At 39.2% G+C, this 234,297-nt stretch overlaps 9 protein-coding genes across 15 annotated transcripts; 8 read left to right on the top strand and 1 right to left on the bottom strand.

The window, feature by feature from the left end:
- The first annotated feature begins 17,808 nt into the window (after positions 1-17,808).
- On the top strand, positions 17,809-23,230 carry LOC136674695 (uncharacterized). The gene is made up of 5 exons (XM_066650840.1): positions 17,809-17,877; positions 18,453-18,815; positions 19,028-19,141; positions 22,744-22,869; positions 22,953-23,230. Exons 1-5 carry the CDS (start codon positions 17,832-17,834, stop codon positions 22,958-22,960), a joined length of 657 nt encoding a protein of 218 aa, XP_066506937.1. The 5' UTR covers positions 17,809-17,831; the 3' UTR covers positions 22,961-23,230.
- A 1,970-nt stretch (positions 23,231-25,200) lies between these two features.
- On the top strand, positions 25,201-29,495 carry LOC136676180 (sodium channel subunit beta-2-like). Its single transcript, XM_066653022.1, has 7 exons — positions 25,201-25,234; positions 25,361-25,498; positions 25,811-26,173; positions 26,379-26,492; positions 27,600-27,671; positions 28,963-29,037; positions 29,388-29,495. Exons 1-7 carry the CDS (start codon positions 25,201-25,203, stop codon positions 29,465-29,467), a joined length of 876 nt encoding a protein of 291 aa, XP_066509119.1. The 3' UTR covers positions 29,468-29,495.
- A 34,969-nt stretch (positions 29,496-64,464) lies between these two features.
- Positions 64,465-70,337, top strand: LOC136673874 (uncharacterized). The gene is made up of 6 exons (XM_066649632.1): positions 64,465-64,603; positions 66,001-66,369; positions 66,907-67,026; positions 67,121-67,165; positions 67,546-67,587; positions 69,646-70,337. Exons 1-6 carry the CDS (start codon positions 64,519-64,521, stop codon positions 69,753-69,755), a joined length of 771 nt encoding a protein of 256 aa, XP_066505729.1. The 5' UTR covers positions 64,465-64,518; the 3' UTR covers positions 69,756-70,337.
- A 20,650-nt stretch (positions 70,338-90,987) lies between these two features.
- On the top strand, positions 90,988-93,627 carry sebox (SEBOX homeobox). Its single transcript, XM_066651154.1, has 3 exons — positions 90,988-91,084; positions 91,478-91,677; positions 92,959-93,627. Exons 1-3 carry the CDS (start codon positions 90,988-90,990, stop codon positions 93,625-93,627), a joined length of 966 nt encoding a protein of 321 aa, XP_066507251.1.
- Positions 93,628-96,702: 3,075 nt separating this feature from the next.
- On the top strand, positions 96,703-111,490 carry LOC136686470 (polymerase delta-interacting protein 2-like). Of its 4 annotated transcripts, none has more exons than XM_066660278.1 (11): positions 96,703-96,907; positions 99,127-99,208; positions 99,907-100,004; positions 100,839-100,938; positions 101,035-101,110; positions 101,510-101,617; positions 101,715-101,851; positions 102,177-102,203; positions 102,559-102,684; positions 103,590-103,669; positions 109,849-111,490. In XM_066660278.1, exons 1-11 carry the CDS (start codon positions 96,708-96,710, stop codon positions 109,961-109,963), a joined length of 1,149 nt encoding a protein of 382 aa, XP_066516375.1. In that variant the 5' UTR covers positions 96,703-96,707; the 3' UTR covers positions 109,964-111,490. The 4 variants fall into 4 exon arrangements, with proteins under 4 accessions (XP_066516375.1, XP_066516376.1, XP_066516373.1 ...); XM_066660279.1 differs by lacking the exon at positions 109,849-111,490 and adding an exon at positions 108,197-109,529; XM_066660276.1 differs by lacking the exon at positions 109,849-111,490 and adding an exon at positions 105,554-107,891.
- A 2,620-nt stretch (positions 111,491-114,110) lies between these two features.
- On the top strand, positions 114,111-134,343 carry LOC136686328 (leucine-rich repeat-containing protein 75A-like). Of its 4 annotated transcripts, XM_066660030.1 has the most exons (7): positions 114,111-115,114; positions 115,727-115,758; positions 115,851-115,974; positions 116,156-116,517; positions 120,780-120,908; positions 124,592-124,704; positions 131,440-134,343. In XM_066660030.1, exons 4-7 carry the CDS (start codon positions 116,287-116,289, stop codon positions 131,987-131,989), a joined length of 1,023 nt encoding a protein of 340 aa, XP_066516127.1. In that variant the 5' UTR covers positions 114,111-115,114; positions 115,727-115,758; positions 115,851-115,974; positions 116,156-116,286; the 3' UTR covers positions 131,990-134,343. The 4 variants fall into 4 exon arrangements, with proteins under 4 accessions (XP_066516127.1, XP_066516126.1, XP_066516129.1 ...); XM_066660029.1 differs by having other exon boundaries at positions 115,851-116,517; XM_066660032.1 differs by lacking the exons at positions 114,111-115,114; positions 115,727-115,758 and having other exon boundaries at positions 115,806-115,860; positions 115,892-116,517.
- A 7,727-nt stretch (positions 134,344-142,070) lies between these two features.
- On the top strand, positions 142,071-154,852 carry LOC136686205 (adapter molecule crk-like). Its single transcript, XM_066659830.1, has 3 exons — positions 142,071-142,594; positions 147,514-148,094; positions 150,236-154,852. Exons 1-3 carry the CDS (start codon positions 142,375-142,377, stop codon positions 150,368-150,370), a joined length of 936 nt encoding a protein of 311 aa, XP_066515927.1. The 5' UTR covers positions 142,071-142,374; the 3' UTR covers positions 150,371-154,852.
- A 618-nt stretch (positions 154,853-155,470) lies between these two features.
- Positions 155,471-178,588, top strand: LOC136675579 (14-3-3 protein epsilon-like). Its single transcript, XM_066652206.1, has 6 exons — positions 155,471-155,755; positions 170,177-170,376; positions 170,767-170,873; positions 171,261-171,467; positions 174,258-174,394; positions 177,264-178,588. The coding sequence occupies exons 1-6, from the start codon at positions 155,692-155,694 to the stop codon at positions 177,314-177,316; spliced, it is 768 nt and encodes a 255-aa protein (XP_066508303.1). The 5' UTR covers positions 155,471-155,691; the 3' UTR covers positions 177,317-178,588.
- A 1,716-nt stretch (positions 178,589-180,304) lies between these two features.
- LOC136686757 (sodium/potassium/calcium exchanger 3) lies at positions 180,305-234,089 on the bottom strand. The gene is made up of 17 exons (XM_066660713.1): positions 233,670-234,089; positions 222,526-222,636; positions 202,213-202,289; positions 201,830-201,904; positions 199,223-199,307; positions 197,704-197,807; positions 196,724-196,798; positions 195,996-196,021; positions 195,232-195,285; positions 193,734-193,876; positions 189,978-190,147; positions 188,722-188,929; positions 188,415-188,581; positions 187,455-187,569; positions 186,652-186,764; positions 186,331-186,396; positions 180,305-184,357 (listed from the first exon to the last, which is right to left on the bottom strand). The coding sequence occupies exons 1-17, from the start codon at positions 233,779-233,781 to the stop codon at positions 184,247-184,249; spliced, it is 1,812 nt and encodes a 603-aa protein (XP_066516810.1). The 5' UTR covers positions 233,782-234,089; the 3' UTR covers positions 180,305-184,246.
- Positions 234,090-234,297: the final 208 nt, after the last annotated feature.

Here is a 234,297-nt window from a genome sequence, read left to right as displayed (position 1 = left end):
GGCCACATGCAACCTCAGAATGACCTTCTGAGAAAAGGCCCAGGAGAGATCTGCATGGACGTGTCTCTCACTAGGATGATGGAGAATTCCCACAGAGAGCTTCAGAACTCTGACAGAGAGGTCGCCGTGTCTCTGGCCCAGAGGGAGAAGAGAAACGCCAACGGCTGCAGTGCTCCGGGAAGCCGTGCCGGAAAGCACCACATGTCAGCGACATGCTCCCAGCTATCTCCAGTTCATCCCCAGGGATACGTGGATTCATTTCTTCATAGCTCAGAAGTGGTGCTGAACGCTTTGCTGAGATAAACAATAGCCGTTCTAGAATTTAGGGTAATTATCATAGAGAAATTCCCTCATGTTTCGCAGTAATCCATTTAATTATATGAATGTATAATCAATATTCATTATTTGATATTACAATTAATAAAAGAGTGGTGTGATAAAAACCAATCCTTTGTTTGTGTGTGCACTTTTCTTGTACAGAATTATTACTTCTAGTTCAGATTCAATTTCAGAGCCAAGAACCTAGAGCGGGTCAATGAGCATAATTCATTAATAATAAATAATTCTAGCTAATTCTGCTGTATAATATGTAAAGATGATGATCTACTTGTCCAAGCTAAAATTGGACAGGTAAAGACCCTACATATTAATTAATGGCTCCCAAACATGGAGCTCAACAAAATGAATTAAATAATTAATCAAATAATAATTAATTACCATTGACTCCGCTATGTAGTATTTATGCCACCGCATAATTATAATTATGATTATATTATATTATATTATTATAATTATAATAATGTGGGGCATAATTTTTTCCACTACAGTTCTATAATGACAGGTCATTTTCCATTGCATAATAAAAGACGTGTACATATGATTTGAATACATACATAAATTATAATTATTAATTAATAATAATAATTATTATTATTATTATTTATTATAAATATAAATAGAGCACAGCACCCTTTCAAATTTGTTACATTTGTAAAGAAGCATTAATATATTTAAATAAACCAGAGGTCATTCTTCTTAATAAAAGGGCATTTGTACATTGAGCATTTTAAACGTTCAATGTTGTTACATTTGTAAAGACACATTAATCTGTTTTAAATAAGTTAATTTAAAATTAAATACTTTTTGCTGTATGTGCATTTTTTGTTAGTCAGTCAGTTCCTCTGCGACAGAGGTGTGGTGTGGTGTTTTTGACAAAGATAGGACAGTGCCTTGCTAACAACAGCAACAAGCAAGTTTATTCATATAAAGGAATATAGAGGAATTCATTTACTGATGAATTGTATATTATTTATTTATATAGGCAGATTGAAGCATACAGTAAAATACTCTTGGTAAATAAAATAAACTTGGTTTGATTAGGCAGTGGTATTTTTAGAGACTATTTACTATCACATTGTTATCACATGCATAGCCTGTTTGAGTCACATTTTACCCCCTGGTTTTCTGTGTTTTGGTGCAGTCTGTGTATAGTGTTTAAGATATAAGTTGTATGATCTTATTTTTCTTTGGACTGGAGAGCATGATGATTATTTTTTTTAAATAACCTGAAGATTGACTCTGGAATTGAGATTTGTGGAGAAAGGAGTAAATATACATAAACCCAAACAACAAAACAAAGCAACATACAAACAAAACACATATTACTGTGGAGTTTGCTGGGATCTTTGATACAGATCAGTCTTGACCTTATTGCTGGGAGGGTGAAAGTGAAAGATGTTTGCCTAACAAAAAAATAATAATAATAAATAAATATATATATATATATATATATATATATATATATGTGTGTGTGTGGGTGGTGGGTTTTCAATCATTGAATCAGGCGCAACCACAGGCTACAAAGTTAAAGGTTATGGGCTTCATTTGAGAGAATAACACTGCAACATTACTCAGTTGTGTAACACAGGGCTCATATTCTTTGATTTACATCTCATTGTTTACTCTGTGGCTGTATGAAACACATCTACAAACCCAATTTCTGGAAAGCATGGACATTTTTTTTCAATGTAGTAAAAAAAGAATCCATGTTCTGAACTTCTGAACACATGCACAAAGACCAGATTTCTCTTGCAAACTTTGACACAAAATGGTGAGCCATGAGCACAGTGCACATGCAAAGACTAAGCCTCTTGTGGATGCTCTTTATACGCAGTCATATTTCAGAACAGAGTAACAATAATTTTTCACTTTTATTTATCCTCTGTCCAAACATTTTGCAATGTGCTGTAGGCTTCAAATTACATACCTATTTAGATTTACAAATTACAATGTAGCTGGTCATCCAAATTTAAAATAGTTGTCTCTTTAAGAATCAGGAGGATTTTTCATTTTTCAATTTTATTTTATTTTTGTATATTCACAACACATCCAACTTTTCTGGAAATAGGACTTTTATTTTAAAGAGTGCTTAAGGAGGAAGTTAAAATCTTTTCACATTTAGGCATGTCTAAACACAGTTTTTAAACATAAAACCCCCAGATGTAACATATTTTTCTTTTCTTTTCTACAGAAATATTTGTTTGCTAAACATATTATAATCAGACGAATTTACTGCTCTAATAACATCAACAGAATAGCTGCCATTCTTTTTCTAAAAATTTGGTGTGTTCACTGTAGAAAATCTGAAGAACTGTAGAGAACATCCATCCATCCATTATCCAGTTCAGGGTCGCAGTGGGTCCAGAGCCTACCTGGAATCATTGGGCACAAGGCGGGAATACACCCTGGAGGGGGCACCAGTCCTTCACAGGGCAAAGCACACATTCACACGTATGGTCACACGCCAATCCACCTACCAACGTGTGTTTTTGGACCGTGGGAGGAAACCAGAGCACCCAGAGGAAATCCACGCAGACACAGGGAGAATACACCACACTTCTCACAGACAGTCATCCAGAGGAAACCAACGCAGACACAGGGAGAACATACCACACTCCTTACAGACAGTCACCTGGAGGAAACCCACGCAGACACAGGGAGAACACACCAACTCCTCACAGACACAGTCACCCAGAGCAGGAATCGAACCCACAACCTCGAGGTCCCTGGAGCTGTGTGACTGCGACACTAGCCTGCTGCACCACCGTGCCGCCCTGTAGAGAACATATTGTCTTTAAAAATCAACAAGTACAGAACACCAAAGTTTATCTTACTTTTCATAGTCATAGTACAGTATCCAGACTGTAATGAGTGTTAGGAGGGAGGAAGTGATAGAGACCTGAAAACAGGATCTGACAATTCTTTTTCTTTAATGAAACATTTACAACATGTACTCTATGACAGAGCAGAACATTTTGTTCAGATTTTAGTTCTTGAAAAACTTCCATAAACCGTCCATATTTTTCATAATTCAGTTTTCAGCTTGATCTTGTTTCATGATCATTTCTTTAATTTTCACTTTATGCGACTATGTAAATAGGTCTGCTTACTGTATAAAATGTTATCAACTTTAATTATTGTGGTCTGACAATGCTACAGCGTTTCCTTTATCGACCCCCATTGCACTTACAGGAAATCAGTAGATAACATCTTCACACCACACAGGTTCATTTTCAGAAAATAAAGCCCTGTCCCACTTGTTATTATCTTATAACTGTGTCCTGAAAATGCTGAGTAAAGTTACTCTACTGGGGCTACTCCTGTCCACTCTTTTTAAAGGTGAGCAAAATCTCTTTTGAAGCATTTTTATTGCTTTCAGCAACCTCCATTATCTTCTGTCCTTTTTTGACTTTTTTGAACATTGCCATCTTGTTCTCATATCTAACACCTGTCATTATTTAGTCCACCGGACTTTTAGCATTTGATCACTGGCTTTTCTCAGACTTCTTCTGTATCTTCAAACTATTTCACTGTTGTGCAAATTTTGTGTATCCTTGTATTTCTGAGTAGGGTAAACTAAAATAATAAGTACAGTTTCACTTAAGCTCGGATGGGCTGAACAGGACCTTTAATATGGTGTTGAACACTGGAGAGGTAAAAATGGTTTAAGGGTTCAATTTGGTTTCACCTTTTGAGTCATTTACCTTGAGATGGGAACACTGAATGTGTTGAATTTGTGGAGCTGAAATAGTGAAGGTTTTAAATTGGACAGGTTTAACTTAAGAGTGTTGAAGCCTGAAATTACTGAATTTAGAGGGGTGGAAGTTGGTGAGGTTGAACACTGAAAGTTGAACATTCGAGGGTGTAATCTGTCATTTTGCTGGTGGGACAAGGCTTTGCATACAACTGTACATTTCAATATACTGTTTTTTTATTTGCTCCAGTTTCTGCAGGTCAAAATGGATGTGGAAAGGAGCATATTTTCAGCACAGCTATAACCACCGAGCTGCAGTCTGATGTGATGTTGCCTTGTTATATCAATCTATCCATCCTCGGATCAGACCAGGCCGAAGATGTAGCAGTGGTGTGGAGTCAGACGGATTCGGCTGTGCACAACTTGGCTGAGATAACTATCGGTGGAGTTGTTAGACACTGGGACTCGAAAAACAAGCAAATCAAGACATTCCCAGAACTCTCAGCTTCTGGAAACTTCTCTATTGTCCTTCAAAAAGCTCAGTTTTCCGACAAGGGCTTGTACCGCTGTTAGCTCTTTAAGGGAATCAACTGCATCGTTGCTTATCAGGAGCACAATCTCAGTAAGTTACTTTCTGTCTAGCAATAGAGAAATGAGCAGTAAGGGTCCCCCTCGAGGCATGCTGAGCTGTCCAATGTTGGTCTAATGGAGGCAGTCATAAAGGATCAGCCTTGGAGGAAAGATGAGCTAGATTAGTGCTCCCAACTTAGTAGCTTTATGTGACCAGAGGACACACAGGTAGTGTCTCTAACTGGATATGTCTAAAACTCTGGAGAAAAGTGAGCAAAAAGCTATATAAGTGTACATCATGTATTATTATACAGAGGTTACATTTGCCTCCAATAAAGATGCCACAGTAATTGTATCATTTGAACATTAGGGTGCTCTGAAAACTACTAAAGTTGAGAAGCAAGTCAATAATCACACGATTTGAGTCTGAAACTCTGACTTGTTACCACTTTTATTTGTCAAAATCATTGTGAAGTGACTTTGTTGCATAGTATTCATAATGACAACTGACATTTTATTTAAAAGAAAAAAAACAACAACAACTAAATATTAGATCATTTCAAAATGGCAGATGAGAAGAATTTTTTGTCACTGCTTTCATTCCATAAAAGAAAAAGTCGATTTGTTTTGTTCCACATGTACACATGAGTTTTGGTGTAGACCAGGGGTCACCAATCTGTTTCACAAAGGGCCAGTGTGGCTGCAGGTTTTCATTCCAATTAAGCAGAAGCTCACCTGATTCTTCTTATTTAATCAACTGGTCTCAGTCTTGGTGGGTACATGTTGTGCTCCTGCTTGTAAGGAAAACCTGCAGCCACATCGGCCCTTTATGGATTATGTAAGATTAGTGACACAGGTAAAGACAATTTAAAAATGCTGGTTTTGATGTGGTGGTAGTGAATGTAGCTGATTGCTACAAACAAAATTTGCTGTGACTGGACCAAGAAAAACATTGAAAAGGGCATTTTATTGGCAAAGGATAGTGTCTCATGAACTTACCTCCCATTTCTATGTTAGTCTAAGGAAATGTCATTGACACTTGGTCGAGAAGTTCTGGAGCACCCATTGTATAGTCCAGACATACTTTTATTTGTCCGAAACAATACAAACTGCTTTGTCTGATGTACACATCAAAACATTTGTTGAAAACAAGCATGAAAATGTGCTGATGATTTATTGCATCAAAAGTCTCCATTTTCTTCACTGCTGAACATCCTAAGCTGCCCGAAAATAGCTTAAGGTCATCGATAACAACAGCGATGATTTTGATGATTAATGCAATTTTGTTTTCTCACAAATTAATGATTAATTCTCAAAAAATGTTTTTTGAAACTTCACACCTGATATTTAAAAACTTTGTTGTTGGATTGACAGATGTCACTCAGTGTAGGAGGGAGATGCTCACCATGATTACCATCACCACTGAAATGAAGTCTGATGTCCTATTGCCATGTTACTTCAACCCATACATCCTTGGATCAGAGCCTGATGTAGCAGTGGTGTGGAGTCAGACTGAAACAACTGTGCGCAACCTAAATGAGATAAATATAAACGGAGACGTCAGGCACTGGGACTCAAAAGGCAGATGAATCAAAATGTTTCCTGAATTCTCTGCTTCTGGAAATTTCTCCTTAGTTCTTCAAAAAGCTCAGTTTTCAGACCAGGGCCTATACCGTTGTGAGCTATTTAACGGAATCAACTGCCTCGTTGCTTATCAGGAGCTCAATCTCAGTAAGTTTCATGTTATTTTTTAACAGCTATGAACTACTAATGTGGTTCATCTGTCTAACCTCCCCACGGTGACAAGTGACTAGTTATTTCCTGAGAGTGGGTGATATGTAGCCATAATTTGGTGACAGATAACAAATGGAGCTGATGTGAAGATGCGACTAGACACAATGACTAATTAATTCCTCTATTGCCTCAAATATCAGTACCATAAGAAAATTTGTCATTTGACTGTTTTTTTACCATTTCTATTATTTATAAAGGCATTTATGTGTGGTTTCGTACTACATTAATTGTTATAATATATTCTATGTGAATATAGCATGCATTATCTAGTGAACTGAAGACATTTGAGATCATTGTTGGACTTACAGGTGTCACTTGGTGTAAGCAAGAAAAGCTCACCAGGATTAACATAACCTCTGAGCTGCAGTCTGATGTCCTACTGCCATGTTACTTCAAACCATCCATCCTCGGATCAGACACCAGAGCAGATGTAGCAGCAGTGTGGAGCCAGAGGAATTTAACAGCTGACAACCTGCTTGAGATCAGTCTGCAAGGTAGTGTAAGGTCATGGAAGAACCAAGGTGGACGTATTCACACATTCCCCAGCCTCTCAGTATCTGGAAACTTTTCTATCCTCCTCCGTAATGTGCAGCAGTCTGATCTGGGTCTGTACCATTGTGAGCTTTTCAAGGGGATCAGTTGTGCACTTGCTCATCAGGAAATTTATATAGGCACAGGTAAGGAGTATGTTTTTTTATTGTTATAGTTTTAATTTAATGTTATTTGCTGACATTGGTGATAACTGCAGATCAGGACACAGTATTTTCAGCATGACTTGAGTTGTGTTGGGCTTAAGATCAGAACAGCAGTAAAAGGGCAGTGTGCCTAGTATTTGTTTTGTCTCATAGGTGTGAAAAAAGATTATGCATTCGAATTTTGGTAGTTAGGTGCCTTGTTCAAAAGCAGTTCAGCCGTGGATGCTACTGTCAGTTGTTGTGATTGAGCCAGTTGCCATCAAGTACCAAGCCCAATCCTCTAACCATTAGGCCACGGCTGCCCAATTGTTTTAACTGAGTGGATGTTTATATTTAAGCTCAAAAGAAAATGTGTGTGATTTAGTGATAATGACAGAATGATCATTACATCCTACTTGTGAATCTAAAGCACTTTTTTTTCTGTATTTTCAGTCTCTGAAGCCTCTATGAAAATTTGGCTTTACTTTCTTGGTGCAGCCATTACACTCTGCCTCCTGGTCATGTGTCTGTTCTTTACCCAGTGGAAGAAGAAGTATGTAAAATGTATTGGTTCATACTGGAAATTTTTGGAAGAATTGTTTTGGTTCCAATAACCAGTTGATAATTCAGTGTTTTAGGTGATTCAGTAGATCCTTTGTTTATGAACACATACATCAATCAGCCATGACATTCAATTTACCATGCCATCACTATTTACTCTTTGTCATGATTCTCAAGCTTAACCATGTTTACAGTGTACATGCTAGCATTTATCCTACCCTAAGTACCTTTGGAATGAATTGGGATTTATAATAATAATAATAATAATAATAATAATAATTTTTGCAATTGTTTGTCATTTTACAACATACAACGAAATGTTTTTTTCCGCATTTAACTACTCTGTGGCAGTGAACACACACACTAGTGCACTAGGGGCTGTAAACACACATCCAAAACCCCGGTCCCCGGGGAGCAGTTGGGGGTTCAGTGCCTTGCTCAAGGGCACTTCAGCCTTGGATGTACCCGCTGGTCTTGGGGACTAAACCGGGAATGTTCCGGTACCAAGCCCAGTCTGCTAACCATCTACAGTTGTAATCAGAAAACATACATTCCTCTAATGCAGAGCTGATATAATTAAGAGCACCAGCAGGGAGCGCTTTAAAGTGGAATCTAATGAAGGTTGTTCTATAATAGTTTCTCATAGACCTATATCCTACGAAATAGCTAAAAAAAAAAATTAGAAATTATCTGCTGTATTCAGAGTTTTGATCTGGGCTTCTGAATGGTCCTGAGGTCTTTGTGTTGGCTCTGTGACCGAGGATGATTGGTCTCAGCGTCACATAAAATGACCCTTCTTTTCCACTCATCACAATCCCCCCCTCACTTTTTGAACTATTGAAACTGATTCCATGGATCATATTTCTAATGGTCTCTCTCTCTCTCTCTCTCTCTCTCTCTCAAGGTCAAGATCACAGGAAAACTCAGTATATGTCAACTGGGTACGGAATAAAATGTAGATGAGAGAAAATATATAGCTGTCACCTGCATCTATTGAGGCTTTAGAGCAGTGCTTTACAGATTATTATTTTGCTGTGATATTAATTGTTATGGTATTAAAATAACTTTCTATGAACCAGTGACTTATATAATACAGCCTTGCTAGACCACTGTGAGAGGACCATGGCTCTGAGGATCACCAGCTAACTTCATCATTATTAAGAGTTATTAAATCATAATTATACAATTGTTTTTCAACAACATTACAGTGGCCTTTAGGCTAATAAAATGTGAAATTGATTGTGGCTTGTTGACCCCACAATTCATTTTCTTAAGAATTTAAATTCAGAATGATGTAACTGTTTTGTTTTAAAAATAAAATGAATGATTGAATGGGGGTGGCACAGTGGTGTTGCAGTCACACAGCTCCAGGGACCTGGAGGTTGTGGGTTCGAGTCCCGCTCCGGGTGACTGTGAGGAGGTGGTGTGTTCTCTCCGTGTCCATGTGAGTTTCTTCCAGGTTTCCTCCCATGGTCCAAAAACACACGTTGGTAGGTGGATTGGCGACTCAAGTGTCCATAGGTGTGAGTGAATGTGTGTCACCCTGTGAAGGACTGGCTCACCCTCCAGGGTGTGTTCTCACCTTGCGCCCAGTGATTCCGGGTAGGCTCCGGCCCCACCGCGACCCTGAACTGGATACGTGGTTTCAGACAATGAATGAATGACTTATAACTTTATTTATAGAGCACTCTGCAAAACAGACTGGAAAAATACACTATAAGATTTATTTAGAAGAGTGTATTTAGTTTATTAGTATATTAAGATGTGTCAGGCATTTAGTTGTGCATACACACCTTGTATAACCTCCGTAGCATACAGTTAAATATACTGGAACACTCTGGGGCAGCTGCACAGGAGTGTAGGGTCACCACCCTCAGTGCCTAGTTTTAGAAAAACAGTGATTTCCTATCCCTGTCCTAAAGCAGTTGAACTATACATATTACAGTAAACTAAAGACTGAGCTGTGCATGGCAGGGGGACCAGGATTAAGAACATCTTGTGTCCTGTCACAGGATAGACCCTGTTAGTAGGAATGTAGCCGATGCTTCTTAATCATTTGCACACCCATAAAAATAAAGGTGCTACACAGGGCTCTATTTTTTAAAATGTGTGAAAGTGAAGAACATTTTAAAGGTTTAAAAATCCATCACATGATCTTAAGGTTCTTTACCCATTTAAATGTATTAGCAAAAATGGTTCTTTATGGAACCTAAAGTGGCTCATCAATGGCAATGCCCAAAGAACTTTAGCACATTTGTTTTTGAGAATGCAGGTGTGATCACAAACCCTGTTTACTAATAATTACATAGAGGAATCTACTGCAGTTATGTCTGACATTAATAACAAATCAATACTACACTGGCCACAAGATGGCAACATCTGCCAAACCCAGAGAGCCCTTTCAGGACTATGTTTTCACATGTCACACTTTATCTACCAGTTCAAATGTTCTGAAAACCGGGCCCTAATCTATCAGAGAGGATCAGAACATCACAGAGCAAGAGGATTGTCTCCACCTTGAAATTAACTCGGATTATGTTGTCAAATAATTTTTATCACATAAAAAATCTGCTTGGTCATCAAGAACATATTTCACCACTAGTTGAAATATGTCACTCATAATGCCTGTCTTCTTGGCGAACATCACATTACTCCCTCCTGCTTCTGACCTTGTCATCAAGGTACAGGTTCTATGAAAATGTCCAGCATCATCTTGCTATGGTTTTACTACTGGAGTTCCCCAGGGGTCAGTCATTGGTTCATTTATGTTCTATATGTACATATACACTAGGCTCAGTGATTATCCCTACACACTTTTATTTTTCACCCTATCCAACAAGATATCTAACTTTCCGATATTAGAATGTTTTCTCCTGGCTCAAGACCATTAGAAATTATAGCAACAACAATGCATTTCTCAATAGTGATCTGTCATCACTGGCTCTTTAGCCTACCACTTAACTCTCAACATCAAATACTTCAGATTTATACTTCCCAGCAAAACAATGAAGGCCAGAGGTGCCTTATGAATAGAGGTGGTTGTTCTTATAATGTTAATAAACTTCAGCTATGGTCTGAAGGCCAGAGAAGTGGGTTGAGGCAGAAATATGGATTAAACATGTAATCCCAATTTTGTAATGGAATGCCAATTATGGCATGTTTCACCTTCATACTTTACTTTCCATTTTGTGCAACCATTTCTGAAACAGCTTCTTAGGCTGCCACCAGTGCATTCAACTGTGCATTGGGCTATGAACTCAGTCCAATAACATTTAAGTGTAAGTTTAGTGTCGTCTTGTGCACTGTAATTTTGGACTTGTGGAAGATCTTTATAAGCATGTACTATATATAAAAACATATAGTTTTTATAGTTAACATACTATTTTTATGCATGGATTGGCAGGGCAGGATAACCACACATTGTCGTAACTAAAAGTGGCCTAAAGACAGCATATACTGAATCCCTTGTGGATAAGCAACGCGTGTGGTATGCACCAGCACATTGTAAACAGGATAAGGTGTAAGAGTTTTATAAAAGGCCCATCCACTCTGGATGTCATTGTCATTTTGTTGAACATTTAATTCTACATCTAACCACTAGGGGTATGGTCTGATCAGCAGCCATCTAGACATAACACCTAGGGTTACTCAATGGGCCCAGCCCATGAGTAAACAACACACCTAATGAATCGCTAGCTCTTCATAGGAGTCGTCAGGTAGGTGTTTCACTTAATTAGACAAACTTTCATACATTAAGGTAATTGAAAGTTCAAGGACATGTGAAAACATATGACGCATGTACTCCTGCACATTTGGATATGTACATTTAAGCAGGCCTTAGCTTTCAGTCCCTGGTTGATCTCAGGAAAACTCACGCTTGTATAAACCTCGATCTTGAAATAATGAACTTGTGTTTTTCTGCTAATTCTTGAATTAAAGATTGATTATTTGTGTCATTACATATTGTAATATACTGAGAAATTAGGATTTGGCCACAAATGACTTTTTGGGGAATATGCTTGGACACTTATATGAAAGCAATAACATAAGTGTTGAGTTTGGGACAGGATGCAGGTGTCAGTGGCAGGAGAGTGCAGACTCTTGATGGACTGTTCAACATTGTGGTGGCGTATGTGGTGCTAGAGTCATGTTTGTGCACTCCCACTGACAATGGAAACAAACTCTATCTCTTGGTAACCACAGAGAGGGTAGAGTTTATTTTGGAGGACAGCAAACCCTTCCTCTCAAAACCTGCTGAAAAGATTGCTTGATATTTTTTTTACCTGATTTCAAAAGCTGTGGTGTGTAGCACATACAGGAGGTGGTAAGAAATGGTGAAACATTTTTTTTCCATCTGTACTTAACAGGTAAAACTCTGAACCATCCAAAAATTACTGCCATTTGGCAAACAAATACATAGGGTTACAACTGCAATATCTCAGGCACTCAAAGAAGCACGTCAGTATTTAACCCTGCATTCTCTGCAGTAATTGAAATCCATACACCATAAATGGGTATGATCTTCTATGACCTTTTTGATCCAAAGTAATATTTCAAAATCAGCACCTGATTTCATTCTTGAATCTGATCTCATGAATGAATGCCATCAAATCTTCAAAGAAATTTTATAACATCTAATATAAAGATTTCTAGAAAATTAAAAGCTATTACTGCAGTAAAGAGGGTCAAAGCAGAAGATATATTGTAAAGACAACAAGAATTCCTATTAAATATATTATTAAAAAGCCAGAAATAATTATTGATTTTATATGTCATGCTTGGATATAATTTGTAGTTATGTTGAGCTCCATGTACACTGAGCTCCCATCCACTGGTGACACTGTTTCTCTGTTTCATGCAAACTCTATGCCAAAGTTTGAAAAAGCATTAAACAAGCTAAATTTTCAGTGTGCCAAATATATTTATTACAAACTGTAAAAATCGTTTATAGTCTTTGTTGTCTTTTAATCTATTGCAAAAGTCTTTCAGTAAATTATGTACAAATTCACCTTATGACCACCCTGAGATTAGCAAAAGGCTACAGATGAAGGGCTTTAAAGTGTCTCTGCAACACAAGTACCTATGGGGTGACTCATTAAAACTTCTGCAACCCAGTGTATTTTGCTGGTCTAAGAGAGTATAAATCTTCACAGATGCACTTCTGTGGGTTTCGCTTCACTTGCGGTCAGCCAGCTACTGTCACTGACACAGGTTTTCACACCCATTTCTTTAACACAAACACTAATAAGACAAGCTGTCTGAATTCTTTTGAAAGGCAGTGGCTGTCAAAACTTATACAGCTACTTCGCAGTATGTAACGGTTGCAGCTATGTTTTGCCTTTTAGAGAGGGGATCTATATATATGGGTTTCTTCCATGAGAGAGTTAGTAGTAGAGTGACCTCAGGGAGAGGAGGGTGAGCTCGTACAGTAGCTCGTACGTGTAGACTCTCTATTTATCCTGTAACACCATTAAGAAGCTCCCCATTGTACTTTTCCTTTATGTTTGAATGGAATGAGTAGCAGCAATGTGACCATGGGACCATGTTCCAAAGAAGTCATTACCCTCCTGTTTCAACGACTTCTGTCGTTCTGTCTGAAGTGCTTCGAGCGGCTAGTCATGCAACACATCAGGTCTCTCCACCCCCCAACCCCCTCCTTGGACCCCTACCAGTTTGCATATCGATTAAATCGTTCAGCTGATGATGCTGTCTCCACTGCTCTCCATTCAGCCCTTACTCATCTGGACAAGAAAGACACCTATGTCAGAATGCTTTTTATTGATTTCAGTTCTGCATTCAACACAATCATCCCCCAACAGCTCATTCAGAAACTGGACAGACTGGGACTGAACACATCACTGTGCAACTAGCTGCTTGACTTCCTGACTGGAAGACCACAGGTAGTACAGGTTGGCAGTAACTTGTCTAGCACCATCACTCTGAACACGGGGGCTCCCCAAGGATGTGTGTTCACTCTGCTAACCCACGACTGCTCTCCATCACACACCTCCAACCTCTTCATCAAGATTGCGGATGACACGACTGTGGTAGGCCTCATCAGCAACAACAATGAGTCACACTACAGGAGCGAGGTGACCCGGCTGGCTTCTTGGTGCAAACACAACAATCTCTCTCTGAACACTGAGAAGACCAAGGAGATTGTTGTGGACTTCAGGAGAACTCACACACAACATGCCCCTCTATCCATCAACGGGGCTGCTCTGGAGAGGGTGAGCAGCACCAAGTTCCTGGGTGTGCACGTCTCAGAGGACCTCTCCTGGACCATCAACACAGCATCACTGGCCAAGAAGGCTCACCAACGACTCTACTTTCTCCGCAAAATAAGAAGAGCAAGAGCTCCCACCCCCATCATGATCACCTTCTACAAGAAGGCCGTCGAGAGTATCCTGACTAGCTGTTTCACTGCGTGGTACGGGGCCTGCACAGCATCCTGTCGCAGAACCCTCCAGCGTATTGTGAGAACTGCTGAGAAGATCATTTGTACCTCTCTCCCCTCCCTTCGGGACTTATACAGCTCCCACCTCCTACGAAAAGCCCTCTGCTTGGCAGGTGATCCCACCCACCTGCTACACAGGTTCTTCAGCCTGCTGCCATCAGGGCGGAGACTGCGTAGTCTCAGGGCTAGAACCAGCAGACTGAGGGATAGCTCCATCCATCAGGCTGTGAGAATGCTGAACTCTCTCCCTGCTCTGCCCCACCTCCCACTTCTGCCCCCCCCACACACTACTCAGCAACCTCATAAATTACCACCAATACCCAACTGTGACTTTGAAAATCAGGCAGGCACTCAACCACATTAACCAGCCTCCAGGCTTCATGTCCCTGTATTTGCACTACTGTTGACACCGGTTCTGTTTATATTGGTACTGTCACTTAAGCTCCACATCAGACCTAACTGTGACTTTTTCAATAGAACCGGTATGCACTTGTTCACTTTATTTAGTTGTTTTGCGATTATCTTGCACTATTGTCTACACTGCCTTGTACATCCAGTATCCTACCTCCTCCTATTACGATTATTTTGCACTACTGTTTACTCTGCCCTGTACATCCAGTATCCTACCTCTTTCTATTACGATTATCATGCACTATTGTTTACACTGCCTTTTACATCCATTATCGTACCTCCAAATTAGGTTATTGTCTTCAGTCAGTGTCCCATTGTCTCATGTATGTCTATCAGTGAGCTGCTGGTATCATATGTCCTGCACTTGTCTTCTGTTGTCCTTCACTTGTCTTCTGTTTGTTCACTTTCATATATTTATATACTTAGCTTAGTTGAATTTAGTCTATTTTTTGCTAAATGTTACTGCATCTTGGAGAGGAGAGTAACATAATTTCAATCTTTTGTATGTCCTGTACATATGCAGAATTGACAATAAAACTCTTGACTTGACTTGACTTGGTTTTGTATGGTCTGTGTAGTAAATAAACTAGCCCTCATGTAGCCCACTCCTGAGTATGGGTCCTGAGTGCTAAATGCTAACAGCTTACTAGACACAACACAACCTCTAGGCCTGGAGCTTCCTAATTCCCCGCACTAAAAGTGAAGTTAGTACAATCCAATGTTACAAGTAGTGGATTAGTAGGTATGTGCAATAATATTTTATAGGTAAAAACAGCCCATCCACTCCAGATGTTTTCAGGAAGTGATTCTGTATCGTTGTCATTGTGTTCAAAGCTGCATTAGTGTGGAACCAAATTTTTCAAGATGATCATGAGCTGGTTTTTGTTTTTAAACATGTGGATGCTCCTGCTTTTCCCCTGTGTCAGTAGTAAATGATATTTCAATGGGATTTGTCTATTTTTATGTATAGTTTACAACACCAACAAAGAATTACATTAAGTTACACATTCCTGCTGTGCAAAAATGAACTTAGCAGCAGCATCAACATAACCACCAAGCTTCATTCTGATGTTCTACCGCTGTGTAATCTTAGTGGATCAGACACAACTGCAGATATAGCAGCAGTGTGGAGTCACTGGAGTTTAAGAGTTGATAATGTAATGGAGATCCTCTTCAGGGTAAAACAATGTACTGGAAAAATTACAACAGACGTTTTAAAACATTCTCCATCTTCCTCCGTAATGTAAATCGGTCTAATGATTATGTGTGTTTAAAGTGACCAACTGCAGGATTGTGTATCAGGAGGTGTATCTGAGTAAGTCCAAATTCCAGCTGGAGCCTTTAGAAATGAATTGAAGTAAATTAGTCATTAATATAAAGCGTGTAGTCACTCTCAAGACATGACCTTGTATCTCTATTGTTATTTCTATTATTTACCTTCTTCTGAACACAAAGTTTGTTTTGCTTCAGTCTTTTCTGAAGAGTGAACCAATATAATGAAAAATCAGACAAAATAAAACCCTGTTACATTACATTAGGGACATTGTTTTTACTTTAAACTTTACCCTCCAGTAGATAGAAGGTTTTCTTCTGATTGTCACATTTCTTTTGAAATGAAGATTATTCAAAGAGGGTTTGTGACCCCTTTTTGCAGCAACCGAAGCCTCGTGTCTTCTTTACACAATATTTAAATGAATTTTGTGGTGATTTGAAGACATTCAGCCAAGAAAATTGACAATTATAAAAAGCCTCTGATACATCAGGAGCAAAGTCATCAATAATTAATTTTAGTACGATAAAAACATTTGGAAAAGCTCACTATATAAATCATTATAAATATATAACACAACATAAATAAACTGTGGAAGACTAAGTTTGGGGAGTGCAGACGTTTTCTTGATCACAAATACAACACCAGCTCGTCCAGTAGATACTGAAGGAGCTCCAAAGAACAATTGGATTTATTTATGTGATTGATGAAAGGGAACGTGAAACACACGTTTGACTGTAAAAGAGGGAAAGTCTTCAGTACTACTTCATGATCATGATGGGCTGATTTGACTACTAAAAGATGTTTTGAGATGCTGCACTTTTTATACGCCATGAATTGTGCCCAAAAATACTTGTCATTCAAATATTAAAATGTGGGTTTTATTTCCTTTTAAAGAAGCAGAATTCATGAAATGTAAGAAATGTAAATTCTATCCATATTAAAAATTCAACTAATTCTAATGTCTTTTTATATAGCCTAATATTAAAATTAGTATTTATTATATCTAATACATTACATTAATTAATTAAAGTCTGTTAATTATATTCTGTTCAGGGTCGTTGTGGGTCCTGAGCCTATCCAGAAACACTGGGCCAACAAAGTTAACCTGTGGCATCCAGTTCTGTAGAGTTATTAACAAATGGACACAGACATTCACACCTTTGAATGTTAGCAAGTTAACTGTTCATATGTAAGGGACCACAAAATATTATAATATTTTATAAAACATTTAACATTTTCTGCAGGAGTGTTTTTTCTGTTGCTGAGGATTCCCCTGCTGTTGATCTGCTCTTGACCTGGCTTCATCACAGCAGGAGCAGCAGTGGGAGGAATTCTGACACTTTCTTTAATTATAATATGTTAGTTTTGTTCAAAATGTGACTCTGTCTTTCCTTTACAAGCAGGTTCAAGCTCTGTCTTAATTAAGCTTTATATTTTCAGCTAAAATTATCCAAACACATATTCAGAACATTCATTACTTTTCTGTAACCCTTATCCAGTTCAGGGTCACAGTGAGTCCAGATCCTACTTGGAATCATTGGGCGCAGGGCAGGAATACACCCTGGAGGGGGCGTCAGTCCTTCTCAGAGCAACACACAAACTCACACATTCACTCACGCTTTTGAGTCACCAATCCACCTACCAACATGTGTTTTTGGACTGTGGGAGGAAACCAGAGCACCTGGAGGAAACCCACGCAGACACGGGGAGAACAAACCAACTCCTCACAGACAGTCACCCAGAGCTGGAATCGAACCCACAACCTCCAGGCCCCTGGAGCTGTGTGACTGCGACACTAACCTGCTGCACCACCCTACTTTTTTTCACTCTTTTCCTATTTTGTCCTCTGTATTTTCTTCTTGAATTTCACTCTGGGATCAATCAAGAATTTAGAATTATATAAGCACTGTTGTATAATAGTGTCATATTTGCCTATTATATTTCCATATTTGTCATATAAGGAAGTGACTGAGATCAAAAGAACTGCATCACGTGGTTGTCATTTTCTTTTCAAGGCAGCTGCTTTAATGTTGAAGTAACAGATGCAAGAAAGGTGACATGTTCTTAACCATGTGGCTGCTCCTACTTTTACCCTGTGTCAGAGGTAAGTGACTCTTCAATGGGATTAGAGCTGCCTTCATGTACAGTCTGTTGAGTCTCAGGTAGTGAAAAGTTAAGCTTTGCATTGTACAATCTTCTCAATCACAATTTGTAACTCTTCATTTGCAGCTGACAGTCGATGCAAGAGTGATCTTATCAGCAGCATCAATATAACTGCCAAGCTCCAGTCTGACATTCTTCTGCCTTGTAACTTTGAACTAACCCTCTTTAAATCAGACATGACTGCAGATATAGCATCAATGTGGAGTGAGGAAATGTAATGATTGATAATCTAGTGGATTAATTTTCAGGGTGTAGGCAAGTTCTGGGGACTTACATGTGATACATCATTAATCAGCCCTTTGACACAGTCTTGGATTTCGGAGTTAAGGAAGCATAACTGCATATCACAGACATAGCCATGAAAAAATTATCTTGTGTTTCTTAATCACATTTTTCAAAAGTAGCATTGGCCTTAATATTGAACCATGTAAAACAACAAATACAAAAAACAAAGTTGTATTGTTTCAGTTAAGAAACAAACTTAAAACATGATTTACTCTTACTCTTCCACCACAGGAGAAAGTCCGTGCAAAAGTGAACTTGTTCTCAGCCTCAATGTAACAACGGTACTTCAGTCTGATGTTCTACTGCCGTGTAACTTCAGTCCAGGTCTCATCGGATTGAACACGACTGCAGATATAGCAGCAGTGTGGAGTCACAGGACTGTAACAGTTGATAATCTAGTGGAGATCACGCTGCAGGGTCAAACAATGTACTGGAAAAAGTACAACAGACAGATTAAGACATTCTCCAGTGTCTCAGCATCAGGAAACTTCTCCATACTCCTCCGTAATGTAACTCAGTCTGATGAGGGTCTGTACCAGTGTGATCTGTTTAATGGGACCGGCTGCAGGATTGCGTATCAGGAGATGCATCTGAGTAAGTCCTGATTTCCTGTATACTGTAATCTTGTGTTATGTCACAGAATACAGCTTATCTAATTTTGCATGCATTTGCATGAGGTGTAAACATAATCTTTGTCAGTTTCATGATACCCAGACCTGTGGAAATGCTCCAGGGTGACGTGGAGTAAAATAAATTCATATGTGGAATATGTGAAAATGTAAAATAGCATTATTTTCTTAATCCAGGATTTGATGATTCTCCTGCTGATGGTTTTTTGACTTGGCTCATCACAGCGGGAGCGTTAGGAGGAGGAGTTGTGCTGCTTGTTTTTCTCATAACCATTTTTATCTGTGCAAAACGTGAGTCTGTTTTCTGCCCTCTTTTCTTTACAGTTTTTTTATTTTTTTTCTCAGTGTGTCACTGGTGTTCTCTTTTGGCTTGTGCTTAACATTGATCACCAGAATTAAACTGACTACTGATTGATATCTCAACTATTCCCATGCACTGAGTAATACATTGTTGCATTTTACTACATTATTAAGCAACAGTTAATGGGAAATATATATTTTTGATGTAAATCCCATACTAAGCCTTAAAAATCTGTTACTACATATTACTGAACAGTAATTAGAGTAAAAACCTTAAATCTTAGCAAATAATAACAAATACATCACATATAAATATGCTCGTTAATTGAAGCATACATTTGTACAATATTCAGTTTGGTGGAACATGTTTACACCCTGTCCTTCCTTATTTAACCTCAACAAGGCAGTAGTTGATCTTAAACTGATCATTACACTTTAACTGAATAATAAAACATTATTCTGTGCAAATATTTAAAACATTATTCTACTTATATACAATAAGGATGCATAATTATTATATATACATATATATTAGTAGACCATTATTGATTTTGATTATGTTTTGGTTCAATAAACTTCAGTTATGTTTCAGGATGTTCAGACCGAGAATGTATACCAAATTAGTCACGTGTGACCTTGCATGTGATGTCACCGAAGCTATATTTACCTGCAGCCCCAATGGATGAGTTCTCAGTCCCTGCTGGTAGGGTAGATTTTGGAGCTGAATTTACAACGGGCCTTCATTCTAGTAGCCAGAGAAATCAAGCAAGAGCAGCGGAATTAGCGCTGGCATTCATGACAAATGCGGCTGTTGGTCTTTACCCAAATCCATGCTGCCCCAGTTCATAGTGTAGATGTTTGGATGAGCTTCGCTCCAAGGCAAACGATACTGAGACCAGAATGGCAAAAATGGTGAATTCTCATTCTCTTCTGTTGACAGCTGTGCACACTTCAATTCAAGGCCTTGAGAATAACGGATCAATGCACTTCAGTCAGTTGGCTACCTGGCTCGTGGGCATGGGAGACTGGTGGGGACCCTATTTCATGGACGACAGCAAGTGTGTTTGGCGCGGTCTTCACTCTCTGACACTTGCAGGGCAACAATTAGGTCATTGCCTCTAGTCCCTGGCTATGCGTTTTGTCCAGCAATAAAATAAGTCCTGGACCGCCCTCTGCCCTCTCAGAAGCCTACAAGTTGCATTCTGTGGTTCTCGGAACACGCCTGGACCGACCGCTGGGTCAAGATGCCCTGGCTCACAACTGGCCAAGGGTATATCTATACGCGTTCCCTCCTCTTCCACTCCTTCATTCACTCCTGGTCAGAATACAAGAAGAAAGTCAAATAGTCCCTTTGGTGGCAATGCACTGGCCCAGACAACCATGGTTTCCACTAATGCTGTCATTATTCAGGCGTGTCCCTTGGGAGCTTCCAGTGTGGAAAGATCTCCTCTCCCAGTCAGGAGGACAGGTGTGGCATCCACAGCCAGAGATTCTTCAGCTATGCCTATGGCCTTTGGGTCTGACAAGGACCTTGCTTCATGCTCTTCAGGAGTAAAGCATACTATTCTTAATGCCAGAGCAACCTTTACCCAAATTGTGTATAATGGACAGTGGTAATCCTTTGTGTGCTGGTGCACAGGAGAGCGGGAAGATTCACTCTCATGCTTAGCGGGTGTTGTGCTTTCCTTCGTACAAATGCTATTGAACACAGGAAGATCTCCTTCGACGCTGAATGTCTATGTGGCCTCTCTCTAGCCATCAGCCCTTGAGTGGGGGCGTGTCCCTAGGCTCACACAGGTTAATTGCGGCCTTCATAAAGGCTGCAAGGAGACTCAGACCTTGTAGGATTCGTCCTCCCCCTTGGGATTTGCCTTTAGTACTCAAGTACCTATGGGGTGACTCATTCGAACCTCTGTATGGGGTGGGTCTCATCCTGAATATGTCAATCAGTCCATCCGTGTGGCAGCTTATGCTGATCAGTCTGATCCTAAGTGTGTTCTCATGTGCCCTGTCCGGGGACTGAAGCATTATGTGCTGGCTACGGCATCCATACATAAGTCAGGCCAGTTGCCATCTGCTTCTCTGGTTATGTGAGTAGTGGATGACTGCCAGGGTTCTTGGTCACTTGGTGTGAGCGAGGCGATCCGGGTTCCGGAGGCAGTTTGCCGTGAGGCACAGGTAAATATAGCTTCGGTGACATCATGTGCAAAGTCATATGCGACTAATTTGGTATACATTCTCGGTCTAGAGCGCGCATGCGCGAGGAACCTCCACTCAGTAAGTACCGCCCTGGAGGTCATCCACTACTCACACAACGACAGTTACATTCGTAACTAGTGTAAAAGCATATGTTACTGCTTAATGCTTAATAAGGTCATTACAAAAGCACCACACTAAAGGTTACTAAAAGGTATACTTTATAGATAAACACACACACACACACACACACTTATTGTCAACATCCATGAAAATTCTCCAAATATATTTATTACAAACTGTAAAAATCGTTTATAGTCTTTGTTGTCTTTTAATGTATGGCAAAAATCTTTTAGTAAATTATGTACAAATTCACCTTATGACCACCCTGAGATTAGCAAAAGGCTACAGATGAAGGGCTTTAAAGTTTTAAAGTCTAGGAGTGTTAAAATCTTCACTGATGCACTTTTGTGGTTTTCGCTTCACTTGCGGTCAGCTAGCTACTGTCACTGACACAGGTTTTCACACCCATTTCTTTAACACAAACACTAATAAGAAGAGGTGTCTGAATTCTTTTGAAAGGCAGTGACTGTCAAATCTTTTACAGCTATTTTGCAGTATGTAACGGTTGCAGCTATGCTGTGCCTTTAAGAGAGGGGAGCTCTTTTTTTATATATGTAAATGTATATAGGGGTCTCTTCCATGAGAGTGTTAGTAGTAGAGTGACCCCAGGGAGAAGAGGGTGAGCTCGTACAGCAGGTTTAGGCTGCCCCCCTCCATCTTAGTGTAGACTCTGTATTTTTCTTGTAACACTATTAAGAAGCTCCCCGTTGTACTTTTCCTTCATGTTTGAATGGAATGAGTAGCAGCCATGCGACCTGGGTCTCAGGGCCAGTCCTTCTCAGGGCAACGCACACATTCACACACACACACCTATGGACACTTTTTTTTGAGTCACCAATCCACCTACCAAAGTGTGGTTTAGGACTGTGGGAGGAAACCGGAGCACCCTGAGGAAACCCACGCAGACACAGGGAGAACACACCAATTCCTCACAGACAGTCACCCGGAGCGGGACTCGAACCCACAACCTCCAGGTCCCTGGAGCTGTGTGACTGCGACACTACCTGCTGCGCCAGAACAACGCAACGCAAAATTTGATTCATGTTATTAATTTTTCATGTACTTCACTACTATTTTTGCAACAAGAAAATATCCACTTCTCTCATTTTATTCTTAATCTGATGTGAACAGTATAACTTTAAGATTTACACAGTTACACAGTGCCTTGGTGAAAATAACTGGATCTGTACCGTACCTTCCTTTATTCACTGTTTTAGTTCTAGGATTTGATTCATTTATTCATTTGTTTTCTTTTACCTCTTCATCCTGATTAGAGTTGCAGCAGCTCTGGACTCTCCCAGGAATCACTGAACTGAGCCCTAGACTAGGACTTGATCCACCTGTTTCTTCTATATATTCCTGTGTTAGCTACACAGTGCTAGTTGACAACAGCAAAGAGGGTAAATTATATAAATGTAAATATATAGATACTCATCTTTCTATAGTTGTATGATTTATTGTAAATATTTCCCTCTCTCCTCAGGTGTGTGATAACCTTAATCCCTGCTGGAGACTTGGGGAATTTTTACAAACTCATTTACTGCCTGTGTATGTGATGAAGTTTAAATGACTTCCCACCAGCTCTTCCAACACCAATTCACAAGATCAGAGTTATTTAAAAAAAATTAGAGTATCTTTTTTTGTTCTTATATTTTTCTTTAATGATGTTGTAAGATTCTACAGTTTTCCTGTCGCTTCTGAAAAATGCAGTTTTCTTCAAAGTCCATCTATCCATCCTCTATTTTTGTTGAATCGTTTATATTCACCTGCTGTCAATGTTGCACTCTTCTTCTGCCTGTCTCAACTCTTATTGGTGTGTTGTAGCCATCAAATTCTAAATTTGTTTATATATTTACAAAATACAGTGAAGTGGTTCAGTGAAACACAGGAAATGTTCCATTTTAATACAATGAAATGTGTAACAAGGCATTATTTCAATACAAATTCTAGCTTGAAATTGAGTTGGCATTTCTTTCTTTGTTAGTATGTTACATTTTAGGCTTCATGAGCTGGTTCATTCAGAGATGGAAATTAAATTGGAGGGGGAAGCAGTGCAACAATCCAAGAATAGAAAAGCATTGAGACTCACCTCCTAATCATTGTATACGTCCCAAACCCCTACAGGGTTTTTACAAAAAAAAAAAAAAAAACCTACGTGGTGGGTGTAGGGGTGGTCACGGAGCAAGGAACAGGAAGGAGGTAATTGCAGGAGACTTCATTAACAACCACAAGGAAAATAGACAGAGATGCTAGGGAACTAGACAAAGGGGCTAAACACAAGGACTAGGACACTAAACAGAACAAAGGGGCTAACACTAAACATGAAGGTTAAACACTAAACAAGAAACTTTAAACAAAGCACAAGACTAAAACAGAGCCATGGTGCTCTGGATCAGCCTGGGGCTCTGGATCCACAGGAGCAGCCAGAGGTTCTGGATATTCTGGAGTGGCCAGGGGCTCTGGACATTCGGGCTCAGTAACTGGGAGCTCCTCATCAAACAAGTTCACTAAAATATTTAACATAAAAATAAAGTCTGTGAGGTCTCCATTGCTGCTGGCTATAAACTCAGGCAATGTCTGCTTTATGGACCCAACCAGTTCTGTTAATTTGCCCTTAGGAGATCGGGAATATGTCTGCAAGGTTATAAACAAATTATCTCTTCATAAAATGCTGTAGGTCACATGGGCCTCTCTTAACGAGAGCGCTGAGATGGTTCTGAACATTTTGATATACAACATGTGGGCAATATATTATAATACATATACTTTAAAGATGAATTTCAGAAAATTGAGAAAATGTCTCCAAACGACTCCAAAGTACCCGAACTCACAGCTGGCTTTGAAGGAGCATTACTGGGGACAGGAGTGGACTGGAAACTGGAGTGGGACTCTTGGACTTTTTCTTTTACAGTCTACTAGAGAGAGTCCCTGCACTGATCCCCAGCAGTAGTCAGTTCCATCAGTCCCACAGATAATCCGAGATCTCCTGCTACCTCCTTGATTAGGTGGGTCATTCTGTCACATGGTGGGTGTAGGGGTGGTCAAGGAGCAGAAACAGGAAGGAGGTAATTGCAGGAGACTTTATTAACAACCACAAGGAAAATGAAGCACAGACCACAAACATACATCTACAATGACCCACACCCACTGACAAGGACTGTATCAAGACAACACAAACAAGAAACACCTGGGAACTGATTAAAGCATGTGACACTAGAAACACAAGGGAAGGGTATCACATGACCTGGGAAGCAGACACAAGACAGAGGGAACAGTAACATGACATGGGGAGCACAAACAAGAAACAGTACAAATCAGAATACAAAACTGTGTACGTTACAGCAAGCATATAGTCAAACATTTCTGAGAGAATGTGTTGTTCTTAACAGCTTTTGAGAGTGGTGCTGTATTTTGTTTTCATTTAATTCAATATTACTGTATCAAAAATTGAGGTTACATGAATTGTGTTGCATCATAGGCAGAATATTTGATTTTTACATTTTTATATATTGTTCCTATTTTCCCCTCATCTTCTTGAATTTCCCTCTGGGATCAATCAGGAATTTGGAATTATATAAGCACTGTAGTATAATAGTGTCATATTTGCTTCACACAATATAAGGAAGTGACTGAGATCAAAAGAACTGCATCACGTGGTTGTCATTTTCTTTTCAAGGCAGCTGCTATAATGTCAAAGTAACAGATGCAAGAAAGGTGACATGTTCTTAACCATGTGGCTGCTTCTACTCTTACCCTGTGTCAGAGGTAAGTGACTCTTCAATGGGAGCTGCCTTCATGTACAGTCTGTTGAGTCTCAGGTAGTGAAAAGTTAAAGCTGGGCTTTGCATTGTACAATCTTCTCAATCACAATTTGTAACTCTTCATTTGCAGCTGACAGTCGATGCAAGAGTGATCTTATCAGCAGCATCAATATAACTGCCAAGCTCCAGTCTGACATTCTTCTGCCTTGTAACTTTGAACTAACCCTCTTTAAATCAGACATGACTGCAGATATAGCATCAGTGTGGAGTGAGGAAATGTAATGATTGATAATCTAGCGGATTAATTTTCAGGGTGTAGCAAAGTTCTGGGGACTTACATGTGATACATCATTAATCAGCCCTTTGACACAGTCTTGGATTTCGGAGTTAAGGAAGCATAACTGCATATCACAGACATAGCCATGAAAAAATTATCTTGTGTTTCTTAATCACATTTTTCAAAAGTAGCATTGGCCTTAATATTGAACCATGTAAAACAACAAATACAAAAAACAAAGTTTTATTGTTTCAGTTAAGAAACAAACTTAAAACATGATTTACTCTTACTCTTCCACCACAGGAGAAAGTCCGTGCAAAAGTGAACTTGTTCTCAGCCTCAATGTAACAACTGCACTTCAGTCTGATGTTCTACTGCCGTGTAACTTCAGTCCAGGTCTCATCGGATTGAACACGACTGCAGATATAGCAGCAGTGTGGAGTCACAGGAATATGACTGTTAATAATCTAGTGGAGATCACGCTGCAGGGTCAAACAATGTACTGGAAAAATTACAACAGACAGATTAAGACATTCTCCAGTGTCTCAGCATCAGGAAACTTCTCCATACTCCTCCGTAATGTAACTCAGTCTGATGAGGGTCTGTACCAGTGTGATCTGTTTAATGGGACCGGCTGCAGGATTGCGTATCAGGAGATGCATCTGAGTAAGTCCTGAGTTCCTGTATACTGTAATCTTGTGTTATGTCACAGAATACAGCTTATCTAATTTTGCATGCATTTGCATGAGGTGTAAACATAATCTTTGTCAGTTTCATGATACCCAGACCTGTGGAAATGCTCCAGGGTGATGTGGAGTAAAATAAATTCATATGTGGAATATGTGAAAATAGCATTGTTTTCTTAATCCAGGATTTGATGATTCTCCTGCTGATGGTTTTTTGACTTGGCTCGTCACAGCGGGAGCGTTAGGAGGAGGAGTTGTGCTGCTTGTTTTTCTCATAACCATTTACATTTGTGCAAAACGTGAGTCTGTTTTCTGCCCTCTTTTCTTTACAGTTTTTTTTTTTTTTCTCAGTGTGTCACTGGTGTTCTCTTTTGGCTTGTGATTAACACTGATCACCAGAATTAAACTGACTACTGATTGATATCTCAATTATTCCCATGCACTGAGTAATACATTGCTGCATTTTACTACATTATTAAGCAACGGTTAATGGGAAATATATATTTTTGATGTAAACAGTAATTAGAGTGAAAAGAAAACCTTAAATCTTAGCAAATAACAACAAATACATCACATATAAATATGCTCGTTAATTGAAGCATACATTAGTACAATATTCAGTTTGGTGGAACATGTTTACACCCTGTCCTTCCTTATTTAACCTCAACAAGGCAGTAGTTGATCTTAAACTGATCATTACACTTTAACTGAATAATAAAACATTATTCTGTGCAAATATTTAAAACATTATTCTACTTATATACAATAAGGATGCATAATTATTATATATACATATATATTAGTAGACCATTATTGATTTTGGTTATGTTTTGGTTCAATAAACTTCAGTTTATAGACACTTGCTCATTCAGTGTTTTTTGATGGAGTATCAAAGTCATAAAACATTTAAAATATTTAATAGTGCTTTATATACTACTATAGTACATTGTTTGTTAAATGATTTTAAACTGGCTTTCATTTTCTGAAACATTAGTAAAAATGAAACACTAACCAGAGGCTAAACTGGAGAAAAGGTTACACCTGCTTCTCACGCAATGGCTGAGGCAAAGCCTAGAACATTATTGTTCCTGTTGAAACGCTGTCTCTGTCGCACTCTCTCTCTCTCTCTCCAAAATACTCATTAAATAGAGTAAATCTTCTGTAAACTTCAAAAGGGCTTAATAAACCCCAGTTACAGCATAATAGTGCAGTAATAGCATGTTACTGCTTAATGCTTAATAAGGTCATTACAAAAGCACCACACTAAAGGTTTTTTTTTCACAGCATATAGAAACATATTGAATTCATACTGCAGCTGTTTGTATCTTTTATACATAAACACACACACACACACACACACACACACACCTGTATATAATTGATTGTAATTTATATCATTTTTGCAGGCAGCACTAACTCCAGCAATGAGAGCGTGAGCAGAGAGTTGTATCCCCCTGAAGTGCCACACGATGCAGTCGGTTAGCAACGTTTCTTTGTTGCTCACCGTTAGAAATGAAAAAAGTAACTCTGATATAAAGTCTTCATGAATCTGGACTAACAATGTTGTAGTGTAAGAAAAAAGAAAGAACAATTCCCACCCATTAATAAGAGACTGATTTGATTAATACCCGTGTTTAATAGTGCAGTATTTACCACTAACACATTTTAAACTGCCATTACATCCATAGGTATGTGATCATTTTCTGATTATGTTTATTACCTTACACATTTTCTTTATAAATCACTTTGTCTGAATGTGCACAGACTTAATTTCTAAACTCTTTTTAAATATGCTTTTAAAAAACCCTGAAATCTTTAATGATTGAGATTTAAAATGGTCTGCATTCTATTCTGACAAAAAAATATTTACATTTAAAAATTATAAACATTTTAAAGCACATTGTTTTTCTGTTAAAATTTAAAGAAGCATAAATAAAATATAATGGATATTTTATATAATTTAATTTTGGCATGTTTCCTGCATATCAACCTTTAATACAATCTCTTGTGCACTGCATTTCAGTGAGGTGTTAATGTTTGAAGTAAATCACAGAGAATGTAACACAGTGTGTTTGTTTACATTCTGAGGAGTGACATTAATGCGGCATTTTGTTCTGAAAATGCAAATCCTAGTGCATTGTATTTTTTTTTAGTGAAATATTAATTAGTATATGACCACACTGATGTTTTTGTGGCTGAATGCCATCAAATTCTCACAATATTCCAACAGTTTTTACTCTTGATGGTGCATTAAATACCAGGTTGACCGGTCAGAGATGCTTTGATAATGTATTTTACTCAATCACTGTTCTGATTGGATGGCATGAATTGTAGCTCATTATAAACACAGGCTGCATCACTCCTCATGAGCTCAGTGTCAATGAGTAGACCCAGATAAGCTGAATAAGCAAATGTTACGATTTTTGTGACATCACAAAATTTGAAATTTAAAACAGGATTTGTGGCCTTGTTTCGTAAATTAATCACATGGTGTTGGGTGTGAAGGGTATATTTTTGAAACTTGCAGTGTTTTTAAATGAAACACTAAGGTAATTAATCATTTAAATTGTAAAATATTTAAAGAATAATTAAAAATACAGAGTTATCAGTGCTTTAATGTGTCGCATTACTTTTTCATGTGTATCATTCTCTATACTTTGTGTAAAGCTGATATTCACCAGAGTGGGCTCTGTTGTGACTCTTGAAGTATTTATTAAAAATTATTTCATATGTAATACATTTTCCTTGATGTTTTTCTTCTCCATTCAGAATATACACTGGAAAACCCAATTTATGATGCAGCTGTTCAGTCAGAAACACACAGCAGTTTCAGAGCAGAGAAAGGTAAGTAAAGCCTGAACTCATCTGTGAGAGTGAGGTAAATGTCAGTGTCCGGTGGTAAACATGTCTCGCACATATCTCACACTTCTTTGAGCGATGCCATAGAAGAAACACTTTTGTTTAAGAAATGTGTGTGTGAAGAACCTTTTAAAGGTTTAAAAATGCATCACTCTGCCTAAAGGTTCTTTACCCATTTAAACACATTAACAACAATGATTCCTTATCGAACCAAAAGTGGTTCTTCTATAGAATCGCTCAAAGAAACTTTTGTAGCACCTTTATTTTTAAGAGTGCAGGAGCTTAAGACTTTTCTCAGATGACTCTCTCTCTCTCTGTGTTTTTATCTCTCTGAGGAAATTCAGCTGAAACTGCAGTGTATACAGCGGTCAAGAAAGTAAAGAGGAAAGAAAGAAAACCGGAGGAGGTTCAATAATGAGAGGTCAATCTACTTAATAAAATGCATTGTACATTGAGTATTTTAAACATTCAACACTGTTGCATTTTTAAAGGTGTATCAATGTGTTTTATATTACAACTTCAAATTAAATAGACTTTTTTGTGTGTGGGAAATGTATTTTTGTTCAGTCAGTTTCTATCGACAGTGCGTTTGGCCAAAGAGAGGCAGGTGTTTTGCTAACAGCCACAACACCAAGTTCATTTATTTATAGACATCACATTCAGATTGTTTGCACTTGAAATAACAGACAAAACAGTGGAGAGAACTGAGAATAGCCCTAAGAACTTTTGGTAAATAAATAATAATTACATTTAAACATCTTGTAAGTTAATTAAACAACAACGAGGTCTGAGGAATGACGCATGAGGAAGCTGAATGTACCTCAGGAACACAGAGGGAAATTGGGACTAGAACCAATAACGAGATAACCAGATAATGAGAAGTAAAACATTCACAAAAAGAAGAGACACAGGAGTAAAATATAAAATAAAACAGAAACTGAACCCATTGCCAGTAAAAAATAAACACAAACAAGGGACAACTAAGGCAGCAAGAAACAGAGAACTGTAAAAATGAGAATAACAACACATATGAGACTAATACAGAAACAAAGGTGTCATGAGGTCAATGACACAGAACAAAAGCCCAAGAGTGAGAAAACCAGGAACATGTAGACTGTCGGAACAAAGGGTCCTAGAAACACCAGAAAAACCCAGTTCCTCCAATGGTGGACAAATACCGAGATACGAAACCAGGAATGTAAACATTAAGGGGAGTGATTAAGACACATGACGGGGCTGTGGCTAAAAACAGGAGGACAAGTGGAGCACATGGGGAATGTAAACTAAGAAGCACAAAAAAAATAAAAATAAAACAAGACAAATAGAGAATTGGGCAAAGAAACAAAACCCAAACAAGAAGGGTTTTACAGACACCTGACGAACAGATCAGTGAAACACACATCAAACCTGGACACACCAGAGGAATCAGAAGGAATGGGAAAGTTGCTGCTTGAAATCTACATTAAACTAAGATTTACGTGAGTTGTGCAATGTGAAGTACCCTGTAACTCCACTGAAACACAGCCCAAACAGCCAATCAAAAGGGCAGTAAAATATGACTGTATCATACGACTGACATCAACTGAAACAACAACTTAAAAACAACAACAACAACAACAACAACAATAATAATAATAATTATTATTATTATTGTTATTATTATTATTATTATTATTATTATTAATCTGAAGTATTTACTGGATTTAGTTAATGAGGTGTAGCTCTTAAAAACGCTCATGCAACTGATTCCATAAAAGTTTCCCAGTGTAAAGGTCATTTCTGCAAATGATTCATTTTCACAATTCATAAAATCTCTGACTGTGAGACTGTGGTGCTGCCCCCTTCTGCTCAGCACCTGCTGGTTTTGTTTGGTCTGTTGTTTTTTCTTTGCCCACAAGGGGGCAGTAACAGTTTTCTGTTCACTCTCTTTAGATCAGTGGTTTAATAGTGTTGATTTTCTTAGTGCAATACACAGCCTCTACAGACCTCACACTTCATCACTTTGTAACACACAGAAGAAATAAAACAAGTTCAAATGTGTCCTGTGCAAAGGTTAGAGCACACTTTTTATATTTGATTTTTTTTATTTTGTTAAACAGAAATAATTTTATATTTCATATATTTAATTGGTGGCTGCACGGTGGTGCAGCAGGTTAGTGTCACAGTCACACAGCTCCAGGGACCTGGAGGTTGTGGGTTTGAGTTGTGCTCCAGGTGACTGTCTGGAGGACTGTGGTGTGTTCTCCCCGCGTCTGCATGGGTTTCCTCCGGGTGCTCCGGTTTCCTTCCACAGTCCAAAAACACATGCTGGTTGGTGAATTGATGACTCAAAAGTGTCCATATGTGTAAGTGTGTGTCACCCTGTGAAGGACTGGCACTCCTTCCGGGGTGTGCTCCCCAGTGATTCTGGATAGGCTCCGGCCCCACCATGACCCTGAAGTGGATAAGCGGGTTCAGATATTGATTTTCAGTTCAGAATGAATGATTTTCTCATGAATGATGGTGCAATACACATCTTCTACAGGAAGGTAGGAGTCAGTGAGATTTGTGGGTAATGCTCTTCATGGTAAAACACTGCAGGTGTGGAATAGGGAAATGAGGTTTGGCTTCTTGAAGAACGTTTCAGTGGATATTTCTCTACAGGATCAGTTTTGTGAGACCCCTGTAAAGGCTCTAGAGGAGTGTGGAAGCCAACTGGAGCTGGTTTTATACCTGCTCTTCATTTCACAACCCACACAACAATGATGAAGGGGATAAATGAGATTTTATTGTCACTGTACAAGATACAACTAAATTTGTTCTCTGGATTTATCACACACACACACACACACACACACACACACACACAAACACACACACACACACACAGACACCTTTAGACCAACATTATTTATATTCCACAGAGAAACTGGTCTTATTTCCCTTAAGAACAACTCAGTTGATCATTACTTGAAGAAAGAAGTTTGCAAATTTGAAGTTTAAAGAAACAACACATGAACAGTAGGTTTTGGGGAAACTGTTTAATCTGGATTTTAAGGTCCTTTAAACAGGTTTTTCTCAGGTTTAAAAAACAAGGTTCTCTCAGCAGTGCTTCCTCTGTGGCCAGATCAAGCACACGTTGTGTTATTTCTATTTTTAAGAGTGTGAAGGAAGTAACTGTGTGTAAAAATAGTTAATTGCATTTGGGCATCTGCACATATGCCACAGTAAAAAAATGGCTTTGAACGGCTTTGTGCTCTTAACTGTGTGGATGCTTCAACTTTTACCTTGTTTAAGAGGTAAGTGATGGATTTTTAATAATTCTTTATTGTATTTATACTTTAATCAAAATAAACAGATTTATTTGAAACTTATTCACATCTGAGAGTGTAAGAGCCTCAACATCTGTAAATACTTCAGAGACTTACTCTCATTACCACATTTAAATATATGTTTTCTATAACATTTTGAAATATATCAATTATTAAATGATACGTTTATTAAATGTGACTTCAATAAAAATGTATCTATCATTTCTGCCACTTTAAATGATGGGCTTATTATTTCTTCAACATTCAACCTCTTCTTCATCTGCAGCTGAAAGTCAGTGCAAAGGTGAATTTATCAGCAGCACCAACATAACCACCAAGCTTCAGTCTGACGTTCTACTGCCTTGTAGCATGGACCCGTCCCTCCTCGGATCAGACAGGACTGCAGATATATCAGCAGGGTGGAGAAGGTTTAATAATAATTCTAGAGTTAATGTAGTTGATATCAAGCTGCAGGGTGTAGCACATTTGTGGGACAATTACAATAAACCTATAAGAACATTCCCCAAACTCTCAGCATCTGGAAACTTCTCCATCCTCCTCCTTAATGTACAGCAGTCTGATCAGGGTCAGTACCAGTGTGAACTGTTTAATGGGACCAACTGCAGGATTTCTTATCTGAACATTACCTTATCCACAGGTGAGTAAAGTATCCAGTCATTTTTTAATTCAACAACATCATAATCTGAACGTATTGACTGTACAATCCTTCATTTCTGACCCTAGATATGTTAAATAACACAGAATGAAATGTCATACATTTCTTTCAAAGCCCACTGCGGATGGTTCTCCATCCTGGCCCAGCATCACTGGAGCATTAGTAGCAGTTACAATTCTGTCTCTCCTCATCTTTTGTTTTGTGAAGTGTAAGTCTGTTTCTATAGCACTTTTATCTACAGGCTCGTCTGTGCAGTCTTTTGTTTGATCCATTGGGGTTTTTTACTCACAATGTATTCATTGCCAGTTCCACTCATACACACTGCTAAAGGTGTTTAAGATTACATTTTCATTGTAATGTTTCTGCTGTACCTTTGCAGGTAGAGGGAAGTTCAGCCACCAGACGCAATGCAGTAAGTTTGCTGAACGTCCTTCTTTGATATATGATAGGTAGACTTCCATTACATTTTTGGAGACCATTGCCATTAACTTAGGCACTATTAGCTTCACCCTAACTCTAACCCTAACCCTAAACATACCACATGGCTTTGTAATTAAAATGAATGAATGAATGAATAATTTACATTGTACTGGTGGTCCCTACATTGTGAGATTGTAAACAGGTTTTGGTTTGTTGTTAACTCTTGCTGTGTTGTGAAGATAGGTGATGGAAAAGAATCTCCGCAGACACGGTTAAAAGTGTAAATACATCTTTATTTACCAAAACAGTGTCTTACGGGTTCTTAAGGATCCCGTGAGAGGGTGTTCAATTTGAGCGCTCCGATCATCTCTGTCCCGTGTCTATTTGTCTCTCCCCCACATCTCGCTAGGACCCAATCTATATAGTTCTTCTCCTTTCCAAATAAGGCAAACATAGAGAATAGTTTACATTTGCATGCACTTAAGGGAGGGTGTAAAATTAATAGTGTCCTGCCTCACTGACAGCTTATCCTAAACATCCCTCTCTGTAGCGCACATACATATGTTCAGCCATATGCTCTAAAAAACACACTGAACATTTCTTAATACTGTCTTATGAGGCCGTCTGATAAATATACCTCATAATTTCCTCCCTTCGAGACTGTTAAAGTCTCGTAAAAATTTAAGCAACCCATACATTTAAATGTCATAACAAATAAGTGATACCTTCCTACACACAATTTTAACATCACTTGCATTATGATGTAACAAAATTTCATGGAGTGTGAGGGCGAAAAAACCTGCCCGGCAGCCATCTTTCTTGAAAATCCTTCAAACATTTTAGACAGGAAAAATTCCCTCAACTATCCCCTTCTTAGGTGATCATAAAATTGTACTTCAATTCAATTAAATTTATTCTATATGTGTAGGGAGTTGACTTAAGTAAATGTATATAAAAATCTCAGAAAATAAAATCAAACCAATGTCCAAATTCAGGCTGGTCGACCCATCGGACCTTCCAGTGGACCTGTCCCTACCTGACACACCCCTTGGCCCTAACATCGATAAAACAAACAAAAACTCTGAGATTTCAATACACTTACAAAGATTACATTTCATCAGTCTATAAGTCTTCATAATAAACAGTTGTTACAATTTTTAATATCACTCATATAATGGTTTATCACTATCAAAGATTACTAATAATAAACAATTCAATAGCATTTTTGTCTTCTGATGTGATGTTGATGACATATTGAGCTTCAGCAAGTCTTCACCATTCTGTTTCAAAGTTCTTCTGTTTTATTGTCCTCTTTTGAGTTTTTGGATCCCTGTAGCATTTCAGGAATCTCGAACAACCATCCTCCCTTACAGTGATCTTCCCCCCTTTTTCTTTCTGGAAGAAAGAAACAACAGCCAGTATCTTTTGCAAAAATGACAGATGCAAATAAACATCAAATAAAACTTTAATAATAGTAACATTAATGGATTAATACGTTTTATAAGCTACATTGTATACTTCATCCTACAATCATTATACTTGATTACTAAATAATAAACCTAACAAAATAAAAGATAATATCATAAGTGAATGGAAAAATATATAATAGTGGATATTCAAAATGGATATCTTTCTACCAGGTTGTTTTCCAACATTTCCTCCTCATGTTTGTCTGAGTCGGTTCTACTTAATAATGGCATCTGTACTTGATTTCCAGGCATTACAACTCCAACCCATCTCAAAATCATAGCTTTTGCACAAGTTAACAACAGTGTACAAAAACAAAACATTATACACACTGCTAAAAGAGCTGCTCCTAAAACTTGAGCCAACATTGCTCCTAGTGGTCCTAATTTCTCCAATAACCAAGCATTCACAGACCATCCAGCTCCTTTTGATGGACCAAACGCCTCCCTTATATGCTTCAATGCTTCTATAACACTAGTCATATTATCAGAATTATCCGGAATCAAAGTATAACAGGCATCCCCTGTCAGATTCAAAGCTACACATAAACCCCCTTGCTTAGCTAAAATGTAATCCAGAGCCATGCCATGTTTCAACAAAGTTAATCTGTGACTTTTTTGAGTATTTGACAAAAACTGAAACCCTCTTATTGTTTCATTAGCAAACCCTTGTAAAGTGTACGTAATATTATCTATATGATCTGCTAAAAATGTCACACCATACCATGGGAATAATCCTATACCCCATTTTTCTCCTATACTGATTCTCCAATGATATGCTTCCAAGTTATGAAACTGAGCCATTTCCCTTTTCTTTCTTCTCACAGAATTCCCTTCATCAGTTGCTTCAACTTTTTGGAGAGTATAAACCTCATAAGGAAGCTTTAATGTTGCCATATAACAACAGCCTGTCCACCCATATGGTAGAAATATGTATGCTTTATCTCCACAAACCCACCAAATATCCTTAAAATTTCCTATAGTCACATTTACAGGCAAAATGTCATACTGCACCATTAATGTTCTACTCTGTTTGCTATCTGGTGTATGAAAATTCACTTTAAACAAAACGTCCTTAGGTTTAGGCTCTTTAAAATTCATCTTATAACGAGCACAATCAGATATTCCCATAAACATCCCCTGTCCATTGTGAGTATCATTGGAACAAAAACAGTCTTTAGTCTTCACAGATTTTACTTCCATCGCATCAGGCCGTGCTGTCAGTATATTTTCATGCTGATTAAGGAAATTCACATATGGTAACTTCATCAACCAAGTACAATTTAATCTAGGTCTAAACAAATGCACTGATAAAGCCATTATTATATCTTCTTCAGAGTTTTGCTGATATATTAACCACGATAAAGCATAAGATTGACACATAGCATGCAATGGTTCTGGTACTGTCTCTAAAATTGATGGCCATGTGCTTGGTGATGGAACTTTCACCACACATGGACCAGTCAACCTCGTACTCATTCTTACGGAATGGGTTATTTGCTGAAAACTTTTCTGTAATGCATGATAATGGTCAGTCATTTCTTCAGATGTCCAGTCAGAATCAAAAAACTCACTCTGCCCTTCTAAAGTGATTTTCTCAGTGGTTACCAAACCCTTTGAATCCATTGGGTTTCTAGCTTCAAAAGTCACTTGACTGATATTCACTTCATGCTCCATATTTAACTCTGGACCCTGTGTTATGTTTATTTCCTTCTGCAATGGAAAGGACATTAGTTCTGGAGTCTGGGTTACTTTTACAACATTATGTGATCTTGTTATTTTTCCATTTTCAACAGTTGTGCTAGATTCAGATGTACCCGAAGCAGAAGTCATCATTGACAGTGTAGTGCTATTCATCTCCTTTAATGGCATATCTAAAGTAGTAATCCGATTAGTTACATTATTTCCTTTACTTATTTCTGGAGCTAAAGTAATTGGCTTAATTTGTTCTTTAGTAACCTTTAAAGTCATTGCCATAGTGGTTTTGTCCTGAACTCTTTTAATAGATGTAAAAACTTCAATAGGACTCTGGTCCTTTATCATCACTATCACTGTACGAGTTATGTACCCTTCTCTCCACACATTTTGAAATGGCACAAACTTAAGCTCTGGTTCCAAATAAGTACAAGTGTATTCCCCTTGATCTTCCCATGTAACATTACGTAAAAGAATTGAACAATCATCTCTAACTCTGAACCACCTAAAGGCATTAAACAAAAGATACTTTCTCTGGTCATGAGGCAAATGATCAACTTCAGGTCCTGTTAACACCACTTTTTCACCACGACTATTTTTCCACTCAGGAGGACTATTACCCCCTGTATTAAATCTTCCACATTTACAGGGAAGATGAACTGCTTTACCTAATTTAGCTTTAACCACTGTCTTGAAAGGTGATGACGTTGTTGAAATTATCAAAGGCATTAGTGTAGTTAGATGTGATCCATTTACCCCCTCACTAACTTTCGACACTGAAAAAGTAAAATTCTTTAAAGTTTCATTCTTTTTAGTTCTCATACCGTTTGGGTCTAACCTTTTTCCGAACTGGTCTTGGACTCTTTTCTTGATCCAAGTCTCTGAACTGTTTTGATTACTGCTTTCTGGAATGGGACCTGCTGTTGCTGGGACATATTGAAATTCAATTTCTCCAAACTTTTTGTCTCGTTTACAATCTGCTGTGTCATGTCTGGCATCATCAGAAATATACACAGAGTCATCAGCATCATCCAAACCAGGGACAATCTCCTCTTCAGGAGATCTACTCTGATTTGTTTCTTGCATGTTATTTTCAACCTCTTCTCCCTCATGTTCTTTTGGTTCTCCTGAACCTGCAACCTCTCCTCCCTTTGAGAAAGGCTCCTCTTCACTTGGTGTTTTAACACAGTGAGATAAATGATACCACGTTGGAGACCCCTTGACTTGAACTGCCGTTCCAGTACTGCGAACAACTTCAATAGGTCCTTCTCTGCGTTCGTTATACCATTTTCTTCTAAATACCTTTACAAACACCTTGTCTCCAGGCTGCACTGTATTCTTCCTTTGCTCATCCAGCCTTTCCTGCTCCTCCTCTTTTCTTTGCTTTTCTGAAACGTATGTGGATATTCTTTTATGTAAATTAGCTAAGTATGAAACATATGCTCTCATATGCACATTTTTTCACAAATCCCTTGACTTTGCGGATGGTACACAGCTCCCAGACGCTGTTTAATTCCCAATTTTTGCAAAATTAATTTCACCGTTTTATCCACAAACTCTTTCCCATTATCTGAGGATATTCGATCTGGAAGTCCCCACCTGCTTATGACTTCTCTACACAAAAACTTGGCAACCGACTGAGCATCCTTACGCTTGGTTGGACATGCCTCAGGCCATCGTGAAAACCTGTCCACAACAACCAGCATATACCTCTTACCTTCAACTGGTTTTATCATGTCTACAAAGTCCACAACTAATTCACGCATAGGACCCCTTGGTGTTGGAATGTAACCAGGCGGAACCATCAACCCTCTGCGAACATTATTTTTCAAACAAATTATACATCTGCCAATTACGTAATCAATCTGTTCAAGCAAATATGGTGCCCAAAAACCATACTCCTTTGTAATCTTCCTCCTTACTTCTCCCCTAGCCACATGAGCTAACCCATGTGCCTCTTGAATCATCAGACCTAACAAGTCCGGGGGTGCTACTTTTAGCCCCTCATGGTTTCTCCAGAGACCAGTAGAATCCCTGCTGGCACCTCGATCCAACCACAATTGTTTATCTATTTCAGGAACAGCTTCCTGCATTAAAAGTACATCATTAAGTGTCACCTTCTCTTCGAAATCCACTTCATGAGTTATCAAAAACACTTCCCCGAGTTTGTCCGCTCCTGTAATGGCTTTGGCAGCTCCATCAGCTGCTCTATTCCCTTGTGAAACCCTTGATGCATCCATTTTATGAGCTGCACATTTAGCTATTGCTATTTCTTTAGGTTTCATCATAGCATGCAACAGTTTCATTATTTGAGCATGATGCTGTATTGGTGACCCATCAGTTTTCTTAAACCCCCTGTTTTTCCACACTGATCCAAACAAATGACACACATTATGGGCATACGCCGAATCTATGTATATGTTCACTCGCTTACCTTCAGCCAACAAACATGCTTCTGTTAACCCCACAAGTTCAGCAAGTTGTGCAGATGCAGGCTGTGGAATTACTTCAGCCTTTTCAACAACAAATTCTGTCCCCTGTGCTCTTACTATTGCATAGCCAGCCCTCAATTTATCTCCTACACGATAACAGGACCCATCAGTCCAATACTCCACTTCAGCCTCACGCAATGGAATAGCTTGCAAATCAGATCTAAGTCTCGAATACCTCTCTACGTCTCGTACACAGTCATGTGGTTCACCATCCTCTGGAGTTGGCAAGTTCTCAGCTGGATTTACTGTTACACACCTTGCTAGGGTGACATCTTCTTGTTCTAAGAGCCTATGATAATCTCTAATTCTAGGCATAGTTAGAGTATATTTACCAAAATTTAAAAGATTTCTAAGACTATGATGTGTAAGAATTGTCACTGGATAACCCATCGTGACAGATGATGCTTTCTCATACATTAAATACACTCCCACCATTGCTCTGTAGCAACTTGGTAACCCCAATTCCACTTCTGAAAAAGCAGTTGAATAATAAGCAATTGGTTGGGGATTGGTTCCCGTACCTGTTGGCTGACAAAGAACTGCACATGCATATTTTCCTCCAGTAGAAGTGGACACGTATAACAAAAAATTCTTAGAATAATCTGGCAGAGCTAATGCTGGAGCCTCTTGTAACCTCTGTTTTATTGTCTCAAACGCTAAAAGGCCATCCTGTGTCCAGGAAAGATTACAATAAAGTTGAGCATTCACTGTATCTTTAATCATAGCTCTCAAAGGTCTTGTTAAACTAGCATAGTCCTCTACCCATGCTGAGGAATACCCTGCAATACCCAAAAATGTCATCAATGTCATTTTTAACTTCTGATCTACCCCAACTAAATCATCTTTCAATATTTTATTGAAAATGTGAGGACTATGTTTATATCCCTGTGGTAATCTCTTATACTCATAGAATTGTCCCTTGTAAGTAAACCCAAATAAACCCTGACTTTCTACACTTAGTGGAACACTAAAAAATGCACCACATAAATCTAATACTGTGAAATACTTTGCATCCGGAGGAATTTGGGCTAACAAAACATGTGGATCTGGCACTTCTGCTGGAAAGTCTGCTACTACTTCATTTACTGCTCTCAAATCATGTACTAAATGATAAGAGTTATCTGGCTTCTTCACAGGCAACAAAGGTGTATTACTCTGCGGATTCTGTGTTATCTTCAGAACATCTGCCTTCACAAGACCTTCAATTTGTGGTTTGATCCCTTTGATTGCTTCTTCATTCAAAGGATACTGAGGCTTCCACAGAGGTTTTGTTCCTGGTCGGAGTTCAACTTTCACTGGTTGAGCTGACTTCACAAATCCAATGTCAGTGCTATGTTATGACCATAAACATTTTGGAACATATCGCAGCATTTCCTCTTTCAAAGAGTTTGAATCCATCTTCTCATTGTAAAGTGATTCATGTGTCATCCTGACGACTTGTGGCTGTCCTTGTCCTTGAGCAGTAATCATAATCTTAATAAATCGCTGATCTTCACGCCTCCAGATGGAAAGATTCTCTTTAAGCGGTTTAAAGACAACTTCTTCTGCTTCTGCCATCATTTCACCTATTTGTTTCTGCTCACAATCTTCAGACACCAGCAAAGTCACATGTGGTACACTTTTTCCCATCTCAAACTCTTTATGCAAGTAATCATTTTTGTCTATCTTCATAGCAGCTCCTTGTGGTCCCAAAATTATGCAACATGAACGTAATTCAACTTGCTTTGGTTGATGACTCAGCTATTGTTCTCCATCTGATTGTTCAGCATCCTTAAAGTATTTCAGTGTACAATGAAATGGATACTCTGGAGTCTTTGCATCAGGCATGTTTGCTACAATAAACTTCTCCCACATCTTGGCTGGTTCCAAGAATTCTTCGCTAAGATTTCCAATCCAAAATACTGAAGAAGCTTCAGTCTCTGTTTTCATTATCAGTTGATCAATCATTTCACTCGGCACTTCCACCAGGCAGCCGTCTGGTGTGCATTTTATTGTACAGTTCAGTCTGCACAAAGCATCTCTTCCCAAAAGTGCAATAGGTGTATGTTCTGATACCAGTATGGGTATTGTAGTCTTCAGATGTTTATAGCAGAGCTCAATTGGTTCTGTGAGAGGAATCAGCTGTTTTACTCCCTCAAACCCGATTGTCCGAATCATCTGACCAGACCTGGGGAGGTGCATAGCATCTTCAGGCCGAATACAGGTGAAAGCAGCTCCACTATCTGCCATCATTGTCAATGGTCGATTATTTATTTTCACCTCTATTGTTGGATCTCTCTCCGGCCCTATTGCTACCAGCTGACACCTCCCACACGAGTTCTCCGGGCATCCCTAGAATCCTGGTTCCGGGCCCCTATAAGGGTTCACAGGTCCCTTGATTGACCTTGGTTGTCCTCTGAATCCTCCTCTGAATCCTCCTCTAAAGTATCCCCTGAAGTTTCCTCCTGGCCGGTTGCATTCACGAGCAAAATGACCAAACTGTCCACAATTATAGCACACTTCAGGAGGCTGCTGGAAGTTCAGACTGAATCTTCCTGGTCTTCCTCTTCCTAGATTTCCTTGACTTCTTCCTCTCCATGTCTGCACCTGACCAAACACTGGCTGTGGCCAGGGAGTCACTGGAGCAACTGATGCTGACTGGCTCACTTGAGGTTGAGTCTGATCCAGATACGGTCCTGGCTGATTAGGAGGCTGACTTTGTATGACTACAGCTTGTTTCTTTTCTTTTTTCTTGTTGTCCACCAGTTGTATTTGGTTCAGCTTTCTGAGGGTCTCTTCATCCTGTATTTTCTGATCATGTTCCTTCTTTCTATATAGCTCCACTTGATGGGCTATATGATCTGTATAGACACTCTTTGCCATGCTTCCGAGACCCACTACTTCTGCCAGTTTACTTCTTACTGGTAAGGGTAGTCCCTTCTGTAATTTGGCTCGCAAAATTGACTGTTCCATCTGATTTAAATCTGGATCATTTCCTGTGACATTTCTCCATACCTGATGGACTCTTGACACATAGGCTCTTGGGTTCTCATCTTCTCCCAAAGGCTCAATCAGGATATTGTCAGGATGCACATTGGTTGGAAATGAATCTTTCAATGCTCTCCACATTCGACCTCTGATTGCAGCAAACAGCTCTGGATCATTAACAGCAGTTCTTACATATCGTTCTAGGCCCGCTTTCTGTAGAATTTCTTCCATGGCTGGAACTCCCAGGAGATTTGCTAAAAGTCTCTTTATGTCACCTATTGCTGGCTGCGTTCCCACCAGAAGCTCTTCCAATTTTGAAATCCAAGGATGTGCTCCTTCTTGCAAAGTAGGCAACTTTTCCATGATATCTGACATATCTGTATTTTGCCAAGGCTTGTATTCCAAATTCCGTCCTCGGACTATCACTGGACACATCTTTTCAAGTGATTTCCCTTTCCTTGGACGCAAAGTGTATTGTCTTTCAGATTTTTTAGTGTCTTCATTTTTCAGATCCTCCTCATATGTCTGCAACTCTTTCAGTTATGTCTCCAGTGAGCTAGAAGCATTATCTAAGTTCAATAAACATTGGTCTATACTTTTTTCTACTTCTCTCAAAGCTCTTCGTCTGTCTTCTCCTCTTGTGCTGGATGTTGCAGGAAAGAATCCTCTTTCAGAGAAAGATCCCTTACTCTTCCATCCATCATCACTGTCTTCATTCTCTGTTTCATCAGAACTTCCATCTCTTGAGTCCTCTTTCCTTCTACTCACATCTCCTCTTTTTTCTGCTTTAGCTAGCATTCGTCTGATGGCTGGGTCATATCCACCCATGGCCTCCTCCTGGTCACTCAGATCCTCATCTTCAATGATCCTCCTTCTCATTCTCAGTTCACCTCTAGTCTGCAGACGTCGAGTTTTCTTCTTGCTTTTGGAACTAGGATACAGTTTTATCGTTGTCTCTGCTTGTCCTGTTTCAATGATGCATTCATCTTCGTCTTCAATGTGATAATTTCCTCCTTGACTAATCACTGGAAGCTGAGGATAGGCTTTTTCACTTTTCACTTCCTTCTCATAAGGTGGTGGTGTCTTAACTGAGTCCACATGTGAAAAAGACACATTAACTTCGGCCATCTGTCTTTCAGTTTTTTTCGTAAGTTGGTTAATCGTGTCTACACTTTTCTCCCTCTTGTCCTTCGTTGCCTTCATCAGTTTCTGACTCTCTTGTTCAAATAACTGGAGAATGCCAAGCTCTATTTCTCTTTTTTCCTTTCGCTTTTCTCCTTGACGCCCTTTTTTCTGTCCTGCTTTATATGTTGATACAAGTACCTCTATTGTTTTAATTACATCTGGGTTAAGTGTCCCCTCTACCGGCCATGGTTGGTCTATGTCAGGCCATCGCTTATAAAATTTTTCTGATATTCTTGCAATGCCTTTTATTAAAGGATTATTTTTCTTAACTATATCAACAGGAGTAACCCCTTTTGAAACATTAGTGCCCATTTTTAGCATAATAATGACTAAATATGTTCCCAACTTACACTTATTAATTATTTCTCTCCCTTTTTTTCCCTCTGTTTTTTAGGCCACTATATTACCACAATCAATAAAAATCAATCCCCAATTGAATTTGCCAACTTCAGAGAAATCAAACCTTAATATGCAATATAATTCACACCACTAAATCCCCTTTACTAAGTGATATAACTACTAAGTGCACCATAAACCTAGATTTATTAAACATTCAATAACTACCTTGTAATTAAAGAATATACAAACTTATATAAGACTCAACAAGCACTTCTAAATATGATTATCACTAAATATTTGCAACCCCATACACTTATAGCAAAGCTTAGATCAGAAATCCCTTTTCAAATAATAATTTTTCTTCATAAACCACGTTGTTAATTCTTTATAATCAAATTATTACCTTAAAAATGAACAACCTGTTGCCAAGCTTTCTTTGAAGAAGTCTATGTCATGTACTATAGCACCAATAATGAACTAAATGCAAATAGATAAACAAATCAATGAATTTCCAATTATTACCTTTTAATAATGAGACCTATTAATGATTTAATCTAAATGTATCAATGCAGGTGTTTGTGAAAGAAGTTTGTGGATAAAATGACTGGCCTTTGTGCAGTCTGCTCTGCTATGGGCAAATTTGACCCCCCTTTTCTTCTCCTGGTCTTCTCACCGTCTCCTTTAAGATTAGAGAGAACTCACAAACACACACACCCCTCAGGATAAAAAGACAAATAGAAATTTAATACATTCAGCTTACTTCTTAGTAATTAAACATTCAATATGCTTATTTGTATTTTATTTACCAACATTTAGTTCATTCATAACATTTTTACCCTTCATTCAATATTGTAAACACCTCCAACAAATCTCTTCATTGGCTTGAAGCCCAAACGACCTTAATCTCAACCCCCCTAAAAAGGTCTAAAGTGATTGATGGCAATAAGTTCATCCTTAATTCAGCTCCCTTTAACATCTGGTTCGGCCTAACCAGCTTAGCATAAACATTTCACATACTATTCTATGACCACATGATAGTATGTTTCCAACCCTGCATCTTGGTTCCTAAGATTAATGTACTATGTTGTACTCTTCACATATAAACATCGCAGTGGTATGTTTAAACCCCAGAAAGCACCAATGACAAACACTCAGAGTTATCCAATATTCACACATTTGCAGTATTTTTCATTTATCAGTTGGCAGCTAAAAATTATTATTTTTCTCATATAAAGTAACAGTGCTTCACAGAGATCTCAACACCATAGACTATAAAATTCAACCCCTTTTTCTGAGCAACTGAAATAACACCATTCCAACACACTTTATTAATTCAATTCTAATTTTCATCCTGTAGCAGCTCTCTCCATATAAGGCCATTCCTCAGTTCCACTGGCCTAAAACAATTACCCCATTCAATGTATCTCAATTTCATCAAACTATTGCATTCAAAGAGAACACAACCAAATTACTGCTCCACCAATTCACTCTCACACACTATGTTAAATTAATCCTCTATTCCCTTTTATTTTAGATCATAAGCACAACACAAGCACCACACCCATAAAAAAAAATTCAGTTCAAACGCACCCATTCTCAGGAGCTCCAAACCCCTGCACAGCACTATACATCAATATTTTCAGATATGCCCAATAACTATTAGCTTCTATTTAAATCAAATCAACGTGGCTTTTATCAGTACATCACAAATCAAAGTCCTACCATTTCTCTCTTTTTCAAAAGTGAATTCTAGGCCTTACACACTTGCAGAAAGAGACCCCCCTTGCAAAGCATAAGATTTCAAAAATTCAATAAAATGAGAGGAGCTAGACCCATGATTTTTTTTTTTTTTTTTTTTTCAATAAAAGCCAACATATGGAGACTTCAAAATTTTTCTCCTTTCCCCAATAACAATTTTCCCTTTAATTCCCATGATTAAACCTTAGAGTTTCCCCAATGTACCCTATTAATTACTCAGCTTTACACCTTGCTCACCTTTCTCCTATTCTCAGCATCTAAAAACGTCTTTCTGGAGCTCATTGTCTATATTTTCTTAATGTATAGTCTCCAAGAAAGCTCATAAAATCGTCTCTCTGGAGCTCATTTTCTACTGTTTTCGTTAATTTACTGTCTCCCAGAAAGCTCATTTATTTTTACTTTATATATTTTTACTTTAAAAACGTCTTCCGTTCAGGCTCATTGTCATAAATAAACAAACCCCTCATTTTATTGAGGTTCATATTCATTTAAATAACTGTCCTTGAACGAAGCTCATAATTTTTACCATTACAAATTTTCTTCCCTATTAATTTCTAAATCTCTCGTTCTTTATCACATTCCCCCTTTTTCTAAAAACACTTCCACAGAAAATTCATAGCTTTTTTACAGCGCAAGGGAGAAACCAGTTCTTCCCCTCACACACTCAATATGCAACCACAGAAGGGAGGGAGTTGATCACTCCCCCTTTTTCTCCCAAAAAATTCTTTCAGCTGACACACACACACATAGTTACAGACTAAGGGACAACGTTGAAAAGGGAAAAGGGAGGGGGTGAGGCACACACACTCAGCTGACACACACACATGCACAGCAAGACACTCCTTTTTTCTTAACTTACTAGGCACACACACATACTCCAACATCCTCCAAACAGTGCTTACACACACTCATCATTTTCAACACAATTTCTCATAGTCGACCCATTCACACATTAACAGCATGCTTTTTATTGCCGCCCTTACCTTATTTCCTTATTTCTTATTCCTTATTTTTAATTTATGCTACCTTATGAGGTGTAATAATTCAAAAAGAGGCAGCATCAATACAGTGTTCGTCAACAGTGTTTCGAGTGGGCACCCCTAATTAAATCTCTGCATCACACCTCCAGTTTCTCATCAAACTGACCCAAAAAATCACCTAGTGAATTTTTCAGGATTTGCGGCCGGGCTAATCCCGCCTCCACGAAGGCTTTTTCCAAATCAGCGGCATCCTCTCTTTATTTAAGTCTCTTTTCCTCTATTTTCCATATATTTCTCTTTTATTCCTTCTCGTTATCCTTAAAACCTTAAAACCTTAAATAAATTTTAACCAAATGCCACTGGGCCCAGGGCTTCTAACTATTTCAATACAATCCAATTCCAAAAAACTCAAAGCTTACTTTCACGCAATGACTGTGATTCATGTCTTACAGTTTCAAGCAAAAATAGGGCCCTGTTTACCCAAACGTGCATGTCATCATCAGTTCACCTTATCGTTACTAATTAAGCTATTCTACTTATACTTCAACATTTCCTTTTCTTTTTCCTCTTTACTCTTTTCTTCATTATTCCCTTTTATTTCTTCATTTCTCTATTACAATGACTATAGTTAAAAATTTAGAACGGAGAATCTTTATCCAACACCATTTCCAACACAACACTGCATACACTAATGAGTCTATCTCGGTGCAACCCTTCTGCATCAGACAGCCCAAACACCCAACCAGCGCTCAAGTTTGTGAAAATCTCACCTTCTATTTGCCGGCTTTTAAGCGGTAGTTCGAATGCAGGGGTCATCTGAAGCAAACAGGTCACAGCTCAAATCCCATCCTCGTCGCCAACTTTGTTGTTAACTCTTGCTGTGTTGTGAAGATAGGTGATGGAAAAGAATCTCCGCAGACACGGTTAAAAGTGTAAATACATCTTTATTTACCAAAACAGTGTCTTACGGGTTCTTAAGGATCCCGTGAGAGGGTGTTCAATTTGAGCGCTCCGATCATCTCTGTCCCGTGTCTATTTGTCTCTCCCCCACATCTCGCTAGGACCCAATCTATATAGTTCTTCTCCTTTCCAAATAAGGCAAACATAGAGAATAGTTAACATTTGCATGCACTTAAGGGAGGGTGTAAAATTAATAGTGTCCTGCCTCACTGACAGCTTATCCTAAACATCCCTCTCTGTAGCGCACATACATATGTTCAGCCATATGCTCTAAAAAACACACTGAACATTTCTTAATACTGTCTTATGAGGCCGTCTGATAAATATACCTCAGGTTCTCATAGTGTGATATATAGTTTTTAAACACACACACACATACGCACACACTAGGGATTAAAAGCAATGAACATACACAAACCTGGGGGCAGTAGGTAAACACCTCTGTGCCCATGGAACAGCTGTGTGTGTGTGTGTGTGCATGTTCACTGTCACAAATGGGTAAAATGATTGTGCCTATAAAATTTTTTTAACTGTACAGTACCAGTCAAATGTTTGGACATGCCCATCAGGGAGGGTTTCCTTTGTTTTGGGCCATTTTCCACTTTGCGAATGTACAGTGCCAGTCAAAAGTTTGGACACAAAATCTCATTCAATGTTTTTTCTTTGTTTTTGATTATTTCCTACATTGTAAATAAAAATTAACGACATTAAAACTATGAAGTAACACATATGGAATTGTGTAGTAAAGAAAATAGCGTTAAACAAACCAGAATATGTTTTATACTTTAGATTCTTCAAAGTAGTCCCCTATTGATTTGAAGACAGCTTTGCACTCTCTGCGTTCTCTCAGTCAGCTTCATGAGGTTGTCACCTGGAACGGTTTTCATTGAACAGCTGTGGCCTTGTCAAGAGTTAATTTGTAGAACTGCTCGCCTTTTTAATGTGTGTGAGACCATAACTTGTTGGTACACAGCTCTATACAGTGAACAGCCCTAATCCACCAATGACTAAGGAGAAGATGTTTCCAAACTTTTGACTGGTACTGTATCTCCTGAGGGATTGTAAATGTATATACTGTTTGCAGGCAGCACTAACTTCAGAAATAAGAGAGTGAGCAGAGTGTTGAATATCCCTGAAGCTACATACACTGAAGTCCGTAAGTAACTGCTCAGAGCATGGAAGCAAATCTGTCTCATCAGACATTGAAATACAAACCGGATTCCAAAAATGTTGGGACACTAAACAAATTGTGAATAAAAACTGAATGCAATGATGTGGAGATGGCAAATGTCGATATTTTATTCGTAATAGAACATAGGTGACAGATCAAAAGTTTAATCTGAGTAAATGTAACATCCATCCATCCATTATCTGTAACCGCTTATCCAATTTAGGGTCGCGGGGTGTCCAGAGCCTACCTGGAATCATCGGGTGCAAGGCAGGAATACACCCTGGAGGGGACGCCAGTCCTTCACAGGGCAACACAGACACACACACATTCACACCTACGGACACTTTCGAGTCGCCAATCCACCTGCAACGTGTGTTTTTGGACTGTGGGAGGAAACTGGAGCACCCGGAGGAAACCCACGCGGACACAGGGAGAACACACCAACTCCTCACAGACAGTCACCTGGAGCGGGAATCAAACCCACAACCTCCAGGCCCCTGGAGCTGTGTGACTGCGACACTACCTGCTGCGCCACCGTGCCGCCCTAAATGTAACATTTTAAAGGAAAAATATGTTGATTCAAAATTTCACAGTGTCAACAAATCCCAAAAAAGTTGGGACATGTAGCAATAAGTGGCTAGAAAAAGGAAATTGAGCATATAACGAACAGCTGGAAGACCAATTAACACTAATTAGGTCAATTGACGACATGATTGGGTATATAAAGAGCTTCTCAGAGTGTCAGTGTCTCTCTGAAGCCAAGATGGTAAGAGGATTACCAATTCCACCATTGTTGCGCAGAAAGATAGTGCAGCAATATCAGAATGGTGTTACCCAGCGTAAAATAGCAAAGACTTTTAAGTTATCATCATCAACCGTGCATATCATCATCAAAAGATTCAGAGAATCTGGAACAATTGCTGTGCGTAAGGGTCAAGGCCGTAAAACTCTCCTGGATGCTCGTGATCTCCGGGACCTTAAACGTCACTGCACCTCAAACAGGAATGCCACTGTCAAGGAAATAACAGAATGGGCTCAGGAATACTTCCAGAAAGCATTGTCAGTGAACACAATCCACCATGCCATCCGACGTTCCCAGCTGAAACTCTACAGTGTAAAAAGGAAGCCATTTCTAAGCAAGCTCCACAAGCTCAGACGTTTGCACTGGGCCAGGGGTCTATTAAAGTGGAGTGTGGCAAAATGGAAGACTGTTCTGTGGTCAGATGAGTCATGATTTGAAGTTCTTTATGGGGCACTGGGACGCCATGTCATCCAGACCAGAGAGGACAAGGATAACCCAAGTTGTTATCAACGCTCCGTTCAGAAGCCTGCATCACTGATGGTATGGGGTTGCATGAGTGCTTGTGGCATGGGCAGCTTGCATGTCTGGAAAAGCACCATTAATGCAGAGAACTATGTTCAGGTTCTAGAACAACATATGCTCCCATCTAGACGTCATCTCTTTCAGGGAAGACCCTGCATTTTTCAACAAGATAATGCCAGACCACATTCTGCAGCAATCACAACATCATGGCTACGTAGGAGAAGGATCCGGGTACTGAAATGACCAGCCTGCAGTCCAGATCTTTCACCTGTAGAGAACATTTGGCGCATCATAAAGAGGAAGGTGCGACAAAGAAGGCCCAAGACGATTGAACAGTTAGAGGCCTGTATTAGACATGAATGGGAGAGCATTTCTATTTCTAAACTTGAGAAACTGGTCTCCTCTGTCCCCAGACGTCTGAGTGTTGTAAGAAGGGGGGATGCCACACAGTGGTAAAAAATGGCCTTGTCCCAACTTTTTTGGGATTTGTTGACGCCATGAAATTTTGAAACAACATTTTTCCCTTAAAATGATACATTCTCTCAGTTTAAACTTTTGATCTGTGATTTGTGTTCTATTCTGAATATAATATTAGATGTTGGCACCTCCACATCATTGCATTCAGTTTTTATTCACAATTTGTTTAGTGTCCCAACTTTTTTGGAATCCGGTTTGTATTACCACCTTTGAATTTGAAGCACTGAATTTTTTTGCACTGAAATTATTAATCTGGATTTTGCTGCTTTTGAATTTAAGTCTTCATATTTACACCTCTGAATATTTTGCTTCGAAATTCTGCATCTGAATATAATTACTCCTGAATAGAACTCGTGAATTTTCAAGAACACATTTTCACTGTTATTATTCAAGCTTAATAAATTCAGATAAAATAATTCAAGCTCAAAAAAATTTAAGAAAATTGATCAAATTTGGTAGACGACATTCAGATTCAAAAAAAAACTTCAGATACACATCCAGGACACCAAGGATGAGCAATCGATTCATTAGGATTTTCTCTTTCACCTTAAATGGTGCAGTAGTTGCATTCTGTCGAACACAACGTCCACACCGTTTAGCTTCCTTCCGCGAATATTATCTCTTTATTTTCAAAGTGTCTCAAAAATCTGAAAGACTCACTAAAGACACAATATAACAGGCTATTGATGTCCTGAAGATGAAGAAATTTTACTGTGGAATTTTTATATAGTTGCCCTATAAACATAGCATTGGACATGATAGAATGTGTGGGGAAAATGCTTATTTGGAAGATGAAGGAATTGTACTGTGGAATTTTTGTCATGGCCCTGTGAATATAGAAAGTGACCTGATGAATATGTGGAAACATGAACTTTGGAGTAAATGTCCTACGGCATTTTTATTTTTTAATTGTCAGATGAAGAATCTGGAATTGATTTTACAGAAGGTTTAATACAAATATAATATCCCAAAGTGCAGAGTTTAATTCATAAAATTGTGTTTGTCGTTGTGTATATTCACAATGTCTGGTTATATCTAATATTATTATAAATATTTATAATGTATAATATAATATATTAATATTTATATTTATTTGTGTTTGTAGATTATTTGTTGTAACACTGCTTCTTGACAATAAATCTTATACAGTCGAAAAGCCTGTTAATTTCCCTTTTCAATGGTGCCACATTTGTAAGGAACATGCATTTGTGGGAGGAGCAGTGGAGCTGAGGATGTGGGTTGCACCCATGAAAAATTTGCCAAATTCTCTCTGCCAAAGCCAATTGCATTGTACAACCAATGTTTATAAGTAATTTCTTCGGTTTTATTCGTATAAGCTCCATTTCTTAGTGCTGTTCAAATGAAAGTCAAATGTCCATATGTTTAAATATTTTTAAAAAGACTTTCATGTGGTGTCCTAATTTTCACACGACTGTATCCCCCAAGTTCATGTTTCCACATTCTGTCATATCACATGCTCTGTCCACAGGGCCTTTACAAAAAACATGTCCACAGTAAAATTTCTTCATCTTCAGGATATCAATAGTCTTTTATATTGTGCCTTCAATGAGTCATTCAGATTTTTGAGACACTTTGACAATAAATCCTTGGAAGGAAGCTAAATATGGAAGCAAATCTGTCTCATCAGACGTTGAAATATTACCACCGTTGAATTTGTAGCACTGAATATTTTTGTTTTTGCACTGAAATTATTCATCTGAATTCTGTTGCTTTTGAATTTAAATCTTCAGATTTCCATCTCTGAATATTTTGCATCACAGTTATGCATCTGAATATTATTGCTCTTGAATTGAACCTGTGAATTTTCAAGAACACGTTTTCACTGTTATTATTCAAGGTTAATAAATTCAGATAAAAAAATCAAACTTAAAAAATTCAAACAATTTATTTTGAAGTTGCTCAAATTCGATAGACGAAATTCAGATGCCAAAATACGTGGGAATAAAATTCAGATACACATCCGGGATACGAAGGATAAGCAATCGATTCTGTCTCCAATCGAACCAACATCCAACCACGACGCTGAAGTTAGCTACTTATTCGCCAGTTTCTTATTAGGATTTTCTCTTTCACCTTAAATGGTGCAGTAGTTGCATTCTGTCGCCGCTAGATGGCAACATACGAACACGACTTCCACACCGTGGAAAAAATACACATTTAGCTTCCTTCTGCGGATATTATCTCTTTATTTTCAAAGTGTCTCAAAAATCTGAAAGACTCACTAAAGACACAATATAACAGACTATTGACATCCTGAAGATGAAGAAATTGTACCGTGTATTTATATAGTTGCCCTATAAACATAGCATTGGACACGATAGAATGTGTTGGGAAAATGCTTATTTGGCTAAATTCATTGGACATTATCTCTTTATTTTTAAAGTGTCTCAAAAATCTGAAAGGCTCATTGAAGGCACAGTATAACAGACTATTAAAATCCTGAAAATGAAGAAATTTTACTGTGGACATTTTTTGTAATGGCCCTGTGGACAGAGCATGTGATGTGACAGGCAGATCCTCCATGGACAAGTGTCTTGAACTGGACAGTGGTTAAATGAAAAAAGAATGAATGTACTGTTATTAGAGTGTAACAATAATATGAGTCCTAAGCAATTAATTCTATGACATTTTGACTGGACATACAATGTAATGAGGAGGAGACTGTCTTTTATACTTTTAAGATTCTTTCACTTCAGATTTATTGTTATTAAGGAACAACTTAAAATAATACAGTTGCAAAATATATTCTTATCCACTCTGAAGCTATTTACTTACTCCTGTCCGGAATCCCCACACAGAGACTGAGGAGAGATATAACATGGCACACCACAGAACTCACACAGTGTTGTGGAGAGAGCTTTGGGCATTTAGAAATTGCATTTTCTGTGCCTTCACAATTCATCGAGAGTGCCTTAGTGTTCAGCTGTGCCATAATTGTTGTATGTGCTATGCTTCATAACATTGCAGTGTAGGCTGGCAGACACCTTCCTGATGAGGAGAGTGATGACGGTGAGGAGAATGATTAGGAGACAGAGGAAGGACACATTCTTGCAATATTACCAGGAATGAGGAGAGAAGGACTTTACCAGGCTGGTTGGGAAGCACGAATGCAAATCATTAGGGATGTGTTTGCTTAACTTAATTAACTTAACTAAATTTTTAGGGATATTATACCTGTTTTGTTTGTTTGTTTTTCTCATTAAAAAAATTAAAGTAGTCTCCAAGGCATTTATTAGGTGCATGTCTTGTTTTTCCAAATATTTTTCACCACTTGACAGACAAGTAATTAAATGAAACATTCATTTGAGGAAAAAAAAAGAAAAAAAACAATCAAAAACTGTCCTTGCACCTTTTTGCATCTACTACACTGTGAGAAATTTGAATTGTTTTCATTTATTTGTATCCCCTTCGCTCGTTCAGCCAACAAGAGGACCACTTTTTTCCCTGTTTTCGGCTTCTACCCCAGAGGATGGGGTCTTTTTCCCGCTCGACCTACGCCATCGCGTCATGACGTCACTGCACCTGCGACGCGGCGCCGAGGACGCCCCGCAAGGGCCCCCCTCACCAGCTCAGTGCCCCCTACTGGTGCCACAGATCTGGCTCCTGTCTGCACTACTGGGCCCGACCCTGCCCCGACTTCCGTTTTGTCTCCCCTTACGTGCTTCTGATCTTCCTGCTCTCTCTTTCCCTTATCATCCCAACCCCCTTCCCTTATCATCCCAACCCCCTTCCCTTATCATCCCAACCCCTTTCCCTTATCATCCCAACCCCCTTCCCTTATCATCCCAACCCCTTTCCCTTATCATCCCAACCCCTTTCCCTTATCATCCCAACCCCCTTCCCCTCACGGGCACGCAGTATCCTGTTGTTTATCATAATGATTCTCTCTCCGCAGGTTTTGCAAGTCAACCTCTCGCTCTGGCGCCCCGAGCTCCTGACGCTACAATTCTCTCTCTTCACCACTGCTCCAGCTCCTCCTCCTCCCAATGCTCGTGTCTTCAATCCACCCCTGGTGCAGCCTACCCTTCGTCAGCGGATTCTCCATAGTGCGCACGTTGACCCGTCCTCTCTATTGCTTCCTGTACAGCACCCCGCTCCATTGACGTGGGGGATGTGACCCTTTCATTGAAGACTTCAGAGCACAGAGCTTCCAAGCTCCTCACAACTTCTGAATTCGTACTCGCATTTTCCCTCTATCGCGACGTGATGTGCTCCTCCTTCCCTGCCCGCAGGCAGGAATTGGATGATTACCTCTCCAACATCCTCGACCTCGCAGTCCGCTTCGGAGGCTCTGGTTTTTACGACTACCATCAGCTCTTCACCGCACAGGCCGCCGCCTGCTTGCAACAGTGGAATATTCCATCCTACTGGGGTGCACTCGACTTGGAGCTCTTTTTCGCTGGCCGAACTGCACTTTCCTGCGGGTTGTGCGGCAACCCTTCTCATCCCACTTCTGCGTACTCCAAGGTCACCCCGGCGCCCACTCCAGGCCCTAATTTTTCTTTCATCCCTGACCAGGCCCCCAATCAGCGTATCACCTGTTCTAGCTCCCGTGAAGCCCGCGGTAGACGCTTGTTCTTTCTTAATGGCTCTATGATCTGCAATAATTTCAATTCCGCTGGCTGCTTTGTATCTTCCTGCAGGTTCCTTCATGTATGCACCTCCTGCGCTCAAGCGCACGCTCGGCCAAGCTGCACCAAGCGGCCGCCTAAGTTCGGTAACAGCTGAGTGATCCATTTTCTCTCCACCCCTGTCAACGTTCCTGAGCTCGAATGCAGCCTCTCGCGCCACCCTGACCCCGCATTCGTATGTTATCTCCTTGATGGTCTATTGTTTGTTTTCTCCCCAGGTTTGTTGGTTCTGCCCGTCTCCTCGTTCCATGCCTCCAACCTTCTCTCTGCTGAATCAGAGCCTGATGTGGTTACACTTTCCATCGCCTGGGCATTCCCTTGTCTTCCGAGAAAACTATTGGCCCCGCTACCTCACTTGAGTTCTTGGGCATCTTTCTGGATTCAGTTTCTTTTCGTGCTTCACTCCCACACTACAAGCTGGCCCGCATTACTGAATTCCTCCCTGAATTTCCTACTTTTCAACGTGTCACCAAACGACAACTCCTCTCCCTTTTGTGGCATCTTAATTTCGCCATGAGTGTTGTCCCACAAGGTCGTTCCTTCATCTCTCATTTGCTGCACCTAGCCTCTTCAGCCTCTTCTCTCTCTCAGTTAATCTCCCTGGACCAATCCTGTGCTTCAGCGCTACAATTCTGGTTGCTCCTCCTCCACAGATGAAATGGCATCTTTCTTTTATAATGACGCACTAGCTAACTCGGAGAACGTTTATTTGTTTGTCGACGCAGCCCCGTCCGTGGGGTGTGGAGGTTTTTACAAGGGACACTGGTTCGCATCTTCCTGGCCTGATCAATTCACCCGTCTAGCGCTAGACTCCATTGCGCTCCGCGAACTCTTTCCCGCTGTCATTGCTGCAGTTCTTTGGGGACATGAATGGACTGGACGAGTCATCCTTCTCCATCCAGATAATGAATCAGTCGTTCATATTATTTATAAAGGACGCTCCAGTTCACTCAGTCTCATGCCATTCGTCCGCCGCCTCACTTGGCACTCAGTTGTCTATCAATTTCTATTAAAAGCAGTTTACATTCCTGGTCACATTAACCCTATTGCTGACTCTCCGTCTCGTTTCCAATTTCACAATTCTTCTCAAATATTTCTCTTTAAACTCCCTTCCCCTAAAAGCCCCTATGAACCTCTTACACGCTACCTCCAGCTTAGATTATCTCAAGGTACCTCCCAATCCGATCCATTGTTTACAACTTCCGACCACTTACGACGAATCCTTTCACGTAGTAATCCTCACCCATCACATTTTACGCTCACTCTTTCAGGATTGGTGCTGCCTCTACAGCTTACCATCAAGGCCTTTCAGATCATACCATTCAGACACTCGGCCGATGGACCTCCCAAGCACATCATTTATACATCCGCACCCATATCCGTGATCTCTTCGAAGCTCACCAAGGTATCGCTTTCCTGTAACTTTTGGGGGCCTGGTTCTACACACGCTCAAAACCGCTCTGAACTCCATCCCAAATTCCTGAGGGCATGGCCCATAGTAGCAAATTGAAGTTATACTATAACAGAATTTTGGGAGTTGGGCCATGCCCACGCTCCTCCCCCCAGGCCTATTTATACCCTTCAACCTCACGTAATCTCCGTGACAATCAAGTCGCTCCCACCTCCTCCCCATCTCCTCCCTCTTCTAAATTTAATCTTCTAACAGGGGGGCCTGCTTCTACACACGCTCAAAACCACTCAGAACTCTATCCCAGATTCCCCCCCCCCCCCCCCCGTTTCAAACTATAGGGCGTGGCCCATACTAGCAAATTATACTTAAGTGTTAAAATAATGAAGAAATGTATGTAAATCAGTGATTCAGTTTTTGATTGGCTGTGCCTATTCAAGTTGACTTAAAAGTCCTTCGTAAGTTTGGAGACTAAGAACGCTTTTTGGAAACAGTCAGAAAATGGCGTTCTTAGGGTTAGGTTGTTCTTAAAGTCATTATTTGGGGACTCAGCAAATATGTCCCCCAACGTTATCAAACTCACTGCTACACCCTGCTCCTGCCTTTGCTCATTTTTGCACAGATTGAAAAGTGAAGAACTGAAGCAGTTTAATTCGGCCAGTTTTCTGTATTTTTGAACATTGACCTTAATGCTGTATCTGGTGTTATAATGTTAAGCCACTGATATAAAGAAAGAAGTTGATGTTACTTAATTAAATTAGAAAATTCTACCCTTGCATATGTATTTTATTACCATTTTGGGGCGATATGGGACAGCTGGGGCATGGAAATTCCCTTTTGTCTGAGGTGAGGAATGATAGACAAAGTTTGAGAACCACTGCATTAGCTGAACACAAAGGACCCTTGTTAAACACGCTAGCGCAGAAATAGGATGGCTTTGTGACTTTGTAATTTTTCTTTTTTCAACAATCAAATAATAGAAATGAACACTTGTTTTTGTCTCTGTTTTAAACAAACAACTGTATATTAAGTATTTATTTTCTTTCTCTTCTATCAGTTATATGAATATAAATAAATATTTACATTTCACTGAGGCTACATATAATTAAATGCGACAACATTTTAATGTGTTCTATTTCTTCTGCATGTGTAAAATTCACTATACTTTGTATAAAGTTAATGCTCAGCAAAGTGAGCTCTGTTGTGACATGAATTATTTATAAAAAATAAAAAAGATTTACTATGTAATTAATTTTCCTTGATGCTTTTCTCCTCCATTCAGAATATACACTGTAATATACAATATGACGCAGTTGGAAACAACCATGTCAGAGCAGAGGAAGGTAAAGTATAAGCCTGAACTGATCTGTTAGAGTGAGGTAAATGTCTGAGTGTCTAGTGGTAAATATGTCTCAGGAGATTAAGACCTTTCTCAGGTGTCTCTCTCTCTCTCTCAGTTTTTATCTCTCTCTGTTTTTATCTGAGGAATTCCAGCTGAAACATCAGTGTATGCAGCATTCGAGAAAGGAAAGAGGAAAGAAAGAAAACCTGTGGAGGTTCTATAATGAGAGGTCATTCTACTTAATGAAAGGCATTTGTACACTGAGCATTTTAAACATTTAAAGGCGTATCAATGTGTTTTAAATATGTTACAACTTTAAAATAAATAGACCTTTGTGGTGTGGTTTGGTTTGGCCAATGAGAGGACAGTGTTTCCGCAACACAAAATTTATTTATAGACATCACATTCAGATTGTTTGCACTTGAAATGTCAGAAAACACAGTAGACAAAACTACGCATAAGACTAAGAACTTTTGGTGAATAAATAATTATATTTAAACATATTGTAAGTAAACTGAACAACAGAGAGGTCTGAGGAATGAGGCATGAGGAAGCTAAAGTGCGGAGATGAAAGGTGAGTTACTAAAAAAACCACACATATTTAATATAAACAATGAAGAACTTACAAAAAAGTAAAACAAATTTGAACACACTGAAGTAAGAGAGAAAGTAAGAAACTAACCATTAACCATTGACCAAGATAAACCAGGACACTAAAAATAAATATAGAAAACCTAAGGAAGACAGACGGTGACAGAGGGAAACTGGGACTAGAAAATTAAACAAAGAGAAGTAAAACACTCTAAAGAAAAAGAGACACAGGAGTAAAACATAAAATAAAACAGAATGAGAATGAGAAGCACCCTGTAACTCCACTGAAACACAGCCCAAACAGCCAATCAAAGGACAGTAAAATATGGCTGTATCATCAATTCGGCCATTTCAATTTGTTTTTACAGGACTTAAAAACAACAAAAATAAATAAATATAAATAATAGTTATTAATCTGAAGTATTTACTGGATTTAGATGATGAGGTGTAGCTTTTAAAATTGCTCATGCAAATGATTTTATAAAAGATTCCCAGTATAAAGGTAATTTCTGAGAATGATTCATTTTCACAATTCATAAAATCTCTGACTGTGAGACTGTGGTGCTGCCCCCTTCTGCTCAGCACCTGCTGGTTTTGTTTGGTCTTTGGTTTTTTCTTTGCCCACAAGGGGGCAGTAACAGTTTTCTGTTCACTCTCTTTAGATCAGTGGTTTCAATTGTGTTGATTTTCTTAGTGCAATACACAGCCTCTACAACCTCACACTTCAGCACTTTGTAACACACAGAAGAAATAAAACAAGTTCAAATGTGTCCTGTGCAAAGGGTAGAGCACATTAAATATTTGATTTTTTTATTTTGTTAAACAGAAATAATTTTATATTTCATATATTTAATTGGGGGCGGCACGGTGGTGCAGCAGGTTAATGTCACAGTCACACAGCTCCAGGGACCTGGAAGTCCTGGGTTCAAGTCCCATTCCGGGTGACTGTCTGTGAGGAGTGTGGTGTGTTCTCCCTGTGTCTGCATGGGTTTCCTCCAGGTGACTGCCTGTGAGGAGTGTGGTGTGTTCTCCCTGTGTCTGTGTGGGTTTCCTCCGGGTGCTCCGGTTTCCTCCCATGGTCCAAAAACACACGTTGGTAGGTGGATTTGTGACTCAAAAGTGTCCATAGGTGTGTGTGTGTGTGTGTGTGTGAAGAAGCAGTGGTAAGGAGGAAGTGGAGGAGCTCCTTTCAGCCAACCACCAGAGCTTTCTATCTGTTCCGCCTTGATCCTGTCAGCCAACCAGAGCACTGTTCCAGCAGAAAATCAGCAGCAGCACCTGAGGCATTTACTGAGAGAGTAGAGAAACACAAAACACACAAATAAGTCACTAGACGTAACAGTGTGTGTGTGTGTGTGTTGCCCTGTGAAGGACTGGTGCCCCCTCCAGGGTGTGTTCCCACCTTGCACTCAGTGATTCCGGGTAGGCTCCAGCCCCACCATGACCCTGAATTGGATAAGCGGTTTCAGACAATGAATTAATTAATGAATGATTACTGCAATACACATCCTCTACACTTCAGCACTTTGTAACACACAGAAAAAATAAAACCAGTTCAAATGTGGCCTGTGCAAATGTTAGAGCATATTTTATATTTGATTTTTTATTTTATTAAACAGAAATCATTTTATATTTCATATAATTAATAGGTGTGTTGTGTTAACAATGCAATGCAAACAACTTTGACTACGTCCAAATACTTATCGCACAATTCTTCATTGTCCTCGTAGCTTAGGAGTCGGTGAGATTTGTGGGTAATGCTCTTCATGGTAAAACACTGCAGGTGTGGAATAGGGAAATAAGGTTTGACTTCTTGAAGAACCTTTCAGTGGATATTTCGCTAAAAGGATCATTTTTGTGAGACCCCTGTAAAGGCTCTAGAGGAGTGTGGAAGCCAACTGAAGCTGGTTTTATACCTGCACTTCATTTCACAACCCACACAACAATGATGAAGGGGATAAATGAGTGTTTACAACATACAACTAAATTTGTTCTCTGGATTTATCACACATGCGCACATTATAGTGTAACATTTATTAGCTTTGTTGTGTTGGGTGCTGTGTTGTCACTGTTTAATCTAGATTTTAAGGTCCTTTAAACAGGTTTTTCTCAGGTTTAAAAAACAAGGTTCTCTCAGCAGTGCTTCCTCTGTGGCCAGATCAAGCACACGTTGTGTTATTTCTATTTTTAAGAGAGTGAAGGAAGTAACTGTGAGTAAAAATAGTTAATTGCATTTGGGCATCTGCACATATGCCACAGTAAAAAGATGGCTTTGAATGGCTTTGTGCTTTTAACTGTGTGGATGCTTCAACTTTTACCTTCTTTCAGAGGTAAGTGATGGATTTTTAATAATTCTTTATTGTATTTATACTTTAATCAAAATAAACAGATTTATTTGAAACTTATTCACATCTGAGAGTGTAAGAGCCTCAACATCTGTAAATACTTCAGAGACTTACTCTCATTACCACATTTAAATATATGTTTTCTATAACATTTTGAAATATATCAATTATTAAATGATACGTTTATTAAATGTGACTTCAATAAAAATGTATCTATCATTTCTGCCACTTTAAATGATGGGCTTATTATTTCTTCAACATTCAACCTCTTCTTCATCTGCAGCTGAAAGTCAGTGCAAAGGTGAATTTATCAGCAGCACCAACATAACCACCAAGCTTCAGTCTGACGTTCTACTGCCTTGTAGCATGGACCCGTCCCTCCTTGGATCAGACAGGACTGCAGATATATCAGCAGGGTGGAAAAGGTTTAATAATAATTCTAGAGTTAATGTAGTTGATATCAAGCTGCAGGGTGTAGCACATTTGTGGGACAATTACAATAAACCTATAAGAACATTCCCCAAACTCTCAGCATCTGGAAACTTCTCCATCCTCCTCCTTAATGTACAGCAGTCTGATCAGGGTCAGTACCAGTGTGAACTGTTTAATGGGACCAACTGCAGGATTTCTTATCTGAACATTACCTTATCCACAGGTGAGTAAAATATCCAGTCATTTTTTAATTTAACAACATCATAATCTGAACGTATTGACTGTACAATCCTTCATTTCTGACCCTAGATATGTTAAATAACACAGAATGAAATGTCATACATTTCTTTCAAAGCCCACTGCGGATGGTTCTCCATCCTGGCCCAGCATCACTGGAGCATTAGTAGCAGTTACAATTCAGTCTCTCCTCATCTTTTGTTTTGTGAAGTGTAAGTCTGTTTCTATAGCACTTTTATCTACAGGCTCGTCTGTGCAGTCTTTTGTTTGATCCATTGGGGTTTTTTTTACTCACAATGTATTCATTGCCAGTTCCACTCATACACACTGCTAAAGGTGTTTAAGATTAAATTTTCATTGTAATGTTTCTGCTGTACCTTTGCAGGCAGAGGGAAGTTCAGCCACCAGACTGAATGCAGTAAGTTTGCTGAACGTCCTTCTTTGATAAATGATAGGTAGACTTCCATTAAATTTTTGGAGACCATTGCCATTAACTTGTCCACAAGTTACCACATGGCTTTACCCTATAATGTATTGATTTACATTGTACTGGCAGTTCCCACAAAGAAGACAAGGGTTGCATCAACATTGGGTCTTTGTAAACACACACACACACACTTTATTACACACACATAATTTATTACAAGAAATGACACCGAAGAGGGCACTAGGATGTGTGTGTGTGTGTGTGTGTGTGTGTGTGTGTGTGTGCGTGAATGTTCACATGGGTACAATGAGGAATTCAAATTTAATTCAATTTATTTGTGGCTGCTGAGCACTGCTTCCTGCTCGGAGTCATTTTACATTTAAATAAACTACTTTAGCTTGGATTCCTGATTTCTGTACTTTAATGTTTGTTGAACCCTTCTCTTTATATATTTCCCCTGTGTCTGACTTATATTACCCTGACTTTTGCTCTGTATTACTTTTTATTTTCCAATCAAATTAAAAAATCTGGATTTAATGATTAATAAAATACTAAATCATAAATGTAGCGTAGTTTAAAGCCAAAATTTTACCTGATGGAAACACACTTCTATGAATTTCTATGAATTTTATTTATTTATTTATTTATTTTGACCTTTGGCCTTTGGAGAAGAGTAACGCAGCTCTGTTTAGAGTGATGCAGTTAAGGTGTGATCGAGAGAGCGTTGGGTAGTATTGCTTATGCTTATGCAATCATTACATCAGTTATATAATTAATGTATGGATCTTTATTCTATGTAATGATTTTAAATGAAATATGTTTAAAGTTAGTTTAGAACAATTCTTTCAAAAATAAAGGTAATTAAAATATTGAGTATTTTTGTATATGGCTGCAGTTTTGTAAAATTCAGCATGTAAAAAAAATCTGTATTCTGATATGAGCATGGCACAAGTATGTCTCACTATAACAAGTATATATCTGTTTATACATGTTAATTATGAGAATATTTAAATGGGCCAGTCAAGATATTAGTCGAAATGTATATTTCAACCCTCTAAACATTATAATCATACACAAGATAAAATGTAAAATATCCTATTTATGAGTTTTTGTGTTTGGATTTTTTGAGCCAAAGATTTTTTTTGTAGTGTATGTAGTAGTTGATGCTTTGTAGTGGGTAACACCACCGTCAGCAGAGCAGACCTGGGTTCCATTCCCAGTCTGGGTACATGCTGCACACCATGCTGCACCAATAAGAGTCCTTGAGCAAGCCTCCTAATGCTGAAGTTACACATCTCTGTTGCCTGATTAGTTTTGTCAGTTGCTCTGGATAAGAGCATACTCATGCCTGGTTCCAATTCAGAAGAAATGTCATATAAGCGGTTTAGTTAAACAGATAAAAAGCAAAACAAGTGGTGAGCTGCTTGTGGGCTACTATTATAAGCTGGTAACCTCAAGTCAAACCACTAGGACTAACACAATGTGGCTGGCTGAATAATTATAATCATTATGGTTTTATATCAATCCTCAAATGAATCTGTAATCATTAGGTTCATCCACATTCATTCGATTATTCTACTAGGAGAAGGGGTTTGAACCACAACTCACTTTAAAAAATGTTCAAATTCATTCATTATCTGTAACCGCTTATCCAATTCAGGGTCGCGGTGGGTCCAGAGCCTACCTGGAATCAATGGGCGCAAGGCGTGAATACACCCTGGAGGGGGTGCCAGTCCTTCACAGGGCAACACAGACACACATTCACTCACACCTACAGACACTTTTGAGTCACCAATCCACCTACCAACGTGTGTTTTTGGACTGTGGGAGGAAACCGGGGCACCCGGAGGAAACCCACGCGGACACGGGGAGAACACACCAACTCCTCACAGACAGTCACTCGGAGCGGGAATCGAACCCACAACCTCCAGGTTCCTGGAGCAGTGTGACCGTGACACTACCTGCTGCGCCACCATGCTGCCCAAAATGCTCACATTGATGTATATAATTACACATTTTCACCAGAGAGGTCTCCAATTCCCCAAAAGATAAATAGTGCCTCTTTAAGGGAAGGTTAGTCAACAGAGAGCTGTCGATTATTGCGTGCTACAGCTGAACTGTTGATTAATGTTACTGACTTGTTTTGTGTATTTTTTTTCTGTATAAAGTACATTTTGATAACCCTGTGTATGTGACTGCTAACCAATCAAACACAAACCACTGTGACAGAGAAGAGGACATTCACTGTAAGTAGGACATGTAAAAATAAGGAGGTGATTATAAATCTCTCATCTCTGTTTCCTGATTAGTTTTGTCAGTTGCTCTGGATAAGACTATTTGCTAAATATTATGTAAATGATTCACTGACATGTGAGATGCTGCCAGAATTTACTGTGCCCCACAGTTTCCATGCCACAGATGCCACCGAAGCCCACCCATTTTTATTATTCCGCTTAAGCATGTGATCAGAATAAACTTGATTTCCACATGTTACTCAGATATTCCCCACCCACAATGCACCTAAACATGAGAGGACCCTTTAAAAAACACTTTGTAAGCCATGCTGATATATTCAAATAATTCAAGCACAGAGCTTTGCAACTATTGTTTATGAAGCCAAACTAAAAAGACACAACACCTTGCACAGCTCTGTATGCAAACGTTTAAAAGCCGAACTTCACATACATCTCATTAGAAAAGCAGCAGATAAAACCATCAGGAAGTGGTTCACTGTAGTTGTGATGTGGTTTCATTTGCTGCTGAAGACCTGCGTTGACGTCCACCTGAGCGCTCTCTAAACTACACAGGCAAGTTCATATTTCAGGCTGAAAAATGAGATATTTGAGACTCCCCATTTCATTCGGCATTACCCATTGGACATTGTGGATTTCTACATGGCACCTCTTCTATTCCAGTGGTAGGTTTATGTATTTTTATTTTTAAATTTCACATTTTCATATTTTATTTAAAAAAAATATATGTATACTTTTTTGCCCTTTCCCTTATTGGTTCACAATTTACAGGTGATCATTTGCTGTATTAGGCACAATCAAATAATTATTTTAGTCTAGAAGCAGGAATTAAATGAAATTCATTCCGTGATCCACTCGTGTGGAAAAGTTCGGGTGCTCCTGATCATTTTATCTATCTGTTGATATTTGACGCAAAATAAAATGACATATCCTCAACCGGGAGCAAAGTTAATTAATGTATGGTGCAATGATTTATATGAATTATATACAGAATGTGTTTTATGTTAAGGACGTATTTTGATTTTCACCAATAAATCAACAAAACGTAATTTTGGCTCTAATTTTTGCACACTACGGTACAGATTTTGGATGGTGTTTTCAATAACGACAAATGCCATTGTTAGTAGATGGAATTCAGTTTTGCCAAAGCAGTTAAAGACTGTGATCAACTGCTCTGATAAATGTTTGCTCTACTTTTATGATGCTCTTTGTTCTAGAGTGGCTTTGAGAAACGAGGCCACGAATAGTTTCACTTTGGCAACAACATCTGTTACAAACAACCAAATGGTTTTAGATTAAATTTTATACAGGTGTAATTAGATCCTTTAAATAACAATAACAACAACATTTATAACACATAATTTAAAACACTTACTCAGAGGGACAGAGAAAAGCTTGTTGTTATGATCTCTACTTATAGAACAGATCCCACTGAGAACTGATTTCAAAAGGATCACTGAGCAAAGATACTACTAGATACATGAGAATTTACGTTCCTAGAAAAAGATAAGTGCATAACAAAAAAATAAGTCATAGCCCAAATCCAGTACCAGGATATAATACAAGAGTACAATTCATATAAGCGATAAACAGTGATGTGTCAGAGTAGCACTCCTCAACTCATCCTCATACTCTAGACAAGACTTTACCTGGAAAGGATGTGTTTACTCAATACTCAATACTTTTTTTTTTAAAGATTCACAACACTCCCAGCCCATTCCAGTGTCTTTTGGTATTGATTCCAGGTATTTATTTTAGTGTGCGTACATACTAATAAAACATGAATAAAACAAATAAGGAAAATGTACCTTTTCGTCTTTGCAATATTTCTGTTTTAAGGTTGAAGTGACATCCCCGTTTCTGAAATCCAAACAAATTTATTTTTTAATTCAAAGGGAATAGGAATGCTTCAATGTAGCTATGAAAAATGTATTGCATTTTTTTAATCATGTTTCATAAATGTATCATTGTCCCTAATATGAAACCATGTAGGACACCAAAGGGAAATGCCAGTTGTTTTACAAACTAATTGAAAACATTTTTGACTTCTCTTCCACCACAGGAGAAAGTCCATGCAAAAGTGAACTTATTCTCAGCCTCAATGTAACAACTGTACTTCAGTCTGATGTTCTACTGCCGTGTAACTTCAGTCCAGGTCTCATCGGATTGAACACGACTGCAGATATAGCAGCGGTGTGGAGTCACAGGAATATGACAGTTGATAATCTAGTGGAGATCACGCTGCAGGGTCAAACAATGTACTGGAAAAATTACAACAGACAGATTAAGACATTCTCCAGTGTCTCAGCATCAGGAAACTTCTCCATACTCCTCCGTAATGTAACTCAGTCTGATGAGGGCCTGTACCAGTGTGATCTGTTTAATGGGACCGGCTGCAGGATTGCGTATCAGGACATTTTCTTAAACATATGTAAGTAAGATATTACAGTTTAATCAAATCCTAAGTAAATACAATGTGAAAAGCAACAGATCATCATTAGAAATTCAATCAATAGAGTTCTGTACTTTAGATATAGCACATTGTTGCTGTGGTTTAACCTAAAATGTGATAAAATATATAAAAGTTGGTATATATTATGCTGTCTTACTAAGCAAGTAAGCAGAACTTTTCTCAAATTTAATTCAAAGATGGTTTACTGGTTTTCATTTGTAAAATTATGAAAACACATCATTTGACTAGGTGTGTCCAACTTTCACACAGCACTGCATACAATTCAAAAGTCTACTGTAAAGAATTCTCAGAAGTTTATTAGCTGTTAATATAGAAACAGGAGCTCAACACCTTATTAATAAACTTGCTTCCAGAGGAAATATTTTATGAGCAGTTATCCACAAAGTTCTGGACGTATAGTGTAGATTACAGTCATTAAATGGGGAAATTGAAATAAATGTTTTATAGACATTGTTCTGTCACAGACTGATCCATTTGTCAACTTTTCTTTTTCAGTGCAGCAATCGGTTTTCCAGAGTGCTCTGGCATATTACTGGTCCATCATTGCAGGAGGAGGAACCGCTACTTTGATTTTGCTTTTGGTTTCATTCTTCTGTGTAAAACTTCTGTGCAAAAGTGAGTGAAGTCTGAGCCGTAGGTTGCCAAAAGTGATAGAACATGAACAACAAAGCTTGTTTTAATGTATTCCAATTGCTTTTGTTTTTTCCAGAAGCACCGAATGAAATAGTGTATGAAAACACAGTCTACAAAAGAAGTAAGAGTTTAGTTCGTATTTTAAAAATGATATTTCAATGTTTTAAACATTGAAACTCTTTTTAGCCTTTGCTTGAACACAGATAAAGACAGCATTAAAATCCATATCATCATTCCACATGTTTAAGTATTTTCTATTTATTTGTTTTAATGTATTACATTTCATTCTTCACAATATCAGTGTGAAACCAAAATAGATTTTTAAACTTCCCTTGTCAAATATGGCCCTGGTCATATTACGAATTATCCATTACATATCAACATTTACGTTCCCCTAGTCTTAAACATATTTACCTCAATAACAATGTGGAACATGTTCACTTTTAAGGTTTTTGTTATTTTGCTACCAGCAGATGTGTAATGTATTTTTTCTCTGAACAGGGAATGATATAAATCTCAATCAGGTGCAAAGCAACAGAAATTGTGAGTACAATTTATGAGATTTTTTAGTTACTAAATTACCCTCAGAATGTGTGAGTGTGTGTCGCCCTGCAAAGAACTGGTGCCTCTCCATGGTGTGTTTTCCCAGCCTTGCACCCAGCAGTTCCGGGTAGGCTCCGGACACACCACGATCCTGAACTGGATGAGCGCTTACATACAATGAATGAATGAAAATGACACTCAAGGTATAATAGCTGGCTTAAGTGGATAAATGAGTAATAGATATTTATGCCAGTATTCACCTTTCTACAGAAAAAAGGTACCATATATGTAAATGTTTTTTTGTAATCTTATATTTCATAACTGTGTAAAACAAAAGAACACGAGTCCTGAAGGTGAAATGGGGCTTATGAAATCAACACAATTTTAAAATCTACTGTTATAATAGAATAAGGTACAATACTGTTTCCTAACCACTGTGACAGCAAAAGGTACCACTACAGTGACAGTTTTTTTGACAGTGTAACTGACATTACTAATATTCTGAGTTATATAAGATAATAGTCTACCATCGACTGAGCTCTAAGTGTAACTGAGCTCTTTCAAATATGTATTAAGCCTGATTCATCTGTGTACCATGGTCTGGACAAAGCTTCAAAAGATCAGTTTGATAAATGGTAATCAAGGCTTTGCAGTCAGTGTGGTGCTTAACAGGAAGTGTTCTGACAGGAAAAGTTCCCCACAGTCTGTTTCATGAGACATTAAGGTGTCCAGCAGTAGGTAAATGTAGATGTTCATAAAACAGTTTATAATTTCTCAGGATGTTGTAGGGTGCCTTGTGCCTTATACTACACATGTTTCTCATGAAAAGCTTTTGGGAGAATAAATGTAAGGTCAAAGATAAAATCTAACTGTGACTGGTCTATTTCCCACTGGTCTGTCTTCCAGACTGCTAGGTCTTTAACATAATTTTCCACCTTTATGCAGTGGTGGACGAAGTGCACAAATCATGTACTTGAGTAAAAGCATAGATACCTGAGGTAAAATATTACTCAAGTAAAAGTAAAAGTCATCCGTTTAGATTCTCACTCGAGTAAAAAAAAAAATCACCTTCAAATTTATTTAAATATCAAGACTAAATGTATCATGATTTATCATGGATCTAATGTTCTGTTAGCATTTCTATAACAAGACTCTTTATTAATCAACTAATTTAAATAAACATACTTCAAAGTCACACTTGGTTCACCGATATTTCATTACAATGTCATTAATTAGTCTGACACTGATATCTATTTAAAGTATCATAAAGTAAAAAAAACACTGAAGCAAACTGTGTCCATTAGGTAGAACCCAACTACTGTGAAATTATATTTTGCAAAAGTTTTGGTTTATTGGCCACAAATAAAAAAAAAAAAAAACACGTAATAAAAGTAAACGACAGACTTCTCATAAAGTAGTGGATTAAAAGGTAAGATGTTTGACTTTGAAATGTAGTGAAGTCGAAGTAAAAAGTCCCCAAAATAAAATACTCACATTAATTACAGCTGCACAAGAAACTACTTAAGTACAGTAACGAATTACATTTACTTTGTTACAGTCCACCACTGCCTTTATGTTAATCCATAGATCCATTCATCTGGCTGATTATTATAAGCATTTTATCATTGCTCAATCATTTCATCACTGCTATTTTTGTTATTTGTATTTCTAATAGTTATATCTGAACATTTCAGCAGGCGTTTACAATGTGTCATTATGTTGAAGGAATCACTAGAAATGTGCCAAAATGTCTTAGTAGCAAAACTTGAAATTAAAATATATAGTTTTGTTACCTCATACATAAACTATTTCTGGACATAATAGGTTTTTACTGACATTGATCTTATGCAGTGTTGGGTTTGTTTATTGTTTCCCAAAAATAATAGTAAGGGCCCTACACTAGAACCTTGTAGGACACCATGTTTTTAGAATCATACTGGAATGACGCCATGCCTGTTGATTCAACATGGATAATATCCATTGAGTATGTAGTGCCTTTTTTGCCAATAAATAAATTGTGAATTAATTCTGTTCTGTTACAACTTTTCTTCTTCACAGCATCTGTGTCTAAACCTGGAGTAAATGACAAGAAAATGAAAGATTACAGTAATATCTATGCCAACAAACCTTCAGCAGGTGCAGGCAATTACGTCAGTCAAGTGCACTGAAGACTGATGGCAGCTTTCACAATTTACAGTTCTCTGAATTCTCTTGATACACTTTGTATCTAGCCACAGACTCTTAGTCCCTAGAAAATGTTATGTAGCTGTCAGTGCTGCCTGCCTGGGTGGATGAGAAGCACATTTTTCCCTCAGAGACATTCAAGCTTTTTAATGCTTAATTTTGAAATGCTGTTAACACATCGCCCCTGGACAGCCCAACACTCTACCTGCTGGTTAGCATTGTGCTTGTGATGAGAGGAGAAGCAGGACCATCCTACTCACCCAGTGAGCAAGGCCAACTGTTTTCATGAACTCCTGACCACAGATAACTGGGAATACTGGGTGTCAAAATAGTAAATTCTCAATGACAGCACTTTGATACCTGCATCAGACTGGAACTGAACAAGAAAAAAAAAACTTAAACTTATAAAGATAAGCTAGGAGATCCTAATCTACACATCTGTTTGTCTGTTTAATAAACTAAACCTTTCGAGACAGCTATTTAACTAAATATTTATAGCATTTAAATTATATTCTAATATATTTAGATAAAAATTGCTGCAGTCAAGAACAAAGAAGTTTTCTACATGCTCCAAACATGAAAAAATACAGTTCTTAATTTTTTAAATTATGTTTCCAGAGTTATTTTTAAGATACTGACATAGACGTGTGTCTTTTGTGTTTGATATTTGCTGTTATTTCTGCCAATTAAAAAAATTCCTAAAGCCTTGACCTCTTCAGTTTGCTTTGACACAGTACTCATGAGACAACAAGTTCACTAAAATGTTATAGTTTTTAAATAATATTCTGCCATTTTAGATAAATGCTATACTCAATCAAGTACAAATAACTGTTTTCTAAATACTCCAAACATGAAAAAACACAGTTCTATAATTTTCAAAATATTTCTAAAATATTTTTTGCGATATTGACATAGATATGCAACTTATAAGTTGTTTGATGTTTGTTGTTATTTTTGCCAATTAAAAAAATCCTAATGCTTGACCTCTTCATTTTGCTCTGAAACAGTACTCATCATCTTAATATAATGAGATTTTAATCTGTCTCTGCATCCTTCTCATATCTGTCCCTTCCCAAAGTTGGGTAAAGACTAGCAGAAGTCTGAGAGACAGCGCATACAATCTAAAATTAGCCCGCTTTCATGTACCCATGCCCATTTTCTCCATCTTTATCCTTCTATCTCTCTCTCACTCCCTCTTTCCCCCCTCCTTCCTCTGTCACCTGACATGGTGTCGCGTTGCCCTGTGAGTCTGGAGGGGGTGGCAAAGCAAGGAACACACTGATCTGAGCTTTGGGAGCTCATTTACCCGCAGGCGGGACAAGAGGGAACACCACCAGCCCCACACAGATACATCCCATCAGGGCTTGGGCAATGGAGCTTGGCCCAGCAACTGCAGCCAGAGGGTCTGGTGAGGATGGCCATACCCTTCTGGCTCGCTTTGAACGAGCATTGCGACTGGTCGTTCGCGAACTCCACGTTGACGTGGCTGCTTTCAAACGAGTCGTGGAGCAGCGCCTGGATGAATCCAGCAAAGACACAGAACCCTTGGCTAGCAAAGTCGCCAAGCTCCAGGAGGAGAACCAACAACTGAAGGAAAGGCTTGAGGCTCTTGCCCGTCTGGTGGAAGCTGTGCCTGGGATACAGGTCCCAACAAGATCCCACAACACCCATGACGATCTTCAGCTTCTCCAGATCAGTCAAGTCCAAGAACAAGCCCAAATTCAGGTTCAAGCCCAAGTTCAGAGCCAGGGGGGTGAAACATGCAGCCCAGGAACAGCATCCCCCTTGGGGGAAGGTGGGATCGATGACCAGACCAGCATTTATTCGGCCCCTGGATCTGTGTGTGTGGATTCAATATCAACATCCTCCAGGAGCTCCACTGCTGCCTCCACTGTTATCATGGACACCAATTATCAGGCCAGCGTAAGTTATTATTCATTAAGGTAGAATGTGCTTCAACATTTCAGAGGCATTTGTCAAGTTCAGATGCTTCCCAAAAGGGGTACTACATGCCACAAACCAAAAGCAGAGCCTTCCTTTATATCTAGTTTTGTTTTTGCTTTGAGATTATTCTATTCTCAACATGAAAAGAAAGTAATAATGAAAGCTATACTGCGATCAACAAACTTCAAATTGTGGGTTTAGTCCTGCGTCCTCCTAAAATCTGCCTTTTTGCATTTTATTCCCTGATATCCTTTTGCTGAAGCAAGCTACTACCAGATTACATCATGCAAAGGCAGCCACCATTAAACCGTGATTTGATGCCATCGATTTTGCTAAAGGCAATGTAACTGATTCTTATCATTTATTGTGACTTAAGCAGGTTGTTAGCATTTTCTGAATGCGTTAACTTTCATGCAAACTTAGCAAAGTTTGGAGTCAGCTCCTTCTAAAGTAATTAAATTCAGCAAACATAAACCCCACACATGTAGTGGGAGCAGAGCAACATCCTCAACTCTCTTCATGTATTTAAAGGTTCAGAGGTTGCTAAGAGGTTGCAAATATTATGTTTGTGTATGTGTGTGTTGTGTGGGAAAACCAAACTGAAAAAAGATTGAGGGTTAACCTCCAAGTAGCTTTAGTCACACTGAAAGCTGAACTGACAATAGGAACAGTGACAAAAGTGATTTCTAAATTTAGACGTTTGGAAATAAAAAAACAGGTCTGCAAATTGTGGTTGAAAACATACATTCCTTTACCACGATGCTCGTACATTTGCGTGATTTAAAAGAACATTGCTCCTCCAATAACTAAAGTTGTGAATGGAAGATGTGATGTGACTGTGTCAACATGTATCGTTGGTCTACAACTAGAGAACCAGACATGTTATAGAGGACTGCATGGCATAAGCAACTTAACAGATATATGAATGCATGTTTCAGAGCTCAGAGGTGTGAAAACCACAGGGAATGGTCTGCAGAGAAATGGAAAAAAAATAAAATGAGTCACTCTTTACTGTATTCTTCACAAGTAGGCAGGTGCATGTGAGGTATACACACAGTGATCAGTACTGTGTTCTCAGGTTTGTTGGGTGACATTTTACCTGCATGGTTTTGGTCGATATGTCCCCTTAGTACGTAGGTTTTCAAACTCAGATGAGAGGCGAGGTTGCAAAAATACATATTTAAATGACTCATAAAACAGTTCCTGTATTCCTACTCTGATGTTTTAATAAAACTGGTCCATTTATACACTTATATTATTAATAATAACGTTAGCATCACGTAATAAAATTGAGCATCAAGGACTTTAGGCTGCTTATGGACCCAAGGATGACCTTCTCCTGAGCAGAAGTGTGTGCAATTTGATTTGATAGCCAGTTACTACTACAAAATAAAAGCCTTGGACAAACATATGCTGAGGTAGTTTTCATTTTGATTTGAAGTTTAAAAACATGTTTTAGTTTGTTGGGATTCATGTTCCAACCGACAGGATGGATCATTGATTATTAATTATTTTGTGGCATTTACAGGCACCAGAAATCTCCCTGACACTCTACACAACCACCAACGATACATTAAATGAGGAAAGAAAGTGCACCTTTGGTCCTCCAGTACAATTCAAAAGGCTTGTAGAGTGTAAGTGTACTGAGTGTTGTATATGGCACTGGTGCATTAACTGTTGGTGTGTGGTTTCCTCTGGTTTCCAAACATTTCTAGTGATACACTGACCATTTAAAATGAAAATAGTTTAAAATTAATTGCTAACAGCGTGTGGCTTCACGTTGGAATGTGCAATGAAACACTGCTTCTCCTCTCGTTCTCCCATGTGGCACAGATGTCATACAGCGATCAGTCATACACAGCTCACTCTCTCTTTCTTTAGCTCCCCCTAAAAAACCTTATGTATTTTTAGAATGGCTGATGTCCTGTTCCCTCAAGATATAGTCCTGGATGGTCTTCTTGTCCCTTCATGTTAGAGTGAGCGATGTGGCAAAAATGCTTACTTTATATATAACATATAAATATATATGACAATATTTCTCTGAGCAAGCAATTATTGGGCAAAATACACAAAATAATGATGCAGATTTTCTCCATAGTTTCAATCAGTGGCAATTCCACCTGCTGGCTACATCTAGGAGGGTATAGGAAAATGCTTTCTTTGACACACATGAAGCTTGCTGCCACATTGTTTGTGTTGCTGCTTCTACAATCAGAGGATAGTTTTACAGCTCAGCACACTTGTAGGAGAACGCTAACTCCTTCTACATGCTCACATTGGCTAACACAATACTGAGTCATGGAGAAGAGGGACAGACTTCCAACCCTCACAAAGAGAGCAAGACCCGTAGGGATAATTTCGACTCCTGGCTTCAGAAGGAGGTGATATCCATAATTACTGAGACAAGCAGTGCAGATAAATTCAGAGTTAAAGGAAACAGTTCTGCATGCATATTTCCTTACACCCTAAAATAAATTTTAATTAAGTGTTGATGTCAGAACAAAGCATACATTTTTGCTGTTTTTTTAAGTTGTTTTATAAAACCTGAAGTGACCAGCTGTCTTTTACAGTATCTCAAAAGTTAATAGTAAATAGTACAGGAGAATCAGTCCAAAATTACTTGAAAGTAAATTTGATTTTCATTAAGGAGGTGATGCTCTGACTGCAGTTATTTTAATGTTAATATACACAAAATATATGTTCACACATATTAATATACAAATCTGGCCATGTAAATAAAATTTGCACACACTTGTGTCCTCCACAGGCTGGTACTTAATACTCTAGAGTGTGCTCAAAGGCTTTCTTTAGAACATATGAGGGGAGTTCCATTGAACTTCTCACACTCTGAAGTTTCCATTGGTGTATCCTATCACTCCTTCCTCATTAGGAGCAAGAGCAGCTGTTCCCTGCTCTCTCTCTCTCTCTCTCTCTCTCTCTCTGTCACACACACACACACACACACACACACACACACACAAATACACACACACACACACACACATGACCAGAGTTCTGATATTAACCTACTGTTCACATTAAAATTTTCCATATAAAAAATAACATATAAAATAATACAAAATCAAAGTCTCTGTGGGTCACAATATACCAGAGCGGAAAAAACCCACCTCAAAATTCTATTAATATCAGAAATATAAAATTACATGGCATTCATATAAATAGACATGCACATGTATTTACACTTGACAGCGTGCTTTTCAAAGAATGCAAAATGAACATGGTCTGAAAGGAAATTAATTCAAATCTATTAAATATCTTCATTAGTTTAATAAATGTTCATAGACTCAGTGAGGTGCTCTTTCTTTGCTTCTGAAAGTGACTAACCCTCTTTAACAGGTGGTCTCCATAATTTATGGAATAAACAACTGACAAAAATATATGAAAACTAATCTTAATAATCTAATTAGATAATAAGAAGTGTGAAAAGTCATTTAAAAATTCCCAGCATGCCTCATACTTTGTGCAAATCACCTTATTATAATAAATGTTTGAAGCAAATCCCCTGTTGTGCTGCAATGTCCTCTCTGTCCTTTTGGGGCTCTTAAAGATATCAACAGATGACTCCAACGACAGGAACTGTTCTTAGACAAAAATATTCAAGTGTCCCAAAGGAAAGTGTGTTTAAGGATCAAAGCAAAAATTATGATTCATAAAAGGATTCATAAAAATGTAAAATGGAGGGAAAAGTGTAGATACTGCCAGGGGCGTCATAGCCGGATGAAAAGTGGTACTGAGTTACCAGGGCCCCATACGAGGGGAGGGTCCTTGAGCAGTCTGGAATATTATTTTCCTTTAAATATTAATATAATTAAAATATCAAAGCAAGTGTTGCTTACTAATGTAAATTTAATGTTTTGGGTAAATTAATCGGCTGACTGATGACTTGAATTGTGTGTCCTAGTCTTCATATAGTATCTGAGGACAGGCCTCACCCCTTGCACGAAATGGTTTAGTCCGTTTTCACCGGGCTTTTTAACTAGGCCCATTTATTTTAGCGTTCATTCTGCTGAAGGCAGTGGGCATTAATCTGTGCTATGGAAGATAATGCCCAAGAAAGCTAAATATAGTTTTCAGAAAAGAAAAGAGAGGCAGGAAAGAGACAAAAAAGAAATGAGGAAAGCAACTGCTAACAAACTTATCTTCCAAGAAAGATGAGCCCAAATGTGAAAGCAAATAGCCTACATTAAATGAACTCCTGTGGTTACCACTGCAGCTGTCAGTGCTAAAAACTGCATAACACAAAATTAGAAATAAAAATGTCTTATCTGTAATTTGTAAACTCTAAATACATTTTTGTTTATGAAAAATTGCTCAATTTTTATGCAGGCCTTTGATGTTAGGCTACCTTTGGTGGCATTTACTGTTATAGATTTTAATCCAATAAAACAAAGATTCAGTGAAGTCTTGTGTGATTATGCTATTTTTTGTTATACATTTAAGAGTTGTAATATTAATGTGAGGCACTGCTTGTGCATAGGCCCCAGAATTTGGTACTACACCCCTGTCTACTGCAAATACAAGTGCCAAAATTAGTCATGTTCCAAGAGCCATTTTCATTTATTCATTCATCTTCCATCACCATTTAATAATGATCCGTGTTGCAGTGGGTCCAGAGCTTGGAATCACTGGACGGAAAGCAGAAACAAACACCAGTCCATCATAGGGCATAATACACTCACCCAGTCATTCAAAACCCACTCACCCAGTCAGTGGCCCGAGGCGAGGAGTGAACACAGGATCCCACACAGGACTTTGTGGCAGTGACTCTTAATGTAGTGCGTTTATGGTGCTAAATCTTATAGAGCTTTGCAGCATTTCTATTGGTACATTTATCATTACATTTTCACACATGTAGGATGATGTAGTAAACTACAAATAAAAAAATTGAGTTTTTCTTTGGACAGTGGTGATATAGATATACAAACTTTCCTAACAGCAGATGAATGAAAATGACTTTATGAAAAATAGTTACAGTTTCCTTTCCTCCGTCACTGCACCTGGATATGACCTTATCCACAGATATAATTACATATTCCTGTCTAGCTCCTATACCCTGAAGGGTCCATAACAATCTTGTTCTGTTTTATTTAGGTGATAAGCAGAGAGGAGGATGAAGAACAGGAGGAAGTGAAAGAAGAGGAGAAGGAGCCTTTAACTTCAGCTGGACTGGAGAATAAACCTGAAACAGAGCATGGTAACAGTCGGACACAACATAACATAAAGTCATAGCTTTAATGTCTGTTTATGGTCCATTAATCATAAATCATACACATTCTTTTGTCTAATCAGACTCTACTCCACAAGGATCAGAAGAAGCATTGGTCCTGGTCAGTAGCCAGTGTGCAGACTCTCTGATCATGAGACCCTCTCAACAGATGCCTCTAGATACAGAGTCTAGACCTGAATCTCCTATAGGAAGTGGTGGGTGCAACCCTATCTTTTAGTTCAAATTAATACTCTTGCTTTGCTTGCTGTTGTGCACCAGCTGTCTCCTGACTGTGTATATCCGTTTTCTATTTGAAGAGTATTCGGGATACTCTGGATACTCTGGATATTCTGGATACTCCTCAGTGTCACAGGAATTGTCATCAGTAGCCAGCCAACATGTGACCCCTGTTGCCATGACTACCAGACAGCGTCCAGTAACGGCTATGAGCAGAGCAAGAGATCTCTCTGTTCATAAGAGATCCAAATCACAGATGTTTACCAGTGACATTCACGCCCAGACCACTACATCCAGCCAAAGCTCTCTGTCATCCTCTGTAACCAATTTCAGCTCGTCCGAGTCTTCAGCAACATTGCTACTCAGGCAGTCATCTTCAGATGTCACTACAAGCAATCTAATTACAGACTCAGCCTTGAAAACTGGTTAGTTGTTTGTTGGTGTTCATTTCTACCATGAAAGCATTGGACTGCGATATACACTGGGTGTACAAAATATGGTTAATACCTGTTCATCTAACATTTTCTCTGAAATCAAGTGTACAGTAATAAATGGGAGTTAAAGCATGGTCTTCTGGAGTGCTTCTTGTGGCAGGCTTCAGGTTAGATGTTGGACCAATGCTTTAAAAATTTGATTGCCTTCATCAGCAAAAGTATTTCTGAAAACAAGATGTGATGTTTTTACTTGTTAGATTGGATTGCTCTGGTCATTGCTTGGCATTGGGCATAGTGCATTTATGATGCTTTTCTACTACATGGCACCTATGCTACTCTAATTGACTCTATGTATTTGGCATATTTAGTACCTGCTCATTCATGTTTCCAACCATGGTAAGTAGGAAATAAATTGTTACATGTAAAACGTGCAGAGCACTGACTGGCCAGATAGACTTGTCAGTTTACACAACAGGGGCACAAATGCAGACATACAGCACAAATGCTCTCCAGTTGTAGCTGAAGAAAAAGTCTAGTGAGAGAAGGAGAGTGCAACAAGGAACAAAATTTTTACTGTGGCTGAGCTCCACAGTCGTCATGGTTTGCAAAGCCTGTGGTTCCCTTTAGAGATGGCGTTTTGCGGTGTTGCAAAACACCATCTCTAAAGGGAACCACAGGCTTTGCAAACCATGACGACTGTGGAGCTCAGTCACATATCAGTAAAAAGTTTGTCTACATTTCAGGGGGAGCTGTGGTTGTGGAAAATGAATTGGGGTACCAGAGACCAAAAAGTGAGTAGAGTGAAGTATTATGGGTAACATACAGTGGAAAGTATTAGATTCCATTAGATTCTCATGAGCTGTGCTTATTCAATTTGCAAAGTTTTCTATGAAGGTTTCTGTATGTTTGAATGCCCATGTCAACAATGGCTATACCTAAATTCACATTTCTAAAAAGAGAGACCTAGACACTTTTGGAAATATATAGTGAGTTTCCCAGACAAGGATTAAGTCCAGTCCTTGACTTCACAGCATTCATAATAGTTAGTCCCTACTGAAAGAAAATGTTGTATAGGATTCAGAAAACTGACCTAAAATGTACAGCTATAAAAAATACAGCTTAAGTGCCTTTGCTCTAAAACCTTGTTATATGTTACCTATTCGTCTTCAGAGACCCAAGAAGTGAACTCATCAAGCAACGGACAAATTATTTCAACTGATATGATGGCCGGGCCACAAATATCTGGAGCTGTTAAGGATTGTCCTAGGTCTCTGAAGACCTGGAGGACACAAACCAACCTGAGCCCCGCTCTGAGCCAAACAACTCAAGGTATGTCCACACTGGAGCCAACTACATTGTTTCTTTTAACAAACAGAGAATTCTGGGAAGGGGTTGGACATAATGTCAGAGATCTGTAGCCAGCAGACAACAAATGCCATCATGACAATACCAGGGCAACCTGTCAGATGTGGTAATAAGACAGTACACATAAGCCTAATGTGCCCAGAAACATCAATGTACCCAAACTCTTCAACAAATATGACACAACAGCAAATCCAGACTGAGCAATCAACATCTGAAACCTTTTCACAAAAGGCTTTTACAGAAATGTCTTCTTTTGTGAATGGTAGGTGTAATAGGTGCTTTTTCTTATCAGGCCATAGCCATGACTTCTAATCTCATTCTCACACCTTACTTTGTTACTTACGTTTGGTCACAACTTAATTATCGCATTTACATGGCTATTCTCTTCTGTTAATCAAATCAGAAAATACTCTGGACTTACATGAAGTGAAGCCTGTGGTCAGCTGTCTGGACAGTGGCCCTGCAGTGAGTCCTAAAACTATGCAAGCAACCAATCAAAGCGCTTTAAAGCAGTCTCCAACATTGAGTGAGCCAGTTTCAGATACATGTGCCAATCCTGTGGCCCCTTTCTCCAATAAACAGTCTGTCAGCACCCCCAACAAATCAATGGAGGTCTCCTATAAAACTGGTGAGTTCAGTTATTTTACTTTGAGCTAAGAAATATATAATACATCCCAATATATTAGAGTATTAATTTAAAGTTAAATGAAACTACACTGTTTATGGATGAAATCTACACTTTTAATCATGCCCTCACTCAACCTAAAAGATTTTATAGATTGATTACTACATTTAGACCTTATTCATATATGTGATACATTCATTAATAACTAGTAATAACCAGTTTCAGTAGGTGTATTAGTTAAAGCATTCAGATAATAATGGCATATAAATTCACACCAAAGTGAACTAGTTAATATTTACTGACAAGAAAACCTGACTACCTCTCTCCTTTCATACTTCCTGTTTCTGCCAGAGCGCTTACTTTCATCACAAGTGATAAGACCCGCGGTCAACGTTCAGTCGGATGTGGTAACCATGACAATACCACAGCAACCTGTCAGCACTAAGACAATACCCATGAGTCCCAAATCTCTGAGATCAACCAATCAAAGCCCTGCTCCATTTAAATCAACATCAGTTACAATGAGACAGTCAACCTCTTCTGGTCAATCAGCTTCTGAATCCACTGCATCTGTAAACAGCCACCATGTGGCTCCCTTCTCTGTGACATCTCAGATGGCTTCCTGCTCTACGAGAACTTTTGGATTTGCCTTTAGAGATGGTGAATAAAAATAAAAAAAGTAATTTTCTTTCTTGTTATTTTTCATTCTCAACCCAGTGACCAGTTGCTTACTGGAATGTTTCTGTTTCCTAGATCATTCTCATACAGTTAGATCAACCACTCAACAGGCCGAATCAGTTAATGGCACAACACCACAACAACCTGCAAACAATTTGACTGTTCCTATGAGTCCCAGGTCTTTGCGATCAACCAACAAAAGCCCTACTCCATTTAAAGCAGCATCAACACCCACCTCAGCTGCTGGGTCACTCTGTAGATCTGGTGAGTGATGAAATTCAATTTTTTTTTCCTCTTCTATGTCCTTCAACATAGCAGATTTTCCAAGGTTATGAGTGATACATGTTTCATGTTACTGGTTTTATCTCTGCCCAAACAGCAGAAGCCTCTGATTCAGACAAAATGATGTCAAACTCTCATTATGAAGTGGCAGTATCTGAGTCATCTGCAAATAGACCTGCTTCCAATTTAAATGTGCACATGAGCCCAAATTCTATGACAAAACCACCCAGCTGGAACTCAGCTCAGTCTCCTTCCCCCAAACTGAAGCCCAAATTATTGTCTACTTCCAACTTCCACCCTGCTCAGCCTGGTTGTACAAATCTAAATCCTACCAAATCTCCTGCTACAACCCGGAAAGAACTGCTCGAGAAATTAGCTGCAGCTTCACCGACACCTCTCATGGCAGGTGAGATGAAATAAAGTATATTTACATAATTAATAGATGTACAAATAAGTTTTAAATAATATTTTTTCTGTGTAACATAATAGTAATTGTAAATTATCCTGCTCGTTTGTCATTTAATGTTAGTTGTTACTTAGTATTATAAATTGTCATTTGAAGAAAATAGTCTTTTGAAAATGTAAAAAAAAAAAAGTATTTTGAAAATGGCGAGGAAGAAAAAATATTCGTTACTGAATTTGTTATGATTACCATCAAGGAAAAAGTACATGTAAATTTTTGTTTAGATTATTTAAAAAGTTAGCAATCGTATTAATATGTGATTTTTAGTTGTTGTTGTTATTTTATTAAAATGACATTGGTAATTTTTTTACAATGCAAATGTAACCTTGAAATCACAAAGAGCAAGAAAATGTTTGAATTTTTAATTACAATTATATATTACCCAAAAAGCATATTCTACATAAAATTCTCAGCCTCAAATTATTACATATTGTCTTTACTGAATAACGTACCACCAAATTTTCAGGTCCAGATCAGTCATCAGCCAGTAATGTACATCAAGAATCTCCTACCATGGCTATTCCACAGTCCCCTGTCTCCTCAATGACTAGAATAAGCCCTCAGATACCAAGAAGGCTCTTGGCTTACAACTCTGTCCAAACTTCAGCTACCAGTCTCAGCCGTGCTCAGTCTGTTATTCAGCTCTCAACAGCCAGCCTAAAATCTGCACAGTCTTCAGGCCTAAACCCAATGCTCAATGGAGCTCCATATTCAGCATTGCCACCATCTGTAAACCTTTGTAAGTGTATATCACTATTTTAACTTTGAGATTTGTTGTACAATTACCAGAAGCTTACCTTTGATATCATTAAATCCGCTCTTTTCAATCAGGTCAACAGGATGTGAGGTCAACCAACGAGCCTGCAGTTTCTCGAACCATCTCACAACCTCAGCTGTCCATTGGATCTCTAAGCAGACGTGCAGAGTCACCAACTGGAAGTGGTAGATCAAGCTATTTACTGTAGTTATTGTCAGCTCCGAATTACATTGGGTTAAAAGGGTCATAAAAAACATCAATTTGTAATTGTCTCACATTAAAAATATGTGGTAAATTAAATATCTAATCACTTCCTGTTTCACTAGAGTATAAATATGAGATAATCCAAAAGCTGTATTTACAATATCAATATTTTGGATTGAAATATTTATGACTTTAAGTCACTGATTTATTCTTTATTAAGCTTGAACTTTAATGGACTTTTTTATGTATTTTTTAATGAATTAATTGTATTCCCTAAGAATACTCTGGCTATTCGTCAGTGTATTCTTCTGTGTCTCAGGACATTAAATTATCAGCAAACAGTCATCATGAGACTTCCACCCAGCCAGCTGTAAGTGCTATAATTCGCATGAGCCCCAGAACTCTCAGGAAACCACCCAGTCACAACTTGGCAGTGTTTCCTACAACCTCACAAATAGGTAATGCTCAGCTAGACAACTACATCAACATCCTTAAGTACTACATTATTATATGCTCTTTCTGCTTGCCCTCTAGTGGCCAGTCTGCCAGAAGAATGAAAATCAGTTCAGATTTTGTTTAGATTGTAGTTTGATATTAAGCTGTTAGTGAGTTAGTGTAATGTGGGTGATAGCTGCAAAAAAAGAACCCTGTACAGTAAATAAAAATGTACAGCTGTTTGCAAAAATAATTTTAATAACAATTTAATAACAATAACACATATTTAAATGGTTGCTTACTTTCAATAACTATATTTATATCCCTCATTCAAATAAATTCCATCCAAGCTACTGAAGAAAAAATGCATAGTCCATCAAAGCCCCTCGAAAACAGGCAGAAATTACAGATTATAGCTACTGTGAAAATGATATAAACCATGGGATTGCTCCCAGAAAGCAGGGTCTTATTCTTCCCTTATATACCAATAGATGTCCCTTCAGTGTCACAGGAGGTTAAATCACAAGGGATGTCTCGTAACATCTCACAACCTCAGCTGAACTCGTTTGTAAGACGAGCAGAATCGCCTTCTGGAAGTGGTAAGCTCTGTGATTATACTACAAGCTACTCTACATACAGACATTTCAATTAGCCATAATAAATTTTATGTATTTGTTTCCCTCCCCATTTGAACAGAATATTCTGGATACTCCTCAGTTTACTCCTCGGTGTCTCAAGAAGTAGGTTCAGTTCAGAGTTCAGATGGCCGACGAAACCATGATTCTGGAGCCACAACAACAGCTCAAGCCCCTGTCACTTCCATGACTCGCATGAGCCCTATGCCCTACAGGAGATCAGGCAATCCTGACCCTGCATTACCCAATCCCTCTCCTCCATTAAAATCTAAGTTGTTTGGCCAATCAACACCAAGTAATAACTCATATCGTCCAATGACTCAACCTCCCCAAAAGTCAGGTGAGTAACTTGAGTTACAAAAATGAAACAGCAAAGTTTAAAGACACTTACAGGGAAATAAAGTTATAGAAATTTGGTCCAATACACACATTTATCAACATAACATAAGTTGCCTTTCAAGTCATATTGATTATAATTAGGAGGTTGTTGGTCAATGGTGATTCAACAGCAATTCAAGGTCAGAAATCAGAGACAGCATAACTGGCCTCTTAATGTCTTTTACTTTCTTGGTGTGTAGGATGGCCCTCTATCCCCTCACATCACTCAGTTTATATTAGCTGTTGTAAGGTTAATACAAGGCATTGGTAGTTATCATGAAGTACACACTGTTGCCAGTTTCTCACATGGTGTTATGTTCTTGCCCAAATAGACTCTTCCATGTCACAGGAAATGACGCCATTGATGAGCAGCCAGTACACATCCATGTCCACGCCTCAGCTGAACAGTACCCACATTTCTCAGGACAAACCAGCACCACAAAGCCCCAAGTCCTTAAGTAGAGGATCTAACCTTTTACTCTTCAGTCAGACAACATCAGACATGGCCCCTAAGCCCACATCAGAGTCTCCTAGCAGACCTGGTGGGTTCAAAACACCTCAGTTTTAGTATGTAATATCCCCATACTTCTGCTGGACTTGTCTGACTTTACTCCTGTATTCTAGTGTCTGCGGTGAAGCCATGGACCTCCAGCCAAAACATAAATACAAGGCAACCAAGCTGTGGTAGGAGCCAAAGTCATACTCCCTTTGGATGCAACAGCATTCCCATTAGCTTTAAATCTTTTTTCAACCTGTGGTGTTCTGTGTTTTTCTTTTCAGAAAAGTCCTCCAACTTTTCCAAGCCAGTCTCATACTCTGATTCAAAAGACATCTGTGAAAAGTAAGAAGAATTTCTTTGCAGGATGCATGTTCTACTATTGTCCATGTTCTCAAATTTGGTCCTTGAGTACACTACTCTGCTCTGTTTTTCTGGCTTTAATGCACCCAATTTTCAACTTGGGTATTAATGAGAGTTGTTACCGAGCTGATCAGTTGGATCAGACATGTTGGGTTAGTGTGGATGCCTCAGTGGTGCCAGAGCAGTTGAAAATAAATTCAGGGAAGGATTTGTAACTTCTGGACCTGAATTAGTCATTTATTTTTGGGATTTGGGAAAACATGTAAATGTTCAGGGTACGTTAGAATCCAGGACCAAGCTTAGGAACCACTCTTGTACAGAAAGCACAAAATTTGATATAAACATACCTTCACATTATGTGTTTTTGTTTTTCCATAGCATCATCATGAAGTTAGTCAGTGTGTCTGGTAGGAAGAGCTTGACGAGGTCACTGACACTCCCGAAGAGCATGGACTTCCAGAGCAAACAGGATTTATTTAAAAGAATGGATTCTGAACCTAGGAGGTTATTACAAATGTGTTGATGTTTAAAGCAATAGATCCATAATAAATCAAGCTTACATATTGTTTGATCTCCTCTTTAACCTTAATTGCAGTCCATTAACCAAGACTTGTTTGGTGCCTGTACATCTATCTGTCCTTTAGTTTTTTGCCAGAGCTATTGCTGGGGCTAGTGTTGATCAATTAAAATGAAAAATAGTTCTGAAAACTGTTGTGTCTTTTAGAAAACTTAAACAAACCCATTAAAATAAATTTACCTTTTCCTTCTAAGCCTAATAATTCAGCTGTTTCTCCTGTAGATTTCACTGCAGTTTTTCCTTTGCTTGATGTTGAAAGTAACATAGATAATGATTTTAACTTGTTGAAATACATGGGGCGGCACGGTGGCACAGTATATAGTGTCACAGCCACAGCTCCAGGGACCTGGAGTTTGTGGGTTCACGTCCCGCTCCGGGTGACTGTCTGTGAGGAGGTTGGTTTGTTCTCCCTGTGTCTGTGTGGGTATCCTCCAGGTACTCCATTTTCCTCCCACAGTCCAAAAATGCACGTTGGTAGGTGGATTGGCCACTCAAAAGTGTCCGCAGGTGTGAATGTATGTCGCCCTTTGAAGGACTGGTGCCCCCTCCAGGGTGTGTTCCTGCCTTGCGCCTAGTGATTCCGGGTAGGATCTGGACCCAGCGCGACTTTGAACTGGATAAGAGCTTACAAACAATGAATTAATTAATTAATTAAATACATGTCACACATGGGCGGCACGGTGGCGCAGTAGGTAGTGTCGCAGTCACACAGTTCCAGGGGCCTGGAGGTTGTGGGTTTGATTCCCGCTCCGGGTGACTGTCTGTGAGGAGTTGGTGTGTTCTCCCCGTGTCCGCGTGGGTTTCCTCCGGGTGCCCCGGTTTCCTCCCACAGTCCAAAAACACACGTTGGTAGGTGGATTGGTGACTCAAAAGTGTCCGTAGGTGTGAGTGCGTGAGTGAATGTGTGTGTGTCTGTGTTGCCCTGTGAAGGACTGGCGTCCCCTCCAGGGTGTATTCCTGCCTTGTGCCCAATGATTCCAGGTAGGCTCTGGACCCACCACGACCCTGAACTGGATAAGTGGTTACAGATAATGAATGAATGTCACACATGTCAGTTAGTATATAATTAATGTAATGAAAGCCTGTGTATGAAATACACCCTGTCTTTTCTCAGATCTAAGAGCGGGGAGTCAAAGCCTAAACTGAGACGGTCTCAGAGCTGTGACTCAGCCAGTGCCAACAGCATCAAGCAGCTTCTGTTAGAGTGGTGTCGATCCAAAACTATTGGCTACCAGGTACTATACATGAGTTTAACACTGTGATGTTTAGAACTGAATGCTTGTTAACGCTGTGAGGAGTGTGGTGTGTTCGTCCGTGTGGGTTTCCTCCGGGTGCTCAGGTTTCCTCCCATGGTACAAAAACACACCTTGGTAGGTGGATTAGCAACTCAAAAGTGTCCGTAGGTGTGAGTGTGTGTATGTGTGTGTGTGTGTGTTTGTGTGTTGCCTGGGCTGGTGCCCCCTCCAGGGTGTGTCCCCGCCTTGCGCCAATGATTCCGGGTAGGCTCCAGACCCACTTCGACCCTGAACTGGATAAGCAGTTGCAGACAATGAATGAATGAATGAATGAATGAATGATTGTTGTCAGTTGTAAACTTTGTGGTCTGTCATAGGCCTCAGCATGATGCTTAGTGTAGATATCAGTAGATATCTATGATAATAAATGCCAGAAATCTAGGCATGGTTTGTGCTGAGTATTGACAGTAAATAATATTGTTAAGGGCCATTTATTTAAGAGAATATATGTAACACTTGGATGTCACTTTTTCACTTTCTATCTCTCTCTCTGTCTCTTTCAGCACATAAATATTCATAACTTCTCTTCCAGCTGGACTGATGGAATGGCCTTCTGTGCTCTGGTGCACTCTTTCTTCCCTAATGAGTTTGACTACAAAGAACTAAACCCTGATTGCCACAAACACAACCTTGACTTAGCCTTCACCACTGCCGAGTAAGTGTGCACAATTGTGTTTTAGTTTTGTACATTCTCTGGACAAAACGAATCCTTGTTATGTGTTAAAAACAGCAGCAAAATTAAATTCAGAAGAAATGTGAATAATGGAATAATATATTGTGGATATTTTATATTATTACATATAAATGATATATTTTGTAAGAGACAACACTTGTTTCTCTCTCGTTTAGGGAGAAGGCTGACTGTATGCGCTTGATCGAGGTGGATGACATGATGGCCATGGGGCGAAACCCTGACCCCATGTGTGTGTTTACCTATGTGCAGTCCCTTTATAACCACCTTAAGAGATTTGAGTGACCACCTTATTAACTTAATCATGTTTTTGTCATTTTTGTGTAATACTCAGTTAAACGGCGTGTTTAAAAAAACTATTAGCTTTTGTTGAATTCCCTGTTAGTCAAAATGTAAGCATCTGAAAAACTTAATACAAAATGTCTAAATTTTAAAGTGAAAATGTGTGCACATCCATTACACAACACAGTTTATAATGCACACTTACACACGGCAAAAGCGTGACACTGTAGTGTGATGTTTATTTGTTGGATTTGACATGGGAAAAAAGGTCAAGTGTAGATTGTGAAAAAAAAAACTTTGTGATTTTACATTTTTTTCAGTAAATTAACGTCAGCAAGTAAATTTTAATTGTGGATTAATATGTGCAATTAATTGTTACTTTTTCACCTAGATAATCAACAGAACATGTAATTTGACCAGGAGTCATGTTTTGCAAAAAAAATACATATAAATGCTAGTAAATCAATGAGAAATTTATTTTTTTCTTTGATAGTTTAAGTGTGAAACAGGATAATGTTACAATAATGTGATATAGTTAATAAGAAATGATGTGGTTGATGTCATCCATTGTTAGGTAAATATAAACAAAGATATTTTTTGTCTAAGCTGTTTATGTGGCTTCTAAGGGATACACAATACTGAGAACCATGGTTCACGTAGAGTGAATACTGTCAGATTGAAGGCTCTGTTATGCTATACAACATACTGTATGCTGTTTTATTTTATACATCTTTTAAACTCAGGCTTACAGCTTATATTGTATAGCATAATGGGATTAGGACATGGAGTATGTGTTAGAAAGGTAAAGGAAAGGTCAGAGTAAGTCCCTGAGATTAAATAAAGGGACTTGTGTGTGTGTGTGTGTGTGTATTGGAGGGAGATTTGCACCACTTCTGTGAGGAAGAGGGGAAATGATTTCTGGCTACCATGGGGTTTTTGAAAAAGTGTGGTGTGTGTTAAGTATTGCACCTAAAGACGTAGGAAATTCCTTTTGTTTTCACTGAGGAGAGCAACACTGGGGCAGATCAGACAGACTGCTTTGTCTAAACATTTTGGATGAATGGGTGTTTAGTCTGGCAAAATGAGACAGATTAAACTAATCAAATTGATTTGACTTAAAACAGTAATTAACCTGGCTGCTTTATAACTTTGAGTCCATTGAAGTTGTAACAGTAATATAGTGGATGGTTCATTCTGTCTAATTCTTGGAAATGTATTAAAGTCTTCAGTTTAACACAGTCTTTAGCGTTTCTAATCATTTCATATACTTCTTACAGTCTTATGGGCTCACACTAGAAAAATATGGAGGATGTATTTAAGGGAGTAAACTGATTTAAACAGAAATATATGTTGTTTTGTTAAGAGCATTAATTGTTATTTATTGTTGGTCATTTTTGAAAAATGTTTCCTTCAGTAATCAAATATATATATAAAAAAACGTAATGTATTCAACTTTTTTATTTGTCTGCTACTATGTATAAGATGATGTGTGTGTGTGTGTGAGAGAGAGAGAGAGAGAGCGCTTTAGTTGTGGGTGTTATTTTGTCTCTATTCACACACTGATATTGTGGGGACTTTTCTTCCACAAGATCACCAAAATTACGTTTGGTGTTAGTGTTGGTTCGAGTTCAAATAAGGTTAAGGTAAGGGCTATAGTTGGGCTAGTAGAAGTTATAAACCAAATGGACAAGACTTAACGAAATTGAAGTCCCCACATTTGCGCGCACTTTGTGTGTGTGTGTGTGTGTGTGTGTGTGTTTTGAACACACCGCTGTGTGATGGACTCTAATGACTCACTTATGGTCAGTTTACATCAAACACTGAGGGCTCGCCGCGACAGTGGATTCCAGGCGCGAGCTCCAGCTTTAATGATGCAAATGAAGCTCCGTTCAGCAAAACTGTTTAAAAAAAACGCATTTTTTTTTCAGTGCAACGCTTTACAGTACAACATTTATTTGAATGTTTACAGTAAAGTTCAAAAAAGTTAACTTGTCCGCACATTAAATATTTTTGCCGAGATGAAGACACATTTGTTTGTTTGATATCGAAATGTATATCATCACGAGAACCCAAAAAAATAAATTCACGATATTTAAACAAAATGTTTCCATTTTCTTGAGAAAACAAAAATTGTTCTATAAACATTAAAAAAAAAACATGGAGATTTTCGGTTCGGTTTTTGCAGACATACTTAAAAAAATTTTTAAATAAACACAATGGTAAATTGTAAAAACCGAGAACTTCCTTCAAATCCAGTTTTTGTTTTACAATGAGAGGTATTTACGGCAGAGAAGTTGGAGCAGCAGATTATTGCAGTAATCTCTGGCTCAGATTACGACTGGACTGTTACTGTTTATTGTAGAGTTCACTGCTCCTAATCCAGAATAAAATCAGTATCACATCATCTTTCAGACTCAGATTACAATCACAGATCAGCGGATCAGATTTGTCCACAGATATTCACTTCATCTTCCATGTCTGTGGATTCCTTTTACATATTTACTGTATAACGCGGATTTATGAGTCTGTATTAAAAACGAAGATATTTACACGATTCAAACGCCAAAACAAGTTATCAGAATATTCAAAAAAAGCTTGTTAGCGAATTAAGCCAAGTTTTTATTTCATCTGAAAATTTTACACTGTATGAGGTATATCTATATAATATATTTATATATGTCTATAGTTATTTATATTTACATGAAATCAACCAAACTCTGTCAAACATAATATTTGTTTTTATCAATTAATTATATTTGTATGTTTTTAAATATTAGATATTTGAAAACACATATAAATGAGAAAGTCCTCACAAATCTCTATCATTTAACTACAGGTGTAGATCCTATTCCAAACAGAGGACCAACATAAAAGGAATGCCTTTAATGAAAACGAATGAGCAGCGTTTGAATGGAAAAAATCTATACAAAATAAAGCGATAACTAGCTAAAGTGAGTGGGGAATCAGCGACCCAACTTATGTGCGTTGGGTTAACTTTTACTTGTCCATGAAAATATTTTTGTCACAAAAAATATTCAGGTGTGAAATCTACGTGTAAAAACGGCACGCGATGAAAGGAGGCGGCGGATATTTCCGTGGGGCTCCTGTCACAGGTCTTTTCCTTCAGACAACTTCCTGCACTGATCTGCGCTTTCCTGCCCCCCCCCTCAAAAACCGTTAGACGCACTACTGAGTGGGTGATCGAGGTCCAATGATCAGCATCCGGTACAACGGGATTATTTCAAACGCTTTTTGCAAACCACGCCCACACGTTTCAAATTAACAAACACTAAAAACACTAAAGGAATAATTATAAATATATATATATAAAAAACAATTACACGTCTGGAAACGTAAACAAATTTAGAACTTTTAGTTTTTTGTAATTATTTTTAAAAAAAAATTATATTTATTCAGTTACAACCACAAAACTGACAATGAAATTAAACGCTTTACATTTAGGACGTTTTAACTTAAATTGAGGACGTTTTAACTTTAAAAAAGTTGGTATAAATTATATAATGTCTTGGACGAAATGTGTTGTTATTATTTAAAAAGAATGTAATTAAAAAAAAAAAAAAAAAAAAAAAAAAAGAGGGAAAGATTTGTGACATTTTCTTGGTGGACAGTTCAGTCGCTTGCGATGCACCAGGAGCCAATCCGAGGGCAGCACTGCGGTCAGGTGGGAGATAAAAGACTCCTGCGCCCCGGGGAAGACAGTCCGCCCCCTGTTAGTGTGAGAAGTGTGGTGTGAAGTGTGAAGTTTGGGGGGTGGAAGTATAAAGCTGTGAGCTGCGCTAGGGTGTGTGGAGACTGTGGAAGGTGAGGAAGGTGCGGATGTGTCAGAGATGGCTCTGTTCCTGGACCAGGAGCTCGATTACGGACAGAAAAATAGTGAAGACCGAGAATTAGAGTTTATCTTCAACAAGAACCAGTTCACAGGTCAGTAGTCAGTCATATTTCCTTCTTTTATTTTTTAAAAACATAATTTTAACTTGAATTGGGGATTTAAATTGAGCTATAATTCACTCAATTTCAACATTTTGGTATATTTATCTATTTCATTGATCTTTATAAATGTATTGAACAGCAGCAGTTCTGAAAACAGAAATGTAGTAAAAAATTATTAATTTGATATTTGACCATTTTAAATAACGTTGTAATGTATAGCTATGAATTAAATTCAATTATAAAGTATATAATAATAAACTGTAGCAAAAATAATTTATTTTTTCTTAAAAATACTTTTATATTGCTACTCTGAAAGAACTTGATTCAGTTGGACCACAATTTAGTTTTTAAATTGGGTTTTTAATATTTACCTGACTCCCACTGTCACCCTCTCAGAGCGGGGGGTGTCGTCCCCGGAGGCGGAGAGGAGCGTCCACTCCGATGGTCAGAGAAAAAGAAAGAGGACGATTTTCAGCCGCGCGCAGCTCTCGGAGCTCGAGCGCGTGTTCGTCCTGACTCCGTACCCGGACATTACACTGAGAGAGCGGCTCGCGGCCCTGACCCTGCTTCCCGAGAGCAAGATCCAGGTCAGAAAACACACAGAAGCGCACACAACCATTCACAGAGAGCCACACACAGAACCACACGGAACCATTCACAGAGAGCCACACACAGAACCACACGGAACCATAGAGAATCACACGGAATCATTATATTCACATACAGAACCATGGGGTGCTCACTCATCATTTAGGAATCATTCTTGTGCTAAGATGCTTTTAGGTAACCCACTCCAGTTCTGTTCTGGCTTACAGTCCCTCCAGAATCATTAAAATACACACAATATTATACCCACAATATTATACCCCCCCCCCATACACACACACACACATTAAAAAAAAATGATTAAAGCTACACTGGTATTTAAAGGTTTTCATTCAACTCTGCAGTCATTCAGAGTCAATAGATTGAATTCTGACTGCGAGCCCTGTGTAGTTTCATACGTTTACAAATATTTTAAGATATAATATTTAATATTTAATATAAATATTTAGGTGTTTCCAGAGCTTTAAAAGTTGCAGAGGATTATAAAAAATCAGAGATAGTTGAAATCAACAATAATATTAAACCATAAAAATATTTATCAGCTGTAAATAATAATAATAATTAATTAATTAAATAAATTATTATTGTTATTATATATCAGGCACTTCAATTCAGCCTTAACTTAGATATAATCTTAATAAAGAATTCTATTATAATTTACAGTATATTATTATTAAAATATACAAAAGCTTCAGATATCATCTAAATTTATACATTTTCTTTAGTTGTGAGGTATTATTAATGAATTGACACAAATTTGGAAGTGATTACATGCTTTTGTACTGAAAAGTTGATGGAATGATTTTACATCATTTTTATGTGCATATAATGTATGAACAAATATCTACTCTTTTGGAAGGACTTTAGACCAGATACTAGAACATTGCTCTAAGGATTTGATGGCATTCAGCCATGATGATATTACTGAGTGAGATGGTGGGTGGAGCTCCACCAAACCAGATAGTTCCACTGCTTTATAGTCCCATGCTGGGGGAGCTATTCCCCCCTCTCATTTACATTTGGTATTGGGTATGCTGACCTTAGGCTCATGCACATCGGTTCTGTGGAGAGGATACGAGTCTTTCTCCAAAATGCATGCAACTTAAAGTAATAGAGTGAAATTATTTTGTATATAATTGTTTTTATGCTTGGAATAAAATGAAAAAATGTCAATATTTTATTTGTGGCAAAATTATTCACCCACCAGGTCTGGTCATATAGCAGGTGGTTTTGGTGACTGAACAGCCTTTGTCCTTTGCCAGGTATGGTTTCAGAACAGACGTGCTCGCAGCATTAAAAGTGGCAGGCTGACGAGACCGGTGAAGAGAAGCCCAGGCCAAGAGGTCACCTCTGGCTGTAACCTGGAGGTCAGTTTACCTCAGGCTGGACCAACGGTTCCTACCTCAGTCAGGATAGAGAGGTACCCAGCCCCTAATCGGAATGCCCAGCATCCCCAGCAGCACCAACACCATGGATCCAACCTGGACTGGGCCAAAAAAGCCTTGGGACCATGGTCTCAGAATCTACCTCATCCCACACCACCAGCACCTTCAGTCTCTCCTGACCTCCCAGGGGCACTGCCTTGGGGAACAGGGCCTGGGAATCAGCCTGGATCTGTTACCATCAGTCAGACAGTGAGGCCTGTCCACTCTGCATGCCAGCAGGAGTGGAGTGAGTTTGGGCAGGTCAGCACTGGTACAGTGGCAGCTGGAGGATTTTCAGGGAATCTGGGTAAACCTCAAAGCAGCATCCACTCCAGCAGGTGCCAGTCTATGGAGCAGGTGGTCAGCTCAGCTCAGGGTTATTGGGACGGGGCCATACACCGACAAGGACAGTGCACTACTTTTGTGCACTATCCTCAGACTTCCCTAGCGGACATCTCCGACCTCATTTACAGTGCTGCCGTCGTCACAAACCTCACAGATTTCTGAAGTTTGCCAGTGGAACAACAGCTTCCAGCTGACACCTTTTATTTGGAGTTAATTTTCTCAATAGGAACAAATTCGTTCAACAGATTTTGTCATATTCACATGGTTTATATGACAATTAAAATAAGAAAACATCATAACTCTTGTACAACAGCCTATTAGCTAACAGTCACCTAGCATCCAGAGATGTTTTCATGAACACAGCTATGGCAGAAAAATGGGTGGATTGTACATTTATAAAAATGTTATCATCAATTTAACATTTGTACAGATATATTATTAACTTTTAGATGCATTATTTCCTCTGATTCACAACTCTGCCACTCCATCAGCCTCTGCTTCCCAATTTTCCACATAAAACAGTATGATGGTGACTCTGGGCTCAGTTCACAAGGATGTTTAGCAGTGACTGAGCAAGCTTTACTTTAAATCATTAGCAATGATCCCATTTAATCTGTTGAATTCAGGTTAAATTATATTGAGATACCTATTTAAACTGATACACTTCCTCTGTATACAAGATAATCGACCACCGACTTGCAATGAAACTACTTCATGACAACCATAAAACAGCACACTCTAAATTGTAGGGATAGTTACCAAACTTCAGTTGTGTATTAGAATGCATAAGCAGTTTTTTGATCTGTGAATATGGCTTTTTACAAGTCATCCCAGTGATGAATAAAACACATCAGTTGTACCTTAGTTTCCCATTCTGTCACTGCATTCACACAGACTCAACTGATATGTATCAGGTATTTCATACTCTGTAATATTGTTTATATATCTTCTGTATATAAGGTGTACAACACGTGTATTTGAATTTGTGATTTAATATTTATGTCAGAATGTGTTGTTGTGAGCATGTTTATATTATTATCAATAAAATACACACTAAACTAATGTATGTGTCATTTTATCTTTATTACAGTGTTACTACATATATGTGTACAAAACTCCATGTGATGGTTTCACAGACAGGGATTAAGCCTAGTCTTTAACTGTATCTTCCTTTCAATGGAAAATAACAAAATTACAAAATCTACCAAATGGCAACTTCATGGAAGAAACTTATCTGAGGATTTGATGGAATATGATTATTGTAACAAATTTTGGAACAGCTGATATTTTCCCATCTATAAATCACACCACATTCAGCAAAACATTCTTACTGAAACAGCTAGAACACAGCATGGTTCCACCACCATACTTACCAGTGAGGAGGAGATTTTCTTCTGTATAACCTTGGTTTGATAATATGTTAACTTACATTACATAATTTTATTTGTTTGTCTTAAATTCATTTCTGAGTGAAATTTAGCTCATTTCTAACTTGAAATTAACTTGAATTTTTAGCTTATTTCTAATGGGTGTTAATATGGATCTGACTGCAAATTCATTTACTGAATGTATCAAAAATGTGGGTTATTAACACCCACTGTTGTTTATGATCTAGGGCATTCCCCTGTTGGAGATTAAGTTCTGTTTAAAGTATCACAAATGCAAAAGTTAGACTTATCGGCTGCAGTCCTTAAAAACAGCCTTTACTGGTGTTGCTAAAGAGCTAAATATTTTTCTCCTTGAGATCTCAGTAAACAGGTAGGATACAAACAAACAGAAATATGGACTAACTTAAATACATGAAAAATAAATATTGGTGTTCTTGAGTCCTATCAGCTTACGAGTGGCTTAGTTTGCATGTGGATTTGAGTATCTGGATGGTATATTACAGTTGTGGTTATTATTACAAGAGAGAACATGACTATAGACCTCACAGTTTGCCCGACCTCCTGGACACTGATCTCTGCATATCATAATCATCTCCACAGCCAGGGGTAATCTTCAAATAAAATAAAATAAAATCCCCATAATCCGGGGTGTCAAATCTACAGTCTTATTCAGAGATACTGTGTGTTATTCAGACCGTGTGTGTGTGTGTGTGTGTTTGTGTGCGTGTGTATGTGTGTGTGTGTATGTGTGTTCCAGATGAAACTACATCCCTTAATCTTTGGGCTGATATTGAAGGGATATCTGCTTATTTTTTACAAGCAGGGCAGAAAAATAATACTAACGGCCAGGTTGACCAGCACATGGCGTTATCTGATATTCTGTGACCCCTCACAAATCCTTAGTGTACTTCATAATATCTTTATTTATTTATTTATTTGTAATTTATTAAACAAGGCTGTGTTTACGAACCAATATGAGTGGAGAGTTTATATAATTTATGGTGTAACTTTTAATTTATTTTAAACCTAATTTTATTAGGTAAGTATTTATTAGGTAAATATTATTTTATAAGGTATCAGATAACAGCCAGCAATTCTAATACATTGTGACTTGTGATCTGACTAGTGATTTATTTATTACAGCATTTAGAAAACAGAATTATGTGTTTTTTACTTTAACTATACTATACCGAAAAAGATAAATAATAATATCATTCAAAATCATCATCCAAATTTTGTCTAGACTTGCTACTCCCTAGATAGTGAACTAAGTTATAAAATTCTAACCTTTATACCCAGTGCACTCTGTGTTCTGTGTGGGATTGTAGAAATGTGGCTGACACTCTGATGGCTCTGTTTTAGACATTTACATAGTTTAATTTCAGGGGCCATTACTTACATTTTTATGCAGTGCATTATTTATGGAGCATTTTAAGATGCAGCCCTATACTAGACCACATCCAATGAAAGTCTGTTGTTTTAATTTTGTTTACATGTGGATGTGATACGTTAGAAAAAGTTTGAAAAATTATCAGTCAATACCTTGGCTAGTGTTACAAAGGCACTCAGAAACTCGGATTCAGACAACATGTGTTTATGACGTCATAAATCTAAGAATCATTCCCGTGAACAAGCGTGGGGAACAGAGACGTCAATGAACGTAGTATTATCCATTTCAGCGCCATACAGTTTTTGTCTTGTAGTCAGCTGTCCACTATAAGCTGATCTGAACTCAGTTTACCAGTTCAGTTACAGCGCGATCGTGTTTAATATACTCAATGAAATCTGATCTGGGATCCGTACGGAGCTTGACTTCGTCCTCGCACAGTTTTAACTGAAGTGACCCAAACAGAGATGGCGGCGTGTGTGATCCGCAGAGGGCTGCTGTCTGTCGTAAATAAATATAATAAATATGAAAAATATAATACATTTAGTAAACATCAAACGCTCCGGGCGCTTAGTGTGGATCTCAACAACAGACACGAAGGAAACCGGCGCTGTTTACAATGTTTCGGGCTTTTAAATGTACAACAGAGACGGTCCATGTCTTCACGGTAAGAAGTAGATAGCTCTCATGTGGAGGCTAAATTTTCCATTCCGCCTTAAATGGTGCAGCGTTTCCTGTAATACTTCAGGTGAAAATAGTGAATTAAAAAGAGCAGAAGGCGAATAAGTAACTTATTTTGACAGTTGGAAACTGTATATGTTTAACTTACTTGTGAGGATGATTTGGCTTTCTATTATTATTCGAAATATCTGTTCCACCTTAAACGGCGCAGATGTTACTTTGAAATTTAAGTTGGAAAACAAATTTCGAATAAGACGCCAAATTTGCTTACAAAATTAAATGAGTTTGCTGAGGATCAGACATTGGTTTTATTTAAAAAAAATCCATTATAAAGTTGACTTAAATGCAGTTAACTGCTGCACCGTTTAAGGTGGAACGGCAGGTTTGAATAAGAAGCTAACTTCAGCTTTGTGTTTAGATCAGTTTGTGTCAACCCAACACGTTTAAATATAACTATTCTGCAAATATGGTAATGTGCTACAAATACGTCTCTAAATACTTGACCAATATTCCGTCTTATCAAAATTATTATAACCACTATCATTATTATTTAACCTGTAGTTAGGCCATTAGCTGCCAGGCTAACATTCAGGTGGCTGCTACATGGAGGCTGTTGTGTAACAGCTGAAACTGCGCAGCTCTCTCTGAAGGCAGCAGCTTTGCAAGGTCAGCTTTTACTACAATATACAGACAATTACAAACACTCTGTAGGTCAAAATAAACATTTTAACCTTGTTAATGTGTCCCTGTGATGCGGTGTTCCCAAGAGATTTTCATAGGGGCAGAATCAGACTGCCAGGTTTTCTTACGTCATAAACCTAAGTAAGCAACCCCCTCAACTTGGGCGGAAGGGTTTTCAAGCTGCTGGTGAATAGTGGAGGGCTGGGTGCAGATAGTGTTAAACTTTTTTTTTCTAAATTGATTAACAAAAGTTATTCCCCCCCCCCATTTCAATGTAATGAAATAAAACATTTTCTGTACATTAATTATTAAATACAATAACTGAACCTTAATGTGTGCATTAACAACAAAATCTTCTGTCAGTTTCAGTTTACTTGCATAGTCTGTTTAATCATAAGTTCTAATAACGTGTATCGTCTGTCTGTCTGGCATGGCAACAAGCAAACGTGTAACTTTTACAATAACACAGTACAGGTTTTGTCTTTTGACCGATTAGGATAGGGTATGGTTTTTAAAGAGCTTTATTTTTCTACTTGTGTGGGGAAAAATACAAAACGAGTAAATATGTGTAAATTTATTTTATTTGACTTTGCGATGTATTAACAGGGCTTTTCAGCACTGAAAATCTGGATATTTTAGGTAGGATTTAGGAAAGAGGACATAAATATTTAGAATATGATAATAATAATTAATATTGTTATATTAAATAAATAGAAATAAAATATTGTTTCCTGTTCAGCTTATGTCTTTTTTAGGGGGTTTTGTACATTGTACAAATATTGAGCTTTACTAAAAACAAAAAGTTTGTTAAAGATCCGACTTCATTAGGATGGGGCCGTAATCTTAATTAAGTAGTCTCTGGTGGCAGGAGCTCTTCCCGTGTTTACCTATAGCTCTAAAGCATTTTACAACACAACAGAGAGAATATGGACTAAACCAGCCTGATTTGTGTTTGTAAAAATTGTTTGAAAATCATATTAGAGTTTGATCATCGTGTGACTGATGTGAATCCTTTGGATTAGAGTCTTGAAACATCAAAATAAATCATGATCACAGTTCTTAGAAAACAAAGCAGGGTCTGGTTTAAGCTCAAAAGATATGATAATGGTAAATAACATGTCAGAAGATTATACACATAATTATCTTAAATCTGTGGACGTATTTAATAAAAGATACAAGCCTTCATCTAATGTTCGGCTTGTGAGAAACAAGTGCTGTGTTGTTTACAGTTATGATTATTCTGGAAGTATACATGTTTCCTAATGCCACTGGGTTTTATTTTTGTTTTCATGTTGTGATCTTGTTGTCTTTGTGTTGTGTGTTTGTTTTTCCTTTTGTGTCTTATTGTCTCAACATCTTTATTTTGTGGGTCTGCATGTGTGTTTTTCACTTGTTGTGTATTTATTTCTGTCACCATTTCTCTCTCTCTCTCTCTCTTTTTTTTGGTGGGGTGGTTATTTGTGTTTTTGGCTGTGGGTCTGTTTCTTTTTTATGTCTGTCCTGCGTGTGACCTGTTTTGGTCAGTAACAGGCCAGAAGGGAAAGTGCTGGAGACAGTGGGAGTGTTTGAGTCTCCAAAGCAACATGGCAAATACGAAACAGGACAGGTAAGCTCCTTAAAATGTGGCATGTTAAAAAAAAAAAGTTTCTCTAAAAACAAGCTCTATATTAACATACTATAATATACATGTGCAAGGGCGGCACGGTGGCGCAGCAGGTGTCCGCGTGGGTTTTCTCCGGGTGCTCCGGTTTCCTCCCACAGTCCAAAAACACACGTTGGTAGGTGGATTGGCGACTCAAAAGTGTCCGTATGTGTGAATGTGTGTGTGTCTGTGTTGCCCTGTGAAGGACTGGCGTCCCCTCCAGGGTGTATTCCCGCCTTGCGCCCGATGATCCCGCCTTGCGCCCGATGATTCCAGGTAGGCTCTGGACCCCCCGCGACCCTAAATTGGATAAGCGGTTACAGATAATGGATGGATGGAATATACATGTGCATCTTGGAGGAAGCAAATCTTCACCCTCCCAAATTAATAGCATTAATAGGGGAAAATCAGTGGTGGAATATGGAAGGAAAATTAATAGTTTGCTAAATAGAAGGCTTTTAAAACTGCAACACAAAAGCTTTTCTCTTTGGCTCTGAAATATATTTTCCTACACATGAATAATGCCTGCACAGGTGCTGAATTTTTTTCCCTACTCTAGCAATGCATGGTGTGATTTTACTAAAAATCATCTTATTTATAACTGGAAAATAAAATGGCCCATTTGATCAATAAAATGTATATATAATTTCTGTTTGTTTCAGTTGTTCCTGCACAGCGTGTTTGGGTACAGAGGCATTGTGCTGTTCCCTTGGCACGCTCGACTCTACGATCGCGATGTCACTCCTCCAGCATCCGACAGGTGAATGAACACCTTCCTTTGTTTTTCTCACAGAAGAATACCGCACACTACTTTTCTTTGTTCTCAAAGACTATTCAAGAGTAACATGTTTTGAATTCTTAGTAAAGAATCCTGGCCTATTCATCTGATAGCTGTGACTGTTTAAGATTGGTAAGATGTTTTAATGGGTAAACGAACATGGCTTTTACCACAGACAAGCCTTTTTTTTTTTACTGCTTGGGATGCTGAATGAAACCTGACTTACAACTTTACATAGCAGATCATTGTGAGCTTGTTTCTGTTTTGTCCTGTGGCAACACATAACATATCAACAAAAGAAACTCTCTGTTCCAACAAACATGAATGTTCAAATGCACAAAGCGAATGCATTAATTTGCTAGAACAAAAAATCACTTCTTGCGAATTAAAAAAAATGTATTAGTCCCACAGTCTAACTAAACTTTGATGATGCAAAGAGCATAATATTGAGGTTTCATTGGCTTGATCTACATGGTATGATTAAGATCTGAGATCTAAGTGTAGCAGATTTTTGTGGTCCAGGCTGATGTTATCACATATGTGCTTGATATATCTACATATACAAGCCACTATTTTGTTGCTGATAGAGATAGCATGAATGGAAACATGGTGGATCAAACATTTAATTTAGCATGCGTTCCTAAAATGAGAATATGTGTACGTTGGAGTGTCGGGGTTGGTCTTAAACTTATTCTCAACTACCGAAAGGCCAGGCACTGCAGAAAACATTTGAGAACTACTGCATTTAGGCAAAACAATTTTGCTATTCTTGGCCTGATGCTTGTTTATCACTGAAATGTTGGCCCATTCCTACAGTAAGCCAGAGCCTCCAGGCGCACATGGGTCAAAGGAGGTGAAGGGAAAAACACACACATACTACCAAGTCCTCATTGACACCAGAGACTGCCCACACATAGTGAGTACACACACGCATACAGAATATACTGTACTTTGTTTCTGTATAATCTGAGCTCATAGCCAGTTTACTAAAATACTTTTTTTGGTTTGACAGTCTCAGAGATCACAAACAGAAGCGGTCACATTTCTGGCCAATCATGACGACAGCCGGGCCTTGTACGCCATTCCAGGTGAGCCTGTTTTCTTAACTGTTCACCCTCATCTGTCTTGGTTCAACAGGTCATTGTGTTCCTGGTAGAATCAGTAGCCTTTAGGGAAAAGATGTGTTTTTGTCTCAATTTAACAATTTATGACATGGTACAGTGCATTCTACAGTGCTGTTAAAAAGCATCGCTAACCCTAGCTTCTGATATCCTCTATTTTCCTATAACTGTGGGATGTTCTTGGAAGAATTTTGCTGGGTCACCCATGTTTGGGAAAATTCATCACAGTTCAAAGTTTTCTTTTCTACTGGAATTTTGTTTGACCGTTGCATGGAAAGGGCGCACATGTTTAATAGGACATTTATATGTGTGTAAAAACCTTTGTAATTTGCCTGATCGCAGTTTTTTGACCTTGTTTTTCCTCAGGTCTAGACTATGTGAGCCATGAGGACATTCTGCCATACAACTCTACGGATCAGGTGCCCATTCAGCACGAGCTGTTTGAGAGGTTCCTCATGGTTAACCCTTCTAAAGGTATTCAAAACATTTAAGATACTTTGTACCCGGTTGTTTATTTTACAGAGATGTCTAATCACACTCTGTATTTTTGTTTGTGTGTTGGTCCTTTCAGTACCCCCCTTTGTACCAAGAGATACGTTGCGCGCATGGCAAGAGAAGAATCATCCATGGCTAGAGTTGTCTGATGTACACCGTGAGACTACGGAGAATATCCGTGTTACTGTTATCCCTTTCTACATGGGAATGAGGGTAAGGCTCTGATAGAGATTTACAGAATTTGGCAGACAATCTTCTCCAGAGACACATACAGCTGTAATCATTCAATTCAGTTCCAACTAATTTTACCTGTAGTGTGCTTTTTACAACTGATGATGTTGTTCAGGTTGCAGAGAGTCAGTTTCAGTGGTAGGGGTTTTGCCCAAGGACCGTTACTGGTGTAATACAGAAGATACAGATCAAGTAAATGTTATTGGCTGAAATGCATGCTCTTTTCAGTTAGCTGAAGAAAATTAAGTTCGAAAGTTTAAGTGACATTGTAATCTTATCTCCTTTTTTTTCTTTTGAAATCCTACAGGAAGCACAGAATTCACACGTTTACTGGGTAAGTAAAAAGAAAAAGAACAGCTGGAAAGCCTAATGTGTGGGGCAGAAAAGCTGAGCAATCTCGAGCAACGAAAAGAATGCAGTCAGTTTATTTCTACTAGATTTAGGCCTAGTATTTTTGAATTGTTTAGTCAAACAATGCTATTGTTAGCCATAGAGCTTTGACTTGTTTAATCGAAAGCTATCTTTGTCAATATGTGTATATAGTACCATTTAATAATAAGTCAGTATTAGCATTTAGACATTGTAGCTAGTGCATGTATTTTGGGATCGTGGCTTTTGTTTTTTTTTTAACAATTTCTCAGTCTTTTTATTAAAATTACTTCTCAATTGAATATGTGTGTATTCTGTAGTGGCGCTACTGCATCCGTCTGGAGAACATGGGTAACGAAGTGGTGCAGCTGAGAGAGAGACACTGGAGAATCTTCAGCCTATCGGGTACCTTAGAGACGGTCAGAGGACGAGGGGTGGTGGGCAGGGTAAGTAGTCCAGGCCATTAGCTGGTCATCTGTGTGTATGGCTCTGGAGAAAACACATGAATCACTAAAAGTCCCAGAGAACATTCCCATGTTAAACATTCAATTAAAACGTAAATAAAGCCCACAAGACGGACATATAACAAAACTGCAAAAACCTGGAATAATTCATGGATGAGAGAAATATTAATGTGGGCTGATACATAGAAAAATTATATATGACCAACCAGTTTACACCGCAGGAAAAATTCAGGTGAAGGACATCAGTGATTCATAGTAATTGTGCACTTACACTGGTGGCTATGCCTAAGGACAATTTCATCAGTTTTCCTGGTTATTGACTCCAGTATTTGCTCAGTGAAGCATTATAGTGCAGCATAAAATGGCATGAATCTTGCTGCCTGGATATGTTTTAAGTTACCAGTAACCTCTCCTCTAGTGGGAGATCAGAAACAAACAGACATTGCCATTCTCTCGCTGAGCTACCTTCCCCTTGTAAGGTCTGTATAGGGCCTGTATAGAACACATGTTCTGAGAACTGTGATCCTTTTCAGTGAGCCACACCTTAACAGATTGACTGGGGAAATGTTTAGAAAGCATAAGGAGTTAATGACAAATATACAAACACAATCTTAAATGTGGGACAGTAAGTGAAATGCAAATAGTAACTAAAAACAGGACACAAAATGTTTTTAACGTTTGACTTGATCAGGTTAATTATTTGTTATGTAAATATTATCATTATAAAGTCGACGTCAGAAAACTATTCCACTGTAGATATAAAGTTCTCCAGAAATTTTTAAATGTATGATCAAGCCTAGACCTTAAACATGATTCAGGGAATTCATAAAGCACAGTTTGGTTTTCCTGCTTGTGCAAATAGTCATAAATTCTTTTGTGTTGAACAGGAACCTGTTTTGTCTAAAGAGCAGCCAGCATTCCAGTACAGCAGCCATGTCTCCCTACAGGCTCCCAGCGGACACATGTGGTGAGTGTTCATATTTACACCTAAGTCTTCATTTGATAGTAATTCCCAAAAAAAGGTCCTTTTGGTTTTGTAACATCATCATTAAATGGAGTGGATTGTCAGTTTATTGGAGAATTAACCATTATTTTTATATAAACAAAATGTTATACTGCTTTAGCCCCAGTATGGTGATTATTACAGGGTAACATCCACAGTGGTTGTTATTCATTTCATGTGTGGCTACTACAATCAACATGATCACCACAAGGGCTGAATTATTTGGGGATAATCTATTTGCAGTTTTTCTGACCAATGTTATAAATATAATTGCAACAATATTATATAAATAAAAACTGCAGGTCCGTTTCTTAACTAAAAAGACCAAGAAAATCTGAATTTTGAACGCTGAATATATGCCAGAATGTCTTTCAGCTATGACTGTCATTATGTACATGGCACAATATTTGGTTGCCATCGATTGGTCTAACTCTGCTATAAAAAACCTTTATTTAAAAATGCTGGCTATAATTAAAATTGCAGCTCTTAGGATCTAAAAATTGCACTAAACCATCTAAAAATGGTTAATCTTTCAGTCCAACAATGATTTCACGTGATTGACATGTACAAAATGTAACAAAATACCTTTTGTGTACACGCTTTTGGCACTGTGGCACTGTTGTTATTATTGGTGTGTTTTGCCTGTCCCACATAATGCTATACAAATTAAACGTAGACAGAGCCACACATGCGTGAAGGGAGTAAGGATGTTTTATTTTAAAGTAGAGATGGAAAGTTTACAGAGATGTTTCTTGGTCGCAACTTGGTTACTCTCTCCCACCGTCTGTGGGAGCATACATATAATAAAGAAGATGTTATCACCCTCAAATTGATCCATAAACAATCTTCCCCCCCAAGCATCAAGGTTACAAAATCCATGATACACAGGCAGAGAAGAGACAAACAATTCTGAAAGAGCTCACAGTGACCTAAAACAAATTATAAGATAATCAGAATAAAATATAGAATTGATATGAAATTAACCACTTTCCAACAGTTGTTAAAATATAAGTATTGTGATCAATCCTTCTAGCTACATGATGGCATGTAAAGTATTTGGTGGTTTGGATTTCTTTACTCTTTGTGTTGTTTAAAGTATGGTACTCAGTTACACCCCTACGTGGGAAACCATGCCTGTGGCCTGGTTCACAGGGCCTTTTAGACTTTTTGTGTTACTGAGCTGCCACTAAGCCACTAAGGAAACCAGACATTCTTTGTGCATTACAGTATGGTGCCTGGGGGGGCACGTTTGTATTTGTAGCAGTAATGAGTTTACTACATAAAATGCATGGATGGGTTTGTGTATGTCAGTGGTGTAGCTGTGCCGTCAATAGCTATGTGTGTATGTGCCTTTGTAGAATATGTCCAATACTTGGTTTGGTACCGCTTTATAAGATGCATATTATTATGCATACTATGCACATTTTACATGTCTCATTATTCATTTAAGCAGTTAGAAACAATAAGGTTTTAAAAAAAACAAATGATACATTTTAATAATCAATTATCATTTCTTCTCACATTTTTACTTCAAAACTGAATAGCCATTTTTGACATTCTGGACTTTAAATATTGCATTTTATTATAAGGGTATTCTGCATGCCACACAGCTTAAATGTTTTGTCATCTGCCTACAAATTATTTTAAACCTGAGGTACATAGGACTAACCTAGTTCCATCATTTACAACATATAGTTGCATATTTATATTTTTGAAAACATTGCTTCCTTTCTTTTGAAAAGTAAGTCAAAACAGTTCACCGGTAATATAAGTAGCTGGTTGGGGGCTGGTAGGGGCCAGGGCTGGGTCTCTGACAGTGCATCTCCTTCTGTCTTTGCCCTCATGCAGGGGCTCCTACAGATTCGAGAGGCCCAACGGCACATTCTTCGACGTGCGCATCCCTCCCTTCTCTCTCGAGAGCAAGAAGGATGATTCTCCCAACAGCTTCCTGCCTGGCCCCTTCACCTCACTGGCCTAAAAGCCCAGAACCTTGCCCCAGTCTGCCCCTGCCAACCCACACCAGCCCCAGCCAACCAGCCTCAGAGTGGTCTTACCTCGACCCACCATCTGTCAGCCCCTCTGTTTCAGCAACATCCCCACCTCCTAATTGTGCTGTGATCTCAGCCTTGTCCTTCCCCAAAACTTGAAGCCATACAGCTACCCTCAATCTACTCTCCTCTTTTGTGTAACGAGTGCTAGGGCTACACTAAGACCAACATTATGGCAATATGAATGCCTTATGGATGGCAAAAACACATCAACAAACCAGTGATGTGTCTTTTAAACAATCTAATGTGTATGTGATTTATTGCTCAGCCCTTTTGAGCAGTTTTGTCATTATTCTCAACTACTGCAGCATACTTCTCTAACCTGTCCCAAATACTACCTCTTACCCATGATTTTAAGCACTTATCTTTACCTGGAAATCATGCGTTTAGTGTCTTTCTACTTTGCCCTCCAAATGCTCAAGCCAGTCCTAACATTTGTAATCCCGTTCCTAAACTCATTTCATAAAATTGCCCATAGCAAGCTATGTCCAACCCTTAAATATCCCGAGATAATTTTCCTGTTTAAGTCCTCATCCAGCATGCAGATTCATGCCAAATAATGCTACCACCTGTTCCCACATACCTCACTAATTCAAACCCATCTAGACCCACCCTGAAAGAGCAAGATTCATAGGCCTGGATGGATCACAAATTGGAAGACATCATTAGAGAATCTAAATTAGCTCCAAAGTCTTCATGCGTCAACATTCTCAAATCAGGGCACTGTTGTAGATGCTGGGCTGGAGGCATTTTGTTCCAGCCATATTTATTTAATTATTTATTTTCTCTCCTGTAGGTTTTCTCGACTTTTTGCTACCCAAAATGATTACAACGTAAATGCTCTCTTTATTTAAAGCAAACATTAGAGCACTTTGTCTGGGAAGCATCATATTTATCAATATTCTTAATACTTATGATAAAACCAGATCCAGAAATGTGAATGTAGGAGCTAATATAAGAAGTCTGAACACACTCATCCTAGATGAACCACAAACTGGTGCTATCTCATGGAACACGGCGTCAAAATTGTGGTTTGGTGAATTGTTTAATGAGAATTGTTTAATGATAAGCACTTTCATTGACGGTCATTAAATATTCTTGTGCGTCAAGTGAGGGTTCCTGACAGCTGTAATACCTGCAAGTTATTAATGTGTTTATGTATGTTTTCCTTCATTATATCTGACTGTTTTGTGGTACACAACATCAGAATTGTATTAGCTAGGAGTGTATACATTTGTTAGCTCCTCTGACTGAAGGGTAGGTTTAATTATGAAATTTTAAGAACTAATTGCTTGTTTGACAGAAGCTGATGTATAGTCCAAGACTATAATGATATTTATTTTGACTAGCGTAATGCTGTGAATTATATGAAGACTCTAATACACTGCTGTGTGTAGGTTTGGTTTGAATTCTAATTATAGCTAGGAAGTTGTAAACCTTTGTAAATTGTCAATGAGCAACAGGGTAATAGTAATAAAGACAAGGCTTTGGGGCAAAGTATTTAAGCTGGATCATAATTTTCAAAGTTGGATGTACTTTGGGTTTTTTTAAATCATAATTTCTATAATTCAAATATTAGATTTATATTGTTATATGTTATTGGCAAAAATAAATATAACTGACACCCCTAATTTAAAGCAGAAATTTAAAGGTGGTCAGTTGTATTTAAATATAAGCACTTTGAGTTTTTGTTTGAGGGCTAATGTTTTGACTCAATATGTCAATTTACATTACATTTTCTCATCTACTACAGTCCTTATTCTAAAAAACCTTTCTGCATGTATAATATAAAACAGTGTACACAGAGAAAATCTAGATCATTGTATCTGAATTTGCATCCTCTGTGTATTCCTTTTTTCCATCACCTATGCAGACAATCAAGATTGTTTAATAATAATATATTGACTCTGGGTTTTTTTGCTTATGGATTTTGTAATCTATGCCTTTAGCTCTTACAGTTTTGTTTGGTTGCAGTTGGGTATTTCAGCTTTGTGTGGATATGTGGGCATTTCTCAGAACTTTTTTTTAAAGCTGTTTAATGGTGTCCATTTGGCTGATGATGGATATGTGCTATTGCAAAAAAAATCTGGCAGTTTGGAAGTAATAAAATGGGAAGATTTTGATGTTTGTCTTTTGTTTACGCGTTTTACCCTTCACCCAGACACAGAATTATAACAAAATCTGTGTGTGAATGTTTAGACATGTTTCAGAAATATTTTTAAAAAATACATTACATGCACAAACTTTAATCATGTTAGGATTTGTGAGCCAAATTTCAATGCTAAATTATAAATTATGATGGCTTTTATAAAGCTATCAGAGGCACACCCCTAAATACACTAATGCAGGAGGCAAAGTAAGAGCTTGTTCTGGCGTTAGCCTGACTTTATCCCATTTCCCACTCCTTTTCTGGCAGCTGATTGGTTGTTTCCACATTCCATAGGGGGACGTTCACCTGCCAGAGAGCCAGTGGTGACATGTTTGAAGTGGCTATCCCATCCTTCTCCCTGGACAGCCACGGACACATGGACAGCCCTTACTCCTTCCTCTTCTGAAGCAGCGTAGACCACCTTAGACTCTAATACTCACCGCTTAATATCATGATCCCTGCCCTCAACCACTTCAACCTTTCAGGAATATTCTTTTTGTTTACAGCCTAAAGTCTACCTGCTGTTTTGAACCATTCGGCCTATGAACAACAGAAATCCTGTTGACCTGACCCATAATAGGGCAGGTGTTAAAACGGCAAATTATGGTACATGGTAGTGACCACAGGATACTGGTCTTGCACTGGAGTGTTCATTCTGTTTTCCCAACCCATCACCTACTCACTGAGACCTCCACTGTCCAAAGTCTTTCTTCTAAACTACTGCCCCAGTAGCTTTTTTTTGTGCTTTGGACACTGGTGATATTATATTCACCACAACCTGTGGCACTCATTATTAAAACATCAGTTAATCCTCTACCTTTAAGTAGAGCTCCAGATACTTTCAGAAAGCTGTCACTCTTGGAGTCGCTCCTAGCAATAGAAACATTCCTAGAACACACCCTTACTGCCTTACTCACAGTTTATGTACACTCACACAAACAAATACTGAGTAGCGGACTATTAAAGCAACTGGAGGGAGACTGGTTTGAAACTTGAAATGTCTGACTTTAACAGGAATGATAACTTGCAATGGTAACATTTATATTTTAAAGTCTACTAGCTAAATTGAAAATAATATATTTGAGCTTGCGGAAGATGGATTTGTAGAACAATATATCCATCTCTTTTCACATGGTAAGTGTCTTTTTCTAATAATAATAATAATAAAAAAATATATATAAGTGCATTAATTCAGGACCTGTTGGGTAAATTGTCCCTCATCAGTATCACCGTTTAATCATATGGTTCATGTAACCTTCCTCACACTCAAGCGGACACTTCTGTCAAACCAGTTTCTGATGTAAAGCAGTGTAATTATATGTGGATTATGTGTTTCACTTTTGGATCTGGATCTATTTTTAATCTGAATGCAGTTAGTAGCAACAAACATTTAAATTTTAGAATTGACATCTACCTCAGTTTTGTATCATTTACCTGTTGTCGAACTGGTGACAATACTTGCAAAATTTGGGAAATGAGAAATGCGTTTATGTACGCTAAGCAGTGTTTTTGTATTGTTTGGTTGTTTGTTTTTGTAAACAAATACAGTATCAGAGGTGCTAAGCATATATATATAGCCAGTTGCTTTGTCATTTCTCACTTAAACTGATGGATGTTAATATTTAATAACAAAAACTTGCTACTTAAAACTATGGTTTTATTTCTGAAATTAATAAATATGAGCTTAAGATTTTAAGTCTTAGTGTTTTCTTCTCATTTTGCAATCAGTATTTGTTATTTTTAATGATTTTGTTTTAATAATAAATAACCATTTAAGCAAATTTTTTTTAAAATAAAGATTTTGTGCAAATTCTTACCCGTTATTGACCAATGCCTTCTCCTCAGTATTGGCCTGAGTATTGGTTACCAGGGGTAACATATACGACTGAAAATTTGTGTATAAAGCAGTATGATATTTTTAATTTTTAGCCTCTGTTTGTGTTTAGGGGGACATTCCGGATTGAGAGGACTGATGGTTCTCACTTTGATGTTCGTATTCCTCCTTTCTCCCTGGAGAGCAACAAGGATGACAAGTCTCCTCCGGCTGGATACAACTGGTAGAGCATCCTGAACAAACTCCAACAGGCTGAAGCAGTCCTCGGACCAACTCCGGCCAGTCAAATCCCACTTGAACTATGACAACAGAAATACGTACCTGGTCTCAGGTCATCAACCAAGAACATCTCCTGCCAGTTAATAATTCCTCTAACTCTAACAGAGGCCCACATCTGACTGAAATACATCTGAGGGCCTATAACAAAGCCGTCATCCCTTTGATACTGTATCAATCAGTTTAATATGCAGCAAAAGTTTGGACACTCATGTTCATATGACGTTTTGTAGATTAATATTAAGATATCCTCTGCAGTGAACACCCTTCTCCATATTTTAGTGCACATGTACAGTGGCTGAATTTAATTCCTAATTTCTGAATGCTTACTTTTTGGCAATATGTTAAATGCAGCAAACCATTTCAAAATTATGCACTACGAGATTAAGAAAGAGGGCAGTTTTCTGCTTGTCCCCTGTTGAGAATGTTGTTTTCAATTAGAAATGTATAAAAAAAAATAATGTCATTTGATGAACAGGGGTTTCCAAACTTGAGAAGGTATCTCTGAAGGTAACTGCATCATGTTAAAAAAGAAATAACCACAGCACAGACAGCTTCACAGCAAAAAGCACAAGAGAAGTACTGATTGCAAGTGTTATTGACAACATTCATTCAAATTGTAGCTTAATGCACATTGCATATTGCATATATCTGTCTAGCTACAGGCATATGGCTGGCCATTACGTTGAACACAGCACGGATTTGATGAAGCTGCGGCTCTCACGTTGCCATAGAAATGAGACGTTTTTCCAGTTTGCAAATCATTGTCACTGTACTGCTCATCATCTTAAGTTCTTCAGGCTGGTCTTTACAGCAGCAGTCTGGAAATTAATCTGATCTACCTTTCCCATCTCACTCCTAATATCTGATGTTGATTATCAAGATCAAGCACATCTGTTTGGGTTCAAAAATTAACTACTGGTAAAAACACCTGCAAATGGTATATTAAAATATAATGTAGTACATTGTGTTTGTATCTTGGAACATTGGTAGGTAGGTTTGTGGTCATGGCTTTGTTACATACTCTAGCAGACCCAGCTGAACTCAGAATGGTTTAATAAGATTTGAACTTGTTTATACAAAGGCTTCTGTTTCCTAGATATTTAAACCTGTGAAGTGAGAACTAATATCAGTTAATTCAAGTAATACATGGACTGTGCTTGGCTTTCTAAAGCTGTGTAAAATGTGACAAAAGCCAAATTGTTTACATTACAGATTGATCCCAAAACTTCAGCAACGTCTCTTCTAAGTTGTTTGCATCTTGTCTCGGATGTTGATGTGCGAGGGTTTGTGTGTGCGTGTAAGAAAGAGAATTACTGTGTGTGCATGTGAGGGAATCTCACCTGTGCAGTTGTTTTTGTTGGTTTTAGTTTTGGGTACATATCTTAATGATTGAAACCTAAAGCTAAAGCTGATTTCAGGTTCCTTAAAACTGACAAAAAAAACCAACTTTTTTCCAGAGGCAAAAATAAAAAATCAGGTGCATAGCAGTTATGAAGTTAATAAGGATTAATATATTTCTATTATGTGTTTCCTATTTATAAACTCTGAAGTATCTATTTATTCCTCATTTTTTGTGATCCAAGCTCAAATACTGCTTGGGGAACTTGTTCTCTATGTCCTTGTTAGGGCATATTCAAATGTCTGTGTTGACAGCAGTGGCCTAATTGTTCAAGAAATGTGCTTGGGACCAGAAGGTCACTGTTTCAATCCTCAAGACTAAGGTGCCCTTAAAAAAGACCACCCTAGAAACGCTCCCCAGGATCCCAATCTACCGTGTCTGTCCACCTTGTGGATGTAAAGTCAGAGACTGTATATTTTATGTTGCTGCACATCTTGTATTGGTGATTCCCAAGTGTGTCATCAATAGGCGTGTTACACTGAGCCCAGGAAGCAGTTGGTGATCTTTTCTCCGTCTAGAAGTAACATTGACATGTTTAAACTCACAGGGATTACTACACACAGGTAGTGTCGCAGTCACACAGCTCCAGGGACTTGGAGGTTGTGGATTTGATTCCCGCTCCGGGTGACTGTCTGTGAGGAGTTGGTGTGTTCTCCCCGTGTCCGTGTGGGTTTGCTCCGGTTTCCTCCCACAGTCCAAAAACACACGTTGGTAGGTGGATTGGTGACTCAAAAGTGACCGTAGGTGTGAGTGTGTGTGTTGCCCTGTGAAGGACTGGCCCCTCCAGGGTGTATTCCCGGGTGTAATTGGATAAGCGGTTACAGATAATAGGGTTTTGATGGATGGATGGATTACTGCTGTGTCTGATCCACTTGCACTAACACAACACGTTAACCCACAACACCTCCACGTCAATGTCACTGCAGAGTTGAGAATGTTTCACAGTGCTGATCACTGAGGAACAGTGAAAGTTAACAAAATATGTAGAGCAACAGATGGACCACGGTCTGTACTCGTAGAACTATAAAGTGCCCTTAATCCTACAGTGGTCAGTGGAGCTGAAAGAATGGACAACGAATGTACTACTTGTTTTTGTTTGCCAGGCAAGTTTCAGCTTCACCTGCATTTCTTAATTTTAATCTAAATGCTCATTATGAGATAAGCATTGTCACTGTCCAATTACTAATCGTTATGTTATGTAATTAAAGTATGACCACCAGGTGTCATTGAAGGACCGTTGTATAAAAGATATCAAGGCAGGCCAACAGGTGGCGACAAATCAGTAACATTAATAACACTGTGATACTAACTAACCAACGTTATATATATATATATATATATATATATATATATATATATATATATATATATATATATATATATATATATACATATATATATATAAAGTAAAAAAATATCGTGTGCCATGTGCAAGTTGAATTAACAGTCGCCATCTGGGCGTTTTCATCCTTGTAAAATCTCCACTGTACAAAATAGGACAGGGATTATGGTTTGATACAAACTTTGCCCTTTATGGTGCTGTAGAATGATTTTGATTCTCATCCTAATAAGAGCTTAAAACTGGTCTCGGTTCAGTTAAAGCATCACCGCCCTCACAGTGGGATTACTGCTCTGAGGACAGGATTTACCCACACAGATGAACACCGGGGTCCTGTGGGGTTTTGTTTGGGTTTTTTATTTAACGCAGTATATGTTTTAGATATTTCTGTCTACTTCCAGGTACAGTGGATAAAGTTTACTGCATCATAAACTTGAGGACAGAGGTCAGATTTTATCTAAGGAGTCAACTAGCGTTTGTCGACTCATTAATGAATCACTATACTGAACTGATTCACGAGTCTAAACGAATCGGACTAGTTAATAATCAGTTCGTTTGACTCAATATAAAATAATCATATTGCAGCATGATAAATGTGTGATTACATGATTGGATAGAACTGATATTAAATTAGTAAATATATGTAAATGTTTAAAAGAATGAAAGAAACGTATGTTTTAGTAAAAGAGGTTATAAAAACATTAGTGCACCTAATTATAAATCATTTGTGCTGGTCTCAGTCCGAAGCCTGCTATAGGAAAAGCTTGAAGTTGGTTTACACAGGTTCACACTGGTTTATACTCGTCAAGTGCTACTTTAGCTAGTCACCCTGTAGAGACATTCTGGTTGGTCAGCATACTATATTCTAAAACACAACAAAGTGGGTTTACACTGAAATATAGCATAATAATAACACAGGTCAGCTGTCATGGTAATTATTCTTCAGTGTTTGAATCCATTAAATATTTGTTTTTCTTTGAAAATTGTTATTTTGTCTCATTTTAAAATGACTTAAACATTTTGGCATGCCAGACTCTCGAGGCAGTATGGCTGTGTTTAATTCTCCACAATAGTTTTTGTTCACTCAGCCCCTGTTCCCTGAATACATTTATCACTCAGAGAAATGTCTGCAATATTAAACAAGTCAGATATTTGCATTTTGTAAAGATTGTGGGATGAAGAACAGTAAATTCAGTTATTACATTTTAAAAAATATTTTCAGTCTAAGTTGCCATTAAAAAAATTTACTTGCAAAAACAAATGCAATAAATTCAAGTAAATCATCTGCATGTCTGTAATAACATTGTCATGGATGCTGTTGTGTGTTTGCAGGTTCTATCTTTAAAGACCCTTCTGTAAAAATCATTCAACTTTTTAACATTTCCATGTTGAGGTTCATGAGCAAAATAAGAAATCAGCGTTATGTCCGAACATTTCAGTTTGAACTGCAGTGTACCAAAGGTAGTTTCACACAAGTGGATTCAGACACTTTTTGTTAACTTTTTGGGCAGGGCTTTTGCGCTGCAGGTGAGAGGTGGAGGTGTGGGTGGAGGCACAGGTCAGAACTATTTGCACATTCATTGTTCCTCACACGATGAAAGCAGGCGAGGGTGTAGCACTATAAGTCAACCAATTTAAAGGTAACAGATGGTATTCTGTGAATTAACTTCAACACATGATATACCGATGAGCAGAGCTGAATCTTTAGCGGGGTTAATCAGTGGCAGAAGGCGGAGGCGGTGGTGGTAAAAAAAATCCACCAAACTTCCCTTAGCAGGAAAACTATGTAAATTTATACAGTCTTCTTAGGACTCTATATAATTAAAACTATTAAATACTCGTTTTCTTAGTTTTTTTGTTGGCAGTATAGCTAACGGAAGCGTAATTACTCTTCAATTGAGGAATCACGTAAATATTTTGTTCAAATCCGTTCAAAAGAGTCGATTCTTAAAGTGAGTCAAACGAGAACGAGTGAGAGAACAGTTTACAGTAGACGAGCAGAGGCACAGTGCGACATTTCTCTCTCACTCTCTTTCTCGTTCTTTTTTCTTTCCATCTCTCTCTCTCTTTCTTCCTCAGCAGATTAATCACTTTTCCACACCTCTCCATCATCCACGGGGAGAACGAGATGATTTCTCACGCTGACAGAGGAACGGTTACAGAGAGACAGATATAAAGCCCTCCATCACCGAACAGCTGCTTCTCGTATTCTGATTGGCTAAACGAGTGTAAACACAGTCGGTGATTGGTCCAGAGTTTAGCGCCTAACGGTCTCCACCGTCTTCTTCACTTTACTGTTTCCCTCAGGGAGGAGCTGGTCGAGGCTGTAGCTGAGGTTTCGCAAGGAGGTTCCTTCGACAGGTATCGTAAATAAAACTTAGCAATATTATTTGTTATTTTTAAATGACATCTCTACCGCACCCTGGTTTCGTTATTTACCTTATAATTCGTTTTAAGTTTTGTTTTGTCGAGTGAATACACTAAAAAACTAAAGGTCCCTCAGAATATTCAGTAGGGATTATAACTGAGTTTGTTTTATTGGATGTACGTCGACTGAGTTACCTCTCTTAATGTAAAACTCTAACTCTTTGTCTAATAGGGTTCTTATAGAACTACGGTGCCTCAAAAACATACAGTATAACTAACGCGTTCACTAGAGGAAAATCAGATAGTCTAAAAGCTCTATGAACATCTATTTTAGTCTCTTCAGCTCTAGGAGGAACACTTATCTTCTGCGAGAGCCCTGAAGTATTTGTGACGGTCCTCCAAAGACCTCATAGACCTAAAGTTGGTTTTTTACAGAAGGCTAGCTAGAATTTTCAGGGGCTCCTTAAAGTCCTCTTGAGAAAGCAAGAACTTTTGGGAACACTTCCACCCATGACTCCCACCCATGAATTGGAATTTCCGTGATCATATAAATTTTTTGTGTGTAAAATAGTTTTTTACTGACCATGTACACATTATATTTTTCAGAATTTGGAAGAAGCCTGATTTTTGAATCTCAGGTATAATTTGCTCAGTTTGTTTGGTATTTTAATTGCCCTGTGCAAGTCACACCTTTGTGACACTGACCCTGACTGTCGATGTCTTATGACAGGTCACTTCAGGTTAAGAACCTTCTTTCTTGCAAGAAATGAGTTTTTATGGATGACTTTTTGATCGGTTCATGAGATGGCTTTTTCGAAGATGGAACTGGTTTTCCACACTCAGTCATAATCCTGGTAAGCTGTTCTGAAAAAAGAGTAAGGGACCTTACTCTGTGGCTTTACTGGAGAATCCTGGCTTGAAACATCTTCTATGAATACTGCATGAGCTTGTATGTAGTTAGGGCTTTACTTGGGAAACATCCCGGGAAGCTCTTGCAAAATGGTTCTTATGAAGTTTGCCGTTACCATGCCACAGTGCTGTTGGCTTAATGCTTGAGGTCAGAAAGTGAAGGGAATCTTCAAGCTTAAATGAACCTTTGCCCAATTCCACTGTTGATGGCCTCTACCCTACGAGCTGTGGATGCCTGAGCGATCAGTGCAGCGAGGATGGGGGCCAGGCAGTCCAAGGACTCAGAGACTGGGTCAAGTCCATTGCAGGGAGTGTGGAGACGGGCTCAAGGCTCTTTTCTACTCCGCTCATCCTCTGCTGACCACTCTGAAAGCTCTGGAGTGCCGCCACCCTACAAGCGGCGTGTTAGCATGATACAGGACGTGCTGCTGATGGCAAAGGAGGGGAGACAGGAAGAGGCTACCGAGCTGCTCAAAAACCTGAGACAGGTGAGTTGCTCTTGCAACTTCCGGGCTGAACAATTTTGCATGAAATATTTGTATGTGAATTTTATCTAAATCAATATTGAGACTATAGCTGTGTCTGCAACAGTTCCCTATTTACATTATACATTTTATGTGGGCTCTAAAATGTCATGGTGTCTGAAAAGTGCTCAGCAATGAGTGCATTACAACAGGTATACCCTAACTGTAGATGCCCATTATACAGTGCATGTTATGCAGAACTCTTGCAGGTAGGTAACGTTCAGAACACAGAATAACCCACAAGTGTCTCCAGAAGGATATTTTGAGTGCAATATATCTATTACTTTGTAATACAACATGTCCAAACTCTTCACATCCTGTTCCCTATAAAAGTGCGTTATATATTGAGGAATGTAAGAAGTAGTGAGTAGGGGGCAATTTTGAACATCGCTTATTATATCATTGTGAATATTTTTTGAACATTTAAGTACAGGCTGCTAGTGTTGCTGCTTCTGATTTGTCCAGATTATCTACAGACCAACTCTGAGTTCAGTTTCACCACTTTAGACTGTTAGGCTGTAAATAAAAAGCAGTTTGAAACTGCTGCTTCTTTAAATGGTGAATTTAACCAAAAAGCATTTAATCTTTCAGCCCTAGATTTTATAAAGGATGTACTAAAGCAATATTGGAAAAACAGGCAAGAAATTGCTTAGACGCCACCAGCATAAACACTCTGCCTCTTCATTGGCCTACCTTGTGAGGTAAAAGCAGAGTAGCTCATCTGATGCTGCACAATTTGTGGTGGTCATCCTCTAGTCCTTCGTCAGTGGACACAGGACACAGCTGACTGGTTATTTTTGGTTGGTGGACTATACTTAGTTCTGCAGTGACACTGAGGATTTTATATGCTTCAGCAGCACTGCTGTGTCTAACTAACTAACACACCTGACCATTGAAGTACAGGGTGAAACAAAGTATTCAGAGTAACAGGTTAACTACTGTCTGTAATTGTAGAACTACAGAGTGCTCCTATATGGACAATGGAACTGAGACAATATACAGTGAGTGTCATAATGTTATGGCTGATTGTTTGTGTGTGTCCACCTGTTACTTTGCATATATGCCCTTTGCCTCCTTTCACCTCTTATATAATCTTTTTTATTTGTATTGAGTAAATGCTAACCGCTCGGATAAATAGCTTCTTTCTTGTGTGCTGTATAGTATGTGCATATTTATAGCCTGCAAAAGACTGATTATGATGTTTTGTGCATCGATGCAGAACCTTTCATGAGAGAATGAGGAGAAAGTTGATGGAAGGCCCCCCAGCGCTTTAGAATGTCAATGAAGCCTTTTAAACTAACTAACCAACCCAACACACACACACACACCCACACACTCGATCCTCCATCCCTAAACCCTCTCTCTCTCTCTCTCTCTCTCTCTCTCTCTCTCTCCTCTCTCTTTCTCTCTCTCTCTCTCTCTCTCTCTCTCTCAATCTCTCTCTCTCTCACACACACACACACACACACTCACTCCCTTTTCCCCTTTCAAACAGTAAATCAACCTCCTAAATCACTTGGTCAGCATCACATATTCAATCACTCCTTCCATATGCATATATATATATATATATATATATATATATATATATATATATATATATATATATATATATATATATATATATAGAGAGAGAGAGAGAGAGAGAGAGAGAGAGAGAGAGAGAGTCTCCCTTTCACTCGCTTTCTGGCTGTTTAATGCCAGTGCTATGATTTGTAAAGTAAGGATTAAAGGGAACTTGGAGGGCAGGGTCAGTGATATTCTTTGCTCAATTTGACCCTTTATACACACAAAACATGCTCCATATCAGAAAACTGAGAGGACAGAGACACGGCTCACCCGTACATGAATAATTCATACAGTTATGCATTCATTTATGTGTGTGGAGTAAAGCAGAAGGCGACTTTCCGTTTTATCCGTAATTGTCATATTTCTTATAATATTTAGCTTTATTTGCTTTCAATTTTTCAATTTCAAATGCAATCTCCAAATACCCAGCAGTGCCAAAAATAGTCTGGACCCAGGATTTGCTCAACTAGTGCTGAATGTGGAGTTAGAGATATTGGTAGATATCAAGTAAAAAACCAGATACAATTCAGGATTCGAAAAGGATTTAAATAGGTTTTTGACATTATTATCAGAATTAACATAGGCTTATGCAAAAGTTTTTATAGTGACACCACATTATCACAGGGTGCCATTAACACAGCTGCGCTGGCTTTTAACGCCCTTGCAGGAGAACACTGATAATTCAGTTTCCTCAGCTAATAAACATGAGCTTATTACCCAGCATTGAGCACATTTGTGCGTTTTCCCAGACAGAGATTAAGCCTAGACCTGGACTACACAGCATTTTGGATTGTGATTTTCCATTGAAAGGAGGACGTAGTCTAGGACTAGGCTTAATCTGTCTGGGAAAACAAAACAAAAAAAAATCATTCAAGATTATTATGGGTTAGCACTCAATAATAAGCAACATCAGTTCAAATTGAGAAGGTTTTTTAAGGTTCCTAACCCAGTATTAGTATCAGATTTGGATATCTCTAATAAACTAAATGGAACATTTTAACAGATGTTTTGTTAATTTAATCACATGCAGGTAGAAGAATAATTATTATGTATTTGGGTCTTTGTGAGCACACACTTAAGCAGCCTTCCCTTGAGCAATAACGAACTTGCACACACAAATTCATACGTCTCTTTCAGAAAGGCTTCTCGTTGCCTTTGATTGGTGGACAACATGTGTTTCATGTTTCTCTTTAGCTGGCAAACTTGTTTCTGGCCTCATTGCTATTTTAATGCTAATACAGATGCTAATGCTAGAGTTCAGCTGCTGCTGGAGGACTCTCTCCCTCTTCTCTCTCTCTGTCTCTCTCTCTCTCTCTCTCTCTCTTACACACACACACGCTCTGATTCTGCTTTTCTCCCTCTTTGCCTCTCTCTCTGTCAGTCATTTTGTTTGTCTCCTTTCCATCTCTCTTTAATAGGGCTGAAAAACTAATCATTTTTATATCGAGATCGCAAATTGAAAGACTGTATCTTTTAAATTGCCAGAGCTACAATTTCAATTATAGCCTGCATTATCAAAAACAATGTCTTAACAAATTTTAAATGGCAATGTTCAGCCTCTCTGATGGACTAGCACCGTGTCAGTGAAGTGTTCGTGCCTTGCACACACTGATCTAGGTAGGCTCCAGACCCATCACCACCTTGTATGAATCATGAAGTATGAAGTATGAATATATATATATATATATAAATCCTGGACCCTAATGTATAGAAAACAAAAATCACATTTTTAATATTGGTCAGAAAAATTGCAATTAGATTTTTTTCTCCTCTAATCATTCAGCACATTTAAACTCTATGTCATACATGTTCACTTTTGTTTTAATCCAGTCTCAGTTTCCTCCCACTGCCTCCCCTCTTTCTGTCTTGCTCTCTACATATCTTTCTTCTCTCTCTTTCTGTATTTTTGTCTCTCTCTTTATTACTTCCTTTCCTCTATTATGCTTGGGATGTGTTACAATTAGACACCTGTGCTCCACAACACTCTCTCTCTCTCATAAGCAAACACAATCATGTAAAAGAGGAACATTGTGACCCAGACCACATTTAAATTTGCTGCTTCAGAATCCAGCTTCTCTACCAACCAAGTCTCATAATTTCTTACCAGTACTACGGTGAACAGTGGCACATATCTTTATGTATTGTAAGCTTTTGGCAGTAAGATTCTGTAATTTTAGGTTTGTTTTTGGACAAGGACATTCATTGCAGTGCCTGACTAAAATAGATTGAAAAAGCTGTGTTGATATACACAGCTGAATATGCGCAATCATGCTATCTTGAAGAAGCAGGGAAAGGGTCTATGTATACAATAAGATATTTTAGCCATCACTGCAACTTCTACAATCCTGTTATAAAAGCAAATTATTTGGCTTCTTTTGAAACTATTGTTTTGATTGGCGTAAAGAAACAGCTACGGTGTTCATTACAAAGTAAATATTATCTCGTCTTACTGGATTTTGGTGCAACAAAGAATGAATAAATAACTATTCTCATAGTTTAAGATAACCTTTTATAACCTAGAGATATATTGTGTGCTGTGAAAGTTCTGTATTATACTTTTTCCCGTTCCTAATCTCTCTCTCTCTCTGTGTGTGTGTGTGTGTGTGTGTGTGTGTGTGTGTGTGTGTGTGTGTGTGTGTGTGTGTGTGTTTTCGTAGGATTTAGGAATGGAGTCCACGTCCCTGGACGATGTGTTGTACCGATACGCCAGCTTCCGCAACATGGTGGACCCCATCACTCACGACCTCATCATCAGCCTCGCTCGCTACATCCACTGTCCAAAAGCGGTAAGAATGTACACATGCACACAGACAAACACATTTACGTGATCTGTCTGTCTTCTTTCTGTCTGGATTGATACACCTTTCAAGCTTGCATTCCTTATATTATCTGGAGTGAAACTGCAGATTTACCAACTCACTTAGAAAATGATCTTCCAAACACTGAACTGTAATTTATGTTTTGGGGCTTTAAGTTGGCTTCAGCTGAGTGAAGTGGTCTGGATGGGATTTATTTTACTGAGGTTGAAAGTTCAGATTTATGTTGTATGATAATTGAAACACAGCAGAAACACAACTGTACTTAGAGTGTAAGGATAACTATCAAATTGAGAATAATAAGATAAAAAAAATAATAATAATAATTATTATTATAAATGCAGGTTTATATTTTTCCCCTTGTATGACAACTGCTCATGTAACATTACATCTGAAATGAAGGGCTTTAAAAGGTAGTTTGTCCCTCTTTGCTGCAAATCTTTGCTACTGGAACATTTCTGTGAGGATTTTATGACATTCAGCATTTTAGTAAAGTCATATACTAATGTTGAAGGATAAGTACTGGATCATAAACACTACTCCAACCAGAGAAGTTTTATTTCTCATGAAATCTGCTCTTTATACCCCTCTAGCCAGTGCCTGGTGTTGGGCAGGGTGACACTTACCTTATATGCATTTAATTTTATGCATTTTCATGAAGATTATACTGAATACATCTGTCCATAATTTTTTGCGTCTCAAAACAGCGGAATTCACCGATTTTAAGGAGTCCCTACAAATGTCTAAGACCAAACATGTCTTGGTTGATTGGCTACTTTCTGTTCACTTTAAAAAAGGTCAAATTTATTTGAGAAGAAAAATAATCTGTAGAAATGAATGAAAATCATAGTCTGTGTTCTGAAGAAAAAAAGGAGCAATTCCTCACTGGCAGTAGAGATGTAATAAAATGCGCCAATCATAACCAGCAGTGCAGACATAGACTGACTCTCTCAGTGAACTATATATAGATCTTCAGCATCAGCCTGAGGATCACACACACACACACACACACATACACACACACACAAATGGACTAAGGCAAGGCAGTATACTTAAAAATAAAGGGTCAATCAAAGGAACAGCAAGCAAATTTATATTCACTCATAGTTTGAATGTTTGCAGTACCCCAAGGCACACACACACACATGTTCACAAACACACACACACACACACACACACACAAAAACAAAAGCAGGTTTTATCCTGCGTGGGGTCTGAAGTTAATAGGAAAGCTCCAAGTAATGAAGTCACTGCATATTTATATTTTCTCTATGAGCATTATTCTCCCACACATTTTTTTGTATGTGTGTGTGTGTGTGTGTGTGTTTGTGTGTATGTACAGTGTGTGTTTATGTGTGTTTATGCATTCTTAATCAGTGTTTTTGATGTGGCACAGTGCCCTCTTCTGAGAGCTCTGTTGTGTCCCCTCACTGTGTTTGGACGTGGCGTTGGCAGAGCTTTCAGTGGCTCATTGATTCTTAGAACAGAGCCCCTCATGAATGGAAATGGAGGAAGGGAAGGGAGGATGAAAGAGACAGAGAGGGACAGAGGCATTAGCAGAAAACAGCCAGCTGAGCTTAAACACACGCATACACAAACACACACACTTGGTTTTGTACAGTGTCAGGACAAGCCACCACACATGCTCATCACATTATTATATATACTTAATGTGTCTCATATATAATACACACACATTAACGAGAGACCACCCTTTATTTACTTTATTTTTAATTAGAAGGGCTATTGAGTATAAGCCTCAATATCAAGAAAGAAGTGCAGAAAACATAAACTAAAAATGTAATATGAAACATTGACAAGTAAATGTATCTGTTTTTCTGTATTTAGAGGGTCCAGAGTTTGCTGGAGACCTGCTTTCATTTTTCCACCTCCAGAATATTCTGTGGGTTTGCAGTTATTTTCCTTCGGATTATATCTAATTTGCTAATCTCATGAAAAAATTATTAACTTGTGCTTAGTGGTTGATTTGGCTGTAAATTACAGCATGGTCTCTGTAGTCTCTTGTAGTCTTTGTAAAGAATGTTTTGTCCTGAAAATATATAAAAACATACATATGCTCACACTGTAAGACCCCCATCCACGCACAATGAGTCACTCATCCTACTTCTGACTGACTAGCCCACTACTGTTTTCTTTGGGGTTAATGAACTGAATGGACACACACACACAAATGCATGGGGACAGAAAGATGTTAGAAGCAGAGACAGTGATTGGAGAGATGAGTAGGTGATATGAGTTTGATAGTTTGTCATGTTTTTGTGGGTGTGTTTGTTTGTGTGTGTGTGCCCACATACAGTGCCCACATACAGTGAGTATATGTACATTTGTGTGTGTGTGTGTGTGTGTGAGAGAGAGAGAGAGAGAGAGAGAGAGAGAGAGTACATTCTTGTCAGGAAAGAACAACAGGACAAAAAACAGCCAGAGAAAAAGAGAGAGAGAGAAAGGAAAGGAGATTAAGGTGAAGAGAGAATTTCACAAAGCTGTAATCCAGAAAATACACACGCACAAATACAGGGCTCATACAGGGTGTCTTTTCAGCATCTGTTTTGGCCTCCTCTGTACTAACAAGCAAATTACACAGAGAATAACAGGATCATCATAGATAAGGAGGCATACATTATCTGTCCTCAAATTTATAGACTTCTCTTTAAATTCTGCTGTTATAAGATGTACCCATGGTGGACACAAACATTCATCTTGTGTAATGATCTCCATAGGAAATCTTAAATTAAAATGAGATTCTCTGGAGCAGCTGCACATTAGTGTATTGCCACCTTACCTAATGCCAACAAATGGAGTATAAAGCCCCAAGCAATGATAGACTGCCATCCTGTGCCTTTAGGATAAACTGAGGTGACATTCCAGTATTTAGTCTTTCCATATGAATAGAGTCTGTTACTGTAGTAAAGGAAGTCAAACTCCCTATCAACCCTTTAATTTAGAGGAATATTTTACAAGAAATTGTCAAACCAAAAAAATTTGTTCATATATGTATTTATTGGACTGACCAGTAGTGTAACCAAATGTGTTGTGTTCAGTTTTGATTATTATTGTGTAACTGTGAAGAGATTTATTGTTTTTTGTTGCATGCAGTTCACAATATGCGTGAAAGTTGCACTGTGCAAAGCCAACCATAGGCTTTATTCGTCTTAGGCTTCCTGCAGCGTAAGACAGGTGAGGCAATCGGTAATCAATAAAGCTCCTGATCGGCAGACAGACACCCTGTAGCCCCTGGACCAGCAGAGTTCACGCTGGCAGGCTCTCTCTCTCTCTCTCTCTCTCTCTCTCTCTCTCTCCCTGTGTGTGTGTGTGTGTGTGTGTGTGTGTGTGTGTGTGTGTATTGAGAAGCAGTGGAGAGCAGGGGTGACTGCAGAAGACCCAGAGCTAAAGTGATTAGAGACTTCTTGGATGAGCTTATGTAGAAAGAGAGCGAGAGGGAGAGTGTGAGAGAGGATGAATGAATCAATACCAGACCACAAACAGACTGCACAGCATTAAATAGTGGATGAATCTTAACAGATTATTTTTAAAGCACTGCACCCATACCTGCCTTCTCTTTCTTCTTTTTGTTATGTGTCTTTTTTGTTCTCTTCTTGTCTCTTCTTTTTCTATTTTTCACCTTCTTTTTGTAGGAGGGTGATTCTTTGAGCGCCATGGAAAAGGTGTGTCGTCAGTTGACATACCATCTAAGCCCTCACCCACGCTGGAGGAGGCAGGGACTTCTGAAAGGCAAACCCCAGGCCAGGTGAGTCCTGTTGGATCATAAAAGCAATGCAAACCAGTGCGGTAGACCAGCTCAGGCCTGTTCTTGCTCTAATCAGCAGTTAATTAACTACACATGTATCATTTAAAACAACATTTGGAAATATGTTTTCAGTTTGGCAAACAATGCTCTGCAACTTTTGGACGAAACAAAGAAACTTTGGGACATACGCTCTCCTCTCTGCTAAAGGCTAAAATATGAACCATTTCCTAGAAGAAGAATATAAACATTTCTGATTTTGGTTTTTGGAAAACGGTGCCCTTGATCAGACACATTTTAACATTTCATAGCCTCATTTATTAAAGGAAATTGAGTTTCTGTTTGGTTTATTTTAGTTTCTCGTTGTCAAAATGTGTGACTTGTCTTGTTGTAGGAATGTCCTGAAGGACATAATTCTATTTTTAACTATAAATATTTAAATGTCGCCACCTGCTAAGAAAGCTGGTTATAACTTCCACGCTGTAAAACACTCAACAGATTTTTTTAAAACCACAATTTAAAACTTGCCCCATCTTCTGTGAAGTATGGAGGTGTTGTTCTCTTCAGCTGAAACTAACATCCCTCACACACTGAAAAACAAGTCATCCTGGAGCTCACTACTTAATTACCTTGGCAACTTGAGAGATTATAATGTATGTTCACAGCAGGCTAACTGAAAGTGCATCCACAACTCAGCAACCTCAAGAGAGCAGCAGGTGAAGTTTTTAAGTAATTACCAGCAAAGTTGTTTGAGTATTAATGACTGGGAGTGCGTTTTTAACTCTTTTTGTTTACACATTTCTCAACCTTTTTGTGATTACATATTTTGTATTTCACTGGTAATGTCTGGTGCATGAACAATAATTTATGAGTAGGTATTAATCTATTCTCTTCTTTAATAATAACAAATTATTATTTGAAAATCCAACAAAGCCAAAATTGTGTGTTTTTAGGAATACCAGCCTATCATTTTAAACAATAAAACACACAAAAATAGGAATATATTTATGTTATATTTTGTTATTTATTATTTTGATATTTTGATATTTGATAATGATCCTTTTGTGAGTAATGCTCTGGCTGTTTATCAGTTTTTGAATCTTATTAAACTAGCCTTTAAATAAATTCTATCACTTTATTTCTTTTCAGTGTTCTGAATAATCTCAGCTCTGTGTCATGAAGCTCAATTTAAGCACCGTAGAATGAGATCATTTGCCCCCGTAGCTGGTAATTTAAAGTATGATTTTAGAAATTCAATATTTCTCTTGATGAAAACATACATCACTCATGATTTTCATTGGTCATTTTCACACAAAATGTAGATGGACACTTGTATTCATCAGTCACACATGAGTCTGATGACCTGTTTCTGGTGTATGTCAGCCCCTCTTAAAAGCCTCATACCTCTGGATGTGAGTCACATATGATCAAGGTTGGATCAAAAGGGCAGACTCTACCGTGCATGTGCATGTGTTCTGCAGTGCATTATTGCAAAGATATTAGTATAAAACATTGATAAACACTGAACTTGATGTGCATGTATCCCCAGACCCCAGAGTATTTAGGCAGATGTAGACTTTATCTAAACTAACAGTCAAAAGATATTTTTTTTCCGCAATCAAAGTAATTTTTTCCCTAAGGTTAAACAAAAAGCTGTTTATTAACTCCTAGGGATAATCTGAAATCAAATTTGATCAGAATGCACATCACATGTTTCTGAAAAAAGCAAGTTAATGCGAGTTTGTCTGGGTTCGGCTTTCACTCAGCTGGGTCCTTTGCATATTGCATTAGTGAGTAAGCAGAAAGGGTTCATTTAAGAATCTGAAAAGTGGAGACACTAGCAATTAAGGAGACATGCAAGAGCCATCGTACACAACATTAAACCCGAGTCACACACACACAGCCGTCTCAGTGAGGCTGCCTCGGTTGTTTATGCCTGCAGTTGGCTTCTCTCCTTCAAGAGGGTTTTTAATGTAATTACGCACAAAGCTTTTTTCCCGCTGCGCAGACCTATTCATCCATCATTCTTTTGCTTCACAAAATAAGAATCCGCTTTTACTTCTGTTGATTTAGCTGATCTATATTTGGCTGCAGTATGTGGTGTGTGTGTCTGTGGGAAACTGCAGTCTTTTTATAGCTGTCAGCAACTGAGTTTTATCAGTTGGACTCTTCTGAGTTTGTGTGTGTATGTGTGTGTGTGTGTATTTCCCCTAAGCTTAACTGGAGCCATGGGATCAGGACCTGTCCAGTTTGGAAAATTCCTCCCATTCCGAAACCCACTGCTACAACTTAAGAGAACATATCAACATTAAAACTGGCTTAAAAGTAGCTCATTTAGAAACAACAGATTCTGCTGTCTTTATCTTGTAGTTTTTCTAGCTTTAATTATGTGACTGTTCAGAGGAGTTACTTAATTGAAATTGTCCATGCTCTATTTGCATTGCAACCTCTGCATTCCAACATCATCTTTTTGGTTTTGATTAGAATAAAATTAAAGTATTATTGCTTTTACTTAGGCTGAATATAGCCTTATATATTTAAATAACAGCTGTCTCAGCGCTGGTTAGGCACTTTGCTCAAGGGTGTCCCGGCTGTGGATGTTGAGGGGGGAGTCCATACTGTTCCTTCACTCCCTCCTTCAGTTTTTGCTGCCAACTATGGGGATCAAACCAGCAGCCTTCTAGTTGAAAGCCCACTTCTGGGTCCTGTGGTTGTGTGTCCAGTCGCAGCCTCAGTCTTTGTAGGTTACCTCCAGGTGATCTGGTTTCCTCCCACAATCCAAAAGCAAAATACATGTTGGTAGATGTCTTGGCTGTGTAACATTGGCCATAGATGTGAGTGACTGCAGTAGTGTGCGTTATTATGTGTTGTACTGGGGACTTGTCCAGGGTTTGTTTCCTGCCTTGCACCCAGTGATTCAGGGTAGGGGCACATTCATTTATCTTCTGTAAAGAATAGTAAAAAAAATAGTATATTGTCCAATGGAATTCAGCTATTAGACACTGCGTATTCATGAAAGTATATCATATATGCCCAAGTAAAAATACAGAAAAGTTATGAGTTATGAAGTCCTGTAGGCATTTGCCTTAAAAGATCCATTAGGAATAATGCTTATAACAGTTACAAATAGGACAAATATGTTTTTAGTTTAAAACACTTAAAGGCATTAACACTTTAGAAATACACATGTATGCCCATTACAATACACAGTAAAATTACTTACAATACACAGTAGCTTATTTTTTATTTTTAGCATTAGAGTGATTGTGCTTCCTGTGTTATGGAAGCAGCATGATGATGATGAGTTTTATAATCTAATTGATATAGATCTGTTTTATGACACATCCTTTGAGACTAAGTGTGGGTGTAGTCAACACTAAAGAGGTCATAATTCCATATTGTCTAGAATGCCATTCCTCTTTGATCTCTGATCCATGCCCAACCGGCTCTATTGTTAACCATGTGTTACCAGGAAAGAATGTAAAAGATCTGAGCTTTGCTATGGTCATTAAAGGCTGTGTGTGTGTGTGTGTGTGTGTGTGTGTGTGTGTGTGTGTGTGTGTGTGTGTGTAGGAGGAGGAGGTGGAGTTAAAAGGGAATTGAGGTGAGTGGCTGAAATGACAATGGTGTTCAGAGCGATCATAGCTTTGATAAGTTTGTGAGAGATCTCATATATCTGCAAATGTAATTTGACCTTCTGTTATATTGGCTCATATACATATATTAATGTGTAATACAAACTACTGAAATAAATGCCAAATAATGTTGGTCTCATTTACATTTGGAAGATAGTTAAGTTTTCATTTCAAGCGACTCCAAAATCTTGCAGACTACATTTGTCACACATGAGTATTGGATTCTTTCTTTCTTTCTTTCTTTCTTTCTTTCTTTCTTTCTTTTTCTTTCCTTGCCTTTGAGATATACAGTCCAACATTTCCTGCTGAGATTGGCCTGATACAGATACCTGGTGTTGTGTACATGGCCCACTGCCTCTGGTGCGCTGAGCTGAACCTCCCCTCATCCAGACAAATGCTTTTGAAAACAATGCAGCCAATCCTTGGTCAGGAAGCAGCGGTGTCAAGAGCCCAGCAGTGAAAAACTAATTAGGGCGAGCACCAGTGACAGTTTAAGGAGCGTAATCCCATTTCCTGTGAGAAAGTGGTACATTTCATTCAGAGCCAGTTTTCGTCTTCCTGCCTGTCACATGAGCGCTGTTCTTCCAGAATGCTTCTGTACGAGGGAAGCCCAGATAGTGCAGTGAGACTGCTCATTAGAGAGAGAGAGAGAGAGAGAGAGAGAGAGAGAGAGAGAGAGAGAGAGAGAATCAGAGTGGGAAAGGAAGTAGAAAAAATCATGAGAGCCCATATATACGTCCCATATATTAGTATTTGCAGTAAAGATGTGTTTTGGTACAAAGGCTCACCCCTTTGTACCAGAGAATTGTCAGTTGTTGACGAAATGGACTATTCAGGCTGTTACCAGCAATAGGTGCAAAATCCAGCATCTGTCATTGTACGGGTGTGCATCAGTGCAAACGGCATGGGTAGCTTTTCATGGGGAGGCATCTACTGGGATTTTACATAGACTTATGCTGTCAGCTTTTCCTGAGGAGACCATGTTTTTTACACACACACACACACACACACATACACACACAAAACCGTACATACACAATCCATAGCTTAAAAGATGTTTGTTACTCGTCTCCATTTCTTCTATTGGGAGAAAAATCATAAAGTGTTTCGGTGCAAATTCTACAGCAACTTTGTTACTGTCACTCATTTTTCAAAAGTCTCTTCTCTCTCTCTCTCTCTCTCTCTCTCTCTCTCTCTCTCTTTCTCTCTTTCTTTTGCTCTGAGTCATTGTGTTAGTATCTCTCTCCTGCAGCATACTGATAGCTTCCAGTCTCTAATGGCTGAGGCCACAAAGCCCATAGATCTGACCCTCACTGGTCAAAGCCGCCCTTTATTGGGAAAGCCTTCCTAATTGTGTTAGTATTGACCAGCAGGATGACAACTTGCCCTTTCAACAGCGGCTTTTCAATAATTTCAATTTTGGAACTGAGAGTGCGTCTCTGTCTGTCTTTCTGGCTGTTGCTATGGTGTGTGTGTGTGTGTGTGTGTGTGTGTCTGTGTCTGTGTCTGTGTCTGTGTGTTTGTGTGTGAGTGAGTGTGTGTGTGTGTGTGTGTGTGTGTGTCTGTGTCTGTGTCTGTGTGTTTGTGTGTGAGTGAGTGTGTGTGGGTGGGTGTGTTGTATGCAAGAAACGAGTTATTGCTTCCTTCTCAGCTAATAAAGTCAGGCTGTGTCTATGTGTGCTGTGGCTTTGTAGCAGAGACTGGAGATAAACCTCTTACTTTAAGCCTTAATTTAATCTGTAGTGAGTGTATTGTTGGACTACGGTAAAAAAAAGTCAAAGACGTAGTGTGCATATCTTTCTAAAGTGGTCATAAAAAATGTGTGTGGACAGTTTTTAACAGTTGAAATGATCTAGAATTTATTAAAAAAAAGGCCAAATGACATTATGTGCACAGCAAGAAAAGTCAGAAAACATACTGTAAAACTGCGTAATGTAACATGTCTGTCATAAGTGTTATATAAAAATGGAAATATCAGCTGAACTAATAACACACGCCTGCGTGGTCACTGCATCCCTCTGTCCATCTCTTTACCTCTTTTTACCTCTTCATTCATCTTTCCATCCTTCTACACCTTCATCTAATCTCTGGATAAATTAAACACAGCACTGCTTCCTGTTTATGACTCATCTGCATGATGCTGATGGAAGCTCGTTCTTTGTTGTTTACACTGAACTGAACAGACTGTTTGTGTGAGTGTATGTGTTTCCCTTGGGGGTGACCTGTGTGTGTGGTGTGTGTGTGATTATACTTATATAGAAGTCCTCAGAAGTGCAGTGATACTAGATCATGTTCTAGATCGTGTTTTGGCGATGACTCTGCTGTGTGGAAAGGAAAGCTTGTCTGTTTGTGTGTATGTTTATGTGACAGTTCTATTATCTGTGTGGGAAGACCCATCATTTGATATTGGGCTTTGTGAGTGCTGAGAGCTCCTGCTGCCTCTCTCTCACTCCCACACACACACACACACACACACACACACACACACACACACACACACAGACACATATTAAAATGCAAAAGTTTAAATAACTTAGTGTGACACCATCTCTATATGAATATGGAAACTGTCACTTCTGCACCAATTATGTGTTCTTCTTTCCTGACATTTCCCCCTGTTTCTCACTCATAGTTTTAATTTTATTTCTCACATACCTCAGTAGTCTAAGTTTTTTGTGTATGTGTTTGTGTTTGCACGCACGTGTGTGTGTGTGTGTGTGTGTATTCATTATGTGTTCAGGTTCATAACGGAAGATCTTTTTTTGGAGATCTGTATTCACTGAAAAGAAATGAATGAATGCTTTAGAAAAACATTTAGAGTATAATTACATGATTCTAGAAAGTTTAAAACTGAACTAAGTGCTCACTATCGTATCCCTCTTTCTCATAAATACTGAGCCAAACCCACGGATATCTCCTATCCTAAATGGATCCAAATGCCATTTACTCTAATTGTGCGTACATCATTTCAGCACTGGGGTCATGGAACCTGAAATTGTTTATTATATTATTTAAGTGTTCTGTTCATTAAAGTTGTTTTCATATTTATGGAGCCACCTTGGAATTTGAAAATTCTCTCTCTCTCTCTCTCTCTTTGCCTAAGTCTAAAGACAGTTCTGTCAGGCCCTCCTGCTAGTGGGACTCTGGACCTGTCTGGGCTCCCTCTCTCATTGCGGGACACGGAGCGCTTGGTCACCCATCTGCGGCGTCATTCGTCACGTGTGCGAATCCTGGAGCTGGGCTTCACTGAGCTGACCGACGAAGCTCTGCTGCTGCTGTTGCCCACGCTAGCTGCTCTGCCCAGCCTCGAGAGCTTGGCGCTCAACGGCAACCGTCTGACACGTGGGGTCCTGCGGCAGCTAACTGATTCCCTGAAGGAGCCGGGCAGCTTCCCCACTCTGGCCTGGGTTGATCTGGGCAACAACGTGGACATCTTCTCCCTTCCTCAACCATTCCTGCTGGGCTTGAGAAAGCGCTGTCCCAAACAGGGCAACCTGCCCACCATTCAGGAACAACCTTGTGAGCCTGAGGAAAGAGATTCCGGGCCAGGTGGTTGGGCAGCCTGTGGGGCCTGTGGAACCACCGCTCTGGAGGAGGCTGAAGAAGACGAGAGATTTACATGGACTTCAGGGTCAGCTGATGAAACAGGGTGACTGTGTAATTGGTGACCAAGAACTGACAAGTGGATAGACAGTAGGGGTGTAACGATACTTTCATATTTAATCTGTTTTTTCTGTTGGAAATCCTACAGAATTCTGTGAACTGCTCAGATTTGTTTGGCAAATTAATTCATACATCTTTTGTAACTGCTTCATCCTGTTCAGGGTTAGCTATAGGTCTAGAGCCTACCTGAAATCACTGGTTACAAGACAGGGCACCAGTCCTTCTTGCGCATCACTCATTCATTCAGCCATGGTTTGGCTCTGATTAAGACAAATTTTATTTCAAGACAGAAGATTAGTAACATGTCTTTGTGCAGAATGGTAATCTTATGAAACAAGCTGCAAATTTGAACCACCTTCAATCTTCAATCTTCAATCTAACAATCCTACACAGTACATCTCCATTTTACACTATTAACATCTGAAACCTTAACATCGACATGTCACGAAAAAAAATATTTTTATAATACATGCAAATTTCCCTTGTGTTAATTGTTGTGGTTTTCATGGATTTTGATTAAAGAGAGACCCTCAACAACGAAATTACTTGATTATATTTTTAACTTTTCTAGACTGTAATGATGTCAGCACATCCTTAATAGATAGTTGAGAGGCTATTGTTGGGAACATAAAATATGTGCCTGTATGATGACTGGATCTTTCAGTCTCCAGAGTAAGGTAACGTCCATAGCAGATAAATCAGAGAATCAGGGCGATAGATTCCCCCATTTTTACTAAAGTTGTCCAAGTGCAGTCTTAGAAAATCACGACAGGAGCCAGTTAATGCACATTTTAAGGCTCTGCCCAAACTGTAACACCAGCAGTGACTGTGCAGGACTCAAATATCCCAGTGTTTTTTTGGGTTTATTTTCTACACTGTTGTCTGGAGGCTTCCATTTTTGCAGTATTGACACTCAGCCTGTCAGCAGACCTTACTAAGCCCCAACCACCTTGGTTACTGTTGCTAAGCCTTACAAACTTTCAATCTGTCAAGTCTATGCACATTGCCATGGCCCACTGTTAAGTTCTGATGCTGTGTCTGAAATCACTCCCTTATCACTATTCCCTATATTACTCACTATATGGTGGGTAATGAACAATTTTGGACACTGCCTTATGCAGATTTTTACCAAACAATGCAGTGAATTATAGGTATCTGTTATCCGCTAGTGTACATGGATTTGCGGTGCACTCTAGGACTGTTTGAGTGCACTGAAAATTGTAAAGTATGGCTGTGACAGAAATGCCTCATTAGTATTGTGCTATATAGTGAGGCACTATTTAGTTCCCTAAATAGCACTAAGAATCATAAGTGAATTCTGACACTTCCGCTGTCCATTGCTTACTAACAAAGAAACTTGCAGTGCATCCTGGTCCACATTCAGCTCATGTAGTGAGCTATGACGTATACTATAAATCACAAATGCACTGTAGTCTCCATTGAAGATTGTAGTGCCCTCAAAGTCATGCTTGAATTACACTTTAGGATTCAGACACGCTGAAAAAACATGGCGACGCACTCTACAATGCTCTAAAATGTAAACAGGGAGCCATTTCAGGCAAGGCCTGTGTTTTCGGACACTACTGCAAAATGGTGGAACCCCAAAATAATGCACTAAAAAGTGAATAGGGCACAGTTTTGAACACAGTGTGAGGTTGTCAGAGAGCTGCCTGCGCCTGGTTAGAGTTGCTAAGCTACAGCTGGAGACTCACTGTTTAGGGCAGAAGGTCAGCGAAGGGTCAGTCACAGTCACAAGTTTCATTTTTCGTGTTGTTTATGTCCCACAAGGGATGTGGATGCCATTATGCAGCATTAAAGCGCTTGTAATTTATTCAGTCATAAATTATTCATATTTATGCAGCGGCTCCTGATTGGGTCATTAGTTCTACTGAAGCATGAAGAAAAGAAACAGTAATTTTCTGGCTTGGATCCATAAGAAATGCATTGAACAGCACTGTAGCAGAAGTAGGAGTAGTGGATATTTCTTAGTGCTGTCTGTGGACGTCACAGTACTAAGGAGCAGTACCCAGTGAGATGAGAACAGATCTAGATTCAGACTTTGATGTCTCTCAAGAAAACTAATATAAACTACATAACAGCTAACGCCAAGGTGAAAGTCTCTAAAGCACTTTTTAAGACAGTTAACAGTTATTGGAGCAGTCCTTCATCAGTGTGTGTGTAAATTTATGTTGGGATCCTGTAGCCTGATGAGACTTGCAGTAAGGTGTTACCCATATTACTCATCCAGGGAGAGATTCTTCTTTTCCTTTTTTTTTTTTTAGGATTTTTTTAATCACTCATAAAAGATATAGATCATCCCATAATAACTGAGAAAACAATAAACATGGCAAAATATTAATTATTGCTAATAAATTGATGTTACAAATTATAATTTAAAGTTTATTATTCCATAACATTAGCTGTTTTTAGCCATGTGTCTCATATGTGAATTAACCATTGGTTTATGGGGTCTGTCCCAAAACCTAGTGAGCTCCGTAGACAGATGTTTGAGCAGGCAGCATTCCAGTGGTCGTCTGTCCTCATGAGGCAGATTATTCAGACACTCTAGTTCCCACCCACCGCACGCAACTAGTGTTTACTTCCCTCAGCAGCTAGTGTTGCCTCAGCGTTTCAGCACAATTGATTCTACTCTTCTTGTTTTTATTGTGATTTATTTATTTTTGCTCTGGGAGAAGAGTGAAATTGACGGAAGTTGTGCCTGTGTTGCATCGTGGGATTGCCTTCACGGCTGAGTAATGGTTCATTGCTGCCTTACAGTCGGCCAAATTAGTAGGCAGCATAATGATGTGAATAAGAATTGGGAAAGTCTATGTGTCTGGAGTGCTCTCACTATGATGTAAAGGGCTCTCTAGGTAATCAGCTCACTAGGTTGTGGGACAGACCTTTAGTCTATACTTTATACGTTACTAATTAATAACAGTTTAATGCTAAGTGATTCCAAACCTCTGAATGGTAGCATGCATACCATAATATCAGTACTCTGTACTTTCTATATGCTGAAAGACATCATTGAGCTGCTAAATAAAGTTGCTGAATGTGTATGGTGTTTTATAATGTATTTACAATTCAGTGCTGATCAAAAGTCAGAGAACAATATTGTTTTATTTCCAGTCTAAATAACAGACAAAATAGAAAATAGCATACAAGCCTCAGTGTATCAGATGTGAAGATTGTTTTTCTTTATTAAAGAGTTGGTTGCATCTTCTGCCTCTCACAAGTTCATTATTCTGAGGACACCAGCTCCTCTGTTTCATTCTTTGCTGTCTGTTTCCTTTCCTCAGTAAGGGCTTCTTGAGTGGTGTACATCTTTTCAGACACAGCAGACTGCCTTGAAACACCTGTGGATTTTTTCAGGTCAAAGTAAGAGTGGGGCTTGATTTCCTCCTCTTTCTTGAAGATGAATGCTTAAAGTAGTGTTTTTTCTGTTTAGGAGTTTCCATTGTTACGAGTCCCACTTTTTCTGTGTCTTGATTATTTTTTGAAGTCCAGGAGGAGTTTTGGGCCATTTTCACTGGGAATTGATAGGTGTTCTGTGATTTTGCCCAGTACTCTATATGTTGGTAAAGAACACATTCTTTGGTTTAAAAATAAATAAACCATAAATGTAATGTGGGTTATTTTGCAAATCGCCTGCACAAGAAATCGTGTGTGAGAGAGCGAGAGAGCACGTGTAGTTGGATTAATCTAGATGGTCCTTTTTCACCTCTCTTTCTCTCTCATGCCTTCTCGCTCCACTTCTTTCTCCTTTAAATCTGCCTCTGAGGGTGTATTAGGGAACATGCAGTGTGTGCAGAGAGGATTTGAGAAATCTCATTGACTTTAAGTTTTTTGAAAAGCTGAAAGCTGGTGTCTTTAATGCTGAGAGACTTTAATGCTGAGCTGTATGGTGAAACTGCACACGCTCCCGATATGTACTGCATTCATTTCTCAAGGCTTGAGTCAAACAAAATGACTTCCTGAAGCAGCAGTCAGCTGTTTATTCTGTTATGTTGTTCTGGGGCTAAGTGAGCCGCAGCTGGTGGTTGCATGTGGTGGAAAATTGACCCCAATATAGTTTATTAGCATATAGATATATTTGATATTTGTTGTGAGATGTTTGTTTTATTGTTTTTTTTTTTTAATTACAATTGTAGTAAGCTGAATTCAGCAACACATGGACCCAAGATCATGCCCAATGCCAGTGGTCAGCTGGAGCAGTGTAAATCACTCCCAACTTGTGCTATGGAGAGGTGGTACTGTCATCCATTAGAGACTATTAACAGCAGCACAGAGTGAAATGAAATCTCAATTTAGAAGAGAGCTGCGAGTGTTGGTGTCTGCAAACATCCACCCATAGTGTAGACAGAGAGACATTCATAGCTGTAGACAGCACTGTGCTTTTACAACTGTTTACTTGATGGCTTAACATTTACACAGAACCTGAGGCTGTCATTTCCAAGACATTTTAAATTGTGGAAGTTAATATTACAATATTTCTATTACTCACTGGTGATGACGCTGCCATCTGAGTAGTTGACCTCACTCACCCTGAATTAGCAGAATGACCATCTTCTCTCATCACTCAGCATGAGGTTAGCAGTGCTGGCTTATATGACTGCAAATCAGTATCAATTTTACCTTGATTACAACTGATGAAACATTCTTTTGTTTTTGTGCTCTCATAGTTCAGTGGTGAAGCTTGTACTGTAAATAATCTCAAGTATTAAAGCTGGCATTATTTCTAATGTTGCCAAATTAATGTCAGTCTCTCTTTTAGAGCCATGCACCGTTCATATTTGGTGATGTGATTGTGTTTCCAGTGCTGAAACAGACTGATAGGATTAACTTTGGTTGCTGAAAGCTTTTGTTTTTGTCAGTTTGTGCGGTACAAGCTGCTTGAGTTGCTCGTTCGGCATCTGTGTTTAGGTTCTCCTACATGTTGCAGTTTGGATAGGGCAGATTGTTTACAGCATTTGGCAGACACTCTTATCCAGAGCGACTCACAAAAGTGCTTAGTGTTCACACAGAATGTGTATCCTAGCTAGTAGAAATAGGTTAGGGTCCAAATTCCCTCTTAGCTTAGATGCTTGTCAGAACAAGGGCTATTGCTTATACCTAGAAAGGACAAAATGTAGTAAGTTCATTCATCCATCCATTCATTGTCTGTAACCGCTTATCCAGTTCAGGGTCACGGTGGGTCCAGAGCCTACCTGGAATCATTGGCCGCAAGGCAGGAATACACCCTGGAGGGGGGCCAATCCTTCACAGGGCAACACACACACACAGGCACATTTGAGTCACCAATCCACCTACCAATGTGTGTTTTTGGACTGTGGGAGTAAACCGGAGCACCCGGAGGAAACCCACGCAGACACGGGGAGAACACACCAATTTCTCACAGACAGTCACCGGGAGCGGGAATCGAACCCACAACTTCCAGGTCCCTGGAGCTGTGTGACTGTGACACTACCTGCTGCTCCACCGTGCTGCCCTAAAATGTAGTAAGTGCAATACACAATACAATCTAGTCAGTGCTCAAACCTAGAAGGAAAAACTAGTCAGTGCTCATACCTAGAAAGAAAGGCTTTAAGTTCAGTAAGTGCAAAACATTCTGTTACGGTGAGCACTTAGATTAGTGCTTACCTAAATGGATGACAAAGGGATGGGTCTTCAGTCTGCATTTGAAGACTGCAAGGGAGTCTGTTGTTCGGACAGGCAGTGGAATTTCGATCCACAATCTGGGCGCCAGGACTGAGAAGAGTCTTGATGCTAGTCCTTTTGTGACTTTAACGATGGCATGCCAAGTCGAGCTGTACTTGAAGCTCAAAGGGCTCGAGGTGCAGTCCGACTCTTGACCATTGCCATAAAGTAGGGAGGGGCTGGTCTGTTCTTGGCTTTGTAGGCAAACATGAGAGTTTTAAACCTGATGCGGGCAGCTACAGGAAGCCAGTGAAGAGAGCACAGCAGTGGAGTGATGTGGGTGAACTTAGGAAGGTTGAAGCTGAAGATGCTTGATGGTCTGCAGTGTAAGACCAGCCAGGAGTGAATTGCAGTAGTCAAGCCTTGAAATGACTAGAGACTGGACAAGCACTTGGGCAGTCTCCTCAAAAAGAAATGGTTGGATCCACTGGATGTTGTACAGAAGGAATCCGCATGACTGAGTTAGGTTTGAGATATGGTTTGTGAACGATAGCTGGCCATCCAGAATCACACCAAGGCTCCTTGCATCTTCAGAAGAAACAGTTGAGGAGTTTTCATATAAGATAGCAAAATCTTGGTGAGTCTTGCTAAGATTGAGCTTCAGGTGGTGAGCCATCATCTAAGAAGCAATGTCAGTCAGACATGATGAGATGCGACTGGAAACATAAGTGTCAGATGGTGGGAAGGAAAGCATTAGTTGATTGTCATCAGCGTTAACAGTGGCAAGAGAAACCATGAGATTGGTAATTATATCACCAAGAGAATGGGTATACAATGAAAAGAGAAGAGGACCCAGCACAGAGCCTTGAGGGACACCAGTGGAGAGCCTGAATGGAGCGGAGGTAGATCTGTTCCATGTTACCTGGTAAGTGTGACCCTCCAGATAAGACTCAAACCATTTCCATCTGAGGACTGAAAGGAAGAGTTTGTTGTTGACTGTGTCAAAGACCACAGAAAGGTCCAGAAGAATCAGAACTGATGACAATTTGGCTGATCTTGCTGCCTGGAGCTTCTCAGCAATTACTACAAGGGCTTGGTTGGGGTCCTGGAGCTGGTTCTGGGTAAGAAAGAGGGACAATTGAGTATAGACTGCATGTTCAAGAATTTTATAGAGGAAAGGAAGGAGTGATAACGTTCTGTAGTAGCTGAAGTCGGAGGAGTCCAGAGTGGGCTTCATCAGGATGGGAGCCACCCTGGTGATCTTGAAACTTGACCAGAAGACAGTACATGAACATACAGTGGGGGACATTAAACAACAAAATAATAAATGAATTTGTTTGATATAGGCAAGATTACGTTGTTTAGATTTTCTGGATATCAATTTCAATTCATTTTCGATTAATTGCCAAAACGCAGATGCTAGTCAATGTTGGCATTTGTTAATAGTCACAAATTTTGCGAAGTTTGTGTACTCCATTTGCAGATGCTTGAAGCTTAAATTATTCTTCACATTCCCGGTTTAGAGGCTTTATGCGCTTGAGGGAGTTCTATTGGGTGAAATTGGCAGTGACTAAATTGACGAGAAAATTGGGTTAAAAATGTTTTTACTAAAGTGGCTAAATGGATCAATTTGCTATAATATGCATTAAAGCATCCAATAATCAGTCTTGGAAGAAGGCTAAAAGCATCAAGTCTCAGAGGGAATACGTTGCCTGTCTGTCACCATAGGAATGTGTGTGTTTGTGTGTGTACAGGAGCCGCCACTTCATCATTAGCACCTCCACGCTAAGCTTCTGTGACAGTGAAGCAGCCGCAGAGGGAGCAGGACGGCGGCCTGTTAGCCATGACAGAAAATCTGTGCGGTTAGTGATGAGCGTCTGAGGCAGCCAGGCTCTCCCCATCAATCTTAAAATCCCGGGCCAGACTCACTAATGAGCCACTGGAAAAATCACTGATCTGTTCAACTTAATCAGCTCTCGCGAGTCCATAACAACAAGCCATTCTTCTTCCCGACTTTCATGTTAACAATCCTGAGAGCAGGTGACATTCTATGATCTACAGCGTCTAAAAACTTGTTGTCCAAATAAAGCACGGGCATATATGGGATATAATCTGAAAGCAACACCTTCCATAAACATTAACACTAACAAAGTTGTGAAATAGGCCTTAAAGTAGTAATGCAATTGTATTTAGTTATAAAAAGAAAATCCAAGAAAGTCCCTTTTAAGCATGGATGAGTCTCAAGGCTCATAATGTTATGTGCCAGTGAATAATCCTGCTGTTCAGGAGCGATGTTCCTCAAAAAACAACTGCAAGGATGTTATGTACTTCTGAGCAGGAAATAAAGTGATTCAGGGAATCCAGAGAAGTATTTGTGCATAAATAGCAAAGACAAAAACCACAGCTGAATGTCTTTGACCTTTGATACCTCAGACAGCATAGCATTAAAAATCTTTATGCTCCTCTGCTGCATATTGCCACATGGGGATGGAGATTTGCATCTACGAATCCATATTAAGACTATAACAATATGCACAGTAGAAGCTATTTGTCAACAGTGTCCTGAAATATCTCACACTTTGGGCTCATACCTGTCTGAAATTGACTGATGCATGGTGGGCCTTCCAGACTTCTCCAGGCCAAAGAAGAAAAAATCCATCCAGAGGTCCATTATAATTTTAACATGACTTAAATTTACTGACTCTTCCTCCAGTGAAAATCATGTGCTTTTACATTAGACGATGTATAATGAGAGAAGAAAGCAGTCAATGCCATGGCTAAGCGTTTTTGCTTTGAATATTCTATGACCAAAGACAGTCTCAAATGGGCGGATTCAGACAGCCAGGGTTTCTTAGTTCACAAACCTAAAGAACCAACAGCATGTATTTGGGTTTTCAAGATGCAGATAATCAGGCTAAGATTATCTAAGAGAACATAGATCCAGGAACTAACTGCATATTCCTAAATCTACTGAATGACGGCAAAGAGTTATATCTAAGCCACTTGTAAGGCATTGGGGAATTTCTGTTCTTGGAAATAACTTCTAACCATGTCATTTTTTCTGGGCTTAATAGATGACTGGAGGGTTACTTTTAATTGAAACGCTTCGTTCATTAATAAATCACTAATGAATAGTTTTAGATACAGTCCAAACAGCAATGCATCTCCAACCCTCCATTGACCTCCCCCCAAAGGAGCCCATTATAAAGTGTCCAGGGGGCTCAAAATTCCTAACAGAGCTGGTGGTCTGTAGTATCAAACTTTTCTGGAGGATTCTCCACTCTATGACAGATACAAACTATCTTTATGACAGTGTGGTAAAAGTGTGGATAAAGCTGGGATGCACGATACAATGGATTTATTGTCATATTCACAGTGAGCAGGAAAATGCAGTAAACAATGCAATTCTATGTAAAAATACATACATTTGATTTCAGATATGAATACTTCCGTTAGAGACAAACTGTTAAAACAGACCAAGTTTAATCTTAAAACTAGCCTAAACGGTTCAAGTTACTTATTTATCACTGGCATTGCAGTCAAAACTAGGCATAACCGTAGTAGAACAACAAACATCTATGGAGGTAAGCCATCCCTTACAAAAAAAAAAAAAAAAAAGATATAGTTGCACTACAGATGTATTTTCAATTTGATTCTTATGAGTTTTTGTAATAAATCCAGACAATAACTTTAGTTTCCAACAGCGCCCTATGATTACTATAAGGCAGTAATACAGGAATAATATGAAGCAGTGAAAAAGAAATGTTAAACAGCCCTGTAGAATTCTACAAACATTTTTGGGGTATTAAAAGATATGAGGTATTTTGAAGAGGTCAAAATAATGTAAATTAAATGAATTAGAAGTTGTGTAGAAAACACCAAATCAAGCCAGACAGTAATACAGTGTTATTTGATTATACAATATCGCCCCCTCCAGACTTAACCCGAGGACTGCAACCATTCAAATAAACTATAATGTATGCTGGTTTCCCAGACTTAAATTAAGCCTAATCTCAGACTAAAAGCAGAAATGTTATTTTTTAAGTGTGATTTGCCACAGCCTTTGCAATTTATTCTAAGACAACTCCAGCCCCGCGAAACCAGTCCTAAGTCTATGAAAATCTGTTGACACATGCTTCTTCGACATTAAGATGGATTTAAGAGTATTCATTCATAAAATGTTTGAGCCAGTGCGATTATATTTTATAGGAATGTACTGTCTTTGTTTATCGAAGCAACGATGAAAATGTTAACTATAAAACGTGTATACATTAGAAAAAAATAGACGAATGGGAAGAATTGAGAGCAAATAAAACAAGAATAAAAATGATAATGATAATAAAATAAATGAAATATAATTCTGTATTTTACTGGCGGCTGCGTCGGCCTGGGTGTGTCCGGTATGTAGCGGGTTAATTTTCAAACCAAAAGTCCCTACCTCACTTCCGGCCGATGAGGTCAATAATTCTTGGAGCAGCCGCCATTTCAGTGCGGAGTTGCGGGCGCTAAGGAGCGGAGAAAATCGGAGGAAATCAGTGGAGACAGTAGACGTTTGCTACTTTAGAAAGTGTCGGTTTGTGGAGGGTTTTCAGTGGAGTTTGTGGCGGCAGGATTAGAGCTTTGTGTCCGCGGCAGCGGGGCTTTTCTCCCCGAGCCTTTTCTCCTCCAAAGTTTTTGTATGAAGTTGCGGTGAAGCGGAGGGGCAAGAGGAGCCTCGCCGAGCAACAGCGTAGCCATGGCTGGGCACTTTGACGCCGAAGACCGTGGGAGTTGGTACTGGGGCAAAATCAGCAGAAAAGACGCGGTGGCGCTGCTGCAGGGCCAGAGACACGGAGTGTTTTTAGTCCGAGACTCGACCACCATCCGCGGCGACTATGTGCTCTCCGTATCCGAAAATTCCAAAGTCTCCCATTATATCATCAACAGCATCAACAACAACCGCCAGTCCGGATCAGGTACACGCCGATCTCACTACGCGGTGTTGTTGCAGAATGAACGAGTCTGGGCTCATTAGAAAGGGTAGAACAAACTCCGAACATTACCTAAGCTAAAGCAGGTCGAGTTCCAAATGCCTCCCTCGTCTCTGCTCACTATTGAGTGCACTTTGCAGGCCACAGGTTTGGCTTCACGGATTAATTGAACATGATTTTTAAAATCAAGAACTAAGATTTAATTCCTGTTTGTCATTTTGTGTACAGTATTGTCTTAACCGCTGAATCAGTTTTTTTAAATAAAGCAGGCTTCATCAGTTAGCCCCCTAACTTATGGCCAAACTTGACGACTGTCCAGTAGCAATCCCATCATTCCACATCTGATCCCACTGGACAGACTTGAATTTGGGTTTAAGTTACCGGGCTGAACTGAGAAATCCTGCTTTGTGGAATACCCCTCAAGTTTAATTCAGTAAATTGAAGTTCACCTAAAACACAATATGAATGAACTGTCCTCAAGTCTTAATTAATATTTTTGAAAAATAACTTTTTAAATCACAATAGCAAAATTTCTCAGAACAGTCGCAACTCGTCTCTCGATTAAAATGAAATATTTAACAGTTTTTCCAGGAACAAATCCCCGGTATAATTGTTCAACTCGATGTTCTAATTTAAAAAAATATTCTATACGATATACAAGGTCCTGTTTGGGAGTAGAAGCCCTAGATTTGTGGCCTGTATAGCGCACTACACAGGGAGCAGGTGGTCATTTGAGACGCAGCTCAGTCTCACGGACATAACGATGACTTTCAAGCACTACTTTTGAGTTGTAAATTGGATTTTAATTTGAGAAGAAATTAACAGACTTAATGTCCGTGTTGTGCATTTTAATGCGCCCTCCATCTTTTATCTGAAGTTTTCCAGCTATTGATAGTTTAATAAGTACAATTTAGCCAGTTAGCTTGGCCAGATAAAGTTTGCCTTAGCTGTAGTCTGAGTTCATTTAAAGTCCTTGGCGTGTTTAATAGCACACACAGCCCTGAAAACCAAATCAGATGTATCCAGTACAACTTTGTTAGGTAAACATTTAAACCTCTAAGATTCGTATCTTTACATTTTTCTTATAGCAATTTAGCTTCAGTCCGTGAGTGATTAACTCTACGTTTTAAAGTTAAGTTTGTGTTCAGGCTTTTCGTTTTGGCCTTTTTTTAAAGCCCAAAAATTCAGCACATGTTTTTAAGTGGAAAAATATATTTCTTGTTAAAATGTTTACACTTAGCCCCTGTAAAAGTTAAAGTTGGTGTCCACTCCTAAACCCAACGTGGCTGTTTAAAGGGGTGTGGACAGAGTGAGTATTAGTCATTTTAATACCCCCCTTCAACTCTGAAACACTAAGGACACTGGAAAACTCATCGTTTTATGAGGGTAGCTGTATAAAGCAGACAGAACTACAGATAAAACTGATTTGCTTTTTCCTTTTCTGAAGGTTATTTACTCTGTGTCTGAATTAGAATCAAAGGATTGTTTCTGAGCACTTCTTATTGCTGTTAGTCCTGGGTTTGTTGTGATGCCCCTTGTTACAGTAATGAATGAGTAATGAACACAGATCTGGTGTATTAATGAAACCAGTGACATGCTTTAGTCAAAATACTACAAGGATCAAGCCTCACAGCAGTGTTTTCCGTCTGTCTAAATAGACATGTACAGAATGGCCGATTTCTATGCCTGTGCCTTTTAAGTGAAAACAAGCTGGTGTTGACCCCAAACTGAGCACACAGCAGTTACAAAAACGAGAGCAGAAACATTATTATTATTATTATTATTATTATTTATTTTTTTTTTTTTCTGGAGGGTGACTTTACAGTTCTACTTTGCCTAATCATGCACATTGATTTTGGATGAACAAATCAATTTTTGAATAGTTTTGTAATTCACCTTTTTATATTAAGTTAAAATAAAAATTAGCGCAACGCGACAACTCTTAGACTAATGTTGAAACCGAGAGATTCGGGTGAAAGTGGCTTGTCTGTGAAATCGCAGCACAGAAAAAAAAGAAGTCTAAAGTTAAGGTAATGTGCTGAAGGGAAATCTAATTTAAGCAAATTTAATTCTGAATCACTTTGGTGTTCAGATATACGCATTAGATTAAGAGCAGAGAAGTGTGTTTTATTTGTATAACACTTAAATCTAGTAAAGCCAAATGTGTAAAACCTCATATTTATAGGAATAGTCAAATGAACCATTTGATCCCTGCACTTTAGCTCACCAGGGGCAGAGGAAGTTAATGCGAATAACAGAACTCTTTGGTTCAAATCTTGATGGTTATTTACTCAGTTTTCTGCTTAAAATAGTCTTCCTCTTTTGATGAAAAGTTATTTAGAGCTATATGTTTATTAAAATAATAGGAAAAAATTAGAAACATTTAGTTTTTTTTTTCAGCTAGCTAAGGCAGCACAGTTAGTCTACTTACAGCCTTTATCTTTTGTGTATAATAATTATAATTTAACATAGTGCAATGCTTTAGAGTTCTGCAAAAACTGAAGGGCATTATACAGTTTTCTCCTGCATTTTTCCTCCTAACATAAGAAACACTTAGATACTGAATATAACATTTGAATCCTGACACATGGGATAGTTAACCCATGTTCTCTGGTTCACAATAACTGCCTTACTATAACCTGCATATGAACAACTCTTTATTTAGTTCTTATCTAAGTCTGTAAGTTTATATAACTTAATGAAAGGCTGTCGGTGGGGTGGAGAAGTGGAATTTCCCGGCGGAACTGAAAGGTGTTTGACACAGAGTGTCTAGGAATGAATGGGCTGGGTGACACACACTAAGGATGACTGTTCAGTATGGTGTTTGTGGAATGTGTGTAATCCTGTGCCTTGTCCGTCTCCCTCTCCCTCCATCCCCCCAGCCCGTCTCATGCGCATGCACTCGCACTCACTCAGTCACTCATTCACACAGCTGGATCCTGGAAGGGCAGGTTCCTTCTAGTTGCAAGTGGACACAAGCTGTTGTCACATTTTCCTTTAGTTCTCAGGCTCCGTTCACACTCACCATTAACACGTGTCATCCAATCAGGAGTGACAGCCAAAACAGATAGCCGTTCACACCTGGGACTTAAATGTGTCTCCCGTGACCACCTGTGAACGGTTTTCTCTCTTCATTCTCGTTGGTGGAGGAGGAGTGTGACAGTGTGAATGTCCTAGAAACACTTGAATAACTCCTATGAGTTTTTGTCCTTGAAACATAATAAACACACTCTCAAACTCTAAACAGTCTACTTTTCAACTATATACAGGGAAAACTAATATATTTCTCTTAGAACTACCTAAAATACAAGTTACAAGAGGCATATCTCACACACACACACACAAATTACAGCTTAAACTTGGTTTATTGGGAAAAACAGCTTGTGCAGAGAAGCGATTGGTGTGGCCGGTGCTTATTGCTTAATGAGACGCCTCCAGATTTATGTGCAATCACTCTACAGGAATTGTGTGGCCGTAGACATTTCTGACCCCATTCACACCTGTCATTAACATGCATTTTTTGTGATCCAATCGTAAGTGTTCAGCAAAAATACAGGTGTGACTTGAGGTGGTCAGAGACACGTTTGTGTCCGCATGAGAGACAGGCCTCTTAAATAATTTATTTCTCTTGCAACATTCTAAAAATATACACCTTTAAACCTATATATAGTTGAAAAGAAGACCATTAGGGTTCCTCTGTATGTGTTTTTAGGACAAATACGTGCTATCTAAGTGTTTTTGTGAAATTACTGTTTAATCCCTCCTCCGGTGAGAATGCCCAATTACAAGCGGTCACTGGAGATGCATATTAATGCCAGGTATGAAGGAGGCCTGAGTCACCTCTCTTACTTATTAGTAATGTCTGGTACGTCAGTAACAGGAAAAGGTATGATCTGTGTTGCCACAAATAAACTTGCTGTCAAGCAGGGACAAATTGCTCATGTATGACCAAATTGCTCATGTCAGTGGAAGTCGATGATTTGTATGTTGTTAGGTTTTGTGCATTCGCGCTTGGTGTTTTATTTATTCGGGGTTAAGGAATGCAGAAATGTTTTTGTTGTTTACGGCACCGTTCAAGATGGTGCTTGCTGAAGGGGGATTCCTATTTTAGCATTTTTCCCTGATGATGCTTTTTCTTGGTTTGAGCTGTAGGATGCATTGAATCAGTGTATAAAGAAACAATAGGTAAGATTTGGGTTTGTTAGTTTCCTCTGGCTCCCCACTGTATAATTAATTCATTTTTACAGCACTATACTGAAATCAATGAGGAGTGGGATGGAGGGTGTTGGTTTCCTACCCTTCTCTAAAAAGTTAGGTTTCATAGATTCTGCAGTGCAGATTAGCCACAACAGAACATCTGTTCTCCCTGTTACAGGTCAGTGAAGTTTCACAATGATTTTGAAGCTGTAATTTTAAGGTAAAATATTATGTAGTATACATTTTTAGAGCATTGGGCCCCTAGCGCCAATTAATGTAGTAGAGTAGTATTGATATACCCAATTTGGTTCATGAATGGTATATTATTGCTTTATTTATTTCCCTCATTTTCTTTGTGTGGGTTTTTTATTTTATTTTATTTTATTTATTTATTTTGCAGTTTTGTCACCAGTTATTACTTGTCTCCAATTCCCCTGTCAGTGGGTCTTCCTTAGTCACACATGGTCACCAGTGTCAGGAGTCTGGGGGTGAACACGTGCCTCTTCAGAGACATGAGGCAAACCCACCACTTCTTTTCTAACTGCCACCACAACTAAACAGCTTAAGGCTCCAGAGAACAATTCAGACTGCCCAGATCTGTCACATCAACTGACAGGCACCATCGGAGATGAGGTGTTAGAGTATGGAAAATGTATGCACTATGGAAATCTGTGTGTGAAACTGATGCATGCTCTGTCTCTGTTCAGGTTTGATGGCTTCACGCTTTCGTATCGGAGACCAGGAGTTTGACACACTTCCAGGTCTGCTGGAGTTCTACAAGATCCACTACCTGGACACCACCACGCTCATCGAGCCCATCAACAGAGCCAAGCATGCCAGCTTCATCAGCACTGCCCCTCCGGGTGTCCCCCAGAAATCAGAGGACGCAGAGTATGTGCGTGCCCTCTTCGACTTCCCGGGAAACGATGAGGAGGACCTACCATTCCGAAAGGGCGATGTGTTGCGTGTGTTGGAGAAGCCTGAAGAACAGTGGTGGAATGCCCAGAACAGCGAAGGGCGTGCTGGAATGATTCCCGTCCCCTATGTGGAGAGGTACAGGCCTCCTTCACCCACCTCCACAGGGGGCGCTCCTGTGGGTCAGGTGGGCCTGGGGACATCCACAGTGGGAGCGCTGGACAGCACTGTAGCTCCAGTCCCCACAAAGTTGGACTACGCCCAGCCTGTGGTCAACACTCCTCTACCCAACCTGCAGAATGGGCCTGTGTTTGCCAGAGCCATCCAGAAGAGAGTTCCCAATGCCTACGACAAAACGGCCCTCGCTCTAGAGGTATGGAAAGGTGGTCTTTTCAGCAGTTTGCCAGTGGAAAACAGTGGTCTTGCTTCTTTACTAGGATTTGGCAGTATGGCTAAAATATACCCAAGTATGACAAGAAATTCTCTATTTAAAATTGTCACAATTTATTAAACATCTGCCTGGAGTGGTGCAACTGATCAATAAAGCAGTGTTTTGTGGTAATGTGGTATTTATACTGGGCCTAGTATCTGCACTTTTTGTTAGTAATAATAATAATAATATACATAAGATTTATAAAGGGTGTTTCATAAAGTATGTAGTTTTTAAAAATGCAATAAATCAGCCAAAATCGAAGCAAAATTCAAATTTTTTTATTTAATTTCTTTTAACATATGCTTCAATTTAGTAATGAAAAATGATATCGAGCATATGACCACCTCCACTCTCTCTGCAGGCAGTCATTGTATCATTGAGATTAGCGATAACTCTTTTTATCGTCCTCTTGTTGTCTAGTCAAAATCCAATCAGCGAACCTTCGCCGTTTTGCATGATATGCTGGTTTGAGCTCTTGTCTCAACTGAATCTTGTAGGGATGCATATGAAGATCTTTTTTCAGTATTCGATGCACAGATGTTGACATACCCAGCTGTTGTGAATGATGGTGAGGCGACTTCATGGGGCTCACTTTCACACTGTCTTGCACTACCGCAATGTTTCGTTGCATTCAAACATTATGGTTTCGATGCTATTTTCTGGTTGCAACTGACCCAGATTCTTCGAACTTCTGTACCAACCTCGAAACTGTTGTTGCGGTAGGGGCATTGCCACATCCAAAGATTGCGTGAAGTGTATGGACAGTCTTCAAACAAAAAAATCCTGTGAAATTAAAAAAAAAAAATGCGTACTTTATGGAACACCGTTTATGTCAAATTTAATGCTGAACCGAGGTGGCTTTGAAATTACTTTTAAGAACTTGGGTGACAGAAATAAAGTGCTGCACCATTTTTAAAAAATGAAAATTTGGAAGCTTAGCTTCAAAGTCCTCCTACCCTGCAGTGATCTCATGTCATCAACTGGAGGATTAAATCAAGAGCCTCCTTTATCAAGCAAAAAATAAACCAGGAACACAATGTGCTGTGTTTTATTTTTATTTATATATATATATATATATATATATATATATATATATATATATATATATATAATATGAGAGGAAGAAATGTGCCTTCTGCTTAATTGACCAGATGCAGTTTTCCCCATGTTCCAGACGGGCACACGCTGTGTTGTAATCTGCTTCTTTCTCCTGTCTTAAATTTTATGCCATTGTCTGTGGCCAGTTCCATACCATTTTTCTAAGTCAGTACTGTGTATGTGTGATATATTGTCCTGCGTGATACTGGGTTTTGCAGAACCTCCACAGAAGGACTTTATAACAAATACAGTGTTTATTTCCTGTGCTGTGAAGATAATGTAATCCAACATGGAAATAATTTTGTGCAAAATAATATCAGCCCATCTTGATAGTGTTGATGGTTTTATTTAGTAAGTAGCTGCATTTGTATATGGTATATCCTAACCACAACATTCTGGTATATTCAGTAGAGATTTAAAAAAAATAGTCTTACAAGTCACTATTTGTCCCAATTTAAAGTTTTAAAGTGAGTTTCACAATTGTAAAAATATTGTTTCACACTTTAATTTTGAAACTGAGCTGTGTTTTGCTGCGTTTTGAAATTTTGCATATATCCATCCAATATCTAATATCAGCTAATGTTATTGCAAGAATATCTGAAAAAATAGTAAATCAGAGCAGTGCAAGAAATTGGTGTCCTGTGGGCACAGATGTGCTGAAGTTATTCAAGCAAGGGCCTCTAAATTATGATTACAGCTTTTTTGGTCATTGATATGATAAACATACACTTCACCTACATTCTTTCTGTTCCTATTAGCGTAATTGGAAGTAAACGTAATTGGAAGTTTTTTTCATTTTTTTGTAGTTCTATACGTAATTCTGTTTGCATGAAATTATCAGTGCAAATGTCAGCTTGCATATTTATTAATGTAAAGAAATAGTGTATTTATGGCTAATAGTTATTGCTAGTGCATATGGTCTTCATTGAGCAGTGACAGCATGACGTTTTTCCCCTAACTGATGTCTGTGTGTGTGTGTACAGGTGGGCGACATAGTGACGGTGACGAAGATCAACGTGAACGGTCAGTGGGAGGGAGAGTGCAAAGGCAAGAAAGGCCATTTCCCCTTCACACACGTCCGCCTGCTTGATCAGCAACAGCCTGAGGACGAAAGCTGAGGCACACATGCATTTGCTCTCTCACAAACTCAAACACACCGCAGTTCTCCACGCTCTGTGATGAGTGTTAGACTCATTGCATCCATACAAATTTGCTCAAGCTAAAACATGTCTATCCTGGGTTTTTGTCCACATCAGTGTTCTGATCAACTGCGCCAGCATCATCTTATGTCGACACTAACAGATTTAGGCCTGCAGTTATTTTTTCCCTAGTTGTGCACAATTCCATATAACTATAGTGTAGATTTTACATACACCTGCCCTACAAAGGACCATAAACTTCAACATGATGTGCTGAAAATCCAGCACCTTGCAGTGTTCCCTCTCTTTTATGACTGTCTGAAAGCCATTGGAGCAAGAAATCTAAGAACGAGAGGGTGGGAAATGCCTTCTGACTGCTGACAGAAAAAGAAGAGAGAGCACTACATCTGTCTCTCATCCCATAGACTGGCTAGAATTGAACTGCCCTCCTCTGGATGTCTTCAGTGCCCTTTTTTTGGGTCAGACAAACACTACCAGTCAAGCTCCAGTTCTCCTTTTGTACTGAGATGGAAAATATTATAATAAAACAAAGACATATTATATATTATATATTCCATGCTAAATTTAATGCCAATTATGTTTTTGTATTTTACCCTGTGTATGATGCCTGCTGGTAATTGCATTTCCAGATGATCTGTTCTCTAACGTTGACTGAAACTAGGAGCCCCCACTAAAGGAAAAGAAAATTCCTTAGGAGACACTGGGAGTCAAAGATCTGGTATTTTCATTCTCCCAGGGAGGCGTATGAGAGAGGACCTTCAATACTGACTGAAAGACAAGGAAGGGGAAAAAACATCCACTTTCCATTCCCCTCCCAAACCCCCGTCCTCTGTTTCCCCTTTGTGTATGTTTGCCTTCTTCCAGTCTCCCGTGCCAAAGATGCACAACTCGTCCACATCACTGCCTTGTTTATTTTTCCTGTGTGAATCAAATACTGTTGCGCTTTTCCATCTAAATCCACATACACGCTCCAATAGGACACACCTTCCTAACAGCCCACTTATAACAAACTATGCTCGTCCCATCTGATAGAAAAAAATGCAGTGCCACGGATTGCCAGCATTATATTATTTATTTACAATAGCTAATATTTGCCAAACAAAAGTGGGTGTAGTTTTAAACCAGAATTGAGTGCGTGTGTGGTGCTTAAAGTGGGTGAACTTACTTACGGAAGTGGATTATACACTAAGCATAAGCCTAAGTGTTATTAGCAAGCTTGGAGAATACAATTTAAACAGCCAATTAGCATTCCGTATGTCAGAATAAAAGATTCTAATTGGCTCAACAATGCTAATAATGACTGATAATGAAATTTAATACGGAACAAAAAAAGAATGTTTCCAAGTTCCGCATTACTGAGTTAAATCTATAAATGCATTGGACATCTTACTGTAGTTACCATGAAGACCAGTATAATTTATTCTCTTTTACTCTTGTTGCTGTCTGTGTCCATAAGCCTAGGTTGGTGTATGAATCCAAAGGGAGTTAAAACAGATGGACACAGACAGGTGGGGACTGCAGGGTGTCTCCAGTGTCCTGTCCCGTCATTCTCTATACTCTAGCTGAGGTTACGGTGACAGCAGTGATTGGCAGATGATCTTGCGTAATGCCTTGTCAAAGGTGAAACGGAGCCATGTTGTCTGTGAAAGCATTCCAGGCCCTCTGCCTGTCAATCATGAGTTTCATCAGCTGGACAGGTCAGGATTTTAGTAAGGATTAGGCAGGCTAGTAACTGGTCCTACTCTAGTAACTTCTCTTACTCTTATGATGTTTTCAAAAGCCCCATTCAACCAAATGGAAATGTTGTAATAAGAAATCAACTACAGAAAACAAAGTTTAAAATATTACACTAGCGATCTAGAGTCTTGTAGGGGGGGGGGGATAGGTTTAAAACAGTAGTGAATTTTTTTTGCACTTCACATTTGAAATCACAAAAATACAACACGGCTGTTCTGACCTTATTAGCTTTTAACACACCATTTGTATTTGAACTAATGTAATGCACTGTAAACAAGGGAAGGGTGTGAACACTTGAGTCCTTGGGAAACCCTTTGTTGTTCAATGTTGTACTCGTAAGCCTTAGTGTTACTCCAGTTTTTAATATCACCCAAATGTCTTTCCCAGTGGTAAACTGAATTGTAGTTAATTAACTTGAAATACAAGAAACGTGAGCTGTACACTACATTTGTAAAGAATATACCAGGGGTTTTATCTGCATTTGTAATGTTTGTCCAATTTCACACAATAGCTACTATATAACATCAGTTATTTGTTGCTTTGTGCCAAGGAGCTTCTGACAAAATTTCAATTGACATCCAGTGATCTTCCTTGCTGTAAACTTGAAGAATTTCTGGATGTTTTTACAAGTTTCTTCTTGTCGTTCACTATGATTGAGATGATGGGATAGTGTGACAAATAAAAACAGATGCACGTGAGATGTTCTTAGATAATTAATTAAAATTTGATGCCATAAAAAGTGAATAACCAAAAATGAAACATGAAATGCTTACAGCACCTTTAAGTCTAAAAGAGTTCAGGCTGAACGCTTCAAAGAAGCTGTGTCGATGGAGTCTGCATTCTCTGAAAATAGGATGATCGTTTTGTTTGATAAATATTTCATATTATTCTTTCATTTCAATTTACTTTACTCTTTGCAAATGTTTTACAACTTCCATTGACCCTCTACTGATGACGGTGTACATTTCTTTATTTCTTTTCTATGTGCTGTTTAAATTCATAACACTACAGAGTTCTCTTCACAGCAATGAAATGAAAGCATTGTGTTGTAAAGACCAGGGACTATCAAGAAGCCAGGGAGACTGATTTAATGAAATTGTAAACTCCTTTAAAGGATTTAACAAAAATTAGGGGTTTCTAGAGATGGTTTTAACACATTTACCATAAATTTATATATGTATTTTGATAAATGTCCCTGGCCAAAGAAAAAGAGCAACTCGCATGGATTACGCAGTTGTTTCCATTACACTCCTCGTGCATGTTCCTGTATGCTTCTTGGCGTAAAAAACACTGTTTGTAACCCAAGCTGCTGTCATCCTTTTCTTTCTCTAGCCTTATCTCATTGGGCTGTGTGTGCAGTGTAATGAAGGGAAAAAAGGGGCAAAAACTGTACAAAAGAATGAATGACTTGAATTGGAGACCAGTGGAGAAAAAGAGACTTCCATTATCCCTCAGACAGTAACTGCATTCACTGACTGACCTTGGCACTTTCTTAAGAGTGTAAAAAAAAAAAAACTGACAGAGACGCTTTGGGAAACTGTACACAGTGTGTACTTATATTCTGTGGACTAAGTCTTTATAAATTAACATTATTTTTGTTTGTATAGCATAGGACCAGCCATCCTTGTGCTTCCAAAAAGTCTGACTGACTCTGTCTCAATATGCATTCAAAAATGACATTAAATTGTGTACTTGATGCAGGTCATGCGATCAATTGGGATCATTGTATTTACATTAGGGGTGTCACTATCAATAAATTTACCAATTATTTTGACTAATAAGTTGTTTCTTACTTTAGAAAAGAAACTAGGGCTCCACTATATGGGTACCTTCATGTATCAGTAAATGAAACTGAATGCTTGCCATTTTTATAACCATAACTGGGTTTTTTGGCCTGTCATTTCATTCACATATATCACTATAAAGCTTTGCTCACTGTGGAAAACTTCCCTTTTTAGGTAACATAAGAACTACACCAAGGATTACTATTTCCATTAGCACATGTATGGGAATCTTGGTGTAACATTGGTGCCAAGCTAGTGGCGAATGTACATTCAGTTGTCACACAGGCGTTTAATACTACTTAAGCCAGATATGCTTACATGTAGATATTTCAAACATTTGAAACTTGCAGCAGCGGTATGTTCTGTACTTTGTTTGAGGCAGTTGAATCAGGCCCCAGTAAAGCCTAAATATTAATGGGTGAGCCCTGTCTGCCAAGCTTCAGAAAAAGATAACATTTTACTTCAGATACATGTAATTTTTAAACAGCAAACATTTAAATGTATTTTTCATACATGCAACACACACTTTTTTTCTTCTCTATTCACATCCAATCCACTATTTTGTCATTTCTAGAATTCTGAAGCTGGTAAAGGTAATTAACTTTCATGATGATCATACTTTTTTTTTTTTTAAGTCTATTCACTTTGGAAATTTATTTTGCAATCGTCAAAACATTAGTTCTCTCCATGGTGAATCATGAGCACCTTACATCCTTACATCTTGTTTCTTCATTTCATTTATGTCTTTGTCAGGGTTTTGTGTTTTTTAAATATTGTTTTCTACCCCAAATATTCCTCTCTTCCATATTCCTCAGGTTGAAGGAAGACTGAAGAGTGGGCAAAGATTCTGATACGTGCCATTGTATCATAACTGTCACATTTTTACAAGGCATGTAATGTGTTAATATACTTAGTAAATAAAAGCATATTAGTGAAAAACGTGTTTTTGTATATTTCTTTCACTTGGAATGCCAAAGTAATCACCTTCTTAGAATACTGAATTTAAAATACTACATAATTTGTTTACTTTCAAAAATGAATCATTTCTGGATAATAGTATTTATGATTAATGTACAGTTATTGACAGAGATGATACATTTGAGAACATTTTTTTAGACTAGTAACAGGTGTTGTATCATAATGGCTAGCCAACATCCAGGCTACAGGCACGAGCATATCTGCTATTAGAACAAAATATACTTATTTTTTACATTTTATTCTGCAATTGGAATCGAGACTGTTCTCCAGAGATTTGGTTTCAAGGCCCATGCAGATGCTCAGCTCCAGAATATAAAATGCCACAGTATTTGCATATAACCTGTGCACACCCTCCTATTAACTTTACATCTCTTAGATTATTTAGAATACTTAAATTGTGTTATAGTGTACAGGAATCAGACTGTAAGACTATGCCTGTGCATGAGTTAGATCCTTTCTTTTAAGCTTACGATTTGGAGCCTTGAGTTTCAGTCTACAGGTATTTTAGAGCCTATGTTTGCGGTAGATCCCCGAGTTTCAGCCTTTATGCATTCTAGCCTATGTTTGAGGTAGAGCACTGAGTTTCAGCCTGTACTTGTGTATTTGTGCCTGTCTGAGAGTGGTGGTGCTGTTGTATGTGCGTAAGCCTCCTAGACGCGTAGAGAGTTAAGTCGCCATCTTTAGAGTCGAGCTACCGGTAGAGTGGGAGCTCCGATCCGCCGCCAGAGCAACACGCCCCGGCCACAGCCTCGCTCCAGCGCCGCCTGTCCCAGCATCGCCATGGCCGACCGAGAGCACTTCGTTTACCAGGCGAAGCTCGCCGAGCAAGCGGAGAGATACGACGGTAAAGCGGAAGGTTTATTTAGTGTTGTTTTCTTTTTACAGCCCGGTGAACATTGCGGTATCTGCTCCACACATTTCCCACCCGCAGCCGCCTCCATTCCAGGCCCTTTTCCATCTCCTGTTCCCCATTCTCCCTTTGCTCTAATCTTTTCGGTCTTCATTGTTTATTTTTATTGGTCGACATGTTGTGAATAGTGTTAAGATTTTACTATGTTGTCAGTCTGATGGGTTTCTTTTTATCCTGCAATGAAAATGAAGAGGGGGCAACGATAATTTAATGGAAAGGGCCGCGTTTTACGAGGCTGAAGTTGCCTCACTATGCGAGTTTTCCGTTCCACCTTAAATGGTGAAGTGTTTAAGCTAGTCTGCACTGTTTAAGGTGGAATGGGGGATTAGCACATTAAGACAACGTGTTGTCACTATTGTGTAAAAAAAAAAAAAACTTACTACTTTCCTACTATAGCGTGGTATAGCAGTAAACCAAGGCGGTGGGATGTAGCTATGTTAACCACTGCACCATTTTTAAGGTGGAGTGAACTATTCAGAATAGTATGTGAAATTCCTGTCCATACTCTGGAAGACGCCAGACACTAATTTACTACAGTTACTACTACAAAACGACAGCTTGTGGAACTACCCCACTGTGCTCCAAAATATAACCTAACTGCGGCATCATTTAAGGTGGAACTGAAATCTCGAGTAGTAAGCCAACTTCAGCTTCGTCCACATTCCTGTGAAACTGGAAGACTACTAATGTAACACCACGAGCTTGCTAAACAATATACTAGCGTGGTGTTATTAAATAATGAGCTGTTTTAATTTCGTGATATGGTTAAAATGTGATTTAAACGCCCGTGGGCCACGCAGGATGAATGATTGAGATAATGGGTAAATCCCAATTTGTTCCTCACGCCCTCCGTAGTGCGTTGCTTATGTCATGAAACTGGCTTCTACATTTATAGCAGTGTAATAAACAGCGTTTATTAAATAGGGCTCGTGCTTTGATAGACACTGTTTTCTGTAAACGGCTAATTAATTTTTGTATAGAAGTCGTAATTCTATAACCTTATTGCACTAGACTGCGAGCCATTTGGGACACAGCCCAGATTAACGTTAGCTCGAATGCTAGCAGCGGAGATGTGACTGAGTCATGGTATTAGCGAGTTACCTCCAGATTTTTGGCCATTTATTGTCTGCATGAAACTTTGAGAAAAGACCAACGTTTGCCGAGGTTTCTGTGTTGTAAATGTAGTCTGTCATTTGTTGAACTTTAAGATTTGCAGCAGCTGCGAAACGTTAAACATAGGGTCTGGTTTCATGTGGAGTCCAGTATCCAGTTAGCCTGCTAACCAGAAAGATGTATAGTGTAGCAAGCTCGCTACATTAAAACACGACTTTTTGACTGTTGGCAGTTGTTAAACTTTATTTATTTAATTATTTTGTGTTAAGTTCATAAGTTCAGAAATGGGTTTGGAACTCTTACTTCTGTTGAATTACCCATATTCGAACATAACCTGTATAGCAAGTTAGAGGATCAAGAGTGATTTCCCCACGTTTTTGAACAATTCTTTAAAATTCCTCACCTGACTGAGTCCACATATAGAAATTTACACAAATAATACCACAAATAGTAAATTAATTACATTTCACTGTTTTAATGATGTCACAAGAGCCTACATATTTACTGTTGCCCCGCCCATTCTGATTGAAGAATGAAGTAAAGGATGTTTCAGCACAAAATGTTTATTTCTTAACAAATACCAATATGGCACACCCAATAAGTACAAAGCTAATTTACATATATCAGTCTTAAACCTGGGACTCTGCTTTTAATGGAATAGAACTAGCCCGTCTGACTAACTCAGCTGTTAGAAAGTTTGCTAGTCTTAAACAGAACCTGTAGAACTTGTCCTTTATTTTTCACATATGGTAATCTTTCAGGTCCACTTAAGATATTTGTCTGGGGTTATCTACCAAAAATAGAATGAATTAATATTTAAACACCCAATTTACAAATTGAATTTCCTACAATTAAACAAACTTCAGTCTGCACTGAAACATATTTATAACCTATAATGATAATGTAAAATTTATAGGTGGGGCTGAATGGGCAGATGAATTTAAAATGTTGATTGTGTTCATCTCACAAAAACAATCTAAACATGTCAAATCAACTCTCCAATGCTGATCATTTTGAAGTAATACTGTGACTTGTGTTATTTCATGTTAGATTTGTTACAGAAATAAATTCCATTCATCCTAGATTCCAGTAACTATTGCACTGTGTTTAATTTTTTAAATTCTATTTATTTATTTAATTTTTTTTTTTTTCTCAGGGAGTGGGGCTGGGCTATTATTGGGCAGATACCAATATCTGGCAAAGGATCAGTGCCCACTGTAAGACAGAGTGCTCAGCAATTTAAAAAAAAAAAAAAAAAAAAAGGCAGTTGCCATAGTGATAAAGCTGTCATCATTGTCTAAATCACAGTGTGTGCAGTGTTAAGACGAAGGTCTGGATTTTGTGTGTGTGTGAGAGAGAGAAACGGAGAGCTGTAGATTCACCAACATATTGGTGCAGGTTTGGTCACTTTCTTAGTATCTAGGCCATTGAGCAGAAAGTGTCCAGAAAGACCTTGCAGGGAGATTCTGAGGGCTGCTTGTAATTTTGGGGGTGTTTCTGAAATTTCCACCACAGTTTTTCCTTTTTTTTTCTTACAAGTGCCTGCCTTGAGGTCTTAGTTAAAATTAGGCTATGGTTAATTTCATTGAGAGAAAAACGCTTTAATTTTTGCCTGACTGCCTGCCGGGCAGGCCTAGAAGAGGCATATGTACTCACCGACTGACTGACTGACACCTAATGTTGAAACGCACATGCGCGAGTCGGAACTGTTAATTCAGCCGTATTTCACAGAGAGAACTTAAGGTGGCGCTGTTGTTAGTTCAGCAATATTTCAGATTCCAGTTCGTGAACTAAACTTGGAACCATTCGGCAGTGACCAGAGGGCTTCTTTTCCTTGGACAAGTCTCTTTTTGGGTCCTAAAAAATGCACGTTCAAGGGTTCACAGAGTTGAGAGCTGAACTGGGGCACACTCACACCGCTTCAGCGCTGTAGGTCCACCATCCACCTTGGTGAGCAGCTCAGTGTTTTAATGGAGCCTCGAATAGAAATGTGTTGAACGTTGTTGAGGTAGTATTTATCATAGTCTCTTCTTTATGTTTGGAGAATGTTTCTGTGACACAGCCTTTTGTTTTCTACTCCATATTTAACAAACAGAAATATTGTCTGTCCTTATAACGACACAAATACACAGACACATCTCACCGTTACTGACTTTCTGACGAGTAAATTACATCTGCACAGCTTTTTGTTTAACACCTTTGTTTTACACAAAAATGGGCAAAAGTTTCAGATTATTAAAGAACACCAAAATGAGATGTTACTCAAAATAAACAAGGCTGTGAATTTGTGACAGCAACATTTTATCAGTTGGGCCCTTATAGAAATGTTTGTGAATTGTTAGAAATGTTACTTGTTATTATTGTAAACAAGGACGTTGATATGAAGCACCAACGCTTCTCCAGACCTTCCAATGACAAGGGTATGTATTTTGGGCGTTCCTGTTGAAATTCCAGAAACACCTCTGTGACAGTGGCTATATGGCTAATGGCAGTCCGGCTAAAGTAGGCTTCCCTAGTTTCTCTTTGCTCTTGTTTAGGACCACAAAAGTAGTAAAGTATAATTGAAGCAACACAGTCAAGTAATGTCAAAAATTAATTTAACAAAATGAACAAAGAAAGCAGGTCATTGCAAAGTTTATTAATGATAATTTATAAAGGGCCGGTTTTCCAGACAGGGATTAAGCTTAGTCCTGGACTATATCCACCTTTTTTAAGTGGAAAATCACAGCAAAATGCTGTGTAGTCAAGGACTAGACTTCTCCTGTCTGGGAAACATCCTGTAATGTGTTAGAACTGATATTTAATCAGACAATTACAAAAGCAAAACGTTACAATATTGTGAAATCCTGATATTATCATAGCATTGCTCAGACCAAGAATGATCATGAAAGAACAATCTCTGTTTAAGTCTTAAAGGATCCTAGAGGTCCTGAACATGTCTGGTGTGACCTTTTTTAGAAAATAACCAGAATGTTTTGTTTGGAGAAAAATCAGAACCCCCATGTTCTCCTGTGAAGCAAGACACACCCTTCACTGCTTACCATAATGGCTGTGTTTCATTTCAGTGCCTAACTACACTCTGCCAAAAGCTGTGATTTCCCCTCCCCCGACCTGCTCCACTGCCCTTTAAATCTTGCCCCTTGGCTAATAGATAAGTACCAAATTATTCCAGAAATGTAAAAAAAAAAACACACACTTAAATAGTTAGCAACCCAGTGTTAGGACCATGAGATGTGAAGAGTGGTTTAAAGGTGGTTTGGATCAAGTTAACTCCCAGATTCATCTTGATTTAGCTGCAGAGCTTTTTGTGACAATGCTGATCAATAAAATACTACAGATGCATGTTTTGTTATAGGGCACATTTGCATATTGCTACCTTTTGAAATATCAGTGTTGCAAAGGCCAGTATTGTGATTACAAGTGAAAAGAAATATATTCTTCTTTGGATGTGCATGAGTTCATTATTAACTGTCCCAGATGCCAGTGTTTGAACACAGAAATCACTGTTCATGTGATTGTTGTTATTGTTAAATAGAGTGGGGGGAAAAAGGTTCAGCACTTTAATGAAACAACATTAAAGTATAATTTATGTGCATAAATTTGTAAAAAAAATTGTGAGCAAGCTAACTGTGCTAGCTACCATTTAGCTAGGGACAACAATTTATTTATTTATATATTTATTTATTTATTTTCCTAAACTGGTGTCAATACTTTCTCGGTGCACGCCTTGTGTAGAAACCCATGTCTCACTATCTACCGCTGCACCAGTTAGCTCCAGTGTTAGTATTGGGTCACTAGCTCATCAGAAGCCCTTTTTTAACTTCTTACAACCAGTGCACCATTTTAGCCCTGTTTTGTTTATTCAGTTAGAACTATGAAATGTTAAGTCTCATTGAAAAATGTAATCATTGCTAGAACACATACTCTCCTCTTATTGCTATGCAGAAGTACTTTCTAAATTAAGGTTTCCTGTTTTGACGACTAGAAAACAACACTTTGGATGACATTCAAGCGCCTTGTGCCTTGAGATGGACAGATTTGAGAGGTTTTGGCTTGCTGGCTGATTTATTGTTTAAACAGAGACAAGTTTATTGATTGAGCTACGTGCTATGCCATTGATAGTTTGCTAGCACATTTAGCATCTAGATCAGTGGTTAGCAGCTTGAATTAGTTTGGTTTTCTTTAATGATTTTAGTAAGAGAATCCTTTGCACTCTGTCAGACCAATGAGGCTGAGGGTAGCAAGGCAGCACTACAGAATATTTTACAACATGACAGTTGACCTATTAATTAAGCTAATTTTAGGCCTGAATGCCCTCATAACGTCAACTGAACTCTTGTTCCTCCTGGTTGTGGTTAACCAAACATATTTCTTGTACGTCAGGATGAATCAGATAATTTGACCCTGTACACCACCTTATAATATTCATCCATTATCTGTAGCCGCTTATCCAGTTAAGGGACCTTATAATATGTCACATTAATATATAAGACAATTTAATGTTCTCCTGTCTTAGATATAGAATGCAATTTTTAAACTTTTAGTGAGCTTTCCCTCTAGAGCTCATCTCCACTGGAGCCCACTCAGCCGGCTGGAGCCCAGGAAGCAGAGAGTGCAGCTGGGGTCGAGCCAGACCAGTGCAAGGGGGAGGAATGCAGCCTGTGTGTGTTGAAGAGTGTGAGAGGGGCAGGGGGTTGATTCTCTTCTCTTACATAACCTCTGAAAAGAACAGAACAGGCTCATCCAGTCCGGTCCCCCTCTGTGCATATGGAGCACAAGCCCGCCTCTGAGGGAAAAAGTCCTGCTACAACACTGTCATTCTGTCTTTCAGGGTGACTTTGTCCCGCTCTTTTAGTTGGTTTTCCTTGTCCCATGTCAGTCCTGTTGTTTTGTAGGGGTGGGCTTTTAAACACATTTGTACCATGATACTTCAACATCAGACCATATTAAGACTAATATTATAGGGCTGTCACTTTAGTAATCTGATTATTTTGTGGATTGAGCCTTCAGAGGTCTTAAGGAGACAAAACAATAAATATTGATAGATTTAAATGTTTATTATCTCAGAAGGAGATAATCATCATACACCAGTTTAAAATATTTTTAATGCACAATTTCTAAATTTAGTCTTTATCCCTTTTTTAGTAACAAGATCGCACTGGTTCTAGAAGAGTACTTCAATCAACATTCAATTGAATTTAATAGAATAATGGCAACATTTTCAGCTGCTATTGGGAGAGTGGGGTTGGTGGGCATTTGTAGGCAGCTCATGATTTGATTGCCTAGAAGAGGTTTTTGTCCTGATTAACTGACTGATTCTGTAACCTTGATTTAAACCACGGTGGCAAGGCTTTATTATAAAATGTCTCATCGTATCTTCAGTTTTTATTTTAGTATTTATCCCTATGCCTGACCTTATGAAGTTGTATTAGTTTAGATTAAATTGAACATAGCCAAATCATTTTACTGTTTCATGGTTTATATTTCAACACACATGTAAAAATAAAGCCAAACGGAATAACACCTGATTAGAGGGTTGGCACTATCTTTTCTGGATTTTAAATAAAGCAGTATCGGTTTTACTATAATTTTTTTGGGCTAAGAGTTTACAACTCCATTTTTTACAACTCCACATATGGTACCAGATGTTTAAATTGGCAAGTGAAGTAGGGTATCTCCTATCAGTGGTTACTTTAAAACTATTGCTCAACTATTATTCACTATCAGATATTCAGATGGACAAAAGGAAGTTTTTTTTAATAGTTCTTATGAATTTCCAGGAAAAGGCATGTGTCTTTTTAATCCAAGCATATCCTACCTGTGAAACATGAGGAAGGTAGAATCATATTTTGGGGCTGTGTTGCTAAGAAAGGGACAGCTGCTCTTCAGAAAGTAGATGGAGTCATGAAGAAGAAAGATTTGAAATGAAAAGCCTGTTCAAAAAACAAGGACAACAAAATCGACAAATATTTTAGGCCTGTATTTGACAAAACAGCATTTCTGTTTATCCAGATAAATGAATCCCAAGTCAAGTCTGTCCAGTGGGAAAAGAGCTGTTCTGTTCTCTCAGCAGAAATGGGCTACACTTTTAGATGGTATTGCAAGAAGCTTGTGCAAAGCAAACCTCCTAATTTAATTCAATTTCAGCAATTAAAGGAAATGTCTACTATTGTGTGGAAACGCAATTCTGAGCTCTGTGCCTTTTAAGGTGAAATGGTGGGTTTGTCAAATGTAACTTGTCTGTAAGTTTTTATTCACTGTTTGAATTACCACAGAAACACATTTGTACCTTGTTTAGTTTTGTAGCACTTGTGGTAATGCAGTTAGCAGTGTACTGAACTTGGAGACATTTGCAAATTAAGTGATCCAAAAATGCAAAAATAAGTGAATATTAACCACATATGGAACAGGAATGGAGCAATATCCTCATCTTGGTTCGTGCTCTTTAACCTTTGGAGGTCTCTCCATTGTCTTAAAAATCCAGATTCATCTGCCATGAGCAGAGAGAGAGATGGAGAGCTAGCAAATCGCAAGGAAATATTTTCTGAACATTTTCTCACCATTTTGTTGAGAGAAAGTATATTCCATTGGGTGACATGTGAAGTTATGAACAACTGAATTTAAAATTCTTTGTGTATGTGTGTGTGTGTGTGTGTGTGTGTGTGTGTGTAAATGTTTGGCTTGAGCTGTAATTGATCTACATGGTAATCAGAACCAATTAGGCTCTGTAAACAAAATAATCAATATATATATATATATATATATCTTAAATTGTTCTTGTTTCATACATTATAATATTTCTGGATGAGTATATTGTAAAAGGAAGGAATTTAAAATCTGACTTTATATTTGTGTCCAGTTCCACCCTTTCATTCAGTCTCCCTCAATCATGCGTAGAGCCACCAGCGTTGGAAGGGTGGAAAGTACATTCTTCCTATAGTTCAGCCCACCGCTTCTTTTCAAATTGATGTTGATGCAATGCCACTAAACAGTTTAGCACATAGGAGAAGAATGCAAACTGTCCAGACTTGTCACATCAGCTGGCGGTCATCTGTGCTAGTTAGCACTGTGGCTGGTGATGGATGAAAGGGGACAGTCCTACTCACTTTAGAGAGCAAGGCCGTTTGTGTTCTCTAGGACTCTCGGCCTTAGGGAACTTGATGAATCACTTGAGAATCTTGTTGAAAAAAAAATCTTGAAGAATTGACTGTTTCTAACTTTGCACTTTGGGGTTTGTAAGTCACTGTCTGTTTTTTTTTTTTTTTATTATGAGTTGTATCAATGTAAAATAATGCCATCTCGTTTTGACTCCCACCCTACTGTCTTCACCTTTCAGCCTTTCTTCCATCTGTCTCCTTTGTTCTCTCATTCTTCTGCTATGAGGAAGTATAATGAAGTGAGGTGCTGCTGTGTGCGCAGTGGGAGTGTCTCCTCTCCGGCCACACAGAGACCTGCAGGAATTCCAGCACAGTGGCGTAATGGTGTTGCCCCCCCACCCCCACTTTTCCCCTCCCTGTTTCTGTCCACTCCACCCTCCCCTCCACCCCCTACTGTGCTCTGGCAGGCACTTCTCCACCGCACAATCTACAGCAAGGAACAAGTCATACATCAGCCTTGCCTGTCACATTGCTCTGTATTCTCACAGCAAGAGTTACACTGTGCTGCTGCCGTCTTGTTCCCCTTGCTTTCTAGACACTGACTAATTAAAGATATCAATCTAATGCCCTGTCGAAACTACAGGATCCTAAATGCAGTTTAAGACTTGCATTTTTTTAAAATCAAACATGCCAGAAAGGTTCTTTTGGAGTGAACAATCACTTTTGCTTCATTAATCACATGAATCTGACATGTTCACTATTATCCCTCCCTAAAAAGAAGCCACTAATTTAAACCTGTTAGGAGTTACGTCAGCCACAGTAAAGGTGTAAAATCATATCAACTTCAGCATGTAGAACTGGAGCTGTGTGCTACGGCTTCTTTTATTGTTGGATGCATATGTATTTTTTTCTCTTTATAAAAAACATTAAAACACATTTTCATTTTACAATTTCAAATGGCAATAAATGCAACAACAGCTTTCAGAGTGTGCTTTGTTCACTTTAATCAATTTAAAATTGATAGGTCAAGTGGCAAGATTAGTCTTCCATGGGAACTGCAGATCTTACATGGTTCCCATGGATGGTTCTTTAACTTCTTCTAAAACACGTGAGAGTGAAAAGGGTTTATGAAAAACATTTAAGATAATATAGTTGTTCTGCTCCAATTTTGACTTTATCCACAACTCTTCCAGAAACTAGGAACCATTTTAGGAGCACATGCTTGAGTTTGGCCTGTCTCCTCGTTCTTTGTGCTGGCTTACAGAAGACTTTGGGTTTCAGCAGGAAATACAGGAGCTCTGTTCTTATTGGTCGAATCGTGCAGATCACCAGTGGCTCCTTTGCTATGTTTGGAAAACTGTATATCACTGCAGAATGTTGTGCATCAGCTCATGAGCGCCAATGGGCTTGGGCCAAGTGTTTCACTACACAAAGCTGCTCCATGTTTCCTTTCCAATTACATCATTTTCCCTCATTCCTCTGCTTATCTTCACAGAGCTGCTCTCATTCTCTGGTGTCTGACAGAGGCCAGCCATGCCCTGCTCTGCTCTGACTGAGTTATGAATGGCCTACTTCCTGCAGGCCTGGGCTTGACTACTGGCAAATGCCTTCTCCACTAGAAATGGCTGACCGCCATGTCCGCATGCGCTAGGCTTATTCCCCTGTCCAGACTACTGCAGCACTTTCATGGTGTTGGATTATGATGCATACATTTGCCCAGGTCTGAGACCAGCTCTCTCTTTTGCCTTCTTATTGAATTACTTAGGGAAAGCAGGTCCTGGATCAACATAAAAGGCCAAGGCTCCACTCAGCACAATCAGTAATTGATGGTCTTCCTTGTGCTGAGGGTGCTGGCAGCCCCCCAGCCTCTCCATTAGAGAGGAAGCGAATTTGGTGGAAATGACGCTTTTAAAGGGTGCCTCCTACTAATCTTTTAATGATCTAAAAATGGTTGAGGGACAGTGCAAGGAAATGCTGCTCCATGCACGATGGCTCCCCTGGACTGTCACTGTTAATAAAGCTTATCAGAATGGATGGTGTTGTGATATGGTTCCCACTAGGGGTGGGCAATATGGTCCTAAAATAATATCACGATATGTCAGGGTGTTTTTGTGGTAATGATATATTTTGCGATATGATTAAAGAGTATTTTATTAATTTCAGGAACATACTATTTCAACACATTAACATTTATACAAAAATAAAAATTGCTTTTATAACAACTGTAACTTACTAAGATTCTGATTTTGTACAAAAGAAATAACGTAACACACAAATCTATCACAAAATTAAGAAGAAATTAAGTCAAAATAAACAGGCAGAATTTCTGACAACTTTCTGCTTGTTGGAGTTAGCCATTTTCAAAAAGTTTGCCAGTAGTTTAGAGGCCGATGTAGGCGTCATGTAGCCTTAAAAAAGCTGCACTTCAGGAAAGTGATGTACATTATGAAAATGTCTCCAAGTATGTTATTACTGCCATATCGCCCACCTCTTTCAGACTGTGCCAGTGATGTCGAGCTAGTTCCACCTCTAAGCAAAGTATGCTGTCAGCTGGAGAAGCTGTAGTGGTCCACCAGATGGAAGAGATTGTGTAATAACTGGAATATGCTTTATCTGTCAAACATCAGAAATAACATTAGAAGAGAACAGAATCTCCAGCACTCTTTCTCTCCCCTGTGATCAGACCAGCAACCGGTGTTTAAAGAGCTATACTTGGATTTTATTGGGAATATAGCCATGCTCTGTCTGTCAATGTCTTTGAGCTAATTTTAGTACTATGTGCTTTGTCAGAGACAGATAGATCACTTAGCTGTATATTTAGGTTTGAAACTTGCATCGTAGTGTATGTGGCTTTAGTTTGAATGCTGTAGTTGTTTATTAATTAAATTATACACTTTGTGTAACTGCTTTGTCAAGTACCTATTACATTGGGGATACAATATTATACCCAAGAACAGAATAAGCATATGCTTTTGCAGCACTTTTTTCTTTGATGGAATGCAGTGACGAATAATTTCATCTCACACGCCATTTTCAAACTACTTAATATTTAGATAGTTATTTGGTTGAATAAAATGAAAATGATTGTTTTTAATACTACAAAACAGTTAACAGAAATGCGGGAGAATGCAGGAATCAGTGGATTATGGCTCCTATTAATACATTAGTAGTCGTCTTATAAATGTAAAATAAATATCCAAACGCAGTAAAATACCTCATTAATACCATAAATTCTGAACATATTTGTATCACTTTTTTCTCCCTCCCTCCCCAGCTCAACTTGAAGTTCTTGTATTTTACTCCAAATAGACTACCATTGCGAGCAGAATAATAGCTTTGGTTGTGCAGCGCTGACACATGCTGAACTTCAGAGAAAAGCTTGAGGGCTTGAACACTCTTTAACCTGCCGTCTCTGAACCAATGCAGAACAGCAATCAACCATTCTTAACAGACAGGAACACCTCCCCCCCGCCTTTAGGGTTGCCCAGCAACAAGCTCTGTGGGAAAGGTCGAAGGTGATTGAGTTAGAAATAACTGCAGTGCACCGTACGGCTCGAGTGGAGTAACTCCAGATCTGCGCCATATCTAGCTATGGTTTCTGGTGTCCTGTATAGACTGTTATGGAGAGGCAAGCATGATGTGATTTGCTTATGATTGTAGTCTAAAATGCATTTATTTATTTATGTATGTGGTCATAAATAAACCTGTAGAGATGCTGCACAAAAGCTTAAGGTCACCAGGTCCACTGCCAGGGGTCAGCTGAAGTGATGGAGCTCCATCTGATACGTTTCAGAGTAGTGTTTGCAGTCCAGAACTAATTTTTCAATCAGTACCTGGCCAGACTAATGCTTTTATGGCTAAATGCAATCAAACTCTCAGTAGTATATCATGTAAAGCCTGCCCAAAAGATTAGAAGCTATTAATGCAGCCAAGAGTGGACAGACGACTTATAAAAAACATTGATTTAGAGCATTATTAGGGGGACGGTCATAGTATAAGATGGTCAACAAGACCCCCAATCAAAATGGAGAAAAAGTTCAGTGTTATGTTCTGGTGTTGCTCCTGAATAATAGCCATATATTTTTGTGACTGTAATGCAATTTTTATTATGCCAATATCTGAAAGCTGTTGCTCGGCAGAAGTTTGTTTACTCAGCAGACCTCTTGCTGTCTTAATGTGTCGTGTACAGCAAAGAGCCATGTTCGCAATCCAGCTGCACCTTCTGAAACCTGACAACTGTGCCAGAGTTTTTAAATCAGCATCTGTTAGGTTTGAAAGCTATTAAAAAGGTAGCAGAACCCCTTGAAACCTGTCTTTTGCTTGAATAATTCCAAGCCTAATCTGAACAGACTGGTGCTGAGGGAGAAGTTAACTTAAGCACAAGGATACATAACATAACTTAACCACAGAGTCGTGCTCTTATTGACAGCCAAAGAAAAAAAAACGTTCCTGGAGTTACTGCAAGAATCTAAATGTGATGAGGTACCTTGACCATTGAATCATCTTGCAAAAAGCTGATTTTAAAAAATGGTGTTGCTTTAAAAATTGCATTAAACTGTAACAGAGTAAAAGATCTCCGGTTTCCTCCCATTGGTCCACAAACTCACATTGGTAGGTGGATTGGCGACTCAAAAGTATGTGTGTGTGTGTTGCCCTGTGAAGGACTAGCACCCCCTCCACTGTGTGTTCCCACTTTGTGCCCAGTGACCCACCATGACCCTGAACTGGATAAGCAGTTACAGAGAATGATGAATGAATATAATAGGAAAAAAAAAAACAAGTCAATAATCATCTCTGTTTAGCAATATTAGTCTATTACAATAACACTGATGCACATTTGGCTATCTCAGTATAACTTTCTTCTTTCATGCATTGTTTATAAGACATTGAATAAATTAGGTTTAATGTTGTAAATCTTCTGTGATATGTTCACCCAGTGTGTATTGCCTGGATCAGTAAGAACCAGAGCTTATTGAGGAGGTGGGATTTTTGTAATACTCACTCACAACTTGTAAGTAGCTTATTTTTCCTGACTCATCCCACACGGACACACAATCAGAGGAGTCAATGGGAAGAGGGATGAGAACAGAGTGCTGCTAGGGCGTGGTTATATAGTTTGGCAAGAAATTGGAAAATTGACAAACGTACTCAAATGGATAGCACAGTGGAAAACGCCACCTCCCTACACCCAGAGAAATGAAGAGTTAGTTTCCTGTGCAGTCAGAAACGGCACTATTCCAATAATAACTAAATACCCGTAAGGTTCCGGGACTTGACTCGCAAAGTAAATTGAAGGTACTGTTGTGTTTGAAGGACATAATGGAAGGAAATTTAATGGAAAATGTTCACTTAAGGAATAAAATTGGTGTATTTCTATTTATTGTTCACTAATATCCGTAATAGTCAATGTAAAATAATAAACCCCAGAGCTCTCTATTGGTCACTGGTGTCCTGCTGTCTGTGCTGTGGTGTTATGGATGCACTCACAGCTCATCCAGGATCTACCGCCCTAATCTGATCTCAGTTTATCAACCACACTTATTAGTCAGTGAGGCACTGCCTTTATGCGGGAAAATGCACAATGTGCCTTTGTGTTTATGATGGATATGTGATTGTAGCTAGGGAATTACTCACCACCTTAAGGTGGCCCAGAGAGTCAAAACACAACAGCATTTTGGAAGCAACCACAGCATAAAAAAAACAGAAGTAGATTAAGCTTCCTAACAGCGTAGTTTACCGTATTTTAGGTTTGAATGTGGCCTTTTTTATATTCCTACTTAAGATGTTTCAGTTCCTTTTTAGTGAATGTTGTGTTGTCTCCATGTATTTGTGTCTTTCTTTAATGTCAAAGATGTTATTTTTACCTTTCAGTTTCTTCCTAAATGTTATTATGTTTCTCGGGGACTCTGTGTTCTTTTAAAAATAACATTCAGTTTAAAATACCAGATGAAAGGACTCCAGAGCTGCCTAAATCTCTACCCAAAACTGTTGGCTCTATCATGGAGTGATGTGGGTTCAGCTTACAGCGTCAAACTGGAAACAAATGTTGTTTGGCTAAAAACACACAAAAAATGGTTTTAATAATCGGTTAATATTGAATTTTGAGATTTTTATGAGTTATTGAATTCTGTTGCCTGTGTTTCAGAAATGGTGGAGTCTATGAAGAGTGTAGCAGGGAAGGACGTGGAGCTGACCGTTGAGGAAAGAAACCTGCTGTCCGTTGCCTATAAGAACGTGATCGGTGCGAGGAGAGCCTCCTGGAGGATAATCAGCAGCATCGAACAGAAGGAAGAAAACAAAGGAGGAGAAGACAAACTCAAAATGATCCGGGAATATAGACAAACGGTAAGCTGTAATTCAGGGTTCATCATCATGGAGGAGTTGCCTCATCTGCACTTTTAAGGGGCCTGTGTCATGAACAGTCCTGGCTAAACTGTGTTCACAGATATGACCAAAAATAACTCGGTGTATTTGTAGCTTATTTTCCACATATGAAACAAGAAATTCCATCATATCAGCCCTTCAAAACCGAGCATTAGTCAGCTCCTTTGTGTTCTTTATTTTTTATTTTACTTAAGCTGGTTTAATGTATTGTTCAGTAAGCTTTTCTATTTCGATGCTTATTGTTTGTGTAATGTTTTTCACCAGAATGTGAATATTAATATCGTCTTTTTGTGTTTAGTGTTTGTTTACCTTTGATAATAATAAAAAAAACATTGCTTTCTTCTCGTATAGGTTGAGAAGGAGCTCAAATCAATCTGTAATGACATTCTGGATGTACTGGACAAACACCTCATTCCTGCAGCCAACACAGGAGAGTCGAAGGTTTTCTACTACAAAATGTACGTCCTCCTTCAGTAATATTCCTACTGCTTGTGGAATAGGGTTTTTCCTGTTGTGCTGGTGACTCAGTATGCCTTTGCATATTAATCTGGCATTTTTTCAGACTAATCTCAGTACAACAGACAGTAAGCTTGCTCCCACATTAAACAAACATAGAGGGCACTCTTGAGTAACCCTTAACAAGGCAGAAAACGTGGAGGGGTGTCCATGTCGGTCATTGACCCTGATAATCGACCTTAATTCAAAAATGTGCCAGGTCAAACATGGGCTAGGAAATCTAGAGTATTCCCTTCAGAAAACTGAAGCAACTTTCAAACACTGCTGTGAGCAACTATTACCCTGCTGTCAGAAATGCTTGAAGTGTTTGTGTGTGTGTCTATGTACAGGAAGGGTGACTACCACAGGTACCTGGCAGAATTTGCCACGGGCAATGACAGGAAGGAAGCAGCAGAGAACAGTTTGGTAGCGTACAAAGCAGCCAGCGACATCGCCATGATTGAGCTGCCTCCAACACACCCCATCCGCCTAGGCCTGGCCCTCAATTTCTCCGTCTTCTACTACGAGATACTCAACTCCCCCGACCGCGCCTGCAGGTCAGCACCAACAACAACTCGCCTTCTGACAAACATGTTACGAATGTTATTGTCATTGTTAAGTCCCAGGGCATCTTTATAACTGTGAAAATGTGAGGTATTGTATAATATAATTGTGAAGAAGAATATAATAATGCATTGTGTTGAATTGATATTCTGTTATTTAAAACCTAATTTACAGTTCCTGCAGAATTTTCAAGAACCACATAAAGATTTGATTCGACGATCCACAATAATGTGACAGGGATGCAAGGAGTAAGCCACTGCTCTTTAAAATGAGTGCTGCTTAAGCTCAGGGAGCAAGTCAGAAGGGGTAATGGGGTTACATGTGGAGAAATAAAAAAAAAAATCTGCGTTCTGCTCATATGAACTGTATCTGTGAATTATGGTGGTGGTAGTGGCCTCCATGGTTCACTACTTGAAACACTAAGATCCTGGACACAAAGGTTCACTTCCTTTGACACTCATAGTCCTCAATAAGTAAAGGAACAGATATTATATTTTTGTTTCATGTTTAAATGAGAGCTCTATCTGATTATAGGGTTGTGTACAAATCTGATGACATTTTATGGTGTATTTAAGTAGAAATATACAAAATATATGACTAAGATTCAAGTCCAACTATGTTTTGCTCAAAATCTGTGAGTCACTCATAGGTGAGTCACACATGTCTGCCCAAGAGGCATTTACTAAAGCCTTGCCATGATTTGGGTTGCCAGTTTCATGTAGCTGCTGGGCACTCAGAGTCAAGGAGTGTAGGTTTTGTGTATGTTTTAATCCCACAATGTTAATCCAGTTTTCCCCGGTATGGCCCAGATCCAGTAGCCATTTGGATTTGTTTATTTTGTTTTTTATCTCTGTGTGTATTGTACAGTGAACAGTGGGGCTGTACATAAAGTAATATTCTTATCATTACTACAGTGTGTTCCATGATAAACACCTCATCAATGGCTGCCATGACGGATCAAATTACTTTGGCATGCAAAGCGTCAGAGTGGGCATAATTAGACTGACAAGAAATTAGCTTTGGAACCAGAGGTTGCACCCTGCTCTCCCACATGTAGAACAAATACATTTACCATTCAGATAAACACATGCACAGCTCACAATGAGCTCCAATCTAAACTACTAGTCTGTAACAGTGGATTACAATGGTTTTGTAAGAGCTGTGTGTTAAATGCGTTGAGTGGCAGTGTTGTAGCTATTGTCACAACAAACCTGTCTGACCATAAGGAGGTTCTTTTTACACTGTATGATATAATGGATGGAAAGGTTTTTTGGTTTGTGTAGAAGAAGCTGTTCAATGAACACTGACTGCTTTTAACAGCTTTAATCTTAGGGTATACTCACACTTGACCCAGGTGAAACATACGTGCCAGAGTGTGGATGTTTCCCTGTCCCACTCCCCCGCTGGTCTGGGCTCTCATAGTGTTTTTAATGTTCCAAACCTGAGCATGCTTATGTCAGCGGACTGTAGCTTTTATTTTGAAGGCCTTTTTGCACCACACCGTGGAGTTCAGGATTGTATTTTATGGCTTATTAGGAGTGCTTCTGTCAGCAGTGATTCTCTGCACTTTCACATGCCCTTTAGAGTTATGCAGTGCAGGGATTGTCTTATAATTGTGCTGCACATATACATATAAGTAGTTTATAGCAAATATTATATATGAGTAAACCAGAGTGATCCCTTTGCCGCTATGTGAGTTTACAGTAAGTATCGGAGCATTGAGATCATATTCGGGTTATGTGCTGGTGTCCTACTGAACCATGCTTGGGTCCAACACTTCAAGTGGGCTCGGGCACTTGTACTATTCAAATGAACTGGACTTTGGGGGTAAATTGCTGCTTAGTATGACTACACCTTTAAAAGCTTACAGATTTTATTTATTTATTTTTTTATTATTTGTTTTTATTCATTTAGTCGTTTTAAGTTTGCTGTTTATTTTTTTGTTTACATGTATCTACATATATCTCAGCATAATTCTCACCTTCTTCTAATTAACACATAAAGACTGTGTGAGTGTTTAGTTATAACACCACGTCTTGTTTAATGCTAATGTCATTTCCCACTTGTTTGAGTCGCCGGTGCAATCTGTTTGAATGTACAGATTCGAAGTGTGCTCATCTGCATATATCCATGGCAACCACACATGAAAGCAGCTCTGGTTCAAGCAAGACTCTGATGTTTTTTCTTTTTGAACGTGCTGGGATTATCGTAACCAGCCTCTCATTCAGCAGCCGCTGTGTAAGCTCGATAAAACGCTTTTTTTAGAAGAAAGACAAGTTCTTTGTGCTCCGAATGGAAGACGGTTGTGAAAGATCAACCCTATGACATCAAACCAGACCTTCATGTCTTTGTGAGACATGAGCTGTGGATATGATTGGATAGGGCTCTTCATAGCCACTCCTCGTTTCCTTGCTAAATCTTGAAGTTATTTTGTTTAGTGTCATAAGCTGAGTGCATTTATATGTGTAATGTAGTAGTTAAGATATCAACAAAGTCTTTCATGCTTTGCTTCCATGAGGGAGATGTGGGTTATGACCAATGAGTCTTGGTCCATTTGATACTTCATAAACCAATATCTCCATCATTAGGCATTACATGGGCTGCCTTTGGAGTCAGGCAGGGATGTATATAATGCCATATCATTCTTATTGTAAACAATTGAGTGTGCCCTTGAGTCTTAGATGGTGTGGGTTTTGTGTGTGTGAGACACTCCATGCTCTTTGAAACTCGTGAAGACATTGTGTTCTTTAGGCTTGACTTTTAACCTCTCTGTTCTTGGGCAGGTTGGCGAAGGCAGCGTTTGATGACGCGATAGCGGAGCTGGACACGCTCAGTGAGGAGAGCTATAAGGACTCCACACTCATCATGCAGTTGCTACGCGACAACCTGACACTATGGACTTCAGACATGCAGGGAGATGGTAAGCTTTAGTGCACACACTGATCCAGGGTCAGTTTTACTTCAGGGAGTTTGAAGAAAGTTGTGGTGCCTTTGTAAGGTCATGGCATGGCACTAAACCCTTACTGGACCAATCACTGTTATTTCTGCCATTGGCTAAGACCTATAGGTCTCTCTTCAGCTGTATTCTAATATCTCAAACTTCTGAAAGGACTGTCTTGTTCTTTTTCTCTCGTTTTTCACAATTGTCTGAACCTTGTGCCAAGCACCCTTTTTTTTTTTTAAACATTTGTGGTCATTTTCCCATTTTCAAAATACAATATAGCCTTTCATATGTGAAGGGCAAAGGGTATCTTTGTGAATAGAAAACATTTTTTCATGTATTTTTGTTTTCTGTGTGTTACAGCTGTAAGACTGTAACTGATCTGGGTTTGAGTTTGTGACAATCATGCTTGTAAACACCCACTCTACACGTTTAATAGAATTTAATTCAGAGATTCAGATTATGGGGACTCCACAAATACACCGTTAATGCTCCTATATACCTGGGTTTTTCAGGTTCCTGTGGCTCTTAAGACATTCATCAGCCCTATTCTGATTGGTCAGAGCCTTCAGTGGTCACTACCACCCATTCCCTGGTTTCTAAATACGTGAATTAATTTGTTTCCTAACCTTCTTATATTGTTCTCTCTTTTTACTTTGTGCTTCTATGTTTTTCTTCTATTTCTTGTTCTTTTTCTTTTTTTCCCCTTGTTATTCTTTTACTCCATTATACTCTTCCTTTTTTTTTTACCACCACAAGCAGGGTTTTAGCTTTTCTCTCCATCTCTAACTCATGCTCCTGTTGCTCTAACTGCTGGCTCTTTCCTCCATCCATGCTGGTGTAGATTCGTAAGGACAGCCCACCCCTCCCCTCATTCCCTCTAGAGCTCCTTTGTAAGTCATCTGCTCCCTTTTCTGCTCTTTTTCTCACCACCTCTCACATGCTCGCCCACCCACAGTGGGCACTCACTGGTACTCCACTGCATCCTGTTTTGTGTGTGTGTGTAAGTAAGTAAAGATTTGTTGATTTGCTCTCAAAGGCATTTACGATGGCACTGTCTCCAGGTGCGTCTCTGGGCAACTGCATTGTGAGCTGCTGTCACTGCTTTCACATTAGTTTACTGTAATTGTGTAACACTTTCTGTACAGCAAGCCCAGCATTCACAAGGGAAGCTCTCAGAATTGTATATAGGTATTTAAACTAACACGGGTATATCTCTGTCTCTTCTCGTTTACTGTTTTTGATGGAAATGTTCAGTCTGAATGCCTGGGTGTGTCTAGTCTCACAAGCCAAACTTTTGCCCTTTGTCGGAAAGCCTTGTGCATTCTTCCCCTTAACATCGCAAAGAACTGCCTGCTTTGACAGGAAAGGGCATTTAGACTGGTGCAAACTAGCCGCTCACCATAATTTAAATGTTACATGCAGGGTTAGGCAACTTTTACTTTTAATGGAACTACAACAAATACAGACCCACAGGAAACCTATGATAATGCATCAACAAAAAAGCTTAAAAATAAACACTTAACAAAATTTACAAACATGACATGTACATACGTTTTGCGTTACCAGTGACATAAACCTCCACACACCCCTCTAAAGACTTATCCCACCATATGGTAGTTATAATGCTTTCTGAGGTAAAACATACTAAATCAGTTAATGAAATAAACGCTGGTTGGAGTGAACCTCTCGAAACGCTGGCAGTTGTATAAGAGGCCTATGTAGGTGTCATGTAGCCTCATGAGCCTTACCGTACGTATGGTGTTAAATGTATCAATTTTCATTAAACAAATACTACAGATACGCACTATCACACTCACCTAAGGTTTTGCTGCCTTTTCTGCGCTAACACTGCTTTCTTGCGTGACTTGCTAAGTCTTACAGTGAGTGGGGCGATGTGCGATTGCCTCCTAGCAGCTAGCATAACCAGAGTTACGTCACCAGTTGCTATTCTCGTCCCTCTTGTTTCTGGGCCTTTTGTCGCACTTGGCTAATTGCTCACCACACATTACAGCACGGCAGTCAGCCACACGATCGCCATGGTTACGCTGCCAAGCGGTCCTGACGGAGTTGTGCGCATGGTGAATTCAAACGTGAGCTTAAGAAATGTGAAACGTCTGCTTGGAGAGTGTCAGTGGTGGTCGCTGGTGCGCCATGTTAACTTTGCACTGCTTGTTAACCCTCACTGATTAGGATTAGCTCACAGTTGTGAGAATGCAAAACGTCTGTGTTGTAACTGATGTATGTAGGTCTGCACCAGTAGGACTGAATGTCAGGTTTGTGTTTGTGTGTATCCCACTGTGTTATAATTGGACTCCTTTTCTAAATCTGTTGTTTTGTTGCAGCACACTGCATATAAAATTAGACCTTAAGTTTGGCCAAGTTGCATACACTGAACGATCATTGGATTAGGAAAACACTCCCTCTATCTACACTCACTGTCCATTTTATCATATACCGCTGTGTCTGATCCACTTATACCACTACACCATACAAATCACCACCGCTGTCAGTGTCACTGCAGCGCTGAGAATGATCCACCACCCAAATCAAAGCTACCTGTGGGGGGTCCTGGCCATTGAAGAGCAGAGAATGTGCAGATAACTGTAGAATTACAAGGTGCTCCTGTTTGGTCAGTGGAGCTGATAAAATGGACAATGAGTGTAGATACAAGGTAGGTGTTCCTAATCCAGCGCAAATTCAGTGTATATCAAAATATTTGATTGTATTTATAAAGTATAATTTTGGTGGGGAAAAATGCAAATTGCAAAAAAATGACAAAAAAAGGTGATGCAAATTCATGACACTTTGTTTTTGTTCTCTCTCTCTCTCTCTCTCCCCCTCCCAGGAGAAGAACAGAATAAAGAAGCACTGCAAGATGTTGAAGATGAGAACCAGTGAGACATAACAGCCAACATGAATTTCTTTCTCTCTCTCTCTCTCTCTCTCTCTCTCTCTCTCTCTCTCACATATGTATCCTAAGTCTCTCGTCCCAGCCCCCTCAGGTGTCCACAGTGTCACAGAAAGAGCTCCGAAGCCACCCTCTTTTCTCTGGCGCGTTCGCTCATTCTTTTCCTGTCTGTCTAGCTTCGTGCTCTTTTGGGTTGTGCCCTGGGCATTTTTAAATGTTGTTTTCCTTTTTTCTTTGTTTTTTTTTTTTCCTGCTTCAGCTTGGCACAGTCAGATCCAAAGGTGAATTTGGCCACTAGAGTGAATAGTCGTGGAGAATTGTCCCCTCAGTTTAGTTTCACTACCTTGAAGAGACGTATGTGTGTGTGTGTTTTGTTTGTGTATGGGCTTTATTTCATGTCTCAGATTTGCTTTTATCTCAGCCTGCAGTGGCGGTACGGTTTTGTTTGCCAGATTGAACTCGTTGTGGTTTAATGGGAAGGATTATTTCTTCTCTGATCACACGCTTTGCCTACTCTATCTTGGTGGTTGGGAGGATCACACCTGTGGTAAATCTCAACTGACCGTTCTGGGAGATGAATTTATTGACCTGCTTTGTTTTTAAAGGGATGGATGTTCTTGTGATTCTGTTTTTTAAGTGCCCTCTGGCTCCGACTGACCTGCTGTGAGGCTTTTAAAGCAGGTTTAGGCTCTCAGATGCATCATGAACGTCTCAATGCCTTGAACGCATCCCCAACCTCCACTGGGTTTGTGCTCATAGCCCTCTATGCATAACCAGGAAAGTTGCTCCAATGTTTCTATGTGAACTTATCCTCTTCATCTTATCGGTTTTCTGTGAAAGGCTTGTAGTATTTAGCTCTGTTGGAGGAAATCAGTCAAGCGGGGGAAATCCTCAGCGTTCTGTCTCACTTCGTTCAGATTCAAACTATAAATAACCAGGAAGGTGGCGTTGTTTTGGGCTGTTTTTCACCTTCAAATCAAATATGAACTGAACCCTTCCTTATTTTCTTTAAAGCAACATCTCATTGGCTCAACTTCTTTGCCCTCTGCTTGGCCTCTCTCTCTCTCTCGCTCTCGCCTTCTCTCTTGCTCTCTTTGATCTGTCCTCCGTTTATTATTTTTTTTCTTTTCTCTCATCCGTTCAGTATGTGTAACTTGAATCTGATTTGTACTACTGGATATTCTGACCGGAGCCAACAAGCACCGTCTGTATTCTTACTGAAACACAGCATGGGATTAACTTTAACCTTCAAATAAAAACAAACCTAAATTTAAAAAAAAAAATGATATCCTCTCTTTTTTTCCACACACATGAAGGCGTTGTAGGTCTTGGAAAAGATGTTCACTTTACACTATATATCCAAAAGGTTAATGGACAACTGCTCAACAGTTATTTTATATATATTTATATATATGTATTATAATATTTGCCCTTCTTTGCGGCAGTAATGGCCTGTGATCTTCTGGGAAAGCCTTAGGTTAGATGTTAGAACATTTGGTTTCTCATTAAATTCCTAAAGAGTCATAGCAGACACACTGGATGAAGCTCCATCACTTCAGAGAAAACATTTTCACTTGATATTGATCAGTGTTATGTGCAGCTGCTTCTACGTCTTTTTTTTTTTTAATGGAAGGAGAGCTGCCCGGCAAAATGTGTCCAAATGATGAGTTGTCCACACTTTGACAAAGTGTATTTTAAGCATCTGATTATTATATAGAGCCAGTAATGAAATCACAGTTAAATGTCCCCCTCAGTGCCTGGTGTTAGATGGAAGTTAACAACAGGGGGAGCTAGTGAACTGCATTCTCATCCTCGCCATACATAGCTGATGGATTCAATATGGCAGAGAGTAAGAGTGCTTGTGATGGGTGTACGGTCCATTCGCCAATCTTTCGTCACGTTGCTGATCATTACGCACATTTACAGCAATGTGCAGTTCCTTAAAGGTCATTCACGCATTTTAGCTGGTGACAGATGAAGGATTGTGTGTCAACCTCTAGAGTTCAGGGCTGTCTCTGGACATTTTAAGCCCCCCATATCTGTCCAGTCCACTCCCCCAGACCCTTTACATTGTAAGTGGTTTGAAAACTAAAGATCATATTAACACACTTGTTAGTGAAGGACAAACTGTACATTTACTTTTAGCGCTAAACTATTTAAGATAAACTATTTATCTTGGCTGCATCCTCAAACATTTACATACACCCCTGCATAAGCTTTAGGAATGTAAATGTTCTCTTTAGTTATTTGTAAATGATATCTGTGGCAGCTGTAAATTCAGGGGCGAAAAAAGGGGGATCGTAATTCTGTTGTCATAACTGCGACAAATAGCATGACACCTGGCAAAGTACATATAGCAGACCCAGTATAATACCCACGAATATTACCTGGGAAATTACAGACACACACTCAGTTAAATACCCATTACCTGTGTGAGAACCAATGCTTAAATTAACTGCAAAGACCCAACACAATACATGGGATTATGCTCAGAGCCCCAATACATACCAGGGGAAATTACCAGCACAAAACTCAGTACAGTACTAGGGGACACTACCATCACTCGTGTGAGTACTAACCCTCTACAACTACCCACGAGACACTATAATTATGTGTGGGAAATTACCCACAACCCTCAGTATAATACCTGGGAAGATAAGTGCACAGAGCCAGTTCAATACCAGGCAAATCACATGCACAAGACCCAATATTATACCTCCCACAAGCAACTCAATTATACCTGGGAATAGCCCCCAAGACCCAATACTAAACCCAAGAGACTACCTGCGTATAGTAGAATACCCAGGAATTCAACATCAATATGGGCTTAGTATGTGGAATATTAAATGCCCCAAATATTTGGTGCACAGGACTCATTTCATTGCAGTAAAATACCACACAGCCCAGTGATGTCCTGGGATGATGAGCGGACCCATCCGGACACAGACGTACGCGGACGGCTGGAGTCTTATTGCACATAAGGTCTGTTTATTGCACTCAACGACATACAAAGTTTTCTAGGAGTTACTTTATTCGAGTCTACATAGATACAATTCCCTCTTTTTTTTCTTGTCAGTGAATGTGGTGTGTCATGATTTCTGTGAAATCAATGAAACCGAGAGAATCGAAAGACGTTGCCCTTTGAACCCCTCATTAAAGCCAGACAGTGCGAGATAACAATGATCAGTGACATTTTAAAGTAACAGGCCTTAAAGGGGGGACAGTAAATATTTGAAAATAAATACAATATAAGATTTAAAGAGGAATTCCACCGCTTTTTCGAAATGCGTCACTGAACAGGTTGTGGTATTATAAAAAGGCTCACAATATGGAAAGCCTTGTTTCAGAGAAACTTAGTTGTTGTTCACAGTGGTGGTGAATGGAACCAGTCATGAGTCTCAAGTCTTTAAAAGCTATATCACACAAGTTGGAATATTTAAAAAGGCATGAGTCTCTTTTATCTCTTAGTTTTCAGAGCTGATTCTTGAATGTGTGTTTTTTTTAAATCATTACAATTTTATAAAATCTCAAATGAGCAAAAATTCAGAAAAAATGAGTGGAATTCCCCTTCAGCAAAAAGTGAGTAAAGAAATGTATATAAATATTCTCATGTCTAGCTGAAATAAACGTGAATGGTACAGTCCCCTTTGGAAGCTTGTAAGTAAAGAGTGACAATACAGTGTAGAACATAAAGTAAAATGAGTGACATCCTATATATTAGCTGTAGTTTTTTTTTTCTTTTGGATTTTTTAAATACATCCATATTCAAGAATCATTACAAATAACAGTCAAAGAAGAAACATGTTGCCTTCTGAAATAAATATGTACATCATCGACTGAGGCATCGTATTTTGGGAAAACCATAAAACAGAGAAGGTACAGTTTGTTCTCAGAATAAATCAAATAATTGGAGGGACAGGATATGAAATGTTTAAAAACATGCTCTAATACTCTTGTTCTTCAATATAAATATTAAAAACATCACAAATCTAGACTCTGACAGAATTCTTTATAAAACTAGGTCAGTTGTTTAGTAAACATTTAGCAACAATAAAGATGACCTTGTACTTTCTGTAGTAACTAATAATGCTGTACACAATCGGATATACACCAATCAGCCATAACTTCAATCACCTCCGCGTCCATTTGATCAGATCCACTCATAATTTCTGTGCACTTTGTAATTCTACATTAAAGAATAGTTCACCTGTTGCTCTGCATACTTGGTTTGCCCACTTTCACCCTGTTCTTTGGTGGTGATACAGCTGATCAGTGTATATATGTATATATTGATATATATTTTAAAGATGTTTATCTTGGTAATAGAAACATGGATCGTACCTAAAACATACACAGCCATGAAAACAAAACCCGTACCAACTGTTCTGCTGTTTTTGTTGTTTTTTGTTTGTTTGTTTGTTTGTTTGTTTATCAAACACTGTGACACCGCAAATAGAAACATCTTAAATAGTAACCGTGCTAATTCTAAAAAGGCTAAAAATCCAAGAGTTCACGCCATACTTTCTACCAAATTATTTTTATAAATCTGTGACGAAGAAGAAAAACTATATGAACATTTTTCTTTGTGCAGGAAACTAATAACAAAAACTGCATTGTAATTATATCTGTAAATCTATTATTACTCTCTCTCTCTCTCACTCTCACACACACGCTCTTTCTCTCTCTCTCACTCTACAAACAAGGCTCACATGTACAAGAGTGTTTTATGGATGATGTTAAAGACAATAATTAAATATTTTGAGAATAAAGTTGTAATAGGTGTCTGTTTCCTGAGAAAAAAGGCGTAATATTTCTTGAATAAAGTCACACAATAATTCACTAATTCAGATATTACAATGTGGCAATATAATCAGAATAAATCTGTATATATAAAGAGAAGAAAGGAAATATTTCAGTAATATTCAGTAATAATCAACTACAAAACACCACAAATAAAGCAGTGCACCAGCACTAGACTGTTATTAGCGAACACTGTGGTATTTTTCTGGAGGCAGTGGCAGATCATTCTTGTAATAATTTAATATATGTTCTATAATATTGCCAATTTTCCTGATTTTATTTTGAAAATGACTTAAATCTCTAAAAATTCTGACTTTTCTACAGAACTTTTGCTACATTCCCCCAGAATACTTTTTCTCAAAGTATCACAAATACTGACTTTATTTAAATATGGACTGTTCTCAAACCTGATATTACTTCTTTATTCTCAAATTATTCATTCAGTATAAATATGTAAATGATATCGTTGCCTAAATACTGATATTATTTGGGAAATAATTCCACTGTTTTCTCAGAATGTAGTATTTTTAAAATTTTTAACATTGTTCCTAAAACACCGTCGCAGTCTCACATCCAAACCCCATTGGAACATTTCTATTATTTTGTTTGTCCACATCACGGAAGTATTGCTACGGTCAGTGCAAAACAGATACTGGAATCACAACAACCACAACAGGATTACGAACACGAAGCTAACTAGTCTCCGAGGTCGGAAGGCAGGTCAGGACCGGGTGAACTGTAGCTGTTTGCAGGTGCATGCTTCATTAACACTGCTAGTTTGTTTGCAAAATCACAGCACACCAAAAGTATTCAGACGGTGCCCGTTTGTTTTTGTTTTTTTTCCTCCCACCGTTTACATAATAAACACCTTGTAACATTTTTCAGCTCCTGATATATTCCATGCTGTTATGAGGTGAATGTTCAAATTACAGGCATTTTTTATATTGCCACATATTCACAGCACTGTCCAAAAGACAGAGACCACCCTTACACCCGTCACGGGTGCATTTTCCAGTCAAAAACAGCCATTAAGTTATTTCCAATTTTCTCAAATGATTCTCCTTTTCAATAAAAGACAACATTCAAACTGTATTCTGTACTAACGTCATTTAAAACATGGCCGCCACATGATGGAGACCCAATATATGGAGCATTAAACTTGTTCATTATTGAGAGACAACAAAGCAATTTGATTCAACATCTTGTGAGTTGTGTTTTACAGAAAGAATGTAAAGATAATAAATGATCACTATTGGTAATATTTTTTTTGCTATTTTTTCATGGTGATAACTTATGCAGTTTAAACATCCAGTACGTGTACATATATTCTAACTTCAATAAATAAATATAGTATCATTTCTCTCAGTATTGTTTGTGCCCACCTTTTGCATTTACAACAGATCCCTTCCTTTTAAGTCTTGATTTCAGCTTTCAAGGACATCTGCAGGGAAACCTGGCCACACCTAAATATCTTCTTCTTTTGTGTCTATTTCCTTTTCTCAGTAACACTTCCTTGATTGCTCCACATACTTTCAAACCCACAGTGCTGAGCTACCCTCTCACAGTGGATGTGAATTAGCTCAGATTTAAAGCAAGAGCCGTGCTTGATTTTTGACTAATTTACAAAAATGAAAAAATAAAAGCTTAATTATCATTATGACGGGAAGTTAATGAAAAGGGTGGTCTTTGACTTTTGTAGGATCCTGAATAAATGAAATTAGGAGCTGCTGAAGTGGCTGGAAGATGATGAAAGTTTGGTTTTCAGAAGCCATGCAAATTCACCATTCAATATCGTGCCACCTTCTCAAAAGGAAGCACCACGGGGAACGGGACGCCTGGTCCTGAGGGCTATGGTGAAGCTTGAGCGTATGGATATTGAGAGTGGGCTTTCCACATTGGTCTGCTGGGGAATCTTCAGTTCTGAAGGATCAGTCTGCCTTAAGTTTCCTCGTAAGTCTTTTCCTCTTTTGTCTCCAGTGCCTTTGGCCTTAGTTTCAGTTCAGTTCAGGAATGACAGCATCCAGTGTAAACCACACAGGATCAAACAAACTCATGTTGTGATGAAGTGGTCTGGAAGGTGGATCAGGATGTGTTTAGAGGTGCTGTGTCCACTGGAGGCTCTAAAGTTGTCCGAAGAGGATGGAGCAGAGGAGGAAGATGGAGTACAGCAGCAAGAGGCCAAGACCCAGTCGGCGATCCAGCTTCCAGCCGTTCAGGTGAACACTGAGGACCTGATACATACACAAACACATCTCAGTACATGGGCAGACAGATGAGAAATTGAAGGTTTATTTTAGAATAGACAACGGTACTTTGCTGTTTATCTTTCTGCCATGACTGTTGAGAGTGTAGCCTCTATTATCAGGAGATGCCACAGCCATGTGTAACCAGGAGTTCTAGAGAGTATAACTGAGACATTTTTGCCTTGACTATTTACATTTGGGTTTTTAAGTGCCTCGGATCTTACTCTCCCTCCGTAGGATGGTCCTTCTCCTCTCCCATTACCATTGCCAATGTAGCTGAGGTAACAAAATAGTTCTCGGCAGTTATAGTTCTCCTCCAAGCGTGCTGAACCATCCAGCAATAATACACATGGATTTAGGAGGCTTTTTACACTTCAGAAAAAGCTCGTGCTAACCCTGCTCCTAGCTTAGCAGCATTGTGTGATGACAAACTGCATGGGTTTGTCAGCGAATAGCATCCTGTCAAGTACTCAGTTCTTAACAGAATCATGTTGTTCACCTCACTGCATAATGTACAGAGTGTTTTTCAATTTTTACCCTCCTTTTCCCAATTAAATGTTTATCCTCCTTCACTGGAAATTAAATGAATGGTGAGCACATCCCACTCTCTGTAAAGCTGTGGACAGGATTTAATTTTATTTTGGTTTCATGATTAATGCACATGATTACTCTGGTTATCCTCCATGACTTTAGTTTAATGATTCCTGACTCTGGCTTCTCTGGAGTCAGCTCCAACCCTCGACTTCTGCTGCTGGAGCCAAAGGTATCGACTCCTTGACTCCACTAGATTTAAACCAAGCTGTAGACAGAGAAAACACGAAACCGCACTAAACGTAGTTGACTCATTTTAACATTTCGACTCTCCAGAGTCACTCACCCAGAGTCAGTCCTGATTCACAAACATGTCAGAGTCAAAGAATCAACTCTTTCATTGTCAACTCCCTATCAGTTTCAATGAGGAGACAATTAAGCAAAGCCAGAGCCCTCAGTGTAAATAAACACAGTACATAACATATATAACAAGAAGGATCAAATACACTGAAAAATATGGTTTATTTCGAGGATATAAAAGAAAGAGGCCCAGCTGACTAAGTTTCAGTCATTCTTTATCCAAAGTTTATCATATGTCTTTGTCTCTTTGACTTTCTGTTTATGTTTTTTAAACTGGAAACCAAACAAAGCCTAATTTCTCTGTTTGATTGTTTACATGAATACAGAAAATGGGACAGAAAGAGAATTTTGTTTAAAGTCGGCTAATACTGGCCGATTTAGCGTCCGATGCCTAGAGACTGACAGAGCATCAGAAACGCAGTCCCCAGTGTAATTGCAGTTAGACTAGAAAACACTTCAGCTTTTGCTGTAACGGATTTGGACGTGCAGACATGTCAACCAATAGAAACGAAGGTGGGTGGCTGAGGCAAATGAAAAATCTAAATATTGAGGATGGGCTAATCAGTGCAGTGAATTCTTTCCCAGTTCTGTATGAAGCCAGATTGACAGAGTATAAAGATACAGTTTGTTTTGTGTCAGTCTGGAACAGTGTGTCTTTGTGTTCTTCAAATGGTCCCAGTGTTTCCCACTGGATTTCAAACTGCACAAACTCCACCCCTGCTCCAGATGTGTACACGCTCTCTAGACGGACAGTATCTGTCTCCATATTCGCCCATGCTTTGTTTAATATATGCCACCCTTAGTCCTTCGATTTTAAAGCAGCACTTGATTTGAAGGTTGACCTGAGCAGTATTATCACAGCCTGACCGCTCTCGTGTCGTTGAGATCACTCGATGTAAAAACTGTAAACACTCCATGATAAGTGAGTCATCAGAAGAGTTTATCTCTAGAAATACGTCTCAAATGTAAAACATTCAGATCTTCATCACGTCAACGCTAATGGTATTGAATCCGATTAAAAACAGACCAAGATTTGCCAAGTGTTTTAGAGAGTGGCAAAAATGACTCACTGTGAGGAAGACAGATGCTAGTAGCAGGATAACTGAGTACACCAGGCCTTTATTGTTGATGAACACCTGACGACACATGGAAAGAATCAGTCAGAGCAGAAAAACAGTGAAGGCGGAACATAAACACAAAGCATGACATGACCATCTTCGCTCCTGAAATGCCATGTGCCTTAGACCAGGGCTTTTTCCACAGTGACAGTGCTTTATGTGCTGTGCCTATTCTTCATTAACCCTTTAAACTCTCTGCTTATTCTTCACTTCACATAGAAATGATTCAATGACTATGAGAGAGAGAGAGAGAGAGAGAGTGAGAGAGCTCACCGATGATCCATGGGACACCACCAGGGTTCGGAGTGCCCAGGGAAAGCCCAGGCCCAGGAGGATGTCAAAGATATTACTGCCTATCGAGTTAGACACTGCCATATCTCCCATACCTGACAACACACACACCAATACACACACAAATACAGAGGGAATACACTCCGTCACGTTCTATTTATCACTGAGAGCTACATCTTCCTTTGTTATCCAGCTCTAGATCTGAAGCTGTTTTGGGTCAATATTCAGATCAGATCTATTCTCAGTGCCTGTGTGATGTTACACTGATCTGACGGCTGGGATTAGACCAGCTGGGAATATGAGATTATTCCTTCTTTACAGCTGAAGAAAAAGATAAGGCCAAAACTTAATAATGATAATAAAAATCATTTGGGTAAATTTGAGCAGCACTGGTCAAATGACTTTTGTTGATTTTCTATTTAATTTACATCCTTTCTGTATATTTTAAAGCATTAAAACATCGTCTTCATCTTCGTAGCTAAGTTCTGGGGTCTTAATAAAACTCCTGTGACCTGCTTTGGTCAAACTACCACAAGGATCAAACACAAAAGCAGTGGTCTCCCCTTGTCTTATCAGCCCTGTTAAGATTGGGCAGTTTCAGCGCCTGTTCCTTTAAATGATAATGAGCAGTGGTTCACCCTGACCCTGAGGGCACAGCTTTGAGGAGTGAGGAGCAACTCCTAAAGACAGGGTCAGTGCTAAAGAGACCTATATCATTGTTTTTCTTTCTTATGGACATCAGAGTCTGATATCTGAGCTACTCCTAAAAAGTTAGGGCCTAGTACCTTGTCGAGCTACGATGAGACTGGCCATACAGTCTGGGACACTGGTGCCTGCTGCCAGGAACGTGATGCCCATTATGTAGTCAGGGATGTCCAGAGTGTAGCTGATTATAGTGACCTAAAGAGACAGAAAAATAGCAGTTACTGTGTCTAAACTGATCAGTAGACTTTATATGACCTTGTTTTCTGAAATGAGGGGTATCCATAGGGAGTTTAGTACCCTCCCCATAGAGCAAAGCTTCAATGTTGATACTGGAACATTTCTGTGAAGATCAGATTGAATATCACCAACTTAAAAACACACCTATTGCAGACAAACACAACAAACTATGCTTAATAGTGTTCCCCATCTCATTAGAAAAGTATGTTTTACAACAACGGTACACTCTAGAGCAGCTGCACATGAGTCTAAACTCACCACGGTACACTAGAAATATATAAAGACTCCCAGCACTGGGCCGTGAAGCTGTAGAACTGTGGTCTCTTGGGTGATCACCATTCAAGGACTCTGGGATTAGTTGGAGAGGTGTCCATGGTGCAGAAGTCATTATCCAACATCGGAAAAATTACTTCACTAAGGTTTATGTGGCTGAATGCAGTCAAATCCTCACCGTCATATTCCTATATGTAGTGTAAAGCTTTACCTAGTGTCAAAGCTGTTACTGCAGCAAAGAAGGAACAAACTCACCACTGATACGGGCCTCAGTTTCAGAAGAAACAAGTAATCAGTAATCAATTAGAGTACTCAACCACAAATTAATATTAATTAAATGCCCATAACTGCTGCCACAAACTTTCCTTTATTAACAACAACATTATTGGCCTGGGCTGGGTTTCCCCAAAAAGATGTGGCAGAGTGAGCATCACACTAAATACACTCTGTGTCCCTGTAAAGATGATCTAATCACTAAGATGTTATTTGGGAAAATGGGCTCTGAACTATAACAAGACTTTGTTTCTTACCATCCAGACCATCAGGTAGGAGAAGATGGCAATCCAGAGTGTGGAGGTGATGAAGGTGATCATGAACCAGCGATGCCAGCGAGGGAGGATACAGTTGGGCACTGTGTAGTACAGCAGCACACCCAGTGGCCACGACACCGCCCACTTCACACGGGCGCCACAACTAGCTGGAAACACACACGCAAATATCTACATTTGGAAAATGTCAATAAGCAGTTTTTATTTTATAAACAAACACAGAAAATGTGCAACAATGCAACTTTTACACAAATAGATTCCTAGTAACCAGCTGGAATACAGCACTAACCTGGCATATGTAGAGGTCTGAAGGTTTCATCTCCATCATCCTCTTCCTCAGGCTGTGGGTTGTCTGCTGCTTTCACTCCTCCATCTCTCTCAATCCTCTCTCCATCTTCCAGGGGTCTCTCCACACTCCCTCCGTTCTCGATCCCCCCTGAACCGAAGGACTTCACAGGGCTGCCCCCTACTCCTGACTCCCGGATCAGCCTCTGTCTCTGGAAAGTAAAGAGATGTGAAACCATTACTGACACTAAAGAAGTATCCTGTTAACCCCAGTCACTGTCATAAAACCCAGCGCCGGTGTTTACTGGGTGCTAGGTTGTGTAGGAATGTTGTGATGTGTGTTTTTTAAACCTATATCCTCCTAAATAAATCTTTTCAATTCCAGCCACTAGATATGCGTGTTATATGATGCTCATCTGGAAGGGTGAAGATTAATATGTAACACTTTACAATAAGGGTACATTAATTAACGAGAGCGTAATACGACCAATAATAAAAGAGCAACATCACTAAAAAAATAAGTAAAATCAGAATTAATCATTAAGTAATGATACAAACAAGAATTAATTTTTTTAGGATTTTATAAAGTATTAAAAAATTCTAGTTAATAGTTGTTTATAATCAATACTTAATTATTGTGATAAAACCCAATGGTGTTTTAAGGTTTATTACTGTCTTAAATATCACAAATTATGTCCTTTTTTTGTGTCACTGATTAATCCTTTCTCTTAAACACATGAAGCCAGCCACTGCTTCTTTTCCAACTGCTCCCAATTTTTTCCCCCCTTTAAGAATCAAATCTTGGACTCAACAGATGAGCTGTTTACAGTTGTCTTGTGGACTAGAAGTTTATTAATTAATTCTATAATTGATTCCAATTTGCTTACAGCCATAGGGTCCCACTGCCACTTTTTATGGCCTAGTTACATTCGTTAAAGCGAATCAAATCAAAGTTTATTCGTCACATACATAGTTATGTACAACTTGCTGTGAAATGCTTTGACGACTGCCCACACACATTAACAGAAATAAGAGTTAAGGAAATTGGAAATAGAAATAGAACAAATAAAATAAAATTAAATTATATTATTTCAGAATAATAAAACATTGAATCCCGATTGTGAACTCCTAATCAGCATAAACTCTTGATGGTGGTAAATCAGTATAAAGACTGCAAAGTCTCTTACTGGAGTTGTTGTGAGGTCACAAATTTACACCCTGCCCTATAGTGAACATACTCTGCGCTGTAGTGTGTCCCACCTCACTGATGAGGACGCGGCCCGCCATGCTGAGGCGAGTTCTGGGCGAGAAGTGAGGTGTGATCATGATGCGGAGTCCTGCCTCGGGGAAGGACAGTTGATGAGGCCTGAGAATCAGCAGCTCGTCCACCATCAACACCGGAGACTCCTGCTGACCGGCGCCTGGCTGACCTGAGAACAGTCCAGTACACTACATCACTCCAACTGAGTAAGGAAGACTGACTTTAGATCAGAAAAGAGGTGTGTTATTCACACAGGCCTCAGATCAGAAGAAAAAACTACCTGCTCATTTCTGAGAAATAGAAAACACACCTCTGTTTTTAGATTATCAATTTTTTTTTAACAATTAGGCTACACTTATTAAAGGGTTAGTTCAGGGTTTCAAGGGTTAAGACTTTAAAACTCCCAACAGAAAATTGTCCCTTTTTCCTCATGGTATGTAGGAAGATATTGCAAGATTGCCCTCTCATTTGTTCAGACTTCGGGAGCTGGACACAAGGCCTAACGTTACGTTAAACACCAAGACACAAAACACAATGAAATCAACCTCAAACAGCAAGATATTTCTACACACTTTTAATCATATACTCTGTGGTAATGACCGTTGCAACCAGAGGCGTGACTAGACACAGTTCACTGGGGCAAGGGCCTGATAAAATGTTGCTGTGCCCCATGAAACTCAAAATAGTAAAATACCTTTCCAAAAGGTTTTCAATAAAAACAAAAAATATTAATATTAATAAATAACAGACAAAACTGCAGTATATGTTTCCATTAATAATCTACCAAAAAATGGATAATACACCACCAAATAAATCAGACATTTCCTGCCCACAGAAAATAACTGTAAGGGTATGTAACACCACCCAACACCAACACGGGAGTATGTTCCCTTTAAAGACTGCCGTTTATGACAAGGTCAAAGTAAATTAGGAGCTTCGGAACGTTAGTAACACAATTCTCTCACATTTTCAGTGAATCTCGTGAATGTCAGAGGAAACATGGATGAGGTTTTGGCAAATGGTGCAGTTCCTGCTTTTATTTGTTCAAGAAAGTGCACATAATTGGAATGAATACAATTAATAAAAATAATACATTTGTTCATTTGTTCTTCATTTCTCATCCACGGCCGAGTAAAGTCCACTTTAGTGTTAAATCACATCGTCTATTTAGTGTTTAACAAGCTCTTTTACTAGAGGCACATTTGTGCCCTTGTGACTGATTGGCAAGCAGAGAGGCGCAGCTGTGCCCCTCTATATTTTGTTTGTGCCTCAGTACAACACGTAGTCTAGATATGCCCCTGGTTGCAAGCTTTCAAAACAAGATAAGAGTATTAGCCTGGAATGGTCAGAAATACTGCGGTTAGCTTACTGCTCACAAAGTATTAGAAACTCCATTGGGTGCCAGCAAAATACAGCATGTGTACTTTTCTGTTTCATATTCATGGCTCAACCAAAAGGCCTAGTCGTAATAATCCCGGTTTGTTCTGCCTGCTGAAATGCACAGCTTTGTTGTTGATATCGACCTTGGTAGAAAGGCGTTGAAGTTTATATCTGAAAAATTAAACACTGAGAAACGTCTCGCTGCCAAGACTACAAACCTCAAACAGACCGAGAACATCACAGATAACTACGTGAGTGTTACAGAAAACACCGGCCTAGCAGTGTGATGACAGCGCCAAACACACACACACACACAAACACAGAGACACAAAACATACGAACAGACTGACACAAGAATAAACACAGCGGCTCATACTAAATTAGGAAAAGCAAAGTTAGAAGGAGAGGAACAGCATGAAGCTCAGAGCCAGAACAGCAGAAAACTCCAGATAAATGATGTGAGGTAGCTTCTATCTACAGCTCCCTAATGGCAGTTCCACTAGGCCATGCATCAGCAAATGGAACTGGACAGAGAGATGACTCTGGATCTGTGACCAATTTGTAATAAATAAATAAGTAAATAAAAATAACAAATAATATTCATGAAGTGTTACGTGCAGAACTGTTCCAGTTAACTTGGCAATAGTTTCATTCGAGTGAGCCGATCAAATAGATTGTTTACCCTGTGTGACGGGTTCACTGGAAAGAGCAGGAGGGACGTGAGAGTGAGGACAGTGGGACTTGTTCCAAAGTAAGAAAAGTAAATGTTTAAAGATAGATGGATGGAGCAGGTGGTCCATTCTTCCTGCGTTTGGTTCTAAACCAGGGACTGAGAATGTGATGTTAATCAAAATAATCAACATGAAGCATCATTGTGAGAAGAAGCACGTACCTTGCTCTGAAAGAATTTTCGAAACTGAACCTCACTGTAACTGTGATTGAATCCCCCTGCACTAGTCATAATTTCCCTCTTTCTCTGCTTTTCTTTTTCCTCTGGCTGAAATCAGCTGATACAGGACTCCCAGCATGTGTATGTTCATGCTGTACAACCTGAAATAAATCAGGGTACATATCTGTTTGCTGCCACACCTCCGATCACTGTGTATTTAATTGTTAGATGCTCTGTGTTTTGTTGGAGGCCGTACTAGAGCTTATTCAAAGCAGAGTTTGGAGCGATAAGAGCTCATCGCTGATTTGTTTAATCAGAGTAATGATAAACACAATCGATATGTTAATTATATTAATTATTTATGATTTCTGTTCAAAATGAGCTTTGTTCAACTGCTTTCATTACATATCAAATACATTCACACCATCAGTGAAACATCACAGTATTCACAGGGAAAAGTGAATGAAACAGAATACAACTGTAGCCACTCCAGCCACTGCTGAAAGAGGTTAATCAAGTGACACGTCTTATAGCACAGTCACTAACAGAAAAGAATTTGAAAGGTCCATTAACCAAGTGTGGTTTCTGTAAAAATGTAATTTCGTCTTTTGACCTGTTATCAAAATGATGATAATTTATCAGTGTCATTACCCTCTCTGGAACTGAAATGTACTTTGTGTTCCAACATTTGCTACAGAGACATTCCTAATAATTACAATGTAGGTCTGTCGATTGACAAAAAGAAAAATTTGCTGTGATTAATCACAAATAATCACATTGTCACTTTTTAAGTCTGAAGCATTTAATAATGTATAAATTAGTTATGATGTTTAATTCATATTTCAGCATGAATAAAATGTAATCTACCTTCTGAACTCAACAGTGGCGATGCAGTGTTTACATTTTGAGATAAATACATCACTAACCTCTGTAAAAAACAAAGGGAATTATGGGCCAAAGTTGAGGCCAAATTTGGTAAAAAGATTAATAAAGAAGACTACTAGTAAAAAAAAAGTAACATTCAATTGCTGTGTTCTTTAATATTCAATAATGTACATAAAGTTTCATTTCCTGTGAATACAAATGTTCAAGTGGGTAAACACAGTTTGTTATAATCTCCAAAGAACAGGAAGCAATTCAATTAAATTCTCTGAATCTGTTGCACATCACCCTGAGTTCACCATAGAGAGGTGTGTAAACACCGGCACTTTTCTGGAGTTCTCTTGAGTTATGGACCTCCGTGAAACTTTTGGATGAACTGGAGTGGTGCTTTTGATCTTAATAAGAATTCCTTGGCTGAATGCCATCAAATTCTCACAGCAATGTCCCAACATCTAAAGCCTTCTTACAAATTTATGGAGTGATACTGCAGAAAAGAAACACAAACTATCTTAATAATATTAATAATAACATCAGTTTCAGAAGAAATGGATGAGCACCAGACTTTTGACCGTGTTTGACCTAAGAAAGTGGAAAATGACTGAACCTTTTCTCAACAGCACCATAGAGGTGTTGCAGTTTGCTCCCTCCTCAGCAACCTCCTCGTTTCTAGGGGCCTCCCCTCTGAGGCAGCAGCGGCCCGGACCCCCAACCAGTCTCTCCACAAAGCTGGCGATCTGACTGTTAAACCTGCACACAGGAGAGATCCCTGAACATGAGCAGAGTAGTGCCAGTCTCAACATCATGCTATACCAAGTGGTGAGGGTGTAGACTCTCACATGTTTCCTCAGAGACATTTGAAAGCACCCGTTGCTTCTGTTCAAACCGTTGCAAACTTAACATCATTAAACTTCAACACGGTTGCAGTTATATAAGCTAACAGACGATTGAATTAGGGAGCCACTTTACTCACCCAAATATAATAATCCCTGTAAACATTTATCCGTTGATTCAATGTTGAAATAACGTAATGACTGTCGTCTAATCAATGTTCTCTTAAGGTTGAAAATGAAAGTTGAAAAGACGTCCAAACACAGACATTGAAAAGATGACTATTAGACTTATTTTGGACGTCCATTGACATTATTAATTGGTCCCAACATAAATTTCTTGAATAAAACACATTTTGGACGTCCACTGACGTTATCGACTGGTCAGCACTTGATAACTAACTTATTAAGATGGATTTTGGATGTCCATTGATGTTTAAAATATGTCCTTGACGGACAGACTATTTTTAGACCTATTTTGAAAGTCCAGGGATGTTCCTTGTTTAGTGGGATGGCATATCAGTGTTAATTTAGGCAGCTGACGTAGTATTAATCTTGTATATTAGTATGTATATTGTATATTTGATACATTAAAATGTATATTAGTTTTAATCTAGATTTATTAAAAAACATATTTATCTCATTTTAGTCCATTAATAAATAAATAAATAAATAAATAAATGTATTTCATTTTACTATTTTATTTTTTATTTCTAACCTTCAGAAACAATAGTTTAAAAGTTATGTTACACTTCAAAGCATGTTAACCAAAATTATGGATGGAATAAGGCCACTTTGATATTCAAATACAATTAGCATTTATTTAACTTTTAATTTAATTCAGAGTGTTACAAAAGGCAGAAAATGAGTCGACTCCAAGAGATTCGTCTCTATGAATCTTTGGCCAGCAGTTGATATGAATGACTCCCAGACACTCTTTTAAAAATAGTATAGTGAAGAGGAGTTGTCATTGTTCTGACAAAGTAACCAGACAGAGCATGCTCCTGTTTGTATTTACTTGTGATTTTCTGTTTTTAAAAAACAAATAATGGGTCATTTATCGGTCTTCCACATTATTGGTTAGCTTTGATTCTTTGACAAAACTTGCAAAACATTTCTTCATGATTCTGGTTTTAAATGATTATTTTTATTTCGTTCTTGTTTAGTTTTTTTTGTGAAAATAGATCTTTAACAAAAATAATGAAATTAACACGCTAATTCATTAATGCTAACACATTATACTCTGTTATAGATCAGTGCAAGACGCTTACTCACTTCATGATGAGAATGTAAACTCCATACATGGAGATCAGGAGCATGGACTCCCACCTGGAGGAGCAACACAATGCAGTCAGACCCAGACAGCAGGACTCTTTGCAAATATATTTCAATAGAATGATAATTGAGAAGCTAAGCTAATACAGACTTTAGGTCATGTTTAATGCCAGAAGTACTAAGTAGAGGCAGAAAAAGACAGACATACACTCTCCAGCATTTATTCTTGTGGACTCCTCTAGCTGTAGTCAGGCAGTATGAATGTGTGTGTGTTTTAGGGGAGTGGCTTTGGAAGGAGGGCTGAAAGGAAGGGCTGGGATGCTTTAGGGGGTTTGGATGTTTTTGTGAGGTGACCTTGTGAGATTTGCATAGTGTTGCAAAGTGAGTCGACTCCATATTGACCTTGTAATCCAGAGAATTGTGGTGTCTTCTCTTCTCAAGACAAATATACAGTACGTACTACACAAATTGCAACTGGAGTTTTAATTCTGATAATTGTGGAATTTGCTAAGACTGTGTTTGTTTTCCATTTCTCTGAGCTCAGGAAACATTAGCTTCAGACAAACACTGTCAAAAAAATCCCAAAAGACCAAATAGGAAATGAATTGTTGGGCGACTGATAGTTCTTTCTTTAATGAGGCTTTGATTTTGAGTAACTGCGCTGCGAGGCTGTGCGTCTGAGCAAAGGTAATTAGACAATACCGGAGCGCATTTGATGCACTCAGTCGTGTCTGAATGTAATGAATGGCTGTAATTACACTTACCACACAACCCTCTCATCATAGATGACCTGCAAGAGCGGGAAACAAATGAATGAACAGAGCTAATAACGCTGACCTTGTGTGGCACCGAAAAGCTCTTCATATAAAAATGTGTTATTATTATTGAGTAGATAAGTCAGAGCTCGGCTAACAGCCCGTCTGCAAATCCTTTATTGCTCACATCAGTTTTTTTAATCGATGATTTAACCCAGGGCTTTAATTCTGAGAAATGATATAACAGCCCACTGTCACGCCTGCTGCTAGGCTTCATCCCAAAGACATCTCTCTCTATCTCTTTTTTTCTCTCTCTCTCTGTCAATCTCTTACTCTGTCTTCTCTGGCTTTCTCTCTCTTTTTCTCTCTCTCACTCTCTCCCTCTCCTTTTCTTCTTTTTGCATGTTTTTCTTCTTTAGTTTAGTATTTTTTCCACTCTCTCTTTGTACTTATCTATCTTGCATCATATCTCTCAGTGTTTCTCTCACACCTCTCCCCTTTCATTCTTTTATCTCTTTCTCTCTTCCCTACCCTTTCTCTCTGCATCTTTTGATCTCTCTTTCCTTTTATCTCTCACTCTCTCTGACTCTTCCTGCTTTTTCTCATGCTCCATCTTGCTTTCTCCTCCCTCTTTCCCTTTTGCTCTCTCTCTCTCTCTCTCTCTCTCTCTCTATTTTCCTTTTTTTCTCCTTTAACACTCTCTGTTTCTCGCTCCCCCCTCCCTCTCATATACTCACCAGTATTAAGGCCAGAACAGAGAGGATGTAATAGATCGAGTCTCTGAACAGAGACCACCAGGTAAGAGCCACAGTCTGTAAACCAAAGCCAGAGAATCCTACATTACCGACCGCGATCTAAAACAGACCAGCAGTGTGTCAACATAAATCATAGCTGTAACTTTGAGCTAAAAAAGCTAACCAGTGTTTACATCTCGGAAACATTACTGTCCCTGCAGGCCAGTTAGTAAACAATGCAGTTACAAACTTCATGTTTGGTCCTGAGTCTGAATTATCAAGTGAAATAGGACTGCGCGACAAGGGAAGACTCCTGCTCACTGTAATGACTTTACATGAAAGTGTACAGGTTCCTGGTGGATGTTTGGGTTACATTTGGTCAGTGATATTATGTAAGTTCATATGGCACTTACTTTTTGACTCATTACTGACCTCTTATTTCAGAGGATTTCATTGCTGTTGTGTCTGCGTTGGTTTCCTCCAGGTGACTGTCTGTGAGGAGTGTGGTGTGTTCTCCCTGTGTCTGCGTGGGTTTCCCCGGGTGACTGTCTGTGAGGAGTGTGGTGTGTTCTCCCGTATTATGACAACAAAATGTGGTTTGAAACGGCTGGTTTCAGATAAAAGGCTTCTCATCATGAATGTAGCCTCCAGACACGGGTAGTGGGGTAGTACTGATTCCACAACAAACAGCCAAGGCCAACAAGATCAACACATGGTTTATATATAGGAACAGAACTATTTGTTTTTGGAAAAAATCGAATGAATTGTAATAGGGTTTCCACTACATTTGCAGATGCAAGTGAATAAAATGGACTCGAAGCCTAATAAATGCAGTGTCTTACACAGCTGGACCCCTAATCTGGGTCTAGAATTTTGGTTCAAACCCAAATATAGTCCAACAGTTTTCTGACAGGGTCCAGAACAGACTCAAGCCCATACATGCACTATTAGGCCGACTGATACCTGAATATTCAGAGTGTTACCTGGCCTGCGAAGATGCCACACACTCCAATGATGACCAGGACGTTGAAGACAGCTGACCCCACGATGGTCCCCACACCTACGTCGCCTTTAGTGATAAACACACCTGTCAATCAAACAGATCACCTCAGTAAACACTCAGTAATCACACAAGAGCAGAGAGATTCGGGATTTCGGGTCAGAACGGGTCAGCAAAGGCCAACATCCAGGCTTTATATACACTCCCACTTTAGGCCGCTTTATTGGAAACACTTATCTTCAATTTCCAATCAAGGGCCAATTTATTATAAACAGAATGTGCATATTTTACTGGCCACTTTTTTTTAAAAAGACACCTACCTGGTCTGTTCATGTACAGCGCTGGGAGTCACTGCAGAGTTGAGAGTGTTTCTCTACCCAAAAGCACCCAGCTTGGAGCAAATCAGAAACTGACTGCTGATGAAAGTCTAGTAAATTATGCATCAACAGATGGGGCTACAGCCTCTAGGTGTCCACCAGTGGCCAATCAGTGCAAACATACAGTACTACTGTGCAAAAGACCATCTTACATTATATTTCCAGTCAAAACATCCATTAAGAACAAGTCAACCATTTTTCAGGGTCTAAATGAAGTACAGGAATCTGCAGGAAGAGTTTTCCATGCCTCCTTTTTCCTGTTCCCATTATAGCTGCTCCACGTCCTTTCAGACCCACAATGTTGTGTTGTCTTGTCACAGTGGAAGGATGGACAGAAACAATGGTGATTTTATTTCAGATCTGCAGCCAGGAGCTTGATTTTTCCCAAATGAAAGCTGAAAGTGTAGGTCTTCTACGTGCTAGTTGAGTGGATGTTATGGGTCCCAGATTCTCTTAACCTCTCCTGTTTTTTCCACACATTTTCTTTTGACATACTCTTTTATTTTCCAAGTGGATTATCCTATATCTAATCTCCTCAGCTTCATATTTCCCAACACACAAATAAACTAGGACCTAAAACACTACCTAGTGTTGCTTTAAGCATACATATTGTTAGAAATCATGGCGCCCAATCTCATAAAAATGCACGGTATATGTCCCAATCCCCACAAGTTAACATTGCCTGGATTCACATATACTACAGCTTAACTTAACTTTTTAGACACGATATATCTGCTAGCACCTGTTCTCAAGCTCAGAGATAAATCGGGGATCAATAAGGTGCTGTTTCACCAAATGTTCAATAATGAAAACGCTCAGGCGCTTGGAATTAGCAGGAAATACTGAACCAAATTTGACAGCAGACGTACAACTTCTGGCAGGCTGTGGTTTAATTACTTTAAGTGCACCCTTATGTGCCCCACACCCCACCCCACGTTTTTATTGTGGAAATGTTCTTGGGGCTAAGCTGACATCTAGCTTTTGTGCAGTAATTCAAAATATGCTGTGGCCTGGTTTCCTGGCAGTGCTAAGAACACTTTAACCATTTCTCACATAACAAGCTCTGTATTACAACACTGTGAGCAAGCACACATCCAATCAGAACAGGTAGATCCAGGAACTGACCAATCAAAGAAGTGAAGAGCTCAGGGGCGGAGCTTCCGGCGGCCATGAAGGTAGCTCCAGCCACATCCTCACTGAGGTGCAGGTTCTGAGATGGTGGGAGGAAAGAAAAAGGCCATTACGATGGTTCAAAGAACTCAAGAAAAATTACCCTACACATTCCGCCGCAGTAAAATCTAGGTCAGGTGATATAGGTTCAGTACCTCCCCATTCTGGAGCAGCGTCCGGACAGTATGGAATGAGGTACATATCTCATGGGATTATGCTTCCATTCAATCCCATTTCTTTGGTTAAGCTCCTTTTAGAGCAGTCACTCCCCACAAAGGCTGCATTATCCGACGGTTTAGAAAAGCACCAGTTTAAAAGTCTCAGGAAAGTGAGGTGGCCTAATCTGAAGGAAAACACACTGCCCAGATGTGCCTCGATAATCAGACCTTTACCTTTGCGTGTTTTGTTGGTGGGATCTTTGCAGAGGCTTCTTTGAGGATCTGCAGAAATTTAGCTTCATTAAATAATGATGTGTGAAGTGGGTTTTCATTTTCGAGATCCAATATCCATCTTCAATTGCACCTGTCAGTGAGTATCTCAGGATCACACACAGTGCCACCACGGTGGCAGCGAACACATGAGACCAACCCACCACTTCTCATGGTTAGGACACTCGCTTTTATATAGGCTGATACAATCCTGGACAGTCCTTCTTTGTCTCGAAGTAATCAATATTCATTATTTCCATAAACAATGAAAGGGTGATTTGTCATCCTTTACACTCAATACATGCTTCCAATGTGCATCCGTCCAGAGCCCAGAGAAGTCAGCAGCTTTGCTTTTACATTATTTACATTCAGTTCAAATTCCACTGTATGCTGCTCCAATTTCAGTAAATGGAGTGGAAAATGCAATCATCCAAACAGTTTTAATTTTGGCAACTGATTTACAATTAGCTTTAGTCTTAATCTTCTGACTAAATTGTGTATTAGTTTTTTCCTAGTCATGTATTTTTATAGGTTTTTCTATTTTATTTATTACTAACTTTCATAAACAGTAGATTAAAATTATGTTACATATTTTATTATTTATACATCCAGAATTATGGAAGAAATATGGTCACTTTCTAAAATTGCATGATTTTACACAGAATTGTGGTGTGTTGGTTATTAACAATTACAGATTCCTCCCAACTGTCATTTAGCTCACACAACCTTAGTTTATTGTGATTTTGACTCAGTGGTGCTCAGTTAGGGGCGGGTTTGTTTACAGTGGTGTCTTCTTGCTTTCCCAACCGTTACGCCTTTTACACAGGCCACGGTCTGCTCTGCCGTGGAGAGGTGTCTGGTAGTGAAAGGAAGTGGGGTATAGGAGAGAATCTTTGGCTTTAGCTCACTTCTGTGGATGGTACACATTTACAAACTATTTTTACTAACAAATGTGTTTACTCTGATGCAGCTAATATAAATGTACTTGACTAAATAGTGTTATCTTGCTTAGTAATACAGGGTGGGCCATTTATATGGATACACCTTAATAAAATGGGAATGGTTGGTGATATTAACTTCCTGTTTGTGACACATTAGTATATGGGAGGGGGGAAACTTTTCAAGATGGGTGGTGACCATGGTGGCCATTTTGAAGTCGGCCATTTTGGATCCAACTTTTCTGCAGCACCTGAAACTACGGTGCTAGCATTTCTCCTGTGGTGTTGCTATCAGTGTGGGAAGAGTGGGAGAAGAGGGTTGCATTGACAAATCCAACACAATGGGCAGCACTCTGAACACATTTTATAAGTGGTCAGAAACTTGTAAATAACTCATGAAAAATAAAGTTAAAACCAAGCACACCATTGTTTTTCTTGTGAAATTCCCAATAAGTTTGATGTGTCACATGACCCTCTTCCCATTGAAAAAACAAGAGTTGGATCCGAAATGGCCAACTTCAAAATGGCCACCATGGTCACCACCCATCTTGAAAAGTTTATACTAATATATACTAATGTGTCACAAACAGGAAGTTAATATCACCAACCATTCCCATTTTATTAAGGTGTATCCATATAAATGGCACACCCTGTAGTGTTAACCATATGTAAAATGTATACATAATAAAAGGGAGGTTGTTGTATTTTTTATTTTTGTACATATGGCCCTGAATCTGAGCGCTAGTGATGCTGATAAATAGATTTACAGCATCACTTGTTCACACTACATCTTTCCAGTGTAAATATGGAGTGGTGGGATATTAAGGCCACATTATCACATGTACACATACACACAAATAAAAGCATATATGAATAATAACTATATTACGTTCATGATCACAAACATCGAAATCACCATTTTTAAATTCCCAAAAACAGAACAAATTGTTGCACAAGCTTTTGCAGCGCTTTTTCCTGATGGAACTGAAAATGAATTCAGCAATAAATTCTTCCCCCTCGTCGTTTTCAAACTACTTGATTATTAGGTTATTTTTTGTTGAATAAAATGTAAATTGTCATATTTAATACATGATTACAAAAATACATTACACAAAAAATGCCAAAAAACTCTGAACACCTAATTTTACTAAATAAACTAGAGCAGAATAAAACTGGGCTGTTATCACTGATCTCACCTCGGAGATCTTCTCCAGGGAGGGGACAAAGTAGTCATCGCACACAATGGCGAGAGCGTAGAACATGTAGATGGCCTGGAGAGAATGGGGGTGAGAGAGAGAGAGAGAGAGAGAGAGAGATAAGAGAGAGAGATTGAGTGGTACTGGCACTTGACTGGGATTAAAGTAAGTGAGAGATGCCATAATAATAGACTGGCATGTCTTTTTTTTTTTTTTACTTAACATCAATCAAAAATCACAGGGACAGTGTCTAAATGGTGTCTGTTGGGATATGATAGCTGTCCATTACCCTGTCCACACTGAAAGGTCAAGCATATAATCCACAATGATGGAGGGTCTCTTTTTGACATGTGTGTGTGTGTGTGTGTGTGTGCTTGACTCACACACAGCACATGAAGCAGCACGGCTCCTCTCTTCCTCTGTTCCTTGGTGAAGATGTCTTCGGGGAACTCATGGATGGCTGAGAAAGAGAGAGACAGAGAATGACAGCCAATTACCCTTAAACACAACGTAATCCTCGCACACTTAGCACAGCGCCACGCTCCACTGATCACCCCGAGGTGTGTGAACAGGATTACCCTCAGCCCAACACTACAGAAGCTGCCCCCAGGCCTGGGAATATGAGGACGTATCTCTAAGCATGATATTTCATCATCTGCATTAATTATGTCGAAGTGTATCACTCAACATTTCTCCTATCATTAAACTGACCATAACTGGAGCACTTTGTTGTTCTACAATACTCTAGTCCATCTGTTGTGCTGCATACTTTGTAACTCCCCTTTTCTCTTTTTCGTCAACGGGAAGGACCCCCAGAGGACCACCACTGAGCCAATATGATTTGGGTGGTGGATAATTTTCAGTGCTACAATGACACTCTGTTGTTGTGTATTGTTCTGGTGTGATTGGATCAGACACAGCAGTGCTGCTGGAGTTTTTAAACCCTGTGTGCACTCAATGTCCCCTCAGTTAGACACATCTACGTCATTGGACCACCTTGTAGATGTAAAGTCAGAGACAGTAGCTCATCTTCACAGCGTGTGTTATTCGTAGTCTAGTCCTACAACAGTGGACACAGAACTCTGTTGGCTGGATATTTCTGGTCGGTGGACTGTTCTCAGTCCAGCAGTGACACTGAGGGGTTTGAAAACTCAAGCAGCACCGCTGTGTCTGATCCACTCGCACCAGCACAACACACACTAACACACAACCAGCACATCAGTGTCGCTGCAGCGCTGATAATGATCCACCGCCCAAATCATACCTGCTCTGTGGGGGTCCTGTGAGGGTCCTGCGCTTTGAAGAACAGGGTCAGAGGATGAGTAACAAAGCATGTGGTGAAACAGGTGAACTAAACTGTAATTGTGGAACAACAAAGTGCTCTTGTGAGGAGAGTGGATCTCAGAGAGAGGACATTGAGTACAGAAAAAAAAGAGCTGATGCTTAATGTTTTGGCTGATGGGTGTATACATGTGTGTATAAAGTGGCAATAATGAAGAGTTTGCTCTGAGTCAGAGTCGGGGCTAATTTTGCTGATTTGCTGTGTTGTGGGACGTGAGGAAGAATAGTCAGAGAGGCCGTTGTGTGCGAAGGTTTTGGCACCCCTGGAGAAATTACGTTGATGAGAATTGTGCCAAACAAAATGCCATATTTAAGTCAATGAAGCGAGCATTTGACCAGGGGAGAAACTCCTGCATGCACGCACACACACACACACACACACACACACACACACACACACACACACACACACACACACACAGAAACACACACACTCAGACGCCTGTAGTTACGGAGCAGCCATGGATCCTGAGCATTCTTCACAGTGGCGTCATTAAATCACGCTGTGACTGATGCAGTTAATGGAATGAGATCAGTTTAATTAATGGAATCGGATTCAAAGCCTGGGCTCTGTGGCGTAATGTGAAATCAAATTATCTTAAGTCCTGCGTCTCACTCGGGTAGAAGTGTATCTCTCTCTCTCTCTCTCTTCTCTCTCTCTCTCTCTCTCTCTCTCTCTCTCTCTCTCTCTCTCTCTCTCTCTATATATATATATATATATATATATATATATATATATATATATCTTTTCACTTTCACAAAGTCGCATGCTCTTTGCTCTCTTTTTTCCCCTTCTAATATGTGTGTCGTATTGTGTGTGTGTGTGTGTGTGTTTTTCTTTTTGAGGGTACATGATTTCCTCAGTGTGTGTGTGTTAATTAGATTCCAGTACAGAAAATTACCTCTTGAATGTCAATACCACACCTGATATTCTTTCTCTGTGTGTGTGTGTGTGTGTGTGTGCGTGCAAGACAGCGTGAGTGCATGCTTTTCTTAGAGTATGCGTGCATGTGTGTATGTGTGTGTCTCCAGTGTAAAGCCCAGCAGGAGCCTGAGGAAGCCAGTGTGTGCAGGTTAGAGCAGCAGTCAGGCAGAAGGGAAAAATGAACTTTAACGACTGGAGAGAGCCCGGGCTATTTTTAGCAACAGCGCATCACCACGCCACCGGAGGCTCTCTCTGTCTCTCTCTCTCTTTCTCTCTGTCTCACACACACACACACACACGCGCGCACATACACATACACGCAAACACAAACACACACAAATGAGGCTGCATCATCATGCCACTGCCACCTCCCTGACTTACAGTCAAGAACCCCACCTCAGGAGTGTGTGTGTCTGTGTGAGGATATCAGCCTGAGACATTTTACTGGACAGATGCTCTATAGTAGCCGTGTATGTCCACAGTCAGCACAGAGTATTACACTCTAGTGGTTATGGTGGTCTTCATCTGTCCTGAGATACGGTCTTATATCTTACGTAAGCCTTTATGTTTACATTCATGGCATATGCTGGATGCTCTTATCCACCACAGTGACTTACAGAGCAAAGCAAAAACCTTATTGGAGTAGTATGGTGCCTGAGTGTGGACTTGAACCTGATGCATTTATCTTTCCATTGTACAACACCAATCACGGCCTGGAACATCAGCAGGGCTTTGAACTCAAACTGGAATCATTTCACATTCATTGATTCATTATCTGTAACCCTTATCCAGTTCAGGGTCGCGGTGGGTCCAGAGCCTACCTGGAATCCTGGAATCATTGGGCACAAGGCGGGAATACACCCTGGAGGGGGTGCCAGTCCTTCATAGGGCAACACACACTCACTCAAACACTCACACTTATGAACACTTTTGAGTCACCAATCTACCTACCAACGTGTGTTTTTGGACCGTGGGAGAAAACCAGAGCACCCAGAGAAAACCCACGCAGACACAGGGAGAACACACCACACTCCTCACAGACAGTCACCCGGAGGAAACCCATGCAGACAAAGGGAGAACACACCACACTCCTCACAGACAGTCACCCAGAGGAAAGCCATGCAGACACAGGGAAAACACACCACACTCCTCACAGACAGTCACCCGGAGGAAACCCATGCAGACACAGGGAGAACACACCACACTCCTCACAGACAGTCACCTGGAGGAAACCCACGCAGACACAGGGAGAACACACCACACTCCTCACAGACAGTCACCCGGAGAAAACCCACGCAGACACAGGGAGAACACACCACACTCCTCACAGACAGTCACCCGGAGGAAACCCATGCAGACACAGGGAGAACACACCACACTCCTCACAGACAGTCACCCGGAGAAAACCCACGCAGACACAGGGAGAACACACCACACTCCTCACAGACAGTCACCCGGAAGAAACCCACGCAGACACAGGGAGAACACACCACACTCCTCACAGACAGTCACCCGGAGGAAACCCACACAGACACAGGGAGAACACACCACACACCTCACAGACAGTCACCCGGAGGAAACCCACGCAGACACAGAGAGAACACAACACACTCCTCACAGACAGTCACCCGAAGCGGGACTTGAACCCACAACCTCCAGGTCCCACCCTTCATTTCATATTCACAGTAATATATTTATTTTTGTGTTATCAGTATTAATGCAGTAACACATGTGGGAATTTAACACATTCTGTTTTGACCAAAATTGGCCACAACTTCCTCGCATAATTTACTTTTTTTCACAGTCTAGTGATATATTAGCAGTTTTATTTAGCGATGTAAACACAGCATCTCTTCTGGTGTGTTCAGAAGGTAAAATATATTTTATCTTTGCTAAAACCTGTATTGCATATCATAATTATCTCCCACTCTAACACTTTTCCCAATCTCTCTCTCTTACACTTTCACACACACACACACACACACACACACACACACACACACACACACACACGCAAACAGAGCTATAGCATTTAGCATGCTGGATGCTAAAACCCTCCCTGAAACTTTAACTGGGCAAGTTAAGAGATTCTAATCCAAAAATCATCAAAACTACACTGAGATATTATAATAAGTCGTTTCCTCTTGCCATGCATATCAAATTTAAATTTAAATGCATACTTAAAATAATTTTCTTTTCTTTAATGTATAGATGTATCCTATTTTCAGATCTGGCTAGAACCAAGGTGGTCGTGGGGGAGTCATGGGGAAGGCAAAAGGAAAGGGGCCAGCTCTTGATGATATAGTCACATGTGTACAGGCCGATCTACACTGACCAGGCCTTAAACTAGCTTCAGTGTGAGATTCCACTTGTCTTTCCATCTCTCTGTTTCTCTTTCTCCTCCTCCTCCTTACACCCTTCCTTTTACTCTCTCTTTTTATTCCTACATTATCTCTCTCTGACTCTTTCTCCCTCTCAACACTCACTCCATCTCACACTTCACACTCTTCTCCCCCTTTTACTTTCTCTCTGTCTCTTCTTCATCTTCCGCATTCTCTTTTATTCTCTATATTAATTTTTTCTTTGCCATCTCTGTCTAATTTGTCATTAGTTTCTCTCTCTCTCTCTCTCTCTCTATCTATCTATCTATCTATCTATCTCTCACTCACTCACTCTCTCTCTCTCTCGTCCGGGTTTGGGTGAAGAAACCCCGGGCACAGATGAAGGTTTTGACGAGTGGCTTCAGTGCAGGCAGTTGCCATGGAGACCCTCTCCCTGGGGGCAGCGGTTTGTTGATGGGCTGCGGTGGGGAACCAATGGCGGCCAAGTGGAAGAGTGAGAAACTGCGTGGAAAGACATGTTTTTCCCATGGACTTCATTTATTACATGAAGAGAAATGGGACAAGAGAGAGAGAGAGAGAGAGAGAGAGAGAGAGAGAGAGAGAGAGAGAGAGAGAGAGAGAGAGAAAAACAAAGTGAAAGAGAAAAACGGGAGAGAGGGAGGGAGATACAGAGAGGGAGTAAGAGAGAGAAAGAGAGAGAGGTATACAAAATGTGTGTGAGAGAGAGAGAGAGAGAGAGAGAGAGAGAGAGAGAGAGAGCGAAAGAGAGAGAGAGAGAGACAGAGAGAGATGACAGGCGGTTCAAAAGCAAAATGCCTAAAAATATTTATTTTTCCTCACCAGTTCTCAGGAGAGAATCAGAGAACGATTGTGTGTACAACCACATGGTTGAGATGGGCAGGACTAACACGCACACACACACTCACAAACAGACATAGAGGGAGAGGGCGGGAGAGAGAGAGGAAAAAAGGAGAGTTTATGGTTTGATAAGGTCGAGAGAAAGGCCCATTGAAACTATATCTGTCCAAACATTTCTGGACACTTTTCATAAAGAATAAACTTGGTGCACACACTGCATTCAGAAAAAGGTGCAGTCCACAGCTGCCACACTTGAGCCTAAGGTCGCCATGCTCAAGTGACGCCAGAGGGGTATCAACCCACCCAGCACTGGGCTGTGCAGCTGTGTTCTCTGGAGTGCCAGGACTAATCATCCAACATCAGTCTGCCCTCACTAACAGTGTTCTGGCTGAACACCTTCAAATGGTGTTCACATTTGGTCCAACATCACAGCAATGGTCCAACAACTAGACCAAAGCCTTCCAAGAACAGTAGAGGCTGATGGACACTGATGGATGACTGTCGAGATCCTCCTCCACGCTTCAGACCAGCTGCCCACGCTCCAGCAACCACCAAGTGCCTTGAAGCTGTCCCTACACTGAAGTTCTCATGGACTACTAACTATCATCACCAGTAGATTGACCAGAGGAGGATGGGTCACCCCTTGTGAGCCTTGGTTCCTCCCAAGGTTTCTTCCTCAGCTGGGGGAGTTTTTCCTTGCCACTGTCGCCCCTGGCTTGCTCACTTGAGGGTTTTACATTTGTCTTTACATTTCATGTCAAATCTTGTCTTACTGGAATTCTGTGAAGCTGCTTTGTGACAACATCAGTTGTGAAAAGCGCTATATAAATAAATTTGATTTGATTTGATTTAGAGGCTGACTGTTTTTATTATATTTTTAGGATTATTATTATTAGTCAATATAAGATCACTGTGTCTAACAGAGGGGCAACATCTGGCAGTGACTATAGTCAGTGTCCACCCCAGCCCCAACCTGTCAGAGCTCATACACATCACAATGACCTTTCACCCTCAAGCCAGGGCTGCTAGCCCCGCCTACTGAGCATCAGCATCCAATCAGAATTTGTAGTGACCGTGCTATGGCCAATCAGAGGCTGGTCTGGCCACATGTGCAGTTGCACGTGTCTGTGGCCCCCAGCGAATGGTGGGAGTGGGGAGGGCTCTCGTAACCATGGCGATGGCTCAGAGTCTCACTTACTGTGCCTTCCACCACGGCTGTGTGTTTTTTTATTTCGCACTCGTTTCACAACTGATCCAATCATGAGTCCAGGGTCAGGGTCAACAAGGAGCTGTGTAATCTGTGTGACTTACGATATCATTCTTTATAATGGGGCCACGCAGTGTGTGTGTGTGTGTTGTTTGTGGTTGTAGGGGGGATTGAATAAAGCAGAGGAAAAAAAAACAGACTAAGTACAGATGAACTGCTGTATGTGTGTGTGTGTGTGTGTGTGTGTGTGTGTGTGTGTGTGTGTGTGAGACAGAGAAAAAGAAAGTGAGTGAGTGAGAGAGAGAGAGAGGATATGTGTGAGAAGGTAAGGCTGAAAGGAGAGAAAGTGGGGGTGTGTGAGACAAAAAATAATGAAGGTGAAAAGTGGGAGGAAAGTGAGAGATTGAGAAAAAAGAGAAAAGGGAAAAATGTGAAAGAAAGAAGACACACAGAAGAAGTGAAAGGAGAAAGCAAGAGCGAGAAAGTGGAAGAAAAGAAAAGTAAACAAAAAGGTGAAGGTGTAAGACATTGAGAGGAGGTGTAAGAGCAAAAGAAAGAGTGAGAATGTGTAAGTCATAGAAAGATGAAATAATGAGAGAGAGAGAGAGAGAGAGAGAGAGAGAGAGAGAGAGAGAGAGAATGTTGTGTTATTGACTGCAGAGTCTGCAGGACGTCTTGGAGTCCAGCTAAGTTATCGAGTGAAAAACACCACTATGCTGTTTCCAACACACACACACACACACACACACACACACACACACACACACACACACACACACACATTCAAACACGTACACACTACACTCACATACACATTCAAACACGTAAACACACACACACACATGCTGAACCCCCCCAATACACACAAACACACAGACACACACAATCTAAAGCCCTATACACACTTATATATGCACACTAAATCCCCAGCTACATACACACACACACAGTCCTCCACACACACACACACACACAAACACTAAAACCCTAGCCCCCCCACACAAGCACAGACACACTAAACCCCTAGCAACACACACACACACATGTACACATACACACTACACTCATAGTTACAGACACAGACAAATAGACACACGCACATTGGGATACACACAGTACCCCACACACACCCACAAAAAAACCCTGCTCCATCAGAAATACTCGGACCACCAACTCCCTACCCCCTACACACACACACACCCACACAAACATATAAAAACCCAGCCCCCCCCAACCCCCCACCGACACACAAACACACACACACATATATTCTGCTCCAGATACACATATATGCACACACACAAACACACACACACATACACACAGATACACTTCCTTTAAACACAGGCATTAGGACGCTGGAGCTCCGGATCTGAAGTCTGGAAAAAGTTGACCTTTACAGACAGAGGTCATTGTGTAGGGAGCGTCCAGAACAGCTCTGTTTGAGCCTCATGTTTAAAGTTGATATTCGTGTCATAACCAACGTCCAAACAAGTGTGTGATCGCTCAGCAGAGTGTGTTCAAGACTGTAGTGCTCAAAAAAGTGTACACTGCAGTCAAAAGGGATCTGTTTCCATTCGATGCAGTCAGACTTTATTCTTCTGAAATGCCACTTCTCTAGATGCAGTGGAAAATTGCTGTGAGGATTTGATTGCATTAATGAGAGTGGATGATTATTTTTGGATCACAGGCAACATTCCAACTCACACAACCCAGAGGGTGCCACGCTATTTCAGGCTTTTCTATGGGAGCAATGTAGCCGCTGATGCTCCACAGTACAGCACTGTTCCTAAGGCCACAACAGCTGCACAAGATCACCATGGCAACAGACTTCAACCTACAACCTACAGTCCTATGCAAATATTTGGCCATCCCTGGTCATTCATTCATTCATTCATTCATTCATAATCTGTAATCACTTCATCCTGGTCAGGGTAGCAGTGGACATGTTCACGCACTCACCCAGTCACTCACACACTCACAACTGTGGATAATTACATCCAACTTATCCAATTTCCAGCCTGTGTGTTTGGACTGCAGGAGGAAAATGGGGCACCTGAGTGATTGAATGAGTGAGTGAGTGAGTGAGTGAGTGAGTGAGTGAGTGGGTGAGTGAGTGGGTGAGAACATATGTGAGTGAGTATACAAATAGGTATTTGAGTGACTTATTGTGAACAAGTGAGTGAGAATATGAGCAAGTGACTGAGTGAGTAAAAGAGTGCATAAATTAGTGAGCGAAGGAATGAGTAAGTAAGGGACGGGGTATGAATGTAGTGGTTGAATGACTGAGTGAGTGAGTGAATGAGTGAGTGAATTAATGCCTGAGTGAGTGAGTGAGAAAATGTGTGCAAAAATGAGTGAGTAAAAAGGGAATATGTGTGTAGCGAGTAAATGACTGAGTGAGTGAGTGAGTGAGTGAATGAATAAGTGAATTAATGCCTGAATGAGTGATTGAGGAAATGTGCATAAATGAGTGAGTAAATAAGGTAATATATGTGTAGCAAGTAAATGACTGAGTGAGTGAATTAGTGAGTGCATGAATGAATGAGTGAATCAATGACTGAGTGAATTAGAAGCCAGTTCCACAATGTGCTTTGCCCTTATTAAAGGCATGTTTATGATTACGTTTCGACTTATATTCAAATGGATGATGAAATTATCTCTTGTGATCAGGGATGTGCACATTTGTGCAGACGGACCCACAAACATTTACAAAGGCTTATTCCAACAGGCGTCAAAGAGTCTCATCTTGATCTGACCAAAGACAGCAGTCGAACACTCAGAAATATAACACATCTGTTAATCTCTAATAATCAGCAGCAGAAAACAAAGCAGACAAAGCAATTCATGAAGACTGTGGATTGTGTTTGCTCTCTCTCTCTCTCACCCCCCCCCCCCCACATCTTTCATATGCAGGCACAAACTGTTCCATGTGGAACGTACCAACTTTACGCTGCCATTTTTACTGATGTAGTTATATAAATTTACATAGTTACATCATTTCTGCAGTGTTTATGCAAAACATGAACTGATTTTTTGCTGCCAAAAGGAAAACTAGGATGTTTGTCCTAAAATAGCAGCCGCTAGCTAAAATCGTCCATATCTCAGTCTCTCGGCCTCAGTCTCAGTCAGATACATCACAACTGAGGCAGATAAACACAGATATATTTATATTACTTGTATAGATATGTTACATAGATGTAAACAGATACACACATTGATAGAGAGACACATAATAAATTAGGGTCAGCATGGGGGCCTTACTGGAGGTTGTGGGTTCGATTCCCGCTCCGGGTGACTGTCTGTGAGGAGTTGGTGTGTTCTCCCCGTGTCCGCGTGGGTTTCCTCCGGGTGCTCCGGTTTCCTCCCACATTCCAAAAACACACGTTGCAGGTGGATTGGCGACTTGAAAGTGTCCGTAGGTGTGAGTGTGTGAGTGAATGTGTGTGTGTCTGTGTTGCCCTGTGAAGGACTGGCGCCCCCTCCAGGGTGTATTCCCGCCTTGCGCCCAATGATTCCAGGTAGGCTCTGGACCCCCCGCGACCCTAAATTGGATAAGCGGTTACAGATAATGGATGGATGGATGGATGGGGGCCTTACTCATGATTCCTAAACACGTTTATAAATAGCGACGAAATATATTATTACAGTTCACAAGCAACAATCTATATCTCGTATTCATAAATCCTCATGACCTGCAGGACTGTGCGAAGTCAGGCATTTTAAAAACTGGAGCTACTAATCAATATGAAATACCTGTTATTAATTAACAGCACAGCTTTCAGGGACAGGACAACATCATGCACCCAACACTATGGGTCTGAAAGGACATGGTGCTGTCACGAAACCTGCGCTAATAAAAGACACAAAAGAATCAAAGAAATAATAATCAAACAATGGGGTTCTAACAACATTGGACTGACCGCCCCACAGCCCATATCTTACCATCGCTGTGTTGGATTTTTGGGATCATGGGGAACCGTACTCTACTGTATGGCCACAGTCATATAGAGTTAATGACCAGGAGAAATCCATGTAAGTGGTATGTTCCTCGGCCAAAAAGCCCAGCTTGGATTGTGACTCTTTCTTTCTCCTGCTGCAGATCAGAACACACACGCCTCCTCCCCCTCCTCACACACGTCACATGACGCCACACAGCACAGCGAGTTGCCTCTCCTCAGGGGGGGAAGGAGCCTAAGTTTAGTAAAAATCACAGGTACACTCATCCGCCGCCCCTCACCCACCACATCACGCAATCAAACTCCATGGCTTTATCTCTGTCTCTCGCTGTCTTTATGAGATTAAAGGTGATGTCAGGTAAAAATATCCTCAGCGCTAAGACACTGAATAAAGTCTCTGGTTAAATATATCAGGTGCATCCCTCATCTTCTCGATTGCTGCTCTGTTGTCTCCAAAAAAGGTACTGGGGTAGTACCTTCTGAGGTGGTGTATATTTTACTTCACGGTTATATACACTACATTTATACAAATGAGGTTTCCTGAATGGTTCTTTAATAAAAGCAGTGGTTCTAGATAAAACTACATGTTCTGCATTCACCTTTCTGCATGGTGAACTGGTTCATCCAAAAATGAAATGGTTAATGAGAATGTATAGCACAAACTTCCATGTATATGTTAAGTCCAGCTTGTTATAATAAAAGAATCCTCTAAAAGGTGCTACATAGAACTATACACAACGTATACAACATCCATCTCCATTTGTCTGAAGAATCATTTCATCATACAAAGAATAAGTTCCCCACGGTTCCCTAAAGAACTCATGGTTCCAACCAGAACCACTGCCTTCAATATCCTTTTTATAAAGCCATCTTTTTTTTTTATAAAAGAATCTTTTGTGATTAGAGATTTCAGCTAACATATGTGCCTTCACAATGAACACAGATATTTAACTTGTATTGTCTCCACAGAATGCAGGTCTGGAGCAGCTGAACATGACTTTAAGGTCACCAAGGTCCTCTGCGGCAGAAAAGGCTCGTCGTCTAAACTCCTGCTGATTACATAATCAATAGCGCTCATGTGCAGTAAAGGTGCAGTGAAAAGCACAGAGAGAGCTACCGTCTAATTTCATATGTATAACAGAATACAGTATATTCAGATAACGGCCAGCTGAAAGACCCTCATTTGATGAGCTTCAGTAGTCTCCTTTATTCGGGCTGCAGACTGACCTCACAGGCAAGCACTGGCGAGGGTAACAGTTTCCTCTGAAGGGACCTTAATACATTTAGAGATGAGCTAGAGTGGCTTCTTCCTCCTTAATGTTTATGTGGCTGAATTCAATCATATCCTAACAGCAATATTCTAACTACACTCTTTAATAAATAGGTGCTACAAAGGGTTCCTTGAGTGATGCTACTGAGGACCCCTTTAGGTTCCATAAAGAACTATTTTAGCTAATAACTTTTAAAATTGGTAATGAACCTTAAAAATGAGAGAAGTTTTTTTTAAACCTTTAAAAGCTTCTTCACACTCACAGATCTCTTAAACACAATGCTTCTTTATGGAACTAAAAGTGGTTCTTCTATGGCATCGCTCAAAGAACGTTTTGTAGCGCCTTTATTTTTAATAGTGTAGTTTACAGCCATTCCAGAAGACTAGAAGTTGTTGATGTCCTTAATTTCATAAGGAATGCTTGATGAGTATGTGTTCTGATAAGATACAAATACGACCCTTCATAAAACCTTTTAAAAACAGTTAGGTCTCGATATCAGTTGTACACTTTTTATTGTAAACTTACAAATTACAGTTATTGTAAACTTGAGGCTACAGATACACTGTTGTAAATTTCAGGGTACATTTACATTGTTGTACATTTGAGGGCACAGGTACACTGCTGTAAATTTGAGAGTACAATTACACTGTTGTAAATTTCAGAATAGAGTTACAGTGTTGTAAATTTGAGAAAAAAATTACACTGTTGTAAATTTGAGAGTAGAGTTACAGTGTTGTAAATTTGAGAGAACAATTACACTGTTGTAAATGTCAGAGTACAATTACACTGTTGTAAATTTGAGAGTAGAGTTACAGTGTTATAAATTTGAGAGAACAATTACACTGTTGTATATTTGAGAGTACAATTACACTGTTGTAAATTTGAGAGTTGTAAATTTGAGAGTAGATTTCCACTGTTGTAAATGTAAGAGTAGAGTAACACTGTTGTAAATTTGAGAGTAGAGTTACACTGGTGTAAATCTGAGAGTAGATTTCCACTGTTTGGAGTTTGAGAGTAGAGTTACACTGTTGTGAATTTGAGAGTAGAGTTACACTGCTGTGAATTTGACAGTACAATTACACTGTGGGGAATTTGAGAGTAGAGTTACACTGTTGTGAATTTGAGAATAGAATTGCACTGTTGTGAATTTGAGAGTAGAGTTACACTGTTGTGAATTTGAGAGTAGAATTGCACTGTTGTGAATTTGAGAGTAGAGTTACACTGTTGTACATTTGAGAGTACAATTACACTGTTGTGAATTTGGGAGTAGAGTTACACTGCTGTGAATTTGAGAGTACAATTACACTGTTGTGAATTTGAGAGTAGAGTTACACTGTTGTACATTTGAGAGTACAATTAAACTGTTGTGAATTTGAGAGTACAATTACACCGTTGTGAATTTGAGAGTACAATTACACTGTTGTGAATTTGAGAGTACAATTACACCGTTGTGAATTTGAGAGTTCAATTACACTGTTGTGAATTTGAGAGTACAATTACACCGTTGTGAATTTGAGAGTACAATTATGCCATTGTGAATTTGAGAGTAGAATTACACTGTTGTGAATTTAAAAATACAAATACATCGTTGTGATTTTAAGAGTACAATTACACCATTGTGAATTTGAGAGTTCAATTACACCATTGTGAATTTGAGAGTACAATTACATTGTTGTGAATTTGAGAGAACAATTACACTGTTGTACACTTGAGAGTTCAATTACACTGCTGTGAATTTGAGAGTACAATTACACTGTTGTGAATTTGAGAGTTCAATTACACCGTTGTGAATTTAAGAGTACAATTACACTGTTGTGAATTTGAGAGTACACTTACACCGTTGTGAATTTAAGAGTACAATTACACCGTTGTGAATTTGAGAGTTCAATTACACTGTTGTGAATTTAAGAGTACAATTACACCGTTGTGAATTTGAGAGTACAATTACACCGTTGTGAATTTGAGAGTACAATTACACCGTTGTGAATTTGAGAGTACAATTACACCGTTGTGAATTTGAGAGTACAATTACGCCATTGTGAATTTGAGAGTAGAATTACACTGTTGTGAATTTGAGAGTTCAATTACACCGTTGTGAATTTGAAAGTACAATTACGCCATTGTGAATTTGAAAGTAGAATTACACTGTTGTGAATTTGAGAGTTCAATTACACTGTTGTGAATTTGAGAGTACAATTACGCCATTGTGATTTTGAGAGTAGAATTACACTGTTGTGAATTTGAGAGTTCAATTACACCGTTGTGAATTTAAGAGTACAATTACACCGTTGTGAATTTAAGAGTACAATTACACCATTGTGAATTTGAGAGTACAATTACACCGTTGTGAATTTAAGAGTTCAATTACACTGTTGTGAATTTACGAGTACAATTACACTGTTGTGAATTTGGGAGTAGAGTTACACTGCTGTGAATTTGAGAGTACAATTACACCGTTGTGAATTTAAGAGTACAATTACACCGTTGTACATTTGAGAGTACAATTAAACTGTTGTGAATTTGAGAGTACAATTACACCGTTGTGAATTTGAGAGTACAATTACACCGTTGTGAATTTGAGAGTTCAATTACACTGTTGTGAATTTGAGAGTACAATTACACCGTTGTGAATTTGAGAGTACAATTATGCCATTGTGAATTTGAGAGTAGAATTACACTGTTGTGAATTTAAAAATACAAATACATCATTGTGATTTTAAGAGTACAATTACACAATTGTGAATTTGAGAGTTCAATTACACCATTGTGAATTTGAGAGTACAATTACATTGTTGTGAATTTGAGAGTACAATTACACTGTTGTACAATTGAGAGTTCAATTACACTGCTGTGAATTTGAGAGTACAATTACACTGTTGTGAATTTGAGAGTTCAATTACATCGTTGTGAATTTAAGAGTACAATTACACTGTTGTGAATTTGAGAGTACACTTACACCGTTGTGAATTTAAGAGTACAATTACACCGTTGTGAATTTGAGAGTTCAATTACACTGTTGTGAATTTAAGAGTACAATTACACCGTTGTGAATTTGAGAGTACAATTACACCGTTGTGAATTTGAGAGTACAATTACACCGTTATGAATTTGAGAGTACAATTAAACCGTTGTGAATTTGAGAGTACAATTACGCCATTGTGAATTTGAGAGTAGAATTACACTGTTGTGAATTTGAGAGTTCAATTACACCGTTGTGAATTTGAGAGTACAATTACGCCATTGTGAATTTGAAAGTAGAATTACACTGTTGTGAATTTGAGAGTTCAATTACACCGTTGTGAATTTGAGAGTACAATTATGCCATTGTGAATTTGAGAGTAGAATTACACTGTTGTGAATTTGAGAGTTCAATTACACCGTTGTGAATTTAAGAGTACAATTACACCGTTGTGAATTTAAGAGTACAATTACACCGTTGTGAATTTGAGAGTACAATTACACCGTTGTGAATTTAAGAGTTCAATTACACCGTTGTGAATTTAAGAGTACAATTACACCGTTGTGAATTTGAGAGTACAATTACGCCATCGTGAATTTGAGAGTACAATTACGCCATCGTGAATTTGAGAGTAGAATTACACTGTTGTGAATTTAAAAATACAATTACATCGTTGTGATTTTAAGAGTACAATTACACAATTGTGAATTTGAGAGTACAATTACACCGTTGTCAATTTGAGAGTAGAATTACACTGTTGTGAATTTGAGAGTACAATTACTCCGTTGTCAATTTGAGAGTAGAATTACTGTTGTGAATTTGAGAGTAGAATTACACTGTTGTGAATTTAAAAATACAATTACATCGTTGTGATTTTAAGAGTACAATTACACAATTGTGAATTTGAGAGTACAATTACACCGTTGTCAATTTGAGAGTAGAATTACACTGTTGTGAATTTGAGAGTACAATTACACCGTTGTCAATTTGAGAGTAGAATTACACCGTTGTCAATTTGAGAGTAGAATTACACTGTTGTGAATTTGAGAGTACAATTACACCGTTGTGAATTTAAGAGTACAATTACACCGTTGTGAATTTGAGAGTACAATTACACCGTTGTGAATTTAAGAGTTCAATTACACCGTTGTGAATTTAAGAGTACAATTACACCGTTGTGAATTTGAGAGTACAATTACGCCATCGTGAATTTGAGAGTAGAATTACACTGTTGTGAATTTAAAAATACAATTACATCGTTGTGATTTTAAGAGTACAATTACACAATTGTGAATTTGAGAGTACAATTACACCGTTGTCAATTTGAGAGTAGAATTACACTGTTGTGAATTTGAGAGTACAATTACACCGTTGTCAATTTGAGAGTAGAATTACACTGTTGTGAATTTGAGAGTACAATTACACCGTTGTCAATTTGAGAGTAGAATTACACTGTTGTGAATTTGAGAGTACAATTACACCGTTGTCAATTTGAGAGTAGAATTACACTGTTGTGAATTTGAGAGTACAATTACACCGTTGTCAATTTGAGAGTAGAATTACACTGTTGTGAATTTGAGAGTACAATTACGCCATCGTGAATTTGAGAGTAGAATTACACTGTTGTGAATTTAAAAATACAATTACATCGTTGTGATTTTAAGAGTACAATTACACAATTGTGAATTTGAGAGTACAATTACACCGTTGTCAATTTGAGAGTAGAATTACACTGTTGTGAATTTGAGAGTACAATTACACCGTTGTCAATTTGAGAGTAGAATTACACTGTTGTGAATTTGAGAGTACAATTACACCGTTGTCAATTTGAGAGTAGAATTACACTGTTGTGAATTTGAGAGTACAATTACACCGTTGTCAATTTGAGAGTAGAATTACACTGTTGTGAATTTGAGAGTACAATTACACTGTTGTGAATTTGAGAGTACAGTTACATTTTTGTACCTGTGTCAGAACTTAATTTTCTGAGAGTGGAAGAGGGTCTGGTTATGACAGCATCAGGATCAGGAGCCAAATTCTCAGAGCCTGAAAGACCAACCCTTGTTTATAATCCTCGAGCTATTTGCTTAAAACTCGTTGACAAGAGTGATGAACGGTTCTCCTGACGACAGCAGAAAGAATATTTTTATGAGACATTCTGCCAGGTCCCCGTTCTCACTACTGTCTCCAAATGTGCCCTAAAATATCCCAGACGGGAAAAAAATCAATTCCGACAAAAAATGGCCTTTCCTTGGCGGCCAACGCAAACAAAGGAGCGCATAAAAAATTCCCGCTGAGCGATCGTTATTGACACGTCTAAAAATAGCACCTTCCCTTTTATTCTGGCTATTTATTTATTTATTTCGCTGCGGACCTTTTCTCCCTCTCCCTCTCCCTCTTTCGTCTCAGCTCCTGTTCCTACACAGCTCCCTATAATACACACAACACACACACACACTTCCAAAATTTAGCATTCAGTTGCCTAGCAACGCTGGCCTCAAAGGGTCCTCGCCAGAAGACGAGGGGGCTGCCGTCTCCTTCTTTTTTAAGGAACGACAGAAAGCGTAAAAGGGAGAGCGAGAGTGTGGGGAGGAGAAAAAAGATGGCAAATAAAAGACAGAAATAAAGGAGAACGGGATCAGCCTGTCGTCTTTTTGCCGTCTCCTCCCGACCGGATTCCTAGACGGCAGAGAAGGCTCATCTGAGTTCCAGCTGATTGCATAATCAATGACAATGGTGTCCAGTAAAGGGGCAGTGAAAAGAGCAGCGAGGGCTACCGTCTAATTTCGTATGTATAGCAGAGCCTGGCCAATAATGGCCAGAAGAAAGACCTTCATTTGATGAGCTTCTGTGGTCTCATTTGGTCAGCCTGAAAAGTGACCTCCTGGGCGAGTAATTTCTACAGAGGGCAGTTAAGAGACAGGCAGAATTGTCATCTACACTGGGCTCAAGAACAAAATATTACTGGGGTCTCTTCACCCAATGAATTAAAGATTCAATTGTAGTCATGCAATAAAGGACTCTGCTTGACTCAGTTAAGGCAAAGCTAACTGGATCCTGAAGTCGTAGGTAAAAAGTAGTAGGTTGTGTTTCACTCCTCTGCCAATCAGCAATCCCTGAGCCTGGCACTACAGACAAGTACAGAGTGTTCCTGACTGAGGACCTATTTCTCTCACCTGCTACTGCGGCAAAAGTCAAGAAAATTCAAACCCTTGTCAAGCTACTTTCAGACAATTTAGAGTTATTCGCACACAATGTCGAGTCTCTGCAAGCCCCAGTTCAGACTTAAGTCACTGAGCTGTGGCTGGAGTCAAGTCTGATTTGAGTCTTGAGTTGCTAAAGTTTAAATTTGAATCAAGTCTCCAAACCCTGCGGTGAGTCGAGTCTCAATTGTCTGAGACGTACGTCTTAATTCTCAGGGGTGCAAGTCCAATTCAAGTGTAAAGTTCCTGTGGTGAGAGACTAATTCCTGGAGTGCAAGTCAAAGGAGTTCATAGAAAGTGAGTCCAAGTCAAGGCTGACGTTTCTGGGGTTTGAGTTCAAGTCTCTGAGCTGCAAATCTAAGCTGAATCAGACCTGAGAAGTTTTTCAGATGTGCAGCGTTTAGCTTCAAGTCTTTAAGCCTTGTGTCTCCTTGGGGTTCAAATGTCTGGGGTAACATATCTGGAGTCACTTGAGTTTGAAGTCTGAAATAAGTGTTTGAGTATTTTATTACTGCTCAAAATGACCATGTCTGTGTTTTTCCCTGATTTCCTCAGAGAATATTCCATGTCTGATCATTTTAATCCTCTCCGGATGCAAATCTCTGCATTTGAACAGGCAGATCTTGTCAGAGTTTGGGCACTGCTGCATACCGTATTTAGCCTCTGAGTGCACGTTTCCATAGATACACCCAGAAAAGATTTTCTAACCAGTGAAACAATATGAAAATGGAAGAAATAGTTAGGAGTTAAAAGTTCTACTGACTTCACCTGGGAGAGTGTCATCAGAAGAAGGATTAACATATAATGGCAGCTGCAGTTATATTACTTCTAAACATGTGACAACAATCTTATTTGGGAACTAAAAACTGGCTCATCCTCCAGTTTTTCATTGTCATCCGGATGCGAGAGTTTTATCACAGAGGACGCATGTAAAATATTTATCACAGGTGTTCCCCTGAAAAACTAATCCAATATGAATGGGCTAAAGTTGAGTATACTAAAATAAAAACAAACAAACAAACAAAAAACACTGTGCATACATAGAACCAGTTTTATTTTTGAGTGTGGAAATGATGGACACTATTGTCTCACAATCCAATAGGAAATGAAAAGGGAGGAGCTTCTCTTGTCGGGAACATTTTCACCTTGTCCCCAGTGCTCTAAACCCCACATAGTGCCCTTGACAGATTATGGGATGTAGCCTGAGTCTTGTCTCTGCATCTTCGAAGTCTCGAGTTTATCATTAGCTTTAAGTCTCTTGTGATTTGAGGCACTGACTCGAGTCCCCATTTCTGTGAAAAACCTACAAACCTGAGCTGAACAAATAAGACATCGGATAAAGACATATATTTTCTAGAGTACAATAAACCTTGACATTGAGTACACCCCACCCCTGAGCTTTGGTCTGTATATTTCCAGTTGGCCTGTGGACCACTAACCACCTTATGAGCTGAAGAAACAGATGCACCAAGAGAGCTGCTGGTTGTGGCTGTATACTTTTTATTATAGTTTATACTCGGTGAAGCCTTGTGACAACACAGTACCTGTTCTGATGTATTCCTTCTGTCACGTTCTTTATAACTTGTTCTGTTTACTTGTCTTCTCTCTCTCGCTCTCTCTCTCTCTCTCTCTCTCTCTCTCTCTCTCTCTCTCTCTCTTTCTCATCTCTTCTCAGCACATGTCTGGCACACTCTCCACAAACTTTCCCTTGCGAAGAAGCCAAGTTTACCTTACTGAGCTTAGACATTAGGAAAGTCCATAGTTTGTCGACTACTGTTTGCCTCCTGTTTTGAGAGCATAATCCAACACGCACAGAGCTAAAACCCCAAACAGTTATATACAGACACATGCCCAGACAGACACAAGGCAACTCTTCCTTAAGCTGCACTCTCATGGTCATATTCATTTCAAACCATATGACTATGACCTGGAGTAGCGTGGCCTTAATTTGTACTAAAGCAAAACTATTACTTCAGTAAAAAGTGCATTCAGGAACAACTTGAGGAGAAATAAAAAACTAGCAGCCAACGCCTCCGTTTTTATGACAATTCGTACACATTCACCCAGTTACTCACACTTCAGGACAGTTTCAAACACTCTCCCAATCGCTCGCATACACAGAGGACAGTTTCACACACTCACTCAGACACTTGCACACCTGTGGACAATTTCACACAGCCAATCCAGCATGCGATTTTGGACTATGGGAGCAAAGCAGCCAGAAGAAACCCATGCAGATACAAAAAGAACACACTCCTTACAGACAGTGATTTGAAGAAAGAAAACTCAAATCTCTAGGACCCTGGAGCTGTTTGGCATCAACAATACAGGTTAACATCAATGTGAGTGAGACACACAGCTCACCATCAAGAAAGAACAACATCAACTACAGCACATACATGAACTGGGTAGTATTTTTTTCAAAGTGTGTGTGTGTGTGTGTGTGTGTGTGTGTGTTGGAAGGCTCCAGCCACACACACTACTAACAAAGGAGTTTTTACATGTCCCCTTTAAACAGTGGGTGACATAAACAGACAAGTCGTTAATCGCAGTTATGAGAAATAATCCTCAGCTAAAATTTCATGACCATGACAGCCCTAGCTTTAAAGACCCTCAGGAGGTTTTTCTCACCTGCTCGAGGCAGCTCTATGGTGTGGTTCTCGATTCCATCCTGCATCAGTTTGCGTCTGGACCAGTCAGGACTGATGTCTTCAGCTGGATCCGTCCCCGAGGGCTCTGTCTCTGTGAGAGCAGCAAGAGACAACAAGCCTTGACTAAATGAACAATGAAAGAAGATGCTTCTCTACAGACATCAGACATCAGCTTACCTTTTAATTCTAAAATCAAACATGTTGAAAAACCACACAGAAATGTGACAAATTAATCACATTTCTGTCACATCTGTCGTTCATTCACCAATTTAGAGGCCCCTTCTAATAAAATGAGAAGCTGTGGAGCAGCTGTCCATGAGAATACACTCATGCCTAATGCCAAGTGTCAGTTAGATGGCTACAAAGATCCCCAGTATCGTGCTCATTCGACTTGTGGATCTCCATCCACTGTCTTTAGGATCAGTCAAAGTGGTGTAAAGAGTTAGGCGTCAGTGAGAGTGATACACAAACACAAAACACTGCTGTTTCTAACCTTTGGGACCCTAGCTTACTCTATGGTTAGGGTCAGAGTGAGGTTAACGTTTAGGGCTATGATCAGTGTTAATTCTAGCATCGACTTGTTTTTATTTTTTATTTTTGACTAAAATGGGTATTAAATTTATTCTCATTTTAGTAATTTAATAATTGTTGGTTAAGTTTGGTTGTGAAAATATTTTAGTCTAGATTTAGTAAATTAAACATAAATTTGTCTCATTTTAGTCATGTATTTTTAGCTAAATATTTTAGAGGTAATATTTATTACTAACTGTCATAAAAAAAATAATTATAGCTTATTAGTCACCTTACATTTAAAAACATTCAAAAATACGGTCACTTTATTTTTTTAATATTTTTGCCACCAATTTAACATCAACGTTTTAAGTTTGAAGTGCTCTGCAAAAGGCATTGCAAACTGAGACTGAGCCGACTCCAAGAGATTCATCTCTATGAATCAACCGCCAACCGTTGATAAAAGCAAGTCCCAGATGAAGATTCGATTCTTTAGGAGTCGATTCCTCTTGACTATTATGCCAAGCTGCTCGTTTCCCTGACAACAGTAAACAAATGAAGCTGTTTCTTGTTTTTATTTCCTTGTGATTTTCTGTTTTCAGGTCAGAAAGAACAGGTCAATTATCAGTGTTTAGTTTTTGTTTGTTGATCAATAGTATTATAACACATTGTGATTTAGTTTTAGATTATGGTTAGGAATTACAGTTATGGTCATGTGTAGGGCTAGGGCTGGGGTCAGGTTTAGCAGTCAGAAAATCCCACAAACATCCACAAATCTATTTAGTACACACTGTGAAGTACACACAAATCCTGGGAATGGTCTTTTAATAAAATATGTGACAGCCTGCTCTCGACACAAAGCAAAACAAGCACTTACACAATAGATTTTAACACTATTCACATTGGGCTCTCACCACAGATGCACATTTGTTACATTTCTCTGTGAAAAATGTGCTTGAGAAAGCTTTGGAGTATGAGTAGTGTTTCCAGCCACGCTCAGACTAATTCCACTCACTCATCAAGTCAAGGGGAATAAAAAGCATGAGGCGAATATTGCAGCTTGGTAGTGGGCGTGAGTCACGTCCATGTTTTCCCTGGTGATTCACGCTGGCACTTTGAAACACGCCACTGTGTATTATGACAGTAGGTCCCACTTTGCTTTGGACACAAATCAATGAGTAATCACATGCTATTACCCAGTAATTACAGCTAAATATTATGACATGTTAAATCAATAGGCCAGTGCTCTGGTGTAGTAATGTTTGGTGGACATGGATCATTTGGAACAAGAAGTTAATTTTAATAGCTTTCCATTCCAAAGAAATCAGGATAGAAGTCTATATACTCTTTCAAAGTTTAGCTTTGGTAGTTGGTTGCACATTCTGCTTCTTTTACAATCACAGGATCCTCTAGCAGGAAGAATTATTTCAGGACCTAATAGCTGTGTGGTAGTTTAAAAACACATGCAACAACAACGTAACAACTGGTCATTTAATCAATCTTAAAGATAGATTGTAGCTGTACAACATCTTTCAATGAATGTTCATCAACTTCACTTTTTACCTTTATATGTCATGATAATTACTCCATAATTATTATAAATAAGTGCAAAAACAAGTTGGTTCACCTGTGTATTTACTGAAACCTGTACCCTGTCTATAACAGTAAATATATAGCAATAATTTACATTGATTTTAACACAGTTATTCTACTCTTAATATAATGAAATTTGCTCTTCTCTTCAAAAGCTATGACAAAACAAATTCTCAAACCTGCAAGAAATGGCAGCCTATTAGTTTGCATCGTATTTAAAGGGTTGCCAAAAACTGTAGCTTTTGAACAGGGGGATTTCGGTCTCGGTGGCATGTTTTTAAACTGAGCTCAAGATTAAACAAACAGATTTAAATACGCATTTATCAAGGTAATGAACAGATGTTGCCAGTCTGGACCATGGACACCCAGCCAGGCTCTAGTTTCAGTTTCTTTTCCAGTTGCCAGTTCATTCCTGAAAACACTCAGCTACCTGAATTAGGTGTGCAGGTTTCAGCGGAGCAAAATGGAATTTAGTTTTTACAGTTTTGGAGTGGACAATACTGCGTTTCAGATGCACTACACTCCATGCTTTGATCTTCACCTAAGAGCCAGGAGGAAATGATGCCAACTTCAGGTCTGAACACACCCAAGGTCTTTGTGTTGCTTCTTCCTCTGTGACAAGACAGCCCACCATTACTGGTCTGAAAGGATGTGGAGCTGTCCAGTCACTGTTACAGTGAAACGGAAATAGACACAACAGAAGCTTGAAAGCTACAATGAACCAGGAGCTCAGACTTGAACATTGCAGACTGACACAATGTGCATCCAACTTTGGAAGTGTGGGGAAAATATGGCTACAGAACATGGAAGTTGGTGGAGCAGGATATAACTATGGGGCTGTTTTTTTGTAAATTAAATTTTGATGAGTGCTGCAAAAAACAACACTTCAGCAATGGAAGCCATTTTGATTTGCATCAGCAGGAAATTCCAGGCTGATTTCTGGATGAGACTCAGGGCTGATATATTTTCTTTCCCACATATTTTGTACTTTTTGAATGACTGATTTTCTTGTAGTCGCGGGTTAAGTTTGTGTATCACAGCGTAGATTGGGATAAAGAGAGAGGGACCTCAGGAGTCTGTGTAGTGCCTTTGTGGAGGAAAACCTGGTCCCTTATCTGTCTCTCTCTCTCTCAATAGGATGGGCTTTATTTGGACGCCCGTTTTGCCAAGCTATATATGGAAAAAATCAACAGTGTGTTTTTACTACACTCCCTCCTTCGTGGGCCATGGAAAATAAAGATGAAACATGGCTGCGATGCCACACACAGAGATGAAATTTAACTGGACCAAGGTGGCTCTGCTTATTCAAGTCATATAAGAAATGATACACAAATGATGGAGAGAGGATAGAGAGAGAGTGACACACTGAGAGAGGTAGACTGAGAGTGTTTGTGTGTGTGTGTGAAAGAGAAGAGTGTGAGATAACAAAGAAGGAGGGAGACAGAGTGTGGCATAAAGTGAAAGTGAGAGAGATGGAGAGAGAGAGAGAGAGATAAAGAGAAAATGTGAGAACAATAAAGAGTAAGAGAGAGATGGAGAAACAGAAAGAGAGCAAAATAAAGAGTGAGAGAAAGGTGGAGAGGTGGAGCTAGATAGATAGATAGAGAGAGAGAGAGAGAGAGGACGAGTGTAAGGTAGAGAGAAGGCCGGAGGGAGAGAGAGTGAGGGATAGAAAGAAAGAGAGATGTAGAAAGAAAAAATGAGAATAAAAAAGAGTGAGTGAGAGATGGAGAAACAGAGAGTGTGAGAGGGAGAGAATGATAAAGAGAGAGAGAGTAAGAAGAAAGAGAAGAAGAAGAATGAGAGACAGAGAGAGAAGGGGGGGGGGGGGGGGCTGGGGACGGGAACAGTTTGTTCTTTTATTCCTATCTGTTTAATGATCATCAGGTAGCAGCCTGTGGTGGTTCTTTTTTGTTTGCACCGGGGGCCGGGGCGCTGGTCACTTTTGGTCAAGAACGGAGCGGCCTCTTTCATGTGGGAGGCGTGGGATATATGCAAGTCAAATGAGCCCGAACATCACACGCATATTAAGCGCACGCTCTTAAGGGGGCTCTGGTGGATGATTAATGATTCTGTGTAGCAGTTTACAGCCAGCGTCCGAGTTTGAAGAAAAGCTCTGGGTGAGTTCCTTAAAGAAGCTATTGTCACTTTTTTACTACCAGGGAGCAACAAACACAAAGTGCAATTGCTGTGCAGACCCTGAATGAACCAGTTAATGCTCCACAGAGGGGGTCCCCTAAGCGGGTGCCAGCCATGATTGAAGTAAGTTTAGTGAAGGCCCTCTGAGATATTCAGGTGTAAGCATTACGGCTGTTTCCAAAACTACTGGACAGTACTCAATCTCTCCAGGTCCACTGCTCCACAGCACCACGCCCGGGGGTCTTCAGAGCTCTCCGTCTCATAGGACGGAGCATTGTGAATGAGTGTGTGTGTGAGTGAGTGCCTGGGTGAATGTGTGAAATTTTCCACAGGTTAGTGAATGTGTGAGTGTGTAAGTGATTGTATGAAATTTTCCACAGGTGAGTCAATGAGTGACTGGATGAGTGTGTGACAATGTCCAAATGTGTGTTTGAGTGACTGGATGAATTTTTAAAATGGTCCACAGGTGTGTGTGTGAGTGTGTGACAGGGTGAGTGTGTGAAATTGTCCACTGGTGTGAGTGACTGGATGAATTTTTAAAATGGTCCACAGGTGTGTGTGTGTGTGGGAGAGAATGTGTGAGTGACTGGGTGAGTGTATGATGCCAATGTATGTTTCCAAATGGGCTACAAAACCACCATGACCTTGACCAGTATGACGCAGCTATGAATAAATGAATGAATATAATCTCAAGAAGGCTTCAATCAGAAGCCAGTACAGTCATCTCCTGCTTTGTGTAAGTAACAGAACAGCATCAGTACAGCCACCATTCAAGAGCTATATTCATTCATATTACACACAATACAATCTAGACATAACTTTTCCCACTCTGTCTGGTCAAGGCATGAGTCTGAGAGAAGAAAGCTAGCCTCAGGGCAGATGTTTCCACCTTGAACTCCACTCTCAGACGGACAGACGGCCTGGTGTGAGATATCGATACTCTTGGAGATTACAAGATCCCGCAGAAGGTCAAATGGGACACGAATGAAAGTCCAGGGATCGTTTATTACCATTCGTATATTGTAAACATTATTTAACGATACCCATTCACTCAGAACTGCTCCTAGAACAGATCCAGAGCTCAAAAAGCATCAGAACATACAAATGAAATGGGACCATGCAAGACTTGTCACAGCCTTGATCCAATCAGAAAACCAGGTAAGCGAGAGCTGGGAGAAATCACGCTCCACTCTTGCTTTCTATCTTAACAACTCCACAGCTGTGTCCATCCGTGCAATGGGAGATTGAACAGATGAACCCAGTGCTATGGGTCTGAAAAGGATGTGGCAAAGTCAAGAAACCCTAACTGTCTTAATCGAACTGGTTCAGGTTTTGTCTCTCCGCCGTGACCAAGAATCCGCATCTGGAGGCTTTTAGATAGTGAAGAGACCTTCGAGCAACAAAAAGCATGAAAAGGCTCAAGGATATTGTGTTATTCCTGCTTCATAGGTAGGTAATATTGAACTATGTTAGCTGTTTCAAATGTGGGTGGCACGGTGGCGCAGCAGGTAGTGTCATAGTCACACAGCTCCAGGATCCTGGGGTTGTGGGGTCTGTGAGTTTAGTGTGTTCTCCCCACGTCTGCGTGGGTTTCCTTGGTAGGTGGATTGGTGACGCAATAGTGGCCAGAGGTGTGAGTGTGTGTCACCCTGTGAAGGACTGGCGCCCCCTCCAGGGTGTGTTCCTGCCTTGCACCCAAGGACCGCGACCCTGAATTGGATAAGTGGTTATAGACAATGAATTAATGTTTCAAGTGTATTACTTAAGGTGGAACAGAATCTGACCACTTACTTTCCATGAAAGTAGACAAAACTAAACAGCTCACATTAAAAATGAGATTCTTTGGTAATTTAAACAATGAATAAAAATGTACAGACAATTTAAACTTCAAACACAGGAAAGGTACAGTCGGCTTCTTACTGAAACATACCATTCCACCTTAAAAGTTGCAGAGCTTCTGAATGAAAACAAACACAAAAGGGAGTTTTATGGTGAAAACTGTAGTTCTCCAGAATGGTCCACATTGCCTTTAAGGGTTAGAATTATGTTTATGTTTCGGGATTAACGTTAGGTTTAGGTTGTTAGCAATTGTGTTAAACAAACACAAAATGCCGTTGTTTCTAACATTTTGGAGCTTAGATTTAGGTTTAGGATTTAGGTTTAGGATTAAATTCAGCATTAAAGGTAGGGTTAAAATGAAGTTTACATTAGGATTAGTCCTACATTTGTTTTTTTATAAATGTTTTAAGGCTGATATTCCACACAGAGTAGCCAGAAGTCCACTATGAAGCAGTTCTCATAGAGACCAGACTGAGCCGTAATGAAGACAAAGGTTGGACTCATTAATACTAACAAACTTGACTTGTGTAATCAAACGACCTGAAGGCTAAGAACGCTGCCGTGTCTGATCCACCACCAAATCAGTGTCACTGACGCGCATCCCAAATCATACCTGCTCTGTGGGGCTCCTGACCATTGAAGAAGAGGGTGAAAAGAAGCAAAATACAGACTACAGTCTGTAATTGTAGAACTACAACGTGCTCCTGAATGGTCAGTGGAGCTGAGAGAATGTAGTGACAGTGAATGTAGAAACAAGGAGGGGGTCATAATGTCATGGTTGATCGGTGTATCGTCCAGTTGTTTTGCTGCAGCTGACCCTTGAACCCTGTGAAGATGTAAACAGGTGAATGGTGGGAAGCAGATGGTGGGGTTAGCTTCACATGACACTCCATATGAGAACACAATCACTTGCAGTAAACAAAGCAGTATGGCGACAGCTTGGGTCTGGATTTGCTTTTGGGGATGAATTACAACTCGTTTTGAAGATTGGAGTTTGAGCCGAGGCCTATACAATACACTGTGATGTTCCCTTTAAGCAAAAAGGACAGAATGAAACCGTCCAGTCAAAAGAAGCTATGTCAGGTTTGTACTTTCGTCTTTTAACATAGTGTAGTGTAGCAGTCCTGAATTAATTCCTGCAAGCGTAAATGTAATCTGATAACATGGGACCCTGATACACTATACAGCCAAAAGTATGTGGACATTCATCAAATGAAGTACAACCTATTTTGCCCTTCTTTGCTGCAGTACAAGGTTTCACTCTCACTTCTAGACTAGATTTTGGAACATTGCTGTGAGGATTTGGTTGCACTCTGCAAATAATGAGATCATTCATGATGTCAGGTACTGATACTGAGCAGTTAGTTTGGATCACAAACACCACTCGGTTCCACACATCCAAAAGCAAGTCATTATTTGGAAGCACTAGGCTGAAATTTGGACTCCATTCTGGCTAAAGCTAACGTATATGGACCCGGGGACCCATATGTCCAGAATCTCAGCCAAACCCTGACTAAAAGGGTCAGCTCCCTCTGTCCGTTAGACTGGATTCAGGATGTGGCCTTGACCAGCACGAGTACTCTGTGAAGTTTGATCTCATTGACCCATGGGGCAGCCAGCTGTTCACTTTGAAAAGAGGAAGAGTGGTAAGTGTGTCAAGTCCAATAATACATCATACTCGACTCCTAGCACACTTCCACATTGTCACTGTCCAGAAAAAAGTACATGTGGAAGCATTTCTATTGGTCCTTAAGTTCTAAAGATTTATTCCATTGTAATGAGCAGTTGATGTGTTCAAATGGTGTAGAAAAATGGAAATCAGGACAAAAACGGGGATGCTGTGTTTTGTTTGGACTGCATTGATATGAATTGCTTATTATCTGCTTTTCTGCATTGCTTTCCCTCTTTTGATTCCTTCACGTTCTCTCCCTGCTTTAAATCAGGAGGATAAGCTGGTGCCCTGTGGCTTTTATAGTACTTTTTTGTTGTTGGTCTTTTTCTTAATTAACAAGAACCGCGACCGGACAGACCTACCTCCAGGAGAACTGGGCCCTGGTCTCTAGAGTCCACACACACACACACATGCGGCCTAATCCCTCATACCTACCATGATTTTCTCACTGTTCAGGCTGAGCCTCCCACCAAAAACAAAAGGAGACAGTCAACAGCCTACTACTGTATTCTCCATTACCGCACCTTTAGGCAAGGTCTGCCTTTTTTCATTTTACTTCAGTAAATTCACAATTGTTCAGAGTGGTTTGAAGTAAAATGGGCCATTTTACAGAATATTTCAGAATTGTTCAGAGGGGTGGCGATAGTAACCAGACGTCTGGTTTGTTTCCTGATATCTGAGATTATTATTTAACAGTTGTTTTAAGAAAAGGACACTTATTGGGCCCCAAAAATGACCTCATAGTGTTATAAGGCAAAACATTTTCACCATTACATTTTCCACATCACGATCAATACCAATGTGAATAAATGCACCTGGGATTAATGCACTTATTCTCATTGTGTAAACCTGGTCATATTTTTATCAACTGGAAACATGAACTGCACTAAATTGCACCCTTAGTATCAATCAGTAAAGATTATGATGTTAAATTAATATGTCAAAATGATAACTTGGTTTCTTAAATTATTTGACTTAGAATGTCAAAATAGCATCACATTTTCTGAAAATTATCCAGAAATGTAGCACCTCAAAAGTATGATTTACAATATATAAATAATGAGTATTATAACAATACATTTTGAGAAAATAAGCCTCATTTCAAAAGAAACACTGTAAGACATTTCTTTGACATAATAAGCTGTAATTTTAACTTCCCTTGAATATGATTAATATGGCTATGTCAAGAAATGCTAATGAGTCGTACTTTTGAGAATTCAATCATTTATTCATTCATTGTCTGAATCAGGTACAGGAGGTCCAGAATAGTCCAGAATAACTGTGTTCAGGGACAGTCCATCACAGGTCAAACATTTACTCACCTTCTCATTCTATTTACACTTTGAGTAGCCAATTCACCTAACTACGTATGTTTTGGACTAAAGTGGGAAATGTGAAGAAAGTGGAGCACCTGGAGGAAACCCACACAGACACGGGGAGAACAGACCAAACTCCTCACAGACAGTCACACAAGGCGACTCATTTTTTAAAAATTATTATTTTGAAAGATAAAAAAAACATGTCAAAACGTCAAGAGGATGAGTCATTATTGTATAAATTTGTGTCAGAAGTTTGAGACTGCAAATCAAAAATTTGAGAAATACCTTGTCATCAATCCCGTGTGAGGGCCATGTTTGCAGCACCAGCTGGGTAGCAGCAAATTTTGTCCATGGATTAAATTTAGGCACCAGGTATGGATGCCCTCCAGGATGAGAGACGGGACAAGAATGGGTTAATTTGGGAAGGACACAGGAAAAAACAATGTATCTCTACATTAAGACAACACACTGTCCACGTTGACCACTTCGATTTCCTGGGCTTGTCACACTAATCCCATACCAGGCCCATGACAATTTTTTAACTCAAGGGTGCGCTGGATTTTTGTAGTTTGATTTTTGAGAAAATGTCACTATTTTTAGACAATATATGATCATTCTCACAATTTAAAAAAACAAAAAGTGATTATGTTGAGATCTTGTGTTGTTTTGTTACTACGTGTGCCAGAAACAGGTTGTTTTTCTCTGTACTTTTAGGCGGGAATGAGCTTTGTTTTTTCTTTTTACATAAGACCCTGGTGTTTAACCGCCACTCTGAGGCGTCACGCGCATTTTTTCCCTCTCCTTTGCTCCTCGTGAGCGCGGGAAGCAGAATCTGAAGCGCGCTAGAAGGGGTGTGACGCAGGTGTGACACTGGGCAAAAACTGTCAGAAAAGAGGGGAAAAACAGAAATAAAGCGGCTAATTCTGCTCCCAACCACGGAGTCGAGGCCATTCACCCACTGCACTCTTTAATACAGCTTACAGCTGGTTACACGCAGTTCTAAAAACCCGAGGAAAAAAGTAGGCTAATGCGGCTAAGCCCTTTAGTAAAGGTATTCATATTATGAAACACTTAGCGTTTGTTACCTCAGTGTGGACGTGGTTGTGGAATGGGCTTCGTCCCAAACCGCACACTACACCAAACTGGAACACCACCACAAAGTCAAGTACATCATATATACACTTCTAGCCTAGCGTACGTGTAATTTCATGGAGGGAGGGAGATCAAAACGTTATCAATAATAACATTAAATCAGACAAAGCTTACATTCTGCTAATAATTACATTCATCTTGGGCTGACAGCTGGTAGCCACATACATATTTTAATATTTCCATATTTACAAAGCCGTTGGTCGTTTCTTTCCCATGACTGTTTGCCCCCAGACCCCTTGTTTGACCCCACCAACGTTCAGCCCAAATTTAAGTCCTTGACGTAGCCTATAGTATGTTTGTGAATTGGGATCAAACCTTGAATTTTTCCACATTTTATGTAGCACTGAAAACGGGTTCTTTGAGTCAAAACAATGTATTTGGTTCCACTCTAATTATATATGTAGAACCCGTCTTTGAATAACGTTCCTTAAAGTGCCAGTAACTTCATTTTCTGCATGCTCATGCTGTACAGAAGCACTGTCTTCTCTAAAGGTCCCTTGGAGAGCCAAATTTAAGGGGTTAGAGACACGGGGTCTCTGGATATGTCATGGTATTACATTTGATGAAGAACACTGTTAAAGATGGAAACATTGTTAAAGGTGTAGAGAAAAAAAATTACTAAGAGTACAGTTTGTTTTTATAGTGTTCATGGTTCAATACAGGAACCTTAGCTTTGTCTAAGAACCCTTGAAGGACCAATTATCCAAGCATTTGGTTGGATCTTTGAGCGTTCATGGTTCTAGAATCACCTGCTTTACTAAAGAACCCGTGAAGAACTATTTCCCCAGACATTCAGCTGGTTCTCTGACTGTTCCTTGCCCTGTAGGCTACAGAACCCTTGCCTCCACTAAAGAACCCTTGAAGAACCGTGTTTTCCTCATGGTGCAGCTTTCTCGTTACCTGTCAGGTGTTGGACTCGCACGAGTCCCACAAGCGCGAGCAGCCCGAGCGCGCCGCAGCAGAGCCGCTGAAGCGCGCGCCTTCTGCGCGAGCGCAGCGCCGCCGCCTTCATGCCGTCGCCTCGCGCCGCTCGGAGGAGCGCACGAACATCGCCCCGCTCCCCGTCCCCGAGGCGCGGCGCGCGGGAGAAACTTTTCGCTCAAGCCGCTTCTGCTAGTGGCTGCTCCGCGCGCTCTACGTCCGTCGACGGCGCACGGAGACACACGCGGAAATGTCTGGACGCATCGCAACCGCTCGTGTCCAACGATTTCTGACCAGACCCCTGTCTTCACGATTCACTCACATGTCCGCGGGTCAGGCCGAGGGTCGCTAACGGGAAAAGACTCTCTCTCTCTCTCTCTCTCTCTCCCTCCGTACACATGCACTCTCTCACCACTCCCACTCACGGTTGGGGTCGTGTGCCAGTGGTCGTGGTCTAACTCAGAGACATGAAAGTGAAGCGTCACTAGGGGGCGCCACAACCCCCTCACGTCACATGGTAGCTCAACCCCAAAAGCTCCCAATCCATTTTTTACAGAATTCAAGAACCCAGTTCCATGCTCAGAAGGGTCTAAAAAGGGGACTAAAG

Source organism: Hoplias malabaricus, chromosome 2, assembly GCF_029633855.1.
Source record: "Hoplias malabaricus isolate fHopMal1 chromosome 2, fHopMal1.hap1, whole genome shotgun sequence".
NCBI lineage: Eukaryota > Metazoa > Chordata > Actinopteri > Characiformes > Erythrinidae > Hoplias > Hoplias malabaricus.
The sequence above is the reverse complement of the archived record's forward strand: the minus strand, read 5'-3'. Positions and strand labels throughout refer to the sequence as shown.

Bases quoted from the DNA above. Each gene is read 5' to 3' on its own strand.
- LOC136674695 (XM_066650840.1), top strand. From the start codon at position 17,832: ATGTTCTTAACCATGTGGCTGCTCCTACTTTTACCCTGTGTCAGAG. The intron at 17,878-18,452 runs GTAAGTGACTCT...CTTCCACCACAG, and splicing joins ACTTTTACCCTGTGTCAGAG to GAGAAAGTCCGTGCAAAAGT. The intron at 19,142-22,743 runs GTGAGTCTGTTT...CATCCTGATTAG, and splicing joins CATTTTTATCTGTGCAAAAC to AGTTGCAGCAGCTCTGGACT.
- LOC136676180 (XM_066653022.1), top strand. From the start codon at position 25,201: ATGTGGCTGCTTCTACTCTTACCCTGTGTCAGAG. The intron at 25,235-25,360 runs GTAAGTGACTCT...CTTCATTTGCAG, and splicing joins ACTCTTACCCTGTGTCAGAG to CTGACAGTCGATGCAAGAGT. The intron at 26,174-26,378 runs GTAAGTCCTGAG...TTCTTAATCCAG, and splicing joins GTATCAGGAGATGCATCTGA to GATTTGATGATTCTCCTGCT.
- LOC136673874 (XM_066649632.1), top strand. From the start codon at position 64,519: ATGAGATATTTGAGACTCCCCATTTCATTCGGCATTACCCATTGGACA. The intron at 64,604-66,000 runs GTAGGTTTATGT...CTTCCACCACAG, and splicing joins GCACCTCTTCTATTCCAGTG to GAGAAAGTCCATGCAAAAGT. The intron at 67,588-69,645 runs GTGAGTACAATT...TCTTCTTCACAG, and splicing joins GGTGCAAAGCAACAGAAATT to CATCTGTGTCTAAACCTGGA.
- sebox (XM_066651154.1), top strand. From the start codon at position 90,988: ATGGCTCTGTTCCTGGACCAGGAGCTCGATTACGGACAGAAAAATAGT. The intron at 91,085-91,477 runs AGTAGTCAGTCA...CTCCCACTGTCA, and splicing joins CAAGAACCAGTTCACAGGTC to CCCTCTCAGAGCGGGGGGTG. The intron at 91,678-92,958 runs GTCAGAAAACAC...GTCCTTTGCCAG, and splicing joins TTCCCGAGAGCAAGATCCAG to GTATGGTTTCAGAACAGACG.
- LOC136686470 (XM_066660276.1), top strand. From the start codon at position 96,708: ATGGCGGCGTGTGTGATCCGCAGAGGGCTGCTGTCTGTCGTAAATAAA. The intron at 102,685-103,589 runs GTAAGTAGTCCA...TGTGTTGAACAG, and splicing joins GACGAGGGGTGGTGGGCAGG to GAACCTGTTTTGTCTAAAGA. The intron at 103,670-105,553 runs GTGAGTGTTCAT...GCCCTCATGCAG, and splicing joins GCTCCCAGCGGACACATGTG to GGGCTCCTACAGATTCGAGA.
- LOC136686328 (XM_066660030.1), top strand. From the start codon at position 116,287: ATGGGGGCCAGGCAGTCCAAGGACTCAGAGACTGGGTCAAGTCCATTG. The intron at 116,518-120,779 runs GTGAGTTGCTCT...GTGTTTTCGTAG, and splicing joins TGCTCAAAAACCTGAGACAG to GATTTAGGAATGGAGTCCAC. The intron at 120,909-124,591 runs GTAAGAATGTAC...TTCTTTTTGTAG, and splicing joins ACATCCACTGTCCAAAAGCG to GAGGGTGATTCTTTGAGCGC.
- LOC136686205 (XM_066659830.1), top strand. From the start codon at position 142,375: ATGGCTGGGCACTTTGACGCCGAAGACCGTGGGAGTTGGTACTGGGGC. The intron at 142,595-147,513 runs GTACACGCCGAT...GTCTCTGTTCAG, and splicing joins CAACCGCCAGTCCGGATCAG to GTTTGATGGCTTCACGCTTT. The intron at 148,095-150,235 runs GTATGGAAAGGT...GTGTGTGTACAG, and splicing joins AAACGGCCCTCGCTCTAGAG to GTGGGCGACATAGTGACGGT.
- LOC136675579 (XM_066652206.1), top strand. From the start codon at position 155,692: ATGGCCGACCGAGAGCACTTCGTTTACCAGGCGAAGCTCGCCGAGCAA. The intron at 170,377-170,766 runs GTAAGCTGTAAT...CTTCTCGTATAG, and splicing joins TCCGGGAATATAGACAAACG to GTTGAGAAGGAGCTCAAATC. The intron at 170,874-171,260 runs GTACGTCCTCCT...GTCTATGTACAG, and splicing joins AAGGTTTTCTACTACAAAAT to GAAGGGTGACTACCACAGGT.
- LOC136686757 (XM_066660713.1), bottom strand. From the start codon at position 233,781: ATGAAGGCGGCGGCGCTGCGCTCGCGCAGAAGGCGCGCGCTTCAGCGG. The intron at 201,905-202,212 runs GTGAGTCAAGCA...CATTCTCTCCAG, and splicing joins TGCTGCTTCATGTGCTGTGT to GCCATCTACATGTTCTACGC. The intron at 186,765-187,454 runs GTACTAGGCCCT...GTGTGTTGTCAG, and splicing joins TCTCATCGTAGCTCGACAAG to GTATGGGAGATATGGCAGTG.